The sequence below is a fragment of the Mytilus californianus genome, unplaced genomic scaffold (assembly GCF_021869535.1).
Source record: "Mytilus californianus isolate M0D057914Y unplaced genomic scaffold, xbMytCali1.0.p SCAF_4, whole genome shotgun sequence".
Classification (NCBI taxonomy): Eukaryota; Metazoa; Mollusca; class Bivalvia; order Mytilida; family Mytilidae; genus Mytilus; species Mytilus californianus.
The window spans coordinates 66633075-66921432 of record NW_026262690.1 but is presented as its reverse complement, the minus strand read 5'-3'; the positions used below and the strand labels follow the sequence as shown (position 1 = coordinate 66921432).

The window sequence follows — 288358 nt, the reverse complement described above, 5'->3', positions numbered from 1 at the left end:
TTATTGTTGGTAAACTTGATTTGTCTACTTAATCGATTTATGAGATATGAACATCGGTAAACTACTGGTGCCTTAATTCACATTTTATTTGTTACAACATGTGTAGTGCAAACGGACGTGGTATGAGTGCCAATGAAACAACTCTCCATCCACATCACAATGTATAAAAAGTAAACAGTTATAGGTCAATGTACGGCCTTTAACACGGAGCCTTGGCTCACACCGAACAGCAAGCTATAAAGGGACCCAAAATTACTAAGGTAAAACAATTCAAACAGGAAAACCAACGGTCTAATCTATATAAAAAAACAGAAACGAGAATCACTTATGAACCACAACTACAAACGACAACCACTGAACAACAGGCTCCTGACTTAGGACAGGTGCATACAAATGCAGCGGGTTTAAACGTTTTAACAGGCGCCAACCTTCAACCTAGCTAACATGAAACAGTAGTGTAACATTACAACGTAAAAATACACATTATAAAATATTAATTGAAATGCCTTTTGTTTAAAATATAAGTCTACATGCAGCACCCATTTCGGCAAAATTTCCTTTAGGTAGAATTGTTATCTGGAGAAAATCAGATATGTCCTATTTCAAATAAATTTATTTCAGACCTGTGACAATTTTAAAAGGATTTTCAATATTTTCTGAAATTTTTAATATCAGAGTTTCATTTGATTACTTTGAGGTTCTAACAACTTATCGTATTTAACAAGAAATAAAATTATAAATGGGATAATAATGAATGAATCTTTATAACAAAAAAATTGTATTGATCATCAACATTCAATTTAAATAATAGTCCAAACGAAAACACTTTATCAATGTATTACTTTTCAGATACAAACTAATATATTTTGATTCCCCATGTCCTAATTTTATACATATTAATTTTACAAAAACATGCAGTTTATATATCGAAATTGCCTTCAATGCTGATTTGATGGATTCGTGTTATATTATTGAATACTCTTTAAAATATATCACTTCAACTGTATAATAAAGAAATTCTAATTTTTTTTTGCGTTCATTTTCCTATTGTGAACCCCTGCTGAACAAACCAAGAAAAAAACTGACCATAAATCTGTATTTTAAATTTAGTTCAATAGCACTTCTTTCAATGGCTGTGGTCTTTTAAAAGTCAGTCTTCTTACCAGAAATTCAGACAATTCATCTAACTTTGGATTTCTATAAAATACATTATTTTTCCATATTATGTATATGAATGGTGGTTAAAGTGTCCTTCTTTGTTATCGCCTGAATTAGTTCTTATTATAATAAATTGAAACAAACAAGTGGAAAATCGCAACATGGTAAATCACATTTAAAACTAACTACATGAGAAAAATAATATTCAAATATTGTTAGTTACCTTTCCGTCTTTAACTCCATGGTCAAACACATCAAGAAATTCTCTGAAAACTTGGTCTTCTGTCATTTGTCCACTCTTGTATTTAGGGTGGTGTTGTGCATTGTAAACACCCTTCAGGTCAGCAACGGAGATTACTCCATCACCATTTTTGTCGAACTTGGTAAATGCTTCGTTGATGATCGAGATTCTAGTCTGCGACATCGGAGGCTAGAAGGTAAAAAAAAAGAGAATCAAAATAAGTAAATAAATATCAAAGCAAAGTTGAACTCTGATAAAAATTGAATACTTCATTAATTTATTTATCAAACTATTTGCCTATCTTGTATTTCAATTGTTTATGTATCTCATCATTATTTAAGTGCTTCTTTCCACCACATGTTGAATAAAGAAATTAAAAAAAATTCGGACTGATCGTGTCGGTCTTGTACAGAGCAGTATATTTAGACAATAGTAACCCTGACCCTTCCCTAATTTATAAGCCTAATACACAAAAAAAACATTTCTGACATTCACCTTATATTGTTTTTTATACTGCCTCTTAAAATGGCTACAATTACATACGCAAAAAGACTCCCTAAACAAGCTCCAGATTGTGTGAAGAAAAGTGACATTTCATGAAATCTGCATATCATGAAATATCACTTTGTTACTATATTTGGTAAATAAAAAGGAAGTGTTCTAGCTCCAGTGTAAATTATGATTATAATTATATACGCATGTAGACTATATCAATCAATGGTTATCTCAACCAAAAGCTTCATTTATCTACTTTACCGGATCTCAAATGGTGTTTAATAGTGCAATTGCAGAGCAGTGAAAGATTCGTTTTCAAATTAGATAAATTGACTTTAAATTTAGTGCTTCAAATACTGGATAACATAATGTATGCATGTTGAAAGCTACTATCTACAAGAAAAAGGAAATTCCCTCAATACTTATGTTCCGTGTTAAGTTTTTGCTATATGATTGATTAATTATAGTTGGCTTTAAGTCTTCTTATATGATAATTACCCTTATTGCTTGTAAGAACTCGTCAAATCGAATTGTTCCACTGCCATCTTTGTCGATGTAGGTAAACAATTCTTGTACAGAACTTTCTGGAAAGCTAAGACCAAAGTCTTTTAGACCATATCTAAATTCCTCAAGACTAAGCGATTTACTGCCATCGTCGTCAATATTTCGAAAAGTTCTACAATATTAAAAAGAAGTTCGTAATTATAATTAATGTGTATTTTTAATTTCATTATATGCCAAACATTATACATGAACAAGTTTTCGATGGCTAAATCTAAAAATGCTTGTCGTTCGTAATTTGTATGCACCACCTGTTTATGGCAAAAAGGAAACAATCGTTACTATGTTTGCATTCGTTTCGTTCTTCGCGTTAACTGCAATTTTAAGTTTGTAGTGAAAACATAAATATAAAATTTGATATTGTAATCAATCAATGAATTTCAATCGAGTGTAATATTCATTTCATAAAATTCTTTCCAGTGGCCCGGGATTGATTTTGATGTCATGATCATGTGATCATATTTTTATGGTCAAGTTTCATGATAATATTTAAAAATACTCAGTTAATCGTGTTTAAGCTCTTTTCTAGACTTACATTTTCCTGATAAACTCGAACAAACGAAGATTTATAAATGGACCACAGATGGTTGGGGAATCAATCGACCCCGTTTGCTGTATTTTTTTTGGTGTCACGTTTTAATTCTTTTAGTGAATATTATTTCTTCATTATTTTTCACTTATTTAATGTACTTTCTCTTATCCATATGATGCCCTTTAGATAAGAATACGCGGGCATCATATATAAACTACGGTTAGTATCTTTAAATTATAATAGATAGAGGAATACTGTAATTGGTAAAAATGATCAGCTGGACAAGATCAACAAATAAGTCAAACATGGTCGAAATCATATATCTAAATTATTCTTGAAAGACGATTTGTTTCTACTATTTATGTGGGTTTTTGCAACAACTTTAGTTGATAGATGGAAATTATATATACCAAACTTGATCTGCAGGACAAGATCTACAAATAAGTCAACATGGCCGAAACCGAAAGCGACTCTTTATACGAGTATTGCCCTTACAAAACGTTTTTACCCACTTGTGTATTTTCCGTGGAATTTATAGTAAATATAAAAATAAGAAGATGTGGTATGATTGCCAATGTGACAACTCTCCACAAGAGACCAAATAACACAGAAATTAGCAACTATAGGTCACCGTACGGTCTTCAATAATGAGCAAAACACATAGCAAGCTATAAAAGGCCCCGACATGACAAATGTCAAATAATTTATTCGATAAAAACTAACGACAATTTATATGATAAACAGCAACAGAAGACAACCACGCAATTACAGACTCCTGACTTGGGACCGGCACATATAGAATGTGGCGGGGTAACGTTGATATAAAAATCAAAAAGATGTGGTATGATTGCCTATGAGACCATTCTCCACCAGAGACCAAATGACGTTCAAGTTAGCAACGTAATCATGTTTGCTGGTGCCCAACCCTCCCACTAACCTGGGACAGTTGCGTAACAGCGCATCATAAGAACAGACTATAAATTTCTGTTGAAAAGGGCTTTACTCATCGTATCGATACAAAGCACAAAACCAAGTAACAAAAACCCTTAAGACACAAAATACCTATATGAGAGATGAGAGTACTCGCAGTTACTAAAAGTTCGTTCAAAGCCAATAATTACTAATTAAAATCATGTAAGTCAACATAAAGTCAACAAAGCTAAAATTGTCAGTTGACTCCTAAAACATAAGTGTTTTGCCCTTGAATGACGATTTTTAACCTTTGTGTGTTGATTTCTTCTTCGTTAACTGTAGAAAATGCAGATAAACTGTAAATATCAAGATTATTACCAGGACAAAATCTCCAAATCAGTCATTTGCCTGAAATCGTCAGTCGAATCCTTACAGCTTGTATAGGAGTTATTGCCCTTGAAGGATGATGTAACAGTTGGGTTTTTTTTCGTTTTTGCTGGAAACTATTTGAAATACTCTCATTGCATTGTATATTTTTATGGAAATTAACAGATGAGCGATACAGGTTCCTATAGCTTGGAGCCTCATTAAATATAGTTTTCTTAATGTAAACAAAGAGATTTTGGTTAACAGTTTTTTTGAAATTAAAGTTGTGGGTTTTTTCATCAAATCAAAAAGTCCTAGGGATGGGCCGAGTTCGTAGAAAAATTTCTTTATGAGGAAGATTCCAGAAGGCAAATTTCTATTCAACTTTTTTTCATAACTGCTATATCATTCCATTTGGCTTGTCATGTCAAAATCAATAAGGACTCCAATTCCCGATGTCTTTATCACTCGGAAGATAACAAACCACGTTAGTCTAAAACAAAGTCACAGCAACAAAACCAAGTCGACGTTTACTTATTTATAGGCATACTGCAAAGTTTCACTGTTCAACAAGTTACTTTCTAAAACGCGAAAATGCTACCGTATTCAACTGTCAAGACATATAACCTCAGAGTAAAAGTAGATTTTATATTCATATGGGTTGTACGCTAGAAAAGTGTTAGACACGAATGCTCAATTACCTGCCAATGCCGTGTATACCACTAGCTCCTCGTTCTAAACATTTCGCTCTTAGCTCTGCGAGTTTGTCAGCCATTTTATTTACATGTAACTACGGATGCTCTGTGTTTAAACCGGTAATTATGTGAATCACCCACGTTTTACACAACTTACATGTAAACGAATGATACGGACATATACACAGGTAAATTGTTTACTTACAATAAATGGTCAATAAAAATAAACTGGTATGTTCGAAACCACGGGAAGTTTAAATATATGTTGGCTTATTCAATGGGAATAATGGTGACAACACATTCTTTCTAATGTTTTGTCGTCTCTTCACACTATAAGTAGACTCATAACAATCTATATATCTTTGTAATGCAATACGTATGACCATGGAAATATTATATTGACTTTTACTTCCATGGTCAAATCATCTTGAAGTTGTCTGGTTTTTTTCTCTCTTGCTGAGTGGAGATGCAAAATCCACCAGACAATAATAATTCAGATTTTTTTTTATCAAGGAATCAGATATTAATCAGTACAAAATTCACAGATGAATTAAACAATATGCAAGCACTATTTGTATATCCAATTAAAACGACATTTGTTGTCGGGCAAATCATGACAGTATTTGTTTAATTTCTTAGATTGATAGATAGATTTAGTTGATCAAATATCAACATGGAACATTACAAAAATAATATACAACAATATCAGACATGTTATAAACAAACTAAAATCACAAAATATTTTAACAATTGTTGATAGCTATTCTGGATGAGCGCATTGCATTTGCGTTAATTTTTTAAAATGCGGTATTTCATTTGCGCCACAGGGTTGAATTTCATTTGCGCCAAAAATAAATACTGCTTTTGCGCCAATATACAGGTAAAATATACAGCGCGTTTTAATAAAATAGAAGTTGTATCTTGAATACGAGTCTCGTATATATAAGAAATGTTGTAGAGTATCCCCATCCCTCGTTGGGTACTTAAAGGTAAAGAATGTATTGTTTTCACATGTTCAATGTGACAAAATTGATATATGGTTAATTCGGAGACAAATATAGGAGGAAATGCGTCTGTGAATTTGTAAGACCTCACATGAAGGATATCTAACGTATTGAAAAACGCAGACAAATGGAATAGATGTACTCAAACAAAGTTGCAAAGTGCAAACTAGCCAGAATCACCACAGATATGGACAGCAAAACCATGAAATGATACAGCCAACCACGATTTAGACAAGCAAAAAGTACCATGAATCTCAGCATTAAAAAAAAACTAATCAGCGTTTAATGTTTTCATTTTGGTTTATTGATGAATGTAATTTATGATGAATATGTTATATTATGGTATCAAAACTATGTTGTAACATAATTATTTTAAGTCTTTTTTTTTCAATATAGATCTATTATTCATACTATTTGCCTGTATTATTGGCGCAAATGGAATGTACTATTTTGGCACAAAAGCAAAGCACCGATCCAGATTGGCTATGAAAGCATTACCGTAACGGCTTATTTCCAATCGGGGGTCCATTTATGACGTCATTTATGTTACATTGTTAAAAAATATTAAAATATGGTTATAAGAAATCATTACTTGGTAGGTTTTATAATGACTATGCTAAAAATAATTGACGGTGACATTGATTAGAATATTCAATAAACAAAAATGGTTTTAAACTCTTTGCATTCTTCTGACGGAAAATCTTTAACATCAGATTTATAAGATTTAAAATATTTGTTTTGCTTTAAATCATTTGGCAAACAATTCAAACGAGAAAACTAACGGCCTAATTTATGTTCAAAATAATAAACGAAAAACAAATATGATACACAGAAACAAACTACAAGCACTGAATTACAGGCTCCTGACTTGGGACAGGCACATACAGAATGTGGCGGGGTTAAACATGTTAGCGGGCGCCCAACCCTCCCCTAACCTGGGACAGTGGTGTAACAGTACAACATAAGAACAAACTATAGTCAAAGTACTGAAGTACTGAACATCGGATGACCGCAGGTTCTTGTGGATGGTCAAAAGCACATGTCACAGAAATAGATCACATCTCTATACCTCAAACTGAGGTTAATTTACAGAGATATATTTTTTTCTGATACAAGTTCGTGCATGGATGATGAATAAATGACAGGAAATTCAACCGCACCGTAATAACTATTATATTGTAGTGATACAAATCAGTATACCTGGGACTATTATACTAATATGATAATAGTGTCAGAGTATACACGTCTGGTTTGTTGTTATACATTATATTAATATTACGGTTGCATGTATATATAATTTTCATCTATTTATATATCATTCTATTCTACTATTCTAATTATAGTGCAGTGCAAGTGCATGGTGGACACTCTTCTGTAAAAAAATCGATTTTTCTAAAAGATTGGATATGAGAAGCCATTCATATTTTCCCGCAAAACAATAACAGAGTTATCGGTCCTTGCCGGGAGTGTCGCAAAACGTTCTTGAGATATTCTTCCGTAAGCTTTAACACAATTTTTCGGTACGTGTGCATTTATATCATCAATGATTTTTTACTTTTATATATATATAACTAACGACAACACATTTTCATATTATTGATTTGTGTTTTAATAAAAATATTTATAGGAGTATCCATTGAAAAAAATGAATTTGAAACAAGCGATAAGTAATGTTATTTTGCACTAGATAAGTAACCGCGGATCTATAATTTTTATAGATCGGTTGAAAACCCAAAACTAATATGCATAATGGATATTTAGGCGATAGCAATACATCGATATGACCTCACGGTCATCGCGATGTAAAAATCAGATACAATCAGAAATACATATAACAAAAACACAGAGTGGACGTGGCAGGGTACTTATAATACATGTTGCCCAATTATATTTGGTATAAAAATGTATTCACTAGATCTTGAATAATTATGATAATCTATAGATCTTAGTAAAATTGCCTCGCATGTAATAATGGCTTTTTGTTTGTTCTTTTACTGTTGTTGTCTGTTATCTGCTGTTTTACCCCGCATCTGCACAAGTCTCCAACGCAAAGATGTAGGGTTATCGGCATCTAGCCAGGAATTCCGTTAAAGTCGGTGCTAAGGATCGTCTAAAACATGCCTTGATGCGTAAGTTTTTTTCACTCCGTCTAGCCAGGAATTCCGTTGAAGTCGGTGCTAATGATCGTTTAAAACATGACTTGATGCGTAAGCTTTTTTCACTCCGTGTTGAAGGCCTCACTGTGACTGCAAGGTGGAGAAAAGCAATAAAATCCATGTTCCTTAGCTGTTTGGATCTTGAGAAAGGAAATTAATAAAAAAAGATGAAATTGAAGATAACTTTAAATGTAAAATATCAAATAGTGAAAGGTTTATTAACAGGTCATTATCTATGAAATCAAACACGGATTAATAATTATATTTTAAAATAGTGATTTTACTTGTCAGAGACAAAATACCAAAATTAATTAAATGTCTTCGTGAATATAACAAATCCTACGCAAAAACAGACAGCACTGATCTATTGACATGCATTCTAAGTTTTCTCAAACAATAAACTTGAAGAAAATTACAATGTAAAGAAAAAAAAATACATTAATTCATCATAACTGACAACCTTGTTTATGATGTAAAAAATTCGGAGGTCAGTAAGATGTGATTTTAAAGATGAGTTGTCTCTAATAAAGTGAAAGTTTAGAAATGTTGAGCACAGAATCAAGATACATGCAGTGTATTACAATAAACAACGAAATTATAGATTTGCTTGTTTTTTTTAAAAGAGACGTTTTAACAACTGTATTAGAGGTATACAAGAAATGGTTTGAGATTGAGTGACATGCATATCATGACGAATACATTTTAATATGATATGAAATAAAAATGCAATGCTTGCCTATATTTTACTGAAGAAAAAATTAATTAACGAATCCCTGGTCAACATACTTGTGAATAACAAGGATTTATGTGGTACCGATGTATAAATCTTTTTGAGTGTCAAAAAGAATATGTGCATACTAGGTTATCATAATGCTGGCGTATGTATATCGAACGCTTTAAAATTGTTTAATTTTTTTGTGGAAATGTGAAAAATACCTCAAAGACAGGCGAAAGATACCAAAGCAACATTCAAACTCATAAGTCGAAAATAAACTGGTAGAGCCATGGCTAAAAAAGAAAAAGACCAACAGACAAACAATAGTACACAAAACACAACATAGAAAACTAAAGACTGAGCAACACGAACCCCACCAAACACTTGGGGTGATCTCAGGTGCTCTGGAAGGGTAAGCAGATCCTGCTCCACATGCATTCTCTTCACTATTTTTATGCCCCCGCTGCTAGGCGTCGGGGCATAAAGTGTTACCATTTCCGTCCGTCCGTCCCGAAATTGGTTTCCGTTCTCTAACTTTAGTTTGCCTCAACCAAATGTTATAAAACTTATACAGACAGTCGGTATTCCAATGGGTACTAATTGTGCACCCCTTCTGGCCAACTTGTTTTTGTACTCGTATGAAGCAGAATTCATTCAAAACCTTCTAAAAGACAAAAAGAAAAAGCACCTTGCAAAGTTGTTTAATTTTACTTTCAGATATATTGATGATGTCCTATGACTGAATAACCCATATTTCAGTCAGAACATGCATCTCATATATCCCAGCGAACTTGAAATTAAGGATACTACTGATACAAGAAGGACTGTTTCATACCTTGATCTTTTCCTCAATATTGACACAGATGAACGACTTCACACTAAATCTATGACAAACGGGATGATTTCATCTTCCCAATTATCAATTTCCCATCTCTCTGCAGTAACATACCCTCTGCTCCGTCGTATGGTGTGTACATATCTTAATTGATACGTTATGCTCGTGCATGTTCACACTATACTGACTTCATATACAGGAGTGTGCTCCTTACGCAGAAACTGCTCCAACAGAGTTATGAGGAGGAAAGATTAAAAATGACACTCCGTAAATTTTATGGACACCATCATGAATTGGTTGATCTATACGATGTGTCTGTGTCTAACTAACTAATGACGCTTTTACCACGTCTTAGATTGTGGTTTAACATCTAGACGTCGTCTGTCTGCTAATACCAAACGTGACCTGTTCCCGAACATGACTGTTATACCGACGGTGAATTTACATTGCTATACGACGTGTCTCGGTATTTTGTACATCCAACATTCATGTATTTATTTTTGATGTTTTTGTTATGGTTTCTTTGAATAATGTGTTATGCCGTATCGTTTGTTGTCCAAATAATTATAAAATTGCCTTTTAATACCATCATTGTCATATTCCCGAATATGACTGTTATACTAAATGTGAATTTGCATTGCTGTGCGGCGTGTCTCGGTGTTTTGTACATCCAACATTAATGGATTTATTTTGACGTTTCTGTTATGGTATCGGTTGGATAATCTGTTATGTCTCATCGTTTGTAGTCCAAATAATTATAAAATTGCCTTTTCATACCATCATTGTCATGAAAATTCTTTGGACGAATATTGTGAAAATAATTGTATAAAGTTCGAGATTGCATTTTAGTTACGTAAGCGCGTCACTGTTTTTGATATCCTGTGGTGTTTTTCGTTGATGGAATATGTTCGTTGTTGTTCTGTGGTTTGCATGTTGTGTCGACTATTATATTATTTGTTTTTGCGTTTCTCTGTTATGAATGTTCTTGCGTGTCTTTGTGTTGTATTTCTGTCACGTAGTGTTTTAGCGATATTTTTATGTCTCCCAAACGAAGTTAGTTTGGGAAGACTTATTGGTTTTGCTCAGTTCTTAATATTCTTCTTCTTCTTCCTCTTCCGCCGCTTTTAAATTTGAACTTGTCCGCACCCGTTCTCCAAAACCGCTTGTCAGATTAACTTAGGGTTCTACAATATGTTAGACTAACATGTCTAATGGTGCGATCAGGGTTTTGTTTGTGCAATGGGGTTTGTAAAGGGGTACTTTGAGGGGCAAAAAGAAAAGAGGGTTTTACTATAGAACCCTATGGGATTTTATTTTTAAAAATTTTCAAATGATTATAAATTGAAAAACCGTTTGTGATAGACACAATCTTTTTAATTGAAAATGTTCTAAATGACAAAGCACATTAAATGAAACAAAAGGTTAGTCCTCAGAGGTTATCCCCACCCCCTGCCTCTTGAGAAAGTTGTAATATCTAAGTGGTCAAGATCCCCATCCCTAAACCATATATATTCTGGTTTGTCATGATAAAACACATCAAATGAAATACAGGGTAAGTCCCCAGGGGTCACCCCCACCCCCTGCTATTTAAGAAAGTTCTAATATCTTGTAAGTGGTCAAGATCTCATCCCCTAAACCATATATATTCTGTTTTGTCATGCGAAGATGGTTTGAATGATATACAGGGTTAGTTCTCAGGGGTCATCCCGACCCCCTGCCATTTGAGAAAGTTCTAATATCTTGTAAGTGGTCAAGATCCCCACCCCTAAACCATATATATTCTGGTTTGTCATGATAAAGCACATCAAATGAAATAAAGGGTAAGTCCCCAGGGGTCACCCCAACCCCTGTCAATTGAAAAAGTTCTAATATCTTGTAAGTTGTCGAGATCCCCACCCCTAAACCATATATATTCTTGTTTGTCATGATACAGTCCATCAAATGAAATAAAGGATTAGTCCCCAGGGGTCATCACACCCCCTGCCATTTGAGAAAGTTCTTATATCTTGTAAATGGTCGAGATCCCCACCCCTAAACCATATATATTCTGGTTTGTCATGATACAGCACATCAAATAAAATAAAATATTAGTCCTTAGGAGTCATCCCCACCCCCTGCCATTTGAGAAAGTTCTAATATCTTGTAAATGGTTTGGATCCCCTCCCCTAAACCATATATATTCCTGTTCGTCATGTCACAAAGAATCGAATGATATATAGGGTCAGTCCCCAGGGGTCCCCCCACCCCCTATGATCTAATATCTTGTAAATGGTTGAGATCCCCACCCCTAAACCATATATATTCCTATTCGTCATGTCAAGAATATTTGAATGATAAATAAGGTCAGTCCCCAGGGATCACCCCTACCCCCTGCCATTTGAGAAAGTTCTAATATCTTGTAAATGGTTGAGATCCCCACCCCTAAACCATATATATTCCGCTTCGTCATGTCATAAAGATTCGAAAGATATATAGGGTCAGTCCCCAGGGGCCCCCCACCCCCAATGATCTAATATCTTGTAAATGGTCGAGATCCCCACCTCTAAACCATATATAGTCCTATTCATCATGTCAAGAAGATTTGAATGATATACAGGGTCAGTACCCAGGCATCACTAATGCATATAACTATACAGGACCAAACCAATTTTCACTGGACTTTGTGATGTCAGGCGACCCTGGGAATGGCGAATTATGGGAGCTTCGTTTGGGAGACTTCGTAACAGCATCCTGTTACAATCATTTCTTGTTTAACATTGTCATAAAGCGGGAGGTTTGGCATGCCATGAAACCAGGTTCAACCCACCATTTTTTCTTAAAATGTCCTGTACCAAGTCAGGAATATGGTAGTTGTTATCAAATAGTTCGTTTCTATGTGTGTTGGCGTTTGTTTTTGTTGCACTTCGGTGTTCCTGTTGTTCCTTTGTTTTCCTCTTATAGTTGATGTGTTTCCCTCGGTTTTGGTTTGTAACCCGGATTTGTTATCTCTCAATCGATTTATGACTTTTTAACACCGGTATACTACTGTTGCCCTTATTTATACACAGTGCTTATTACCACAAAACACAGATCAACTTCGAAATTGGGTGGCATCACTTTTACCGTTCATGAGTTATGCCCCTTTATAAACATAAAAATTGCTGAATTTTTCGTTTCCGTTCTCTAACTTTAATTTGCCTTAACCAAATGTTATAAAACTTATACACAATGCTTATTACCACAAAACACAGATCAAGTCTGAAATTGGATGGCGTCACTTTTACTGTTCTTGAGTTAAGCCCCTTTATAAATGGAAAAATTGCTAAATCTGTCGTTTCGGTTCTCTAACTTTAGTTTGCCTCAACCAAATGTTATGAAACTTATACACAATGCTTATAATCACAAAAAACGTTCTTAATAACGTGAATCCTGCATCTGTTTGTGGCAGCATATTTACAAGCGGGGGCATCTTTGACCTATAAACACATTCTCCATTTATTTAAACCTTGTATTGCCACACTGAGTAGCTGATATTGAATTGAAGAGATTTGTTATTGTTATCCCGAGATTACTAGTATTAATAAACACAGACGTGATATATGAATAACGTTAAATGAATAAATGACGAAAAAAGACATCTGAAGGTCAACACTAAATATTATTGTCATATACATATACACATTCATGGATCTACAATCTGTCGATACCTGTATCTTGGCATTGCACAAGGTCATGTTTTTCTCTGACTGTTTATGACGTCTTTACACTAAATCCATTGGATGTTGGATGTGTACGGATTGATAATTTAGTCTTAGATGCATGATTTTTTTTATTAGTTGTTAGTGGCTTTGAACTAGCTGTCAGTAACTGCGAGAACTCTCAGATCTGTACTTAGTGTCTTTTTGTTGTTTGGATGTACAAGTACCCGGCCACGTCCACTTGTATTTGTAGTATTTGTATTTTTATCCATCTGATGAGTTAAGCCTCTTTCAACTGATTTTTATAGTTCGTTCTTTTGTTGTACTGTTACACCACTGTCCCAGGTTAGGGGGAGGGTTGGGATCCCGCTCACATGTTTAACCCCGCCACATTCTTTATGTATGTGCCTGTCCCAAGTCAGGAGCCTATAATTCAGTGGTTGTCGTTTGTTTATGTGTTACATATTTGTTTTTCGTTCATTTTTTGTACATAAATTAGGCCGTTAGTTTTCTCGTTTGAATTGTTTTACATTGTCATTTCGGGGCCTTTTATAGCTGACTGTGCGGTATGAGCTTTGCTCACTGTTGAAGGCCGTACGGTGACCTATAGTTGTTAATTTCTGTGTCATTTGGTCTCTTGTGGAGAGTTGTCTCATTGGCAATCATACCACATCTTCTTTTTTATATGTCTTCACATTGAAAAAAAATATATATGTTAAAATTTGGATGTGCATGTATAAGAACAGTTCAACAGGTATATTTTTGTGTCAAAGCTTTTGGATAGTAAGTGTCCTAAATAATGAAAAGCTAGGTCCGTTATGCCTTGTACAGTTCAGTGTGAATTTTCGGAAGTTTTGATATCAAAAGACCGTGACCTTTCTGTAAAAGAACATGGTAATATTTTGCGGACAGCTAATTCTTTTTTCATTTGCTATCTATAAGATATATACACTTACTTCAAATATTTGTCACTGGACGTTAAGTTTGTAAGCAAACACTAATTGTGGCATTCCTTTAGAGATAGACTGTCATTGCCAATAGTACATGCATGCCTGTCTTTATAGTGAGTTCTTTGCAATACAAATGTGTAAAACTTTTAACAGCAAATCAACTCTTTAGGTATATATAGAATCATGTGCAAAACAGTGTAGCCGAGACCATTCATTGGCGCGCTAAAATATCCCATTGACTGGGTCAGATTAGGTGAACGTTCGTCTGTAACGCCCACAACTCACGACGTATTTATTACAAACATTTAAACTATGGGGTTGCCAAAGGGTCTCAGTATATATACGAACTACAGTGCACAGTATATTATATACATATTTTATTTGCGATCATAAAATGTACGAAGTCGTTCATTACTATGTAAATTGGGTCGATTAAAAAAAAAAGCTGAATATGTTTCTGTTGCCAAGGGTTTTTCACAAGTATAGTAGTTAGCAGAAAAGATCACCAAACTATACATTTTACCTATTCAAAAACGTAAATGCAAATTTCACAAGGCTTGATCCAAATAGCCTTTTTACTGTCTAATAACTTGCAAGTACGAAAAAGACAGGAAAGAAGTATATTTTGTCGATATGTTTTGTGTTTGCACACTTTTTAAAGTTGATCATGCATTCGTTCTAAAATAATATTTTGACCAGATAAAAGTTTAAAGATGACATAATTGGACAACCGCAATTGTTAAATCGCTTTGACGTCCGAAAAAAAGATAATAATCAACACATCCATTGTAACTTTTAAAGCCAGTTAAATCCTTTTTTGCTGAAAGAACGTCCGATATCATAAAAATTCATTATCAAAACATAACAAAAACACAAGTAAAGAACGTTTAAGTATTCAACATAAATCAAAACACAAAGGTTATTCCTGATTAGTTTTTCGAATTATTTTATTTAGGCGTTGAGACCCTTTGGTGACCCCACAGTTTAAATGTCTATAATAAATACGTCGTGAGTTGTGGGCGTTACAGACGAACGTTCACCTAATCTGACCCAGTCAATGGGATATTTTAGCGCGCCAATCAATGGTCTCGGCTACACTGTTTTGCACATGATTCTATGTGATTCTATACATCTGCTTCTTTACAGTCCGGCCATGAGTGATCGGAAAACGGGGGCTGAGTTAAAAAATATGATTTGAATGCTAATCTTCTTCCGATTACGGGAAAGACTCCGGTGCCGGAGTGTCCCGGAACTGGCGCTATGTACATTTAAATGGAGGTCGAAAATTGTAATATAAAATAAAATATTTGCCACAGTCCAATTACAATTAAAATAAAAATTAGTTGTAGCTTAATGATAGACATATTCACATTATGTACAGTGGCTTAAATACAATAGTTAATTAGCCAGACAGGATCCTCCAAATGTTAAGGTGGAGATACCACCTTTGAAGGATTCTAGGGAGGGTGACATGCAAATTGCCTCCGGGAGATCATTCCAAACTGCAATAGTGCTTGGGAAAAAAGAAGACTTAAAATAATAGTCTTTACTTGTATGTATATGCCTAAACTTATGTTGTCCTCTAGTACGCCTGTCCGATTGTGTCAGGACGTCACTGATTAGTGACTTCAACCAACCCCCCATTAATGTTATAAATCAAAACAAGCTTTGTTTTTTGTTCTGCGGGATTGTAAGTTTTCCCATTTAAGTTTGTTTATCATACCAGTGACAGCTCCTGCATGGTGATCTATCATTGTACTCATTAAACACATATATTGCTGCTTTACGCTGAATCTGCTCAATTTGGTTAATTTGGTTTTGTTTGTAGGGATCACAAACTGGTGAGGAGTACTCGATGATCGGGCGCACAAGTGATGTGTACGTAAGGTTTTTAACCTTAAGTGTGCAGTTTTTCATGTTTCTACGTAAAAATCCTAGAGTTTTATTTCCCTTTGAAGTTATATTATTAATATGGGACCCCAAGATCGGTGCTTATTGTAACACTTAGGTACTTGCTGTTCTTGACAGATTCAAGTACATGATAATGTAATTTATATTGAAATAAGTTAGGTTTTGACTTTTTAGAAATATTTATGACATAGCATTTTTCAGGATTAAATTTCATCTGCCATTCAGATTCCCAGTTTTCAAGGTTTGATAGATCTTTTTGGAGTGCTTGAGACTCATTTATATTATTTGATGTTTTATAAAGTAAACAGTCGTCAGCAAAAAAGACGAACCTTACAGGAGACATGCTCAGGTAGGTCATTTATGAATAACAAAAATAAAGTTGGGCGTAATACTGTGCCCTGAGGAACACCAGAATCAACAACTAATTGGGAAGATTGAACACCGTTTAGCAGGACTTGCTGATGCTGTTTGACAATTTTTTTTTATCCAAAGTAAATTATTTTTCCATTTACCACAATAATTAAGTTTTGTTATTAATCTTTCATGGGGGACCTTATCGAAAGCTTTAGAAAAATCTGAAAGAATTGCATCCGAGAGTTTATTAAGGAAAATAGCAGGGATATTATCAGGTCTACTAGCTTTATGGGGGTTTATATTTTTTAGGAGTTTAGTTATGCCATTAATATTAATGGTTATATAAATGGCATGGTGGGGTAGGGGCTTTTTGGCTTATGCGGCATTGAAGATTTATCTTCTTTAGTAAATGCACTTTTAAATTGCTCATTTAAAACATTTGATTGTGTTTGTGTGTCACTATAAAGTAGTCCATCTTTACCTCTCAAAGGTGAGACTCCTGATGTTTCAATCTTTTTCCCTTTTATATATTACCAAAAGGATTTTGGTTTTTCATCAAGTGGTGGACTTATGACTGCTTCCATATATTTACTTTGGGCCTTCCTGTTCTCTCTTTGTGTTGTTGCTTTAATCTTTTTATATTTAACTTTGTGGTTTGTTTCCCAGTTTTGTTAGCTTTATTAAATGCTCGTCTTTGTTTTTGTCAAGCCTGCTAATAACTTTCTTAAACTATCCTGGATTTCTACCAAACTTGGACAGAAGCTTGTTTATGATCATAAGATAATATCCAGAAGTAAATTCTGAAAAAAAATCCTGTTTTTCCGTATTTTACTTATAAATGGACTTAGTTTTTCTGCCAGTTAACATTACATTCAATCTGTGGTTAAAGTTTTAAAAAATTTAATAACTTTCTTAAACTATCCTGGATTTGTACCAAACTTGGACAGAAGCTTGTTTATGATCAAAAGCTAGTATCTAGAAGGAAATTTTGTAAAAATTTATTTCCTGTTTTTCCGTATATAACTTATAAATGGACTTAGTTTTTCTTCCAGTTAACATTACATACAGTCTGTAGTTAAAGTTTTGAAAACATTTATTAGATTCATAAACCATTCTGGATTTTTACCAAACTTGGACAGGAGCTTCTTACAATCAAAAGATAGCATCTATAGGAAATTTTTTAATAATTTTTTCCCCATTTATGTTGAGCCTGTGACTAGCAGCAAAAGTAGGCGAGACGCTGGGTTCCGCGGAACCCTTACGAACTTTTTACATAGACTATCAATTTCTTTATTTTCCCAAGGGTTTGTATATTTAGATTTTGTCATTTTACATATGGTATATTTTCATTGATGATTTTTGTTATACCATCTCTAAACTTAATCCACCACTGATCTATAATAAGTTCTAACTTGTGTGGTCTGGCTTACAAATGGCATCAACCAAAACTATATTGTGATCCGATATACCGGGTATTGATTTTATTTTAGTTATTAGAGTTGGTTGGTTGGTACAAAAGATGTCTAAACTGGTAGGAAAATCTACTAACTGATCCAAACCTAGATTGTTTATATCTAAAAAGATTTCGTTCATTTCCTTCGGGTACATTTCCCCCTCTATTGTCATTGATGGCCAATTTATATCTGGATGATTAAGGTCTCCACTTAACCAGAAGGTTGAATTTTTAAACTTAAGTTTTAATTCATTTATTTCCAATAACATCTAACTATAGACATACTGAGATGTACCATCAGTTTGGTATTTGAATTGTAATTTACTTTATGCATCTTGTTTTCATTGCAAAGTTTGAATTAGATTATATTTTTTAAATACAAAATACAAAAGAAATCCCAGGTTCTCGATAATTGCGATCTTGGATCGGAGTCGAAATATTTAAAATAGCATTAAAATTTGTCCTTCGTTGTCGTTCCGAGCTTGACTATCCATTTAGAATTATAAAAGGTAAGGTGGGCATCATTTTCGAGATAAATTAATATCAGGTTATGGTTAACTTCTTTTCTGTCATCAGTCATTATAAGTTGAGGAGGCTTTCCATTGCTAAGAAAAACATATTTAAACATCAAACTATTATTAAAATTATGTATGGCGGGAAAAATGCGCCGTGGCAGATTCACATTTGTAAACACACATTATACAATGACACTCACACATGCTCTCAGTTTTCTGAGACAGAGTTGGAATGAGCAGAAGAGCTGTTTTCTTCTGATTTGGCAGTAGGTAGGATAGCCAAATCCGTATTTAATTTGTTTAATTTTTTCATTAACCATAGTATTACTATTAGGAATACTCCGAATAGGCAGTGTCTGTGCGTACCCGCATCCAGTACGAATAGTCAAATTGCCATTCGTAGGCTACGCGTACCCGCATCCGATTTTATAATAATGTGGCATCGGATCGGGAATTAAATGTGAAATATATACGGAATTTGTCGCAATTAGTGAATAAATTGATTAAAACTTCTCAGAAGTTTTATAAATATTTATATATAGGTAAGTGAACAGTTTTTCTCAGTTAATAAATATTCTTAAAATGGAAGAGAGTGATATACATGTGGGGAAGACATTTCAAAGTTTTCATGAATTGGAACAATTTGTTCAAAACTATCAGTCGAGTAATTTTATACAATTGTATAAAAGAAACAACATTTGAAATGTGCAGGGTTGAAATATGTGCCAAAACAATCCTATTGGATATGTAAAATTTGTTCCAAATCTTAATTAGTTACATGAATCTTTTAAAATTGGTTTAATTTGACATTATTACTTGCTTCTTTAATTTTTATATAGACACCAAAGCTTTAATTTTAGTCATTTAAGATCTATTAAAATTTCAGTTTCTGTTTTACATTTTACTAAAAGATTATTTTTTAATCTCATATGGGTAATTTTCAAATTCAGTAAAATTTAATTCTTTAAATTTGCATTTACATTTCATAAAAGTATTAATTTTTATCATGTTTTTCTTTTACAGGGACTGTACAGTTTCATATTCCATCAGTGTGCATTTAATTTGCAATATTTATTATGTATTATTATCTAATAAATCTAATAAATACAATTTGAAAATATTATTTTTCATACTCTTCACTCGTTCTTCACGAAATCCCCATATTATCGATAATATCCGTATATATTTCACGTTTCATTCCCGATCCGATGCCATATTATTATAAAACCGGATGTGGGTACGCGCAGCCTACGAATGGCAATTTGACTATTCGTACCCGCATGCGGGTACGCGCAGACACTGCCATGGGAAAAACCCTCCATTGAGGGATAACATAATAATAATAATAATAATAATAAATATCGTGTAGTCATCTGTTCTCGATAGTAATCAGTTCTCGATAACAATGCGCATTGTTAAAATAGACATATTTCGCGAAATCGCACATGTTTTCTATTTGTCGGGATTCCAAGGACAGAACAAAATCTTGCTTCAAGCAAGCAATAATTTCACCATTTCAAGTTTTCAGACATGGTGCAACAGTAGAAATAATATTTTCCGATTTTAACCTACTTTTCCTTATTCCCAAAACTAGCCCAACTTCATATTCTCGGTTCATAAATAGCATGTTTTTAAATGTAAACAAATCTTAGCTCGAAAAGAAGGTCAAGTCCACATACGTAATAAACAACCGTTAGATGTGGTGTGACATCGCTAAGGAAAAAAATCTATGGAACGCAGTTTGGGCATATCTTATGAACTTTTAAATTTAATTCAATTCAATTATCTGAAAAGTAAAAATTGTTACTGTGACAGTAAAATATTAATAACAGCTGTGACAACATCTTATAACATATAAGAATTGGTTCAATAATTTAAAACCATCTAAAATATATCAAAGATTAATATTCAATGCATATGTTTGTCCTTGAGTGAAAATTCCTAGGATATCTGTTAAAGATGCCTAAATTGATCGATAAGGCTAAAATTCATAAAAAATCATTTGTTTCTAGAGACAAATGATACTTAATTGATATTTTTCTTCAATTTGCGTAATTTTAAATCCTCTATTAATATCAAACATGCATTCCATAGTAACCATACTATACTTTTCACAACTATCAAGAACTGATGACGTATTGCACACAGTGTCAAAATTGAGCACAACAAAAGATGTTTTGATTTTTATACAACCGCAAAAAAATTTTGTGGTCGTATATTGGTATGACGTTGTCGTCATCGTCGTCCGAAGACACATTGGTTTTCGCACTCTAACAGTTTGAGTGAATGGATCTCTATAAAATTTTACCTTAAGGTTCAATACCACAAAAGGAAGGTGGGGATTGATTTTGGGAGTTATGGTACCAACAGTTAAGGAATTAGGGGCCAAAAATAAGCATTTTTGTAACTTCCAGACATAACTTGTGTGTTAGTGTATGGATCTCTCTGACATTGTACCACAAGGTTCCATATCACAAAGGGAATGCTGGGATTGATTTTGGGGGTAATTGCCTCCAAATTTTAGGAATTAAGGGCCAAAAAGGGGCAAAAAGCAAGCATTTTTCTAGTTTCATGACAATAACTTGTGTGTAAGTGTATGGATCTCTCTGACATCGTACAACAAGGTTCCATATCACAAAGGGAATGCTGGGATTGATTTTGGGGGTAATTGCCTCCAAATTTTAGGAATTAGGGGCAAAAAAGGGTAAAAAAACAAGCATTTTTCAAGTTTCATGACAATAAATTGTGTGTAAGTGTATTGATCTTTATAAAATTGTACTGCAAGGTACCATACCACAAAGGGAAGGCTGGGATTGTTTTTGGGGGTAATTCCCCCAAAATTTGAGGAATTAGGGGACATAAAGGGGCAAAAAAACAAGCATTTTTCTAGATTCCGGACAATAACTTGTGTGTAAGTGAATGGATCTCTCTGGAATTGTACTGCAAGGTACCATACCACAAAGGGAATGCTGAGATTGATTTTTGGGGTAATTGCCTCAAAATTTTAGGAATTAGGGGCAAAAAACAAGCATTTTTCTAGTTTCCAGACAATAACTTGTGTGTAAGTGTATGGATCTTTATGAAATTGTACTACAAGGTTCCATATCACAAAGGAAAAGCTGGGTTTGAGTTTGGGGGTAATTGCCCTAAACGTTTAGGAATAAGGGGCAAAAAAGGGGCCAAAAATAAGCATTTTTCTAGTTTCCAGACAATTACTTGTGTTCAAGTGTATGGATCTCTCTGAAATTGAACCGCAAGGTACCATACTACAAAGGGAAGGCTGGGATTGAGTTTGGGGTAATTGCCTCAAAATTTTAGGAATTAGTGGCCAAAAAAGGGCAAAAAACAAGCATTTTTCTAGTTTCAGGACAATAACTTGTGTGTAAGTGTATGGATCTTTATGAAATTGTACTACAAGGTTCCATATCACAAAGGGAAAGCTGGGTTTGATTTGCCCTAAACGTTTAGGAATTTGGGGCAAAAAACAAGCATTTTTACAGTTTCCAGACAATAACTGTGTTCAAGTGTATGGATCTCTGAAATTGTACTGCAAGGTACCATACCACAAAGGGAAGGCTGGGATTGTTTTTGGGGTAGATGAATCATAAGGGGGTTCAAAAAATTGGGGGAGGGATTTTTTTCCCTGTTAGCTCACCTGGCCTGAAGGGCCAAGTGAGCTTTTCTCATCACTTGGCGGTTGTCATCCGATCGTTGTCCGTCGTCGTTAGCTTTTTACAAAAATCTTCTCTGAAACCACTGGACCAAATTTAATCAAACTTGGCCACAATCATCATTAGGGTATCTAGTTTAAAAATGTGTCCGATGACCCCGCCAACCAACCAAGATGGCCACCATGGCTAAAAATAGAACATAGGGGTAAAATGTAGATTTTAGCTTATATCTCTGAAACCAAAGCATTTAGAGTAAATCTGACAAAGGGGTTAAACTGATTATCAGGTCAAGATCTATCTGCCCTGAAATTTTCAGACAAATCTGACAACCTGTTGTTGGGTTGCTGCCCCTGAATTGGTAATTTTAAGGAAATTTTGCAGTTTTTGGTTATTATCTTGAATATTATTATAGATAGAGAGATAAACTATAAACAGCAATAATGTTCAGCAAAGATCTACAAATAAGTCATCATGACCAAACATGACCAAAATGGTCAGTCCACCCCTTTAGGAGTTATTGCCCTTTATAGTCAATTTTTAACAATTTTTCATTAATTTTTGTAATCTTTTACAAAAATCTTCTTCTCTTAAACTACTGAGACAAATTTAACCATACTTGGCCATAATCATTATTAGGGTATCTATTTTAAAAAATTTGTCCAATGACCCCGCCTTCCAACCATCATGGCCGACTTGGTTAAAAATAGAACATAGGGGTAAAATGCAGTTTTTGGTTTATATCTCTGAAACTTAAGCATTTAGAGCAAATCTGACAGGTGGCAAAAATGTTCATCAGATTTAGGTTTATCTGCCCTGAAATTTTCAGACGAATCCGACAACCCGTTGTTGGGTTGCTGCCCCTGAGTTAGTAATTTTACAGAAATTTTGCAGTTTGTATACGCCCGTTTACAGGACGTATTATGGTATACCTCTGTCCGTCCGTCTGTCCGTCATCAACATGTTGGACATTAACTCAAAAATGCTTTAACCAATTTGCATAAAACTTTGGTGAATTGTTTATATCTATTGACGTGAGCTCCCTTTCGTTTTTTATAAAATTTAGATTTTACGTTTCCGAGTTATGGGGTTTTATTCATAAAAAAGGGGGGATTTTCCTGTTTTCGGACAAAAACTCAAAAATGCTTTCAGCAATTCTTATGAAACTTTGGTGAATTGTTTGTATGTATTGATGTAAGCTCCCTTTAGAATTTTATAAATTTTACATTTTACATTTCTGAGTTGTGGGGTTTTATTCATTAAAAAAAGGGGTGATTTTCCAGTTTTCGGCCATATAACTCAAAAATGCTGTGACCAATTCTCATGAAACTTTGGTGAATTGTTTATATCTATTGATGTAAGCTCCCTTTTTATTTTCATAAATTTCTAATATGACATTGAGAATTAATTGAACTTTATTTGTTTATAGTCTGACAACAGATTTACTAAGTATTGCACAACAGCAATAAATCTTTAATTGAATATAAAATCAATTCATATAACCAATTTCAAGTTCTTTGACTACATTTATTCAGAAACCTATAATATGTCAAATATTTAATTTCAATCCAAATTCAGACCTGAATCAAGCTTGAATATTGTGTCCATTTTTGCCCCAACTGTTCAGGGTTGGACCTCTGCGGGCGTATCTAGCTGCACTCAGCGAAGCAGTTTATTTGTTATTATCTTAGATATCATTATAATATCTAATATCTAATACTATTAATTATGATTTTAACCTTATTTTACATGATTTCCAAAGCATCAGTAAATACAGGTGAGCGATACATGCTCTTGAGAGCCTCTAGTTTTTTTTTATCCTTTTTTTCCTTTTTTTTTCTTCAAAATTTTCCATTATAAGTTGGTTATTTTTGATTTATACATAAAAGCAAATAATAATGATATGGTTTGATTTCATCAAAAATTGAAATATTGGGGTTCTTTGATATGCTGAATCTAACTGTGTATTTAGATTCTTAATTTTTGGTCCCGTTTTCAAATTGGTCTACATTAAGGTCCAAAGGGTCCAAAATTAAACTTAGTTTGATTTTAACAAAAGTTGAATTCTTGGGGTTCTTTGATATGCTGAATCTAACCGTGTATGTATTTAGATTTTGGATATTGGACCATAATGGGTAAATTAAAAAATTTTGAGTTCTTAGACCACATTCATTCTGTGTCAGAAACCTATGCTGTGTCAAATATTTAATCACAATCCAAATTCAGAGCTGTATCAAGCTTGAATGTTGTGTCCATACTTGCCCCAACTGTTCAGGGTTCGACCTCTGTGGTCATATCAAGCTGCACCCAGCGGAGCATTTTATTAAAGACTATCTTTTGCAATGATATTGAAAAAATACTGCTCACAAACTTAAATATGTTTGGAACCATTTACTTGTGACTTTACACAATTGTTAAGATTAGTAAAAGCAAGTTTAATTACATACACCTTCAAATTTCTCAATTTTCCCATTTGTCATTCAAGAGTTATTGGACTTTTTCAACCATCAGAATTAATGCAACATTCACAGGTCTTGCACTAATTTAAGTATGTTTTGATCAATTTACTTCAAATTTATATTGATGTTGCATTATTGAAAGTAATATAAATAAGTAGATGTGGTATGAGACAACTATCCACCAATGACCTCCTGAGACCAAACGAGAAGATTAAAACAACTAAAGGGCACTGTACAACCTACAATGTACAAACCTCATACCGTATAGTAAGCTATAAAAAATCCTTGCATGACAAAATGTGAAACATTTCAAATGAGAAAACCATTTATACCCTGATTTATGCTGAAAATAATGAATAAAAAAACTAATATGGCAGACAGCAAGCAAAATCAACCATTAAAGTACAGGCTCCTGACTTAGGACAGCCACATAAAGTTAAAGAATGTGGCATGGTTAAACTTGTTTTAAGCACTCAAACCTCCCTTACCTGGGACAGTGGTGTTAACAGCACAAAATAAGAACAAAGTATAAAAATCAGTTGGAAAAGTCTTAAGCCATTGTTTACTCATAAAATTGACACTAATCACATAACATTTCCGACAATTTTTTGTTCAAGAGTTTTATTATCAATATGAAGGCAGTATTTATATGCCAGGATATCCTCCTGCAAGTTTTCTGCCTTGCCAATTTTATTAATTTTTTTATTTAACACCTTTTTTTTATTTAGATTTTGTACAATATTACACTACATGTATATACCCCCACTATATATTTCAAAAAGTTTTTTAGTTTTTATGAGTTCACAAATAGTAAAGATAGTAAAAAACATACAGTAGGAAAGGATGGTACAGAACCTATATAGAAATTAAGAAATAATTCATGCAAGCTATAGATTTGTTGGAAATTTTCACATGGCATGGGCCTTTTATATTTGAATTTTATCTCAAGCGTTAGTGAGGGATAAGTTTAACGAATATAATGGCACAGGCTATGTGAAAATGATAACAAATCAATGGTTTGCATGAATTATTTCGATTCTGATAGGACAAATACGGTAATTTGAAAAACTGAATCGAAAGTAAGATTGCCGTGTGTATGGCTGTTCTATTTTACCCCCTGTAAGATTAAAGCTACAAATTCCAAATAAATCTAAGGCTTGCATGAATTATTTCTTAAATAACCCCTAGAAAAAAGGTGTTCAATCCTTATAATTCTTAACCCAAACATTTTTTTTTCGTAGGCTACTATTCACTGTCAAATCCACAGTTGACATGTCTTAACTACGGAGTGAGTTGCCATGTTGACTTGCTGAAATCCATGAATGTGCGAATGATGCAATAGAATAGAAAATGATACAACACCTACCTCAAAACTCCATTTTGATGCAATATTATCCGAATTTAGAGCGTACATGTAAAGGAATAATCTTCAGCTTGAGAGTTTTCATTCCTATAACGTCATGCTTTGACGTGACGTTACACTATAACGAGTCTGCACTAAGTATAGATATATCAAGAATTTTATCAGGCTGTTGTTTACAAAGCGAAAGAAGCACGTCGTATTAGAATTAATATTAAAACAATATAAAATCACTATTGTTTCACAAAATATTCAGTTTTCTACACACAAATTTCATATAGCATCTCGGTAAATGGGAAATTTTCAAATACCATCATCTTGTTTCTAAAAATTAAAGCACCACATCCATAACACAATCTGTAAGAAAATCATTTCAGATAGCACCACTATCAAGCAAGAAAGTATCACGTTACCATGATGCTGAAAAGGCCTTGTGTAAACACTTAAAATATCCATACTGTCACATGTATATTTTGTGAAATGATTGTGATATTTTACTGTTTTTATATTTATTTTGAATATATTACTTAATTTTCATCTTTATACTGAATATACATGAAGATACATTTTTATACATATAGAATTAGAATCTTCAAAACAAAATAAAACTGCTTGTAGTTTCACCCTAAACTACGTATACTGTTTAACCATCATCAGCATGTTATTTTTCTGAAAAAAATGTTAATACATGTACTACATTTACAATGGGAAATGAACCTTGGAAACACTTCACTGACATCAAACTGGGATGGTTCTAATCCTTCTTGAAAAGAATTCCTTAAAAAAAAAAAGGATAAACATAAACATGATAAAAATGAATTACCGGTAAGCTGTAATCCATGATATGTATATGTAAAGAAACTTAATCTTTTCTGATGATTCTGTTTAGTTGAAATGTATAAAATTTTCTTATCCATAATTTTCCTCAGATTTTAAGTACCGGTACTGTAATTCAGAAATTAATGCATGCATTTATTATTGCAAATCACTGATTACTGCTAAAAATGCCAGATCTAATTAATGCCATTCCAAAAATTTTGTGAAGGAAAATCACTACTGAAATTATGAATGTGAGTTTTTATTATTACAAACCTGATACTTTTGTATTTTTCGCATTAATAAAAACATCGCTTTAAATTCTGAATTTACAGTATCTTCTTGCTTTCATAAGTTTTTGACAGTTCCAGTTACTGCCATATTTTTCCCAATTTAGTGTTGAAAATCTTGTGTTTAAACCATTGAATTTCCATTTTATAGACATACCTTATTATAAACATTTCTCAACCTAGCAAAGCAGTAAAATGCATTGTTTTGTTTATTTAGAATTGTATGTTAAAAAGTGTAAGTAAATAAAATATTCAATCAATATAATGGTTGAATTTGGTTTCAATTGTATCAATCTATGTTTGCAGGGGAAAATTTGTAATCAAAGTGCCACTGTGTCCCTTGAAATGATTGGTTGATTAAAAATAAAAAGTAAAAAATATGAATACAAGGTCGTCTAAATATGATCCCTTATGGGATGTTTTCAGGTGTTCCACACCATGACAAACAAATCATATACATAGGCGGATCCAGGGGGGGGCCCAGGCCCCCCCCCCCCTTTTGTGGGAAAAATTTGGTTGATTATATAGGGAATCACTGAAGCATGACTGGAGCGGGCCCCCCCTTTAGGTCAGTCAGCGGGCCCCCCTTATGAAAAGTTCTGGATCCGCCACTGATATATAGCAAAGTGAAAGATCTGATTTTTTATCAAACTAAGTTTTGACTTTTTAGAGGGTTCAAAATAAACAAAAGTTAATTTAAAATTAATTTAAAATCATATTTCTTTTCATATTATTTTAGTTCAAAATTATTAGACAGAAAGTTAAATATATTTATACATACAAGAAAAAGAAAGTCACGAAGGGTAACAAATTGTTTATTGATGAACTACATTGTACCTCAATATGATTCCTACGTCTTTAAAGCTTTGTGTAGTCCAATTTTTGTTATTTTACACAATTTGCAGTAATTCGCTATTAGCTTCAGAAACCTACATGAAACAGATTGTATCCTAGTTAATGGAATTATTTTTATACAAAAATATTTCAGATTATAAGAAAATCCATATAACCATGAGACCCTACCAAAGAGGCAGAGGGCATGCTCATAGTAAGTTTGGTGGCAACAGTAATAGAGGACGTGGCAGGGCAAAGTCAAGAGAAGTTCAGAGAGATAGACCAGGATGGAATACTGATGATATAGGGTTTCAGGATACACAAGAAATATTTCATAAAAGTAATTTTAGAAATGCAAATAGATCAAATCAGTATCAAAAGTCAGATGAAACAAGTGGATATTATCACAGGAATTTTGAGGAAAATTCAGGAAGTATGGAGCAATGTTATGATAGAGATGATTATAATTTTGTAGGGAGAGAAAGGCATGCAAGTGATACATTTGAATATTTAGAAAGGGATCGATACAGCAGAGATAATGCTGAATTTGCAGACAAAGAATATGATAGGTTTTATGAGAGAGACAATATTAATGAACGAAGAGATAGAGATGGAAACTTTGTTGAAGATATTAGAGTCAGTTATAGCAGAGACAATGATACTTATGAAAACAGAAGTTATAATAAAGATGAAAGAGACCCATATGATGACAGGAGATATGATATGGGAGATAATTATGATTTTCAGCATCCCCATGATTATGATAGAAGGGATTTACATGATTATCAGAACAGGGAAACACTTGGCAGTGAACAGCAATACTATAATGAGGAAAGAGTTAATGATGCTAGAGATAGAAGAAGGAATTTCAAAAGAGCAGGTTACGAGAATTACTATTTTGATAGTCCAAGACAAGAAAGATACAAAGAGAGAAACTGGCATAAAAGGATTTTTTCTGAAAATAAAAATGAGAGTACTGATATTTATGAACCTTTAGAAGAAGGTGTCTTAAGTTCACAATCAAACCAAAGAAGTTATGATTGGCCAACAAATGAATCTGGTATCAAAATGGCTATAGAATTCTTAAAAAATAAGCCTACAAATGTTGAGCCTAAAATCAGGGAAGAGGAATCAGTTGTAAATCAAGATTCTGAGGAAGAACTGAACAATTTGCCTGTAATTAAACCAGAGTTGTTAGGAAAAGAGGCAATCGAAGATTTAATTTCTGATTTACTGAATCTACTTCTCAAAAACGGAGGAGAATTTACAGTTATAGGATTAGAAAAGGAATTTGTAAGTACTGTCAAGCATCGATTTAAAGATGATAAAGTTTTGAAACCTTTTTTACAGAAATATCCAAAAGTATTTGAATTTGATACAGAGAAAGCAAATAAAGAAGAGGATGGACTGAGTACTGAAGGAATTGAATTAGTTCGAGCAAAATCAGATGTCAAACTGTGCCAGGCTCATTCAAATCATCCAAAATCTTGCCAGGGTGACTGTGATGCACTTCACATTTGTAAATTCTATGTTCTGAGTTCATGTGACATGATTAAATGTAAATTTGGCCACAACTTGAGTGACGATCACAATATAGAGGTACAACAAAAGTTTTACCTTCATAGAGTAGAATTACCAAACTTGTGTCTATTGCTCCAACATGATGCAAACAGATGCAGGGTGACCGTCCCTATTATATGTCATTTCTACAACAGTTTGAAGGGATGTAGGAGCAAAGAGAAAATGGGAAATCAACAACAGCAGCAAAAATGTCCTTTCCTTCATATTTGTCGCAATTTTGTTGAAGGTCGTTGCAATATATGGTCCTCGTGTCGTCGCAATCATAGTTTACTGCAAGGTAATGTGTATGAAATCCTTTGCAAATATGGTTTAGATCCAAGAGTTTTAGTTGATGGGTTGACCAGGGATTTAGCATTATTAAAATGGTCGTTAACTGATTTTAAAGATGAACTTGTAAAGACTGGAAGAAGGTACATGTCAAATCAGTTAGGGATGGATGAAGAAAAATCTGACTTTACTAAAGAAAGGTTGAAAAGAAAAGTACAAGTTGGTGGTGATGATGTTATATCAGTCAAAATTCAAAAAGTGATGGATACAAGTCTGAGCTCAGTATCAAGTGAGACCAATTCGCAGGAAACAAGTATAGAAGAAAAGAGAAATGTTTGTATGGCAGCAAAAGATTTGATAGAGGATACAGCATTGAAATTAGAAAAGGATGGAGCTTCTCCTGCAGGAAAAGAATCTTATTCAAAGAAAATATCGAAATCTTCTACAGTTTTGAATAATAAGACAACCAATAAAGTATCAGGAAAGGATGAGGTTACAACCAATAATATACCAGGAAAGGATGAGGCCACAAACAATCAGGTACCAGAAAATGATGAGAATGCAACCAATCATATACCATGCTGGTCTATAGCTGACAACAATAAATGGACAGAAATTTCACAGAAAACCATCAAAGATTTAGAAACTAAATATCAAAACTATCTGGCAGCTAAAACAGCAACAGTACTAGTTGATGGAAAATAGTAAGTATTTTTTTATACAGCAGGTTTAAGAGAAACAAAGTAGCAATAAGCAACACATAAGCCATCTTCTTACATGTACATGCAGTAATCTTTTGTGTTGTATAATGTATGAGGATAGCTAATTTTTCTGACTGGAATTCAGCGTTGTTTGACTCTCTTGCAAATAAATATCATTATTTCATACTGTTAAGAGATACATGAAATTGTCTTATTGTGTAATTTGCCACTGGACATAAAGCAAACTACAATTGATCTAATGGTACAGATAGAGGCCCTAAGAACTGCAAATGTAACATGAACAAAGAACTAGTTAACATTAACAAAACGAGCAATAAGTGCAATACAGTCAGCATTCCAAAATAAAAATAATTAAATTCTGGTTAAATGTAAATTTAATTGGCAGTTCAATTATTGTCAGATGGCAAAACATGTGGATGACATAACCTCACCCATCAGTGACTGATGTTTTCTTTGGTCATCTATTAATTAGTGTTGATGGTATATTATATTTGGTTTTTCTGTTACATTTGTTTACACATTTTCTAGACTCACTGTGGTTTAAAGCTTGACATATTGTATATATATAGACATGATAGACATTTGTCTATTGTTGAACTTTGTGTTGACCAACTTGACCTTAAAATTTCTTTTGATTTTAATTAATTGGGTTACTCTCTCTGTGATATTTACCTTAAATTTGATAATACATGTTATATACCAAGTAACTTTATTTGTAACGACTGCTGATCTGTGTTAAAGTACATATCATTTATCATTGAGCAGACTTCAAGATTTTGAAGGAAAATGAAATATCATAAATGCCTTTGCTCATAGTTTTAAAATAAAATGATTAACATGGAGAAAATTTTACTGATTCCTATTTTTGTTATGTTTCAGCTTTACAGTTGATTTTAACAAACTATCAGGTTGTTATTCTGGAAGTGCAGCTATTGTCAAATTAAAAAGAGCCATGGTAAAAGAGCCAGTTAAACCATAGTTTGTTGAAGAAGAAAGCAAAATACTATTAAAATTGAAAAAGATGAAAATGAGAAATCCTAGAATAATGTGTCATTGGAACAGATGGTAATACCATCAACAGAGAAAGGATAGATACAGACTTTATATGTTTTGAACCCTGAAGTATTTTTAAAAATATACTTAATGAACAAATATTAAGAAATTACCCGAACAGTATTACATAACTTTGTTAAAGGTATAATATTAGGTTTGAAATATTTCACTTGGTTATCTTCTTATCATCAACATCATCAGTTTCTGCTGTAAAGAATGAATGCTGAAGAGAAGAGTTGGACTTTTGATTTTGAAGGAAATTTATGGAGATCAATTTTTGTCTGATCTAACATAATTGACCTTAGAAAAAATACAGGATAGAAGCTGGTATTTTTGGCATGAAAAGAAAATAAAATGTTATTGAGCATTATAAATAGAAATAAAATAAATATGTTTATGTTGTTATAAACAGTGTATATAGATCGTTGACTAATATCTAGACGTCTTACATATACATATACTCATGCAAAGGGCCTGTATGTGGAAGAACATCAAACATAAAAAGGTCATGCTAACCTTGAGGAAGAGAATATGCATTATATAGAGAAATTGAAACCATGGTATATAATTACCCCAAAAAATTGTATCTAATGAACATAAATCGAGAAAATGGCAGTCTGTCATTAAACTGTACACAGACAATACCCTGAAATCCATTTTTATACTCCCGCTTTAAAAAAGTGGTGGTATACTGTTTTACCTCTGCCTGTCCGTCAGTCCGTCCGTCCCATGAATATTTCGTCGCATCTTTCTCAGGAACTACATTACAAGGATTTCTGAAATTTGATTTCAGGGTTTATATAAGTCAGCTATACTGTGTAATGCGCTTTCAGATTCATCACTCAACAACTTCCTGTTTACCGAAATATTTGGGCGGGTATCATCAGTGAGCAGTAGCTCGCAGTTGAACTTATTAGCACAGCAAAGCCTTTCTTAGAGGGATAAAGTTTTTAATTCATCATTATCTGAATAAATATATACCTATTTTTTGTCGCTGTATTTCATGTGTTTATACCTTGATAAGACAAAGTGGTATGAAATTTTTTAAAAACTGTGATGTTCATGTGGTTTAAAATATAACTGTGCTCTTCAGTGCGTTCTTTAGCTGGAATTTTTAATGATTTTATTGAAAATATTTTAAAATAACTTTAAAAACTGGATATATACACTGCATAACAAGTGTAGAAAAGCTGGCTATTCTGTAAAAAAAACATAATTGGTGGATAGACTGTCAGTTGGGAAACGGAAAGGAGGAAGTTGCAAGAAAAAATCCAGTCACTGATACTTAGTTCCTCAATTTTGCAAAGTATAGATATATATTATATACTTGTGTATTTATGTACATTTGTTGTAAATAAATTTGTGGAAATAAAAAAATAACTTGATACGAAATAATGTAGACTAGCAATCAGAAATATGTCTGTGTCTTGTGATAGAATCAAAGCACAAAAATTGTATACCAAGATGTAAAACATTGAGAAATAGTGAAAAAAATTCTTGACCAATTAGATGTGTCTGTAAGGCTAGATGTTTTGAAGTGATAAATGTTGAAATTGGTTTATTTGAAAAAAGGAATGATGCATTAAGTTTAAAATAATGCCTTTATGGAAAAGACAAGGAAAGCAAATACAGTTGAATATGGTCAAATTGGAACCAAGGCAATAAAGAAGTCCTCTCAAATAATATTGTGACTACATCAGCATGTTAAAATTATTACATTGAGAAAAATACAGATGTGTTCGAAATTTAAAAACTCTATATGAAGCACAAGGAAATAATACAGGAAAGAGAAAGAAACATGTTATAAACATTGGCTATAAATCTACTAAAACTATTGATGAACAAGAGAAGTTTGTACTAGGTTGATATTTTTATCACAAAGAACAAGATATGTCATTCAAGGTTATTTACTGATTTTCTATTTCCTGAGATTTTATTCTATTTGAATATTTTAAGTCAATTTTTGTAATTTAACAACTTGAAATCCACCATTATTGATCAATCCTCTGTTGTACAGATGTTTATGTTAATCTAGTAAAATTCTTATTCATATATCCATATTATATCAATATTAAAATGTTAATTCAATTTTGTATTTTATGTATTTATTTAAACAAAACAACTCATCTTACCTGCTTACTGAAAGTCCCTAGCGCATATTCGATGAGGGTGATATCTTATGCTAATGACATGTATTTCAATATAAATGTATGATACGGATTTCATTGTTCACAAAAAAATGTCTTCCGAAAATTACCAACATCAGTTTTGCTCATGGCCTGTAAAGGACAGTTTTATTTTTTGAAGGTCAACTTGGCTGAGGAAGATGCATCCTTGTCTGCCAATTTACTTTATAAGCGTACCATTTACCTGAAACAAGTATTAAGCACTGGATACTGGGCTGCGTGTACGATTGAGCGCAGTGAACTGTACTGATTCAGAGAAGGCTAAAGAATATTAGTTTCAGTATACAAAAACAGGTTTCGTTAATAACCACAAAGTGCACTGTAGACAAGCTGTCAAATATTTAAACATTAAAAGCCTCAAAACCTGAACAGATCTTGAATTTCCTGCAGCAGGTACCCTCCAGAGTTTATTTTCAAGTATGTATTTCAATATCATCATAATACTGATAGTAATGCACATGACAAATTCATGGAATAACATTTCTCAGGTGATAGAAACCTAAGCTTGTGAAAGCCAAAATTATGATCAAAGGTCAGCTTTGCATGAAGGAGTTGCAACCATAGCTGGTAAAGTACAAATGCCTAATTTATAAACTGAAAATTTTACAATAAAATAGCATCATTTGAAATGTGCCTATACCTAAGCATCGGCTACTAGGCATATGGTACACTAGGGCACCAACAATCCATTAGAAGCAATTAACACTGACTCAGTGCCAACAATATGAAAGTGATTTAAGTCTGATACCATTTCAAATGTGCACCACACATGTCTCGGGAATTTCCCTCTCCAGATACGACCCACAGGAAAAAATCATTGGTGCACATTTTAGAAATTTGTTCTTCAGTAGTGCTGGAGTGCAAATGTTTGAAATCGGAAATTATAAAGGATTAAAGAGCACTTTACATGTACGTTTGAAATAACAGAAAAAATGGTCGCAAATACCAGCGAAGAAACCTAGGTGCACTACACTTCTATTCACAATCAAAACATCATGATTTTTTGGTATTTCAGATTCATGTAACATTGAAAATGTGCGCCTTTACTCGTCGAACAGAGCAGTATTCATAACGCCAAGAAAATCTAAAAAAATAACAGGATCCAATAACACCTAATAATTAAGTTCATGTAAAAGAGGGACGAAAGATACCAGAGGGACAGTCAAACTCTTAGATCGAAAACAAACTGACAACGCCATGGCCAAAAATAAAAAGACAAACACAAATAATAGTACAGATGACACAACATAGAAAACTAAAGACTATGCAACACGAACCCCACCAAAACCTGGGGGTGATCTCAGGTGCTCCGGAAGGGTAAGCAGATCCTGCTCCACATGTGGCACCTGTCGTGTTGCTTATGTTATTACAAATCCGGTGAATAGTCTAATTCGGTAGGTCACATTCGTGAAAAGGGAAGGGTATTGTAGTTACGACATAAGGAACATATCTGATATCATCTGTGAAACGGTTATTCAATAATGGTCAACCAACTCGTGATGGCGTCCGTAAAATTTACGAAGGGATGATTTCAACTTCACCATTTGGAACTCTTGGTTTAATAGCTTCCTTGTGAGCAGCAATCCTCTATCAAGGAAATCATGATAGGAAATACAAGCCTGGGAATATCGTATCAACTGGGAGATATATACTCCGTATGCAGGCGCTGCTGGAATGTTGCTACATAGAAATGGAAAGTTCACAATTGGGCAGCTGAAATCATCTCTTTTGTCGTAAAGTTTTGTTTTCAACCGACCCACATTGTCAATTTCTAGATGTAAGTCAAGATATGAGGCAGACTTAACTGTATCTGTAGTATCCTTTATCTCTAGTTTGATGGGATAGATTCGTTCAACATAGTCACCAAATTTTGTATTATTTAGTGAGAGAACATCATCTATATAACGGAACGTAAAATTAAAGGATATTGCTAACTTCTTATCTTTCTTCCTAAGAAGTTCCTGTATGAAGTCAGCCTCATAATAATAAAGAAACAAGTTGGCAAGAAGAGGGACACAATTGGTTCCCATTGGAATTACGACAGTCTGTTGAAAAACATGTCCTGCAAACGTAACAAATATGTTGTCAATCAAGAAATCAAGCATCTTGATAATGTCAGTTTCAGAGAATTTTTTGTTTGAATCAGAGTGATTCTTTTGCAAAGTAGGAATTATCCCTCCCCAATACAAGATACTTGTATCTACGTTCGCCATTCTTTTTAATGAAACAAAGTAATACCAACTCTTTCAATTTGTCTTTTAGTTTGGAATGGGGAATACTTGTGTAAAGTATAGAAAAGTCAAATGTTTTAATACTATTGCAAGATGAGAGAGTCTTAGATTGTATGTACTCTAAAAGATCTTTGGAATTTTTTAGTATCCACATCTGATTCACGCCACCTCTAGAATATGCAGTTTCACAATAACTTTGGAGCCCGGCTTTGATTGCTGATAAAATAGATGTTAATAATTTAGAAAGAGGTTTCGTGGAGCACTTGGAAGACCCAGCAATATACCGTTGTTTGTAAGGACACTTATGTAGTTTAGGTATCCAATACAGTGATAGAAGATCCAGTTCTTCATCTTTAGTTGAAATTCCAAAGGAACATAGTACAGACCTATGATTATCCAGGATTTCCTCTTTGGTAAGTGTCGTGAGGGTATATGTTGGGTTTCCAAATGAATTGTCAATACCTAATTCATTTATCAAGCAGTATATGTAATGATATTTACACACAAAAACGATGTTGTTTGGGGCTTTATCTGCGGGGACAACAACATATTTGTCATGGAGGTAGGACAAGTGTTTTGCAACATTTGGGTCTTTAAAAATTGACGTAGCGTGGGTATTGATAGACCCATTTAGTTTCTTAATTCGGATTTGTATCAACGACCTCACAGCCTGAATCCATTCAGAAAGAGTATCTACGTCTTCTTTCTCGCGTTTAGCCCATTGCCTGGCATAATCCTCGACTGAATCCATCAGTATTATGAAGTTGTATTTCCAATTGATGGATTTAGGCTCGCGGACCTTTGGATAACAAATTTCGCAGGGAAGTGTTATTGACAATGTTGAGGTCTCCGGTAATAACGTGGGCAGCCGGATTATATGTGAATTGGGAACTAGCACAGGTGCAATCAGGAGGTTTAGACTTGAAGTCGTCAATGTTGAGATCCATCAAAACGTGTTTGTAATTGAAAATTTTAGTTGCAATTGGTTTGGTATAGGTATAAGAAATGAATTGATTGGTACAGACTGATCTTTAAAATAAGGAGGTATTTTCGACTGAACTAATCTAAGATGAAGGATATTGCCTAAGTTGACGCCATCGAGACCTTTGTTGGCAAGGGAAAGTTTAAGAAAAGATCTTTTCTCTTTTTCATCTTTTCCAATGCGAACTGGTTTGAAAAGTTTGTGACTTGCAATATCCGAAATGATAGCTGTAAGTTTGTATTGGTTTGAATAAGGGTTTGTAACAGTGGTTTCCAAACATAAATTAAACAGAGAATGAAGTTTTGAAAGGAGTAATGAATAAAGTTTCGTGCGAATGTGATGAATACCTAACAGCTTTTGTATAAATAGCAGCAAGTCATTAATAGAGACATCATTTTAAAAGCGTGCACTAACTATTTCACTAGCAGAGCCATTTTTAAATAGTCTTAAAATTATATATCATATTTATATTATTCTAACTTAATTAGGCCCGGATCGAGGATATGCTGAAGCCCTGTAGTTTTCCCTAATCGACAATTTTTGTAAACGCAAACTTCAAAAGTATTGGTAGGACGCCAATGACATTTTACACATTAGATCAGAGCCGGATTTAGGGGGAGGGTGTGCCCCCTTATAGAGCTACATATATCGTTAATGCATAGACTTTTTACATGTTCCACTCCTAACGTTGCTTAGTTTGACCCCCCCCCCCCTTTTTTTTCATTTCAAAATCACAATTTTTAAGAAAAACTTTTGTGCTAGGATTTCAGCGAACATTGAAATATATGTAAAATGTCTATTGCAAATTGATTCACAGTCACAAAGTGATTTTTGTGAAATTGGAATAAAAAAGTGTGGTAATAACTTGTTTTTTGTTAAAATAAAAATACAAATTTTCAGAACTTCTTTGTGTGCATGGATTGCTATGAAAAAAGATGTATAGGTATAATATGCTCTTCCAAACTTAAACACATGGGGAAATAATTCAAGAAGACATTAATAAAACTAGCTTGGAACAACTATGGTGCATGCTATTTCATGACATCCGGACAAACATAGCATAGGGTTACAAACAAGAAGACCGATATAATATATAAGAACAGTCTATCTTCTTCATTGCTATAACCTTGAAGAGATACCATCAGTCAAATATCTAGCTCCCACTATACAAAACAACATGAAATGAGATCAACACTTACAACAGATAATGGAAAAAGCAAATAAAACACTTTGATTTCTGCGGACAAAAATTAGAATTTCATCAACAACGTTAAGAGCCGATTAGGTGCCTTCAGGATCATAGTGTCAAATTGCTAGAGCCTTGAAGGCTCCTACTGTTTTAGCCAGTTTTTTTAATTTCAAATTTCACTTGTATTTAGTTGATTCTTCGGATCAACCTGCATATGGAACTTGTTAGAAAAGTTAAACAATAAGTAGCAGAATATTCGATTTGTTAAAGGAGGTTAAATAACCGGCAGATACAGATGCAGATGCATGAAAAATATATTCGTCAAGAGAGAGCACTACTGTATAAAGTTAGCATCTGTGGTATATCGATTACATCGAGGGATACTTAAAAAGTCACTTGATATGATCATCCTTTTATTGTTATAGGTTGTTATCGACAGTTATGATTAAGATTTGTTAAAGGAGGTTAAATAACCGGCAGATACAGATGCAGATGCATGAAAAATATATTCGTTAAGAGAGAGCACTACTGTATAAAGTTAGCATCTGTGGTATATCGATTACATCGAGGGATACTTAAAAAGTCACTTGATATGATCATCCTTTTATTGTTATAGGTTGTTATCGACAGTTATGATTAAGAGTTACTAGCGGCTTTTTTCTTTCTTTCAAATTTTTATTACACTTTTTGGTGTTCTTATATTTATTTTAACGTGCTCCAATACGATTGGAATATGTTTGCTCCCCACGGACGTCTATTTGTCTGAAGGCTTACATGGTAAAGTTACATTGTTATCGAAAGCAACTTTTTGCTCGAGAAAGATGCTTTCCTCAAACCTGAATGAAAAAATCTCCCTCACCTTTGTTGCATATTTTATGTGTGCGTGTGTGTTTTTTTTATTCCCCAAGGGTTATCTCAAGTGGGCAGTATATGATTTGCGGGGGGTGTCTTTGTATGTCCATTCTCTCGTTCGCTTGTCCTGTCACACTTTTGTATCGGCAACTGCTCCTGAACCATCAAAGTTTTGTGGAACTTTCATAGAACCTTACTCACATGATGTACTTTTGCATCTTCTATTTCACCTCTTCATCTGAATAATTTTGGGGTTTTACTTCGGAATGACATGGACGTGGATTGTGTCCTATCTGCACACTATAGTTCACATTTGTATCCGCTTTTCCTCCTAAACATCATATTTTAATGAAACTTTCTAGGAATCTAATCCCTATAATGCCATTGTGCACCAATTTTGTATTTTGGTCTGATTTATTTTTGGAGGTTTCTATTCCATATTATGGAATTGCTTTATCTATGGTACCCATTGCCTTCTCTAGGGTGCTTATTTTTATCCGCAACTCCTCCTAAACCATGTCACGTATTGAAAATGCCTCTCAAACTTAACCGTTTAAAGCTCTTGTGCATCTCTTATAATGTGTTTTGCCCTTAATCGAGGGTGGTAAAGGGTTATTTTCGAGCAACGTTTTCGGTCTTTTCATTTCACGTGTTTTCGTGTTTTGACGTTTTATTTCTCGTTTTCTCGTGTTTGGTTCGATGTGCGTGCTTCGTGTTTCCCCTTATTTGTTTTCCGTGTTTCGTGTCGGTACTCTTAATTTCTCGTGCTTGTCCCGCATTTGATTAAAAAGTAAACCGGGACTTATTCAAAGTCAGCCCGGAAAATGAATAATATTTTTCAAATCAGATGCAACTAGCGGACGCTAAAAGGTGACCGCAGGGTCTTCGTGTCCATTAATAATGACTGCATGATCTCCAAGAACGCCGTATCAGTAATAACTTTCAGTACTTTTTTCCTTAATATTTACGATTGTATTTCTCGTGCTTCGTTTTTCCCGATTTTTATTTTCCGTGCAACGTTTTTGCGATTTTTATTTCGAGTGTTTCCGTGTTCAGACCCCCCCCCCCCCTTTACCACCCTCTTAATCATTAAGTTGGTTTCCCTTACCAAAGCATTGACTTTTGCCGTTGCTTTATTCGGGGATACCCATTTTGTAACCACAACTTCTAACCCCCTTATTACAATTTAATAAAACTTTCTGACAATCTCAATTATGCCGTTAGTTTTTTCGTTTGAATTGTTTTACATTTTTCATTTCGGGGACTTTTATAGCTGACTATGCGGTATGGGCTTTGCTCATTGTTGAAGGCCGTACGGTGACCTATAGTTGTTAATTTCTGTGTCATTTTTTCTCTTGTGGAGAGTTGTTTCATTGGCAATCATACCACATCTTCCTATTTTTATATCAGCAATATAATGGTCTTGTGCGTCTTCTATTTTGTTATTGATCAGAATAATTTTGGGGATTTCTCTATCATGGACTTTGCAAGGGGCAATGTATTATTTTGTGAGCTAGCCTCGTAATACCTCTAGTTTATATATAATTAAACTTTACAACAAACAGTATTTGTTATATGACTGATAATATTCATAAAAGTGCATTTCATGAAACTGTTATATGAATATACGTGTTCAAAAAGATGTAGATTGTTGTAAAAATGTCTATTATTTATCCCTTTGAAAGAAACAAAAAACATCGGCAGCCATTTATTTTGGTACACATTTAATTATATGTAGATTTATGTATCATAGTCTTTTTGCTTAGTTTCTTCTGTTACCTCTCCTAACATCAGACTCGGACTTCTTTTAAACTGAGTTTTGCTGTCTGTTTGTTTATTCTACATTGGCTAGAGGTATAGGGGGAGAGTTGAAATCTCACAAAACATGTTTAACCCCGCCGCATTTTTGCGCCTGTCCCAAGTCAGGAGCCTCTGGCCTTTGTTAGTCTTGTATGGTTTTTAATTTAGGTTCATTTATATTTTTAGGAGTTTAGTGTGACGTCCATTTTCGCTGAACTAGTAAACATTTTTGTTCGGGGACCAGCTGAAGCCCGCCTCCGGGTGCGGGATTTTCTCGCTTTGTTGAAGGCCCATTGATGGCCTTGGTCTGTTTTCTGCTCTTTGGTCGGGTTGTTGTCTCTGACACATTCCTCGTTTCCATTCTCAATTTTATTAAATACGTTGACAACAACCCGACCAAAGAGTAGACTGAAGTATATTAATACACATAATCTTTACTATCATAATATATAAAGAAGTACACTGTTACACAAGTTAAACCATGTTTTATTTTGTATTCCTTTGTTACTTGTAAGATTTGGATAAACTACCCAAAAACTCATAATTTCAATGTTAACCCCTATCCCAAAATCAATACTCTTGTCTATTGCCGTACTTAAACGAAAAAGAAAAAAAACTAGTGCTTGGTTTGTTTTTCTGATAAAAAAAATCTTTTCTTGCAACCATCGTACCAAAATTCTGTAGATGAAAACTATGAAATTTGCTAACTTGCTATTTGTATGTATTAAAATATATAATATAAATATAATTCTTGAGTTAAGGATAAAGCTTTTTTGTTGTTTATTTAGTTTTGGTTATCTCTCGGGGTAACATTACAATGATCGACATTTATAGTTTTGGTTATCTCTCGGGGTAATATTACAATGATCGATATTTAGTTTTGGTTATCTCTTGGGGTAACATTACAATGATCGATGCATATTTATTTATGAACTGAAATTATTAAAAATGTTTTAGTATCAGAAATGTACAGCAAATTGACCGTTTAAGTATGTAGCTTTCTAGGGTTTCCAACGATTGTTTTTTTTATTTAAATCTCCCAAAGTAATCAGTCAGTTTTGTCGACTCCAATATCATCATAGGAGGACGGAAGTGAAGTATTCCTGTTATTTCCGGTTGGAAACTAAATGAAAATGTATTTAGTTTTGAAAGATGGCTTAATTTGTAATTAAATATTATGTTCTGCTGTGCAAGTATTATAGTTAAACAATATTTATAAAAGATGTGAAACTTGTAAACCAGCTATAATATTATTAGACTAATAAATACGGAAATTGGTATTTCCTTTAATAGTGTAGTTTGTTATATAATTTTGAAGGCTATCTAGCTAATGATATATAATTCTAAACAATATAACTTTACCGAAATATTTAAAGTCGCCATTAGCTGTCACGGCTGTTTTTGGAATAATTACCTTTGAACAAGTTGAAGGCAAGTACAAGAAATCTTCAGATAGTGATCATAAAGTACGATCGATCTATATAACGACAGATTAGTCACAATTTGGTGACTATGTTGAACGCATCTATCCCATCGAACACGAGATAAAGGATACAACAGATACAGTTCAGTTTGCCTCATATTTTGACTTACATCTAGAAATTGACAATGAGGGTCGTTTGAAAACAAAACTTTACGACAAAAGAGATGATTTCAGCTTCCCAATTGTGAACTTTCAATTTATATGTAGCAACATTCCAGCAGCGCCTGCATACGGAGTATATATCTCCCAGTTGATACGATATTCCAGGGCTTGTATTTCCTAGTTATGAATTCCTTGATAGAGGGTAGCTGCTGACAAGGAAGCTATTAAACCAAGAGTTTCAAGTGGTGAAGTTGAAAGCTTCACTTCGTAAATTTTACGGACACCACCACGAGTTGGTTGACCGTTATGGAGTATCCGTTTCACAGATGACAGCGGATATGTTCCAATTGTAACTACATCCCGGCACCCCTTTTCCCCGAATGTTATCGAACTACCTAATTAGACTTATCAACGGGTTTGTACTAACATGAGCAACACGGCGGGTGCAACATGTGGAGCAGGATCTGCTTACCCTTCCGGAGCACATGAGATCACCCCAGTTTTTGGTGGGGTTCGTGTTGGTCAGTCTTTAGTTTTCTATGTTGTGTTTTGTGTACTGTTGTTTGTCTGTTGGTCTTTTTCTTTTTTAGCCATGGCGTTGTCAGTTTATTTTCGACTTATGAGTTTGAATGTCCCTTTGGTATCTTTCGTCTCTTTCACAGTAAGTGTACAAACAGAATGGTATCAAAACTAATCATGATTGTGTATTACTACAGCAAGGATGCTATAGTACAATTACAGCCAGTGGCTGCGTTATATTGAAGAAAGTGTCTACCTTATAGTCAAATATATGAACTCCATGCATTCAAAAAAATAATATGTTAAACCTTAAAGTAATTTGAAATACCGTGACGTGCAAATATGTTATTGTCTACCTCTCTTTTAAAATGCAATAGACAATTTTGAAAATGTTAATCTTTGCTTCGCTGAATATCAATAGAAAATCGCCAACAGCAACAAACAATCAAAGACAAAGAAAACAATTAACATAAAACCAATAAATTATTTTCAGTGTTGATGATAGAAATTTTCCCGAAATCTATACCAAATTTCAACTACGAAGTTTTCAGGAACATCAGGTTTTACTAAATTTTGTTCAATGCTTCGAACATGCACAGCCGAGTACTGACATGTCCCTGTAACTATTAAAAACAGCCAATAGGAAATTAAATTGTTTGGAATTTGTTTGCATAAACACATTTAAGACTAGGTTTACACTAAACTATCATAACCAGCAGGTCTACTCTATTTCATATTAGAGGACAAGGATGTTGTTATATTATAACTCTACATTATATTGTTATTTTAACTTTTTACCGAAACGTCTTCTCGTACACTTATAATTTATAGCTTCCTTATTTATTGAGAACATGCCAAACATTGAAAACTTCTATTCTGGGAGTGGGCGATATTTTTGTCAGAAGTTTTTGCACTGAACAATATATACCCTATTAAACTGCAGGTAGATAATCCAGATAATAAACTATATATAGGTATAGATATCGAACAATCAGATTTTTAGAAAATTTGTTTTCCGTTTTTCCAAGTAAGGGGTTAAAATGGGTTACATGCTCCTAGCTTGGTACGCACTCAAGTAATGTTTTATATACATATCAAGTTTAGTTACGAACAAACACAAATCTTCATGCCAGAAAATTTCTTTGTTATCATTTTTAATAATTAATAGCTGTATTTTACATATAATTTTTACAAATGAATTAAATAAAGGACAATGTTTATTCTAGAAAAGAGATGTATATATTTCAAATATTTGCTATCCGATTAATATCTTCTTCTTTTTTGAAATAGGAATCTTCAACCTTGAGCATGCATACAAAATTTGTTAGATTCCATATAAATATGATGCCTTATATATAGAAATGTTAGACTTCTGATTATTTTGTTTTTATTGAGGATTGTATAACAAGGTCGATTTAACATCACCTGCAGTCCGTTTTAATACAATTATTTCTCATGTTTTCATCATACATCTGATAGAATCTCCGCATTCACAACAAAAGCTCATTTTATGTGACTTTTTAGAACTGCAAAAGAAGAGAGAATCTGATTCTGGAATAACGCATTTTGGAAGAAAAAACTTAAACTACAGTATTGAAAGTGAAAGTAGGTTTCACGGTATGATTTTGGGGAAATACATATCCATTTAAACAACTGACGTAACATGTAATATGACTCTTAAATTTAGTCCAAGTTCATATTTAAAGAGCAGCTAGGAAATATGACAATATAAATATCTGGCATATAATAGTTCCAGGGAAATTATAGCCGTGCGAAGAAGATTGTAATTTTAATGTAAATCTATTGAAAAGTAAGTTAATTTATATTTCATCATTGCCGGCTATATATATAAAGGGAAAGAAAGATTAGCAATTCGTGGACTACCTAGATCTATAAGACGACGACCATTTGATATCATCTGGGGAAGAAGGGGGGCAGGGAGAAGGAGGATTTTTCTTACGGAATATTCATTTTCCGCTTTCACCAGTCTCGCTTAATTTTTTGCGCTCGAAAATTTATTTTCCATTTTGTAGACAATAGACAATAGACGATATTTATTAGCACAAACACATTTACATTAAATGGTTATGGCAAACAGTATGAAGACAATAAAATGACAATAATTAAATTGACTATAATTAAATTAAAAAAAAAATAGACTATAAATATGTGTATATGTACATTGATTTCCTTCAATTTGTTGGGTAAATATTCACTTTCACTCTGTTCTTACATAATAAGAATGCCAAAATATTCATTTTCATTCTGTCCTTATTAAACCAAAATATTCGTTTTCACAAATCCTACTGTATCCGGTTTTCTCAAAAAATGATAAATGAATTCTCAACTTTTTTATTGATTGACAATGTTTGCTTACATATTATGGATTACGACGAATCTATAACATGTTTAGAAGATATTAATTTTTGATACGATCAAAATGAATGCATGGAGTATCGAAGGTCGAAGCTGATCGGATACTTTTCCGTATGTAGATTTCTGGAAATCTAGACTCGCTACGGGTTTGGCAAACTTTCATTTACTCGTAACCCAAAGTAACTCCGATCACAAGTTGTATGTTCCAATAGCATATTTTATCTACGCGACAAATTGACAGTTAGGAACGCTAGATAAAAATTATTGTTCAGAGGCTAATCCAAATTGACTATACTTGTTCTTCGGACTCAGTTTATGTAAAAAAAAAAACGGAAGCAAGCGAGTTAATTTCTTATTTTGATGTTGTCTTTTTTCGAAATGAATATTGAATATTTTAGCACGCGATGCATGAAAGTTGGTGACTCGGAGAGGAAGTCGTTTTTTTTTTAAATTTTATTGTACAAAACCTGTTTTCAGGAGCGAGAAATATTTTTTTAACACACTAAAAATTCATTGAATTGTTGAGTAAACAATAACATATAAAAAAGAGCGATATTTCAGAATATCCTCAGGGAATGGCGGTAATATTTTTTTGTTTTAGGTTTACTAAATTTTGGAGCGAGCAATCAGGGGCGAATCCAGGATTTTTCAAAGGGGGGCGTAGAATAGAATCTTTTTTGACCTTTTTTTGGCTAAAAAACATAAAATAAGTGTAAAATGCACTAATTTAACGGTTCCTGACGTGGAGCATGTATATTTTATAGTTAAAGTGTAAGGGTTGGACATTTTTGATGCCGTATTCTCCCCATTAATTGACTAGATATACGGCCATTCAATACAATTTACAATACAACCGACACGAAGAAAGACTAAAAAGCAATTTTTATCCAAATGTATGGTTGAAATGTTTCACCCAACAAGGGAAGTGAATGGTTCCAAATCAACCAAAGGCTAAGAATGAGTCTGAAATGACAATGAAGTTGTGAATGACGGTCGAGAAATGGAGACGTAAAGGCCACACCCAGTAGGCAGGTTGCAGTCGGTCTTTGAAAAAAGTACTCAGTATACCAGTTCGGCGAAACAGACATTCCGGTCACATCCCTCTCTTTAGTCTAAACTCCTTTTAAAAACATTAAGAAACACAAGAATAGTAATTCAAATACCAACAAGAGTTTAGGCACGGACCACTTGATTTTCTGAGGGTGGCCTGGAATTTACATGCGAACCAAACAAAAACATTTCGCCCGTTTTTTATACATTTAATGCTAAATAATTTTGTTGGAAATGTTTTTTCTGATAGCTAAAAAGTTGGCAAGATTATTGTTTTCAACGCAGGTACGACCAGAATTTTTTTAAATGCAAAAATCAGGGCCAGAATTTTTTTTCTCTAAAATATCTCAGACCCCCACCACCGAAAATCAAATGTTATTAATGGGCTGGGGCGTGTGGGGTTAAACATGTTTTCGTAGGTAAATATTATAGCTGTGGAACTTTTTTTTATCATGTGAGTGTAATAGAGTATTACCTTCTGTTGGGTGAAATTGTAAAATAGGAGTCAGTACGTCCTTGCTCCATCCTTTGTCGCTTTGAAGGCGTCATGCTTTTCATCCTCAGCTTTAGCAATGTGTTACTGTAATTTGAATTTCAAAATGACTGAGTGACGTTTTTTCGACGTACTGGTCAACTCCACGGTAGCGAATCACGTGACTTTGACATAATCAATAATATATTACACGTAAATACGAGCGAATAATATCTTTAAAGTAACGAATTGTCACATAAAATATACGGGAAATGGCAAAGTTAACGAAATTTAGTCTGATTAATCATTTTACAGTCTTAATTAAAAAAAAGAAAAGAAAAAAAAGTGCAAGTAAATGGGAGGGGGGCGTACGCCCTTTAGCAATCAACAGAGCTATGAATCAATTTGGAGCGGTCTGATTATTGTATGCCTTGGATATGCGCAAAGAGGGTGGAATAAATATTTATGAACTCTGGGTATTGCCATATCGTTCATGGGGCCTCGGTGGCCGAGTGGTCTGAGTAGTTACTACTGTAATCACTAGCCAGTCAACACTTTGGTTGTGAGTTCGAACCCCGCTCGTGCGGGTGCACTCGACTCCAATCTTAATTGACTAGGATTGTCAGTTTTCCTATCGAAGGTCGGTGGTTTTCTCCGGGCACTCCGGCTTCCTCCACCAATAAAAACTGGCCGCCACGAAATAGCCCAAAAGCGGTGCTTAAAAGTGGCGTTAAAACACAAAAAATCAAACATCAAAAACCATATCGTTCACTGTAGGTGGGTGGTGGTGGTTGATAAAAGCGTACATGCCATACGTTCAGGGTTTTTGTACAATTTGTATATCTAAAATGGTACATTTTTAGGCTGGAATTAAATACTTTTTTTTTTTTGCTTTTCCTAAGATAACTGGGATATTTGTAAAAGTTTAATGTTAAACAATCTGTACATGTAATTAATTTCAACTTTTAAATTCAAGGAAGGGCTGTGAAATGTGATAGTCGTGCTGAAATCGAATTTCCGTTCCTGAAAAAAGCGGGACTATTGGCTCCAAACATTCGGAGTTGCATATCCACTTGAGTAAATGTTAAAATATATATACTGTAATACGGTGCTTTGCTTTTGCGCCAATTTGCATTTCATTTGCGCCAAAAAATTCTTCATTTGCGCCCCAAACCATATTTCATTTGCGCCAATAATACAGGTAAATACAGGTAAATAGTATAAAAAATAGATTTATTCAAAAGAGACTTTTAATAATAACTTTAAAACATAGTTTTTGTATGCATAATAAAACATATTCATCCGAAATCAGTCATCATAACCATAATGAAAGCAGTATACACTGATTAATTCTTAAAAGAGACTTTTCACAATAATGTTAAATCACAGTTCTGTTATAAACTAACGTGATCATTAAATGAAAAGAAAGCACCATACATTGAAATAAAATTACGAGTCTGTTCTAAGCACTATACACTGAAGTAAAACTAAAGAATATAAAAAGGATATATTAAATCTTTCTGTTTGTCTGTCTGTCGTAGACTGTCAAATATATAACTTGTATGGCAATGTTTTTTGACAGACAAGACATTGTGTATTTGCATTGCTTTTTATTTCTGAAGTGAAAATATTTACCCAATCGAAAATTTTGAATGCTAAAAAAATCAAAACCAGACGCGCGTTTCGTCCACAGTGGTAATCTATGTGCTAGAACATACTTAGTTTTTTTTTCGAAAAAATCAATTTTTTGTAAACAGTTTAACTTATAATTATGACCATATCATAATAATTCATGTCAACGCAGAAGTGTTGACTACTGGGCTGGTGATTCCCTCGGGGAGGAAAATTCACCAGCAGTAGCATTGACCCAGTGGTTGTAAAAAAAACTCATCATAGATACCAGGATTAAAACTTTGCACGCCAGACGCGCGTTTCATCTACAAAAGACTCACCAGTGACGCTCAAATAAAAAAAGTTAAAAAGGCCAACTTAATTTATTTTTTAAATCGAATATTCACGTGATACACTTTTTGTAATATTACTACATTTGTGCTTTAATTAAGATTTTTGCATTTGCTAATTAGCGTTTCAATATTGCATGTGTGTATCCAAATATTTGCAATTTGCATATATGTTATTCAGTATGAGATTCAAAGTATAGAAAAAAAGTCTAAATTCAAGGAGCTTCAATCGCTCGTGGACGTTGCCTCTATAATATTTTTCTCAGATTTCAAAAAGAATATGGCCCAAGCTAGTCATAAAAAATGTCGTCATATTTGAGAGTAGTTTCGCACTAACAAATACATTTTTATGTTCCGCAGTCCAATGGTTCAATTTCTTTTTGTACTTTAAGGAAGTCAAAAAAGGGGGGGGGGGGGGGGGGGGGGGTTAAGAATTATTTAAAATTTGACAAACATTAGTCTATATCGTGCTATTTTCTAAATTATAATAAAAAGTATTGCCCACACACCTTGTTTTCAGTCTACTGATTGTGAACAATTGACACATTTTATTAAGATTATACAAGGAAATATCATTAGTATTTATATAGAAAGATTACTAAATGACATTATTTTGATAAAAAAAAAAATGACAAAAGCTCTTATAAATTTTTAAAATTAAATTAAAAGGAAAAATAGGATCTCATAGGATATCATCGTCCCTAGTCTTGTTTTATAGCAAAATAGAAAAAATTGCTTTACATTTTTTTTTTTTAAATTGAATAATCTGAGTTTCTCCCCCTTACATAGCAGTTGTAAACATTTTTTATCAATAAAAAACTGTATTTGTAAAACCAAGTGTTATCATAAAATAAAATCGCATAATTTTCTAAACTTACATGAATAATATAATGAATAAATTGCATTCCTTATTCAAAATTTGCTAATTTCTTAAAAAATCTGGACCGATCATTTTCTGTTTTGTGTGATCCAAGATGGCGAACGACCCAAATACTACCTTAGATATAAAGTTTTTTTTTAGAATGGTGCATAAGAATTGAAATTTGTCATATTAATTTTGTTGGAATGTTTAAGCTACACAAGAACTTTCTGCCAAGGTCTTAAGAAGATACAATGAGGAGACATAAAGTGGATGGTAGGAAAAGAATATTTGAAGGTAGAAGAAATTGGAAAACTTGTTTCGAATCAACCATGAACCACCAAAGACATAAGAGACCTATGGAATTCAATGGAAAAAATGGTAAATATAATAAGCCTCACAATTTCAATGATGGTACAAGAGATTTACAATCAAAAGAAGACAGGCGTTCTGGAATTAATCGAGATTTCAATCACGTTGGAACAACACGGCATGAATTTAACAACACGTTGATGCATTCTAACGGTAGTCGACTAGGAGATGATAGACTAGAATCGAGATGGCTTACTGAGCACAATGGAAGGGGAAATATTGGACGTCGTAATCCCCATTTTGATAAAGGAAACAAAAACTCTTACACCAGAAACGGTACCCGTGACGAAAAAAGAGGTATAAAAAATGAACAAAATTGGCAAGACAGAAGAGATAAACAAAACACAGGATTTAATTTGTTTAACAGAGAATGTGATTATCAAGAGCAGGGAGAATATAGGAATACGCGCTTTACTGATTGCCAAAACCGGGATAGACAAAATAGAGAAGAGATTTCACATTCCTTCAATAGACCGTGTCAATTAGACATTGAAAGGCATGGCCAAGCAAAAGATTACCAAAGGGACAATTTTGCTGAAAGTGGTAGTTTTAATACCCTTCGTAGTGGGAGATATCAAGAGAAAAATTTGGATGCAGATATTACTTTTGGTGAAGTTTTGAGCCAAAAGATGTTACCAGATAGACATGAAGAAATCAAGCAAGGAGAATGTGAATTTTCACCAGTGTCATCTGAAACCATTGAAGAATATTCCATTGAAGATAAAGTTTCTATTTTACTTAATATCATTTTAGAAAATGGAGGAGAAATTGAAATTGAAGAACTTCAAAAAGATTGTTTTGAGACATTTGGGCAAAGTATAGATGAAGACAAAGGTGATTTGAAAACATTCTTAGAGAATTATCCAAAGGTGTTTGAATTTGCTACTGAAACAGTTGAAGAGGCAGAAGAGGGTGAATCCCCCGAGGAAACTGGAAGAGTTCGCGCCAAAACAGAGGCCTCACTATGCCAAGCTCATTCAAATGATCCAAAATCATGCAACGGAGGTTGTAATGCCCTTCATATTTGCAAATTTTATATTCTTAGCTCCTGTGAAATGAACAAATGTAAATTTATTCATAACTTTGATAATGAGCACAATAAGAAAGTAAAGCGAAAGTTTTATCTTCACCGAGTTAAGTTACCAAACATATGTCGATTACTTCAGCATGATAATAACAGATGTAGAGTAACCGTCCCTGTAATCTGTCGATACTATAATGCTGACAAAGGATGCAGGAGTGGCGACAGTGGTAGGAATCAACAGTCGCCTCGAAAATGTCCATTTTTGCATCTGTGTAGCAATTATGTTGATGGAAAGTGTTACGCTGGTTTATGTCGTCAAAACCACAGTTTATTAGAAGGACCTGTGCTTGAAATACTGGTTAAGTATAATCTGGATCCGAGGGAATGGAATCAAGGTGAGACGAGAATAATGTCTTTATTGCGTTGGTCTTCAAATGATTTTAAAGAGAATAACAAGAATCGGTCCATTCCATATAAAGTCGAGAAAGGGTATAATGACCTATCTTACGAAAAACTAACGAGAAAGAGAAAGTTGTTTGGCGAGGAACAAACTGTCAGCTTAGCAGTCAAAATGCCGAAAATTTCAGATGTAAGATCCTTTTCAACTAATGATGAATGTCCCGTTGAAAATCAAAGTTGTTCATGGTCTGTTTCTGGTGGTAATGTAAATGAAGACATTCCAGACGATATAGGCACAGATCTTGAAGACAAGCACCAAAAATACTTGCTCGCAAAGACGGCAACAGTAAAATTCAAAGGAAAAAGGTAAGTTAAACAGATATTTTGATTATTAGTCCCCTACCGACGAAGTCGACGGGGACTTTAGGTTTACACTCCGTCCGTCTGTCCGTCCGTCCGTCTGTTCATCCATCAGTCCGGCAAATCAGTTTTCCACACTTTTTTCTTCGTTCTTGAAGATATTGATTTGATATTTGGTATATAGTTTTATCATGACAAGTTATAGGTCAAGTTCGAATTTTGTTCCGGTCTGATGATTGAGTCCAGAGTTATGGACCATAACTCTGGACCATATCTAATGTTAGAGTACTATGTTAAACCATATTTCTGTACAAAGGGAGATAACTCATTCTTTTAAAGATATTCTTTGGTAAATTGTTTGTTGAATTTTTTGGCAGGTTTGTTTGTTATTTTGCATAAACTAATTTTCTGAATACTATTTATATATAAAAACAGATTATGAAGTGAAATCCTTTAATTAGATAATAATCTGTTTTTATTAATGTATATATTTTATTACATTTCATTGTGTACAGATAAAAATTGTTGACATTTTATTGATAAGTTACAAATCTATATTAGTTTGTGACAAATGAATGAAAAAATATTTGGAACTATTAATTATATTTGATTATAATTTGAAAATAGATATACACTGTATTACATCATATCTAATTTTAGAGAACTATTAATCATATCTAATGTTAGAGTGTTTTCCACACTTTTTTTCATCATGCTTGAAGATATTGATTGATAATTGGTATATAGTTTTATCATGACAAGTTACAGATCAAGTTCAAATTTTTATTTCGGCTATTTTTGTGCAGAGTTATGGTTCTTGGACTTGAAAAATTCACTCATATAAACAGTTTTCCACATTGTTTTTAATCATGCTTGAAGATATTGACTTGATATTTTCTTTTTGTTTACACCATGACAAGTTATAGAACAAGTTAGCATTTTGTTCCAGTAGAATGAATTTTTACCCGGTAGGGGACTATGTATTGCCATGCAATACTCTCAGAATGCTTGCTGTATTGTATATTGTTCAGGAACATCTTGGTTGATATTTTTATTTCATATCTGTAGAAAGTGTTGTTTATACGACAGTTGTACAGTGGTCTTTAAGTTAACTATTAAGAGTTCACTTCTTGGCCGGTTTTTGTCCACAGTTCATTTATAGCAATGAATTGAAATTTTCTCTTGATGCAACTTGTCATGAAATCCTTTTTTTTTATTTTCTAGCTTTAGAAGGATATCACTTCCCTTAGACTGATCATTTTTTTTTAGGATTTTGACATTTTTAATTCTCTATTCAGTACTTGGTATTTAAATTGATTTGTGTATAGTCAGACATTTGATTGATATTTTAGTCTTGGATATATGTTTTTTTTTATTAGTTGTTTTTGGCTTTGAACTAACTTTCAGTAACTGCGAGTACTCACGGATCATTATTTTGTGTCTCTTGTGTTTTTGTTTGTTGTTTTTTTGTGATTTATATTGATCTGATAAGTTAAGCCGTTTTCAACTGATTTTTTTAAGTTCTTATGGTAAGCTGTTTCACCACTGTCCCAGGTTGGGGGAGGATATGGCGCCAGCTAATATGTTTAACTCCGTCACATTATGTATGTGTCTGTCCCTAGTCAGGAGCCTGTAATTCAGTGGTTGTCGTATGTTGCTGTTTCCTTTTTTTTCGTTTATTGTTTTTTACACAAAATAAGCCGTTAGTTTTCTCGTTTGAATTGTTTTACATTTGTCATTCCGGGCCTTTTATAGCTTGCAAAGCCAATGAACTATTAGTTGCTTAGTTCGGTTTGCCGTAAATATTTCAAACAAATAGTTTGGCTTTATAGTGATCCTCATGCATTGTTGTCCGTTTGTGTATCGTACATTGGGTTTCGTTCCTAGTCAAGAAGTAGTCCATAATCAAATATTGTGTACTCTTCACATAGTGTCATTGATTAATCAAGGCAAATCGAAACCTGTACTGCAGATTTTGTTTTAATTTTTCAAACAGATATGACCCTTTATTACCTATGGAGGTATTTATGCTTAAAAGATGCGTTCTTCAAAGAATTTTCATAGCCTATGGGCTTTACTAATTTTTTTTACCTTTTCAGTTTTACTGTTGATTTTGAGACGCTAAAAGGACGGTTTGATGGAAGCACAGTAGAGGTAAAAATACACAGAAATGTTTTTCACAAGAAGTATTCCGACAAAAAAATTAGGATACCGTCAGACCAGTTAGAAACAACTACATCAGAAGATGGATACTCATCAACCAGTACCGAGGAGTCCGTTTGCAATGATCCATTTGAAAAGGTCAAAGATGCTGAGTTCATAAAGATTTGAATATTGACTGAAATTAGTCAATTTTAATACTGTACTTGTACATAGGTTTCTCAACAGAAACTATTGTTTCATTTTTTACATTGACTCTGAAATGTGTATTATCAATGTATATCACGAACAAATTTTGTCATTGACCGTTTTTTAGTTTCATCAAATACGATAATACTTTTTATCCAATGGAAGGGAGATTTACTTTCGTTTATTATATTTTTAAGAGATGTTTAATTTTACAACATCAAAAAACCACTGAATTTAAAAAGTATTATGACAGTGTAAATATTGGTTTGCTTCACATCGACTATGAATAATGTTCTTTTAATACCATTAGCGCACAACAAGATATGTGTTCTTTTAGTAGTACGACGTCGTTATAGTGAAATGTATTCGTTGGTATACACATCAACATAACTTTTCTCGTATACATTTTAATTTGACAGTTAACAGAGTTGCATATGGAAGGATATTAATTTGTCCAACTTTTTAATATACAGTTATGAGGCAAGAGTGAAAACAATTGAAAAGATTATTTTCTGTGTCAAGGAAAATAGAGATATTAAAAAGAAAATGAAAAAAAGGAAATACATTTTCATCTTCGAGATACGAGTAGTACTAAAAAGTATCCTACATTTTGAAAAAATGTTAAAAAAGCGAAAAAAATATATACAAATCAGATCAAGCGTTATTCCATTTTTTAGTAAAATAACATGTATGCTTGATTCGATAGGTATAGTACCTGTGTGTAAATATAGGATAAATCACGAAAGGAAAATGATGACACGATGTTTGCTTAACAGCAAGAAAAGGTAAAAAAAAAATGAAAGCAAGAAGTAGAAGACAAAGAAACAAAAAAAAGGAAAAAAAAATTAAAAAGATGAAAAAAATCAACACTGAAATAAACGGAAAAAATAAGTATGTAAATAAAAAAAGTATTTAATTCTTTGTAGGTGAAATCAACTATGCAAATAGGTATCCCATCCAACATGTTTTATACACTAGCAGAAAATATTTTTGAATGGTATTTAACATGCCAACTACTTGCAGATAAAAAATGTAAAAAAAAAACTTTCTTGTAACAATTTGTTGCAAGTACGATAACCCTACACAGTTCATATCTGCTTATTTCACACAAAACAATGTTTTATATACATTGTATAATATTGTGACAGTTTTGAACTTTAAATAAATGCTATTATGATGGAAAGATCAATTCACAATGTGAAAAATGGTTTTAAAGATGTATATCGATGCATGGTGAAAATGTTCAGCAAAAAAAAAGACATGGAAATGAAATTAAACTACTTTAGTTGGATTCATCTGATAGATAAACAAATATACATGGTCATTATATTGGGCTTACTTAAAAGGTAGTTCAACAATGTTTGTGTTTTCAAATCTTTTAAAAATTGAGAAAACGTACGGTTCGAAGCAGGGTAATTATGTGAATGAAATATAACAAACATAGCTATTAAATGAAATTCTGCGATTATGCAGAACAGGAACAACAGAAACGTGTAATTGCTTAAATTATGATTATTATATTCTTAAAGGATACGTGTCTCATTTTTTCAAACACATGATTACGTCTGTATTAAACGTGTGAAAGTAGATAGCATACTATGAAATTATAAATAAAGTGTATCTTTCTATATTATTTTTATTCGTTATGCCTTGCTTCGTCTACAAAAGACTCATCAGTGACGCTGGATTCAATTAAATTTAAAAGGCCAAAATAAAGTACGAAGATAGAGCGTATTGAAGACCCAAATTTCATAAAGGTTACGCCAAATGCAGCTAAGGTTATTTATTTCTGGGGTAGAAAATCATTAGTATTTAGAACAATTCAAAGTTTTGTAAACAGTTAATTTATAAATATGACGATATTAATGATAGTTCATGTCAACGCAGAAGTGCTGACTACTGCATATGAGCCACATTTCCCATAATCGCTTCTCAAGAAGTAGGACAATTCCTTTCACTTCACGTTTAACTGTAAAGATGATGTTCTCGAACTGAAAAGTTAAAGTTTGTTCACTATGTTGACCACGTCTTTCCCATTAAAATGAAGTAAGGAATTTCACATATTCTGTCAGACCTGATTGATTTGAAAATTGGCAGTAAGGATCGGTCTGGAGAGAAAAAAATAGGTCTTCAATTTTCACCTTGTTTATTTCCATTTTTATGAAACAACATTCCTGTACCTGCTTACAAAGTATATATCTATATCTCCCAGTTGATGCAGTAATTCATTACTATACTTGCATTTCCTATCAGCAATGCCTTGCTTTGATAAAGAAGACTGATGACTAAAAGAAAGCAACTGAACCAAGGGTTGTGAATTGTAAATTTGAAGTCGTCTCTTCGAAACTTTTACATTTACGGACGCCATCACGATTAGTTGACTAGTTTCGAATATCTGTGTGACGATTGATTACTGATCGTTCCATTTGTCGTAGCCACAATCAAATCCTCCCTTCCTCATTCGTTGACTTCAAAACAAATGCGACATACCACTGTAATTTTACGTGTCACGGACAACTCAGTTGATGCCACTAATGAGCAGTTCAATATTTTTTGGGCTTCGCTTTGTTCAATTTTTACTTGTCTATGTAGTGTTTATCCCCTGTGTTCACTTTTTCACTATTTTAATTCTGGTCGTGATTCTGTATGTCTTTTTCATCTTATTCTTAAGGTTACTTCCTTTGTCTCGTTAAAATGTCATAAAATGACCAGGTATGAATAGATGATGAATAGCAAAAATACCGAACTCCAACGAAAATTCAAAACGTAAAGTCCCTTACCAAATGGCAAAATTAAAAGCTCAAACACATCAAACGAATGGAAAACAACTGTCATATTCCTGACTTGGCACAGGAATAGATGATAAATAGCAAAAATATGTTTCGAAGTGGTAACAAGCACAAAATACACAATAAAGAACATTTACATCTTTTTTGGTATGAATAGATAAACTTGGGAGTGAAATTAATTTTAAATCCATTAATTGTAAACGGAGTGAGACCAGAAGCTTCAATTGACTAAGGGTCTCCATGCATGCACCACATGCCATATGGTTCTAACGTCATATACATTACGAAGTATTGAAGCCAGAAGATGACAAAAGTGGTAATAATGTCAAATAGACAATAATGGAAATGTGAGATCTACGACTGACTTTGAATGATGTCTCTATTAAGTTAAGAAAATGAGACAGTGCAATAATAATACATTTCATGAAAACGACTGTAAAACTTGTGAAGTGATGATTTTATTCGTTCTTCCTCAAAATCTTGGTGGAATAGTTGTTGGGCTAAAAGTGTACCTCTGTTCGTAAAATCAGCATATCCTAGCTTATCTTATCAACCGAACAATTCAAACTGCAAGGAATACTGAAATAAAAGAAAACCACTTAAAAACGTACCAATAAATTAAAACAAACGTACATTTACTGAAAATAACCAAGAACATTACAGATGAAGAAAATGCAGTGATAAAATTGTTTGATTTCCAAGTTATGTAATATGGGTATTCCAGAATGTTTTTGTTGTTGTTGTCGCCGGGTGAGGACTCTGTGAAATTGGCTACCAAGTTTTATACATAAGTCAGCATTACAACTCCCAAAATGCCTTATACTGTTTTATTTATCTTCAAGTATTGTGATACAACCAGACAAGTTAAACAAAAAAAAAAGGCCACACCGCTGAATATCTCGCTTGGTTAATTTTCTTATGTCCCAATATTGAGATGAATGTCGATGATGAGATCAAAGTCAAACTACATGGGACTACATGTATCAACTTACAATTGGGATATCGAAAATAAAAAATATTTAGGAAACTCACCTAATTACTAACCTAGATATATGTGAATCAACTAGAATAAACACATATAAAAATCAAGACAACACGTTATACATTTCATGCGTTTGAAGCACTTTTCTGGATTTACCTTCATCAGGAACGCTCAAAGACGAATGTTAAAAAGCCTGAGGGAGTTGGAACCTTAGTTTCTTTATAATTTCTAAATTTATAAACGGATAATTTTAGAAAGGTTTGTTATAAATTATGTCAGTACCGTAGTACTGACTTCTGAGCTGATAATACTCAAAATCTTTGTCGGGTTACTCGTCAAACGAACATGTACACCTTTGAAAATACAAAGGTAAAATACACTAGTAGTTAACCTTTTACTCACCGTAACTACAAAACTGACTTAATCAGGGAAACTAGTTTAACGTTAGAAAAAACAAAACAAACGAAAACAGGTCAGACGCCGCCTATTAAATAGACAAATACACATTAAAATGATTATTTTGACCAACTATATAGCTGACCTTTTACTTGTAGAAAATTAAGGCATCAGTTTATCGATGTTGAAATCTTGTATATCGATAAGAAAGAGACAATCAAGGTAACAAACAAAAAGGACTGAGACCGGGTTCCTAGACAGGGTAAACATCTCTTGCTATTCATGCATCACCGGTATGCGAAATAAAGGCAACAGTAGTATACCGCTGTTCAATAGTCATAATCACACTCAAAAGTCAAAATCACACTCAATCAAAATATATGGAAATTACAGATGAAACGACAATATTGGTTTCTAAAGACCTAATACCGCGAAAAATGCTGCTAGTGAGTTTAGACACCGACAAGTCATATCGGTCAACTGAGATATGTAAACCTCATACAATGAATCAGAGGCTGTTTCTGCTGAAAAATGGGTAGTTGACAGCTGGAAAGTTGAAATCATCGTATTTGTCATAAATTCTAGTTTGAAGTCGTCCACCTGTATTAATATCGAGGAAAAGATCAAGTTATGAAACATACTTTCTACTTTCTGCAGTATACTGAATCTCAAGTCACTAGGATATATGAAATGTTATCGCTCAATGAAATGTGGGTTTATAAAATGATTTCAGTCAGGTGCACCTTATCAACCATGAAATGAGTTCAGGGTTAGGTGGACATGAGTATATGTCAATGTATGCCAACTTAGCGAATCTCATATCTGATTGCAACTACACACAAAACAATTATAATCAACCTGTGAAAAAGAGTTATAATGGAGAAGGAATCGATCGTCATAAAATATTCTGATTGATTGCTGTTTGCTTAACATCCTGTGGAAAAAAAGTTATGCAAAATCAGGCAAGAACAAATAAAACTATAATTCTAAAAGGTAATGTCTGCAAAGTGGGTCTGTAGGGATAAAGGACGGGAAATTTGGACTGTCATTGGAGATTGGTTGCATGTTGGCTAGGGGTAGAGGCTAACTTTGCAAAAAGTCCACTTATGAAGCCATTTAATAGTTTGTTGCAAGGGTTCTTTAACGTGCAGTGTGTAGCAGTGGGTATGAAATATTCGAAGTACAATGGCTATAATTAAATACAATTAAATACGTCAACTTCAATGAATTTGCTGTGTGAACTAACTACAACCATAAAAAAATTGAAAACAACACGTTTAATAATTTCATGCGTCCGAAGCGCTTTTCTGGATTTACCTTCATCAGGAACGCTCAATGCCAAACATTTGAAATCCGAGGGATGTATAAGTACCGAAACAGTTGAAAGAGCTATATGACAAAAATACCTAAAACAAATAAACTACTAGTAACAAAAATATTCCGTGGCTGCGAAAAAATACGCTTTTGCATGTTTCATACCTATATTCCATTTAAGTACCATCAATCATGTTGGTTTCATGGTGGGAATGTCATACCGAAGTAAGTAACCAGACACACAACGGATGATCTTCCCATAGGCTCTTATAATAGCCAAGTTCAGGAGGAGATACCAACGGCCAATCAAAAACCATAAATCAAAAAAGTGCAACAGACATCCGTCATGTTAATCCTGTTAAAATATGTAGATGAATCATATCCTCTGATTATGCATGATCGAGGTTTGAATACAGATATCACATAAATTTAGCAAGGTCCATAAAAATAAGGTCAAGGTCACCTGAACTCTGCCAGGCGAACAAGTACACTTTACAATGCTTCCGTACACCAAATATAGTTGAAATATTGCCCATAGTATAAGATAAATAGTCGCAACCACAAAAAGTTAACATCTAACAAATAAAACATAAAAGGGGGGCACGGTCATATGAACCAATCATTCCATTAGCCAAATACAGATGACCTACTTTCTATGGTATCTGAGGAATAGACATAATGACAATCAATAAAACCTAAAGTTTTTCACAGATTCTTGAAAAGGAGGTAAAGGTCAGTTGAAACCTCTCGGATGGACATAAATACCTTGCAATAAGTCAATATACGTCATACAGTTGTCCTAATACTCATAGTAGCTGGAAATTTTTTTGACAAAAAAATAACTATTTTTAAGCAGTTGCTGAACTTTGAAAATTATTTCACTGACAATGGACATATGCCAGATTGAAACTTAACATAAGACATCGTATATAAGAAATGTATCCAGATTTTCTTTCTTCTAAAATATAGAGTTTTCATACAAAGGGCTCATGCTACTGCTGGATTAGCATCCCTGTCTTGCATTATGCAACATTAGTTGTAGGGAAGACAATAAAAAAGCCCAAAATACAATACTGACAACTAAAGAAATAAGAACATAAAACCCTTTGTTACTAAGCTAGGTTGAGCTGAGGTGCTCTGGAAAGGTAAGCCATTCCTGCTCCCCTTGTGGCACTGTCAAGTTGCTCATGGCATGTACAAAGTTCGATGATAAGTCAAATTTGAGGAAAAGATGACAGGATTGTGGCTACATCAAGTAGAACATATCCATGGTCATATCTGTGACACAGATATTCCAAAATCAACCAAAATATGAAAGCATCATTATTATTTCAAAATCACTACTTTGAATGTTTGGTTCAATATCTTCCTTGTAAGTATTAAGGAAATAAAAGGAAATACAAGCCCTCAAATAATGTATGCAAATCTGCATGTTTAACATGAAATCGGTGTAAAGGTGAATATGACAAGAAAATTATGTCTACCTTGTACCCAAAATGTCTGCTTTCTAGATATTAAGTTTGATTTTTTGAGCATATGAGCACTTGCCATACTTGGATTTCTTCTTTCACATGGATAAACAAATGTTGTGCAGATACCTATCTACATCTAATTTTAAAGGAGAACTGATTACTTCTTTCTGATTCAACAAAAATAAAATCCTTTGCTTGCATCATAGGTCAGACAAAATAACAAATCAGACTTTTTAGATACATATTTAATAAAAGCAATCTTTCAATAGAATTAACCACCAATAAGTTAACCAATTTTAAGAATAGAAATCAAATTTTCTACATTTAACCAGACTTATTCAATTTTATCAGGATTTATTTAATTCTGCCAAAATAATTTACAATTTCAAAAACTTTTTTTTTCAAATGCTCTTTGTTTAACACAAATATAATTGACCATATTCAAGAACATTGGTTAACATATGAACTATTTTTGTTTTAACATAACTCCTTTAGAAAGTTTAAGCTTATAATCTTCATTTCATTCATATATAATAGTATTTACATGACTTTTATCAATAGTTGCCTCAACACATTTCAATTACAATACTGTGGATAAATTTATCTTCATATGCAATAGTTTTCAATAATATTCCCTGAGGTTTGAAGTTTGTTTGGATGAACTTCAAAACCATTAATTTCAGAAAATGGATGAGGTGAGGGGGGTAAAAGGGCATCAAAAACGCCAAAAGAAGGAAAAAGTACGATTTTTGGCCATTGTTTCTTTAGATTTAATAGCTTGCGCCTACGTGACCCAGAGAAAATTATGGCGATCTAGACAGCAAAAACAGTTCTCATGACATTGGAATAAAAAAATTCCTGGGTCACGTTGGCGCAGGCACTAAAAAACTAAAAATTAGTTGTACGGAACACCTGCAAAGTGAATAATATTTACAATATTTGAATAATAACAAAGTTTACCCCCCTCACCTCACCCAGTTGCTAAAATTAGTGGTTTTGAAGTTTATCCAAACAAACTTCAAACCTCAGGGAATATTTTAACATAATAAGTAGCTTTCCAAAACAGAATTTGAAAAATGAGAAAATAGGGGGCCAAAAACAGGCCTTATCGTACCTTGTCCTTTACCCACAAAATCTGCTAATATATATCTTCTTTTACAAATGCAGTTCATTTCGCAATTTTATTATAACTGATTATATCATAACAAAGTCAAATGTCATCACAAACAATCAGCAAACACATTTTTTAGAAATAAATGCTACAAAATTTATGTATAAAATAGATGATTGTGCACTATTTTGATTTTCTTTTACATTAGCGAAGCTAAATACAGCCAAAAGTATACCTTTTCTTCTTCTATTGTATAGCAACAGATCAGCTGCACACTGTTTATTTGCAAATGACCTTAGGCATTCTTGAACCCCTACCATAATGATCATATGTTGAATGATCTGTACAGGTAAATATTACAAATAATGCAGAAAGGTCAACACATAGAAGTCTTAAAGAAAAATAACTAGATTTTAGCTGTACTTGGCAAAACCTTTTTGTAATGTTGGGTCCTCAATGCTCTCCAACTTTGTACTTTATTTGACCATTTTAACTTTTTTTGATTCAAGCATCACTGACGAGTCTTTAGTAGACAAAAGGCATGTCTGGCATACACATTCTAATCCTGGTATCTATGATGAGTTAATATATTTAGCCATGACAATTTTTTAATCAAGTGCTTGTAAGCACTGAAGGGTAAAGATTGATTTAATTTATCAGTGGGAAGTAAAATTAAATATTGCATTGTATAAAGCATTGGTTGTAGTTGATTCAACTACAATTCTGGACAAAGGAAGATTTTTAAAGATGACTTAAACAATTAACAATGACATCATTGATATTTTTAGAACAGATATTAGATTCCTGCACCTTGCAAAAGTTATGTAATTTTCTTGACAAGTATAACATCATTTTGTGACTTGAATATCTGCGTATATATTTCATTGATAAATTTCTGGAAATGTTCACGGATAGGATGTATAGAATGTTATGATCAATGCACTATATTTTGTGTATCTCAAAGGTAGTGATAAACCTTGGAGGATTTGGATATCAAATCAGTACCATAGGGTTTTGATTGCATTTTATGCAATCTTTACCAAAAAAATCAAAATAGTACACAATTAAATATAAAGTCTTTCTGATCATTCTGTTACATTAATACAAATACAAATGGCTCATGTATTATACATAATTTCAGCCAATCTTATACAAAGTAAAAGTTCAGATTCCTTTTTCATGATAACAATAATAATAAAGAGATTTTGGTTTATATCTGAAAGTTTTGATACAAGATTCAAATGTTCTTTAGCTGATCAAAATAAAATTGTCATCTTTTCCTAGTAATATCAGATAAACAGAATGTATGTAAAAAAGTACACCTATATGACATCAGAGAGTCAAGGATGGATACCTTTAGAAATCATAAAAAAAACTGAACAATTCATATTTTTAACTAATTTTACAACCAATTAGTAACTAACAAAAATTAACTGTTGAACCTGAGTAAGGGCAGTACAATCTGTTGGCATACTGGTACAGAAATATGACAGCAGATCATCAAGGATAGGTTTATTAATAAATTGTTAACACAGACATATATCTCGCCTATTTGTTATTTTGATAATGCAAATGTTGAATTTAAAATAGCAATACTTTAACATGTAAGTTATGCAAATATTCAAAGTCAATGAACCATGACTGAAGTAACAGGGCTAAACCATCTCCATAGAAATGTGATGTGCCAATGCTAATACAACTGCATACCAAATACCATTGACTTTTCATAAGTTGTTCCCTTTAAACAAAGCTAAACACAAACATTAACTTGTAAACTATGTAAAAGTCGATGAACCATAATGAGGGGGTGAGGTTATATAATCTCCATGGAAATGAAACTTGCAAATTCCAATACATTTGCATATCAAATATCATTGACTTAACATTAGAGGTTCATCTTTAACTGACCTAATCACAAACTAATACATGTAAACTAAGCAAAAGTTTCAAAGTCAATAGACCATGACTGAGGGGTAAGGACCAAATTTTCTCCATGGAAATTAGATTTACTAATGCTTATACAACTGCATACCAATTATCATTGACCTACCACTAAAGGTTCCCCTTAAACTGACCTAATCACAAACTAATACATGAAAACTAAGCAAAAGTTTCAAAGTCAATAGATCATGACTGAGGGGGCGGGGCTAAATAATCTTCATGGAAATGAGATATGCCAATGCTTATACAACTGCATACCAAATATCATTGATCTACCACTAGTGGTTCCCTATAGACTGACCTAATCACAAACTAATACATAACAATATACGACCACAAAATTTTTTTTGTGGTCGTATAAAAACTAAGCAAAAGTTTCAAAGTCAATAGAGCATGATTGAGGGGGTGAGGCCAAATAATTTCCATGGAAATGAGATCTGCCAATGTTTATACAAATGCATACCAAATATCATTGACCTACCACTAGTGGTTCCCCATAAACTGACCTTATCACAAACTAATACATGTTAACTAAGCAAAGTTTCAAAGTCAATAGAGCATGACTGAGGGGGCGGGGCCAAATAATATCCATGGTAATGAGATGTGCCAATGCTTAAACAACTGCATACCAAATATCATTGACCTACCACTAGTGGTTCACAATAAACTAGACCTAATAACAAACTAATACATTGTTGATGACACCGCCGCCGCCAGAAACAGCATACCCATTTCTCGCTCTTTGACTCTGTCAAGGCGAGACAATAATCACAAACTAATACATGTAAACTAAGCAAAGTTTCAAAGTCAATAGAGCATGACTGAGGGGGCTGCCAAATAATCTCCATGGTAATGAGATGTGCCAATGCTTATACAACTGCATACCAAATAACATTGACCTACCACTAGTGGTTCACAATAAACTAGCCCTAATCACAAACTAATACATTGTTGACGCCACCGCTGTTGCCGGAAACAGCATACCTATGTCTTGCTTTTTGACTCTGTCAAAGCGAGTCAAAAAGCGTGTACAATCTTGGAATTTATATACATTTTATAATAAACAACCAATTAGTATTTCATAAATGTAGAAATTTTTAATTGTTGAAACTGAGTACAGCAAGCTTGATTTGCAAGCATACTATTGTCTGACTGCATGTTTTATAAACAATATCAATCTATAGATTTTCCTGAGTACTGAATATTTTATACAAAAAAAAAAAAAAAAAATGCCCACTAGCTGTCATTGAAATTTTGTCTAATCATTAATAACAATAATACTAATTTTTCTCATGGAAGCACTAACTGAGAAGTCATTGATTTCATAAAAATATATCAGATTTTTGCCATTTATTTAAACATGATGTGATGAAAAATGAGACAAGCTAATTGAAGTAATAGTTTATAATCAATGCAAATGGCATGTGTTTTCATGAGAATGCTGCATACAAAGAGAATCATATATAACACAGAAATATGAATAAATGCTTAACAAAACAGAATATCACAGATAACTTTGTCGTATAAAAAGAAGGGCAGCACTATATAAGCAGTATTGCATCAGTTGGCAGCATAATGTTTTTCTATACTTAAAAATTGTGGAAATTGTATTATGAATATTCAATCTATGTATATATATATATATACAACCATATATATAAACAAGTCTAAATTGAAAACATCGTTCAAACCTATGATTGAGTTGGATAAAAACCGCAATTTTTATACATGTGCATGCAAAATGTGCATGCAAAACAAATTTCTTGGTAAAGGGGTCTAAATACAGCACAAACAACATTTTCCAAAAGACCAAAAAAGTGACAAAGTTTATTATAACAAAATGCATTTGACTAGCAGGTCGAACAACGGATGTTCTTAAACCCTGCTGACTGCCATTGGCGATTGCCAAATAAAATTATCACTAGATGTAACAAAATGGAAATATACTGTGGATTCATTTATTTTCGTGGGTATCAATTTTCGTGGATAGAGAAAAAAAGACGTTTCGTGGTATACGTAAATTCGTGGATCGCTGATTACAAAAAAAAAATTCAGATACGTAATTCGTGGATTTCTTTTTGATTTAGGAGATCATATAACCTCCTTGGTTTGATCAATAATAAAACAAACAAAAAAGAAGGAATTCATTAAAGGCTTTGAATTGTCAAAATCCTCGCTTGGTCATTCCAGGTTAAAGTGTTCATTGAAAACTTCTATTACAATAATGTACAGAGACAACTAATTATTTGTTTGTTTTACAATTTATGAATTCTTGTCGGAATTTTATAAGGCATTCAAAACTCTATGATTAAAAGCTAATTTCCCTAATCACAATACAATAAACAGTCATATAAGTAAAAGGTGTGAAAATAAATGTTCCTGTCATAAACAATATTACCTACGGGCAATATCCCCGTACTTAATCCTATTGATTTTTAATCACCAGTAAACCAAACTATGACACGGTAATTAACAACTTGCAGTTATTTTCCATGAACAGTTTTAATCAATTTTAAAAAGTAAATTATCACTGATATTCGATATATTTATTATTGATTTAATCAAAATACTTGTATCTTCTTTCAATAAAAACACGTGTTATGTTACAATGTTTATCGCTAGTCAACACTATACTAGAACTGCATAACATAACCGGAAATAAACATCCGACTCCATACATATTTCTCGGGATTATTCTTCGTTGAATTCTTAAATTCGTGGTTCGCTGTGACCCACGAAACCCACGAAAATTGGTATACCACGAATAAAAATGAATCCACAGTATATATAAAATATACTTTTTTCATTTTTTTGGTCTTTTGGAAAATGTTGTTCGTGCTGTATTTAGACCCTTCTAACAAGAAAATAGATCCTACTTTTTATGACACAAACAGATCACTTAAATGTTCTAATTTCATTAGTCTAAACTTTTCCTTCTCAAAACTTTATAAATAAAAAATACAAAAATTACACCAACTTTAAAACTGCATACCTAATATAAGATTGTTTTTGTTCTCCAATCTGTACTTCAGCATACAGCTTAAGCACACACACAACAGCACTTTTGATTTTAAAAAAATAAGTCCTGTCTCGATGACCTCATTGCTTGCATCCACAAGGGGAATATCATGATAAATATAACTGACTACAATTCACTCCAATTCAACAATAACATCTCCTTCATCAACTGTCTGTCCTTCTTTAAAATAAACTGCCTTTATCTGTAATAAATTAAAAGACATTTTCAACACATATGTATACTTTTTATAACAAGATAGTTTATGCAGACAGCAAATCATTATGGAATCTGACAAGCTGCATTTAATGCAGCAAATGACCCAAAAGAATTTGAAGACATTTTCTTATTAATTTCTGAAATCTGTAATGAGAAAAAAAAATTGTCCCTCCCCCCCCCCCCCCCATTTTTTTTCACCTCCCCCCTCCCCTTTTTCCAAAATAAAAATTTTTCCCTCAAGATATGGTCATTATCTCAAATATACAATGGAGTTTGCAACCATAATTACCCATTTAAATACATCATAAAAGTCTTAAAATAGAAAATGACATACATAATCATGTCTAAAAATAATATATCTTTAATCAGCAGTTTTGTTAGTAACTTCTAAAAATAAATTGACAGCTAATCACCTCAAGACATTGACAATACAAAATTTCTTTATACATAATTTTAAAGCAGTGTAAGGGGGGTAATCCAAATTTAACATTGTACTTAAAAGTGATTGTCCATTAACAAGGAAACCCTTGTTTTTTCCCCTTTTTTAGCCCCTAATTCCTAAACAGTTTGAGCCATTACCCCCCAAAGCTAATTCTAACCATCCCTTTGTGGTATGGAAACTTGTTGTACAATTTCAGAGTAATCCATACACCATTCCACAAGTTATTGTCTGAAAACTAGAAAAATGCTTATTTGGGCCCCTTTTTTGGCCCCTAATTCCTAAACTGTTAGGACAATAACCCCCAAAATCAATCCCAACCTTCCTTTTGTGGTTATAAACCTTGTGTGATTTCTATTAACTAATACTAAAGTCATTGTCCGGAAACCAAGTGTCTTCGGATGAGGACGACGACAACTTGATACCAATATACGACCGCAAAAAAAGACCGCAAAATTTGTTTGCGGTCGTATAAAAACTTGGGGCAGACTTCAGAGCCAGCTAGTCTTGATTTCTTCTACCCAAATTGAAACGGTGAATCACTATCCTTACATCTTATACTGATTAATTTGGATGTATAAAAAATAAATGTGGATAGTGTCCACAGGTGGACACAGATGATGCCCCCGCTTACATATATATTTATAAAGGGACATAACTGAAGAACGGTAAAAGTGACACTACCCAAATTTGAACTTGATCTGAGTTTTGTGGTAATAAGCATTGTGTGTAAGTCTCATAACATTTGGTTTAGGCTAACTTAAGTAGAGAACAGAAACTAAAAATTCAGCAATTTTTCTATTTGTAAACACACACAACTCTAGAACGGTTGTGTATAAGTTTTATAACATTTGGTTGAGACAAACTAAAGTTAGAGAACGGAAACGAAAAATTCAGCAATTTTTATGTTTATAAAGGGACATAACTCAAGAATGGTAAAAGTGTCGCCACCAAATTTCGTACTTAATCTGTATTATGTAGTAATAAGCATTGTGTATAAGTTTCATAACATTTGGTTGAGGCAAACTAAAGTTAGAAAACGCAAACAAAAAAATCTTTAGTTTTGTGGTAATAAATATTGTGAATAGGTTTCATAATGTTTGGTTTGGACAAACTTAAGTTACAGAATGGAAACTAAAAATTTTGCAATCTTTCAATTATAAATGGCATAACTCAATAATGGTTAAAGTGACACTACCCAAATTCAACTTGATCTGTTTTTTATCAGTGGAAGTCAAAATTAAACATTGCATTGTATAAAGCATTGACTGTAATTGATTCAACTATAATCATGGACAAAGGATGATAACTCCAATTTTAATAAAATGCTTCGCTGGGGCGCAGCTTGATACGACCGCAGAGGTCGAACCCTGAACAGTTGGGGCAAGTGTGGACACAACATTCAAGCTTGATACAGCTCTGAATTTGGATTGTTATTAAATATTTGACACAGCATAGGTTTCTGACACAGAAAGAATGTGGTCTAAGAACTTGAATTTTTTTAATTTACCTATTATGGTCCAATGTCCAAAATCAAAATACATGTTTAGATTCAGCATATCAAAGAACCCCATATATTCAATTTTTGATGAAATCAAACAAAGTTTAATTTTGGACCCTTTTGACCTCAATATGAACCAATTTGATAGCGGGGCCCACAAATAAAAAATCTAAATTCATGGTTAGATTCAGCATATCAAAGAACCCCATATATTCAATTTTTGTTGAAATCAAAAAAAGTTTAATTTTGGACCCCAACTTGGACCAACTTGAAAACTGGGCCCATAATCAAAAATCTAAACACATGTTTAGATTCAGCATATCAAAGAACCCCAAGAATTCAATTTTTGTTAAAATCAAACTAAGTTTAATTTTGGACCCTTTGGACCTCAATGAAGACCAATTTAAAAAACGGAACCCAAATTAAAAATCTAAAAACACGGTTAGATTTGGCATATCAAAGAACCCCAATAATTCAATTTTCGATGAAATCAAACAAAGTTTAATTTTGGACCCTTTTGACCTCAATATGAACCAATTTGATAGCGGGGCCTACAAATAAAAAATCTAAATACATGGTTAGATTCAGCATATCAAAGAACCTCATATATTCAATTTTTGTTGAAATCAAACAAAGTTTAATTTTGGACCCCAATTTGGACCAACTTGAAAACTGGGCCCATAATCAAAAATCTAAATACATGTTTAGATTCAGCATATCAAAGAACCCCATATATTCAATTTTTGTTGAAATCAAACAAAGTTTAAATACTGGACCCTATCTTGGACCAACTTGAAAACTGGGCCCATAATCAAAAATCTAAACACAAGTTTAGATTCAGCAAATCAAAGAACCCCAAGAATTAAATTTTTGTCAAAATCAAACTAAGTTTAATTTTGGACCCTTTGGACCTCAATGTAGACCAATTTAAAAAACAGGACCCAAAATTAAAAACCTAAATACACGGTTAGATTTGGAATATCAAAGAACCCCAATAATTCAATTTTAGATGAAATCAAACAAAGTTTAATTTTGGACCCTTTTGACCTCAATATGAATCAATTAGATAACGGGGTCCACAAATAAAAAATCTAAATACATGGTTAGATTCAGCATATCAAAGAACCCCATATATTCAATTTTTGTTGAAATCAAACAAAGTTTAATTTTGGACCCCAATTTGGACCAACTTGAAAGCTGGGCCAAAAATCGAAAATCTAAATACATGTTTAGATTCAGCATATCAAAGAACCTCATATATTCAATTTTTGCTAAAATCAAACAAAGTTTAATTTTGGACCCTTTGGACATTAATGTAGACCAATTTGAAAACTGGACCCAAAATTAAAAATCTAAATACACTGTTAGATTCGGCATAACAAATAAATAAATGTGATCAAAGATTTTACAAATCTAATGCGCCATACTGTGCAATTAAAGATTACTTCTTGAAATTTTTCAATATTTGAAATTTGAAAAAAAAAATAATATTTGAAGAATAATTCTTTTTAATTTCTGAAATCTGAAATGAGAAAAAATTGGCCCTCCACAATTTCTTTTTATTCTCCCCCTCTTTTTCCCCAAAAAAATCTTTCCCTCAAGATATGGTCATAATCTCAATTCAAATTTCCAATGGAGTTGGCAACCATAATTACCCATTTAAATTTACCATAGTGCTAACTTAATCTATTTTATAATAGAATTAATATAAATATAGTGTCAAATCTTTCATATGGATTTTTTTGTAAAAAAAAAAGATGAAAACATTTGCAGATATTTTTACTGGTCTTCCTTTATAAATATGCATTTCTTTAAACATAATTTAAAAGCAGTGTAAGGGAAGTAACCAAAACATTGTATTTGGATTACCTCCCTTACACTGTTTTAGATTATCTTTATTGTTCATTAACCATTACTTTATACATAATTTAAAAGCAGTGTAAGGGAGATAATTTCAATGATGTATTTGATTTATCTCCCTTACACTGCTTTAAATTATGTTTTGTACTAAAGTATTTGTCCATTAACCAGGACAACCTTGTTTTTCCCCCTTTTTTGCCCGTAATTCCTAAACGGTTTGAGCCATAACCCCCCAAAGCAAATCCTAACCATCCCTTTGTGGTATGGAAACTTGTAGTATAATTTCAGAGAGATCCATACACCGTTCCACAGTTATTGTCTGGAAACTAGAAAATGCTCATTTTTGGCCCCTTTTTGGCCCCTAATTCCTTAACTGTTGGTACCATAACCCCCAAAATCAATCCCAACCTTCCTTATGTGGTATTTAACCTTATGGTCAAATTTCAAAAAGATCCATTCACTTAAACTAAAGTTAGAGTGCGAAAACCAATATGTATTCGGACGACGACGCCGGACGACGACGCCGGACGACGACGACGACGACGACGACGACGCCAACGTCATACCAATAAACGACCACAAAATTTTTTTGCGGTCGTATAAAAATTACTTGATATTTAGAAGAAAATAAAAATTTGGCAATTTTTCCATTTATAAAGGGGCATAACTCTAGAACAGTTAAAGTGACGCCACCAAAATTCAAACTTGATCTGTGTTTTGTCGTAATAAGCATTGTGTATAAGTTTCATAACATTTGGTTGAGGCAAACTTAAGTTAGAGGACGGAAACTTAACATTTTGCAATTTTTCCATTTATAAAGGGGCATAACTCTAGAACAGTTAAAGTGACGCCACCAAAATTCAAACTTGATCTGTATTTTGTGGTAATAAGTATTGTGTATAAGTTTCATAACATTTGGTAGAGGCAAACTTAAGTTAGAGAACGGAAACTAAAAATTTTGCAATTTTTCCATTTATAAAGGGCATAACTCTAGAACGGTTAAAGTGACGCCACCAAAATTAAAACTTGATCTGTGTTTTGTGGTAATAAGCATTGTGTAGAAGTTTCATAACATTTGGTTGAGGCAAACTTAAGTTAGAGAACAGAAACCAATTTTCGGACATACGTACAGACGGACAAGGGTAAAACTTAATGCCCCCACAACTACGGGGGGGGGGGGGGGGGGGGGGGGTGGGGGCGGGGCATAAAAATAAACTTCTAGTGATGAAAATACAATTATCAAAACTGAATAATGTTATGTTGTATTTATCAATATCAACTAATTTATTTCTACTGTAATAATAGTATGTTGTTTAGTAAGTTTGTATGAGGGAAATGTTGACCACATTGCCATACCAGACTAAGTGTTATCACTATAAACTATAATTGTGCATCATTTAAAAAATTGTTTACAGCTTCCTCATAACTTCTATTTTTATTTTTCTGTACAGACCAAATAAAATTAAAATTCATACTTCGGTAGTCTATTGTTGATAATAATTTGTAACTATTACCAGTATCTCTCTCTCTGACATTGTGTGTCATTATTCAGTATTGGCATTAGTTTATTTTTTGTATAGTCGTATAGTCAAATTAATCAGTAAATAATTGGGTTTTAAAGGAGACATTGAAGTTTCATTGAAGGACTCCACAGAGAACAATAGCTTTTGTAATTATTCAATGGGACAGTTCACTTTGCAAAAATTGCAAGGTAAACACCAACTGATTCTTGAGAAATACTTTGTTATACTTCCTTTGCAATAATTAATCAGATTTTTTTATAATTTCTGTTTCATTTTAATTCATACATCATAGGGCCATACCTGTTAAAAAGGAAGGAAAAATCAACTCTAAATTTGTATAACAAACATAATAAATATGCAAAAAAAATATATAAATCACACCTTTCCAGTTTTAGCTGCCACTAGGCTGTTCTGCATTTTCATGGCCTCCAATACACAAACCTCCTGACCTTCAGATACCTGAAAATTAAATTTATAATTTATTCAAGACCTCCTGCATAATCTTAATTTTTTCATTAAATCACCAACTGACCTACAAAGTCTTTCACAATGGATATAATTGAAAACAATGATTTGTCTTGCCTCTGTTAAATGCATTTGATACATTTCTTAAATAATACAGATATTTAAAAAAAAAATATACATGAATATATATACTGAAAGGAACATTCATCACTGATGATATCTGAAGAGCCAAAGGCAATATCACTGCTAGATAGATTAACATACCATCTCATGTGACTACTGGTATATTGCATGCATTATCAACAAACTCTCAACTCAAAAAAATCTTAGCTTAAGCTAGTGATCTGAGAACTTGTTCATGTGACCACTGCTTTCTGACAATAGAAGTACTCTTCTCAATGGAATGTTAAATGGTTGTGAACCAATGTTTTTTTCAAGATTGGCTTTGGTGTTTTTTTCAAGATTGGCTTTCGATGTTTACTTGGTTGATTGGTTGATCCTTGGTGTTTAACCCCACATCCAGTTCTTTTGGCTATATTATGGTTGTCATATTTTAATGTTCGAGGGAGCCAGAGTGCTCAGTGAGAACCACAACCTTTGGCAGGAAAAGGATGTTTCCTTGGACACACATATGGTCCCTCAAAAAACTCCATTGGTCCAACTTAAAGTAAACTATAAATCTGATTAGGTATAGAAGAAATAATTTAATCTCTATGTGGTAATAACTTATGAATTAAATAATTTGAAATTTTAATTATTTTTTACCGGATCTCCAACTTTGGCTGAAACTGATTTCAACATTCCTGGCATAGGTGCGGTAATCTGGGTTGAGCTATCTGCCTCTGCCCTTTCAGGCAAGTACTCCAACATTTCACTGGTGAACTCATCCATAACTGATACAGGGAACTGATGAAATGAAAGATTTGCATATTTTAACATCAAAAGGATTTGTTATTGGTAATTGTATGATTATAATTACATTATTTTCTTATCACACACAGAAAGCATAAAGATGAAATAGTCATTTGTATTTTATATTTGTGATAAAAAAACATGAAACAAGACAAAAAAAGTTTAACAATTATAAGTTTGCTACCTTCAAAAATATTTTTCAATAAAAATGAGAGAAATGTTTTTTTTTTTATATAACTGCTTATAAGAGGTAGAAGAATAAAGTGAGATATAAAATTTAATAAATATTGAACAAAAAAAATGAAAAAAAAATATAATAAAACCTACCACAGTGCCAAAAAATCTGAGATTATACTTTCCTCCACCAATTCTTTGTGAAAGCTGAAAAGATAAAAGATTTTTTTGATTTCTGCAATGACAGTTCTTCAAATGATGTCTAGGAAATTAAATGACTATGTAATGTAAATATGACATGTATTACTATTTTTTTACATTCTACTTAAAAATTTTCAATTTCATTCATTTATCAATCCTGTTTTGTAAAGCTACTACTATCCGCTGTATAATTATATATGTAAACCAATATCTAAAATACATCTATAGCATAAAAATATATACAATTAATTTAAGTAACTTATAATTCAGTGACCAGTATTACTCCCATTTTGTTAACTTATAGTTCATTGACCAGTGAAACTCCCATTTTGGTCACATTATGTGAAACATGGATTTACTTTATAACCCTAGTTAGGTAGAGATATCGAATATGAATTTTAAACAAAATCAGGTTTTAAAGAATGAATGATAAAGGAATAAGAAATTTTTATCTTCAAGCTACAAGAAAAGTATGGACAAGAATCACAACCTTTTTATAAGCCCTTACATGACTTATCCTTCTTCAACGAGAGATAATATCAATTCAAACACAATTTAAATATAATTTTCATAAAAGTTAGGTTACAATACACCTCTCTTGTGTTGTTTTTTATGCATGAGTTACACAAGTTGACCCGAATAAAATCCGCATATACCACGTCATCGAACAATCGATTCTTATTATGACATAAGAAATTTGTGAGAACGTGCACATTTTCGAAAGTCGTCTATATGAAAGACTTGATCATGATAACCGAAAAATCTCATATAATACCTGGAAGATCCTATGGTTTCCATTGATGTCTGTTTCTATCAATGGTGTAGAAAAATTAATGTCACTTGATAATGATATTGTTCTTCCTCCAATGTCCATCTATAAAGGACAACAAATTTCAGTAAATCAAAAATATATTTTGTCCTTCACTTAATATACGAAAAAGGCTTACGTTGAAAAAAAATAAAGCATAACTTTTTTCCATACACACAGAGGTTAAGATACAGTCTTCTACAATAAATAATTGTTTATACAATGTGTGAAGCTCTAATCTAAAAGTCAGGCAAGCTCTTAAGGGCATACGATACAGTTTAGATCCCGTAATGAAATTTTGATGAAAATTTGCATATAGGCTATTTTTTACCTTATTAAATCAAATATGTAATAAAAAATATACCATAATGTGCTACTTTATGAGTAAATTGAGGTTGAAATTTCAGATATTTCCTCAATATTCAGATTTGTGGACGTATTTTTCCTTTCGACAGAAATACATAACTTTTTTGTTTTAAAAGATAAACACAAGCTGTTTTTTGTTAAATTATTTGTAATTTCTGTTTTATACAAATGTTCTATAAATTTGTACATTTTATTTCTACAAATAACTCATATTTAAAATGTTCATGAATGTAGAAAAAAACGTCAATTTTTGCTGTATATTTATCAAATTAAAAAAAAAAATGCACTATTGACTTTTTCATGAAAATTGGTACACATAATCTTCATATGTAATCAAACCAAATGTCATTTTAAAAAAGAGGGGTCCATGAACTCGTTTTCAAGTTAAAACAGTTTGAATGATAAAAATCAGTCAAAAACTGCATCTTTTCCCGATAAGTCACTGTTTCACATCGCGAAAATAACAATTTACGTTAGCAACGTCATTACATCCCCTGTAACTGTATCGTATGCCCTTAAGCATGTGGAAGGGCTAAACCAATTATTTAAGAACTCTCAGTTGTCTCATTGGCACATCAAATCTTTTTATTTTTATATATCAGCCATTAATAGCTTTTGGTTAAGACTCTCTCATTAATTTAAGAACAGACCTTCGAAATAAAATAAAAATATTTAAGTAACTTTAAAGTTATAGATTGTTTAATTTTAAACATGGCAGCTTCTGAGTCAGTCAACATCAAATATTCCATGCAAGTTTAAGGATTAATCTATATGTTTTAACAGATTTTGAAGTGTTTATTATACTTACATTAATCTGTCCATCTGTCAAGGTTGCTTTCACCAACACAGACTTGCCATCTGGTTGATTTACAACTAAAGGCCATTCCTTTGGAGTATTTGTATCCATTGGGATTCTTTGGAAAAAAAAATATCAATTTAGACTTTACTACTGCCACTGTAAGATCAAAAAATCAACAAGAGATATTGCACAAGTATATCTTCTATACCATGCAGTCCACAAGGTTTACTTTTTCAAACACCATTTCTAAATACTTGCTGAAAAATCCTTTCAGTAATATTCATTTGCTATTGTACCTTTAACAACAATAACATTTAACACATACATCACATTTTTATGTAGGCTGGTAAATTTGTGAGTGATATAAGTATACTATTGTCAGTTAATAGTACCAGTGATTATTTCATGGAAATTACGTTCATACAGTGTAAGACAAACAGATTAGTCGTTGACAGTTGTTATAAATTCTTTGTGATAAACATCATTTTTGAAAAATTTGCACATCAAATCAATTAATAAATCTTCTCCCTCTTAGATCCCATTAGAATTATAACAAATATATAGAAAGGTTTATAGATATCATTTCCCCTCTGATTAAAGGCCTGCTTTTTAGTTTTATGTATCTTGTCGTGCTTTATAAGAATACTTATTTACCTAGATTGGTTAGTAAAGGTTCTTGCTACTAGCTGATCTTTGATGTATATAGCAACTGCCATTGCACATAACTCATTGTTTTCATCCTCTGACAGAATTTTACCTGGAAATACAATTAATTTATGATCCGAAATAAATGAGACAAAAATAATAGTTTATTTCAGAAATTATTTAATTTACAAGAAAGGTTTCTTCTGTCACTAATCATTACGATATATTATTATTAAAAGCAAATACAATGTACAGTTGAAACTTAATCTTTTAATTGCTTGTATTCAATATTTACCTGGAAAACCATCTGGATACACTGATGGCAGATAGTTAGTACTGATATCACCAGCTACAAAGCTTTTCTCTGTCACAATATCACGTAATAATGGAATATTATGTGTAACACCTGTGGAAAAGAAAAGAAACTCAATATACATTTTTTATATAATTACTGAAAAAACATTAAAAAAAAATTACAAAAATTTGGCATTACATACTACAGTTAGAGTGGGAAAAGTTCATAATGGTACACTGCACGGCAAATGTCATTGTAGTGAACTACAGCCAATTGTTATAATGTATGACTGGATACAGGCGCAGCAAAAGTGACATGATTAAACCAGATATTCTATAATCACTGCAGCATAAATATACCTAACTAAATCATGACTTTAAAATTATGGTTAATTGTTGATACATCTATAAACAACTGAAATAACTAAAGCAATGCTATAATTTGTTAAATAAAAGATTTTTTTTAATCAAATGATTACCTCTAATAACATAGGAATCTAGAGCTGTTACCATGGTATCCAAAGCTGCCTGTCTGTTATCACCATAAGTCACTAACTGTAAACATGTAAAATATAACTTTAAATCAGTCAGTACATTTTCATGTTTTGGTAATAAATAATGGTACACAATGATATATGTAATTTAATAAATACAGAATTATCAAACTTTATTTATACAGCAGGATTATAAGAACTTCAGATTTTAAGCAGATTTAGAGTATGTATGATCCCGGCTCTACATGCTCCAATTAATCAGGGGTTGAACAAGTAGATCTCAATAAAAGCTAGCATTCTTTCCTATAATTTTTCTGACTTTTTCTATTCTACCTTTAATGTAGTTTATACTTATTGACTGGGTATGAGTGGAATAGTAAGTTTATTGTAATCCGGGGTGCAACTATTGCCCTGAGGCATAGCCGAGGGGACAATAAACTTACCATTCCACAAATATCCAGTCAGTAAGGGTTTTATTATACCGAAAGAAACAACAGACAATAAATGTCGGAGCTAAATCAACTATTGTAATAAAAAAGCAGAAACCCAACCATACTGTTTAACGTTTACTTCATATATATTCTGATTGCTAAGGCTACGTCCCGCACTGACGTCAACCCTAGATACAATAGGTAAAACGCGACGTCATAACTCCTGCGGTATTCTCAACATCCTCCAATCCTATAGCTACAGTTGAAATTCTGCGAAATATAATGACGCTTGCGGTCAAATCGTTTCATCAAGGGCAAATAGTTGGGCCCCCCCCCCGTTTTGTGGGACAAATTTGGTTGATTATATAGGGAATCACTGAAGCATGACTGGAGCGGGGCCCCCCTTAGGTCAGTCAGCGGGCCCCCCTTATGAAAAGTTCTGGATCCGCCACTGAAGAGTATAGCTATTGTGTCACAGTAGAAACTGATGATTAGCAAATTGATATGTTCTGCTTCAGCATTCTGCAAAAATGATGTTGTTTTTTTACAGTGATCTGTAAATTCAGATATTATTGTAATGTTTTCACTGATGCAAAAAATGTGACAGTATCAGGTTCACAAAAATAAACACTTGCATTCATAATAACTGATCTCTAGTGATTTTTCATTCATAAAATTTTTGTAATCGCATTAATTAGATTTTGCATTTTTCCCAGTACAAGGATTCGCAACAATAAATGCACACATTATTTCTAAATGTAGAGTATTGCATTATTTTGTCGTTAAGCATAATCACTTTTTTCATCTGAAACATGCAAAGCCTTCTGGATAACTGTCCAACAATATAGAACTGAGAATAAGTGAACAAAAGGTTATAAAATACATAAATGGTTAGGTAAAATAGTACTTTGTATAAATGATAGAAACTTACTTTACAGATCATTGGATCGTAGTAAATACTGATCTCACTACCCTCCTGTATACCACTATCACAACGCACCTGTAACAAATACATGTATACACAATTATTATATTACATATACTGATTTACTGTAAACTTGCACAAGAGAATCATACAAATAATAATAATATATTAAAAGGATATTTGGTCAGAGAACAAAAAAGGTCTTTTGTGTTTAGAAATCTTTTGTAAAAGCATGAACTTTTGAGAGTCCTAAAATATTTGGTTATTAGGGACTTGGTAAACAGAAAGTTATGAAGTGCCCTGTTCGATTGAAATTGCACCATATTGTAGCCCATACTCTACCAAATCAAATAAAATGCTTCGCTGGGGCGCAGCTTGATACGACCGCAGAGGTCGAACCCTGAACAGTTGGGGCAAGTATGGACACAACATTCAAGCTTGATACAGCTCTGAATTTGGATTGTTATTAAATATTTGAAACAGCATAGGTTTCTGACACAGAAAGAATGTGGTCTAAGAACTTGAATTTTTTTAATTTACCTATTATGGTCCAATGTCCAAAATCAAAATACATGGTTAGATTCAGCATATCAAAGAACCCCATATATTCAATTTTTGTTGAAATCAAACAAAGTTTAATTTTGGACCCCAACTTGGACCAACTTGAAAACTGGGCCCATAATCAAAAATCTAAACACATGTTTAGATTCAGCATATCAAAGAACCCCAAGAATTCAATTTTTGTTAAAATCAAACTAAGTTTAATTTTGGACCCTTTGGACCTCAATGAAGACCAATTTAAAAAACGCATGGACCCAAATTAAACATCTAAAAACACGGTTAGATTTGGAATATCAAAGAACCCCAATAATTCAATTTTTGATGAAATCAAACAAAGTTTAATTTTGGACCCTTTTGACCTCAATATGAACCAATTTGATAACGGGGTCCACAAATAAAAAATCTAAATACATGGTTAGATTCAGCATATCAAAGAACCCCATATATTCAATTTTTGTTGAAATCAAACAAAGTTTAATTTTGGACCCCAATTTGGACCAACTTGAAAACTGGGCCAAAAATCAAAAATCTAAATACATGTTTAGATTCAGCATATCAAAGAACCTCATATATTCAATTTTTGCTAAAATCAAACAAAGTTTAATTTTGGACCCTTTGGACCTTAATGTAGACTATTTTGAAAACTGGACCCAAAATTAAAAATCTAAATACACTGTTAGATTCGGCATAACAAATAAATAAATGTGATCAAAGATTTAACAAATCTAATGCGCCATACTGTACAATAAAAGATTACTTCTTGAAATTTTTCAATATTTGAAATTTGAAAAAAATATAATATTTGAAGAATAATTCTTTTTAATTTCTGAAATCTGAAATGAGAAAAAATTGACCCCCCACAATTTCTTTTTATCCCCCCCCCCCTTTTTTCCCCCAAAAAAATTCTTTCCCTCAAGATATGGTGATAATCTCAATTCAAATTTCCAATGGAGTTGGCAACCATAATTACCCATTTAAATTTACCATAGTGCTAACTTAATCTATTTTATAATAGAATTAAAAATATAGTGTCAAATCTTTCATATGGATTTTTTTGTAAAAAAAAATGATGCAACATTTGCAGATATTTTTACTGGTCTTCCTTTATAAATATGCATTTCTTTAAACATAATTTAAAAGCAGTGTAAGGGAAGTAACCAAAACGTTGTATTTGGATTACCTCCCTTACACTGTTTTAAATTATCTTTATTGTTCATTAACCATTACTTTATACATAATTTAAAAGCAGTGTAAGGGAGATAATTTCAATGATGTATTTGATTTATCTCCCTTACACTGCTTTAAATTATGTTTTGTACTAAAGTATTTGTCCATTAACCAGGACAACCTTGTTTTTCCCCCTTTTTTGCCCCTAATTCCTAAACGGTTTGAGCCATAACCCCCCAAAGCAAATCCTAACCATCCCTTTGTGGTATGGAAACTTGTAGTATAATTTCAGAGAGATCCATACACCGTTCCACAGTTATTGTCTGGAAACTAGAAAATGCTTATTTTTGGCCCCTTTTTGGCCCCTAATTCCTTAACTGTTGGTACCATAACCCCCAAAATCAATCCCAACCTTCCTTTTGTGGTATTTAACCTTATGGTAAAATTTCAAAAAGATCCATTCACTTAAACTAAAGTTAGAGTGCGAAAACCAATGTGTCTTCGGACGACGACGACGCCAACGTCATACCAATATACGACCACAAAATTTTTTTACGGTCGTATAAAAATATATGGTTGCTTGGTACTTTAATGAAATGGTTGTGACATGTGATAAATCATTTTTTGTTGTTGAAAATTGTAGCCATTGGTAGCATATGTTCTACATGTATTTAATCCTAAAAATAAAGGATTGCTAGGTATGTTTTTAAAACAAGAGTGCACACGCTGAAATGTCTCGCCTTCTTTACTAATCATTGATATTATGTTGATAGTCCTAAATATAAAGCTTTATTACAACTGTCACATAAACTTAACATTAACCAAGTAAACTAAACATTGACCAATGAACCATGAAAATGAGGTCAAGGTCAGATGAACCATGCTAGGCAGGCATGTACAGCTAACAATTCTTCCATACAACAAATATGGTTGACCTTTTGCTTATAGTTTAAGAAAAACAGACCAAAACACAAAAACTTAACACTGAGCAATGAACCTTGAAAATGAGGTCAAGGTAAAAAAAAACCTGCGTGACTGACATATAGATCATAAAATATTTCCATATACCAAATGTAGTTGAACTATTGCATATAGTATTAGAAAAAAAGATCAAATCTCAAAAACTTAACTTTGACCACTGAACCATGAAAATAAGGTCAAGGTCAGATGACACCTGCCAGCTAGACATGTACACCTTACAATCATTCCATACACCAAATATAGTAGACCTATTGCATGCAGTATTAGAAAAAAAGACCAAAACTCAAAAACTTAACTTTGACCACTGAACCATGAAAATGAGGTCAAGGTCAGATGACACCTGCCCGCTAGACATGTACACCTTACAATCATTCCATACATCAAATATTGTAGACCTATTGCATACAGTATAAGAAAAACAGACCAAAACACAACAAGAGTGCACACGCTGAAATGTCTCGCCTTCTTTACTAATCATTGATATTATGTTGATAGTCCTAAATATAAAGCTTTATTACAACTGTCACATAAACTTAACATTAACCAAGTAAACTAAACATTGACCAATGAACCATGAAAATGAGGTCAAGGTCAGATGAACCATGCTAGGTAGGCATGTACAGCTAACAATTCTTCCATACAACAAATATAGTTGACCTATTGCTTATAGTTTAAGAAAAACAGATGAAAACACAAAAACTTAACACTGAGCAATGAACCTTGAAAATGAGGTCAAGGTCAAATAAAACCTGCGTGACTGACATATAGATCATAAAATATTTCCATACACCAAATATAGTTGAACTATTGCATATAGTATTAGAAAAAAAGACCAAAACTCAAAAACTTAACTTTGACCACTGAACCATGAAAATGAGGTCAAGGTAAGATGACACCTGCCAGCTAGACATGTACACCTTACAATCATTCCATACACCAAATATAGCTGACCTATTGCATGCAGTATTAGAAAAAAAGACCAAAACTCAAAAACTTAACTTTGACCACTGAACCATGAAAATGAGGTCAAGGTCAGATGACACCTGCCAGCTAGACATGTACACCTTACAATCATTCCATACACCAAATATAGTAGACCTATTGCATACAGTATAAGAAAAACAGACCAAAACACAAAAACTTAACTATAACCACTGAACCATGAAAATGAGGTCAAGGTCAGATGACACCTGCCAGTTGGACATGTACACCTTACAGTCCTTCCATACACCGAATATACTAGACCTATTGCTTATAGTATCTGAGATATGGACTTGACCACGAAAACTTAACCTTGTTCACTGATCCATGAAATGAGGTCGAGGTCAAGTGAAAACTGTCTGAAGGGCATGAGGACCTTGCAAGGTACGCACATACCAAATATAGTTATCCTATTACTTATAATAAGAGAGAATTTAACATTACAAAAAATCTGAACTTTTTTTTCAAGTAGTCACTGAACCATGAAAATGAGGTCAAGGACATTGGACATGTGACTGACTGAAACTTCGTAACATGAGGCATCCATATACAAAGTATGAAGCATCCAGGTCTTCCATCTTCTAAAATATAAAGCTTTTAAGAAGTTAGCTAACGCCGCCGCCGCCGTAGCCGCCGCCGCCGGATCGCTATCCCTATGTCGAGCTTTCTGCGACAAAAGTTGCAGGCTCGACAAAAACTCAACTATTACCAATGAACCATGAAAATGAGGTCAAGGTCAGATGACACCTACCAGCTATACATGTACACCTTACAATCATTCCATACACCAAATATAGTAGACCTATTGCATACAGTATAAGAAAAACAGACCAAAACACAAAAACTTAACTATAACCACTGAACCATGAAAATGAGGTCAAGGTCAGATGACACCTGCCAGTTGGACATGTACACCTTACAGTCCTTCCATACACCGAATATACTAGACCTATTGCTTATAGTATCTGAGATATGGACTTGACCACGAAAACTTAACCTTGTTCACTGATCCATGAAATGAGGTCGAGGTCAAGTGAAAACTGTCTGACGGGCATGAGGACCTTGCAAGGTACGCACATACCAAATATAGTTATCCTATTACTTATAATAAGAGAGAATTTAACATTACAAAAAATCTTAACTTTTTTTTCAAGTAGTCACTGAACCATGAAAATGAGGTCAAGGACATTGGACATGTGACTGACGGAAACTTCGTAACATGAGGCATCCATATACAAAGTATGAAGCATCCAGGTCTTCCACCCTCTAAAATATAAAGCTTTTAAGAAGTTAGCTAACGCCGCCGCCGGATCACTATCCCTATGTCGAGCTTTCTGCGACAAAAGTCGCAGGCTCAACAAAAACATGGTACTCCTGGTTTGACAAAGGTGACCTTGCTTTTTGATTTTTTTTTACTTTTATTTAGGTCACATATCAGAGAGTCAAATAGTGAAGACCATTAGGTCTCTGTGCTAATAATTTTCCTGTTCAGTCAATTTAACAGTATTTCTGGAACCTTAAATGGTGATTTATCTCCTTTAATAAATTGGGAATGTGTCCATGGGACACAGATGATGCCCCCACTTGCATATCATATAAAGTTATAAAGGGACATAACTAAAGAACGGTAAAAGTTACACCACCAAAATTCAAACTTGATCTGTATTTTGTGGTAATAAGCTTTATGTATAAGTTTCATAACATTTAGTTGAGGCAAACTAAAGTTAGAGAACAGAAACCAACTTTGGGAAGTATGTACGGACTGACAAGGGTAAAACTTAATGCCCCCTCCGCTATGGCGGGGGCATAAAAAAGGGTGGTAGCTTCTTGATTAAAACATAGTTATGCATTTAACATATTAATTTGTTAAAATATTATGGTTTTCAAGTTCATCCAATAACAAGCTCAAAGAACGAAGGATTACTGTAACCTTAAATTATCTCCCATTTCATTTTAGATAATAAGACTAAATACATAATTAAGTGCATTATACAAGATCAAAATCTCACAAAACACTAGGAAAATAACCAATATATGGAAGGGGCAGTGTTTTAGTTGTTTGCATCCACAACTACACATAGATGTTTTTAATGACATGGTCATAAAAAAGAAATCAGTATACTGTTATTACTTACTCTATTTATGTGATTAGGTTCTATATACTTGTACAATCTTCCTATTGATGGCATACCAAAATTCTTGTATGGATCCTGTAAATAAAGGGTGCATGAAATGAGAAAATATGCCTTTGCAGCAATCACTGATTCCAATTAAAACTAGCAATAAGGAACATTGTGAGTCTTCATAAATTGTACTGGAAAAATGTACAAACTTTGTAACCTGGGTATGTAATAATTCATTCAAGTGATATAATAATCAAGTACATGTTGACTGATGGGTTGTTCATTGTTTTATTAAGTTTTCATCTGCAAAGATGATGTGGCTAACACTGCGATCAAGTTTACATATATATCAAGAACATCACAAGTTATTCTGTTCACATAAACTGTTAAAATTGGCAGCACTTTAAAATGTTAAATGCAATACTTAACACAATAATGGACCATGACTGAGAGGCTGAGACCAAATAATCTCCTTGGAAATGAGATGTGCCAATGCTAATAGAACTGCATACCAAAGATCCTTAAATTACTATGAATGGTTACCCTTTTTTTAAGTGACATAATCACAAACTTTATCATGAAAACTTGCAAAAAATTCAAAACAAATAGAACATGACAGATGTGGTAGGACCATATAATTTCCATGGAAGAGAGATGTGCAAATGCTAATATAACTTCATACCAAATATCATGGACTTACTAAAGTGGTTCACCTTGAACTGACCTAATAACAAATATTAACAAGTAAACTATGCAAAAGTTGTAGAGTCAATATACCATAACTGAGTCATAGTAGTGTAGAGTCAATATACCATAACTGAGTCATAGTAGTTTTTTTATTAACTAACAAAACTTTTGCTAGATCTGAAATAATTTAATGTTTAGTCCATGGACATTTTTGAAAGAGAGCTATGCACTACTTGGAAATTTCCCTGACAATCCATACTGTAATTATGTGGCAGAATAGTCAACCAGTTGACGGTGGCCACTTACCGGAAGAAGAACTGAAAATGTATAAATCGATAGCTAAAATCCCCATGTTTCATTATTGATATTACAGCTATTCTGGTGAATGATTGTCTTTCCATAACTTAAGCAAAAATTCTCTTATGAATATCATAGATTCTTGAATTTAGTTATAAAATAAAAACATGGTGTGTGTTGTGCTGTTAAGTTGCTGGCTAATTCATGTATACCCCTCCTTCTATTCATGCTGTTGAAAATTCATAACTTTTTTTGTAATAGAAACATAGCAGACTTATAGTTGTTAACTTCTACGTCATCTGATCTTTGGTAGAGAGCTGTCTTATTGGCAATCATATCACATCTTCTTATTTTTATATATACCTCAGCGTAGACTCTACACTCAAATGCCCAACCATCTATTGGAATGTCTGACTGTGTATGTAATAACTTGTTTCCTGGAAAATATTTAAATAACACTGAACTAACTAAGACATCAACTAAACATAAGTCAAAGGAGTATAAAATGTAGGTCTGATTTACCTATTTTAGCAGAAGGTATCATACTCCCATAGATAAGTTTTATGCTAAGTAACATGACTACAGGTTACTTATGCATCAGTTAATTGTAGACTTGAGATCCTTGTTTAATGGCACATACTCAGCCCTTTCACAAAGTAGTCTGCACACAAAATTATTGTAAACCAACTAATTTTCGCGAGTGATTTATTTCACGACTTGAAAAATAATGTGAATATAAATCTTCAGGGAATATGCATAACTTGGATCGTTCTTTATTTAACTACATCAAACAAATTTTAAATTTTAAATCGCCACGAAATGAGCTAGTATTAAAGGGCTAAACGCGAAATAAAGTATCTGCGAAAATAAGTTGGTTTACAGTATATATATGTCTGTATGTATTTTGTTTCTGAGAACTGGCTGTGGACAAGCACACAGATAACAATTGACATGGACAACACAGGAATTCTGATAGTCCATTTCAACTAAGTTGATGTGAGCTTAAAGAGTGAGTATTGATAAATGCAAACTAAATTAATACATACCACTAGATACTCTAATCATCTGGTTTACAATATCTATACCAGTAATACTTTCTGTGATTGGATGTTCTACTTGTAACCTCGTGTTCATTTCCAAAAAATAAAAGTTCTTTTTTGAGTCAACTAAAAATTCCACAGTACCTGATAAAATGAAAAATAACATGTGTACATTTTCAAAATCAATCTAAGCTGTTGTACTGATATTAAAGTTATTAAAAAGATAGATCTAATTCACATTACCATTGGAATGTGCAAGACAAATGACAGTTTTATATAAGCAGAGTGAAAATCTGCTTCAGTGTTCAGCAATCAGAAAACAATAACAACAATGTTATTGTTACTTGACAGTTCGAGTTGACAAAGGACAAAACAATTTTCTTTTTTGGGGATTTCGATTTCTATTTCTTTAAGATAAAAATAAATAAAATCGGATATATTTTAAGCACATGAATGGCTATTACACTGCTTAGTTTAGTGCAATTAACTCTTGTTCAAAATACAAATGTATAATATTGCATATTATAATCACTGTTCTATGGTGCTTGGACGTAACTTGATCCACATCTGAAAAAAATTCACATCAAACCATGCTGGGGGTCATCTTGAACTTGCAGTGAGGTGTGAGAATTTTGAGTCATGAATTTCTACCCCATATAACTTCTTTTCGATTTCAATTGGATGAAATCATCATATAAAAGTCTATAATGTTCTCCTAGAATTTTAGGAAGACTTTAATAAATGGTTTACCAGCAGAATCATATCCTACTGCTTTGGCTAAAGTTGTGGCCTGTTCTCCCATAGCTCTCCTCATGTCAGGGTCAACAAATGTGCTGAAATATTAAAAAGTGTCAGATATTCATAAGTTAAGAATTTTCATTGCAAATATCAAACATGCTAGCTACTGTTTATTATTTGCACTTGACCCGTCGGTTTCAAAAGTTTAAATAAGGATTCAAAATAGCAAAACTATAAAAGAAGGGACATATGCAGTATTGATACAAAAACAAACTAGGTTCACATTTTAGTACAACTGCAGTAATAAAGAAGATGGACTGTGAGCGATTGCTCACTAATGATACCCCAGGCCATTGTGTGTTAGAATATGCAAGTATTCAGTAAACAGGAAGTTGATAAGTGATAGATGTGGAAACACATTACATGATATAGCATGCTCATATTAAGCATTGTACCACATTTTAGGATGATAACAAATCTCAAGAAGCTTTGATTTGTAGTTCCTGAAAAAAAATGTGACCAAAAAGCCCTCTATCAGAGTGGGATTATAAATAGAAATGATATAAATTAACCAAGAGAAATGCATACTAACATTTTTTTGACAATGGTCAGAAGTTAAATGTAATGCTATTAGAAATTTCTATTCACAATATAAGATATATCACTTTAAAAGTACCTTGGAGCTTCTTCTATAACCTTTTGATTTCTTCTTTGTATAGAACATTCTCTCTCATTTAACCATAAAGCATTGCCATGTCTGTCACAAAGCACCTAAAAATAAATATGGAATTAAGTATGAGTTGACAATAACTTATACAATGTATTACTATTCTAACATGACGTTCTTCAAACGCTTTGAGTACACACCTGTGGTAAAATATGAATATATTGTTTGGGCTGTTCTGATCGTACTCCAGCGTCATATGCTTTTCTATGAATGAGCTACCCGACGTCATAGAACGATGACGTAAGAATATAAGCATTTTACGGGAAAATACACGCTTGTGAAACCGAAAATCATCACAACAAGGAAACGTAAACAAACGATGCTAAAATGTGTTATATAAGCCATTTTTTGTATACATATAAGACATATAAGTACAATTATCATTTAGATTCATCCAAACCTATCTAAATATGTTATTGTAAATAGTTTAAGCATGTCATTTATTCAGTTTGCTTCGGTCTTTTACGTCAATTTAATAGTGCCTTTATTTATGGGAAGGGCAAATAATGCCTTCATCTAGAGCGCTTCAATTCAAAAAAATTGCCGTATTTGTCCTATTAGAATCGAAATAATTCATGGGGGCTTGAATATATCGTGATTTTACCACGGGTTGTCCCTTTATGCCGATATTTTACCCCTCGCTATCGCTCAGGGTAAAATGTTTGTCATAAAGGGCCAACCCATGGTAAAATCACGATATATTCAAGCCCCCATGAATTATTTCTTAATTTTCATTCTGATTATAACCACTAACAAAGTTAACATAGTAAAAAAGTAATTTCAAGTGGCAAACAAACTATTTATAGGCCAGAGATGAAAAAATAATTTGATCCAGGGAAGACTCTGAGAATGCAAAACATCCTTATTTCACACATATTCAGTATACTACACATTTACAAAACAGATGCAATATAAATATAATATTGATTACTTTGATACCTAAAATGCACCTTGAGTAAAAATTTAAGGGACTATAACCAAACTATTGCATAGCTGGTCAAAGTACAATTAAGCAAAATAACATTCTGATAGTCCAAATTTTCACATAAGTTTTGATTGTCCACTCGGTACCATATTACTTTCTTGTAAAACAAACTCTAATTCCCTTTTATTTCACAAGTATCACAAATAACAACAATAAAGGTAAACACATACAAAAGAGGGAGTTGAGTCCATACCTGTACTTCAATATGCCTAGGATTATCTATAAACTTTTCAATCAACATTCTATCATCACCAAAACTGGAGGCAGCTTCATTTTTTGACAGTCTATATGCATCTCTGTAAAAATACACGTTACATAATAAAAAATAGAATACATGGCTGCATAGCAAACTTAGGTTTGGATAAAAAAAAAATTCAGTGCATAAATCTCATTTTTTTTGTAATTCATGCCCCAAATCTTAACATTAAACTTAACAAGAATCACACATACATAAATTGTTCAGGAAATGAGACCCAATATTTTTTGAGACCCAAAATTTTTTTTTGAGTCTTCATTCAAATGGACAAAATCCCATTTTTCTAAGATTTTTTCATTTAATACGAATGAATCTTAATGCAAAGCTCGTCTATTTTTGACTTGTCAATAAAAACTTACTTGTCAATAAAAACTTATTACAGTTCTGACTAGAGCATAAAGGACAGGTTTATTTTTTCTGTTAATAATATAACAAACATAAGAGTCTAGCATGCCAATTTAATAATTACAGTCAAATTAAACATGGGAAAAACTAAGTTAGATAAACAAGTTTAAAGTCATGACAATTTAGAAATGGTTTGAGTCAACAAATTAAGGATATAATATCATGCATATATAGTAAGGAGGATACAATGTTATGTACAAAATACAGCCTTTGAGAGATAATCTAACAAGGTTTCTCAGAAACATACATTAGTTAACAAGTACAGTTTTATTCGAACATAAAAAGGAGTTACACTTTATAGTTTAAGGATAAACTCTGTTTCATAATATAAAAAAATAATTAGTTTGATATTTTAACCTCACTTAAAACTCTCATGCCTTTCTATAATTTAATCTCCATCATATGCAATGTCAATATTAAATCAATTGCACAAAGTCTGACCAGTCCAAAGGCTGGATTATTCCATGATAAATTAATAGTAACTCTTCATTTACAGGCACAACACTTACCTTAACTTTTCTAATTCTTATAAACATAAGTCGTTTATCAATGATAATAATCTAATTTGAAAGTTAAGTAGCAGCTAGTTTTCCCCAAAAAATGTGTGACACATTAAAATACATCCCTCTTCCTTCTGAACCATAATCCTCCCCACCCCCCCCCCCCTCCCCCCCAAAAAAAATGAGGCAAATTCTTTTTTCACAAAAGATCAGAATATCAACCTATAATTTATGAGGCATACTTTTTTATGAAAGAGTAAAACATTGACTTATGACTTGTATGCTACACAATAATGAACAATGGAAGTGTTTTTGAATTGTTGCATAATATTAATTTGAATAATCAATGCACATTGCTAATTTTCTTGGAGAACAACACATGGATAAGTTCAATTTGATTAAATTTCTTAGTCCAAGGGCCATACTTCTACAATGTCAGGAAACCAGATCCCAAATCTATGATCAAACTGTCATTAACCCTACAAATAACTATATACAAAAAATCCATTCCATATTTGCAACCATAGCAAAAAAGTCTTTCATTAAATTTTTGAAGTCATAGGGCATATGTTTTATAGATTATAATACCTGCACTCTTTGTCATTCCAAGCTATCCTCATACCTTTACCACCACCACCAGCTGACGCTTTCACCATCACAGGGTAACCTGAAATCAAAGATACAGTTTTAATTAAAGATATTTTGACAATTTTTATCACTGAAACATGATGTTTTTTTTACTGTCATTTTTCAAAAATAAAACTAAATTCAACAAGTAAAGCTGTGAGCTACTGCTCACTGATGATACCCCTGCCGAAATATTTGGGTAAACAGGAAGTTGTTAAGTGATGAATCTGAAAACACATCACACGGTAAAGCTGACTTAAATAAACCCTGAAACCTAATTTCAGAAATCCTTGTCAAGTAGTTCCTGAGAAAAATGTGATGAAAATTTTCAACTTGGCTATCATGTGTAAAATAATACAAGTGTTCGGTAAACAGGAAGTTGTTGAGTGATGAATCTGAAAACGCATCACACGGTGTAACTTACTTATATAAACCCGGAAACCAAATTTCAGAAATCCTTGTCAAGTAGTTCCTGAGAAAAATGTGATGAAAATTTTCAACTTGGCTATCATGTGTAAAATAATACAAGTGTTCGGTAAACAGGAAGTTGTTGAGTGATGAATCAGATAACGCATCACACCGTGTAACTTACTTATATAAACCCTGAAACCAAATTTCAGAAATCATTGTCAAGTAGTTCCTGAGAAAAATGCGATGAAAATATTCATGGGACGGACAGACTGACGGATGGACTGACGGAAGGACAGACAGAGGTAAAACAGTATACCCCCCTTTTTTAAAGCGGGGGTATAATAAAGCGGGGGTATAAATATGGAAGAGCTTTTGCATAACAAATACATTTCTTCAGCATGAAATTAACAACTAGAGGCTCTCAAGAGCCTGTGTCGCTCACCTGTATTTACTGATGCTTTGGAAATCATGCAAAATAAGGTTAAAATCATAATTAATAGTATTAGATATTAGATATTATAATGATATCTAAGATAATAACAAAAAACTGCAAATTTTTTGTAAAATTACTATCTCAGGGGCAGCAACCCAACAACGGGTCGTCGGATTTGTCTGAAAATTTCAGGGCAGATAAATCTAAATCTGATGAACATTTTTGCCACCTGTCAGATTTGCTCTAAATGCTTTAATTTCAGAGATATAAACCAAAAACTGCATTTTACCCTTATGTTCTATTTTTAACTAAGTTGGCCATGATGGTTGGAAGGCGGGGTCATTGGACAAATTTTTTAAACTAGATACCCTAATAATGATTATGGCCAAGTATGGTTAAATTTGTATCAGTAGTTTCAGAGAAGAAGATTTTTGAAAAAGATTACAAAAATTTACGAAAAATTGTTAAAAATTGACTATTAAGGGCAATAACTCCTAAAGGGGTCGACTGACAATTTTGGTCATGGCAACTTATTTGTAGATCTTACTTTGCTGAACATTATGGCTGTTTACAGTTTATCTCTATCTATAATAATATTCAAGATAATAACCAAAAACTGCAAAATTTCCTTAAAATTACCAATTCAGGGGCAGCAACCCAACAACAGGTTGTCAGATTTGTCTGAAATTTCAGGGCAGATAGATCTTAACCTGATAATCAGTTTTACCCTATGTCAGATTTACTCTAAATGCTTTGGTTTCAGAGATATAAGCCAAAATCTACATTTTACCCCTATGTTCTATTTTTAGCCATGGCGGCCATCTTGGTTGGTTGGCAGGGTCATCGGACACATTTTTTAAACTAGATACCCTAATGATGATTGTAGCTTAGTTTGGTTAAATTTGGCCCAGTGGTTTCAGAGGAGAAGATTTTTGTAAAAAGCTAACGACGACGACGACGACGACGGACGCCAAGTGATGAGAATGGCTCACTTGACCCTTCGGGTCAGGTGAGCTAAAAATAACATTTTATGTTGAGGAGATGCTAAGATCTGGGACAAAATTGGCCCTATCATTGACGCATTATACATAAATGTATCTAGTTTGTCTAGATAAATATTGTGTGAATCTATCAAATATAACAACTATTTTTATAACACTCATAGCATGTTAAGTTACATTTTAGCATTTATATAATTTAATCTAATAACTGCATCAATTCACTTTCAAACTTATTCATGCCAAGATAGATTGAATGTTGATTGTTATTATTTTGGACCTTTTGTTTTTACATTACATTATCAATTACTAGCATCTGAAACTTTACAGATCAAATGTTTCTATTTAACATCTTTTATGTAGATCTAGTGAAGCAGAAATGTGTATACCTAATGGTATAAGAATCCCCTACCTATTTCATTGGCATACTTGATACAACTGTCTACATCTTCTACAACACCATCATGTCCAGGGATCATATTAACTCCAGCTTTAGTAGCTATTCTTTTACTCTCTATTTTATCACCCATAGCCTTGATGGGGCCACTGCTTGGACCAATAAACTCCACTCCAATCTCAGCCTAAACATGAAACACATTGATATAACTTTTATAACCTAGATGACAGTTTATCTACTGATACCCAGATTTGTAATTTTGTATAAAAGGAAATATATAGTACAGAACTGTCTGGCTTTTTCATTACAGTCATAAAAATAGCAGGTTAAGACATATGCAACTTTATTTTCATCAAATGGTTTTGCTGTTATTCAAGATATTTTCTGAAACCTCAAGTGATGCTATATGTGTCCACATTCAGACATTTTTCTTTATTTCCTTCTGGTTAAGAAAATAATGTTTATAAATAGAGAGAGAGAGAGAGAAAACAGATTCTGTTGTAAACAAAATAAACTTCACACTTATTCATTTGATAATTTCATTATGATGGCTGATTCAAATAGTCCCTTAAAAAAGAATATATAATAACCAATCTTGCTGCAAAGATAGTATTTTCTGACAGGAAACCATATCCAGGATGTACCTGCAAAGAAAATAATGCATCATGAAATTCTGGGTTAAATGGCAAAGTATACAAAATTGTGTTTGTATGTATATATAGAGCGTTAAGTTCTTAACTTATATTTTGGTTGTGTATTGTATTGAGTAAGGTAACAAGGTTATAGTTAAAGACTCGTATAACTAGCTTACGTCTTATACATAGTAAAGATAAGACTTTGAAGTCAAAAGTTTATGCCATTATTCATTTTGAAGTTTATCAATATGTGAAATATGCCAATTCTATAGCTAGTAGCATTAATAATTTCTGTTGACCATTTCCTGAAGCAATTGTACCTAGCAACTAATCCATGGCAGCGTCAAAATTGGAGACCTCTAGATTGTTTTTTCTCAAGGCTATTTGTTGTTGGTTTGCTGTCTAAATAGTAACCCCTTATTTTTCTCTTATTCATATCCAAGATGCTCTTCTAATGTTGACATTGACATAAATACTGCAATTTTTCTAAGTAAAAGTGCATAACCTATCAAACTATAATTTGTTTTAATCATGTCCATTTTCTTTTGAACATTATTACATACTACTGATACCTCCTGTAAGTTACTTACTGCTTGTGCTCCAGTATCTTTGACTGCTTTTAAAATTTCCTCCATGTTCAGGTAACTTTTGCTAGTTGGAGCTGGACCAATACAAATATGTTCGTCTGCCATCCTAGTATGGACCTATTACATTTAGGTTTTAGTTAAAACTATTATAATGAAATCTTACAATGGTAAAGAAAAGAATTAAGCTAGGAACTAAGGTTATCACATCAGTATTGTTGACTAGTGTAATTTGTAAGTTCTAATCTATTATTATTTTGAAATATTGATGTAAGAAATGTAGGTATGAATTTTGGAGGGGGATTGATATACTCCCCTAGATGCATCCCTATACCTAATTACTTCGTTGCAGGTCACTAAGTATCTAATAAACTGTTGACACAGAGATATGTCTCACCATTTTGTAATTTTGATAGTATAATCCAAATATTGACTCCAAATGGCAATATTTAAACATATAAACTATGCAAAACATTCAGCCAATGAAGCATGACTTAAGGTGTAAGACCAAATAATCTCCATGGAAATGAAAAATGCCAATGCTTATAAAACTGCATTCCAAATACCTTTGACTTACCATATGTAGTTCCCTAAACACTAACCTAAACCCAAACTTTAACTTGAAAACTATGTAAAGTTTCAAAGTCAATGAACCTTGATAGGGGTGGGGCAAAATAATCTCAATGGAAAAGAAGACTTTCAAATGCTAATACTATCGTAGACTTAACATTAGTGGTTCTTTTTTAACTGATCTAAACACAATCTTTAACATGTAAACTATGCAAAACATTCAAAGTCAATAGGCCATGCCTGAGGGGGCTGAGCTCAAATGATCTCCAGGGAAATGATGAGTGCAAATACTTATGCATCTGCATACCAAATATCATTGACCTACCATGTAGTGGTTCCCTTTAAACTGACCTAATCACAAATAACTACATGTTAAGAGAGCAAAAGCTGCAAAGTCAATTGACCATTCCTCTCAACTTTCATTAAAGAATCTAAAACTTGATATTTTATATACCGGTAACTATTGTAATGAATGGTATCTAGAAGTAAACTCTAATAAAACAAAAGTAATTATTTTCAGCAATAATGGAAGATTGATAAAAGATAATTTTCATATTGAGAAAAAAGACATAGAATGTGTAAAGCAACATAAGGTCTAATTACTGAGAACACTGAGAAATTAATGAGGCTAGAAAAAAATTATTTAAAAAATACTTGAAAGTCTGTTTTAAGCTCTATAGAGACCTGAAGTCCTCAAGAAATATATTTCTACATCTTTTTGATCTATACTCAAATATGGTTGCAAGAATTGGGGTGTTATCAATATTACTCCTAAAACTCCCAAATCTGGTTTATTACAATACAAATTTCCCAATCAGATGGTTTGGGGTCCCATTCTAAAACAGTTAAAATCAACCCCGAAGTAGTTGTACAAAAAAAAAAGAATGCAAACCAGGGGTGGATCCAACCATTTATAAAAGGGGGGGTTCCTAACCCAGGATAAAGGGGGGGTTCCAACTATATGTCCCCATTCAAATGCATTGATCGTTAAAAAAAAGGGGGGTTCCAACCCCCCAGAATACCCCCCCTGCATCCGCCACTGCAAACCACCTGCTTTTCATGTCTTTCGAAATTCATTTAAATTACAATTCATTAAGGATTTTTGGCAGTGATGTCCTAACTTAATTTGTTACCTTTAACATTTGTACAATAGTTATATCATCTACATGTGCAACATTATGATATAAACATATAGTATATAATCTTTATTTTAGCAAAATAAAGAGACACTTACTGCTAATGAGTCTACATCACTATGGACAGCTACTGTTCTGATTCCAAGTCTTTTACATGTTCTGATAACCCTGCATGCTATTTCTCCACGGTTAGCTATCAGTATCTTATCAAAGGTCTAAAAACATACCTTATCATAATTATTATGTAATAACTGCTTCATATTGTTATATATGCATTTGATTCCTATGACATAATATGTTACATCTGTTGAAATAGTTTTACATGTATGTAGTATTAAGATAGAACTTAAACTTATCTATTGGTCTCAGTATTTAGGATTAATTTGATTTCAAATGTTGTCTGATCAATCAAAATCAATATTAAGAGTGATGACATCAGTAGACAACGACATTAAATATTCTCCAAGTGATTTTTTTTCAGTCAGATTATTATACTACCTTTATAAATTTTTTCAATATCTTAAAGTAGAATGCAGTTTAATCTTTAACATGTTTTTGATAACCAATGATATTTACAGCATGATAAATCAAATAAAGAGAATGAAAATGACTAATAATATTATAGAGCTTCTAAAGAGAATGAAAATGACTAATAATATTATAGAGCTTCTATCTCTATTAGTTTTAAGAATCTTTTTTTTTTATATAAAAATTTAATGAATTCAAAACTGAATAACAAGTCAATAAGTAACAACTAAAGTGCTTATATTAAAGTCAGATTACATGAAATATGAAATGCAAAGGAAAAGCAGGAGTTTATCCAGTCAACATTATTGATATATAACTGGACATGATTTTTAACTTTGTCTTGCCATACCATATGAAAAGTTGAGTATGTTTCTAACATTAAGCTAATAAATACAAAACTTTTTCCAGTAGGCAATCATATGATAGGAAAATATTGTTAATACAATTTATTTATTTTTCTTGTCATTTCTTGAAAATACAAATTCATATATTTAGTTTAACTAATTATTAATTTAGTTGAAAGCTTTTTTATTTATATGTTTTTGACATTTTTTTGCCCTATTAATACTTATACTGAATCTTTTCTGTGTCCTCTTATAGTATTTCAGCTTTTCATCTCTAGCGAGTATTTTTCATTACACATTTTTTTAACTTCATTTATTGATTGATTGTTGGATGGTTAACATCCAGTGGCAATATTTGACTGCTGTTATTGTTGCATGCTTAACATCCAGTGGCAATTTCTTTCCTCCAAAATTTCACTGGAGGCATTCAATTAGATACATTTGACCCTTAACCAGATGGAAATTATTCTTTACAATTTCTTTTATGATCATGTAAGCTAGACATTACAACACAAACCTTTTCATTTGGGTCAGATCTGTCATTCCAGTAATATTCTTTGTATCTCACTGATGTCAGGCATATTGACCGTCTAGCTGCAGCTGCACTCTGAAAAATTTGTACAATTCATTTCATCAAATGGCATATACATGTATGTGCAAGAATTTTCAGAAATCAGTAGCTATTGATCAAGCAACCAGAAGACTATCATATCTTATATCTTCCCTTGTTTTCATAGATGCAAGAAAAAGAAGATATGCACACTCTTAACCAGACAAAATCTTAGAGAAGAGAGGCGAAAGATACCAAAGGGACATTCATACTCATCAGATCCAATGGCATTAAACTATCATAGCTCAATTCGCAATCAAAAGTGAAGCAGAATAAGAGAGAGGCGAAAGATACCAAAGGGACATTCAAACTAAAAAGTCGAAAATAAACTGACAACGCCATGGCAAAAAAATAAAAGGACCAACAGACAAGCAACAGTACATAAAACACAACAGAAAACTAAAGACTGAGCAACACGAACCCCACTAAAAAAAGGGGGTGATCTCAGGTGCTTCGGAAGGGTAAGCAGATCCTGTTGTGTTGCTCATGTTAGTATAATCCTTGTGATAAGACTAATTCGGTAGGTCACATTCAGCGAAAAAGGGACGGAATTGTAGGTATGATAATTGGAACATAGTCGTCATCTGTGGAACGGATATTCCATAACGGTCAACCAACTCTTGATGGCGTCCGTATAATTTAATAATGATTCAAACTTCGCCACTTGGAACTCTTGGTTTAGGAATGAAAAAAAGTGCACTGCAAATTCCAGTTAAGTTTTTAAGTTTTTAATTTTCTAAAATATAAAATGCATTTGAATTTTATTTATCAAGGGCATGCTATGCCTTAAAACTTTTCCAGATACACATATTTGTCTGTACTCAGAGTAAATTTTAAGGTGAAAATACAGCCATGTTACGCTAAGGCCCAACTTAGTAACTGAAGATTGCATATTTTGGCTTTAATATTGATTCACTTATAGGGTCTTTGCATCGGAATTAAACACATTTATTCTAAAACCAGTTGTTGACATGACACGGGTTATGTTCTTCTCATATATTTTATGACGATATAATACTAAACCCCTAACAGGAGGGATTGTGCCTGATATTCATATGATGAAGACATAATCTTTCAATCAGTTTAATTGAGGTCTGGAGCTGGCATGTCAGTAACTGCTAGTAGTCTGTTGTTATTTATGTATTATTGTCATTTTGTTTATTTTTTTTGTTTCCTATTCTGACATCGGACTCGGACTTCTCTTATACTGAGTTTTACTTTTGTACTGTTGTGCGTTTGTTTTTTCTACATTGGCTAGAGGTATAGGGGGAGGGTTGAGATGGAAGCAGGACAAATCGCCCCACTGGCAAATCGCCCCACACCAAATCGCCCCACTTTTTCACTAACTCGCCCCACTTTTAAAAAAATCGCCCCAAACTGGTTTACCAACTCGCCCCACTTTTTAAAAAATCGCCCCACTTGTGAAAAGGGTTAAATCCCGTTAATTTTTCTCCTGCCAACTCGCCCCACTTAATGAAAAAAAGGTAAAATCTAGATGAATATATAATTTTCAGGTCTGCCAACTCGCCCCACTTAAATGAAAACTAATCTACACAGAATACATAAAAACGCAAATTTATTAGATTATTATTATTGAAATTAAATGATGTTTCACCTTCTCAAAATATAGTTGTAAATACATTATTCATTATCATATAAGTTTCGTATTATTGGAGAATAACTTTATTCTTGTAAGCTTAGTTATTTGCATAACAATTGAAAAGAAACCTGTTAATTGTATCATAATCCGATATTTTATCATAACAATTGAAGGATTTCAATTTGTTTTTATAGCACTAAACGGATTGGTTACTTTTGTCTTTGAATTAAGAATAATTAAACACTAACGAGCAATCAGTGAAAGGCAAATGTTACTTTCAAGTAAATATCAAAGAGAATGTCCATTCATGCATTCTAGTCAAAGCAGGTTTTGTTGTTGTTGAAAAATTGATTGGTAAGTTTTGTTTATGGTTTGAAAACAATAAAAATTGAGAAATTTATGGCTTGGTTTCAAAATTATAAAAAGTAAAGTAGCCTTTGTCATGCATTTACTATGTCTACTGTGTATCCTTGTGCTGTATTGAAGGCAGCATATCTACAACCAGACTCTTACGCCAGTGTTGTCGTGTCAACGGTCCAGTCGTCGAAGCAGACAGCTACTGAACTATCTAATGACAATCTATTGTATGCCATATATGTGTATTCATGTTCATGTTTCTAGTGCTGACATTTTATCTTGTACTTCGTTTTCATGTTATCATGCCAGTCCTTGTCATAATTGATTTAATGTATGTTTGTTTAAAATGTTATTGTTATGCATACTCATGTTTATCTAAGGTTTTTATAGGTATTGATTTTATTTATAAGTGGGGCAGGAACATAGATATACAACGGGATTGCATCTTTTTTCATAAGTGGGGCGAGTTGGCATTACTGAATTCATCGTGGTTTATCTATTTGTCATGAGTGGGGCGAGTTGGCATACCTTATTTCAGCGGGATTTTAACCCTTTTCATAAGTTGGGCAAGTTATCCAACCTATTTTCAATGGGATTTTACCCTTTTTCATAAGTGGGGCGAGTTGGTAAACAAGAGTGGGGCGATTTTTTAGAAAGTGGGGCGAGTTGGTGAAAAAGTGGGGCGATTAGGTGTGGGGCGATTTGCCAGTGGGGCGATTTGTCATGGATTCGGTTGAGATCTCAAAAAACATGTTTAACCCCGCCGCATTTTTGCGCCTGTCCCAAGTCAGGAGCCTCTGGCCTTTGTTAGTCTTGTATCATTTTTAATTTTAGTTTCCTGTGTATAATTTGGAGTTTAGTATGACGTCCATTATCACTGAACTAGTATACATATTTGTTTAGGGGCCAGCTGAAGGACGCCTCCGGGTATGGGATTTTCTCGCTGCATTGAAGACCCATTGGTGGCCTTCGGCTGTTGTCTGCTCTATGGTCGGGTTGTTGTCTCTTTGACACATTCCCCATTTCCATTCTCAATTTTACTGAGGGTCCACGATTTGTCCACATAAACCTTAACTATGGTTTGACAGCACCTTTTTGGAACTTTTTTTGTCATGGTTTCCTCAGAAAATTGAGAGAAAAAAATCAAGCCTCTAAATCAACGGTTAAGTTTCTGAAAAGGACGTGCATATTTAAATTTAAAAGTTTTGCAAAACAAAAGTAAATAGAGTAACTTCGTATATTCAGAATTTGTCCTCAATACTGGACACTAAATTGCAAACAAATAAACATTCTTGTCGATGATATACTTGCGACACATTTCGATTTAAGTATTAATTTTTTTAATTAGAACAAACAAAGTTACCTGACAGTGTACAGATGCTGAAAAAATGCGCTTTGAACTTGAGCACAGCCTCCTAACCGGTGATGCCATTTTCAATTCACCTTGACCCCAAAGAGACCCCGTCTGTACTTTCAATTTGTAATTAAAAATTTAAAAATTTGAATGATTACAAATATTACAAATTTTGTTTAATTTATTTGACGATAATTTGCTAAAATATAATTTTTATAATATTTTAAAATATGTTAAGCTACCTCTCGTGTGAACGAGATGATCTCATTACCATAATGTCAACTTGATTCCGTTGAAACTTACAAAACTAATTTTAGCCTTTCAAGTGACCAAAAAGTTGCAAATGTGCATTAAGGAAAGCAAAGAAAGCCCATATCTGATAAAATCTTATAACTTTAAGGTATGACACAAGTGACATCAGCGATAAATTTAAATATGAAAGTTGACAAACCGGAAAAGTCGGCCATTGTGCATGTCTGTTTTGAAATGAATGGACGCAGAAACTTCGTTGTATTAATGCATTAGTCATTACACTGATGCGATTTTTATTGAAAAGAAAGGGTAAAACTACGAAGATATGAATCACGTCAACATTTTACAGTTTTTAATTCAATGCAGTACTCGCGAATTTCACTTCTAGGTCATATCTGATAGATATTATTAGATTTTGAAAACTGCAGGATATGAAAGAGTGAAAGCAGTCTATATTTCTAACAAATTGTCAGTTTGGTTATTTATTTAAAGGGTGTGGATAAACAGAGCATGTTATTTTATATAATCACATATGTTGACAATAATAATATTGCACAGAGTTCTTCCACAGTATAACTTTTCATATTTATTGGCCATTGTGTAGTGTATCCTTTTACAACAGGTTGGTCTTTTCACAGCTGAACATTTGTGAACACCATAAGACCACTTACCCCTCAGGAAAACAGTATTATTACCATGATAACACATTAAAATGATCAAATAGATTTAATTACGTAATTGATGTCAAATGCCCAACTATGACTTAATTAATTCGAAAAATGACATCAAGCCATTATGATGTTTAGTTGAAAATGCATTAAACTAAAAATATTACACAAGAATTGTTGATAAATTATATGAAAGTGATGCAGAAATGAGAAGGTGCTTCCATAAATTGAAAAAAAATATGCCCAGCAACAAGAGGGTTAAAGTTGAGAATCAATATAAAAAAAACTTTTCTGGGTTCATCTTTCAAGTTTTTTTTTCTCCATATTTCAATTGTATGTGTTTCTTTATATATTATCTAACTGTCTTTACTTTTCAATTTTTAGAAATAAATTGTTCAAATAAGTTAAATTAAGATTATCACAAAAATGTTGTTAGACTGAAAGTGTCCTTGTAAGACTGTTCTTTATGGTTCTCTGGTTTTCATTTCTTAGTACAAAGCTGTCTAGGTGGGTTGATGTATGGTACTTCATGTATAGACTTATCTGTCAATTATACTGAACTTGTACTTTTAAATGTGAATAATACACTTTTAATACATAGTATTATTACCCTATCATATCTGTCTGATGCTATCTGTTGTTTTGATTTATCTGAAGTCAGTTCATGTACATGTAATTTCATGGAAAATTTGATTAAAAATGATTGATTTTCATAGAATTCAAATGCCAAGTCACTCAGGGAAAGCCTCTTTTAAGCACAATCCTTGTAATAAAAATAGATGCATAAATTGTCAATATTTGAAGTGTGATAGCCCTATACTTGTACATTGTATTTCAGTTCATTTGAATGATTTGTGGATATACCTATACATTATCTTATACATGTAGTTTCTTACTAAAACTTTGTAATTTCTATGAGAGATTTCTAATTTCAAGCTGAAATAAACTATCAGTCCTAAAATTGGTATGTGATTATACTTTACCTTTTATGCTTTTAAAAAGAGTTGGGAGATACCAAATGGGCAATTAAAATTCATTAGTCTAAGAGAAATTGACAAACCCTGGCAACAAATGACAAAATGACAAAACACTACATTGAAAACTAAAGACTGAGCTACACAAACTCCTCAAAAAACCAGGAATGATCTCGGGAGCTGTGGAAGGGAAATCAGATTCTGCACCTCATGTGGCACCTGTCATGTTGCTCATGGTAACAGGGTCTGGTCAAGGTGCCCTGGTTACACTAGCTGAGTCCTATCATCATTGATAGTTTCCTTGAGCTGTTTAAAAGCATCCCAAATTTTAATGATTAGTGTTGTTAAAGTTTTCTTTAAATTCTGAGTCAACAAACTGTTGCCAGCTAACAAAGAATTTTGTTGAAATCTAAAGAAGATACACCTTTCACTGCTTTTTCACTAAAACTGTCATAACTGTGACTTTGAAAACCCAATTAAGCCTAATACATAAAAAGGATAACAGTAAGTATAAGAAATATTGAAGCATAAGTACATATTTGTTGGACAGAAAAAAAAATATCACATAATCTCTAGATAAGGGTGAAATTATGTGGCAAACTTAATATGTAAGTTGTTTTGTCCTATCCTCTACTTTAGGACAAAATACAACACTATTTATATATCGAAAGCTGGTCTTATAGTGATCTGTTGTAACAAAAGATTATTTTTTTTTAGAAAATTCACTAACTGGTTAGACCATGACAATTGTGATGAGAGGAGGCCAGGCTGGAGGAGACTCTCCTCAAGAAAATGTTCAGAATCCTCCAGAGTCAACACAGCAGCCTCAACAGCAACAGCCACTACCACCACAACAGACTCCTGCTACTTCAACGACACAACCCCCAGCAGAATCAGAAAATGGACAAGGTGATGGGTCAGTTGAAATGACAGATGACCAAGAACCTGAATTTCCAGTGCAGGAGTTGGCCAGGCTGGATGAAATGATCAATCGTCCAAGATGGGTAGTACCAGTATTGCCAAAAGGAGAACTTGAAATTTTGCTTGAAGCAGCTACTAAACTCTGTAAAGATGGTAAGACATCACTTAAAGATGATTTATGAATTCATCATATGCGATATTGTACTGTAGGGTACAGTAAGTATTTGATGAAACCTTTCTACTGAACTCCATAGATTCCTTCACAGAACAGTACCATTTCTAATACAACAATATCACAGTGTACAATTGACCTTAACTAGCATTGAAATATTTATATGTTATATTGTACTGTATCGTACAGTAAGTATTTGATGAAACCTTTCTACTGAACTCCATAGATTCCCTCACAGAACAGTACCATTTCTAATACAACAATATCACAGTGTACAATTGACCGTAACTAACATTGAAATAGACAGAACCTGTAGATCATAAGATGTATAAACAGACCTGCTAAGTCTAAAGTAATGATAATGCACTCTGTTTAAGATATTCTACACATATTAAAAATAACCAGGAATGTTGATACACATTAAATAGAGACAAAACAAATTGATATAAGATCATGTATTAAAGAATTTTGTAAAAAGTTCTACATGTATATTTGCCTAAAACTTTAATATAATATAAGTGGGTGCATAGACATAATTATATGATTTTACACGATGTAAATAATTTTGAATTTGACCAACACATTTATTTGTAGGATTGGACACCAGAAGCGAAGCTTGCCAAAGATTTTTCAGAGAAGGTCTTACAGTATCATTTACCAAGATAATGACAGATGAAGCTGTCAGTGGATGGAAATATGAAATCCATGTAAGTTTAGTTGTTTATGTTTATATGGAAAAAACTGTCTGAAAATCACACATTTGACAGAGGACGTTTTAGTTCCTTAAAACCATGTTTGAATGAGTAGTTTACGAAGCAGATACACTTGCTATGGTTTCAAATAGCCAAATAGGAACTTTAAGATGGTCATTATTCAAATGATGCACAGTACAACTATTGTCCAACTATGAAAATAAATACAAGTTAATGTCATTTTAACAAGCATCAGACATCAGAATCTAACCCAAAAAAAAGTTGACGCAATTGTAGTAACTACTTGTTAACTGTAATTTTTGTAGATCAACAGATATTTGTTACAGAATAAAAAAAAATATTCATTGACATTAATGTTTCTACATGATTGTTATTATTTATGTGCAGATCTTTGGAAAATAAATCATTATTTTTGTAGAGATACATTTTAAAGAATGCAGAAAAGTTAATAGAACTGTGTGTAGCCAAGCTGGCTGAGGACTGGTACCCTTTACTAGAACTATTAGCTATGGTACTTAATCCGCACTGCAAGTAAGTCAAATCATCTACAATAGGTTAATCAAATATTGATTAATATGAAATATGTAGCTTTTTACCTAACTTTTCATATTTTTTTATGAAGTGAACTTAAATAGTATTTTCATTTTATCAAACACTCTAGTCTTTGTGCTGGACAAATAAAAGCTTCGAAAGTTGATTCAAGAATTTGTGCAAATCTTTTCATGAGGTTACTTAACATAATTAAATGGTTATATTCAGATTCCACACATATAATGGAACGAGACAGTCAGAATCTGTACAAGCTGGAGTTACTCTTCCTGATGATGCTTTGTTTGCAAGGCCTCCTGATCCAAGGACACCAAGGGTAAAGAGTTTTCTACAAATTATTGCATATTTATGAATGTTATTGGTTATTGTGGAGAAGCAGATTTTCCATTGAGATCTAAATGGTGATCATTGATTGTACAAATTTGCTTGAATTTGATATGCCATGGTTGTTTTAGATTTTGTATAAATCATAGTATATTTTATTGATGGGATATACTAATTTGTTGTAATTTCAGAAATAATTTCTAATATTTAATCTTTTTTGATATGAGTGAATTATGTATTATACACTTTTAATTTAGGTTTTCTGTGTTTGTATGGAATAAATAAGAAAAAGTATTCAGAGTTTTTTATACGACCGCAAAAATTTTTTGGGATCGTATAATGGTATGATGTCGTCATCTGCGTCGTCGTCTGAAGACACATTGGTTTCCGGACAATAACTTAAGTTTTAGTGAATGGATCTCTATGAAATTTTTTAAGAAGGTTCAATACCACAAAAGGAAGGTTGGGATTGATTTTGGGGATGATGGTCCCAACTGTTTAGGAATTAGAGGCCCAAAAGGGCCCAAAACAAGCATTTTTCTAGTTTCAGGATAATAACTTGTGTATAAGTATTTCGATTGCTCTGAAATTGTACGACAATGTTTAATACCACAAGTAGAAGGTTGGGATTTGTTTTTAATAGGGGTTTTGGGGCCAACAGTTTAGGAATTAAGGGCCAAAAACAAGCATTTTTCTAGTTTCCAGACAATAACTTGTGTTTAAGTGTATGAATCTCTCTGAAATTGTACTACAAGGTTCCATATCACAAAGGGAAAGCTGGAATTGAGTTTGGGGGTAATTGCCCAAAACGTTTAGGAATAAGGGGCCAAAAATAAGCATTTTTCTAGTTTCCAGACAATAACTTGTGTTTAAGTGTATGAATCTCTCTGAAATTGTACTACAAGGTTCCATACTACAAAGGAAAGGCTGGGATCGAACTTTGGGGTTATTGTTCCAAGGGGGGTTTCAAAAAGTTGGGGGGGGGGGGGGATTTTTTTAGAGGATTCATATTTTTTTTTTCAAATTTAGAATTTTTGAAATGTTTCAAGAAGAAATCTTCAATTGCACAGTATTGCGCAATAGATTTGTAAGATCTTTGACCATATTTATTTTGTGTCAGAAATCTATATAATGTCAAAAATTTGATCACAATCCAAATTCAGACAGTATCAAGCTTGAATATTGTGTCCAAATTTGTACCAACTGTTCAGGGTTCGACCTCTGCGGTCGTATCAGGCTGCACTCAGCGAAGAATTTTATTCTACACATGAATTTATGCATATAAGCTATTTATTTCTGAATGAATTAAATTTTTTTTTACATGAGTAAATATTATATATTGATATTTTATTTTGACATTGTAATAAAAAAAAATCTCTGTTTGTATGGCATACATGAGGAAAAAAGTTTGAATGCACAATTCATTTTAATTTATGTTTATCATCAATGTAGCTACAAGTAGCTTCAATTATGCAAATTAGATCATGTCAATGTTATGTTTAAATGGGGAAGTTTTTCTCTCCAGAAAATGAAACTAAAGGATTTTCATAATTGAGGAAGTAGTTTTAAGAAGACCAGATTATTATAATTATTTTTTTTGTATTGTATCATTTTAATGACAGTTATTTATCTACAAGATTGTTATAATTATTTTTTTTGTATTGTTTCATTTCAAGGACGGTTATTTATCTACTTTTTTGTTGGCCCTAAAAAAGACAAAATCTTAAAAAATGGTCTGAACATTATTAAAAATTATTATAATGTCCTGTATTGAGCATTCTCATTAACCACACCTTTACTGTAAAATGTGTTTTTTTTTTTTTTTCAGGGTTGGTTAGTTGATCTGGTAAACCGATTTGGAGAACTGAAAGGTTTTCAGATACTGTTGAAAAGATTTCAAGATGGTCCACAAATGTCTGTCCCACTTGTAGCTGCTCTTATAAAGTAGGTTCTGTTATTGTCCCCCGTGCAATTTGTTGTGTCTTTCCGGTCTTGTTAGCACTCTCACGTTTACAACTCTTGCCAGATTTGTATGAAACTTATATCATAGGTTTATATCAGCAATGTCTTGGAAGAGTTTGAAAATCAGTGCTGATCAATTATTTTTAAAAGAGTTATGCCCCTTGGAAACACTAACTATATGGAAAAACCTTGGATAGATAAAATATGTGCAATGCGGGGGACATTGGAACTCTGTTCTTTTATCTTTTTTTTAAATAATTTATGTTCAAAACATACCAAACTGCTTACCTTTAAATTTGATTTATACTAAGCATCTTGTGTTTCAAAGCACATTCCTTAATAATCTTTTTGTTGATTTTGCCAAAGAAAACTGTTTCCAGCCATGAATTAACAGGGGTTCAAATTAGTGGTGGTCCGAGGTCCGCGACCTTCCATTTTTGAAGTCGGACTCTCGTTTTGGTTACAAGCTACGCCTGACGGACCTTCGGTTTGACAGAAAATAAAAATAAACTTTGCTGACCTTTTCAAACAAAAATTTCCAAACAATCTCAAAATTTATGTTCATCATTATTATTCATGACAGCGATGTTCATTTTGTTCAACCGCTAGCTTTATACCGAAAATTGTCAACTAGTAATGTGTAAATCCGAGTAAAATCGTATCTGACTGACAAAACAACATTGAAAAACATTGGATGCCATAAACCGGAAATGAAGAAAATAACAAAAAACGGATCCGATTCCGGAGTGGATAAGGGTAATTCCGGGTTTGCCGATCAAATACAATGAAAAAATAATAATTCCAGGCAGTTGACAAAATACATCTATGATGATAAAATATAACCACTAGAATTGAAAACCAAAAGATATATTGAAAAGAAAGAAAAAGTAGGAAATATTTTTTTACAGAAACTCAAAATTACTTTTAGTTCATAAATTTTCATCTCAAAATCCAAAAAAATGTGACAGTAATTTTCTTTATCATTAATAAATATTGATATTATATGTAGATTTTTGTATAGTGTAAACGTATTACTACAATTCCAAGAGGTAATGTCTTCTCAATTTTAAAGGACCAGTACAAATCTGGAAGTTTCTTATCTTATTTTCACAGAGGAACTAATGCATTATAATAGTGCAACTAGATATGATACACTTGAACCAGAGACATATATACATATAGATTCTACCACTGCATCGAGTGTGATACGATATTTATCCACTCGAGACAGGTAAATTTTCAAATTTAAAACGCGAGGCTCGCCGAGCGTTTTAAATATTTAAAATTTAACTGTCGAGAGTGGATAAATATCGTATTACACGAGATTTGGTGGTGGAATCTGTTTCTCTAATGATTTTCAAACAATACGCAGGCAAATTTATTCCTTCTTTTCGAATGATCTGCAAAAAGATGTGTTCTTTCTATGTGACGTCATCAGGCATGGTCGCCTTTTTTCATGCCGTCACAATAGGAGATTCAGAGGAAAGCAAGAAAATTCGACGTCATAATCGGATTTTAACCAATGAAGAACTGAGATCAAACAAACCACACGTTGATTAAATTTTTTTTATACAATGGGTGCAGAAAGGGATAAATTGACGAAGAATTAGAGAAACATGTATATACGTCTCTGCTTAAACAGCTTTGAATTTGAACTGTTTTATAAAATGGTATAAGTAGTAATAAATTAACAATAGTTGAGTGACAACACACCCACCCATTATTACACCCTCCTCAATAACAAAAAAAAAAGATTATCTGAATTTATAATTAATATCAAAGACAATTACAATTGTTATTAAATATTTTATACAACAATGACTTTGACAATGAAACAAGTTGACCAAACACCAACAGCACATTAATTTTGTTACTTGTATCGTACTATGTTAGGAAATATTTCAAGTAAAAGTAGGACCTGGAATTTAGGTTGTGGACCTCTCAGTTTAGAGTGTCAAAGGTCCTGGACCTTCCAGTACCAAATGTTAATTTGAACCCCTGATTAAGGATTTATAATTTGTATACGCCCGTTTACGGGACGTATTATGGTATACCGTTGTCCGTCCGTCTGTCGTCAACATGTCCGACATTAATTCAAAAACGCTTTAACCAATATGCATGAAACTTTAGTAAATTGTTAATATCTATTGATGTGAGCTCCCTTTCCTTTTTTTATAAATTTCGGATTTATCATTTCGGAGTTTTGGGGTTTTATTCATTAAAAAAGGGGGGATTTTCCAGTTTTCGGACAATAACTTGAAAACACATTCACCAATTTGCATGAAACTTTTGTGAATTGTTTATATCTATTGACATGAGCTCCCTTTCGTTTTTTATAAATTTCAGATTTACCGTTTCCGAGTTTTGGGGTTTTATTCATTAAAAAAGAGTTTTTTTTCCAGTTTTCAGACAATAACTCAAAAACAATTTCACCAATTTGCAAGAAACTTTGGTGAATTGTTTATTTCTATCGACATGAGCTCCCTTTTGATTTTTATAAATTTCAGACTATACATTTCCGATTTATGGGTTTTTTTTTCATTACAAAAAGGGGGATTTTGCAGTTTTCGGACAATAACTCAAAAATGCTGAAAGCATTTTTTATGAAACTTTGGTAAATTGTTTATATCTATTGATGTAAGCTCCCTTTTGATTTTTATAAATTTTCGATTTTACGTTTCCGAGTTATAAGATTTTATTTGTTTATAGTCTGACAACAGATTTACTAAGTATTGCGCAACAGCACAGTGTATTGCACAACAACACAGTGTATTGTACAACAGCACAGTGTATTGCACAACAACACAGTGTATTGTACAACAGCAAGAAATCTTTAACTGAATATAAATTTAATTCATATAACCAATTTCAAGTTCTTTGACTACATTTATTCAGAAAACTATAATATGTCAAATATTTAATTACAATCCAAATTCAGACCTTTATCAAGCTTGAATATTGTGTCCATTTTTGCCCCAACTGTTCAGGGTTGGACATCTGCGGGCGTATCCAGCTGCGCTTAGCGAAGCAGTTTATTTTACTTTAATACATAGTATGAATTTTGTTTGAAAGAACTAGTTCATTTAATATAACTTTTATAAATGAATGCACTTTATATATTTTGAATGTAGAGGATATCATAAAGTTACAACCCAGTGGTCTCCTTAAAATTAGTATAAAAAGCCTTCAAGCTAGAATTTTATGCAAATCTCTGTCCATTATTCCATCCTGTATTAGGTTAAAGATATTGTTAAAAATAGTTTACATAGGAATTGTGGTCTTATTAACCTAAAAGTTAGTACACATCTTCATTATGATTTGAACTTTAAAAAATATATGCTAAAATAGTGGTTTTCCCTTTCATGGTAATGTAATAGTGTGAACAGGGCAAGGTGTCTTATGGACACACATTCTTTTTTTTATCAAAAACAATTTAACAAAAAACATACCTGCCAACCTCTGAAACCTTCAAAGAGGGCAATCTCACCCTTAGCTATAGCCTTGTTCAATACCTCCAAGTCTCATAACTCATAACATTCCATATGTTGATTTTGTTGTGAGTCTCACACTAAGCATGCTTTCAAACATCGTACAGACCACCAGAAGAAATCAAAAAGTTGATTGAACATGATGTGCAAAAAGATTCATTGCCAAGTGAACTTGGACGTAAAAATTGAAAATCTTTCATTCAAATCTGCAAGACATTTCGATTTGCAGTTATCTATTTCTTCTTTTTTACACTGCAGCTTGGTCCAGAAAAAGACTTCTAACTTGTTGGAGTTGACATAGCATAACTGAATTTAGATTACTTATATATCGAACATAAAATCAACTGACCAAAGTTTTCAAATGATCGCAGATTGTTTATTTATTTCTATTGAAAGTAATGAAAAAGACAGAGAATTATGAACGTGGGTTATTCCAGGTCAAAATATCCGAAAGCGGGAGATTTCCGGAATTTCGTCGTTTGCGTGGGAGACTCCCGCTCAAAACTGGACGGTTGGCAGGTATGAAAAAATGGGGACTTTTGATCTTTTGATAACATTATACTCAGAGTTTGCTGGACTTATAGTATTTTGGAGACTGTAAAAAGCATTCCTGTAGTTAAAAAGATTTTTATTCAAAAACAAAAGTGCATTGGACAGATTGTAAGGGCAGATGTTGGGAGGTTTCTCCCTTCTATTTTAGGCTAGCTAGGACACTAATACTTTTAATGGGCTGCAAGGCTAATTATATTCTCCAAACTGAATTATACCTAAAATTCTTTGATTTGAAAATATATTAGTTATTACTGTATGTCATTATATACAATTTGTAACCCATCTTGTAAAACCATTGATTGCAATTTTGAAAATTTTGTATTAACAGTACCTTATATTTTTCAGACCCTTTGGACAGTGTAATGAGGTACTGACGCCACATACAGTAGAGAAATATATGATGCCAATTGTTGTAAGTTAAACATAATAATACACTGAAGTACAAGTAAAGGCAGATTTGGTTACTGATGACCAGCCTTTATTACAAGTCATTTTTATAAGTGACTAAAATCAGTTCTTTGTAGATGGTAGGGGAAGATATACTGCGGATTTGATAATAGATGTAGGAATGAACGGCTGCACGTGGAAATATATAAAATAAAAGTGTTTGTCAAATGTATACATGTATTCTAGTTTAGGGCTGTTCAAGAATTAAATGTATGGGAGGGTCGGACGGCAGTGCTATTAATTATGCATGCCTGGTGGGTGCATAATCATTTTGAAAATTATCTATGGTGTTTCATAAATGAATTAAATTTTGTGCATTGTGGGGTTTTCCGTCATTGGAAATTCATGAAAATTTTTCAAATAATGTTTTATGATGGGGTTGCAAAAAATGAAATAAAATTAGAAGCTGTTGTTGTGAAATTTGTGTGTCAGATTCAATTATTTCGGAGATTTTTTGTCTATGGAAGTGTAATTATCCTCCAGTTATCTCCCTTTGCCTACTTCTGTCAGCATGGATGTTGCCCTTCCCCTTGCCAAGTGGATTTGAAAGATTTCTCATGGGATACCCAGAACCAAAAAATAAAATTGTTTTTCCTGTAGTATAATAACTGGATCCAAATAATATAACTTAATGTATACTTTAACTGATAAATCAATTGTACTTTTCCATCCTGCTCCCTCCCGCCTAGATTTTAGAGGAGAAAAGAAATTAAATTATAATACTGCCATTCAAATTTCTATGTTTCTATGCTTCATTTCAATGCTGAATTTTATAAGTACATGTAATATGCTCTGAACAGGAACTCTTTACAAACGCAGAGAAAAAGTATTATGATACAGAAGCTTAACATTGCAGACATTTAAACAAAAAAACAAGAGACTACAGTTTGGACAAGCAAGACTCCCTTGTAAAACTAATAGTGATATACTTTGCTCCTGTGGGTTAGCATTAATTATCCTACCCTGCATGCAGGAAATTTCATTAGATGTCTAAAATAAGTTGTCTTTCCACTTGATTTGAACTTTGGTGGATAGTTGTTGCATTGGCAATCATATCACACCTCCTTATTTTTATATTGTATCATTGTAGACAATCCATCAGATTAAATGAAACTCACATTAATTTCAACATATAAGAATTGAACATTTTTAATTCAATTTTATGCATGGTGGGTATATTTACCACTTTTATATTGTGCATGGTGGGGGGTAGTAGGTAATTGAAATTAATGCATGATGGGTGCCAAAAAAAATGCCTTCCAAACCCCTCATACATTTAATTCTGGAACGGTCTTTAGTAAATCCTACTCCTTAAACTTTATGACAAGTGGGAAGAAGGAGGCACTACAAATGAATACTAATATGAAAATTTGGGTTCAAATGACTATTAAGAATGCCAGTATTTTTTTTTTTTTTTTCAGATTTTGTTGTGTGGGGGTATAAAACAATACTTTAAATCCTAATTCTTCTTGTCAAACTTCTATTGTTTACCATAATAGCCATCAATAAAAAGAAAAGGGGAAAATGAAAACTCAGTTGTATTAAATCACCATTATGCTTTAGTACTTTGTTATTCACCACTTAAGTTATAAATTATTTTACAGGAAATAGTGCCCAAGTTTTTAGATTCTTTGACTGATGAAGAACTAAAGAAAGAAACCAAAACAGAGGCCAAGAATGATGCTTTGTCCTCAATCATTAAAGCTCTGAAGCAACTTGTCTCCAGACTTCCAGACCAAGAAGAGACCATTAAAAATTTGGAAATATTTAGACTAAAGATGATTCTTAGGTAAAGATTCTTATTAGTAAAATGAGCTCATTTCGGAGCCTTTAATAGCTGACTATGTGGTATGGGCTTTGCTCACTGTTGAAGGCCGTACTTGACCTATAGTTGTTAATTTCTGTGTCATTTGGTCTCTTGTGGAGAGTTGTCTCATTGGCAATCATACCACATCTTCTTATTTTTATATGATATGCAACAGCAGTGTTTTATATAGGATTAAGTATCGGGAATGTGGCAGAGAATATATACTTATCTATGGTTGTAAACTTATGTTTGTTAAGAAATTAAGTTTTCTCATCTTTAACTACTAAAAAAAAAGGATCAATACTGATTAAAAAGTATTTTCCTGTTATAGGTATTTCAGATAAAAGAAGCCATTAATGATATTTTTACAAGCTCTTGGTATCAAACACTGTCTAAACAGTTGCTCAGTTTGTTTTTATTCCCCCGCCGAAGCGGAGGGGGCAGTAAGTTTTATCATTGTTGGTCTGTCAATACGTACATCCATACGTCCCGAAATTGGTTTCCGTTCTCTAACTTAAGTTTTCCTCAACCAATTGTTTTCAAACTTATACACAATGCTTATTACCACAATACACAGATCAAGTTTGAATTTTGGTGGCGTCACTTTTACTGTTCTAGAGTTATGCCCCTTTACAAATTTTTTTCTAAAAATATCAATGATGTCTTGTTCAAGTAATTTTTAAAATTGGAGTTATCTTCCTTTGTCCATGATTATAGTTGGATCAACTACAATCAATGCTTTATACAATGCAATGTTTAATTTTGCCTTCCACTGATAAAACACAGATCAAGTTGAATTTGGGTAGTGTCACTTTAACCATTATTGAGTTATGCCCCTTTATAAATCGAAAAATTGCAAAGTTTTTAGTTTCCGTTCTGTAACTTAAGTTTGCCCCAACCAAATATGAAACCTATACACAATACTTATTACCACAAAACTAAGATCAAGTACAAATTTGGTTAGCGTCACTTTTATTGTTCTTGAGTTATGTCCCTTTATAATGTTGTATGTAAGCAGTGCATCATCTGTGTCCATGGGGACACATTCTCCATTTACTTTTACTATTTTCAGATTGCTGCAGATTTCCTCATTCAATGGAAAGATGAATGCTTTGAATGAAGTTAACAAAGTAATATCAATGATATCCAATGTATCAAGTCGACACTCATCTATGGATGAAGATGAATGGCTGACAGCAGAAAAAATGGCAGTATGTAGGGGAATTCGACTGCTTGTCTTTTTGCTTCTGTGAAGAAAAATTTAAATAAATGCCTAAAATGTTGAACTTCATGATTGAAGAAAATAATTTAAGTATACATGTTGTTTTTAAAAGGTTTATAATGTCTAGCTTATTTTTATTGTCAGAGATAACATTAGCTTATTTTAATGAATATTGAATTCTAAGAAACATGGAAATTTTCTAGGAATGTTTTATTAAAATGATCTATTTTATTCTCACTTGATGTGCACTGCATTCAAACTGAAAGACATAGGAAACCATGAAATCAGAATAACTCAGAACTCTTGAAAATAGAAAGAAAAGGTGTGAAGAAAAACATTATTCTTTTACAGGACTGGATTCAAAATAATCAGGTTTTGACAATTGTACTAAGAGACAGCTTACATCAGCCACAATATGTTGAAAAGCTGGAGAAAATACTCAGATTTATGATTAAGGAAAAAGCTTTAACATCTGAAGACTTGGACAAGCTTTGGGAAGCTCAGGTATGTTGTCATATAATTTTGTTCTATAATGAAATCTTGTACTGATAATTTTTTTTAGATTTGTACTGTATAGTCCTTTGTGCTAAAATTTTTTTTTTTAATATTTTATGTCGGATAAAAGTATTTATGACTTTGAATTACAAGAAATCGAAGATTTATACCGAGAAAATCAGCATATTTTCAATAATTGTATTGACTTGGACAGGATCTTTAAAAAAAAAATTCATTCTTATTTCTGATATGGTTTATAAGCAAATGTCATTGTTGAAACACCTGGCAAAATACATCATTTAAACAATACCATAATTAACAAAGAAAATAAGACTGGAGATAGCCTGACTTGCTCTACTATATTGCAACACTGCTAAGATAACCCCAGGTTATTTACATATAGAGTGTAATAGCATGTTCTCATGAAGTATGATAATTGATAACTTTATTATTATAGCTTTAGTAGGTCTTAAATGTTCTCATTTGTGTAATTTATTATTCTTTTTAAGTCAGGAAAACATGATGCAATAGTGAAGAATGTTCATGACCTGTTGGCCAAACTTGCCTGGGACTTCTCGCCAGAACAATTAGACCATTTGTTTGAATGTTTTCAAGTAAGTATTCCAATTTTTTAAATCCATTAAATTTCAGGGTTGAGTGTAAATAGTTCTTATCTTTTTCCTATTATTTGACTATTTTAGGTAATTGACCTTTAGGAAAAACCATCATTATATCTTTTTTTGTCACTGCAGTAACATTGTAAGTAGAGTTATACTTAATCTTTCTAGGGAAGCTGGACACAGGCCTCAAAGAAACAGAGGGAAAAGTTATTAGAATTAATCAGACGACTAGCAGAGGATGATAAGGAGGGTGTGATGGCACATAAAGTATTAGGATTGTTATGGAACCTTGCCCATAGTGAAGATGTACCTACAGATATCATGGATCAGGCTCTCACAGCACATATCAAAATATTGGATTACAGCTGTTCACAGGTAAAGACAATATCTGTATTCAAAAACAAATTTGAAATAAAAACACTGGAACTATTTGCTTTCATATCTTGCAAAGTGAACAATAAGTCCATTTGTCTTGAAAAAGGTAAATTCTTGTTACAGAGAACTAAGAATAGTTAAAACTACAGTAATTTAGATAGATACATATATAGAGAATAGATTACAGCTGAAACACACTATGAATATCATACATAACAACCAATAATGAAGAACTAGAGTAAAACAATGTGATGTCTTATAAAAACATTTGGTCTGACCATTAAAAGCAAATGCTATGAACAATAATGTGGAAGTAAAAATGTAATGGAATATTGGTAGGTTTTAATTTCCTCATTGTACATTGGCCATGACATTATACACTGAATTTGGATTTTTAATTTCTTACAAATTTTATAATCTGTTGTAGGATAGAGACCAACAGAAGATGACATGGATAGGAAAGTTTGTAGATGAGTTGAAAAACGATAAATGGGTACTGCCTGCTTTAAAACAGATTAGAGAAATATGCCAACTGTTTCCTGAGGTAAATTATTGATGTATTCAAAATATTCAGCAAATAAGTATGATATGTTATACAAATATAGATATACATAGAATATGATACACAATAGTCCCTATACAGTTATCAAAGATAAATGTGGAAACACATTCATAGAGTGCATTAAATAGAATTACATGTGTGGTAAAGTGTGATTACACGATCTCTCTACTTTTGCTAAGTTGTGCTCTTTCTTTTTTATTTGCATTCACCAAGCCTATATAAATTGTGTGTTTTTGAAGCTATTTGAAGTAACAAAATACATGACTTTTTTTTATTTCAGGCTCCACAGAACTTCCCTCATGCACCACCAAGAACACCTCATGTTTACTACAGGAATAATGTTATCAACCAGTTACAGTCTACACATTCTATTGTTATGTTGGTGGCCAAGAATCTGTCAGAATATATGGAGAAGTCAAGAGTATTTGCTAAAGGTGAATAAGCTTTAATTTATATTTGTTTAATTGATATTTCGTATCAAAGTTGCTTATTCTGCATAGTGCACATTATCTTGAAAGTTTTATTGTTTTGATAAAGTCATAAACTTATGAATAAATGTATATGATTGATGAAGTCGGTATACAGTTAGCATTACTTGAATTTTTATTTTTGTTATTTCTTACCTGGTGTATTACTTTCAGCAGTTTATAATTGTAAAATTTATTTTACAGAGCATCCAGATTTGGATCCAGCCACTATTTTACCTGATGGCAGATTTAATCATGTGGTTCAGATACAAGAAAGATTAAAGTTTATGAGGTTTGTTCTATGTATATTTGTGGTTAGTTGTTTTAAATGTTGTCCTTGATCTTAAAGAAAGAAATACTTTGTTGGAATGTATTGCTTTAATAAGTAGAGACCAAATCATTTATTTAAATATAGAAACCATGTTACCTGAAAAAAGTATAAAAAAATCACCTATAAACTGACAAATTTTTTTTCTTGACTTATTTAACCTGAATATGCATGAAATGTCTGTTATTGGACAATTAAGCCAACAACAATCACTCCAGCATCTAATTTTGAAGGTATGAGAGGAATAAGTTACTGTTTACTGATTGTTTTTATCGTGTTTGTTTTAGGTTTCTTCTAAAAGATGGACAGTTATGGTTGTGTGAATCTCAAGCCAGACAGGTGTGTTGAGTAAAATTTTAATTTTCTTCTATAAAATGCTGTTTATTATTTCATATAGGCAAAAGGAAGACAGGATCATATGAGGTTTTCTCAAAGTAATGAATATCTAATCATATTTTTTAATAATTCTGTAACATAGTTGAACCATATTAAATGAAACAAGTTTTTCATTTTGATGAACACAGCAGCCATCCTCTACTTGTTTCTTGTTTATTTTTACAGATTTGGCAATGTTTAGCTGAGAATGCTATATATGGAACTGACAGGGAGTCTTGTTTTAAATGGTTTGCTAAGGTAATTTAAGTAGATTAGGTATTTCATTTTGGTTTTATAGTGTTATTTGAGTTGTTGTCTCGGTGTCCATGTTCATACTTCACCTTATGATCATGTTCTTCAGTAAATTAGTATTATAATATACAGCAAGCTTTAAATCATACAAAGACTGAATATATTACCTATGCATATATACACGCACAGAAATACATTTGTGAACACAGCTATGTTAGACTTGAACAGGAATAATGATCTCATTGTCTACGCAAGACACTCTTTATATTACTTTGCTTTTGCATATATGAATTGATTGTAAGAGATGATTTTGGTGTGTCTGGTTTAATGGGTTGAGTGCCACTCTTTCTGCATGTTAAAAAGTTGACGACAATTATTACAGTTACATAAACCACAAGTGACCTGTTGCAAGTCGAATATCAGCCCACACTCAACATAAACTTATTCCAGTCTTAATTTCCTGCTTTTTATACGACGGCAAAAAATTTGCGGTCGTATATTGGTATGACGTTGGCGGTGTCGTCGTCGTCCGAAGACACATTGGTTTTCGCATTCTAACTTTAGTTTAAGGGAATGGATCTCTATGAAATTTTACCATAAGGTTCAATACCACAAAAGGAAGGTTGGGATTGATTTTGGGGGTTATGGTACCAACAGTTAAGGAATTAGGGGCCAAAAATAAGCATTTTTGTAACTTCCAGACATAACTTGTGTGTTAGTGTATGGATCTCTCTGACATTGTACAACAAGGTTCCATATCACAAAGGGAATGCTGGGATTGATTTTGGGGGTAATTGCCTCAAAATTTTTGGAATTAGGGTCCAAAAAAGGGTAAAAAAACAAACATTTTTCTAGTTTCATGTTAATAACTTGTCTGTAAGTGTATGGATCTTTCTGAAATTGTACTACAAGGTTCCATATCACAAAGGGAAAGCTGGAATTGAGTTTGGGGGTAATTGCCCAAAACATTTAGGAAAAAGGGGCTAAAAAAAAGCATTTTTCTAGTTTCCAGACAATAACTTGTGTTCAAGTGTATGGATCTCTCTGAAATTGTACTGCAAGGTACCATACCACAAAGGGAAGGCTGGGATTGATTTTGGGGGTAATTGCCTCAAAATTTTAGGAATTATGGGCCAAAAAGGGGCAAAAATAAGCATTTTTCTAGTTTCAGGACAATATCTTGTGTGTAAGTGTATGGATCTTTATGAAATTTTACTACAAGGTTCCATATCACAAAAGGAAAGCTGGGTTTGAGTTTGGGGGTAATTGCCCTAAACGTTTAGGAATTTGGGGCCAAAAAGGGGCCTAAAAACAAGCATTTTTCTAGTTTCCAGACCATAACTTGTGTTCAAGTGTATGGATCTCTCTGAAATTGTACTGCGAGGTACCATACCACAAAGGGAAGGCTGGGATTGAGTTTGGGGGTGATGAATCATAAGGGGGTTCAAAAAATTTGGGGGAGGGATTTTTTTTTTCTTTAAAATTTTCCATTTTAAATTGGTTATTTCTGAATTATATATAAAAGCAAATAATAATGATATGGTTTGAATAGGTAAATTAAAAAATTTTAAGTTCTTAGACCACATTCATTCTGTGTCAGAAACTTATGCTGTGTCAAATATTTAATCACAATCCAAATTCAGTGCTGTATCAAGCTTGAATGTTGTGTCCATACTTGCCCCAACTGTTCAGGGTTCGACCTCTGCGGTCGTATCAAGCTGCGCCCAGCGGAGCATTTTATTATCCTAATTAAACCACTTTGTAAAACCTTCAAAATTGATGTATTGTTTAATTTCGTATCATACTCATTTTGCATATAATATTTGCCACTGTCATCAAATCTTGTTATTATTCAGGCCTATATATATATATATATATATCTATTTACATTTTTATTTTAGTTAATGGGAGAAGAACCAGACCTTGATCCAGAAATAACAAGAGATTTCTTTGAGCAAAATATCTTACAATTGGATCCCAGTCTTCTGACAGAAAATGGCATGAAGTAAGTTTTAATTTAACTTTTTTAACTGTTTTAAAGATATTAAAGCCAGATTTGGTGTCTCAAAATAATCTGACATATTGAAATTAGGCTAAAGTTCAAATTACCTATTTAGCAAAATAGTAAGTCAAAAGATTTTCTTTATTAGAATATCAATTGGACAACCCCAACATTAAGAAAACTATTATTTAGCAGGTTCTGAACTGATGTTAAGTTGATGTTATTTACAATATTTGACTATGTTCCTGGTTGACTCTATTAATGATTTTTTATTTTCAGCTGTTTTGAAAGATTTTTCAAACATGTCAATTTGAAAGAGAACAAATTAATAGCCAAGAGAAGAGGTGGCCATATGATTGATGATTTAGAATTAATAGGGTTAGACTATTTATGGCGGGTAAGACCATGTTTTAGATTATCTGTATCAAATCAGTTTTACTTTAGTTTGAATTTCATCTACAGATGTTTTGCAGTCAAGGTTGCTATGTTGAAAAAGCTTGCTTCATTTCTCAGATTAGGGGTTCAATTTTCTTGGAGATATTTGCTTCTAACAAGTTTTGTCCTATGATTATAAACAGAAAACAGCTGTTTTAGATGAAAGTGTTTATATAATGGTAATAAATACATTGTTAGAGGAATACCATGGTTATAAATAGGTATTGAGGAAGATATTATGATATATTTATAAATAACAACAAGAGAAATTTCCTGGTTATTAATAGAAACCAGGAAAATTTTATTTCAGATATATTTGTAAATATAAACCTGGGAAATATATATTAACTTTTATTTTTAAAATAGAAATCTGGGAAATTTGTAGCTCAAACCAGTTTTAAAAATATCACAAGGAAATTTACAAACAAAGAGGGAGTGAAAAGTAATTGAAACTTATTGAAGGCAAAGAAAATGAACATTGAAATTGTCTCTGGTCAAATCAATAAATAAAGGAACACAATAGTCATTTGATTTATATGTTCAGGGTTTTGTTTTTTTAAAAAAGCATATATAAATAATGAACTATGTTTTTTATCAATACCTGTCTTTGGAATCTTTCGGTATTTGTAAAACAGACATCAATTTTATTTGTTCTCTATGTCTGTCATGTTCTGTCAATTATGAATAACTCCCAAAGAAAGATGGTTTCTGATAAAAATGTTAAAGCACATTTGATATTGAGAATAGTGATTTTCTATTCCACTTTATAGAAGTCATGTTCTATATTAAGTGAAGAAAAAAAGAATAACTTGTATACTATTTTCATTTCATTTTATATTCAATAATGACTGCTTATAATGTTCGACTATGCTAATAAAATTAACTACCATTAAACAACTTTTGAAAGAATATAGCTTCAAAAATTATAAAATAATTAAGAAGCTGCAACAACATTGTTGTATAAGATTTCACCAAAAAATTAAATTAATAAACAAATAGACCAAGGATAAAGCTGATTCTAACACATCTTGTCAATTTCAGGCTGTGTTACTTAGTCCAGATGATGTTGCAAATAAAGCGATAACATTATTAAAAGACATTTTTACAAACTTGGGTCCACGGTTACAACAGAACCAAGTGGATATACATGATGACTTTATACAGTCGTGTGTAGATAGGTTAAAAGCTTTATATGATACTGTGTCTGTGTTAGAGAAGGACAAAGACAGTACAAATAGAGTGATGCAGGAGACATCCAGGATGGTTAGAGTGCTGACAGTGTTGAAGGAATATGTAGCTGAGTGTGACGAGGCTTATACTGATGAGCGATCAATTCTACCTCTTAGCAGGTTAGTCAAAATAATTTTGGAAATTCATTTGTCAAGATTTAAACTCGTTTAGATGGTTTGAATGTGAATATTGTAACTTCATATTTAAAATGATAAAGATACTGAATGCATTCTAACGCAACATTCAATAAAACATTGTGATTGATTGATTGATTGTTGGTTGCTTAACATCCAGTGGCAAATATTTCATGCATGTTCAGGACAATAAAACTGCAGGGAAATCTGAAAATAAATGGGAAAAGCACAGCAGTGCTGCTTATCTAGCTTGTCACTTTAGTATTAAATCAGTATATTGCTACAGAACTATTTCAAAAGAAAGTTTAAGGAAGCCATAATGCTTTTAACATCATCCAATCATTTTGTAAATATTTATAGAAGGACTAAGTAAGTACAAATATTGTAAGGGCTGATGATCTCCTGTTCCTAGAATACTTACAAAAATTTAATTCTCTGTAGAATCTAACATATCTACATGATTATTTGTTATACATAGATAAAAGAAGATGTGGTATGAGTGCCAATGAGACAACTGTACATTTGTCAATCATCAAACATGAATAGCTAAGACAAAAGTCTGAGACCTGTTTATATTTTCATGGATTAAAACATTTAGAAAAGAAAAGAAAATGAAAAGTTTTATTTAAATTTCATTGTTATAAAAATTATCTTTTTCAGGGCATGTAGAGGAAAATTAGTGACTTTAATTGTTCGATTTCCTAGTCAAGGTCGTCAGATGGAAGACATTGAAATTTGGTCTCATTCAAATGATACAATTGGACAAGTTAGAAGACAGATTTTATATAAACTTAAATTAAGCAGTAATATAAAAGTGGATTTATATGTGAATAATGAACTATTAGATCCAGCAGAGGATAAAAGATTAATTTTACAAGTGCCATTGAGAGAAAAAGCTGTAAGTCAATATAAGAAAAATAGGTTTTTTATGCATATGTAAGAAATTATCTTTCTTAATATCTAAAATCTATTAGATCCATGCCAATATTGAAACTTTTATTGAAGAACATCAGGATTGCTAACTAACTTGACTAAAAGCTTTCAAAATAAAGCATTTATGTATAAAAAAATATGTTTGAAGAAGCTGAATAAGGTCCTGTTGCAGATTGTTATGTACTATTCTGGTGAACTATAAGTAGAGTAAGTGTATGATATTAAGGTGGTACATAACACTACAGGGAGATAACTCTGTAAAAATCAGCTGAACGTTTTAATCACGTTCTATTGTTAAGGAAATATTAAGCTTCTCAATGATCAAAATTAGTGTTTGTCAAACTGCTATATATCCAATGAAATTTTTCCGATAAACTGTGTGGTTCAAGTTTTTTGAAATTTTCATATTTTTGTCAAAGGGTCAAAGTAAATATTTTGTCAAAATTTTATGAAAATTAAATGAGCCAAATTAATTTTAGTCAAGGTGTTTGGTTCACCGTAAAAGGATAATTAAACACACACTGGTTAAGAGTCCAGAACACTTTTTCAGTAAAGAATTTTGTGATATGACTGAATAGTTTACAAAAATAGCCTAGATATCCATAAAGTTATGGACTCTATAACCAAATGACATCAGAAGGGAGCAGACCAAAGAAAAAAGTAGGACAAAACAACTAAAAGAATACTCATGTTATTGTATATTATAATTTTTTTAGTTGATATCAGCAAAGTTAGTACAAGTAGGAAATAACATGCCATCTAGTCCAGATAGTAGTTCTGATAGCTCAGCTGGGTCACCTCATCATACTTTTGATGGTCCTAATATAGAGGCTGAAAGTTGTTTACCTGGTGTGGTAAGTTGATTATAGCTAGACAACGGAACATGTTTATTTTTAAAGCATCTTTTAGACATGCCTAGAGTACACTCATAATGAAAGGTCTATGATTAAATTATAAACAATATTCTTACAGAAGATGCTTGATTCATACTTGAAGCTTGCTTCCAATAATAGCTAATTGATTCCTAAGTAGGGTTACTCTGTAAATTGATTTTCAGTACATTGTGATGAAAGGATGTTAAACTGAGACGACAAAAAAAAATGAACTCTAAACCAGCTTGGAAAGTTCCCCGATTATGTATGGAGTGACAAGTGCTTCTGACCATTTAGCAGTGATCTTTTATCATATTTGTTAGAAAGGTCAGGTTAAATATAGGAATGGAAACGTTAAAAGAAATAAATGTTGTTTTGTGTAATATATGTCTTGTAATGATATATTTATATATATATATATATATATATGCATTGTTTGTCAGCCGGAGAAAACGTGTACTTTATGTTTTGTAGATAATGGCGAATACAGCTAAGTATGCCAAGTTTATGTTCCAGTTATCAGATTTAGGTTGTTCACTTCAAGTTCCAAAACTTAGGGATACTGCCAGAACTCTTCTTAAACTAATGCCTGCAGGTAAGCATAGAGATTTTCATGTAACCAGAATGTGAAGTTAAACATATGTTTACTATTGTAATTTGTACATCATTCCAAACTTGTTAAAATTTGAATATATTCGTTTCTCAAGTATAACAACTCAATTTATTTCATGTATTTAGATAAAACAATCTGGAAATACTTATATTTTACACTGGAAAGGCACTGATTAAGTATATTGGGCATTGTTACCCAATATACTTAATCATGAACATCAGTCTTATTAACATTATCTTATTATGTTTTCTTCTTCAAATAGTTAGAAAAATATGAAATATTTATAAGCTCCAGTTATAAAGTCTTGATAGACCTTTACATATGAGGAAAATTGAAAACTTAGATGCTGAAAAGTATTTGACGTATGAAACTTTATGCAATACAGTAAACAAATCATCTGAGTCAGAATGCTTTTCATACAATTTGTAACATGGTGTGAATTTATTATGTCGCATAGGTCTATCAATAACTATAGGTCTATGTTTTTTTGTGATTTCTTTTCAGATTCTCATACTGTAGACAGATTGTGTAATATATGTAATGAGAACACTAGGTCAGACACAACTCTTTCTCAACAATTAGAAATAATGTTCTTCAATTCATCACCTACAGAAGCCCTGTATAATATTGAGGTGAGACTTGATAGCAACCATTTCATGTCATAATGATCAGAATTTTAAAATTGTAGTTAGGTATTTCTTTATTATTAAGAATATGTTGTTATGCTTTTTATTAAATTGTTAACATGTTTGAATGGAGATACAATGTAATATGGTTAAATAGATTTTTCTGCTGGTAAATTTGTTAACATTTTTTAACATTATGCCTATTGTATTGTATTTTAGGTTGCTTACAGTCTGTTAATGCCTGCAAATGATCCTATGTCTGAAGACGCTTTCAAATTTCAGGTATGAATTTAGAGTTATATCTGTTTGCAATCAATAGAAGAATAAATTAAATTTTCAAATAATAATTTTATTTTGTCTTTCAAAGGAAAGGTTATATTTTAAAGGCTTTTTTGGAAAATAAATGGTACTTATAATTTTGGAACCTTACAGTAAAGTCTTTCAAAACATGTAAATATTTGGTAAGACTTCTTGAACTTTACTGGGAGGTCATAAGGATGTTTTGTCAGATTGTAATATTAAATAGATAAACATATTTTTGGAACATTTTGCCTAAATTAACATTGGACAGCCTTGTTTTACAGAAAACTGTCAAGAACTGATGATTTTCCATGTTGTTTTATTTCAGTATAATTATGTAAAGAGTGGAGGTGTACAGTTGGCACTTAACATGTTAACCAAGAATAACTTCTTACCTACTGCAGATCTGCCAACACGCAGGTATGTCAAAAACATTAATGTTTGGAATAAACTTGTTTATTTTTAAGTTAAAACAAGCAACATCGCCAACTGCAAATGTTTTTCTTTAAATCCTTCAATCTTGCTGATAGAGGAGTTTTATGAAAGTATCAGTCTTGACAAACATTAGCAACAAATTCTGTTTCATATCCTATCACATTTATTTTAAAGTGGTAAATATTAGTGAGGGGTTTATAGTTGCTAATTTAATGATAAGGAAAAAATAATGAAAAAATATGCCTTGCGTTACATGTAATTTGAGCTTGAAGGAAGGTAAGCGTCAAGGACAAGAAAACACAAAAATAAAACCTGCCTACAAGTTTGGGATTGAAATTGCGAGATTAAATATCAGCAGAAATAAACCACTTCTCTCTGTTTCAGGTCTGCTTATGTAACTGTGATGAAGATCTGTAAAATAATGTTAACTACCGTCCTCAATGCCAAGCTTCAAGTGGTGATAGATGCTTGTAATGCTGATCCTCAGTCACCTAATGTAACTCAGCAGGAACACAGTCATGCTGTATTAATACAACAGGCATTACAGTTCATACCTAACCAACAGTCAGAAATCATGACAAAGAATGTAGCCATGAGACTAGGTCAACATTTAACAGATCAGGTAACAATAGTTATTTCAAGCCAATCAAATAATGGGACATGCAGCAATTGGATGACTGAACAACTTGTTGACCAGTTTGTTTCTATATTTACCATTACTAAATAAGTGTTCATGGTTCACCTAACAAACAAGCAGACTGAGGATATGCATGAAGTACACATTCAAATAGATCAGTTGTAACTAATTTTGTCAATTATATTCAGTTTGTTGCTGAAACTATTCAAAATTTGTTACCTGTTGTTCAAGTTACACTATTGTGATGAGTGGTCATGCTCACTCTAAATTTCTTTCAACAGTCCAATAACTATTTTGTCTATGCATTTGTTGTCAGGTGTACATGCCAGTCTGACATGGATCAACAGATCTTGACCTCATTTACACAGTTCAGTAATTACTTTTAATTTCAGTTAAGTAACTTGATGCTGCTTCTTCATAATACCACTGAAATTTTTTATTTCAAGCATAACTATTAACTCCTTTGAAAGTTTCTATTTTTTCATAGTGCAACAGAAACTTTGCACTTCAAACAGTCATTAACCCACTTTCAAAGCTAAAGTCTCTTTCTTTTTATCCCTATATAACCTTATTGTCGATACATTATTTATTGTAGGCCTCTAAAGTAATTCCAGATTTGTCAGTTATAAAAGCAGTACAGAAAATAGCTTGGTCCTCCAGTAGTTGTTCATTACATTTGGTTCATGCATCTAATGAGGATATTCATAAGGCTCACGAGAAGGTTAGTTTGGTTTAATTTTTAATATCAATGGAAAAATCAACTAAGAAAAATTGCATTAGAACATGAGTAGTTTAAATAATTTTCTGATTACATGAAAGGTAAGTTAGAATTATAAGAAAAAATATACAAGTGATCAAAATAAAACAAAAAACACACTAACAAATAATATTGAGAATTAACAAATAGTCTGCCGAAAAACAGTCTGACAGAATTTGAGAAGTAGCAGTTAAAAATACTAATTTGAATCACTATTATTTTCAGCCAAAAGACCATTTGGAAGTAGAAGATTTAGTGGTTGCTAAGGAATCATTAGAAGTTCTGACAATCTGTCTCTGTCTATGTCCTCCTGCTCTAGAAGCTCTCAATAAAGACAAATCATGGCAGGTCTTCATCAAGGATTTGTTATTGATATGTAAACACAGGTATGATTACATATGACAGTAAACATAGAGTAAAAGATTGACACCTTGTAATTGAGATCTTTGATACTATCCTTAGAAGGATAACTCTTCCTAAATTGTTAAAAGGAATATAAATGAAACTTGCCACAGTGATATTTGTACCATATAGAGATGAGCATGCTGCAAAATAACTCTGGGTAAAGATTTTGAAAGAAATAATTAAATTTGATATCTTGCATGTAACTTAACCCTTAGGACATAACTTTTCGGGGAATATTATTAATTTCATTTAATAGAATACCTTTGCACTTTATCTTTGTTCTTGTTTTTTTCATTTTATAAAAAACATTTGAAAAAACGTTTATGCAATTTATGTAAATATTTAAAGGACTTATTTCTGATATTTTTTTTGGCATTTGAGATAGGATGTTACTAACTAGGAAAAAAACATTTATATATGAACTGTGTTGATTTCAGATCTGTACGAATATCTGCAACTGATCAATTTTATCTAATGGCAACCAGATGTTGTGGTGGTCAGAGACCTGTTTTGTTTTTTATTACTTTGTTGTTTTGTGAGTTAAATGTAAGTATTATACAAAGGTTTTCTTTACTTACCTGTTAACTTATATAACCAAAAGCAAAATTTTATTTGCAATTTACTGTTTGAATAGGTTGCACAAAATACTCAAAATTATACAGAAATGATCCATTTAGAGCTAAATCTTGATAAGATTTTTTTTTCTTTTCACAAGAAAAATTAGGGCAAATACATGTTGTTTTTGGGTTGTTTTTTTTGTAGTCGGTTATTATCAGTCATTTTGCTTTTGCATTATTTCTCTAGCATTTAAAGTAGTTCAAGCATTAAAAAAATCCAAATAAAGTAGGAAAAACCATCTTAAGTATTTCATGCACAGGCACTAAAATATAGATGAGTTTTCTAATTATTCTGTTATATATTTTGTACAGGAAACTGTGAGAGAGTATGCTAAACAAGCAAATGAATACTTCAATTTGTTATGGAAGTAAGTATTTTTAAATCCATGTTTTGCTAGCATCTTTTAAATTTTCTTTTATATATATAAAAATGGTGAAAAATTTCAACAAAATGTTAAACTGTTATTCGTTATTAGAAAAAAAATAACTCATTTAAGTTATTTTAAAAAAAAATATTATGCCTTATTATTATTGATGAACTGTATCCTTCAAAAACAATATTGTATGACTTTGTACATGTGTATTTACCTGCATTATATTACATTTTATTTATTTTAGGTTGTTAAATTATGCATGTAGTACAGATATAAGATTACCTAATGCAGATAAACTGTTACATAATGAAATTTTGTGGTTGAAAAAATTGAGGGTAAGTAAATATTATTCAAATCATAAATAAAAATTGTCAATTGAAGACATGAATACCATGTGCAGCATCATTATTTTGTGCTTAAAAATACATTCATGTATACTGCAACTATTTTACACGAATTTTAAGTTTAAAGATTAAAAACATGAATGGTTAAACCTAAGAACCAACACCGAAATAGATCAGGAAAATAACATCGATGATAAAAAAAAATGTATTGACGCAGCAATTTTACAGACATTTTTAGTTAGTTTTAACATATTTAATTGTTCAGAAACTAAACAAGTTTTAACATATTTAATTGTTCAGAAACTAAACAAGTTTTAACATATTTAATTGTTCAGAAACTAAACAAACAGATGAGACACAAGTTTAACAACTTAGTTATGTATTCTCCAGTCCAATGTCTTAAAATTTTTAGTTATATGCTGTTATCAATGAAAAGGCCTTCTAACTATGTCTATGAAGATGTAAATTTATCTCAAACTGAAATAAAGTACATTGACTGCTATTTTCAGGAACAAGTATTAAATACAGGAGAAGTTGAAGTTGAAGATGCTCTATTAGAGGGGCATCTTGGCATCACAAGAGAGCTGTTAGCATTCCAGTCACCAGAAAAGAGGTACCACATTGGTTCTGAAAAAGGAGGATCAAATCTCATAAAGGTCAGTATTGTTTAATAATGATGGATGTATTAAATGTATTTTTTTATGTACCTACTGAGAATTTCATATGTACCTTATGTTATTTTCAAATTTATATTGTGGTAAATCAAGCATAATTTTTGTTGTAAAAGTTGATTGGTAGTATAGCAGTATTATATGGTAATGTCTACTTACATGTATCTCCACTAGGAACTAATTGAAGACTTCCTGTTTCCTGCATCAAAGATAGTCCATCAAAGTAGAAAAGTAAATGGAGAGTTTCCCACAGAACAAGCTAATCCTGTGTGTACCACTCCACTAACAATTACGGCAGCATTTGACCTGTTGGTGGCTTTGTGTACACAATGTGTTCCTAATCTTAAATGCGTAGCTCTTATGTTGATGGAGATGTTCTACAACAGTAAGTCTCATTTGATTTTTTCAGTTTTGGTTTAATATTTTCAGAGCTTGCTGTATATTGTGTATATTATTGAGTAGGAGTGCAAAGAATATGTGAAAAAGACTGAACATTACTGGCAGAGATTTGGCATACTTAACATCATGGTGTAAAAATTAGAATATGTATGAATGTGGAATTTTTGTGTGTAAGAGTATAAGCAGATCTAGACCATTTAAGTGTGCTTATTAAATGATTGATTATTAGTAAGTAGAGTAGAGGGCTACAACACCAATGTTAATAAAAACAACTGGGTTTGGAATACTATAAATCAAGGTAGAAGTGGAGAGAAAATGGTACCATATCTCTCCTTTTGATCTTTCGTAAACTTGGTATGACCATATGACGTTTTTGATACAAATTTTGTTTTGTGATCTTGATCAAACAAACTTTTACAATATGAACGAATTTAAATTGTTTATCAGTTAAACTGATAAATATATTTTGTTTTTTTAGATGATGCTTCATTAACTGAATGGGAATACTTGCCACCAGTTGGTCCTCGTCCTCATAAAGGGTTTGTAGGTCTGAAGAATGCAGGTGCCACATGTTATATGAACTCTGTCATTCAACAGGTTAGTAGATATATATAATCTTGTTAATAAAAAGGCAATGGAGTTTTTTATTATTAAAGAAAGAAAAATACTTATTGTAGAATTTGAGGGCTACTGCAAGATATACAAGAGGATGAATTTTGTTTATATAGATTTAATTTTTGTTTATTTATGAAAAATTTCAGAACATTAACTTCTCATAAGAAGGAGCATTGTATGATATTTATGAGCATTTAATATGTGTGCATGTGTGAAAATTTAGAGCATTTCAACATTGACCAAGGTGAAAAAATACTTTCTTACTAAAAATACAACTTATAGTCTAAGCATTCGTTAGTACAGTAACTAAGAACAAATTTCATGAAATCAATACCAGGTGAACAATATATTTTATAGCTGTTTATGATAGACAACATCAGATCAGATATATTAGCTATTGATGGAGCTGCTGATGAAGCCTGTGTAGAGGAAGATTATGTTGATGAAAAAGTAGAGAGTGAAGTAAGTAATTAATATTCCACAATCTTTGATATTTCCTAAAGAATGAAATACTGTACATAAAAAATAATAATACAGACTTTCTTCCATAGAGTTCAGTAAAAATATGATTGAAACATATGCTCTGAGTTAAAAAAATGATACAGTTGTTTTGAACTCAGATGTGTAGAAAGTTTATATAAAAGTACTTTGTGGCTTCTGGTAAAATATACAGTCTGTTTAATGTATATTTAGTTTTGACAGGTCAGGCTTAGTTGAAATCTCAGTTAACTCAAGATTATTAGAAAAAGACTGAACATTATATGATAGTAGTTCATGAGAAAGTTGAATGAATAGATCTTATTGGACTGTTCTGTTTCCCAAGTACTTCCATAATTTTTATTGACTGTCTTTGTAAACCTGTTTCTTTGCTATTTAATCTATTCTAATATAATAGTTGATTACTTTGCAGACAAATGTGGATATGGGTGACGAAGAAAGGAAAGATGAAGAAAAACCAGTGAGCAGTAAGGATGATGAGAGGAAAGAATACAACATGGGTGTACTCAAACAAATACAGTTGATATTTGGCCATTTAGCTTGTAGCAAGCTGCAATTTTATGTCCCAAGGGGATTCTGGAAACATTTCAAGTAAGTCATGTGCATGAATATTATATATTTTTCATTTTAAGATCTCATGGAATTACTATTGTAACTTAGAAATTTGAAACCATAACATTAAATTACAGATAAAATTTGAAAATTAATTTACTTCTGGTGTTTTTTGTGGGGGTATGAACATTTTTCCAATGAAAACAACAAAGATTGGTATACCAAGATTATCGAATACTTCCTAAACCATTAATGTTGTACATTTATGATTAATATTATACATTATGTAAGCATTCAAAACAGCTGACCATTATCTATCCATTTAGCTTGTATCAACTGATCATCATTCCAGTATGAATTTGCAAAAATGAATAAAGTCCCACAAATTTACCATTTGAAATGTGATACACATTTGTATGTTGCTCATATTTTAATATGTATGAAGATGGTTCTTATAATGGTTAAACCCTTAATACACATGTAATATTGTGTTTTACAGGTTGTCAGATGAACCAGTGAATTTGAGAGAACAACATGATGCCTTAGAGTTTTTTAATAGTTTAGTAGACAGTGCAGATGAGGCTTTAAAAGTACTCAATCAACCACAAATTTTATCCAAGGTCTTAGGTGGGTCATTCGCTGACCAAAAAATATGCAAGGACTGTCCCCATCGTTACCAAAGAGAAGAGTCTTTCACGGCATTGAACATTGATATTCGAAATCATCATAATTTATTAGAATCTTTAGAACAATACGTTAAAGGAGATTTATTAGAAGGTGCTAACGCATATCGTTGTGAAAAGTGTGATAAAAAGGTGAGTAGATGTTTACTTCATATTATGTTGTTTTTCATTGAAATTGTGAAAAAAAAATTAACATTTTTGGTGTTCTGAAAAGAATTTTATGCTTTATGGATACAAACAACCATGAATTTGTCTTTCATAATAACAAAACTGAAACTAAAAAGAATTTAAAGTTCAAGAATATTTTTGTTTACACTGTTAGACTTGTGACAGAATTATGACTTGAAAATTTGATATTTTTCTGTCTTCAAATTCCGACCAGAATTTGTATGACCTTTTTTTGTTTGTTAGGTTGATACTGTTAAAAGATTGTTAATAAAGAAGTTACCACAAGTGTTGGCAATACAGCTGAAGCGATTTGATTATGACTGGGAAAGGTAGGTATTATTTGTTCAACAAATACTATGCATATCTATTAATGAGTACTTTCATGTCATGATATTGTCAAAACATTGACTCAATGCCTAATAAAATCTTTACAATGACTGTGTGAATGTCCGTTACAAAGTATTTTTTCTAGGAAAGGCTAAACAATAAATGAATCAAAAGGCTAGTCAAAATCTCAATTTGAATTTTTTGAATACATTTGTAGATTTATATTTAAATGCATCTCTTGTTTAAAGATCTTTATTTGTCTTTACAGAGAATGTGCAATAAAGTTCAATGATTACTTTGAGTTTCCACGAGAGTTTGACATAGATCCTTATACAGTACAAGGAATGGCAAAAATTGAAGGTATACATATATATTCTACTGATTATGACACTGTGTATCCCATTCTTTTTTCTGTAACCAAACTGTATTAGACTGAAATTTGTATGGCAGTATTCAATATCTCACTTGAATTCATATGTTTGAAAGTTTTTGTCCATTAGCTGTTGTTTAAATGTTCTCAATAATCCAAAGATGACAAAAAATAAAGCTTATTTTGTGATATATTTATCAGATATGTGTTTGTTTGTAGGTGAAATAATTGATATAGATGAATCTAAGCCTCAGAGTACCAAATACAAGCTTATTGGAGTTGTTGTTCATAGTGGACAAGCCAGTGGTGGTCACTACTATTCGTATATATTACATAGGTAAGCATAGCTCAGTATAGATTTCAGGGATACGCTTATTGTCACTTTGATGTATTCTACATGTGGTCACTACTATTCCTAAATATTACATAGGTAAGCATAGCTCAGTATAGATTTCAGGGATACGCTTATTGTCACTTTGATGTATTCTACATAGCTATGAAATTATGTACTAAGGTTATGTTTAATTCCTTACCTCATTGTAGCTCTATGTTGTAGCTAAATATTACTTTTTTTATAGCATATAGCCATCTTTGTGACCCAGATCGAACAAGCCTAAGTTTTTGAGCAGATAAAATTGATTCCTCTTCTGTCATTCAAAAAATCCTCTATGTTTTTTAATGGAATACATTAATTGAAACAGTTGAAAAACAACAGTGGTTTGTGAAGTTTCAAAATATGTTCTTGTAGATGTATTGTTGTATTTAAGAGGACAACCGTTTGACTTATCAAAGGACGTAGAAGTCCAAGTGAGAAAGTGCATTTTTTATACCTGCGAGTTCCTTCTTGAGACGTTTCCATGTCAGTTGTTGATTTAATATTGAAAATTTGACTGAATTATACCTTATACGGTTTAATGTTATTTAATTTGTGTGTCTATTTTGAAAGAGGTCACGTTGCTCTTGTCCATTCATAAAATCTTCGTTCATTCATAAAATTATCGTAAAATCACTACGCACGTTATAGTAATGTAAAAGTAAAGATCTCTAGACAATGTCAAATGTCATAATGACCCTACACAATGCATGACCATCATCTTTTCATTTGATGGTTTAAAGGGGCACTAGCTACGAGATATAGAAAAAAAATAAAACATGATCTTTTTTTTGTTCAATCATTAATGAAAGTGAAATAGTGAAATAAAAATTCGCTTTTAGCAGCCAGTTTGGTTCAGTTTTGTCAAAATAAGCAAAGAAACATTGCTAATGAATTATTCACTTGCAAGTGAATAATTCGACCTCATTAAATCCGTATTCATGTGAACTTCAATTGAACCTCTTAGCTAGAAATGGGTTATGCATGAACTAAGCGTGTTCAGCTAGTAAAAGGAAAAGAATGTCAACATTGAAAGTGAAACAAGGGTAAACCATTTGATTGACTGTTTCGATCTACAAAAACTCATTTTTATACAGGTAAAAACGATTATTAACATATTGTTTTAACCTATAATATGAAATTAAACAGACCTAGAAAAATCTAATTGAACGAGTTTGCTATCTATTTATATCTATGGTTATGTTTACAACCGGTTATATAACCATTGGCAGTCTTTGGAAAGTCACCTCGGTGGTTAATTAGATGGCGTCTAGACTAAAATACACACAAAATGCTGATACATAATTTTGAGTTTATGCATCGTAAATTGTTTATTTTAGACTTTTTTTTTATTTGGATGTATGTTTTAGTATGTTATAAGTCGAATATGAGAATCGGTGAACATGAATTTGACAGCTAGTGACCCTTTAGAAATAGATCTCTCTAGCATTGACCATATACCAGTTAGATCGTTTTCATAGGGCGGTCCACCCGCCCTTTCCCGACTGATACCATGTACTCTTTTAATATGCCCTGTCCGATTTTGTGAATTTTTACACGAACAAAATAATGTCTGATTTTGAACTTTTCCCAAGGTAGACAATCATGATCAGCCAATCAAAATCGTTGTTTCTCGTGATTATTGGGCTGTATTTGATCAGCCAATCAAAATGGTTGTTTCTCGTGATTATTGGGCTGCATTGCAAACATGCTAAATTTTGAACTTGTTTGGAACATCGAATCTGTTATGACTTTATACATATTTGTCTCCCCCAGAAGCCGGGTAAACAGATCGTCACCCTGGGAAATGTTAAACATTGTAAAAATGACTTTCTGCTAGATAAGTCTTTTATTATTATATGGTTAAAACATCATTACTTCTCACTAGATAAGACCCCTCTCAGGTTTAATTCTTTTACATGTGGATGAAAAATAAAAGTCACAAACACATTAACTAAGCAGCAATTGCTTTAACAGCCTTTAAGGCTTTGATTAAAGGAATTACTTCTGTCAAATTTTATCATTTTTACAAACTTTTAACTTGAACAAAAATGATGATTAATGATATAATATCTTACATTGTAGAGGTGAAGATAATACTGCTAAATGGTACAAGTTTGATGATGGGGATGTGTCAGAATGTAAAATGGATGATGATGAGGTACTTTATTAAATTAATCACCAAATGCTTTAAGTATGGGATGCATTGACTTTTTGGGTAGTGCAAACTTCACACTTATCAATATCAGACTATGAACTTGATGTTTTTTTTCCTAGCAATTCCTTTAAACCTTAAAGTTTTGAAAGTAAAAAAAAATAAGATATATGAGCATAAGAATCAAATCCATCCAAAATCACTTTTGCCAGAAGAAGTTACAACCTTTATTATGAATGGAACATAGATAAAAAGAAAACTCTACTTGATTCCTAGTCTCATGTCCAGAATGTGTGCATGCATACTTATTTTATTGATGAAAACGTAAGCATTATCATATCCCCACAAATAAAGTTTTGGGGGGTATATAGGAATTTGTCTGTCTATGCATGTGCCTTGTAAGCTGGTTAGATGGATATTGCTGATATTTTACACAGTTGTAGAACACTATCTGAGAATGAGCATTTCAAGGAATGATATTGGTAATGCATGTTAAAGGAGAGATAATCAAACTTACTTACTTCAATATTGCAATTTTTGATACCAGCATCAAGGGAGTATCCTCTTGTTTCTAGTTCATTAAATTTTCATTTTAATCTCATACTCTGTTTTTCAGGAACTGAAAAATCAATGTTTTGGAGGGGAATATTTAGGAGAGGTGTTTGATCACATGCTAAAAAGGTGAGGTTATATGTCATTATGTAAAATTGTCTTAGTGTTGGATGTTTTATTTCTCCAAAAGTAAGGTTGATGTTATCTCCAAACAAAATTTGTTCTTGACATTACCGTTTTTCAACAAATTTTACTAATTGTTAACTAGACACTATTTTGATAGCTTATACATGCATTTATGTATATATTATTCCAGAAATAAATAGGAAAAGGAACTTAATTCAAAGGTTTACTGGAATTTACTGGTGATCTATTTTAAAATTTCCCAAAATGGATATTTATTGCAGATTTTGAAAGGTCATATCCATTCTCATTATTAAGCTGTATTAATGTTTCCATACTGAAATGCTTGTTCCATACATAATTATGTATGGGGCAAGTAATGGTATTAATGTATTATTAGAATGGCTTATAGAAAACAGAAAAGATGGTGGAATGCCTACATCCTGTTTTATGAAAGGGTAGATGAAGTGGATAATGAGAAACACATCTACAAGACACTCCAAGACTTAACTATTGGTTTGTTTACATTTAATTTACTTTTGAATATTTTACATTCAATATAGAAAGAAACATTGAATTTAGATATAGAAAGTGATTACACTTAATAAATTCTTCATGGAATAATTGTTTTGGTTATCATTTCACATATATGACAATATAAGAAAATTGTTTGTACCTTCTGTAATAATTATGTTCAGTATTTAATCAAACAGTAGACAGAAAATTAACTAGCATGTCATATTTCTGGTTTAATGAATATCAGACACTGAATTCATTTATTATATATGGTATTGTAAATTCAGTAATTATTGCGTGCATATATTAATGCAATTTCTGAAGAATATATAATAGTGCAAGATTAATTAATGCGATTTCAGGAAAAACTGCATACAGATATATGTATAAGATATCATAATGCAAGTTCTTATTGTATTGCAATATTCACCCAGTCACATTATCCACATTTATAAAAACCCAGCATTAGTTTCTGAATTTACAGTAACTTAATTTCTGTGGTTTTCATAGGTATACATGAACAAGGACAAAATATAAATTTCATATAGGCTTGTATGCAAAATTTTTTTAAACCATGAAATCAAGTTATTTACGAAAAAAAAAAACAATTTTTCTTGAATCCACGAAAATAAAAGATCCATAGTATGTGCAGATTTCATTTTCAACTAGCAGCTTGGCTAATTTCATAAAATTTTGTCTATGTGATGAAATAGAGAAGCTACACCACCCTGGTGAAATATAATCTGTGTATTATTTCAGTAAATAAACCTTACCAAGTGACCATGCCAACTGTGATAGAGAAGTGTGTTAGGAAACGTAACATTATGTTTATGCATGAGAAGAGTCAGTTCTGTGTGGAATATTTCCATTTTATGAAGAAACTGCTTAATTGTAATCCCATCTATACTCATTGTCCACAAGATAAATTGGTAAGTTTTAAATGGAGATTATTTTTTTTCTGTTCTGTATTGACAGGGTTGAATGTATGCACTATTTACTAAGATATATGTTTTTACGATCCTGAAGGATATTTGAGAAGGGGTGGCTGATTTAGATAACCATTGGAAAACAAGGGTATATTTGTTATTACTAAAGTGTACATTATTAAGATGAAAAAATGCTTGCAAACTTTCAACACTTACCCCAGATTTAAGGTTTGCATTCAGACCAGATGTGAACGGCATATTTATACTGGCATCATACTAGTGATGGTTAGGGTTATAATGTTGATAGAAATAGTAAAGATACATGTTGTGTGGAACAGTTATATAATCTGTTGAATTTTAATGATTCTGTTGTCATTTATTACGAATAGGACAATCTTCCAGGAAATGTTTAGATCTTGAAATAAATGAGTATTAATCTTTATTTCTTAATCTACAGAAGTAAAAATTTGTAAACACATTGGTCATATGAATTCTGAAGATTAATATTTCTAATTTTTACAGTCCAATGATGCAGAAGTACTTGCCATGATTAGCACAGAGCTGGCCTCTAAGTTTTTGTTTAATGTTGGATTTAGAACAAAGAAGAATATACGGTAGGCATTTTCAATGATTGTTTTAAAAAAAATGATGTAATAAGGAATGAATTATTGGAATGAACATTTTATTTGTAAAAAGAATACATAATAGATAAGTCCTTGTTAAGATGTTTATTATGTAGTAAAATATAGTAGATTGTAAATTTACTTTGGAAAGATTTTCTGTTTGTATATATATTTGTATAAATGTAACAAGCCTAATACTATTTAATTTTAAGATAGAATGATATACGAACATTTGAAAATTTTTGTTTCAGGGGACCAGCAAGTGAATGGTATGAAACTCTAAGTAGCCATCTACGACCCAGTAAGAAAGTTCGCAGCTGGTTTGCAAATAATGTATTATTTGCCCATCCTAACAGATTTGCTGAGTATTTACTAGAGTGTCCTACCTCAGAGGTTAGTCCTATAGTTTTGGCAGTATGATAGTACTTAAGTTATACATGCACTTTTCTGGTGACTGGTTCAAGTTAAGCCATACATATCCTTATTTAATACTGTATGACTATATAAATAAGGTAAAGCTAATGTTATAAAGTTAATATGAAATAAATGAGAAAGGAAGAATGAAAATGATATTCATCTTTTAAATCTTAGATTACTTTATACATGTGCAAGCATTGAGTAAAAATACCATCAAGATTTGAATTTGCTAGATAAACAGATATTGAACTTATTTTTGATAATTTAACAACATTCTAAAAAAATAAAAAATAAAAACAGAATGAAGTGTGTTAACTTTGAATTTATGATATTCAGTAAAGCACCTTCTAGCTCTTTTCCATTTAAGGCATTTTCTGGAATTCTGTAACAGTCAAAAGTTTTGATTAAAGAAAGTAAAATCCCATCTGGTATTCTGTATAGCTAACCAGCATGAGAACTTAACTGTTCATCTTGAAAATAAAAAAGTTCCTCACCAACTGTTTTTGTTTAGGTTTTACTTAGATCACAAGAAATGAATTAGGATACTTATAAACGATTTTAATTTTATTATTTCAGGTCAGAAGTGCTTTCAGTAAAATAATTGTGAGCTTAGCTCATTTCTCTGTTAGAGATGGTCCTAGTCCCCCACCATTAGTTCATGGCTTAATTGGTAAGTTGTTTTTGAAGAAGAGGAAAGATAGGTTGAATGTACACAGAATGCTCCAACTTGTAACTCTTGCAATAAATTATCATTAAATTAATTAATTCTTAACATGAATGGAAGGTAATCAATAGATCAAGAGGCTCTAGGATGGACATATGCAGAATACTTGTGAAATAATTGAACACACTTGATAAATGATGTGGATATATTTACAGGTTTAAATTGACAAACAACATAAACACAGATAAAGCTCTAAATATTATGTAAGAATTGCAGTTTTCATATAGTATACTTTAGGGCATTTGTGGATGAGTGGTCTTGGTTGTTAAACTACTGTATCACTAGCCTGTCAACACTTGAGTATGAACCCTTCGTTTGACTCCAATCTTAATTGAAAAGGATTGCCAGCTTTTCTGCCAAAGGTTGTGGTTCTCTCTGGACGCTGCGGCTTTATCCACCAATAAATACTTACCACAACGAAATAGCCAATAGTGCTGAAAGTGGCATTAAACACCAATCAATTTTATTTTGAGTATTTGAGGCTATTTCATGTTAAATTGTTTTATTTACTTATTTTTAAGTATGAGAAATAAAGAAGAAAACTTGTATATTTAACTAGAAAATTTTGTTGATGTGTTTGTTATATGTTGATGTATTTATTATCTTTGTAGCCCCAGGTCAGACTGCAGATCCCAACATGACATTGAGTGACCATCTACTTCTAGCAGTACTACAGCTGTTAAAGAAAGAAGTTTCAGAACATGGAAGGCATTTACAACAGTATTTCCACTTGTTCCTAATGTATGCTAGTCTGGGACCTGATGAGGTATAACTTCACTTTATCTAATTTTATTCATAAAAAAATCATAATTGATTTTCTCTTAAACTACATTTTGCTATTCAAGTTATAAATTAGTATCAATTTACTATGTAAATGGAAAACAGAATCTTTACAAATTTAGAAATCATTTTCTGTCTAGTGAAACATGTAAAAATTTTGTTTTTGTTAGATGTTGTTACGTTAAGAATTCTTAGTCGTTCCAATGTAGGTAGATTTGAAATCGAAGATAAATACAGATGTATAAACAGGAAGTTGTATTAATTATACCCCCGCTTTAAAAAAGTGGGGGTATACTGTTTTACCTCTGTCTGTCCTGCCGTCAGTCAATCCATCCGTCGTATTAATTATACCCCCGCTTTAAAAAAGTGATGGTATACTGTTTTACCTCTGTCTGTCTTTCCGTCAGTCCATCTATCCGTCAGTCCGTCCGTCCCATGAATATTTTCGTCGCATTTTTCTCAGGAACTACTTGACAAGGATTTCTGAAATATGGTTACCGGGTTTATATAAGTAAGTTACACCGTGTGATGCGTTTTCAGATTCATAGCTCAACAACTTCCTGTTTACCGAACACTTGTATTATTTTACATATGATAGCCAAGTTGAAAATTTTCCCCAATTTTCTCAGGAACTACTTGACAAGGATTTCTGAAATTTGGTTTCAGGGTTTATATAAGTAAGTTACACCGTGTGATGCGTTTTCAGATTCATCACTCAACAACTTCCTGTTTACCGAACACTTGTATTATTTTACACATGATAGCCAAGTTGAAAATTTTCGTCACATTTTTCTCAGGAACTACTTGACAAGGAGTTCTGAAATTTGGTTCCAGGGTTTATATAAGTCAGCTATACCGTGTGATGCATTTTCAGATTCATCACTCAACAACTTCCTGTTTACCGAAATATTTCGGCGGGGGTATCATCAGTGAGCAGTAGCTCGCAGTTTTACTTGTTTATGCTGCAGATTGTTTTTATTCTTGTGAATGGAAGAAAATTAAGAACAATTAAAAAGTGGAATCAGGGTTGGCAAAAACCCGGGTTTTATGAGTATTGCCCAGTCCAGTGGGAAATACTGGGAAAACCCGAGTTTGACCGGGTAATACTGGGCAATACTGGGTAATATGAAATACTGGCCTGAATTTTAAAGAGGATTCATCACAAATGCAATACATTAACATGATTTTAGATTTTTATAAAAATAAGATATAGTATTTTAATTTATAAGTTCACTTGTTTTAGACTCTTAATATAAAGTGTATAAATCTGAGAAAATATTAATGGTCAAGCAACTCAAAGACAAGTGTACATGTACAAATGTACAAAGACAAATGTGAAAATTTCTTAATAGTTCTCCTAAATTTATCTAATCGCCATTCTGTCTAGATTGGTTAAAGTGTTGACTTAAAGTCGAAGAATTTAATTTGTTTTTTTTTTAATAAATATAGTTATTAAGAATTAACAATTATATATAAGGAAAATTACTTTTAAACATTTTTTGTTCATTACTAAAAATGTTTACAAAGTTTTAGCCTATGTTTATGTACATCACTAATTGATAAGTAATTACTCAGATTATAACACAGATTTGTTTTTATAACAATAATCAGCCATTTCATTTCTATAAGTGTTCATGGCCTGTCCCCTTAGGGTGTTTATTTAGCAATATGATTGTATAACAATTAAAATTTTCAATTTACTTATATGCTGCAATGAAATGCATTTTTTCAAAGCTTGGAAATTAACAAGGTATCCTGAAATGTGCAAAACTTGTATTCTGCCTATATAGAATTAGTGAGAAAAGAAAGAAATTGACTTTTCAATCTTCAGGAATGACTCTCAATGGTTATCTGTATAAAATGTATATATTTAGCTATAATACTATTTAACTACAACAAGTCTTTACTATTTTGTGTAAAAATAAGCTTGAAAAATCATATTGCCCAGTATTACCCATTTCTGGGAGTATTGCCCAGCCTGGGAAAACCCGGGCCCGTGTAATACTTTGCCAACCCTGAGTGGAATAGCTTGGTCTTTCACAACTGAACATCTGTGGTCTTGTATTTAGACTAAATAGAAATGTTATTCAAAGATATATATATCCTTTGTATACCCCAAAAAATCTTCTTACAATAAATTTGTTTTATACATGAATATTGAAAGATAAGGTCATACAAATTAAATCAATTTTCAGTTTAAAATGAAGCAGAGACATTTTTTTTTATTTCTACCAAAATGATATAACCATAACTGGTGTTTACACAAGAAATTATGAGTTCACAGATTTTTTTTTCACAATGAAAATGGTCTGAGGTTTCGAGTGCAATAGAGAGGACTTAAGAACCTTGATTATTTTTTACTTGTCTGAACTTTGCAATGTTTTATTTTTGCAGAAATTACAGCTGTTAAAGTTAAATGTTCCAGCAATGTTTATGTTAGTAGCCTTAGATGAGGGACCAGGTCCACCAATCAAATACCAGTATGCTGAACTGAATAAATTGTACTCGGTTGTGTCTATACTGGTCAGATGCTGTGATGTATCTACCCGTTGTCTTTCTTATGCTGTAAGTTATCTAACTTTTTGAGGAATGATAATAACATAGAGTCACAATTTGCTTCAATTTATTTTTTATCTTGTGGTCATTCAAGTATTACAGAACCTTGACTTAATTTACTTAATTTAAGCAAGGTCAGTATTGCAAAGTAAAAATTAACCATGCATATATTTTTTAATATATTTCAATAAAAAGTTCTTCAAATTTAATAACACATGCATGTCAGTTAGGAAGGAAGGACCCTTTTGAAATATCTTAAAGTACAGTTGAAATTTTCTTTTAAAAAGTAACTAGGAATTTTACAACAATATTTTAATTGTAGGAGTCATCATCCAAGATGAATCCTTACAGTGATGGACCACCCAAGCCGAACCCTTTTGGAGACCCTTCATTGCCAACTCCATTGATGCCAATTCAGCAACAAGTAATAGAACCAATGTATGGTAGAACTAGTTATGTAAAGAAGTTAATAGAGGATTGTAATAGTTCTGATGATACTGCCAAGTTACTCAAGGTCAGTTAGTATTTACCTCAAAATTAGTTTTAAAACAAATTTAGGAACCTCAGCAAATGTTGTTTTTGTTTAAATCATAGTGTTCATGTCCTTCAAAGAAACTGGTGTTTTCAATTGCAGATCTTTGGTAGGCTCTGTTAAAAATAAAAACAAATTGTTCAGACTTTGGGCAGTTTACAGCTTGACATATGAAAAAGACGCTAGTTTTTTGGTTAAGACTATGGTTGTCAACCTAGATGTTTTTTTTGGATGTTGTTTAATTGGTGTATTAAAATTTTCAGCACAATTTATAAGAATTCACCAATTCTGTGGTGAAGCATTATGTTTAAGTCATGATTTATGATTATTGTTCACAAAAACTAAATGAATGGTTTTATTTTGTAGTTCTGCAGCTGGGAGAATCCTCACTTCTCATCTACTGTTCTTGGGGAACTTTTATGGCAGGTAAGTGACAGTGTCTTTTTTTTTTAAATACATAGTTTTCATTTCATATTAATGATAAATTGCCAGTGGAACAAATGTCTCTAAGATCAAGCTCTTTGTCCTACATACTTTAATTTTTCAAATGTGCACTAGATGTTTCAAATGATCTTTTTTATGTTACAGGTTGCCTACTCCTACACCTATGAACTCCGACCTTACCTTGACCTGTTATTACAGATGTTGTTATTGGAAGACACATGGCAGAATCATAGAATACATAATGCATTAAAAGGTTAGTATTTCCAATCTTTTAGAAACAATTGATAAGGATTAGTTTTAGGGGTTTACTTTTTTAATAGAAAAACAAAGGATATTGGGTATCCATCCATGACACAAAATCAGTACATGCACAGCAAAAAACACACAAAAAGCAAAGGAGCTGCGCTTTTATTGCTATTCTTCATCTCAAAGTCAGAGTGAGGCCTTCAACATGGAGCAAAAAAACTCTCATCTCACTGCAAGATTAAGACGGCTTCTAGCACTGGCATGAATGGAATATTTTGCAAAAATGATTTGAATAGACTTTTTTTTAAAGACGTAACACCACCAAATCGGGCCGGTTCAAAAAAGGACAAACTGGAAAGTAGTACATATTAAAAACAAAATAGTTCCTACGCATCAGATGAAAGGTGAAGGACTGGTGATCCTCGTAGAACACAGATATGAAGTACCTGGTTTTGTGTATCCAAAATTCTGGTAACCAGTACGTCTGATGTATAAATTACAGTATATTGATCCTGCCCCCATAAAATGTTTAGAAGTGCAAAAAATTTAATGTGTAAAGGAATGAGGGACAAGATTAGGTTTACATTTGTCTGCAGCTTACAACTATTGAGAGACATCAGTTTTGTATTGTTTATTTTATACATAATCATAATATCATTAATGTATTTTGAAGGTATTGATGAAAAAGATGGGTTATTTGATACAATACAGAGAGCTAAAAACCATTACCAGAAAAGGGCATACCAGTGTATTAAAATGATGGTGTCATTATTTTCTGTGTAAGCATATAGATGAATATATTCTTTATAAATATTCCATCAACTAGTTAGCTTAATAATAATATATCGTTTCTGATTAAGCTATGATACTCTGCCATCATTACTTCTGTTGCATCTCATTTCTCGTGGGGATGTCAGATTTCAAAGAAGTTTCATGTTTGGGTTTTTTTAATAAGTGTTATTGTATTATTGATGCATATAAATCCTCTTAATTTAAACTCTGCAAAGATCTGTTTGTATTATAAAACATAAGAAACACCATATAATTCACACCATAATTTTAGTGAAAGTACCAAATATTTGTGTTTGTTATGTTAAAATTGACATTTTCACATTTGTATTGTGAATCAGTGAACATGACATCAAATAGATTGACTGAAATTCAGGAATAAATTAGTTTCTGAATAATTGTGTTGGTTAAACATATATGACATTTTTTGTAATAAGAATATTACCTTTTTAAAAGAAAATTAATGTGTCAAGTAGTTAATACTCATTATGTTATTACAGATGTCGTCCAGCTAAAGAAATGCTACAAAGCAATGGTGACTTAAAAAGAAAATGGACATGGGCAGTTGAGTGGCTGAATGATGAATTAGAAAGGGTAAGAACAGAAAATTCCTGCACTAATTGAAACATTTGCAAATTATTTAGTCTAAATTCTACATAAAATTTGTGTAAAAATCAATATAAAATTTCTTCCAAAGTGTTGAGGTGACCTTCCATCTGACAATGACTGTTTAACCAAACACTTATTCGTTTAACATCACAATTTTTTAAAAAATTATGTAAAAAAATGCAAACCTTTTTGAGACAAGATAGTTTAATGGTCAACCTATAGGTCTGTAAAGTTTGAATATTTGATGTTTTATATTGACTCATGTAAGAACCTTTGATCTTTGCTGATTTAACAAGAACATTTTTTTATAAATTAAAGGTTGGCAGTAATATTTGATCTATAATGCTTAGACAACTTAGAGTAACTGCATAATTGAAAATTGGAACCAAAAATTAAAACATAAAAGGAAACATTATCTTCAACTAAGTTGTCAGGTTTATATTTTTTTTTGTGTAGAGACCATATCCAGGCAATACTCAGTATACCTACAACAATTGGTCACCACCAGCTCAGTCCAATGAAACTTCTAATGGGTAAGTTAACCAAGGAAAAGTTGATCAAAAACAAATACATCTTTTGATTGAACCTAGTCTGATAGTCAATGAATTTTATTGAATCAACTTTAAATGGATGACTCATAAAATGGACAAAAGTAACAATCATCATGTACAAAATTCTAGTTTATATTTTAGATGATTATGTAAATAATTTTTTTACTTTTCCTACAGATATCCTTATTTTATTTGAAAACTGAATATGTAAAATACACTTTGATTCACACTTTATAACTTGTTCACAGAATTACAGGATTTGTGTTAATTTGACATATTATCTTATGATTATTTTTATATAATAAGATTTTACCGATTCGGTCAAAAGATTCAATGGTTAGGGTAGGACCAGTTTATATTCTTACAGAAAATTACTTAATTATTTTTTCAATTACCTTTTAGCTATTTCTTAGAAAGATCTAATAGTGCCAAGATAACACTGAACAAAGCATATGACTTGCTACCAGAAGAGGTTAGTAATGAAGTTTTCAATATTTTTGGCAATTCAAAGTTTACAATGTTTAAATGACAATAATTCAACTGTGATGATTGACTTTAGTAATTGATTTTGACAGACTTTTTTGTTAAGACATTTATAGATTTTTGTATATTTGATTACATGTACATTCCTTGATGAGTACATTTTGTTGATTTGAGATAATAGTTGCCTTTTTAAACTATGAGCCTAAATAAAGGCAACAGTAGTTTACCGCTGTTCGAAACTCATAAATTGATAGAGATAAAAACAAATCCGGGTTACAAACTAAAACTCAGGGAAACGCATCAAATTTAAGAGGAGAACAACGACACAACAAAAACACAACATTAAAATGTAACACACACAGAAACAAACTATAATATAACAATGGCCATTTTCCTGACTTGGTACAGGACATTTTAAGAAAAAAATGGTGGGTTGAACCTGGTTTTGTGGCATGCCAAACCTCCCGCTGTTTTGGCAATGTTAAATATAACATTAAAATGACAACATTACAAGACATGACTACAATACAAATAAATGGGAGAAAAATGTGAGTACTTTGAAAGTGATCCATTTACAGTAGGTTGTATTACTTCTGAATTCTCATAATTTTCCTGTAAGCAAAAAAAACAAACTTACCAGGACTCACATTTTATCAGCTAAAGTGTAAAATATTATTTATTTGAAAAATGTTTTTAAAGATTTTTTAAAATTCTTTTATAATTTCCATTGTGTTGTGAAATATATGGTCCTTTTTCAAATGTGAATTTTAGGAACCAGAAGATTCTGAGCTAACAGATGAACATGAAAGTCCTCATCCTGAAGAGGGTGTACAGACCTATCCTCCACGCCCAGCCGGAAGCTCCCCTCAGCCAATTGAGAAGGAAAAGGGAAAGGAGAAGGAGAAGGAAGAGAAAGAATCAGATAAGGAAAAGGAGAAACAAGAAAATCAAGAGGTTCCACCTAAACCTCATGTTCAGAACAATCAGGTCAATACCTCCCAGTCACAGCAACCAATTCCTCCTAGTAATCAAATTAACAACCAACTGAACAACCAGCAACCAGATACAGGGGAGGAGGAGGGTTCTAGTAACAGCAATAACAAAACTTCTGTGGAATGATTGAGATGATTGAACAGTGTTATTTATTTTAGTGCTTTTGAGATATGTTATTTATTGTATAAATGTTATGTATTGCTGTATATTGGGGTATTTATGTTAGATTTTTTAATTTTTTTAATTATTTTTTTTTTTCATTTTTTCCTCAAAAATTCAAAAGCATTAAACAATTGAATGGCAAGGTTATAATAATTTTTTCTTATCATATTACTTGAATGATGTAAAAGTCAAAGCTTAAGTAAACTATTAGTTGCAGTTTTCATAAGCTTTTCTTGGAAAATTAACGGCATCATACAATTTTTATTACTCCAACAATCGCTTAGGTGTTACACATGTATGCTTATCTGTCAGTCACAACATAAAACTATTCGTATAAAAGCTTTATATAGACAAAAGATCTGGATAATATCCCTAATGTTAGTGTCTTGTTGTTTGCAATTTGACCGTTAAGCATTGATAGACGTACATGTCTGTCTTACAGGGTTCACTTGACAATGACATCATTTTCATGGTTCATTGATTAACCCAAAATTTTCATAGTTTGTAAGTTAAAAGCTATAGATGAGCTAAATAAGGTCTATAGAATTTTTGTAGGATGTACATGTACGTACATGTCTTTCTGACAAGGATATCTGAGCTTGGCCTCATTTTAGTGGTTCATTTATCAACATAGTAGGTGATGTCTTCAGTTACAATGTGTAATATGTTAATTAAATTTGGTGTGTAGAATCGATGGAAGGTATGAATCTGTCTGGCAGTAACATGAGACCTTTACCTCCTTTTCAGGGTTCATTGACATTTGTGTTTTTTCAGTTATGAGTAAAAGGTGAATATATTTTGTTTACAGAATCATTGTGAGGTGTACATTTCTATCTAATACCTGTTACTTGACTGTGATCTCATTTCATAGTTTATTGAGTCACAAACAGTTTAAATATTAGACCAGTTACTAATTTGCATATAAAATTGAGACCTGCTATTTGTATTCAGTTACATAATTGTGATGTTCCTTGTAAGTTTGATATATACACAAAGTAAGACCTTAATCTTATAGACTTTTGACATACTCAATCAAATATAATTATGCAGATGAGATATTTCCACTCTTGTTTACAATGAATATATGTTGGAAAATATAAATTCAGTTTCAAAGAAGTAGTAATCAAACTAATGGTTCATTGCTCTGTCATAAAAACACAAATCTTTACACAAGGCATTGTAATTTATCTTACATTCGGTATAATCTGGCGTGAAGATGATATCATTATACTTTTATTTTGATATGACAAATAAGGCAGAAGAAATGGGCCATTGATCAGATGGTTTATTTATGTTTGTTGTCTTAGAGGAAAGAAGGTTTCAGCTATAAAATGAATGACCTTTAAAGTTTGTATGATGAGTAAATGTTATATTTGTTTAGATATCTCAATTTAAATCAACTATTTATTGCTCTTGCAAAATTTTGATGTACAATCTAATTTAACTTTATAACAGAAATAATGAAGATAATGTCAATATATAACATACTTTTTCATTAAGTATTTTCCTAAGAATTTGTATTAAATGTTCAAAGAGAACTGTTATCATTTAAAACATAATTACAAATCTCTTTACTATGATATATAGCGTTCAAACAATAAAGTTAAAAGCATGAATGTATACACACATTTTTAATATTTTCCATTAAGGTTTTAATCATATATGTGAAAGTCTGATTTAACCTTTTCTTAAGATGAAGATGTAGTTATTTATATATACTTCTATGTAAACTATTGCATGTGTTTTTGATGTTTAAAGTGCTTTTCATTATGACATATATTATGTCAAGTGATACTTGATTGGTTCTACGTATATCATCAGAAATATGAACTTTTCTAGTAACAGGGGAGATAACTATAAGAAAACTGTGAGACAGTGTGTTCAAATGTCATTCTCTGAGAACTGTAAAGAAGTTACTTAACTGTTTACCTAGAACCAGTCTGACTGTGAATGTAAGTTTTTGTATGATACACAGGAGTGTACATGTATAGTGTAAAAAGATGTAAATAATCAAACACCAGTGTGATACATGTGAAGCTACATTTGTAAACTTTGTAAATATATAAAGTAGATAATAGTGTTCTTTTATATTTTAAGTTTATTTCGTTTTGTATATATGCTTACTCCTGAGTTCACTTTTTGTCAGTGCTTTTATCTGACTTATTTTAAATTATTTTCTATTATGTTGTGCAGTTTAAGAGTTTCTGCTATGTATTTTCTGTTCTTTCCTTCTTTGTCTTTATCTTCATTTCTTTGAACTTTATGTTTATTTTAAGTGCTAGTGAGAATTAAGGACCAAATATGCCTGTAATATGTATGAAGCTAAATTAATGTATGGATGTTCAAGTCTTTGTGCTTGGACTATTGACAAGTGGAAGGTTCATACTCAAGTCATTTACTATTGAACAAATTTTTAGTTGTCATCATTCAAGAAAATATTTCAATACAGGGTTTACTTATGGAATGAAGTTTCAAATTGAATTGAATTAACCTTGAAATTTTTCTGTTATTCATTTCCAAGCAAAATAATTGATATGAAGCTGTTTCAGAGTTTTTTCATGGTTTATAAAGGAAACTCAATTTGACTTAAAATAAGCTGTATTGCATGTTTTTAAGAAAAAAGTTATTTTTTTTAAAATTGAATGATTAGATTGTGTTTTCATTCTGCTTGTTTTGTGAATGGTATTTTACTGTCCTTTCCAGAGCAGACTCTTTTCGTTAAATTGTATACATACAAGCATTTCAAGATTTTATGCAAGTACCGGTAGATTAATATTGTGACAAATATTTATGTATGATTGAAGAAGCCCAATAATTAAATATCTAGTACAGTTATTAACACGATAAAATGTCTAAATAAAAAAATAATATTTGTTTGCATCTCTTTTTTGTGATGATGATGATAGTTAGATGCTTGGATGTGTACAGTAAGAGAAAGTTTTAATCCTATATTTTGCTTTCTGTTTTAATATACAATGTGATATTTTATACCTGTCAGTTGTGGCACATTAATAAAATGTTGGTTCATTTGTTACATAATGTTAATGTATGGTGTGTTTTGGATGATTGAATGAAACACATCACTTTAAAAGCTTGTATTAATAAATTTTCAGAAAGTTGTTTGTTTTTAACTTATATGAAGACCCAAGCCAAGTGAAGCATCATCAGCTTCACAGTCTGAACCAGTTTATTTATACCCTTCAAAGAGTGTATGGTATGCTGCAATGACCTTGTCTGCATGTAATTTTTGTCTCATATTAAAGTTTATGGTTTACTTCAGTGAAATTGTCAGTCTGTAATTTTTTTCACCCATTTAAAAGGTGGATGGATGGTATACTGCAATGGCCTTGTCTGTAATTTTTTCACTTATTTAAAAGGTGGGTGGATAGATGGTATACTGCAATGGCCTTGTCTGTAATCTTGTCACATATTCCTGGGCTTCTGTTGGTATTTGGTCTGGAACTTTATAATATTGAGATGTACTGTGTCAGCCATTTTCAGATCTGCTTGGCAGTTACTTACAGTTTGACGATTCTTTATAAAAATAAGTAGTGGTATGATTGTGAATTTGACAACTATCCACCAGAGAACAAATGACTTAGATGTAAGCAACTATAGGTAACCAATAGTTTGTTTTATCATTATATCCACCGAGCTAGGATTATACTTTGAAAGACATCATGTGCAATTCCTGTGTATCAATTACTAATTTCAAGGCAGAGATAATTTACTGGTATGGAGTTGTTAATTCTTATTGTCTTTTTAAAACATGTGTTTGGTCTTAAAGAATTTTTTTATTAACTATCTAAACATAGGTCAGTGGCCAACATTCCAAATTTGCTGTATTTAAAGCACTTTCCAGAATTTTTTTAGTAGGAATGCTCAGAGAAAAACCTCAGTAAATCCAAAAATGTGTGAATACAAGAAGCTCCACAACCAACAGGCATAAAATTACCAAAAGCCATGTAAGCAATTCTGTGTAAAAAAAAGGTCTCTGTAAATACAAGAAGTTCTACAACCAATAACAAAAAAGTCATTGGAAAGTTGACATTGAATTGATACAAAATACCTGTAATCAGACAATCTGAGAACTAGGTATTTCCATGTTGATCCATATTCCTGAGTTCATACAAGGATTTTCAGATTGCTAAGTACATTGTTTTTCTCTTTTTTTATACCCCATCCACTTAGTGGTGGTGGCAACTAGTTTTACACATGTCTGTCATTTTGAAATCAAACAGTCTGGATTTTTGTTTGTTATGCCTGTGAATATTTATATGATTTTTATGCACTAGTAAGTATATAATGATTACGTACAGATCAAGTTTGCATTTAATTAGGTTACCAACTTTTAAATTTTGAAATATGTCTAAAATGACGGAACTTCAAATTATTGGATTACTTTTTTTTTGAGATCTGCAGTTGAAAGGAAATAACCATAAACAAAATAATCAGTTTTAAAATCAATTCCACCAACAGTAAACTGTTACAATTATTCACAAGTGAAAGTCCAGTCTTAATTGGGATGTTAAATCCATTGCCTCATGCAGAGAGAAAGCTATGCTCTCTGCACATTAAGAACCTTTGTAACAACTCTTTGAGGCAAGGCAAAATTTCTCTCCCTATTCAATAGAACCTCATTTTCAAATGGCAGTCTTCATCCTGGACAGCCTCTGTTACAGTGCCTATCTATTGTATTTATTGTTCATTTGTTTTCATCCTGAACATGCATGAAATAATTGCCACTTGACGTTAAACAACCAAGAATTAATCAATATTATTTTTAGCTCACCTTTCCAAAGGAAATGTGAGCTTTTGCCATCACTTGGACTCCATCGTCGTCCGTCTGGTGTAAACTATTTCAAACATCTTCTCTGAAACTACTGAACCAATTCCAACCAAACTTAAGCTGAATGATCCTTAGGGTATCTAGAATAAAGTTTGTGTTTTATTTTCTGTTTCGTCAAAAAACATGGCCTCCATGGCTAAAAAAAGAACATAGGGGTAAAATGCAGTTTTTGGCTTATATCTCAAAAACTAAAGCATTTAGAGCAAATCTGACATTGAGTCAAAATGTTTATTAGGTCAAGTTCTATCAGTCCTGAAATTTTCAGATGAATCTAACAACCCATTGTTGGGTTGCTGCCACTAAATTGGAAATTTTAAGGAAATTTTGCAGTTTTTGGTTATTATCTTGAATATTATTATAGATAAAAGATAAACTGTAAACAGCAAAAATGTTCAGCAAAGTAAGATCTACAAATAAGTTTATATGACAAAATTGTCAATTGCCCCCTTAAGGAGTTATTGCCCTTTAAAGACAAATTTATACAATTTATCACGTTTTTTAACTTTAAAAAATCTTCTCCTCTAAAACTACTGAACCAAATTAAACCAAACGTAAGCTGAATGATTCTTAGGTTATCTAGAACAAACTTTGTGTTTTATTTTCTGTTTCCTCAGAAAACATGGCCACCATGGCTAAATATAGAACATGGGTAAAATGCAGTTTTTGACTTGTATCTCAAAAACTCAAGCTTTTAGAGCAAATCAGACAAGAAGTTAAAGTATTCATTAGGTCAAGGTCTACCTGCCCTGAAATTATCAGCCAAATTGGGTATCTGATTTTTAGGTTATTGCCCCTGAATTGATGATTTTAAGGAAATTTTGCAGTTTTCTGTTATCTTGAATATTATTATAGATAAAGATAAACTGCAAACAGCAAAAATGTTCAGCAAAGTAAGATCTACAAATAAGTTAATATGACAAATATTCTCAATTGACCCCTTAAGGAGTTATTGCCCTTTAAGGACAATTTTTCACTATTTATTCATCTAGATATAAGAAGATGTGGTATGAGTGCCAATGAGACAACTCTCCATCCAAGTCAAAATTTATAAAAGTAATCTAGTTTGCTTACTTTAAAAAATCTTCTCCTTTGAAACTGCTGAATCAATTTCAGCCAAACTTGGGCTGAATGAGTTTCAGAGTATCTAATATAAATTATGTATTTTATTTCCTTGTACGTTAAGAAACATAGCCACTATGGCTAAAATGGAACATAGGGGTAAAATGCATTTTTTTGCTATTGAAGAAAATATGACAGATACAAAGAACATTTAAATGGCATTTTTAAGCCGCTCATTAATATATATTGAAAAGCAAGAATAATCATTGATGAAAGATTTAAGCTAAAAATTACAGGTGAGCGATTCAGGCTCTTGAGAGCCTCTTGTTTAATAAACCTCAACCCTAGTTCTTTACACTTATAAATTTCAGTAATGAGTAGTTCAAGGACTATTGTGGTCGTCAACATCATTTTTAATTTATGTGAAACAATCACTAGTATTTAATTAGCGAAGACTTATAGATTTGATTACCTTGAAAAAATATATTCACTGCTTAATACAAATCTGTTTATCTGAACTAATTTGTTGCATTAAATGGGATAAACCATTTTCACTAAGATTCACCTTTCTAGCTCACCTGGCTAAAAGGCTAAATAAGCTTTTCTCATCACTAGGCATCCATCATTGTCAGTTAACTATTACAAAAATCTTCTCCCCTGAAACTACTGGAACAAATTTAACCAAACTTGGCCACAATCATTATTGGGTGTCTAGTTTACAAAATGTGTCCAATGACCTCGCCTGTCAAGATGGCCCACTTGGTTAGAAATAGAATATAGGAGTTAAATGAAAATTTTGTCTTTAAAATCGCTATAAAAAGAGAAAATCTGACAGTGGCAAAATGTTCAGGACTTTGAGATCTACTGCCCATTTATGTCAAAACTGTCGGATGACTTCTTATAGGAATTATAGCTATGAAATGTCAAATTTTATCAATTTTTGAGATCTACTGCCCATTTATGTCAAAACTGTCGGACTACTTCTTATAGGAGTTATAGCCATGAAATGTCAAATTGTATCAATTTTTGAGTTAGTTTGATAGGAACTACTTGTGATAGATCATTGATATTTTGTATGAAGTTGCATTTATACTATCAGTACATACCAGTTAGATGACTATTTTGAGGCCCTGCCCCTAGGCCATGGTCCAGTGACTTTGAATTAATTAGCTATTTTCAATGTTAAGTTTTCTGCTTAAGTAAGTTTGATAGGAACTACTTGTGATAGATCAATGATATTTTGTATGAAGCTGCATTACAATCAGTACATATCAGTTTGACGACTATTTTGAAGCCCTTCTCCTTAGGCCATAATCCAGTGACTTTCAATCAATCAACAATTTTCAATGTTAAGGTTTCTGATTGAGTTAGTTGCATAGGAACTATGTGCAATAGACAATATATTCTATAAAGTTACATTGCTGTCTGTACATCTCAGTTTGTCAACCATTTCCAGGCCCTACCCACTAGTTGGTCCAGCGACTTTGAATTAATTAGCAATGTTGCTGTCCATCAGATTGGTTTTTTTCTGAATTTTAAGTTGACAGGCGAGACATATCTCTGTGTCAACAGTTTATTTTCATTTTTGTCTATTATTTTGAAAACTATAAAAAAAAGAAAAAATTTTATCAGGAAGGTGGGGCCAAATAATCTCCATGGTAATGAGATGTGCCAATGCTAATACAACTGCATACCAAATATCATTGACCTACCACTAGTGGTTCACCATGAACTAGACCTAATCACAAACTAATACATTGACGCTGCCATCGCCGTCACCGCCACCGCCGCAGACGCCGGAAACAGCATACCTATGTGTCGCTTTTTGACTATGTCAAGGCGAGACAAAAACTATAATATACAAAAAGAAACTTAAAAAAGCCAAAATTATCAACAAGTCAAGATCTAGAAATAAGTCCACATGACAGAAATTGTCATTTGACACCTTATTGAAGTTATTGCACTTTAATGACGATTTTTCCCAATTTTTCGCATTTTGAAAACTGTAATATAAATAAATAGATTGAAACTTTATATAATAAAAGTGATCAGAAAGACAGAATCTTCAAATAAGCCATCAAAGCTGAAATCTTTAGTCGACTCTCTATATGATTTATTTCCCTTTTAAGATGTTTTACCATTATTGGGAGTTTTTACTTATTTCATTGTATCTTGACAAGTGTAATAGATACAAATGTAGATAGAAACTTTAAAAAGCAAAAATGATTAGCTGGAAAAGATCTACAAATATGCCAACATGACTAAAATTGTCAGTTAACTCTTTATAGAGTTATTGCCCTTTCATGATGATTTTTACCAAAAAATTGCTATTCTTGAAGATGCAAGTGAGCCAAGCAGGCGCTGTAGAGCATCTACCGGTAGTTTAAAATGGAATAGACTCGTCTCTTACAATATTAATGGATTTATATACCATCCAGTACAAATGCACCTTTTTTTTTTTTAAATGAACTGGTCTACATTTTTCTGAGAAAACCTATGTTAATTCATAAATGATATTTTAACACAGCTGTACTCTTATATAATAAATGTTGTTCTGCAATATTCAAGTCCATTCTCAGAAACTAATTGCTACATATCAATGTTAAGTGATGTGGCAGCTGATGCATACATAGCAGGAGACAATTACCCTGTCTACGCAGCCAGACTCTCTCCTTTTGGAGTTCATGCAATACCCTTGGCTTTTGTTTGAAACCTTGATTTGTCTCTTTAATAAATTTACAAGATTTAAACATTGGTCAACTATTGTAGCCTTAACTTAAGTCATCCACACAGATTTCTTGGTTAAAGCAATGCTTTTTATCAACATTTGGGATACACTTTTATTAAGTTTTTGGATAGGCAAAAATGTCTTACCAGCAAAAATTATGGCTTCTGGAAAGACATGGATGCCATCATTTAAATCTCAGTAAAAGTACCAATCATACAATTAAATTAAAAAAATCAATTCAATTTTTGCTGCAGACTCGGTAGAAGTTTGGACATATGCTACTTTTTTGTTCTAATTTTGTGATGAGTAGAACACAAACAAAATATGGCTGTTTATATGTAGAACTGCCTCTGTGGTTGTGTAGTAGTATGCTTGCCTTGATAATGGGAGGTTGAGCATGAACAAAGACAACTTTTTAAAAGCATTTAATGGCAAAACATATATCAATCTGTATAAAAAAACACATACAACAATACAAACATGTAAGAAGTGACTGGAAGAAACCAAGAAGTGCTTCTTTCTTCACAATTTTGGAATGATTTCTTGTTACAAATAAGATTCTTTGTGCAAAAATAAATTTTTAGTGAAACTCCATCATAATTAAAAATATTATGCAATGGGACTATAAAAGCAAAGAAATCTTACTTTTAACTCAATTATAAATATTGGAATGTAATCTTTTGAAGTAAATGCTCATAAAAAAGAAATGTGAATTCATGGTAAGCTCATGTGGCCCATAAGCTCTGTCATTTGGGTCATTCCACTATCAAAAATGGCTTTCACTATAGCACACCACAAAATCCAGTGGTATAATCTGTTGTTTTGTTGTGCAAAACAAATAATTCCAAATTGAAGAATCTTATCGAAATTTTTAATTGTGCTAATTAAACATGATTTTCTTAACAGTTATTAATCACTGGAAACTACTCATCCAAAGGCCTTAACAATTAAAATGGATTTGCTATTTCTTAAATAAATCAATAACAGAAACAAAACAAAACAATAACAAATATTAGCAATGAAAGCATGAGTAAAGCACCTTCTTCCTTTTTTCAAACGAAAAAACAACTTTGAAAAATACCAGTCCTAATTACTTTTTAAATTCTAAGCCTTTTTATTATCAATTCCATGTCATACAGTGCTTCCCTCATTTCCGTAAACTGGAAATTTTTTGCACCATCTTTTATTCACTATTTCCTGACTGATTTAAATTCATGATTGTCAGGTGTTATTTTAAAATTTAGATTCCATGAAATAGTTTTATTTTTTGCTCATAATTCTTACCACTGAAATAGTGAGAATAAATCTTCCTTCACTATATATTCTTTCATTCTCTATACACAAATGTATAATGACCACATAAAAGAGGTCCGCTATTTTACAAATATTAAATTTTTAATTTTTCTGTGGAAAATAAATTACAATGTCATGAATTACATAAAAATAGAGACATTAAAAACACCACCAAGAAGTATATAAGATACTGATAAAAACATGTGATATGTCTACAATTCTACACACAACCAGTGACAATATTTGAAAAAGTATCAAAATCACACAACCATTACCCTTAAAAATCTATAAAACAATGGAATGGTGCCTTCATGAATATGGCAAGTATAAACTACTAGCAATGTTAAGTGCTTCTTTTGGTAACAGTTACTAAAAATTTTCTTTTTTAGCTTTTCTTATTGGAATGAATTTTATCTTAAAGGGGCATTAGCTATTATTTAGACAAAAATCAAAAATTACGATTCTTTTAGTTTCAAGTATTAATAAATTTTAAAAAAGAATCTTGAAATAATATTTCGTTATAAGCAGTCAATTTGGTCCAAATTTGTCAAAATAAGCTCACAAACATTTCGCTGATGTATTATTGACTTGCATGTACTAGGCTTGTTCAGCTATTGAAAGGGAAAGAATGTCATTGAAAGTGAAACAAGTGTGAATCATTTGGTTGACTGATTCGATCCACAAAAAATCATTCTTATACAGGTAAAAGCAATGTTTAACATTTTTATTTAACCTATAATATGAAATCAAACAGACCTACAAAATCTAATTGAACGTGTTCGCTATCTATTCATTTTTATGTTTTTATGTTTATATTTGGTTATATGACAGTCGGCTGTTTTCGGAGGTCATCTCGATGGTTAATTAGGTGGTGTCTAGACTAAAATACCCTTGAAATGCTGATACATATTATTGAGTCCTTGCATTGTTAATTGTTCTTTTTTTAACTTTTGATAATTTGGATATACCTTTTAGTATGTTACAAATTAAATATTAAAATTTGAGTCAAATAGGTGAACACGAATTTGACAGCTAATGCCCCTTAAATAGTTCAAAGTTAAAGTCATACTCCCATGTTTCTGATATTCTGTCAAAATTCAAAATGACTAATTATTGATAGTTTTAATAAACCTATATTCTAAAACTATATTTTGCAAACTGGTCCTTCAATGGCAAGCTGAACCCCTGTTTATAGAGAGCATACAGGGAAACTTTTTTAAGTATATAATTATCATGCTTGAGAAAATTAATTTCTTAGGTGATTCTTTCTTAACTGTTTATAAAAAATATTTTCTTACAGGGTTTGCAAAATAAACCATCCTTGTTTACAGGAAAATGTATATAAAAGATGCAGTTTTACCTTTGCTTCTTCATGACAGGTCCTCATCTAGCCATAAAAGGGACCAGTAAAAAATAGAAGAAGTAGTACAAAACAGTCTCTGTTGGTGAAAACTGTTATTGGTGTGGTTTCTTCGAAATTTTCAAACCAAACTTGACTAAATGATTAAAAAAATGTTCCTATGTTGAATGATCAATGTCATTGTGCAAGCATGGAATATTGTTCAAAACACAGATAAGGAATGAAACATTAATATTTTCATCACATTTTCCACAATTTTAATTTTACTGGTAGTCATATATATATACTCTTGTAATTCGAAAAGCTTGTGTCATTAGTTTATCCAGTCTTCTGTTTAATATATGAACCTTGTTATATATTTTTTTCATAACGGCATAAAGTTAAAACATATGAAAGTTTGCATTCTGGATATCATGGGGCAAAATACAGGACTTCTCCTTTAATAATTGGAAGCCTGTTCTACATATGTATATATAAATTGTCTTTCAAGTAAAAAAGATACCATTTGGAAATTTGTCATTATAAAACACAACCATGGTTTAAATACAAATTAATTATTGGAATGTTAAAGAAAATATGCTTTTAACTGATATGTAAATATGACCACTTTCTTAAAAACTGACATATAAATTTTTCCACTCCATGATATGTTTGTACATGATTAAATTAATAAAAAAAGTTAAAAAAAAACAAAACATTTAGCTTCTATTGGGCGTGAAAATATTACTAACTGCTAGGAAAATTTGTTTAGCAGCAATGATAATAATACATATTTGTGTATAAATAACAAAACTCTAACTTTGTATATTCTTTTTCATTTTTTCCTTTCGTGAGTCAGGTTGATTATCTTGACCACTTAATCTCGTACAACACTGACAGCAGAAGAAATGTAAAAAGGTAGGAAAACAAAGTTATTTTGTTAATAACAGATTGAACTATCCTTAAAGTTTGGCTTGATAAGTCAACACTAATGCAAAAAAAAACTTGTGAACTAAAAATTTTGTTAAAGCTAAAGGTGGGATTTCTGGATTGGTCATTCTATGGTTAACAAATTATTTCTATTTTAACCTATCATAAAGAATTTTTCAATAAAGAACCTACATATCTGACAAATAAAAAACATTAAAAAGAAAATATCACATCATCTATAGCACAATAGAAACATACATAATTTCTTCAAACAACAAAAACATATTTCAATACAAATGTATTAAGAATGTCATATATTGCACATCTAGCTAATGAATCGGTTTCTAAACTCACTTGTCAATTTATAGGCTCTAGGCTATTGTACAACCAACCAAGATGACAATATAACATTGTAATTTATGTGATACTACTGATGTTTTTAAAAGTACATATAGATCAACATTAAAAAATACAAATTTTGAGTACATATAGTAACTTTACCACCAAGAAGTATGTATAAGATTCTGATAATAACAGATGCCTGTACTATAAATTCCAAAATTATTTAAATTAATGCTTTGTTTTCAATAATGTGAAAAATGCCAAAGGATAAATATTTCAATAATCAAACCTTGCGTTTCAATTTGCACTGTTAATACCCTTCTACAACATGTATAAAAATCACACTAATTTATCATGTGTTTTTTGCCTAAAAAATTGCAAGCACTGAATTCTGTATTTACAAGAATATATAATATATTGATAAGTTATTAAATTGAAATCATTTCTAACTTTCGTATCTTTCTGAAGTTACATTCTTCCAACTATGTGTATACATTGATCTCTACTTTAAAATACATGTTTTCAAAAACTGTGTAAGCTGCATTTAGTGACCATTACATTTGAAACTGATAAATTTTCATATTAAAGAGAGATACTAGTACATTTAATGCTCAGCTAATATTGTTATGGCTCAAGCTCATACATTATAATGATTTTGCAATAAAGCTAATTATCACCACTGAATAATTATTTTTTCTTAACTCTTTTACTGTTTTATGACTTTTCCCTTTTTCTACAAACCATTCTGAAGACTTCATAATAGTAATGATAATAATACAATAATTTACATAATTTGGCAAATTGAATACAATTAATCTCATGTTTTTTAACAGTTATTTTCTCTGTGCCTTCTCCATTTTTCTATGGACCATCCGTAAGTTATCCTTGGTGGTATCTAATGATGGATCCAACTGTAATGCTGTGGTATAAGCTTTGACGGCAGCTTCAAATTTACCCCATCTGTGGTACAAAACACCTGAAAACAGAATTTTTCAACATTTCAGTGGGATGTGCACATAATTTTTTTTACTGTATTGACATTTGGTCTGTACAGACCTGTGACCAGCTACCTAAAACAATCAGCCACATAGGCCAATCAGCTCCCTAGGTGACTCAGTAACATAGACCAATAACTTACCTTGGGCCATCTAGATTACTCAGCCAACCAAACCATTTAACCACTTAGACCCTTACTAAAACTAACGCTGTCTGCATAGTATGACATATACCCCCTGCACATGCATTTTAGTTGTTGCACGGCAGCAGATTAAAATTCAGAATCAAGACAAAGTGAGTTTTAGATTTTTGGCTTTCAGCATGTTCATTTTATATAATCATTGCCTCTGTGTGAGGTTGACACATGGTTACTGGTAATTCAATCTGACAGAATTATACTCAGGAAAAATGTCTGAGGATAGTCTATTGTAAATTCTGAATTTAATGATTGCATGTATTATTGTATTATTGCAAATACCTGACAACTGTCCAAATATGTAATTTTTTTTTTAAATTACACAAAATTTTACTGACATCAATGTCAAAGGTCAAAACTTAGGTCACAGCAACCTTTTTGGAGGTAAAAGGTTGAATTCAAGGTCGAATGACCTAGTTTAAGTATGTGACACATCAACTTCCCATACCAAGCAATCAAGGTTTTACTATCACAGAGGTCAACTGTCAATGTTAAGGTCACATGGACCAGACTTTGCAATGTGACACACCGACTTCCCATTTCGAATTCATATACATAGTCTGGTCAACCTAAGTTCTACCATACAAAAAGTTATGCAACTGACATGACATGACAACAGTCATGCCCCAGACACGAAGCAGGACAGACAGGCAGACAAAATGTGTCACATGGATAAAGTTGAAGACGAAGAACATTTTATATGTCAATGTCCCCTTTATAATCTCTTGAGAAAATAGTTATATGATAAACTTTTGATAAGTTGTAAAAATTTCGAAATGTTAAACACAAGTGTCAAGAAAACCTAGAGTTGTTGAAAATTATTCAATTTATATTAATAAATGTTTTGAACTCAGAAAACTATCAATATAGTACAGATATGTTTATATGTAACCCATTAAGAATATATGCCTGTTAATATTATATATAACTGTTATGCTTTTTACTTATATGCTTATGGCTCTGGTCTGGCTGTGGTTTAAGATCTTAGAATTGAGATGATTATATTCATATTTATATATAATTATCAAAATTATTGTGTCAATTATTAAAATCATTGTAATAAATTACTTTGCTCTTCATGGGGCCTTTAATTGGAATAAAATATCTTTAGTATCATATATCAATTAATCACAAGTTAACTATACCAATTATCTACAAGTCAAATAAGTCAAGTACACCTAAAATTGAGAATGGAAATGGGGAATGTGTCAAAGAGACAACAACCCGATCATAGAGCAGACAACAGCCGAAGGCCACCAATGGGTCTTCAATGCAGCGAGAAACTCCCGCATCCGTAGGCGTCCTTCAGCTGGCCCCTAAACAAATATGTATACTAGTTCAGTGATAATGGACGTCATACTAAACTCCAAATTATACACAGGAAACTAAAATTAAAAATGATACAAGACTAACAAAGGCCAGTGACCACTTAGTCACCTACATCAATCAATCACAAGTCAAGTACACCTAGACCACTTAGTCACCTACATCAATCAATCACAAGAGAAATCAGTCAAGTACACCTAGACCACTTAGTCACCTACATCAATCAATCACAAGAGAAATCAGTCATCTAGACCTAGACCACTTAGTCACCTACATCAATCAATCACAAGAGAAATCAGCCATCTAGACCTAGACCACTTAGTCACCTACATCAATCAATCACAAGACAAATAAGTAAAGTACACCTAGACCACTTAGTCACCTACATCAATCAATCACAAGAGAAATCAGTCATCTAGACCTAGACCACTTAGTCACCTACATCAATCAATCACAAGAGAAATCAGTCATCTAGACCTAGACAACTTAGTCACCTACATCAATCAATCACAAGAGAAATCAGTCATCTAGACCTAGACCACTTAGTCACCTACATCAATCAATCACAAGAGAAATCAGTCAACTAGACCTAGACCACTTAGTCACCTACATCAATCAATCACAAGAGAAATCAGTCAACTAGACCTAGACCACTTAGTCACCTACATCAATCAATCACAAGAGAAATCAGTCATCTAAACCTAGACCACTTAGTCACCTACATCAATCAATCACAAGAGAAATCAGTCAACTAGACCTAGACCACTTAGTCACCTACATCAATCAATCACAAGAGAAATCAGTCAACTAGACCTAGACCACTTAGTCACCTACATCAATCAATCACAAGAGAAATCAGTCATCTAAACCTAGACCACTTAGTCACCTACATCAATCAATCACAAGAGAAATCAGTCAACAAGACCTAGACCACTTAGTCACCTACATCAATCAATCACAAGAGAAATCAGTCATCTAAACCTAGACTAACAAACACTACTTTGTCTCCTAGACCCAAAGATTGTAAAGTACAGTTCTATCATATAAAACGTATACAATTTTTAAAGTCTAACCATCAAACTATTTTGTCAGAATTTAATAAGTCAGGGATTTTACAAAGTTTTTAGTAAATAGTCTAACTTATCAGGTGAAATGATGTTAACTTGATATCTATACAGAAAAAAAGCTGATATTTTTCTTACATTGACCTAATATTGTATAAATATGCTGTCCAACATACAAGTAACCTTTTCTATATACACTTCATGTATATGTAACATAGTTCAATAATACTTACCTAAATTGGCATACATTCTGGAATCTTTACTACTTTGTTGTATAGCTTTCAAGAAGACAACTTCACTTTCTTTGAACTTATCTTGTTTACCCAAAACATTGGCTAAGTTAAACAACAAGGAAGGATCACTGTTATATTGCAAAGCTTCTTTACCAACTTTTTCTGCTTCTGTGGTTAATCCTACAATCATAAAACAAAACAGAGAGCTATTATACAGTGTACACAAAATTCCTTGCAAATGTGCAATTACTTTATCAGTTGACAAATGAATATTGAAAATAGAGGCAATAATTCAATTCAAACTGTTGCTTGCAAAATTTTTTAACTAGTCTTAAAAACCATATAAATGTAATATTACTTGAATGAAACAGTAAACTTTACTTTTGATAAAACACAACTGAGCTTAGTCGTCATCCTGTTCTTGAACATATAAAACACAGATACATACCTATATTATCTAAGAGAATAACCATATTTCCCCAGGCATTTACATGGTCTGGTTTCTGTTGTGTAGCATTTCTGAAGGCTTGTATTGCTAATTGGTTTTTCCCCATCTCAAGATACTGTCAAAACAGCAAAACAAATGATACACTTTTCAGAATAATTCAAAATATGAAATTTTACATGTGAATTATAATAAACGAACTTGTTATAAACAGATAATGGATGGGTAATTTGTACTGCTGATTGTTTACAGCCAACACATCTAATAAAAAGGTATGGGGGAACATTACAGAAATGATATGAAAAAACTCTTCTTTAATAATAAGCAGTAATTTTAATTCTAACTGAGATAAAGAATACTTATCTGATTACAATAAAAAATAATGTTACTGAAGTTACTTCACAGTTTTAATGACATTAAATTTTAAAGAAATATATATGAACAGAAAAAAGCAATTAAGGATATAAGGACAAAGTGTAACAAAAAATGATACAAGCAAAGCAAATATGTCACCTTTATAGTGTAATTTACAACTAATCAAACAATAATGTTGTGAATAGTTCTGGAAAATCAAAATCCTGATAGCATGTACACCTTCAGGGTGTATAAAACATACCGCAAAGTCAAAACTTTTTAACTTGATAATAGTATGATAAGTTGAATGGACAACCCTTTAGTTGATACACAAGACAGATTAAAAAAATAACTACCATATTTCCAAGATTATAGTAACAATCTGGATATCTTTTTCTGTGTTTTAATGCTGTATAGTAACTTTTCTCAGCTGAGTTGTTTTTATGTAAAGAGGCTTGTACTATTCCAAGATTCATCCAAGCTGCTGCAAAATCATCTCTGAAATATAAATTTCCAATATAATCAACTTGCTTTACTGATCATGATTGAATTTCATGTTGAAAATCATTGAAAATCAAGATTTAACTTCTAGTATCACATAAACTTGACATAATCAATTGAACAATAAAAATGAGATCAAGGCCAGATGAACCCTGCTAGACAGACATGTACACCTTACAATCATTCCATACACCAAATATTGTGGTCGTAATACTAACAGGATGGTGGCCATATACACCAAGCAATTATTCTATTCACCAATATTGTTAAGCTTTGCTGATACTATCAAAGAAAAGGATCTTAGCATGTAAACTAAATGTTGACCATTGAACCATGAAAATGAGGTTACAAGGCCAGATGAACCCTGCCAGACAGAATTTAGCATCTTCCAATCATTCTATCGCCAAATATAGTTGACTTATTGCTTAAAGTATTAGAAAAACAGGCCTAACCACAAAAGCTTAATGTTGATCACTGATCCATGAAATGAGGTCAAGGTCTGGTGAACCCTGTCTTAATAGAAAATGAAAGGATATGGAGTAAATGTACATGGGACAAAATCGCACACAATACATAGAAAACATAGAAAATTATCAATGAACAGGGCTTTTATTCCTGTTCTTCATCTTAAAAGATGATGTAGGGTCTTCAACAATGAACGAATCATTCATACCCTACAACAAGGTCAAGACGGCCCCTAGCGTACCTTAAGGGGTACTATTGATAAAAATAAACCACAGTTCACCTTCTTGCTCCCCACCCACCTCGGAGTGCCAACTTGTGTGATGCTTGTGTACAACGGTTCTCCAGTCGAAAGCACCAGGGATACAAGAAAAGTGCAGTAATTTTGAAAGACATCGATCGCCGCTAAAATATGCCTTGAAGTTACACATGTCAGGAGTGGTCAATGAATTACATAATTTATAATTACAGGCGAGGTTTTTCAACATATATTTGTCATACATTGCCCAACAAAAGACCAATAATTTCGAAACAACAAATGATAGACAATACATATAAAAATGTCATGTGTAGTTGCTTACATCCAAGTTCTTTGGTCTCTGGTGTACAGTTATCTCATTGGCTATCATATCACATCTCCTTATTCTTATAACATATACCTTGCAATGAGTATATATACCCAACATAGTCCTTGTATTACTCATAATAACTTAAAAAATCATGTGATAATAACTATAAATTAGGCCAAAGATAGCAGACATATGCCTGACAGAAACTTCAGAGCATAAATCATTTATTTACAAGGTATGAAGTATTCAGGTCATTTATCTTCTGAAATATCAAACTTTATACAAATAGATAACACTGTCGTCAACACCGTAAGAGCATTCCTTAGTGTCGCAGACAAACAAAAACACTTTTCAACGCTGTAGCTTAGAAAAAGCTATAGGCCAGACTCATATTTCTTTCCCTGTAATACTTGAAAAGGGAAGTTTCTAGCCTATGAAAAATAATGTTTTTTTTATGAATTTGCATGTATTTTTAGAGAGTGCTTATAAGCAAACAAAACATGGCTTTACTATTTAATTAAACCAATACCACAAATTATAAAATACCTGATATTAACAGCTTTTAACAGCAATTTTTCTGCTTCTTTCAAGTCTCCTTTCTCTTTTAAGATATTTCCTAAATTATTCATTGCTTGGTCATATTCTTCATTTAATCTGAAGGTTAAATAAATAACCTTGTATAAAGTTTGATCAAATTCCAATACACTCAAACATCTTAAGAGTAATATAAAAATGAAAATGCAAAAATTATGAATTACAGTAACTGTTATGTTTTTAAATAATGTCTTAAAATTAACTCAATTTAAACTCATGTTTGATATGATTTTGTATGATAAAAATGATGTTAAACAGACTTTTAAATAAACATAAAAAAACATGTTCTCCAACAGTAGTGTGCTAAATAACAGTTTAGTGGGTTAGTTATGAAAATAGCTCATTATTTCCACAATAATTATACCATGTGTCCAATGAATACTCATCATTCTCTGAACACCTGTAATGGCTGAGTAAATGACAGGCAAACTAACATATCTGTTGTCAAATATATTTTTTGGTAGAATAGCTCTAATGACATAGATATTTTATGAAAGCTATAATAAACTACTAGTTGGCCATATTTTCTATAAAACTATAAACTCTGAACACTTTTAAAAAAAGAATTATTAAAACAGCATCTTTTGAGCAAGAAACATGTGATAAACTTACTCTATTGCAAGTCTGTATTTCTCTATAGCTATATCAGCATTACCTTTATCACCATTCAGCTTAGCAATATTATAGTGTACCTGTAATACACAACTTAGATATTCAATTTAGTTAGAATTTATCCTGTATAGAATTTATGATTATCATTTGTGCAATAAATATCTTTTTTGACTTTACTGAATTTAAACTTGAGGCTCAAAAGAATCATGTACTACTTACTAGGTACCAATGTATACTACTTAATCAATCATTGTAATAATACAAAAAGATTTCCATTTTAAGATGTATTTTTTCCATTAACCTCTAAGTAAAAATATGTTTGGTGATGGTGAGTTATCTCTGATTTTGTACATGGTCAATGTTAAAGGGAGTCGTATTCAAATTTAGTTTTGAGAGTTAGTTTCATTATCTCTCTTTTGAGATGTCTAACTTATTTTGTTACATGGACATATTTATGTAATGTACTACTTTTGTGTAAAATTTCGTAACATTCATCTGATAGTTTGGAATAGTTGCTCCTATAATAATAATAGAAAGACAGGCAGGATGATTCATATGTATACCCTGACTTTATAAGAGTATAACTATGGAATTAAAAAAATTAAATGCAACACCAGTTTTAACATAACTGAACTTGTATGATATGCTTTGTGGAGCAGAAATTGCTTGATTTCCCTGAAGTAATGGGTCCAACTCATGATTCTCTGAGGTTTAACTTATCTCTGTTAAAGCACAACAGGTATGTGTAATAAATAAATGAATTCAGTGTGGTTTGATTCCCATCAAGGCTGGTGCAAAGCGGGCAGATTAGCCTAATGGCTATGTGCTAACTCTATTGTTTGATGTCTAAATATAAAGCCAGCTAAGTCCCCGCTTGCTTTCTTCTTTCTTTCTTTTTCTTTCTAAGTCCAAAAGACCTCCTTTAAGGATAATAAAGGACAAAGAATTTGAAATATTTCTATATTTTCAACCACCATTCAGAATGTATCAACATAAAACAAACCTTTGCGTTAAGAGAACAAACTTTAGCACCAGACAGGAATAATGGCATTTCTTGTCTCCATTGGTCACTTCTATGTACAGATCTTATTACGAACATCAATACTAAATAGTATATACAATATCTAATTATCTGTAAAAGAAAATGAAAAGTTCACTAAAATAACACAGACAATTATGCCATAATGTCAACAATGAAGATATGTCATTAGCAACATCAGTGTACACTTCAATGAATATTGCAACAGCAGTGGATGCAGGAAAGATTATGAACCAAAGCGGTATGGGCTTTGCTCATTGTTGAAGGCCGTACAATTACCTATAGTTGTTAATTTCTGTGTCATTTGGTCTCTTGTGGAGAGTTGTCTCATTGGCAATCATACCACATCTTCTTTTTTATAATTGGGCTATTTTATTTAAATGTATTTTTAATATTAGGTTTTTATACGCCCGTCAAAATTTTGACGGGACGTGTTATGGTATACAAATGTCCGGCGTCCACATGTCGCACGGTAACTTGAGAACAACTTATCCAAATTTCATGAAACTTAACATAGTTGTTTCTTATGATGGTCAAACGACCTGTATACTTTTTGGTGAAAATAAGATTAAAACTTTTTGTGTTACGGGACTTTGTAACTAAAACAGGGGGTATTTTTTTCACATGTCGCGCCGTATCTCAAAAACGATTTATGATTATTGCTTAAAACTTTACACACTTCTTAGTTATATTAATCTAAAGGTCTGTATACTTTTTGGTGATGATTCAAAATTTTATTTTAGAGTTATTGAGTTTTTTGTAAAAAAAAAAAGGGGGGGTTTTCACATGTCGCGCCGTATCTCAAAAACAATTTATGATTATTGCTTAAAACTTTACACACTTCTTAATTATATTAATCTCAAGATCTGTATACCTTTTGGTGATGATTCAAAATTTCATTTTAGAGTTATTGATTTTTTTTTAAAAAGAGGGGGTTTTCACATGTCGGGCTGTATCTCAGAAACGATTTATGATTATTGCATAAAACCTCACACACAAGACAACAGGCGTATCATGCGCGCGTGGCGCAGCTGTTCATTTACTATGATGTAACTTTTGGGGATTTTTTCCTTTATATCTATGTATTATTAAGTGAATAAATGAATAAAAGTTGCTTTAGTTATTCCTAAATGATATACTACATATATTTTACCTCTCTTTTGTCTTTATCTTGGCATAGTTTACTAACTCCTGTCACAACAATAATACAGAATCCTGCTGTTGGAAGGTAAAGTGCACGCTCTGCTATCACAAAACCAACACGGAAAAATAAGTTTGTAGCTGGTAGGAATGGTATAATTAGGAATGCTAATGCCATTGTTATGTTTCTGTAAATCAATATATTCTATATCAATTACGTTTATTTGGAAAAAAATCAACAATTTACTTTTAGGTCTATTTCAAACAAAGATAAAAACAAACATTAACAATAGACAAATACTATTAACATGTTAATTTAATGATGTTTTCAAAGTTTACACAAATATGTGATAAGGATAGTACTTGATGAACATTAGGTAGCAATATACAGTTAGGAAAAAAACTTCCCCTTTCCTTGCTTTCTTACAAATTAAGCTTACTGTTTGTGTCATACGTATGTAATCAGTATCTTCAATAGATTTGATTTAAAATGATTAAATATATTTTCTTTTTGGTGTATCCATGGGAACATTCTGCATTTATTTACTATAAAATACTGCAAAAAGTGGTGTTAAGATGTCAAATATTTCCCCAAAATTTGGCTTAAAGTAGAATTTCAATCTCTTTGAATGATGCCTTTTCTGAAACTGTTTACAAATATCTACCAAGAGATCAAATAAAAATCATACGTCTTTCATCTCAATTTTTTATAAAATTGTGTCAAAAAATTCGTATGAAAAAAGTGTTCGTAAACATTACAATAATTTCTAGACCTATGGCCGGTCTGAATATGAAAATATGGACAGTCAAACAAAAAATAGCCTATAAAACATGTAAAAAATAATCTTGATGTTCAGATAAACCCACTTTGAAGGCCTAATTAGTCATCAGCTGTCTAAAAATGAATTGTATTGCACAATTACTTTCATATTTGAAAAATCCACCATGGTTAAAATGCAATACCACACTCTCATAACTGTGTATTGCTACCTTAGTGCCATTAACCATAAATAGGGGTGGGTCATCAAGACAATATTGTGAAATGGTTGTTTTGGTAAATTTCTAACTTCCACATCTATCTATTAGGAGATCTAACTACCTATGGTTCAGGATACATATCAGGGTATAACTGTTGGATATATGCATGGTACAAACTAGGTATCCTCAATGAGTTTCAGATGGGACTGAATGACAACCAGACAGATGGAGTACACCTGTTGTTTGACCTGCTCTCGCCTCTGACATTGCAAGTTAAAATTATGTTTATTAAAGACAGCTATATTGGAAGTCGCATCACCTAATAATAATTCTGAATTTCATAACTTGATATAGACCAAGTCTGGTTCTAATGAGTTTAAGGTAGATGATTTTATAAATGTTAATTTCTTTTTAAGGGAGATGATATTTTAAATGTTAATTAGACACGAAATGATCTCAATAGCTCATACTATCTCTTTGGGGAAACATAAGCTAAAAATGTTTTGCATTGATTATAGAAATAAGGAGAGGCAATAATGAATTGATGATCATAAGCAAGGGAGAAATAGTCAAAGGACACTAGTTTATATAGGTTACCTTTTCTGTTGGTTCAGAATTCCATTCAAAGATGTAAACAGTAAAGATGCTAATATTATCCAGAACACAATAACAACCACTATCCTCCAATCAGAAAGAGATTCTATCACAGGAATACATCCCATCGACCAATCAAAACACAGCCACCAGGGATTTACTAACAACCAGCTGTTTATACTGTATAAATAATTATAATTTAATGCCTGAAAAAAAGATTGATTATTATAAAAAATTTCAATCTTATCAATGTAACTGGTTAACTTCATCAAATCATATTTTTTTTTTAATTATCATGTTTTATCTTTAACTGGATCTCATGATTTTCACAGTATATAAGAGATTATTGACATAACTTTCATTGTTAATAAAAAGGAAGCAGAAACATCACTATGGTGCTAACATGGATAAATAAAAGTTGCAATTAAAAAAATAACCAACAATGTATATAAGGTTAAAAACACATATTGGAATACCATGACTTTATTCAAAATGCCATCTGTTACTGAAGTAAAATATATTAAGTGAAAAATTTTAAAACCAAATAAAGAATGTTAAGTTTCAAAAATTTAGAAATTCAAGAAAAGGGTTTACTAAGAATTAATTATTCTTACCCTAAAAAGTGATCCATTTACAAAGGAATGTGGATTATCAAAGACTTGGAATGTTGGTGTGGTAGAGCCCATTATTCTCCACCTAGTTGTCAGAATAATGAGTCCTGAGACCAATAAAATTATATGACGAAACAATAAACATTTCTTCCATGGTTTAACAAACTCCTGAAAAAAAAATCAAAAATATAGTGTGAAAAATTCAGTATGATTACAATTGAGCAAATCAATTCTTAGAAATTTATGCATTTTCTGATACATTGATGATTTGTACCAAACATCCAGATGAATTGGGCATTTAAATTCAGGATCTACATATAGTTTGATTGATTGATAATTGATAGCTTAACGTGACATCAATACAAAAAGCTGTATTCCAACAAAATAAAGTTTGATAACTGCTTCTTGTATGCATGAATCAATCTTGAAAAAATTGCATTAGCCACAATCCTGTCCTCTTCACCTCGATTGTGACATCACAAAACTATACTCATCACTGAATTTGTATTTACCACGAAGAACACAATGGATGCCACATGTTTAGCAGGTTCTTCTTACTGTTCCAGAGCAATTAAGATCAGCCCAGGTTTTGTATGGGTTTGTGCTGATCAGTTTTCTAAATTTTGATCGTTTCTTTAATGAGTCATTCTCTCCATACACATTTTCAATACATTTGTATGATTGTTGCAGACATAACCTCATCCTTTTTCCTGTAGTTGATACATTGTGACTTGTGTTTTTTTGCATGTATGATTTTGGGGGTTTTCTTCTTTTTTTTTTAGAGTTCAACTATATATTAGCATAAATAGTTGTTACATAAATAACGGGTTGTGCACTGTATTAAGAGCCGGTATAACTAAATTGAATTACTGTCATTTGACATATTTTCGACTGATGTTTAGTTTTTCAAAATTTTATGAGTATATGGAAATCTATTTATAGATACCTTGGAATTAAGTGCAGTTGTTATTAAGTTATTAACTATACTTCAATAACTTTAGTATAAGATTTACCTGCTCATCAGCTTTAATGGTTTCAGTCTGACTCTTGATGCCAATTATTTCTAACAGATCTATTTTACATATTATAAGTATGTCATAAGCACTTATTATTCCCTGGAATTGAAAAAAAAAATTGTTAAGGTTTTTAGTTTCATATATGTTCAGGAAAAGAACAAATTGAACAAAACAATACATAAATTAAGTAGGTACTGGAAAGTGAGTAAGTTGGGCTGGAGGGCAGAAAAAAAGGACCACCACTGGTAGAAATTGGGTCTTGCAATTGGCCACCTTCATACCCCTAGAAAAGTTTACACAAGTTTAAGGGTTCTTTAATAAGCAGAAAGAATTTTTGTTGGACAGTTTGTGGACACCATTTTGAAAGGAACCATTAATTGCACTGCATTTGGTCATCAAGGATTGCTTCATTGCAGCAATCAAATAGATTAAAATTGGAATAATTTATTCTAAGAATATTACACAGGTTTTTAACCAATACTACCATTTAATACAGTTGAAAATTTTCTTAAGTAACCTCCCTGTCTTAATATCTGTATCAATAATGAATAACTTACAATCACTGTAATCCCCTGTTCTTTACACATCACAGACAGAGCACACAGTAACATACTGGCTATTAACCATAAGATGGATGCTGAAGATGGTCGGTATAATGATTCATCATCAACATCTGAAATATTAAAACTCAATTACAGTCTATTTAATCACTATTACTGCATAAATTTGTTACAAAGCTCTAAATTTCTACTTACATGTTAACACGGTAAATTTCAAGATGCCTGTTTAGTTTTATTGTGTTTTGGGGTTGCTGTTTTTATTTAACATTCCCCCTACAACTTTTTTTTCATATTACTGTGGATTCATTTATTTTCGTGGGTACCACTTATTATGGATTGTGGAAAACTTGCCTTTTCTTGGATATGTGATTTTGTTGTTTTGCCAAATTCTGCATACAGCCTGATAGAAAATTTTTATTTATTGAACATTTAAATTCGTGGTTCATCTGTACTCACGAAAATTGGTATCCAACGAATAATCATGAATCCACAGTACTGTGCTTACAGAAAACGCTTTTACCTTTCAGAATGGACTGAACATTTTTTTCAAGTTGCAGTATGATCATTAGTTCAAAATGAATAACTGGTGAAAAAATGTCAGCTAATTTCAAAAGTAAGGATTAAGTTTGTATGCAGGTGCAGTGTAAAAAAATATTCTTGCAATCAATATCATCTATAATGTGTCAAAATGGCAGGAAAATATGATCCAACTACACATGCTAAATATGAGAGCTAATGAATAAAAGATCTCATAAGGGTTATGGTCAAAATTTATTTTCATGTTTATAGGCATACAGTGTTGCTATGAACATAGGATAATAGTCCAAAAGTCCTGATCATGAACTCCTGAAGAACTAACAAATCAAAAAGGAATGCTATAATGATCAATGAAGCATTATGGCAAAATATTCTCTAACATATCAGACACTGACCAAACAAATTAAAAGAAACGACAAAGATAACTGTTATAACCATACTGTATTCAAATATTAAATAAACCATTGTGATATCAATGGCTGAATTCATACATACATAATTAGCTTTCTTGTGTTTTATTTTTTTGTTTATATAATAGATATTTCATGAGATATAATGTGGTCACTAAAAGCCTACCTTTTAAACAAGCTTTGATGTAGCCAAGAAAAGACAAAATAAAAAATAAAGCACATAACAGATCTGCTCTTCCAACAACAGCTGCAATCTGTAATAAAAGGACATATTGTTAAAAATACAAACAAATACATTTTTTGACCTTAAAGTATGCTGGTAAATGAAAATTTTCATGGATAATCTGTCCAAATCATTAACAGCTTATGAAACCTAAAACAAATGCTTGTATTTTTAAAGAAACCCTGGGATATAAATTTAGTACTGCTACAATATGCATAGCCTGATTCAGTTGAAAATCACTCTTGCTGGTGTTGAGAGATTAACTTGAATCAGTACTACTAGGGGGGTGTTTAACGACCTTGACTACCCATGTGGGTCTCTCACAGTCAGTAAGAAACAGGGTAATTGCTGGTGATTTTGAATGATAACAATCAGATTTAAATACTTGTCATATTTTACCTATGTAGGATATATAGGTGTAATACCACCATTGATTTCCCCCTATTAGTCTTTGTTAAATATGCACTTTTAAAAAAATTGTGTAGAATTTATCTTTGTTTCAAATAAAGAAATACTTGGCATGATTGAAGTTTTATCCTGTCCAGTACTATAGAAAAAATTTCACATAACATTTCATTGCATATAAGAAAATAACCATCACTGGAAGTTAACCAATCAAATTTTCCCCCTTATTAACCTGTGTACAAGCTTTAGTAACCATGTAATCTCAAGTTTCCAAAATATTCTATAGAAACCCCAAATAGAAAAATAATGGTGCTTTGAAATACCCAAGATATATGTTTATGACCCAGAAATGTTTTACTGCAATGAAATGTAGGATCAATTACCTACAACTGTCAAATTCAAGGGAATATTTTTTTTCGACCTATTTTTGTATGCAACCGGATGTGACGTACTATGATTTGGTGGTATTACACCTAAAGACAGATGTGTCAATGTGATTCACTAATAATCACCATGATAATCACAATGATTTTAAACTGAATCAGTTTGTGAGTTCTATACCTTACAACTGTCCAAACTATAGAAATCCTTCTCTTTAACCCTACAGTATTCATATTCGACATATGAGAAACATGTCACGCATACAAAATAAATTTTAGAAACACAACTATCAGCTGTCTGTATTTGTATCAATAGTTGACATAAATTCAATCTTGAAAATGTTTTGAAAAGATGATGACAAAAGTGGTTTTTGGTCATTTCAAATCAATTATCTGAAATCTAATTGCTGGTTCTGTGTAAGCTAGAAAATCATTATTTGTAACTCTCAGAGATAGTTATTACTTGATATTTGCTTGTTCATACCAAGGGCAAATATTTCATCCATATTCAAACAACTCAAATAATAAATCTCCATGACTAATTAAAAGAAAGTCAGTGGGATACGTACTGATTCAGTATGGACTGGATGAACTGCAAATAAAACACCAGAAAACAGTGCAGCTCTGGGACAACCAAAGATAGGTCTACCATCTCTGACCTCACATCCTGCCATCAGTAGAGAGAATGTGGCTAACATTAACACAGATACAATTCCATGGAGTATGATGTTGATGATGTGAAAGTTCATAGGATAGAGACCACCTGCTAAACTGTAACTCCATCTGAATTGATAAAATTAGACTCATACAGGAATATTGCTTCATATTTTTTAATCAACTAAATGGGATTTAAGAGGACTGATTCAGTTTTGCTTCATATTCTTGTAACGTTCCTTAATACAAGTACAATTGTATAAAAGTTTTTGCATATACATATAGTATAATATCATTTGACATTTTTGGCAGTTTCTTTGTGTGTCTTTATGCATATTTAATAAAGGTTGCCCATCAACATTTAAATCAGTCCTCTTACAAAAACCTAAAATGGTAAAAGTTGGTATTACACAATGTATCATCATTAATTCTAATTCACCTCAAATGAAAAACTCTGCTTTTACAAATCATGTAAAATATTTTATACTTATTGACTGGGTATGAGTGGAATAGTAAGTTTATTGTCCCCAGATGTGCATCTATTGCCCTGAGGCATAGCCGAGGGCAATAATTGTATCCGAGTGGACAATAAACTTACTATTCCACTCATATCCAGTCAGTAAGTGTTTTATTATACCGAAAGAGACAACAGACATTAAATGTTGGAGCTTAATCAACTATTGTAATAATAAAAGCAGGAACACAACCATACTGTTTAACGTTTACTTCATATATATTCTAAATGCTAAGGACAACCCTAGATATAATAGGTAAAACGTGACGTCATAACTCCCACGGTATTCTCAACATTCTCCAATCCCGTAGCTGCAGTTAAAATTCCGCGAAATATAATGATGCTTGCGGTCAAATAGTTTCATCAAGGCAAATAGTTGGAAACTATTGACTGGTCAAATAGTTGGAAACTATTGTCTGGTCAAATAGTTCAACGCTTGCAATTGAAAAATAGTGAAAATATTGTGTACTTATTTTATATAGAAAATGATAACTGAGGTATAATAAAGTTTCTTATCTTAAATTCAAAGTGTGTATTAAAACTGTTCAAATGGCAATATATTCTACATTTCTACTGCTCATTACAAATCATAATTTAAACAAGAATATGTGTCCATAGGAGACCATTCCTACTCTCACTCACATTCTCATATTCAGTGAACTGCAAAATATGGGTCTATATATTCTAAATAAAAGTTCACATCATACTGAATATGTGTACTAATTTTCAAGTAAAAGAGACCATACATCATGGTTAAATATCTTAAACAAAAACTTTAACCTGATGCAGGAGGGAGAAAAGAACACTGACAAACACGCTGACAAAAGAAACATAATGACCCACATCTATCATAGATAAGGCATCATCCTTAAATTTAAAAAAAACAAGCATTCTGTGAGTATTGCATGACAATACATAGTCCCCTACCGGTTAAACATTCATTGTAATGGAGCAAACCTACCACTAAATTCTTCAAACTATTTACTAAAGAAAAGGGAAAAAATCCAAAATTCATTTATCTTAATACAATGTCTTTAAAAAAATCTTTAAAAAAAAATCAGTTATTTCCCTTTGAATAGAAATCTAGTAATTAATAAGTATTTCATCAAAAATTTAATTCTAGGGAAAGTTAAAAAAATGAGTTAATTCCCTTTGAACAGAAATCTAGTAATTAATAAGTATTTCATCAAAAATTTAATTCTAGGGAAAGGGCATTAACTGAACAAGGAGAAAAGCTAAAATCATGAAAATCGAACTTGACCTGTAACTTGTCATGATAAAACAATACACCAAATATCAAATCAATATCTTCAAGCATGAAGAAAAAAAGTCTGGAAAACTGATTTGCCGGACTGACGGAAGGACAGACGGACGGACGGACGGACAGACAGACGGACAGAGTGCAAACCTAAATTCCCCTTCGACTTCGTCTGTAGGGGACTAATAAAAAGAAAGAATATCATTCCAGTGCCACTTGCCTCTGGCATGTCTATGTATCTCGCTCTGCATCACAGCAGACAATAATCAACCCCAATTATAATAAATTAATGCTAACAAATCATTCTGACCTGAATGTCAACACTGTAAGTGGTCTATATGACTTATGGCTTGTTTTGGAGTCAAGTTTTCTTCCCCAGAAGTCATGATGAAACAATGACAGTAATGGTGTTTCTGGCTTCAGATCTTTGTTTCCTGTCACTGCTTCACTATCGTCGAAAACAAAATCACCATCATAACTGTTAGCAAAACAGATGACAGCTAAGGTAAATATAACCCATGCAGATCTTTTAAATGATAGTCTAGGTAATGGGATAACATCATCCCAGGTATCTGTTGAAGGCCATGAGGGTTCCTCATAGTGTCCATTTTGTTTGAGACTTTTCCTGTGACCAATCCCATTCTGCTGCTGTCTATTCATGGCTCACATCCTTCAATTATCATAAAATAATACTGTTATTGTCAACTGATAGGTCAATTCTTATAAAAATCTTTTGTTTGCAATATATGGTTATATCAAGTTCATTATTAAAATATATTCATGTTTACATAACACAACAACTACAATATTTCATTAAAAACTGAATGCTACAAGACAAGTTGTTACAATTTGCCTTAAATCAAAGAGCCTTAGTTACACAGCAGAACACAGTTTCATACACAAATTTGGTCTCAACTAGGGGAATAGCTAGGTATTAACTGAAGTGTAGGTGCAAATTGCCGAAGATGGTCAATGCATTCCTGAATTAATGTGTTGTTCAGTTATTTGTTGAATATTTTTCTATATTTGAATTCTTGGATTACAGTAGTTATTCTGTATCAACTTGTATGATGCTACTCCAAAAACAGTTCTTCATATATGACATCAGTATGAGCAACTTACTTTTTAAAAAAAAGTGTTATTTTCAAAAAGCATTTGTTTATTCTAATAAAAGAGCAGACTTCCAATGTCCCATGTGTTGCACATATTTTATCTGTCCAAGGACAACAACTAAATTTTTTTATAGTTTTTGTTCTTAAAAACTTTTATAAATACAATGTATATTAAAAAGAAATGTAGGCTTGAAAGCATTTACAATGTATTTCTCCATATAATTAATATTTCCAAGTGGCATAACTCTTTTATAAATAGTTGCTCGGCACTGATTTTCAAACTTGTCTGAGCCAATGCTGGAATAAACCTTTGATATAAGTTTGATAAAAATCTGGCAAGAATTGAACATGTGAGAGCATTTAAAACGCAATTTTCCATGTAATTAATATTTCCAAGGGACATAACTCTATTAACAAAATTTCATCAGCACTGATTTCCAAACTTGTCCGATGGTGCTAATATAAACCTTTGATATAAGTTTGAAAAAAATCTGCCAAAAACTGTAACCATAAGAGCGCACTTATAAAGCAATTTTCCATATAGTTAATATTTCCAAGGGGAATAACTCTTAATTAAAAAGTTGATCAGCACTAATTTTCACACTTGTTGTAGACATTGCTGATACCTCTCATATGTCTGATAAAAATCTGGTAAGGATTGTACACCTGAGAGCACTTACAAGACCTGAGGAATGGTGGGACAAAAATAGTCATAAAATGTATTATTTTAAGAAAATAATACTTACATCTACTCAGTTCCCCCTGTTGGTCTCCTGTAAAATACATAATTTTGAAAAATCCTATTGACAGCATTAACAAAAGATATGATCTATATCTCGACACTGACACCACAGATAATAGGTGAATCAAAGGTGCAATTGTTACTGGTTATCTATTTACAGTCAACAATTATTATCTATAAAGACATGATTATCAAGTTGTTTTAACCACAAGTCATCTAACTCTATCTACAAATAAAACTTTAGTTTTCTAGGACTTTTAAAAACAAGAATTTCATTGAGAGAGAAATGCAATGGTTTTGTTTTATAGAACTGTAAACTGGACATGCTTATCTGGCACTTATCTTAGAATAACAGACTGAATACCAATAACCCTTTTCATACATGCTTGTGTGATCGAATGTAAAGTGCATCATAACTATTTGACCAAAATCAATGTAATATACATGTATTTTGAGTACAGACAAACCTTGGGGCCTAGAAATTTTAGTCTTGCAGCACCTAGATATACAAATTTCAATTGCATTTTGTTTTGCAGAAAGTTAAACATTTTCCTTGATCTTGATGGATCTTTTTTTTATTCATTAAACAGATTAAAGGTGCTAAAATTAACTAAAAGTAAATTGGCTAAAATATAAATGATGTGTGCAAAGAAAGAATACAAAAAGTCATAATTTTTAAAAGAATTTGACGAATAATTGTCCTGAAGACATATTAATAGTTGTCTTTTTTTCACTGAGGAAAGGAGATAAGCAACCAGTACAAACTTTCAAGTGTTTCTTTTCTTTTCATTGCATGATGTATTGTAAGAGGTCCAATTGGTTCTGCATGCAAAATATAAAAAAAATTGTTTAACGTTACTGTATGACTGAAAATATCTTCTTGTGATAATGCAGTGAAAAATATTTTAACATCCGAAACTCAAATGAAAGCAAATTGTTTTATTAATTTCAAACTTTCTACCTTTTTTGCACCCCATTTCAGACGTTACAAAGATTATTTTCTCCTATCACCCAATACACTGGTATGTCCTGTGAACAAAGGCTGAGGTAATGCATGATTGATTGATGTCAGTCAATGAAAACCTACTGGTATAAGATTCTTCACCCGTGTGAGTTGGTACATGTACATTTTGTACATTTGCAAGTCTGAAATTACCTTTTGAATTTCTGTGATTTATATTAAATCAAAGCATAATAGTTCATACCAATTTACAATGTAACAAAACAAAATCAATTTATAGCATACATTGTATATAGATATAAGAAGATGTGGTATGAGTGCCAATGAGACAACTCTCCATCCAAGTCAAAATTTATAAAAGTAAACCATTATAGGTCAAAGTACGGTCTTCAACACGGAGCCTTGGCTCACACCCAACAACAAGCTATAAAGGGCCCCAAAAATTACTAGTGTAAAACCAATAAAACGGGAAAATCAACAGTCTAATCTATATAAAAAACCAGAAACGAGAAACACTTATGAACCACATCAACAAACGACAACTACTGAACATCAGATTCCTGACTTAGGACAGGTGTAAACAAATGCAGCGGGTTTAAACGTTTTAATGGTACCAAACCTTCACCTTTTTTCTGAAACAATAGTGTAGCATCACAACATAGAAAGACACACTATAAAATATCAACTGAAATAGCTTAACTCAATCAAAGGACATATTAACACCAGTGAACATACACTGAACAAATAAATTTGACCTATGATACAATGTAAATACAAAATAAATAAACTAAGGGAAGAATAATAAAAGTAACATGTTATACCGCTATGAAATGTTAAACAATTTAAGAAAAACAATATGCTCGAACAAAAATATCAGCCATTTGCAATTACTTTAAACACAGGTAAATGAAAATAATTTTGTTGTTAGGTATACGTGTACAGTTCAAATAGAGAAAGGAAATATTTTTACAAAATAAATAATTTTGATGTTCATAGTACGAAGTGAAAATTTATAGTAATACACTTATCAAAGCTGGTATATAGACCAGATATAACCCTGAATAACATTAAATAACAAAAAAGCATTACAATTAGTATCAACAGGTCAAATAAACAAGAAAGTAAAATTTGAGAGTACTCGCAGTTACTGACAGCTAGTTAAAAGCCAAACACAATTAATAATAAAAAATCATGCATCAGACACTAAAATCAACTAAAACACATCCCAGGGATTTAGTACTTTAACGTCATGGACAGTCAAAGAAGACATGACTTGTGCAATGCCAAAAATAAATGTAACGACAGGCAGTAGGATAGTTAGTTTAACCTCTTTATAGATCAAAATGAACGTGGGAGTGTCTTTATGCATCCCGTTTGAAAAGAATACAAATTTAGTTATGCTTTAATTTGCTGATGACAAAATCGATATTAGTGCTAAATTAGCATACTTTCCTTTTTCGTTACAGAAAAAGGCTTTAAAATATAGTATAGTAATGCGTAACTACTGCGATTATTATATCTGCATAGTCTGGATTACATTTGTATCTGAATCTTGAAAATTTTTCTTAACCAATTCTATATTTTTATGAACAAAATTTTTCATACCGGTATGCAAAATTTCATTTTTGCATTGATTCAGTACATTGATGTTCCCAGAAAAATTTCAACTTTTAGCAACTATAGGTCACCTTACCGCCTTGATTAATGCGCAAAACCCATATCATATAAAATGCTATAAATGCCCTGACATGAAATGACAAAATGTAAAACAATTCAAATGAGAAAACCAAAGGCCTAATTAATATGTAAAACAATGAAGAAAAAAAAATATGATAAACAGCAACTAACAAGAACCACTGAATTACAGGCTCCTGATTTTGGAGACGCATATAGAGAATGTCGCAGAGTAAAACATGTTTGTAAGCACTTAAACCTCACTTTAACCTGGGACAGTGGTGTAAAAGATCAAACTATAAAAATCATGTTTTTGTCCCTTTAACTTTAAAAAAAAATATTGACTTGACCTTCACTTTTCTTTTTGAATCAAAGCTTATGAGTTACACAGATAATCAGATCTAATCCTCATAAAAGACTCTTTTTTTACAAAAAAAAACTTCTCAATTTGATTTGAAATTGATGGTTTTCAGCTTAAAGTCATTTATTCATAAAATTAAACAATGAATATTATATGCACTAAGATTTTCAAAATAAAAAAAAAAAACATTTTGCTTTATTTGATAAATGCTGGGGTTTATAGATGAATTGATTATTTATCTTAATCAGTTAGCAGAAGAAGCCTGATGAAAAAGTAACAGCTCTGGCTTGGTAAGTAATTAGCACAGAAACACCTGTTCATTGGTTAAAACTTGTCATACCACTCTCATGTACTTGCCAATCTATATCCAACTGATGACATTATGAACACCCACTGTCAGGGTTTACCTGGCATTGAACAGAGATTAAAAGTGTAAATTATCAAACAAAACCTAAGGAGAATCCAGACATTATGTATGGTCACTTGTATACAATACTATACTATAGTGTATGTATGTAAATAAAATGCTCCACAGGGTGCAGCTTTAAATGACTGCAGAGGTCTTACCTTAGACACAACATTCAAGCTTGATACAGCCCAGAATTTGGATTGCGATTTAATATTTGACACATCATAGGTTTCTGACACAGAATGAATGTCTAAGAACTTAAAATTTTGAAATAAGACATTTACCTATTATGGTCCAATATCCAAAATCTAAATACATGGCAAGATTCATCACATCAAATTCAATTTTTGATGAAATCAAACAAAGTTTAATTTTGGACCCTTTAGACCTCAATGTGGACCATATAATTAAATGTACTGCCAAAAATCCAAAATCTAAACACACAGTCAGATTCAGCATATAAAAGAATAAAAAAACATAAATGCATATGCAGCATATCAGATTTTATGTTTGCAGTTGCTGCAACAAATATCCATATTTATCACACACATATTTATGTTTGATAAAACCCAATTATAAGGTAATTTTATTGATTTACAAAAAAATCATGCATTCCTGTGATTATCACAACATAATTTTATTTCAGAGATTCACAATGGAAATTACTGCTGACTGGGATCGATATATATATATAGTCCTTGTCTTTACATGAACTTAGTGGGAAATGTATGTGTTGGCTGGATTGTATTGATTGCTTTAGACAATATATGTCTTCTCAACACTAGGTGATTTAAAGAGTTAAACATATAGCTGAGTGAATAGTGTCAAATAATGTGTTTGTATATTTTACTATCTTTAGTAGTGATGAAAAAAAATGAATCTCAAAATTCAAAAATGAGTTGTCCCAGGTAAGGGTTTGGCGCCAGCAGACTTGTTCAACCCCACCACATTCTATATGTGCCTGTCCTAAGTCAGGAGCATGAAGTTCAGTGCCTGTCATTCAGGTTCGTGTCTGTCATATTTGTTTTTCGTAAATTGTTTTGTCATAAATTAGGCCGTTAGTTTTCCCAATTGAATTGTTTTATATTTTTCATGTCAGGGCCTTTTGTAGTCGATTACAAATGTATATGGTTTGGTGTTTTCATTGTTAAGGCCATACGGTTGCGTTTAATTGCTTACATCCACTTCATTTGAACTTTGGTGGATAGTTGTCTCATTGACATTTCATACCACATCTCCTTATTTTTATATTATTTTTCTGAAACTAAAAATGAAAATTATTCATGGAAGAAGAGTTTGTTTGATTTGTACCACACTGACAGACCTTAAAACACATGATGGTCGATGAATTCTTTTCAAGTTTTTGTTCCTTTGCAGGATTTTTTTAAACATCTTAAAGGAGCTTGCAATTTACAGCAAATTTGTATACGAGGAGCATACGACTTCGTGCATCTGATTAACAAAGAGTAACCGTGGTTTTGAGGGCTCATTAGGTATCACCTGTCTCATTTTATTTATCATTTGCTGCCAGGCCTTAAAATTTTCAAGTTACACAGGGTTTTCTGTACACAGAATAAATTTTGTAGTGTAAACACAGCTGTTTGTCAATGATAAACTTTAATAGACCTGCTGTGCGTTGGTATAACTTATTAGATTTTATTCTAGTCAGTTCAAAATAGAACAACCTGATCATTTAATAGAACATCATATTTTTATATAACTGATTTTAGCTACTATGTTTATGTACCTTGGAAATAGAAATGTCAAAACTCGTTTCTTAGTGGCCGCAAGTATCATCGAAAAATGTAAAACCGTGCGTGCAGACCCCGAGCACCAAGAACGCAACATCTTTTACGTTACTTTGCAAAAAAGTAATGTATTGAAATAGAAATTTAGCCTGTTTTAAAAACTAAGCAAGGGTCATTTACTATAATTACCCTTTGACTTTGATGGGAAACAGACAGATCAGTCACGTTTCGTTTGTCAGTTTTTAGGCATTGCTTACGACATTGAAAATAAGAAAATAAATATTGTCACCCCGATATGGTTTATAAAACAGCTTCTGCTTCTGTCGTTAGGTGGCTGCCATCATTTCTGATTATTCTGCCACATATAATCAAACAACGGTGTGTACATACGCTTAGATACAAGGAGTATTTTTTTTAATTTTCAAAATTAATTATCATCTGAGACTGAGCTATTCCGAAACGGTTCTCTAATTTATTAATTTTAAGAGAAAAGCCTGTGACCTAATTTAATGTTTTATAACATCACATTTGAAACTTTAAGCCTATCATGAAAAATGAAATAAACACTTTATAAATTTCGTGCGTCCATAGCGTGTTTCTGGATTGACCTTTATCGTGAACGCTCGAAACCTACGGCATATTTGAAAGCAAGGGATGCGTAAATATGCTGCAAATGTCAAGAGCTTTACGACCAAAAGGACATGAACAGAAAGCCAAATAAGAACAAATATAATAGTCTCATGTATCAGTAAAAACAAAATAAAGCAAAGATTTCTAACAAACGGTGCAGCCTATAATTATTGGGCTAATCTCAGATTAAATAAAATGTTTTGACTTATTTAAACATTTTTTTTCTAAAAAGAAATATACATATATAATGTTAAATCGGGGAAAAAGTCTTGCTGAATCCAGATTTTTTTTAAAAATTTGATTCATGACTTAAACATAAAAAAAATGCACATAAAAATATGTAAAAATGAAAAACGATTACATTTTACATTAAAACGATTAAATTTGACATTAAAACGATTAAATTTTACGTTTCCATTTTTTTTTATTGTTATCCAGTCCGAAAATGAAAAACGAATACTCATGAATACTCCTTAAATTGTATATACAAGGGAAAATAGCAAAAGCTTGACTGTCCTGATATCCACAAGGCTTCTTTTTCGGTTGTTTTGGTAAACAAAACGTTAAGATCATGCAGATTACACGTTGTTTGCCCACGTCTGGCATCTTAGACAAATGTAATACCCGTCATAAAAGCCAAAGAGTGCATTACAGTTTTTATAATACGCACACGTATTACAAAAATGTTTAAAATCAACAATATTTACACAATTCAATATCTGGTTTGAATGAGTTGAGAGAGAACACTTGGTTTGTATATGATCTCTGAAGCTGTAAAATATAGTTGACTGTACTGCAGCTGTTGGTAGTACCTTCCACTGGATGATGATGTGTGGAAAAAATACCATTTATAATATATGTCCTTTGTAGTTCGTATATGTCTATATGTATTTGGATAATTTTGTCTTGATCTTCTATCCGTTGGTATCAGTATTTCAGATGGTATGACAATGAGATTATTAATAACTTTTCAACTTATTTTACTTAGATTTAAGGCGGCGTTCCACCACTGTATGTTACTGGAACTGACATGGAAGTACGGATATTGTTTTAATTAAATTTCTTGTTACAAAACATAGGAAATCCTTTTATAGTTTTGGTTCTTTTCGGTTATATCTTAATCGTTTGTATTATGTTTTTGATTTTAAAACATTTTGGTCTCGAGTATCATTGCATAGAAAATAATTGTTGGTGCAGTAAGATTGGTACCATGTAAAGGTATTGCTAAATATCTACCGTGCAGTGTTTGTTATTTCTTTTGTTCGTTTTGCATCACTTGTGTGAAAAGCTATATTAAAGTTTAGGTCTTACTATTGCTTGGTATGGTCTGGTTTTGATGTATGTGTTGGATATTTTCAGAATTCTTTTAATCAATCCTAAGATTGTTATATTGTCAAAAAGTAATTCTTGGTTATATAGTAACGCCTATACTGTATATTTACCAAATGTAACGGTTTCAAGCATGCGGTTAATTATATGAGATGTTCAATTAGCCAATCTGCCTCCCACCTTGCTGCAGCATCTAGATCTTATTGTAGCTTATTTCAGTTTTCTTGAGATTTGATTTACCAATATATAATACTGTCATCAACAAATAGTCTGAATTTGCTGTGTGTTAGATATTCTTAAAAAAATCATTTACCTTTTTATTCTTAAAGTGTTGGTAAGCGCAAATGAATACTATTCCTCAAATTGTCACAGTCTAGTTGCTATCATTTACATAAACAGGCGAAGCTTTTCTAAATATATTAGCACATGTTTTATGTAGGATAGGGGGTGCCGAAAGATTTTACTACAGGAGGTAAATAACTGAGACAATGCGATGAATACAGCTATTTGCGCTGCTTTTTACCTCTAAATGACTGAACCACATGAGTGTTTGCTTTCTCCAAAATATAAACAGCAAAGACCCCCTGAACTCGACCTTGTTCTGGTATTTATTCCAAATTTCTCAAGAAGCAAACCTTCTAAACTAGAAGAAAAATAGTACGCAAAACGCAAATCTGATCATAATCAAATCTTCCACTAGCTCTGTTAGATATTTTGTCACTCGTGTAAGCAATACAAGTGAAAGATCAGATTTAAATCAGATTGGCCAAACGGTAACAGAAAACATAGGACTCAAAACGGCACTTTCCTAGACAAAAAATAGGTAAATTATGTTGTAACGGTACAGTTCTTAACTAAAAGTGAAAAATGTACACTAGTTGTTCATCTAAATAAACTTACACTATGAATAACTATAGAATTACTTGTTACAACTATCAAAATACAAAAGTGACAATAGTTTATGACTTGAGAAGATAATTTTACTATCATTGCACACATTTGCAACAAATGCCATGGGAACTGACCGTAGGCACAAAGTGTAAGAGGACATGTTTTAAGTTTCAGTAAATTGAAAAATTCGAGATTGATTTTATAGAACTGTCATCATTCCGTAATACTATAAATATACCACATCTCCTTATTTTAATATTATATACCTGACTTTTAAACTGAACATGCATGCACTATTTGTCACTGGACGTTAAAAATAAGCAACCAACAGTCAATCAATTAAAACTCGTGTTAAATAAGGGTAAAACCATTTGATTTGGGCGGGATTTGAATATAATTTGGTGGCCTGGTAAGAACTGAAAAAATAGGCATGCTTAGCGACAGATTAAAATTAATGATAAATCCGCAAAAAATCTCCTGTCCCCTCCCCCTCCCCAGAATACCAAATAGTCGTACCCTTACTGTTATTGTCCGTGTAGCTCTTATTTCTATCCAGCTTATCGTCCCTGAATGCATTTCCTATGGCTTCCATACCATAAAAACGTTTATCACTCAGCTCATATTCTATTAGATCTGCATTCTTAAATTTATAGTGTCATTTAGACTAAACGACGCCATGTTTGTTATGTGCCTCTGTCGTCTAAACTACCTATTTAAAAGGAAGAGGTAGAAGACAGCCAGAAGATCTTTCCAATGCAAAAAAAAAACAGAAATGGACCTCCTCTGGGTCACTACAGAAGAACAAAAAAACACGCCTCTGTTTTTCTATAGCTCTGCTGGGGGCAAAGTCGTACAAATAATTTTATTTGAATACTGTAACAGATTTCACAAGAGATGAGTCAATTGATATCGTTTTTGGGATTTTCACTTTACATAAGGCTTTCATCAGTGCGCCTGTAACTCATGTACCCATGAGTTGAACAATCTGGTAATGGACCCATTTTACAGCACAGGATTTAGGAATAAAAGGATACAGATTTTTAAGTGCTATTTTGGAGTAACTTATGAAATATCTAAAATTACTTGATAAAATTTTCAACAAAAAATGACCTTAAACTCTTCTAACAATTAAATGGTCGGCTCAAAAGTCCAATTCTTTCTAAAAAGACGAATTAAGAAAGTAAACACATTTTTTTTTCTAACAGTAAGAGAAAATGCTTATTCTATAAGCAAGGTATGCCGATTCAAGCAATATGTACCAGTATATGTTCAAGTGTTGGTGTTGTTTGACATAGATACTATGATATGGAGATCTTCAGAACTGAGGCTACACCTTTGACTTTTCTCATCCCTATACTACTTCCACTGAAGAAAATATCTTTATCGATCGTATTCCGATGACATTTTACTGCTCTTATAGCAGATTTGTTTTTCTAATGTTAAGAATCGCAGCTTATGACTCAACTTCATCCAGAATCAACAAAATCATAAAAATATGCAGAAATTTAAATGACATCTTCCCTATGAACCCAGTTTTTTTTCTAAATGTACTCCTGAAATGTATCCATCTTTACTCATTCTTACTAAATTCAATTCTGAGCACGTGTTCATTAATATATGCATACTTTCAACTACAAAATCCTCCTACAACAGTAATATTACAAAGCAGAACGACTGAACTATGCGGTCGCTATAACGACTCTTGAAATGATTGATCAACTTACTTGAGTCATTTGAACTCTGTCATAGATCATAAGTGTCAGATATTGCCCATTAATTCTTCATTGAGTTATTGTCCTTTCATGATGATTTTTACCAAAAATTGGCCATTGTTGCAGATGCAGGTGATCGACACAGGCTCTTTAGAGCCTCTGATTTATTCTACCACTGACTGGCCACCGTCATCAGGTTAATGCATCAGTCACATTGATTTTTCATGTCAGCACAGAAGTGCTGACTGCTGGGCTCGTTATACATGCACTCGGGGAAGAAACGTCCATCATCAGTGGGCCATTAGTTTCAGAGGAGAAGATGTTTGAAAGCTATTAGGCATAAACGCAAAAAGAATCGTAAAAATCGTAATTAAAGGGCAATAACTCCAATAAGGAGTCGTCTGACGATTTCGGCTATATTGATCTAATTGTAGATCTTGTCTTGGTTATCATTTTTCTTAACTGAAGTTTCTCTGTAACTATTATAGTTTTTAAAATAATAGGCAAATGAAAAAATGGTAAAATTTGACATTGAAGGGCAATAACTCCTAAAAGAATTCGTCTAACAGTTTTGACATACATGGACAGCAGGTAGATCTCAACATTCTGAACATTTCTGACCCTGCCAGATTTTCTCTATTTATAACGGTATCCAAAATAGTAGACTTAACTTTCATTTTACGCCAATGTTCTATTTTTAGCAATGTCGCGGACTATGTTGGTTGGCAGGCGGGGTCATCGGACCCTTTTTTTAAACTAGATAACCCACAAGTTTGAGCTTTTTTAAAAGCTGTGGACTGCGTAGCTCTATCCTAATTTAAGGTAACACGTGTGCATGTGGTTGTTGATTTAGTATTGGAAATGTGGTATTTTTAGATATTGATTGATATAAAATGGATGTCTTAGAAATGGAATATCAATTTTTGTATATATATTAAGATAAACTTTTCTAAAATTTTAAACTGGCTGTTCAGTGTTGTACGTTATACACCCATGCTTCGATTTACTTGTTGGAATTTAAAACATTTACAAAACACGACTCTCGGTGTGTGCCTCTCTGGAGGTGTGCCCAGATTGGCAGAAGTTATAAAATACAGATAATGCATTTTTGTAAACATTCTATAGGAACATTGTTTAGCTAAACAAATCGTGCATATTACAGATTAACAAAGCAAATAAACAGGTGTTAAAAAATTTATATTTCAATATTGAATTTCAGTGTGCAATATTTGCATAATAAAACGAACATGAACTTATAACACTTGATCGGAACTGAAATACACATAGTTAATTTTCCGGCATTTGATGTCTTATCCTGAGACGAGAAAAGTCTGTAATTCTTTATCTCATTTAAGCCAATAGCTGTTGCTGTATCTCAGCCGAATCATAAAGCCACCAATCAGAATCTTTATGTGATAAGTAATTATTTCAAGATGGCGTGTATATCGACTGAAACTAATAGCTCCGCACCGTGATGCGAAGCAAAAAATTATTGTGGCCAAGTTTGGTTAAATTTAGCCCAGAAGTTTCAGAGGAGAAGATATTTGTAAAAGTTAACGACGACGACGGACGCCAATTGATGAGAAAAGCCCACTAGGCCTATTTGCCAGGTGAGCAAAAAAAAAGTCGAAATGATGCGGTCATTTTCTTTTCACAAAATTTTGCACTCCGGTTTTACTGGCAACATTTTTCGGTATTTTAGGTTTTCAATCTCTTCAACTTCGTGTTACACTAGGACTTGAACTGTTTTGACCCAAGCGCCACTGGCGAGTCTTATGTAGTTGAACTGCACGTCTGGTTAACAAATGATAAGCTTGGTATCTCTGTGGAGTTTTCATATGTAACTTTCAGGGTACAAATAAACATAAATATATCCTGTTACTTTGGTATTGTTTGGTAAATCTAGCGTGAATTGTTTAAAAATATTGTTTGTGTAGTACGAGGTTTGTCTGAATTTTGATGTTCGTTTAAGTACTGTTTTACGTTCTACCTTTTTAGTTTTATATCCAATATATCTCATGTTTGAAGTTTGAATTGTCTATAGTTTTGTAATTCCTTAAAAAAAATAAAGAAATAAAAAAAGAATAAAACAATGTAACAGATTATTTTAATACTTTCACTAGACTGTAACAACAATTTTATAACGAATCACCATAATTTATAAACATGAAAATAGACAAAACATTCAAATATCAGCAGAAACGTTTGGCATGAATTGAAAGATGAAATCTAGAGTTATCCATCTAGATTAAGCGTATTTCGGATGTCTCATTTTGTAACCCAAATATGTGCAGTATTTTTTCCTTATATGTATTTTAAAATTATACGTGCCCTATTTTTTTTTAACTTAAACTAGAAAGTCAATTGTCAGTGACAAAAGTGACAAAACAATGGAATACGTTTTTATGTTAGTCTAAATTATTCACATTTATTCATTTTATTACTATTACTAAATACTTATAAATATCCTACGTTTTTGGCAATAGGCAAGCAATTTTGTCTTATATACCATTCTGTCTATTCAGATTATTGTCTCATACGTACATATTAATGATTTTTTTAATGCTTTTGATATTGGATGATCATTTTTTTATGACGAAATGCTACATGCATGCATTTATAAGTGCATCAAATCGTGTTTCATTCAACCACTGAACATTTATAAATAAAAGAGCAAAAATTAAAATCTGAGGGAAATAAAATTGAAATATTTTGCTCGTAATATTGGGAATACACTAAATATGTAGTTTTATTTGTCAACACACAGCAATTAAATTGCATTCAATTATATTCTATTATACAATAGATAACATTGTTAACAACTTAACCAGTGCAAACATAACAATGTGCTTTATCACTACAGTTTTGCTACATACGCTTATCTAAAATCTACAGATTCCTTTTAATATTCAGCATAAAAAAGAAAACTCTGGTCACTAAACCACAGTCGAAACCATGTCTTTTAGATTGCTTAATGTTCAAAACCAACAACTATGAAAATCTACAAAATTTGAAGAAAGCTTATTTTCATTGACTTAGGATATTAAGCGCTGAAACCATTCAAGTCATTTTTAATATAAAACAGCAAGTTCTTAATATGACGATTCGGAAATAGTCTTACTTGTGCATCATCATATAAAAAGTTTAAATGACAAATCCGAACGCATGCAAGAACAAAATACAACTTTACAAGCATATGATTCAAGGCTGCAGTAAATTATCTATATATAGTTGGATTTCTATGTGCTCTTTATTTGCTACTCCGAAAATCTATGAAACACTAATAAAATCTATGTAATTTCACAAAAATGCACAAGAGTGGCCTTCCTATGACGTCATAACTACATTCATCATAGTAATTAATACCTGTCCAGTGTAATTCGTTCTTTCGAAAGGGTGATTACTTTCTTCAGTCCGATGATTTGGCAAAATATTCACAAGAATTGATCAAAGCGGACTTGGATTTCCAATGTATGACAAACAATCATAAAATGATTAAATTGAACTTTTACTGTTATGATAAAGCTGATTTTCACAAATAACAAAAAATGTAATAATTTACAGTGTGGTGTTTACGGAATTTGATATTCAACCAAAACAATGAAAAATATTGATTTTTCGAATGACCTGATAGTATTATACGAATTAGTTCATTCTACAGCTATATTTTTTTAATCTAACGCGATATATTAGTTTGTGGACTTGTCTGCGTATATTCGTCATATCCATATGTACCAGGCGGAATGTCGTCATCATTGTCACATGCGTCATTATTTACATCTTGTTCAATGTCTACCTCGTCCAAATCAGACAGATCTTGATAAGCAGAATTCGATGGAGTATCTATATTGTTATGCATCGTTTCTATGGGAAAGCCATTTTGTCTTGGTTCCTCCATGTTTTCTCCATCATCATCTGCTTCCGGTGAAGTGAATTTAGATTGAAGAAGTTGAAGTTGTGACAAATCTGGTATAGGAAGCATTGCACCTCGGCTGCGCCGTCCAGATGGTGATGGTGTTGTGTATTGTCTGTTTTCTTGGTCAATGAGATCAGCTAGAGACTTCTGGTCTGCAACAGCAGCTCTTCTTTTCTGTCTTTGTTTGATTATTTCTTTTAAGACATCATCTGTAAATAAGGTACTCACTTTTGATATATAATAACACAGTTATTATTCTAAATCAGCACAGGTCAAACAGTTTCAGCTGTACTCAATGTGAACGTGCAATACGCAAACAGTCTTATAAGTTGTAATATTTGATAAAGAAGAAATGTAACATAATGGTTGTAAAAGGGGTATATATGTTTTTATGATTATCATGAAAAAATATTGTATTATCTTTTATTTTTAATTTTTTGTTTGTTTAAATAAAACATTAGTTTCTGGACACGGTGTTTATTGATTTCAAACGAAAGTTGTTAATTGAAAATCTCAAATCATGCCATGAAATTCTAAAATCATATTTTTCTTCTGATTTCACAAACGTTTCCAATCATAAAACAAAATAAGTAAAATAGTAATTCATTGTTAAAATTAATTTGCATACAATCCATTTTTATGGTTATTCGGAGACAGGAAACGGAATTTTAATAAAATTAGTTTTGTTCACGCACTTTCAAATCTCTCACATAAAAACACACCAGGATCGTTTGCATTCTTCATAAATAAATATATTATGTTTGATTTAGAAATATACACCCTTAGGTTAGATATAAATGGACTATATACAACATAATTTCATGTTTACGGGTGAGAGAGGAGCAGCAAGAGACGTTTATCTTATTCTTAAGCCTCTCTTTCAAATCTCACTCGGACTGAGTCCACGATACATCTTCTCGTCTGACATAAATAAATCATAGATCTTCAGAATGACAATTCCTGTTTCTGTTGGTTTACTTCGATATCTTTTAATATTGCCCTATTGGAGTTTGCAGTTATTTACTAATCTAAACACCATAATTATCCCCGGTTACAAATGTTTAGGTTTGTTTTCGTATTTATATATCCCCAGTAACAAATGTTTAGGTTGGTTTTCGTATTTATATATCCCCAGTAACAAATGTTTAGGTTTGTTTTCGTATTCATATATCCCCGGTAACAAGTGTTTAGGTTTGTTTTCGTGTTTATATATCCCCGGTAACAAATGTTTATGTTTGTTTTCGTATTTATATATCCCCGGTAACAAGTGTTTAGGTTTGTTTTCGTATTTATATATCCCCGGTAACAAATGTTTAGGTTTATTTTCGTATTTACATATCCCCGGTAACAAATGTTTAGGTTTGTTTTCGTATTTATATATCCCCGGTAACAAATGTTTAGGTTTGATCGTTCCCGATGAAAGTCCGTAAATCCAGAAAAAGAGTTTCGGACGCACGAAAGTTATCAAGTCTTATTTTCATCATAAATTATAGAATTAATCATAAACATGTTCAAAACACTATGCTTTCTCTGGAGAGTATAATGCTAACGACAATAACATAACACTAAACAACAATATAGCAATTATTATTGAAACATCTTTAAGTTAGTGATTGATTCAAGTACACACATCAGAATAGTCCATCAGTTCTACTTTTTTCAAAAACCACGTTTGAAAGTTTATAATTTAAAAATGACAGCGACTTTTGCTTTTTATTGAAAGGAAATTTTATTCACAATTCAACTTTCCGCAACTTTTAATAAATTATTATTTTAGCATAACACGCTTGGTTATACAAAACCAAACTTTCTAAGAAATGTTCTCACACAATTTTATAACACATTAATCGAAAGTTATACAGTGAAGAAATTTTACAAAAAAATATTTGCTATTTTTATTAAGTTGCCAAGATTTCCAGAAACATTGACTAAATTTGCTGGGCTAATACAACTTAAATGTGTTACTTCAATCAAACTTTAAACATGCTGTAAATCAAACATACAGAATAATATGGAACGCCACAGCTGTCTTATGTGGAACTCTGATATTACTTTATGTTGTTTTATTATTACTTGATGATATTTTGTCTTTACTTAATATGGTTTTGACATTACGTAATGATGTTTTGATATAACTCAATATGGAATAGTCATTACTTAATGATATTTCGATATTACACGATATGGTTTCGTATTGACTTGATATAGTTTTGTCATTACTCAATATGGTTTTGTCATTACTCGATGTGGTTTCACCATTATTTAATGTGGTTGTGTCTTTAGTCAATGTGGTTTTAACATTACTTGATGTGAATGTGACTTAACGTTATGTAGTTGTTTCATTACATGATGTGGTTTTGTTATTTCGTAATGATGATTTGCCTATTCTTTATATGATTTTAACATTACGCAATGATGTTTCAAAATTTGACGATTTTACACTACATGATGTGTTTGTTTCATTATTTGATGTGGTCCTGTCATTCTTTGATGTGGTTATCCCATTACTTGATGAGGTAAAACCACGTGACCAATTCGGAAAAAAATATGTTCTATTTTTAAACAGATTTCAATATATCGTTTGTTTAATGTGCTTTGGATGGGTATTGCTATCCATTGAGTTAAAGTTCAAATTAAAGTTCGAGTGATTGTTCAGAGTTATTTGGTATGAAAAAGGGGAACGGCAGACAATGATAAGAAAAAAAGTATTAAAAAGTTTACAGTATTTGGGACATAATTGGGATATCCCCAAACCACTTGGTCCTGATGTTTTTATCCTAAGTTCTCAATCGGAAGCAGTATTTTTGTAATAAATTTGTAAAATATTCCACGGAACCATGTGTCTCGCCTGATATTGCTGCTGTAAGTGTAAAGGCGTCATGTTGATCGTCTGTACATTTATCTATACATTTATCGGTAAAAAAAAAATTAAAAAAAAAATGTTTTTCTGTAGATGCTTTTTCTTGAAATTGAGGAATAACTCCTATACAAGTTTTAAAACACTTCATGGACATGGAGGTTTACAAATTTATCATGTCAAAACAGTTTAATTCGGTTTTATTTAACTAAAACAGAACTGTATGGTTTTCAACAATGAGTAAAACCCATACCCTATAGTAAGCTATAAAAGGTCCCGAAATGAAAAATGTAAAAAACTAGAAACCTAACGATCTATAGATAGATACATAGATACTTTATTCTCTAAAAAACTAAATACAAGTTTGCAGAGAAACATACAATATAAATACAGGTACAATATATAGTCGAGGTAAACAAATACAGTATGATATTCTAAAAGTACAAAATTATGATGGCATACATGTTTAGTAACATGTATAATGAAAGGTTAAACTCAATAGAAATAAAAAAAAAATGGAGATGTAGACGCCGACGCCACTATCGACGACGAAATATAGGTTTGTTGTGTCTCACTGTCGTTACATTGATGCCGCAGGCTCGACACAAATCAAAAGACTTGAACTTTATTGTTAACAAATGAAAAACTTCAAATCAACTCACACTAAAGTTACAGGGAAGCGGGGGGAGGGGGGCTCGGACTAAGCGACAAAGCATCAATACTATGAAATAAGAATTTTCCGATTTTTTTTTAGCGTAAATGATCATTTGAACTTATACGAATATCAATTTCTTTATGTACCTGCCCCAAGTCAGGAGCATGAAGTTCAATTGTTGTCGTTGTATAAATATGTGTCATTTTTTTTTGTAAATTGTTTATTTATAAATAAGACCATTTGTTTTTTCGTTTGAATATTTTTACATGGTGCATGGTGGCATTTTGTAGCTGCCTATACGGTGTGTTGAAGGCTGTACGGTTGCCTATATATGATTTCTCACATCCACTGCATTTAAACTCTGTTGGATAGTTGTCCCATTGTCAATCACACCACATCTAGCTTTATTTCAACTTCTATGTTGCGTTTTGTATACTGTAACATTGTTTATCTTTTGTACGCATACCCCGGAGCCCTCTTTTCGGAAGCCCGAGCAAAAGTCCTTGTTCCGCGATAGAAAATTTAATTACGAACTCATATACGATAGCTCGAATTTCAACTCATAATCTTAATTAATCTAAATGAGACTTAAATTCGAATCTTACTCAAACTCTACCTCAAAAAGTGACTCAAATTTAATGTTGTAACTAAAACTCTATACCTTTAAATGTGACTCAAACTCGAAGTCCAACTCGAAACTCAATGCTAACTAAAACTTTAATTCTAATAATGACTTGAATTCGAAATTGAAGACTAACTCAAAGTTTAACTCACACAGTAACCCGAACTCTAATTCGATGAATGGCCACACTCATCCAAGGCACATACAACATGGAAATCTATCTAAAAATAGAACAGGTTTTTCCGAATTGGTCACGTGATTTTACATCATCAAGTAATGGGATAACCACATCAAAGAATGACAGGACCACATCAAACAATGAAACAAACACATCATGTAGTGTAAAATTGTCAAATTTTGAAACATCATTACGTAATGTTAAAATCATATAAAGAATAGGCAAATCATCATTACAAAATAACAAAACCACATCATGTAATGAAACAACTACATAACGTTAAGTCACATTCACATCAAGTAATGTTAAACCACATTGATTAAAGACACAACCACATTAAATAGTGGTGAAACCACATCGAGTAATGACAAAACCATATTGAGTAATGACAAAACTATATCAAGTCAATACGAAACCATATCGTGTAATATCGAAATATCATTAAGTAATGACTATTCCATATTGAGTTGTATCAAAACATCATTACGTAATGTCAAAACCATATTAAGTAAAGACAAAATATCATCAAGTAATAATAAAACAACATAAAGTAATATCAGTGTTCCACATAAGACAGCTGTGGCGTTCCATAGAATAACAATAAATTAGGCATGCATGTCACGTGTTACTGTGTTAGTATGGCATAAATAAAGTGAATCAGGCACTGGAGAGGAAAACATTCACAGTTAAGGAATAAAAACTATTTAAATGTAAAATGACAGTACGATCTTTTAAAAATTGTTGTTAAAAACACAAAATTAAGCAATAATAAAACAAGAACCACTGCAACCGTTTTGTACCACAAACCTCAAGTTATATTCCCAATATTATATTTTAAACTTTTCAAAGCCTCTAGTTCTTTCAATTTTGCCTTTATATATTTGATGTCCACTGAAAACATCATATAAGCTATGTGTTACTATATATTATGTCCGTTTATACCATCCCTAAGCCGTATATAAGTTTTACTTTTACCTGTTCAAGCTGCATCAAAACTCTTTCAACTAAAATATCATTTATCAAAACAAAAAAGTAATTACCAAGTGACTTAAATATACAGACTGTCTGTTGCCTACTTGCCATTCTAAGCACAAATTTTAAGTCAATTGCATCAACTCAAAAGATAGAAAGCCAATTAAAAGTGTTAGATGGGTCATCATTGTCAAATGATGAATATCACGTGTTACGAAGAATCATGTGGAGATTTTAGAAACGTGAACATGCATGTGTGTGTGTGTGTTTGTGAGTTATTTTTGTTGTTTTACCTTTGTTTCAACATTGACATCATCTCGAAAACTGGAATTTTATACAACATAGAGCATTTAAATAAGCAAAGCTGTAAGCTATTTTGGTGCAAAAATACAAATAAGGTGTATTTCGTCCAAAATCGTTATGGCATGGACCAACTTTTTTGCATTAAAGTTGATCAATTGTTTTCATGTGTACAGGTCCTTTTACATGTGAAGAGTCACACAATGAAGCTCTGGTTATATTAGTAAGCATATATAACTATACGATAGACAGTTCTATATAATGAAAAACAAAAATAGATTGGAAGAAATGTTACAAACTATAAAATGTTTCAAAGAATTAATAAAAAGTCATCTTAGAAAAAGAAACTGATAGATACTTATTTACACATATATATAAGTAAAGACACTGAATCAACACATGAATGTAACAATTTTGTAATATAGAATTAATCCAAATCGGGGATTTAAAAAAAAAAGAGATTTAAAAGAGACGCTGAATTTCACATCCATTGCTTCTGCTAAAATATATAATCATTCGTTCCAAATATAAGACAGCAGACAAAAGTAGTAAAGCACCATTCATAAAATACAATCGTTCTTTATGAATTTGCGCAGTACATTTTTTTTAAACTAAAATACAGATTCAGTGTCTTTGAATGTATAACATCTAGAAGAAAGTACAACGTGAAGAGAATACCAAGCTTACTGATGTCATCTGCAAAATCAAAATAATCAGTTGAAATTAGTATTCATTCTACTGAAATTGAAAAAAAGTCTATTTACCACATGCTGGATCGATGAAATAAACAATATGAATTATTTCCCTTACATCTATGTATTTAAGTTAAAACTCTATAAGGTAAAATATTCCTTGTAAAATCTGACTGTAACAGATATTGTACCGGCAAAGTATCATCCTCGCCTCTGGAGTTCCCAACTGTATGTTTTATTAACACCTTTTTGACTATAACTTTTCTTGTTTATTTGCTAACAAATGAAAAAAGAGTAAAATGCACATAGATACCAAAGAAGAAGCCAACACCATGAATTAAGACAAGACAAGCAACATTCCACGAAACACTACACAGAAATAAATAGGCATTGAGCAATACGAACTCACAAAAATGGAGTTTAACTCATGTGCATCAGAAGGGTAAGCAGTTTTTACTCCACCAGAACCACTCGTTGTGTTGTTCGTGACAAGCAACAATACGGTGACAAGATGCATTAATTCGATGATGTCATGAATGAGGAAAGGAAAACTGAATGTGGCTATGACCTAACATATACTAGTATCTGTCTGTAACAAAGATATTACATAACAGCCAACCTCATTCATTATGGCGTCCGTAAAACTTTTGAAAATAAGATAATATGAACCATTTGAACCAGTTTTAGGTATAGGCTTTAAATGGAACTAATCAGTTGTAAGAAAATTAATCAACACACTTAAAAGTTTGGATGTGGCCCATGCCTACACAGAATTTCATGGAAAAAAAACCTTTTACGTTCAAATTTCGAAACGAAGTCATTCCATTTGAATTTCATCAGAACGATTATTGTTATGCAATAATAATTATTTAACATTTTTTCTACCCTTACCAAAATAAAAAAAGGGAAATATCACATAGCCATAAAGTAAAAGATAAAACAAGTAACAAAATAAAATAAGATATATACTAGTATCTAAGACGATTGCACCAGGAAAAACTTCAGGGGTAAAATAAATAAAGAAACTTAAAAAAATCTACTGTTGATATATTCTTAAATTCAATGTACACATGGCAATACATGATATTGTTGAGAGGATATAGGAATTACAATCATATTAAACTTGTTGTCAATCAAAATAATCAACTGGAAGATCAATTATTAAGTCACTAAGACTAAGGAAGATTACATTCAGTGTGAGGGTGTAAAAAGAAAATTTAATTTGCATGTGATGTGTAAAATTTAACTAGTCTATTGTACCATTTACCATATAGATATTATAAATCTACATATTTTTGAAATTGACATACATATCTGATATCCTGTCAATAATTTCATCGCATGCCAAATATTGCTCTGCTCTCCACGACTTATTACTGTATAAATCTAAATCGCCAAACGCTATCAATAAAATACCAATATTACCATATTACATTTATTGATATATCATATTCTAAATATTCTGGAAATAGTTTACATATAGGAATTGGACGTTTTTAAGAATATGTCTTGACAAGTAGAAAAAAACAAACAATCAGACATACTAAAACATGCTTCGGCTAAAATGATAGACGGAAATAGTTCATTTTTTGGTCAAGATAAGACTATTGAAACTTACAATCAATTTAAATGAATTATGAAATGTTGCACTAATCACCATGCCAAAAAAACAAATAAAACAAATAAAACGTTGATCGATACCTGTTTTTTGTCCACGTGGCTGTATAAGATAGTCTGTTTCAACCATTTCTTGACATGCTTCACATTTCCTTTGTAGATTGTCTTGTAGTTCTGTTTGTAACTGTTTAGGTTGCTGCCACTCACCAACAAAGGACGGGCTAGTACAAAGAGGGCAACACACCCTTCTCTCTACCAAAATACCTAAGAAAGTAGGAACAATATAAATATTAATTTATTTGTTTTCTAATACTAAAGGTGGTTGTCTCACACAGACTTACGTATCATAAAAAAACAGGGAGCATCCTCAGTTTTGAGTTAAAAGAGTAAATAATTTATAATCACGTTGAGTTGCTCAATTTAAAACTTACTCGTTTTTTAAAAACATTCTTCTGAAGTTGAAAGTTTATACCTGTGCAAATTAAGAAATATAAATAAAATAGAAACTTTACGACTACCTTCATAACTCTTTATCGTTTCTTCAAACTCAAACAATAAAGGATAGACGAGGTTCCACATGGTACCAGGTGCAGCTTCGTCCTCCTTATCAATGTCAATGATGTCTGCTCGTAATTCAAACAATAAATCAGTACCAACATTATCTCCGCCAGGTACGTAATGAATCTTTATATGAACTTTATGTTCATCATTCCTTGCATGTATCCCGCCTCCCCAATGCGCCATAAAATTCATCTTAACTTTTTCTTGAGAATCTATTTTCTTAATTTTGTCAGGATAGTCTGTTCTTGTTTTCTTTTGGTGAATTCGAATGCATAACGTTTCGAAAAATCCTGGAGGAAAGTAAATCGGAAATTTGCACAAAATACGAATATTCTTTCTGTCTGACAATCTCTGCCATTTCTCTTTCATGTCTTCTGGTTCACCAATTTTGCGTAGCCATGGAATGAGAATTTTCTGTATTTTCATTTTTCCTTTGTCGTCTTGCTTAACATGATAATTATATTTCGCATTGCCCTGAGAACTTTCTTTAAGTTTGACAACTGGGTATCCGATACAAAATCCATCAAGAAGTATTTTGATAACATCATCAAATATATCATTCATATCTGTTGGAACTAAATCGCCGATCATTCCTTGGAGCAACTCACGGTCTATTACTCCTTCAGAAAGTAACTCACTCTTTGTTCTTTCAAACCTGTTAGTACTCATTCCTACAGCTTTGAAAGAGTTTGTCTTCTCGTATGATAACATATTTGCTATATCGTGATGATATATTTGTCTAAGTAATTCGAATAACCACAACGGTCTCACAAATACATAGTCTTTCAAGGAAGGTGTTTGAGCGAAATTAAGAACCTTTCCCTTTTCGTGCAGATATTCTGTCATAGCACTTATCATTCTTCGCATTCCGAATTTTTCATCAACTTCATTTCTGAACTCTTCAAATGTCATTACTGGTTGAACCATAGTAACACCTTTTTCTTCAATGTAATCCTCTGCGTCTACCCAGAACGTTTTTATTTCTTGCATGACGTTCGGAAAATTTTCAGATCTCGCTAGCTTTTCTATTTCTTGTCGCAATAAATCAAACCCGACAAATTGCTTCGAACTCGTCATTATGATTGTGTTTGGGACTCGTAAATGATCAAATGAATATTGCAATTTAGAAAGAACGACTAAATGTTCTGAAAGAGCCTTTGAGAGTTTCATTCCTGGTTTTCGGAAAGCTTGTATCCTTTCATTTATCGATCTAGCTCTCGTTTCCTTGTACTCTGCTAATTGTTTTTTAACATCTTCAATGACGTCATTCTGCTGCTCTTTAGTCAACAAATCTCCATGTGTGCCAACCAAAATTGTTACTATCTTGTTTGTTTTTGCCATCATCCAGTCAAACCAAGAAGCAATTAAATCGTCAAATTCCTCCGAAGAATACGCCTTCATATCAAATGTCAAAATTGCAATAGATGGTTGTTCAAAAAAGAGGTAGTGCGGGTATCTGTAAAATGCGTGACCACAGAAGTCCCATATGCATAAATTGAGTGATTTGCCTTGTTCTTCGTCTCCTTCCGGTTCGTATTCTATACTCATATCATAAGATTCTATTCCTGCACCAGCTTCATGTACATCTTCTGACAAAATGCCTTGCTGGTCTATCAAAGACTGAATTAGACTGGTCTTGCCGCTTTGATGTGAACCCAGAACAACTACTTTTACACCACGGTACACTTTCATTTTTAATCTCTCTTCGTGCATATAAATCATCATTGAGCGTAGATCTTGTATGTCTGCTGGTGGGAAAACTAGAGGATTGTCATCAATAATGAGATCTTTGTCGGGGTCCCGTTCTAAATTTTTAAGTGAGTTAATATTTAGATTTTTTATTTTATTGCTACTTAGATCAGTCCTTTTGCATATTCGTAAAAGATGACCTGGAAATTTTGTGATTTTGTTGTCAGACAAATCAATGTCAGAAATCTCATGTTTGTTATTCACTTTGATATTGAACACAGGCACTTTTGAAATTTTATTTTGACTAGCACTTAAATATTCTAGTTTGGGTAGAAAAAACACATCAGATGGAAGCACTACAATACTATTCCCTGAAAGGTCAAGGTCTCGTAATGACCTGAGGTTCCGAACATCACACTCAATCTCTTTAACAACATTTTCTTTGCACTTAAGAACTTCTAACCTTTGCATATGACTGATATCTGGAAAGACATTGGTTACTTTGTTATTGTCTAAAACTAGTATTTGCATTCGTCTATTCTTTTCGAGACCTTTAAGACTGTCCAACCCATTTTTACTTAAATCTAATCTGGCTAGGTATTTGAGTCGTCTAATTGCAGGAGGAACCTTTGTCAGCTTATTATTGTTTAAGTTAAGATCAGACAGTTTTTCAAGTTTTTTCATGTCTTCTGGAATAGCACCATCTCCTAATTGGTTGTTGCTTAAATCTAACTTCTCTAGATGAGTAAGACGATCTATTAAACTTTCCGGTACAGTTTTCAGATGTATACCTGATACTAGTAATCTTTTAAGAGAGTCTGAATATTTTTGAACATTTTCTATCGTTTCTTCTTTAGTATCAAAAATACGAAGTGATACAGTTGCGTCATGTTGTTTTGTTGGAAGTCGATCTGGGTGTAAATGGCGTCCTCCTTGGAAACCGACGTGAGACATTAAAGGGGATACTTCCCTTACGATGGTAACCTTGCGTGACTTCTTTTGTGGGATGGGCTTGTCCACTTGTACAGAAGGCTTTCGCCTATTCATTTTATAATCTTATTTTGACTTCAGCTTGTTATCTGTTCACTCCATGCTTCCTTCCACTAATTCTGGAATAAAAAAAACTAATGTTTTGATGTGTAAATATGCAATCATATAATATTGTCACAAAGGGAGTTCATTTTACGGAAAGAAACTACGGTCTCCTGGATTTTCAATTTAAAATTAAACCATTTTTAACAGGAACATAGATCGCACACTCTAAGCAGATTGTTGATGAAAATTTAGTTTGAGCAGATAGAAAGTTTTAAAAAAAGCGGAAATATAAAAAAAAAACCATAAAATTTCAAAGGGGAAATCAGAAGGAAACCATTTTGAAAATTGACGACATACTAAAGAAGGGTAGTAACACGAGATCACACGTACAATCAATGAAAGGGAGGGAGTGCATGTATATAAAACAACACCAATCTCGATAATAAACTAGAAGTGGGATCAGATGCTTCTGGATAAAAACTATCATACTTTGCATGCCACATCCGTATAATTCGCCATAATGACACGAAGAACTCTTGAAATGAGTTCATAATAATTTGTGACATATTCTCTTAATAACAACCAACCATTTCGTGATGGCCATCACTGTAAAGATACTATTTATATGATCCTATTTGGCTTAATATAAATCTAAGGATTTTGTGTGACTGAAGGAAGTCGGTGTTATGAACACAAGGTCTTAAAAAACTATCTACTTGCTGATAAACATGTGAGTTAGGAATGTTAAAACTAAAAAAATACACTATTCTTGAGAAAACAATCTTTTGTGGGTTTTTCCAAAGGATGTGTTTATATTAATTTCATAAATAGCTATATTAATTACCAAATTATACTACTGAAAAAAGCTATAAACACAAAAGTAATAATCTTATACGGGCCCTTTAATTTTATTTAATATCGTATTCACATTCAATGTTTGTATGTTACTTGAAACAATTTAAAACCCAAAATGCATACAAGAACCCTTTCGGAAATCCTTTCAGGTTAAAAAGGTTCGTGTATCAGTCTCATCCAAAGGGATACGAGAGTATTTGTCCTAAATAAACTCATCATAGATACCAGGATTGAAATAAATACTGTTTAAACATTAAAAAAGAAACAAATATCTTTTTTGAAAAACAAACAAATAATCAATAAAACCCTTCTGAAACCCCGTTTAAAAATCCCCTCGGCGGAACAAATCTGTCTGATCATTAAAAGGTTATGGTACGTTCAAACTGAGACTGCTATAACACAGCAGTGATTGTAGTCTCAGGTTCAAAATACTATTCCAATGAACAATATTATTCAAATGTGATTAATAGGTTTTACGGGAAAACTAATTACATTATTTTCCAGTCTATGTGTGTTCCATGGTAACGGCCATAATTGGTTTTAAGATCGACATAAAATTAAAGATTTTAATCAAGACATAATAATATTATCATTAGTTATGCATCTAAAAGCAACAGTGTATTGACAAGCATGAAAATAACGTGAACTGCAAACACTTAGCTATGTTTCAAGTTAGCTAGGTTTCAAGGGAGAAACTGCATGTTTTTTACTGGTCTGTCCTGTATATCCATTAATTTTTCGGAGTAACTAAAATGCGACAATTTTATAATCTGTGAATAAAATAGATATTGCTTTAACCAATAATTTCGTTAAATTTTACCTTTAGAAATCAAAACAACTTCAAATTTTAATTCATTGTTTTTAAAACTCACCGAACTAGCATGAATCTATTCCAATAATTCTATTCTTATGTTGACCTCTATTGTACATATTGCAGTCGATATAAGATTAAAAAGGAAATGAAAACATTGTTATCTAATATTATATTCTGTTAAAAACAAGACAGAAAAAACGTATTTTTTACATGTCTTACCTTCTTTAATCAAATGTTTCCCGTGGTTATTTATCTCTATGTTTGGTTTAGACATATAAACTATCGTAATGTTTCAGGTATACACGGCGATAGGTTTAAATGAGATAAACATTTTTATAATTACTTAGCATGTTAAATAGGTAAAATGTAATTTGTTTTCGTTTGCTTGATCGGTTACGTATTGAAGTAGTCTCAACTTGGTTATTTTAATTTGTACTTGGTTTAAACAATTTTTTCGTGACAAAGAAATAGATGCATTACGACAATTGAAATATCGCATATCTTTTATAAAATGTTAATATCTAAAAGCCCCAACTTAAAAAATAAAAATAAATAAAAAGGTTCGCATACCTTAGAAGCTTAACCGATACATTTGTCATTTCATTATCATAACAGAAGCATCAAACAAAACAAAAAAGTGTACAGAGAGAGAGAGAGAGAGAAAATTTATATAAAACTGTTGAATAATACAAACATGTGACACCTTAAATAGTTTATTTTAATGACGTTTATTTTGTGTCAATATATCTACAATGAAACTACATATCTACAGGAATAAGTATTTAAAACATCTCATACAAATGACACCTTGACTAATAGTATGAATTAATGCACGATGTCTCAAATACAATTAAAACGTTAATGTGTGAGAGAATTTTGTATGTTAGAAAACAGTGGTTCCATGGGAGTTTAAATATACGTGAAAATATCTGATGGGCAATGTCTATTATAAGCTTTACTTTAAATCAAAACTGTGTAAATATTGAACTTAATAGAAAGTACGGTAGTAAATTTGTGCAGGACACTTTGGACGTCTTTATACACCTTGAGGTGTTTCTAGCAGAACATTGTCAATAGGTTATTTGATAAAATGATAATGTTGTCAAACGTATAAATAAATTAAAATATAGCAAATACACATGTTCATTGCAGGATGTCAAATGACTATACAACCTAATTTTAGTTTACTATGGGTTATTTGCATGGTTACGACAGCATAGTCCTCTAATGTTTCATTTCCTAGCTTTTGTCCATTGACATAATATGTTCCTAACTGAGATTATTATAACATTAGCAGTCTCAACATACAGACAAGTTTTATAAAAAAAACAAATATTAAATAACTTAAAATCGACAATAACCAGGTATCAATTCAAATATTACATAAACATATTAGTTATTATCACATAATATTTGGCAATACATGTTCATCTATATGAATAATCCTATTGAAAGTAGCATACTGAGATAAGATGTGTACCATGATGCAACAGCGGAATTTAATATAATACTTACTTGCAAAGGAAAAACATTCTTAATATGTATTTTCAAACGATGTCCTTTTATCACTTTAATGCTTTATTATAACCATAAACTAGTTATAAAGTAGCTGTAACTAGACACTTTACTGCCAAGTTATATACAATCATGTGAAACTTAAATATTTACAATGAAAATTTATCACGTCTGTCAATTGTTTGGGGATTCGAACCTTTTAAAGAAGTACGAACAACCCAATGAGTAAATTATGTCAATAAGTTTAAAAAAATTATTATCTCCAGGGGCGGATTCAGGCGGGGGCGTGGCGGGCGTGCCCCCCCCCCCCCCCCTAAAATTTGCAAAGCATGGGTTGTCCTCAGCTTAATAAAGAATATTTCGATAATTTTACCTCAAAATAATTTAAGTTTGCGCCCCCTAACCTAAAATCCTGGATCCGCCCCAGATCTCATATGATTGGTATAAAATACAATTACTGTTTCCTTTCCATTACACATATATTCGCTAAAAACACAGAATGGATAATGGTACCAATAACATTAACATCATCAATTTTACAGCACCAGATGTGCATTTCGACAATAAATTTCTCGTTAGTGATGATCGGGGCCAAAATAGCTGAAATTCCAAAACTCATTTTAGAAAATGAAGAGCTTTGAAACTTCCAAATAGATAATTGTAAAAAGCTTCAGCTGCCAACCATGCATACTGTTAGCGATAGATGTAAAAAATAACAATAAAAATAAATGAGTTTAAACAATTAAAAGGGAGAACCGATTCGAAATCAGTCATGGATTACTGACGATGGTTGTTCAACCTTGCTGGCGAGTCACACAAATGAAGTTTAATGTAGACACAAAAACACAAAAATGTCGACAGGTGACAACTGTGATTAATTTGTATGACCAAGGAGATATGTGCTTAAATAATGTGCAAACAAACTGTTCTTCAAATACATTAAACATTTGATACATAAATTGAGGTTATCTTCACTGAAGTCATCGTATTTGAAATTTAAAATTACTCTTTTAAAATAAGATAAAAGACTATGCGTACATTTAAGCGTTCCAAAATGTTCTCTTTAATATGCACTGCAGACAAGTGTTTCAAAATGTTATCTTGGATAAACACTGCACACAAGTGTTCAAAATACCATCTTTGCTATACACTGCATACACGTGTTCTATAATCTTGGCCATGCACTGCGTTCAATAAGTGTGTGAAATACTAAGGCTTTTCTACCTCAGGGATAGATTACCTTAGCTGTATTTGGCAAAACTTTTAGGAAATTTTGGTCCTCAATGCTCTTCAACTTCGTACTTTATTTGGCCTTTTTTACTTTTTTTTTTATTCGAGCGTCACTGATGAGTCTTTTGTAGACGAAACGCGCGTCTGGCGCAAATACAAAATTTCAATCCTGGTATCTATGATGAGTTTATTTATAATATTTGCGATAAACTGCATACAAGTGTTCTATAAATTTTGCTTTACACTGCATACAAGCGTTCTATAATATCGAATATCAACTGCATACAAGTGTTCCATATTTTTTGCTTTACACGGCATACAAGCGTTCTATAATATCGGCTATACACTGCATACAAGTGTTCTATAATTTTTGCTATACACCGCATACAAGTGTTCTATAATCTTGGCTATACACAGCAGAAATGAACACGATAGACTTAATTTTCATAAAATGCTTTGGCAGAAATTCACCAGCTGGAAATGATCACTTAATAGTATAAACTTAAAAGTTCAACAGCACCACAACAATGCACCATACATTCTCATAAATATGTGACTTTACAAGGTTATGTCGTAGGTAAAGATTACTAAATTAATTCTTATTGTATTACATTTGCTTCTTGCCAAAAAGGCTTGGAAAAGTGAATTGGATTTAATTGTTATTTTAAAGTCTTATAACGGATTATTTTAATACCAATGAGTTATATGAGAATTTACTTAGCTAATCTTTATAATTATTTCGTGTGAATTTTCTTGTTGGCTTTAAAAATTATGATGTTTTGTGTAGTTCAATTATACATGTTAACATATTTCAAATAATTAGCAGCTAGAAGCTGACCATTAAGGCAAACGGAATATTAAATTCGAATGGTTACATGGAAAAAAAATGTTGAAATCATATAACCTAATCGGAAATGCATTATGCATTTGTCTATTTAAAATATAAATGCAATTTTGAATACTTAGTTGATTAAATCTGATAACAAAACTTAATATATTAAACTAGACTGAGCTTTTTAAATGAACATGACTTACCCGAAGAGTTGATGACGTCTCCTTTGACACTACGATCGGAATCAACAATACACAAATTGGCAAGGTGTACTTTTCCTACTTTTCAATTATTAGAAATCTTTCCAATATTAAATATGATATTATTAAATACAACTCCTTTATGTTTTCCTTTTGATATGAAACAATGGTCTTCAAAGTATCTCCACAGCGATAAAAGCCTACAAGACAGAAAAAGTTAACGAATTTATAACAACGGTACGTATCGGGTATCCTGACCTTGATAGGGTAGGCTTGATATGGACATATGATTAAATCTGAGATTAGTAGAGGGTTTAAAAGATTTACAATAGCTTATTCAAATGATTTAATTTTCTAAATGGATTGTAAAATGACAAATGTCTTAATGATATTAGTCAGATCATGCATCTTTCGATTGATAAAATTAAGTGCATTTTAATTAATCGCACTGACTTTAATTTGGAACGATATTGTGTGAATGCGGTACCATTGCATTTCTGTATTGTGAAACTAAAAATGATAAATTGACGTCTCTTTCTAGAAATCGAATTAACAAAACATGTTTTGACATGGAAAGTTTGGTTATTAAAACAGAGATTATAAACTTAATGCAACTGTTTTCACCCAAATTTGAAAACAAAATAAATACTGCTATACCGTCAAAGATTTATAGACTTGCTTTCCGTCTATAATTGGTATATTTAATGACATTTCCTATTTGTATTTGAAGTTTTTCAATAGCTGAACTTTAAAATAAAATATGTCAATTTGTTATACTTTTATGTGGGAATTATCACCAATTGATTAAATATCAAGAAGTAATGAATGTCAGTATAAAAAAAACCACGTGTTTCATTGGCTAAATCTCAAATGTCTTCCGTCTGACTGCTTATTTGATTCACGGTCTATTCAATAGTCCTTTTCGGCTAATAGCATTATAATATAAGTGTCCTAGTATAAATTTGGTAAATTGTCTACATTTGTTTTTATTAGAGATTACGGAAAAACAAATGGAGTAACAATAGTTGGATTTATTCGCGAAATTCATATTTAATTCCGTGAACTGCATAACCGAGATAAAGTAAAGCACTGGGAGACTATAACCATTTATAAATTCGTGTATATTGTACAGGCTATATCAAAAAGCAAATTTGATTTCATGATCTTTTTTAAATTTTCACGTCAGATTAACGATTAATCTTTTGAAGTTTTCAATTTACGTCATTATAAAGCTTCAATCTGATTGACCTTTTCAGGTTACAAAGTTGTGTGCCAATCAATTTTATATTGTATAGCACCAAAACCCGATGAACCTTTTTGAATGAAATTTAAATTTCGGTGATACTACATCAGGGATACAATAATATTATTATAAATAAGATTTTTAAAGTCATAGAGGATGACCAGTTATACTCAATGTTGACTTGCAATTATTCATACATGTACTTTATGCTGACGCGCCGGTTCTTGGGTCATTTCCAACCCTGCGTTTTCACTCCAATGATTTTGTGCTCAGATATTTCAACTTAAATCGATCGGCATTTTGCTTTACATTCAATAAAAAAAAGTGTTAACAAAAATACCGAACTCTGAGGTAAATTCAAAAAATGGAGTCCATTATAATTGATAAAATTAAACGATCGACTTTATCAACCAACTTGGGACGAATGGAAAACAACTGTCATATCTCTGACTTTGTATAAGCATTTTCTGAAGAAAATGGTGGGTTAACCCTGGTTTTTAGGGGCATTAGCTGTCAAATTCACGTTCATCGATTTTACTCAAATTCTTAAATTCGACTTATTACATACTCAAACGCATATCCAAATTATAAAAAGTATAAAATAAACAATTCACGATGCATAAGACTCGATAGTATGCTCAGCATTTCGTGTGTATTTTAGTCTAGACGCCATCTAATTAACCATCGAGGTGACCTCCGAATACTGCCGACGGTCATATAACCCGATATAAACATAAACATACTATTAGATATAAATAGATTGCGAACTCGTGCAATTTGATTTTTCTAGGTCTGTTTGACTTCATATTATATGTTAAAAAAATATGTTAATAATAGTTTTTACCTGTATAAGAATGAGTTTTTCTAAATCAAATCAGTCAACCATATGGTTTACCCTTGTTTCACTTCCAATGTTTACATTCTTTTCCATTTAATAACTGAACACGTCTAGTTCATGCGTAACCCATCTCTAGCTATAGGGATCAATTAAAGTTCACATGAATACGGATTCAATGAGGTCGAATTATTCACTTGCAATTGAATAATTCATTAGCATTGTTTCTTTGCTTAATTTGGCAAAATTGAACCAAACTGGCTGTTAAAAGCGAATTGTTATTTCACTATTTCACTTTCATTACTGATTGAACAAAAAAAAATCATATTTTATTTTTTTGTATATCTCGTAGCTAATGCCCCTTTAATAGCTAGCTAAAAATCCACTTGTATGACAAGAAATGATCTTCTGTAGTATCATAAAACCAAACTGGATGCAGGCATTATATATGACAATAATCATTGACGATTAAGTGAGACGGTCTACTATAGTTATTTTACTTTGACTTGAGTTTATATGCTCCCGCAACTGAATTTTTATTCTGCTCTCAGTTTGATCATGACATGTTTATCAACGGTGATGAAGTAAAAGGAATATAAGTCGTTTTAGTACAATTTTAATAATATGAGCACGCAATTAAAAGAACAATTTGAAATTCAAGTTTCTTTTGTTCCAATTAGATAAATTAATCAATGCATCCATAGAAATACAATATTCTGATGGACTTTTTATATAATAGCCGAGAATAACAAAGGTTAACAAATATAGAATCAAGATAAAACTTCTAATATGGAATATCAGTTATAATCACTTTTGACAAACTGTCGATAACATACATTTATTTTCATTCCACTAAGCCGGTGATAAGCTAATCGGCAAACATCAATAATTATGATTGATTTTCAATTTTTACCTCCTGTACTTTACTGAGACAATAAAGTCAGTGTGTACTGCTTATTACTTTGTTTGATCTCATTTTATCGTCAAAGATCATATGTTGACCTCTCGAAGTATTTACGTTTGGTTTTTGTATATTGAAAGGTTGTTGTCTAGTTTACGCTTGCCTGACTTTTATGAGTCATGCAGTAAACTTTCAGGGATCACTTGGAACATAGGGGTCAAAGCAATCGATATTAACTGTATCAAGCAAAGCGCACACCAATGTAAGTAAAATGGGCCAGCTGAAGCCCACCTCCGGGTGCGGGATTTTTCTCGCTGTGTTGAAAACCCATTGATGGCCTTGGGCTGTTTTCTGCTCTTTGACCGGGATGTTGTCTCTTTGACACATTCCCCGTTTCCATTCTCAATTTTATTTTATACTATCTACTCATTGTAAGTCTCCGTATAATGATTGTATACCAACTTATGACTATTGTTGCTCAAGACATACTAGTTTTATAAAACTTTCCTACCTGTAAAATGTCAACACTGACAAAGTTCAGATCATTTTAGGTTAAAATATTTTTCAGCAAGCTTGTCTTAAAAAAAATCATTGACTTTTTCTACTTCTATAAATAATAGCAATTTTGTTCATTATCAATCACACGCATTTGAATTCGTTTCTTGGCGTACATGCATCTGTATCATCGGTGGTATTAAATGATGATAAGTAGATAATGTACAACTTAATGGCATTTCTACGTACATATTTCCAACCAAAACTCTTCCAAAATCAGTGCAATTCTTAATATTTTGTTGGTTTCCAAATATAGTGTGTAAATCCGGAGTAATTGCTTTAACTATAACATAATAACAGTTTACAAATAACTAAAGATTGAGCACACGACCCCCCCCCCTCCCCCCCCCCCAAAAAAAAACAAAAACAAAAACAAAACAGGTGGTTCAGGTGCTCCTGAGTGGTAAGGGTTCTTGCTTCAAACGTAGAACCCGTCGTTTTGCTCATAACAGGTAAAAAAGTCGATGACAAGTGTTGTTAAAATAGGCATTAATAAAATATGTATGAACAGTTTTTCATGCGATGTGGAAAAAAAATGTTGCACTAATTGACTCTAATTTGAACCATCTCAAATACATCAAGAGGCCCTTTCAGTAACTGACACGAATTAACTTTCGTATGACAATGGTGAATGAACATGACAACCTTTAAGGTTTTTTTCTTCAATATCCATATGAAATTGAATGTCATGTACTCAAACGCAGAAATAAATAAAGATAAATTAAAATTTAACATCATGCGTTTCATTAAAAACCCGAAATAAAAAATCAACACTGAACCATAAATATAGTGTGTGAATTACTCCAATCCTATACATTTTTTAGTAAATAAACATTACTTGGGCCAATACTTCATTTCACAGTAAATTTAAAAACGATTTTAACAAGTACCATTAAACAAATACATGACAAAGCAGATTGCACATTCAAGTATTTGAATTGTAATTAAGCAACGCAAAATTCTCTTTAATATATGTTTTACAAAGCCCTTTTGAAAACTGGAAAAGAGCACGGAAACCGATGTTTATTGACAAATATGTGTTTGATCAAGTTTTTGAAATGGTACTGAAAAGTATTTACAAACCATCGAAGAATTTATGTGATACCTCTAAAATTACTTGTTTTGTGACAAACTTGTGTTTACATTGAAAGAGAAAATGTACACATCGCCTAATGGTTTGTCAATCAAATCAAATGGTTACTGGGTAATTATGAACAACATTATATCCCTTGTAATTTATCAAATGTTTGGATTTACCAAAACGATAACTATCGAATAGATATGTGATTTATATGAAATTCTTACTTAAACAGCTTATACAAATAAACTTGTAATCTTCATATTTCAATAAGATATAAAGTAAAAAAAAAAATAGCCCAAGTTTTTAAAAGCTTTAAGTAAGGGTTCTTACGTTGATGGAAAAGTTAACAAAGCTGAATGATATACAATGTTTTATTTGAATAAATTGCCCTGCAGTTTACACGCCTTTAAGAGCTTTCCCTAAATATTTGACGCTCAAAATTCCAAAATGCTCTAAACGGATATTCTTATACATAATTTTTGTTACAGTATAAATCAGACCTTTGGTTTTCCCTTTTGTATTGTTTTACATTTTGTCAACCTGGGGTCTTTTAGCTTGCTATACAGTATGTTTTTGCTCACTGGCCGTGAGGTGACCTGTACTTGTCCACAAATTTGTCCTTTGACCTTTAATTGACAGTGGTCTTATTGGAAATCCTTCTACGTCTCCTACTTTTTTTACTTACTATGGAGTTTATTCTTTTCCCTTTCATAAAATGTATACCGCTTTCGTTATTTTGACTGAGTTTATCATTACCGAAATCATTCGTCTATAAATAAAGTTTTGAACTTGAACTTGAATTTGGGACAAACTTGGCTGACTTTAAAGTTGCACAAAATAATCGAGGTATACATCATATGCATGCGCCATCAACGCATATTCCAAGAACAACTGATAATATCTGTTTGTCGACTACCGTTTTACAGTATAGATAATACTTTTATATTATAGTTCACAAAAGGCTATCTTAATAAAATTACACGTTACAAAAACAGCAAGCATAGATAGCAGACTCATTTCGGGGGCATATGGTATGATGTGCACAGATTTGAGTTAGTATCATTGACGATCTAAGATCAAATTGTACATCACAAAAACAACAGACACATATAGCAGACTCATTCCGGAGGCCCATGATATGATGTGCACACATTTTAGTTAGTATTAAATAAAGGGTTCAATTGAAGATAACCTTCTGTAATATTTATGACGGAATATTTTAATATCTAGGGAATTATAAATTAAAGAATTCAAAGTACTCATACAACGTTCTTATGTTTAATATGGCACATTTATTTCTGTGAAAACTTTGATTTATTAATCTTGCTTTCACTCAAAAGGTATGAATGATTATAAAGAATGAAAATTAACTTCTTGAGTGCAACTTATTACATAATAAAACCTCACAAAATTACTGGTTAAACTCAAGCTTAAGAGCACTTTTATGTCGTGTTTTAAAAATATGTTGAAAATATGAAAACAATACAAATAAGTATAAACACTGCATAATCATCTTGAACACTGAAAAAATATCTTTTGAATAAATAGAAAAACAAGGTGTCTTCTCAATAGCACCATGATTCAGCAATCGAATTAGTTATTGGTTTCCTGTAGTTTTTCGTAATGCATGCAGTACAGAACCTACTAATTCAAAATTAATATTTATCACTGATAGCAGAGGTTCTTTATGAAAAATTACCACGAGTCATCGCCCGGGCGAATCGGTTTCCTTTTAGGAATCCAGATTAAATTCTGTAATGAAAGAATTTAATACCAATGGAACAATATGATGAAACATAAAAAATGTTCGATCAAAACACCTTTAGTAAATATATTGATCATCAGAATATGAATTTATATAAAATTTAATTCTGTACTTCATTACCTTGTAGATATTACTTATCAATGTATAGTTAAGTCTCTGGCCATTTCCAAAAAAAGATAATTGTTGACTCTTTGTGTGTCCATGTTTGTGCATATTAATTAAAGGTATTAAAACCAGATTTAATCTGTTGTACCAAAATTAACCTTGTGGCATTGGATATTCGGCTTTTTGTTCAATCTGGGAGGTTTTGAGTTCAATGTCTCATGTTAAACCACTGTTAACAAAAGATACATCTGACGTATTCAACTTATGATTTTTTATTCTTTCCCTTGACAGCAAACCAAATAAAGAATAAAGAATAAGAACTTGTTTATCGACTGTTTTCAATTTATTCAAAGTCATGATTATCTCAAGAACCGTATTTCTAATTCCCATGTGATTCCATCGAATAATGCAATTGTTCTATATATCTATATGCTTTGAACTACATTAGTAGATGGTATCTTGGAATTGTAATTAAATTTCTTAACGAGATTAAACTTACAATAATGCAATTTTAATTAAATTTCTTATATTTTTGTAAGTTATTTAGATTGTATGTAAATACAAGAAAATCACAAAGTCATGAAGGTCATCCTACGGTCCTTTGCGAATACAGCATTTGCAATTTAAATGATAATGATCTGTACCTAAAAAAAAATATTCTAGTAACCGAATGCATTTATACTTATTTGAAGTATAAGTTAGTATTCAAAGGGAATCAATCAAGTGTTTTCCCCACAAAATTTCAGCAAATTATGTGTTGATTATATTTCTGCAAACCTTTTTATTGACATTGCCAAGTTACTGTAATATAAGAACTTTTTATGGTTTTATCCAATTTGTTTTCGATTGTTGATTTGCTTTATTTTTTTTTTTTTTTTTTTTGGCATATTGAATCATTTGTAATATAAGGACCAATAACTCTAAATTTAATATGAATACATTTTAAGGACTGATAGAGATTAAAATCAAATTAAGTTGAACAGTTATTTTTTCCGAACTTAAGGTTGATCTCGGGAAACTATGAACATGGAGGTTAGGCGATTTTTTTTGTCGTTGTTTCTTCACCTTTTGACAGTTTACATTTTCTGAAGATTTAAAAGCTACTTTCTGAAGATTTAAAAGCTAATTTCTGAAGATGTAAAAGCTTATTTCTGAAGATGTAAAAGCAGTAATAATCTTATCCTGTTTGTAAAGTGAAGGAAGCACTTCTTCAAAGTGATACCTGCTAAAAATAAAAAAAACATCATTTTTTGGGAAGTCTCTTACCAAACTTTATTTAAAAAATCAAAAGACAGATTTGGGGTTCTGGTTAAGAATGGTCTTCCAAGACGACTGTCTTCTTATACCTTTTTTGTAAATACTTGCCAAAATTGCTATTTTGAGCTACATTTAGCACTTATTTAGTCATCTGTTTAGAAATAAGCAATTATTGTTTAGAACCTCAAAGTTCGAACATGGCGCTGTTATACCGTGAATTTAAAAGGGGCGGGGGGGGGGGGGGGGGGGGGGGGTGTTCCCCAAAAAAATAAGGGGAAATTGACCATATCTCTTTACAATCAAAAACGTCCATCAAAATCATGCCAGTACCAAAGAACAAACTAAATCTCCTAAAAATCACTGACTTCAAAACTGAACCGAAGACTTTCGTAACAACTCAACATTCAATTATAGACCCGAACAATCATTCAACGACATGTTTACTCAAAATAAAGCCAATATTAGCCTGAAATGAATGGATCTCAACAAAACGTTTTATCAATATACAATTCAAACATTACATCATTGTTTGAAATATATCGATAATTGATCTGCTCTTCAAAATCTTAATTTGTAAGAGACGGATTTTCTCAGAAGATTCGCAAATATTAGTCCAATTAGGTGGTTGAGAGAAACTAAAAACTAGTTTTGGCAACCAGATAAAGTTATTTACAACTTTAAAAAAAATATATTTGGACAGTTATAAAACTAAAGAAATTAATACCATTTCATAAAATACATCACCAGATTTTGATTCAGGAGACACCGTTTATTGAAAATTACTCTTTAGCATTATGTAAAAAAATCAAAAACTGCGTTTTCTAAGAAAAAACTGTGAAATGCAACACGGTTATTACTGATAACTTTCAAAATTTACGATGTTTTTATTATGCTTTAATTGTAAAATATTTGAACACTATTAAATAAAGGACTAATATGTTTGAATGCAAAGGACAGTTAACAGAATCCATGATCTCACACACACACACGTAAAGAATCACGGGCTTGAAACATACACAGAATATAGTACTGTCAGATTAAAAAAAAAGTTTATGGAGGGGGGTTGTAATTCCGAAAACAACAAAGCGAAATGTGAAACTGTTAATCGAAAGCAAAAAGATGTTATATAAATTCTTGACTTACAGAAACAAATGAACAAAGATAAACAATAACCAACAAATAGGAAGATAAAAAAACCTCTGGTTTATATAATATCAGTTTATAACATAGTCTTACTCGATTGTTCCGTAAATGAATAGCAGTTTTTTTGTGACACCGACCACCGGATGGGATTTAACTGCTTCAAATAATTGTAATTCACAAACGACAGGAGTACATACTAAGACTACAACATGGAGAAACTCTATGCAGTGTCAGTACAAAAAATAAATTGAAGTTGGTTTATTAGGAAATTCGTCAGAATAAAAATATTACAAGTTAATGGAACACAAGTCCTAAAGCCTGCATCGTTTGTTACATTTCGAGAAAAGTGATAACATTACATAATACAGAGTTGTAGTTTTTTTGGTTTTCATGATAGCTTTTTACCAAAATATTTTCTTGTAAACTTATAAAATAAAAAGCGTCCATGCAGGAGTATGCCAAACAAAGAAAAGTTCTATCTAGAATGGCGATTGTTTTCGGTCACCAGTTTTTCCACTTTTTTTCAGAATATCTTTATTGATTGTTGCCAAATTTTCTGTTTTAAAGACGATCATGGATTTAATCCTTAGCTGAAATTAGCCGGAATCACATATGCATCAAAAGTTTCGACCCTTTAGTTACAAATTTTTATTTCTTACGGTATTGCTATATTCGGTTTTCATGAACGATGCAATAATATTTGGTCGGTGAAAACATCCGGCGCAAATAGTTTGAAATTAAGTATGTTAAGAGTGGTTGTGGTCTAGTTTGATTCCAATTCATTGAGGGTTTATAAGAGTTAATGGACGAATACACACAGACATCATGGGAGCCACTAGCTGCTACAGTGACATTTAGTCAAGCGAGCTAGAAAAAACATTGCAGACTGTCTGTGGAATGTCATTCCAATATAGTACTTACAAAAACATTAAATTTACTAATACGAATGAAAAAGAAGACTTTACATTTATAATAAATTACATTTAAATTCGAATGGTTTAAATCTAAAATTAACTTTATGCTCAATTAAACATAGCTGATATATTTAAATTTGGAAATTTGATTAAATCGTTTAAAAGAAATCGTAAGCAATAAAAGTAGTGTTAGAATTTTGAATGAATTAAATTTGTACATCCTGTACAGTTTCTAATGTAAATCTTAACGAAACATCATTTCAGAAAAAAAATAAAATTTATTAACATATAGTCGTTATTGTCGATATAAAAAATGCGCTTCATTTAGTTCTTCCTATGAGGTTCCTTGGTTATTCACAACACTTCTCTGTCCAAGGGTTAAAAACGACCCGTTTCCTCTCCAGAGGTGTCTTAGTATTTGAGAATATCAAAATGAATAAGAAATAACAACAGGCAGCATAATCGTGTTACAAATATTACCATCAAATACCATTCTAGTGACCTGTGAACGACGGCGATTAATGGTATACCAGTGTCCGTAGTCCGAAACACGTCTCGCGATAAATTTGCTTGAACGGAACTTTGCAAAATCTTTACAAAAGTTTGGTTACACGAAGGTTCAATCCATTTCAATTTCGGAGACTTTTTCATAATACACACACGGATGGCACAGTTTGTTTTAATCATATTAACGAAGACGTGAACTAACGACAACCACTGAACCACAGGCTCCTGACTTGGTACGGGCAAATAAAGGATGTGGCGGGGTTAAACATGTGTGTGAGCGCTCAACCCTCCCCTAACATGGGCAGGTGTATTATTAAAGATTATTTACTAAATTGACATGTCTGCAAATATAGATCAAAATGAAACACAATTTATGAATCGCAAGAGAGGACATGCACATAACTTTTCAATATAGTTGTATAAACATTTGAGAACAGGCTATTTGCCCTTTGTCTATTTAATATATCTACATTTTGGATAGGAAATACTATTTATCAAAATCGGCAGAAACAAAAAATTGATAGAGATCGCAACCTATTTTTTGTGGTTTTCAATTGTTCATTACTGTACGATAGATACTCTGCTAAAATACACTGAATTCCTGCAATCAAACAGTGTCTCATCTACTAGGCTGATTAAAACTTAGTAAATAGATACAATATCTCTATGCTGTAATATTAAGTTCCAGGTTACGTTTTCTTGTTAAGAAAGGGATAAAATTGATTTACAGCGACACGAAAGTAACTAAATGGGAATATAGTAATATGTATAAGAAAAGGACCAACGTTTTAACATGTATATTTTGGACAATAAAGCATTAAATGGATTGACAAAAGTTAAAAAGTTATATAGTAGACTAGTTTAAATCAATTCTTTGGGTGACAAATTACTGTGTTGTCACAGCTATATCTATACATATCATTCAATAAAGGTGTCATATCAATGAATTTACCTGAGGGTACTTCAAAAGGGGGTAAATATTAATATTTTGGCCTATAATGAGATAAAATTTAGATTAATCTATAACAGTATATTAAAGACATACCTGTATTGTTTCAGCTTGTTAAGATCAATTCAATATTCAATATTATAGACGATCCCACATGTTGTAAAATATCAACAGTTAAAGCGCAAACGTGAATAAGATTGTCGTAACCAGGGAAGCTTTAAATGATCTATTTCACTGGGTATTGATCCACATAATTCGTTCAATGTCGCTATCATTACAACAAAATCTTCTCCTCGAACACTTCCTGTGCTGTGTTGTTACAACACGCAACTATTGTTGATCACCTGTCGCATTCCTAACCATTCCAATAATTAAACAGTCGAGAGAAATGTTTGTGTGTTTCATAGGCTAATTTGTGGTATGGCTTGGCATGAACTTTATCAAAATTCATGAATGTGTATTGTAATATATATCGCTGAATTTTCTTATCGTTGAAATTTTGTTATGGGGACCCTATCAATTAACTAAGTATATGATAAATAATCTTATTCAAATTATGATAATGTTTAAGGTAACTATACCAGGATATTCTAATTAATCATTCCATGTATACAATATACATTGAATGTACTTATTATTTGCTCTGTTGTAAACATTTTATTATTTACTTTGATTCTGTACTTTGATAGGTTTTTTCATCGGAAGTGCATTTATGATTAATTCATGGAATTTGATCCATTGTTCATACATAACTTGGCAAACCAATCTATCTTGTATATGAAGATCTTTACAAACATTAATTTATTCCTGGAACGAATTGGCGTAAAGAGCGTCAAAATGTTAAGAAAAGCAGGATTAACATTTTCAAACTACATTTTAAAAAAATATTTGAATATGTTCTGACCCCAATCTATTACAAATCTGTTCTTTTTCGTGTTTGATATATTAATACTAATAAGTTCAACTGATACTTACATTAATATGACCCATTTGTTGTCTGTGGAAATACGTAAGTAAAGATGTATCTTTCCTTGTCTTTATAGTTATTTTAATGCAATGATGTGTTTATTTTTAGATTTAATTAAGGGTTAAGGATGATCATTTGATAGATATATGCTGTTATATTTTTTCATTGCACTGCATTTATGTACCAATATTTTAATATTTGCATTCGTTCTATTCCGCAACGATTTCGATTTTTCAATTATTTTACAGAAAGTTAATCATTGTAATGTTTCCCAATACTCAATGCCATACATTTTGTTTTATTTGGATTATACGAAACCAGCTTCAATTATTGAAAGTATGCACAGACTGTATTTATTCAGTTTTTCAATAATTTTCGATTTCATATAATCATCATCAGGACCGTGTCCGAGATCACAAATTTGAGGCCAAAAATGTAAAATGTTTGCGTAAAACAAAGGGAGAGCAGAGACACAGGGGTAATTAAAATATCAAAGTGGAAAAAGGCAGACCGTAACTTGACCACGAAAGAAAGACGAACCGACAAACAACAGTCCACAAAACACTTATCCCTATACAGAAAACTAAAAATTGAACAACATGAACGTCACTAAAAACCGAAGTGAACTCTTATCAAGTGAGTCGTATGCTCTGGAAGGATCAGCAGTTCCCTTTCCATTAGTGACAACACGTTTTCTGCATATTTTTTTTAGTCTGAGGATGAAAATCATGACCAAAAACCGTTGCGTGACCAAGTGTATGCATATTTACGGCTTGGTATGAACACAAGGTACGGTTAATATTCCTCTCCCATTTCCTGTTGACGATAGTAGCAAACATTTTCTGTATAGAAAATTACAACCATCACTTGAAGCAAATTTTACCTATTGTTGAATGATTTTTCTCTCAGGAATATTTTTTACAAAACTTCGCATAAGTGGTCTTGAAAGAGAAAATGGTCGTTACATTAAAATTCCTCTAGAACAAAGACGGTGCAAAACCTGCAAAGTCATCGAAGATGAATTTCATTTTATTCTGAATTGCAAGGTAAACCAGAATACCAGACAAAATCTATTTAATGATAGACAATTAGATAATGAACATTTCATTCATTTCCCTGATGAACAAAAATTGTTTTATGTATTAAATCCGGCATTCCTTAGACATGCTAGAGTTATTGGCTTCTTTTTTAAAAGGGTCATTAGAACTGAGGGCAGAAGTCATATTGTAACATGGCCAAAGCCTATTAAATATAATTGTAATATTGTAAATCTACCACTTATGTTTTTTGTATTCTGTTTTGTTTTCATTTTGTTATTTATTGTTTGTTTAAATTTGTATTGCCACAAATATCTGTAAATGTTTCGTGACAATAAAATTGATTTGAATTGATTGGTTATTTCATAATTTTGCAACAAACTACTTTCTAGAAATCGTTGATTGCTGTAGCTATTTTTTTTCCAAGAAAAATGTACTCCCATATTAAGCTTTTTACAAAATTAAAAAACTCATGCATGTTTAAACATAATGGCAAAGGATATTCATTATGTTTGTTAAATATTATTATTATTTTGGTGTCTCGGATCTAGATTGACATATTATTCTTAGGTGTTAGAAAGTCCCCTGCTAAGATTGTTTCTAATTTTGCAACTAGAATTAATCTTTTAAGAAATTTGATACACAATATGATTGATTCTAGACACATATTTTGGTTATATGATCCGTCTTTAGAATAGGTTTATATTATTATCTGAAAAGCATGATACACGTACAATAGATGCAATCTTACTCAAAATACACGAAAAAGACTACAGTTTCAATATTAGTTTTAAGATATACAAAATTATAAAAAAAGATAAGATCCGTGTTTAGATATATAGAATTATAAAAAGATATGATCAACGAAATTTTATGTAATATCAACACAATTTGAAACAAAATGTTATCTAATATCAACACAATTTGAAACAAAATGTTATCCAAATCGTTTAATATTACTTGGGATTTTAAATTCGAAAGAAATCTCATTGATAAATGTATCAATTTGATTGATTAGTGTTTCAATATGTTATAATAGCAAAGTATTATGTGCTAAAATGATGTAAATAGATTCTTGAGTGTACTTTATAAAAAGCTACGTACCTTTGAGAATACGGATCTAAGTATGTTCCTCTTGTCAACGATGTGTTTCCTTTCTTTAATGTATTCGTCTTGAATTAATCTTAAACTAAGTAACGATTAGGGACCAAAAACATTTTTTATTGACAAATTATCACACATTTTCCGCGAAAATTGGAAAGAAATCGAAAAACATCCGCAACTATCCAAGATCTTTCCAGAGCCACCGGCACTGGCTTTCCGTAGGCCCAAAAGCATTAAAAACTTGGCGATGAGAGCCGATGTATCCTCTAAACTAGGCTCTTTGTCAGCGGACTGTTGCAAGGGTTGTGGAAACAAATGATGTCTGACTTGCAAGCAAATACTGAATACCCAGACTTTTACAGCCGATTTCAATGAGTGTGTAGTAAAAGGTAATATCTTTGGTTAGCTTGCTTGCTAGCTGAACCATGAATCATTATTAGGTTAGGTAAACTACCCTCCTGTATGAGTAGACTAGTCCCACAGGTAACCAATTCTATCTGTCTGTCGGACAAGTCTACTCAAAAAGGAGGGTAGTTTACCTAACCTAATAATTACTTCACGGTTCAGCTAGCAAGCAAGCTAACCAAAAGATATTACCTTTTCCTGCACACTCATTGAAATCGGCTGTAACAGTCACTCCACTCGTACGAAATACACCATCTTTTGCAACGTAACTCGCAAAACTACAAATACTGTGTATCTCCTACAGTGTAAATGTGGTAAACAGTATGTTTGTGAGTCAGAACAGCCATTTCACAAAGCATGAACGGCCATTGTAGTGACTATGAATGTAAGCCAGACCTTCCTCTCAATCGACATTTGAGATCCCCTGTCACACTAAGGCAGATCTCAATCGACTGACTATTACAACCATTTACCACAACAATGCTTGGTCTAGGTAGGATAGAATCACTTGGGGAAGATTTTGAATAAGAGAATTAAAAACGTTGGCACCAAATGGGATTATTGAAAAGGCGTAGTTCAAATCGCACATGCTTACCATCGCAGCTGGATGAATGATTTATGAAAAACAAAACGATACTGTACACAATAAAACAATTATATATACGCCTAAAAAAGTGTACAAAACAACACCAAAATTAAAAAGGAAACAATAAATACAACTAACAATACCATTGCCGAATGTATTTATTCATATACATGTATCAATTTGATTGATTATTATTTCTATATGTTATAATAATACGCGGCAAATTGGTAAATCCGTGTAAGTTTCTTATGTTTCTTTAATACTTTATTTGAAAACTAGTACAGGATAGACTTTCTGTCAAAAATTATTATCAAGCTCCAAGAATTATAAAGTTATACAGACAAACAATAGTCTTCACAGCACTGTAATTCTAATCCCATAACTCAAGTATTTATATATCCCTGGCTTTCAAGATTTTGGGTATGATGGTTTCTAAAGGTACACACAGAAAGGCGGACCTCGGACCGACCATATTTATAAAGTGTTATTTTCATTACATTAGACCTAACGATTGAGCAAAATTAACGTCACCAAAAATCTTGGAGTTAACGCGGGTAATTCGAAAATCCCGGATATCCCAGCTTTGTAGGTTTATTGGAAAGTTATAAAGTCATATCGAGCTAAACAGTTTCGCCCTTTGGAAATTTCTTAGCTGATACAAAATCGTTTTACATTGTGCACTTTGAGCCGTAAAGGTAGCGTCACAATGCTAAGAGTAGACAGCTTATTTTGAAAACAAATCTAAATAGCTGATTACTTTAAAGATATTTGTTTTAGAATTACCTATCCATTTCAACACATTTCAGCATTGTTCCTTACTGGAAGTCAATAGTACTTTTATCTCCTGAAAACGTTAACACTTCACCGGCATTTACAGAGAAAACTTCCCATGTTATTCATCAACATTAGCATTTTACAGTAACGAAAATCACTTGAATTACACCTGCATATTCATGTAAAAATAAGAAGATTTGGTACGATTGCCAGTGAGACAACTATCCAGCAGAAAGTAAATGTTGTATATATAAGCAACTATATCTCAGCGTACGGCCTTCAACAATGAGCAAAACCCATACAGTATAGTTAGGCAAGACAAAATGTAAACCAATTCAAACAAGTATGATTATCGTACAAAAAAAATCAACTAAAACATATAGGATAGACAGCAACTACCGACAACTGTTGGATTACAAGCTCCTGAATTTGGACAGGTACATACAAAATGTGGCGGGATTAAACATGCTTGCGAGGACTCCCCTCTCCCGCATCCTTAATCTAAGATTGTGGTGTAACAGCACAACATAAGAATAAACCATAAAACCATTATAAAGGGGATCGAAGCAAAAGTTCCACACAAAGCATGGTCTATTTCAATATCGAATTAGTGGCTTAATTTATAGCCTAAGACTCATTTGTGGTGTTCCTCGTCATAACAGCCATGGATTTATTATCGACATTTACCTACTTTCAAAAAGTCATCAAAATGTGACTTTTGTTTTTAAATTAAGTCATTACAAATTTTATTTACACATTTCACACCTGAATAAATTCTAAATTGATCTTTTGTTAATCAATTTAGAACAACCTTTATGTGCAAGATTCAAATGTCCAATTTACTGCGGTACTACAAATTACAGCTTCCGATATTTTCTTTGTTGTATTAGTACTCATAATTTGTACCCAATTATAAAGAAAGAAAAAAACCCAATTTAAGCGGTTTCAGTGTAAAAGCGCATTAAAAATATTTTTCCAATATATTCATTATAAAGAGCTGAAAAGGGTGTTTCGACCCATGTCAACAAGTACAGCTTTTAAAACAGATAAATCAAATCAGGGTGTTGCATTGTTTCGTTTTTGTCTTACATTGCACAGTAAGTTTCCTACTCATCAGGTTTTCTGTAAGCTTCAAGGCTGGCCTGTATCACGTATAGTTATGATTGAAAGAATGAAAAGTAATACCGTACGAGATAATAAATGCTTGGTTGAATATCAGTAGTAAACATCTGGGGTACGTAAAGCAGAGAGAATTAAAAACAAAGCATTGAATGTTAAAATAAGAATACTAAATATTTTTGCCAGAGAAATAAGTCATTTTATTGTTATGAGGCAAATATTGTCTACTGGGCACTATGACAGTCGATTCATTTTCTTTAATTTTATATATCTGTAAATGAAAACTTCTTCGTCACACTGACAAATAAAGAATATCAGTATTAACTTTTATTAATTGCCGAACGCATTGGTATCTTTTCCAAAGTATTTTTAATGACATTGTAATAGCTATTCAAAAGTAGATACTTTACTTTCATATGAAGTGTCCTTTTGTACTAAACTTCATGGGTAAGAATGAAATGGTCAGTTGAAATAACTTCAAGGCAAATTCAAAGAGGGAGAGTCCATAAAACCTAACAAGTATTATAAAAAATAAAAAGATGTTGTATGATTGACCAACGAGACAACTTTATACGTTGTTATGTTTGTTTTTAATCCGATAACAATTAATGTTTTTTTGTAATCAATTGATAGTTAAAACATATATGAAAATGTTTTCATTTGTATTAGTTTTCCTTCAGAACATCTCAGTCACTTCGAACGTAGCAAATACGATATGGTTTACTTCGTTTTACTGCAACGCGGTAATTTTTATGGTAATACGAAAGGTCCCCTTGGTTATACCGCTCCCTATGCATAATGCATCCTTCGCTGTTTCAATTTTTGGATCTCAGTGTACTTGATGAAAGTAAATTCAAAAATGTTTCAATGAATCAGAAAAAAAACATGCTTCACTTTGATTTTCTGCTACTGGGTGGTTGCCGTTGGAAATGCACTGTAATTTAGCTGTATATCATCTGCAATTAGTCAATGTATCGGTTCGAAAGCTGCTCGATGATTTTGAAGAAATTTAAGTATTAAATGGAACAAAGTCTTTGTGATCACAAATTGCACAATACAAGGAACTAATTTGAATGTCTACATCACGAATATTTAGAAGTCTTTAACGAATTCTAAATTTCCAGATGGCGATTTAATACAAATTTGTCAAAACTAATTTTCACTGGTTACGAGTGCTCTCAAATGTACTCTTTATTACTGTTTTCTTTTTGTTAGCTGTTGTTTGTCTTTCGTACCGGACAGGTGATTCGTGTCATTTCTAACTGAATTTTACGGTTTCTTCTTGTGTTGTGCTGTTGTTCCACAACACCAGATCAAAAGAAGGGGCTCTTATAGCTGACAATACGGTATAAGTTTTGCTCAGCTTCAAGACCATATGGTGATTTGTAAGTGGTTACATTAGAATTTGCGGACACTTCCCGAGCGCCTTAAACCACTCCTGGTTTTTTTGGTAAGCATCCTATTGCTCAGTATTTAGTTTTCTATGCAGTCACGCTTTTGTAGTCTATTGTTTTTTTTTTCATTCGTCGTTTTACGGTTTTTGCCATGGTGTTGTTGGTTTTTCTTCGTCTTGTGATTTTTATTGTCCTTTTGGTGGATTTTTTTTTCTATTTTGTTTTTTTACCATAACAGATAATAAAATGTAATTGTTATATAAAAGTTTACTTTGTTAGTGAAATAATTATCAAAGTCATACTGTTAACATAAAGATTTAGCCAGTTGTACAATTATTTTTGTGCCCGTATGTGTATCCCCCAGAACATATGTAATATAAAACAGCACTAATGAATTCGACGGTAGAAAGTCGTCTCCAGCTGACTCCATTCAGCGAATAGGGATTAGGGGACAATTATCAAAGATGAAAGTAGCTGTAAAATCTTCAAATCGTGATGAATGGTTTGACAACGATTTAATTATTAACGATTGTTTCAATCGCAAGATCAACGATATATGCTTTATCACTTTGACATAACGGTACTTTGAATTTCAGCAGATTGTGGTGAATTTTGTGATTCTGTTTTATATATTGGCACAATTGTAATATATAATTCCACGTTTTGTTTGTGTCTTGGCTTCCAGGATTATAAATGTATATAGAACTTGTAACTGATTGTCATGTAAAGAAGAATCGTTTGGCTCTGTAAAACATGTTCATTCTTGCTGTTCTCAAAAAACAAAAATCCGCGTTATAAGTGAGCAAGATACTATTTGGTTGGATAACACAGATTTGTAGGTTTGTTGAAATTTTAAAAAAGTCACCATTGGCATGGTCAAATTTGTTATTTCCTTTCGTTTGTGGTCCTGGTGTGCTGTCGTAAATTCATGGGAGGTGTCCGTTATTATTCTTTACATGTTGTTATGTACTATTATATTATTTATTTATGTATTTCTCTGTGCTGAGTGTTCTTGCGTTTGTTTGTACTGTATTCCTATCACGTAGTGTTGTCATTTTAGCGGTATTTTTAACATTGCCATATAAGCGGGAGGTTTGGCTAGCCATAAAACCAGGTTCAACCCACTATTTTTTCTTAAAATGTCCTGTACCAAGTCAGGAATATGGCAGTTGTTATCAGACAGTCCGTTTCTATGTATGTTGGCGTTTTTGCTTTTGTTGTAGTTCAGTGTTTCTGTTGTTCCGTTGTTTTCATCTTATAGTTGATGTGTTTCCCTCGGTTTTAGTTTGTTACCCGGATTTGTTTTTGCCTAATCGAATTATGACTATTGAACAGCGGTATACTACTGTTGCCTTTATTTACAATTTCCCCCTTCATTTTTCCTGGAAACATCTAATATGATAGAAATAATAGTTTTACATTGTGTGTTCTTAGCTGTTATAGTAGAATCCTTATAATGCTTCAAGTGGAACATTTTTGTTGGCATGTTATAAACTAATCAACATAACTTTTTAGATGTTTTGGTTTTCAATGCTGTTGAACTTCCTAATTGAGTCAGCCACCCAATTGTGTTTGAATTGAGTGCAACTGGTGAGTCTTGAGAAGATGAAACGCACATTTGGCGTACACAATTATAAGCTTGGTATCTTTGATGAGTTTTTGTGTTAACTCATTAAGTTTAATTCATTTTTTTTTCTAAAATTACTCACCATTTCAATACATATGAACGATTGATGGTTGTAATGTTCCCTTTCTGAAAGATAATATTACTTTTATCCCCCCAAATCGTAAACTGCTACTGGAATTGATAGAGAATAACCATGCTATCAATTAACATCAATGGTTATGATATTTAAAACTCATCAATTACACCTGAATATTTATTGTTTATTTCAACATCGAATTAATGACTTAATTGACTATAGTTTCATTTATGAAGTTCCTCGATACAACAGCGATGGGTTCATGCCATCGACATTTACCCAGTTTCAACAAGTCTTTCAAATGAGTCTATGTTTCAACATGAAGTCATTACAAATCGTATTTGCACATTTCACACCTGAATACATTCTTAAATGATGTTATTTAAACCATTATCTGCAATTTTAACAATCTTTCATACTACACCATATTGGTGAATATTAGATTCAAATGCTCGACCCAATTTACGTCGGTACTTCAAACTGCACTGTTTTCGCTATGTCATGGTTATATCAGTAATCTTAATTTGTATCCAATTATTGTCAGAAATTGTGTTTAGGTGCTCTTAGCGAAAATGCGAGAGGACGTCACTAATGTTGTTATAACTTGTGTCCAATCCCTTTTGCTACTTTTGCAAATAAAATATGTTTTAACTAAACTGTAAATGCGTTTTATAAGCAATTGTTCAATACATTCATATTTAAAGGCCCTATAAAAGGCGTTTCGATCCATGTCAGCAAGTACAGCTATTGAAACAGATGATTCAAATCAATTTAATGCTTTATTTCCTCTCTTTTGGTGGATCTATTAGTTTCATTAATTTATATTTACATTCACTACTAAAGAATATTTATGATAACCTTTCTTTTGTTTGATTACCAAGCTAATGGTTGTCTCTGCAAATGTATTTTCTTATATCTTTCACTTAAAAAATGAGATATGTACTACAATTAAAATATGTTAGCAAAATTAGCGCTTACAAAAGTATATACTCCAATTACATGTACTAAACTCACCTTTTTTATTTGCATTTTGAGTTGCTGTTTGATTGAAATGAAAACCCAATCCCCAGAGAGAGAGAGAGAGAAAGACGGAGAGATTACTATGTAAGAATATGTTAACAGTGCAGTTGTAACATTCATAATTACATGTGTAAATGTTTCATATATATATTGCTTTTCCTACCGAAAATTTCACTTCGGATGTAGAAAATAAAACTGGTACAGTTTACTTCGTTTGACTACATTTGGGACCCTTTTGCAGTAAAACAACATATCCCTTAGGTTATACACCTCCTCGTGCGTTTTGCATTTTTCGCTCTTGCAATTTTTGAATCTGAGTTATCCTGACGAATGTAAATCCAGAAATTCTTCGGGAAAGCAATAAAATGTATTTCTGATAGGTTTGAGACTTTTAAATATAAGATTTTAAATAATAAGTCATATTTTCATTTGAGTACTTTGTGGTTGCATGTGTACTGTGTTCCAAATATGAGTGTTATATTTCTCTTTGCTCCCATTATAACTGCACATAATTCAGGCCTTACTTCACCTTTTGTCACAGGCAGCATATTGTACGAACATATTTATTTACTCTACATTGTAAAGAAACACTTCTACACAAAAATTCAATTCACATTTTATAAAAAAAACTACTATTATAATTTTAGATGATTTGACTTTTTCCAAATGCGTTGGTATGTATCAATAACTTGATAACAAATTTCATTTATGTATGTTCTGTTTCTTAAGTCCTGCGTTTTACTTAACAAATATTTTCGTAGTTACAGGATTTCAGTTTGTCCAGAATGACATGTAAACTGTGGTTCTTTTATCAATTAACTAGGATTAAAAAGCTTGAGTTGTGTGTTAATGTTTCTGCTCATGTTTATTGAAGGTTGCACATTTTGTTAGGTTAAGTTTAGAGCTTTCCTTTCAGCAACATGCTCACTATCGTGACGTATACTAAGTATGTACGTATCTAGAAATTGTGTGTCAATTAGGACAGATCGATAACTATATTTGCGAAAAAAAAGAGAAATGATTTTAGCTTTCTCATTAATTGCTTTTCCGTACTTTGATGAAACAATCCAGCAGCGCCTGAATATGGAGTATTTGTTTTGCTGTGCATGTCCTGATGATTTTATGTCATGGATGGATACCACATATCCTTTGATTTTCTATTATATTCTCCGATGTTGCGTTTTTTATCATTATTTATCTAACAGAAGGTTGTTGATTACAATGAAGCTATTTAAGCAAGAGTTCCTAGAATAAAAAGTTGAAGCATCCCTTCGAAAGTTTAACATTTGAGGCAACAGTTGTTTATTGATGTTCAAACCTCAAGAATGCATTAGGATGATACACATCAAGGAAAAAACAAAATCTTAGGGAATCGTATGCACTCCGAAAAGGAGCGAGACCGGTTGCATTGGCAGGGTATGGGTAAATCTGCTCATCTTTCCCCCGATAGTGATATCAACGAATGAAAATTAATATCGAATGCGTTCCTTCCATGATCAACATGGGTGCCATGTGAGGATCAGAACCGTCTTACCCTTCCAGAGCACATGAAATCTACCCTGTTTTGTTGAGTTCGTGTTGCTCAGACCTTTTTTGGTGCCATGGTGTAATCGGTTTTTAACGACTTATTATTTCTTATTGTTATTTTGGTTTCTTTGTCCTCTTTTTCATCATTTCAGATAATAAAAGCTAATTGTTATATCAAAGTTTATTTTGTTGAGCAATTAATTAATGCATTCAAAGGATTTACAGAAAGATTTTGTCAGTTGTTGTACTGTGGATTCATTATTATTCGTTGGATACCAATTTTCGTGGGTTTCGTGGGTACCGGTGAACCACGAATTCAAATGTTCAACGAACTACAAATTTACTATAGGCTTTGTATGCAGAGATTGGCAAAACCACGAAATCAAATATCCACGAAAATGCAAGTTTTCCTCAATCCACGAAAATTGATACCCACGAAAATAAATGAATCCACAGTATATAGAAAGATAGATAAAGATGAATTCTATTTCCATAAGAGGATCCATTATTGGCAAAATCAGAACAATGATTAGAACATTAAACATTTACAATATCGATAATACAAAAGAAAGACAGCTCAAACATGGATAAACATGGTTTGATAATATAACCATGTAAACCATAATGTTCAGTTGACCATGCAGCTGAAGAGTATCATTTCCATTATGAAATAAGCTATCAGATCTGAATACTTAAGCACTTTCGAATACACTTATACACAAATGCTCAAAAAATCATTATCTAGTCCTATTCGTGGCTGATGCACACGGACAAGAATATTAAACAGTTATCCAAATGAAAGAGTAACTAAGGTCATGTGCTCAAAGGACATTCTAATATATAATGCTGAAATGTAGTGCAAAAACTATTAGGATTTGGATGCAACCTCTACAACAACTGCTCTCAATGCCTTGAGAAAAAAAAGTCATAACAAAATAATGAAAGAACATATTTCAAACAATATATCCTTATTTTCATTATTCATTAACCAAATATCCATTCAACAAACAATCGTACAACTGTACTACTCTTCTTGCCAACTTTATTTTTATTCATATGAGGCTGAATTGATACAGGAACTTCTTAGAAAGAAAGAAAAGAAGTAAGCAGTATCCTTTAACTTCACATTCCGCTATATAGATGATGTTCTCTCACTAAATAATTCACAATTTGGTGATTATGTTGAACGCATCTATCCCATCAAACTTGAGATAAAGAATACAACAGATACAGTTAAGTACGCATACTATCTTGACTTACATCTAGAAATAGACAATGAGGGTCGGTTGAAAACAAACCTTTACGACAAAAGAGATGACTTCAGCTTCCCAATTGTGAACTTCTATGTAGCAACATTGCAGTAGCGCCTGCATACGGAGTATATATCTCCCAGTTGATACGATATTCCAGGGCTTGTGTCTCCTATTATGATTTCCTTGATAGAGGGTTGTTGCTCACAAGGAAGCTACTAAATCAATAGTTCCAAGTGGTGAAGTTGCAATCATCCCTTCGTAAATTTTATGGATCACGAGTTGGTTGACCGTTAAGGAATATCTGTTTCACAGATGACGACGGATATGTTCCAATTGTCGTATCTACAATTTCGCCCCCTTTCCACTGAATGTGACCTACCGAATTAGATATATCACCGGGTTTGTACTTAAATGAGCAACACGACGGGTGCCATATGTGGAGCAGGAATTGCCTACCCTTCCAGAGCACCTGAGATCACCCCCAGTTTGTGGTTTGGGTTCGTGTTGCTCAGTCTTTTGTTTTCTTTGTTGTTTTGTGTACTGTTGTTTGTCTGTTTGTTTTTTTTCTTTTTTAGCCATGGCGTTGTCAGTTTATTTTCGACTTATGAGTTTGAATGTCCCTTTGGTATCCTTCACCTCTCTTTGTAGTCAACTTATCAAAGTTAGCACAATATTTCCTAGCACACATAAATCGTTTCCTTCTCTCATTATTCAGTGAAGTTCAATTAAGAAGAATATTCAATTCATCTTCAACTTCAGAGCTTGACCACCTGGGACAACATCTGTCGTGTCGAGGAATACCCTGATATATCCTCTTTTGTCAATTTTTATCTATATATACATATATGTTTTTGTTTCTTAGATATTTTCTCGAAAATTTGTATAGGATAAAGTTTATGTCGGAAATTATTATTGTACCTTCCAGAATTATAAATTTATAGAGAACTTAAAATTGACTGCCATGTATGTGGAAATCATTTGGTTTGGGAAAACAAGTTCACTTCCGCTGTTTTCTCAAGAAAATCTGTGTGGAAGATAATATTTGGTTGGATTTGTAAGTTCGTTAACATTTTTATCGTTACATTGGCCATGGTTAATTTGTTATTTCCTTTGTTACAATTCCCCTTCATTTAGCATGGAAAAATTTAAGACAATACAAACAATCTTTTTTTATTTGTTTTACTTTAGCGAGAATGCATACAGAAGACACATTTTGTTGACATGTGATAAACAAATCAACATAACTTTTCATACGCTTTGGTTTTCAATGCTGTTCAACTTTCTAATTGATTTGGCCTTCCAATTATTTTGATTCGAGCGCCACTTATGAGTCTTGCGAAGACGGAACGTGCGTCTGGCGTACACAATCAAGCCTGGTATATTTGATGAGTTTTTGTTTGAGCAACTGTTTAAGTTTAACTCAAGTTGTTTTGCTAGATTTGCTCTTCATTTCATACATCGAGCGATTTTCCCCTTTATGGAAGTAAATTTATCACTAACCCCCAAAACAAAAACTGATACTGGTATTGATAGAGAATCTCAAAGTTATCAATAAACATCATTTTTTACGATATTGAAAAAAAATACATTTTCATATTTATTGTTTATTTTAACATCGAATTAATGTCTTAATTGACTATAGTTTTATTTGTGATGTTTCTCGATACAACAGCAATGGATTCATGACATCGATATTTACCCAGTTTCAACAAGTCATTTAAATGAGACTGTGTTACAACATTAAGTCATTACAAATCTTATTTACACATTTCACACTTGAATACATTCTTAAATGATCTTATGTAAATCAATTTTAACAACCTTTATTCATATTACGATACAGTGATGAATCAAAGATTTAAATTCCAAACCCAATTTACGGTGGTATTTCAAATTGTACAGTTCCGATATTACATTCTTATAACAATAATCATGATGTGTATCCAATTATTTACAGAACAAAATAGTTTATGCGCTCTCAATGTACAATAGCTTACCCCCAGTTTTTGGTTAGGGTTCGTGTTGCTCGGTCTTTAGTTTTCTATGTTGTGATTTGTTTGTCTGTTTGTCTTTTTCTTTTTTATCCATGGCGTTGTTAGTTTATTTTCGACTAATGAGTTTGAATGTCCCTCTGGTATCTTTCGCCTCTCTCTTTTAATAAACAATTCATCAATGCATCATTTAAGAGCGGTAAAAGTAGTTTCGAACCATGTCAATAAGTACAGCTTTTAAAACAAATAATTCAAGTCAGGTTGCTACTTTGTACCGTTTTGGATACATTGAATAGTAAGTTTCTTATTCATCAGGATTTTCGATAGCTTCAAAGCTGAAAGTGAAGTCAAAAGGTAAAATAACAAAAATACCGAACTCCAAGGAAAATTCAAAACGTAGAGTACCCTTATCAAATAGCAAAATCAAAAGCTCAATCACATCTAACGAAGGGAAAACAACCGTCATATTCCTGACTTGGTACAGGCATTTCCTTATGTAGAAATGGTGGATTAAACCTGGTTTTTTAGCTAGCTAAATCTATCATTTGTATGACGGTTGCATATAATTCCATTATATTGACAACAATTTGTGAGTAAAATAAACAGACATAATAGATAAAAATGTCAAAAATTGGTGTACAGCAGTCAACATTGTGTTATAATCTTAATCACTATAAAAACAAACAACCATGCCAACAGACAAAAGGACAATGCTAGCTTCTTTTCATTCTTTCTAAAGCGTTCCTGTATGAAGTCTGCCTCGTATAATTAAAGGAACAAGTCAGCAAGAACAAGGGCTCAGTTGGTTCCCATTGCCAATCGTTTGCTGAAAAAAATCTGTTCTCCAAACGTAATTAAATGTTGTCAATAAAAAAACAAGCATCTTGATAATGTCAGTTTCAGAGTATATTTTGTTTAAATCAGAGTTTTTTTACACAGTGTTATTTGTCCCTCTCTAAAAAAAGATAATTGTATCTACGTTAACTATTCTTTTTTATGAAACAAAGTAGGACCAATACTTTCAATTTGTCTTAAAGTTTGGAATGGAGAAAACTTTTGTAAAGAGTAGTTAGTCAACAGGTTTTTATACTATTGCAAGATGAAGGAGGCTTTAATCAAATGTACAGATCTTTCGAATTTTGAAGTATCCGCATCTGATTTACACCACAGCTAGAGAAAGTAGTTTCACAATAACTTTGAAGTCCGGTTTTGATTGCTGGTAAATTTGATGTTAATAGTTGTGAAAGAGGTGTGGTGGAGCACTTAAAAGCCCCAGCAATATAACGTTGTGTGTAAGGACACTACATCAGTTTGGCAAATTACGTGTAAAATTGATTTTTTTCAAATAACTAGAAGTATAATTTTGGAGCCTATATTGCCTTTTTTGCTGAGTTTTTGAAAGCCAAAGTTTATATGATGTAAAGTTTACAGCTTTCATTACAGCAAATGAAACTAATTCTATAAATCTCGTGCGTCCAAAGCGCCTTTTCACCAGGAACGCTCAAACCAAACAAATGAAAGACAAGGATGTATGAATACCTGAAAACGTTATGAGTCATATAAACAAAGGACACTTACAAAGAACTCTCAAATTCAAATAAGGACAAGATTTGCTTAATGCGGTTAGAACCTTACTTTCTAAAAAAAAAATTTAAAATTTATCAACGGAGAATTTCAAATAAATATATATTATAAATCATGTCAGTGTCAAAACATCGACTACTGAGCTGATGACACACTCGCTGACTTATACAATGTCCATGTATGTCTTAACACATATGCAGTTAAGTCTGTCTTGTATCTTGACTTCAATCTAGAACTTGACAATTAGGGTCGATTGAGAACTATTACAACAAAAGAGATGATCTAGCTTTTCTATTGAAAACTTTCCATTTCTATGTATCAAAAAAGTATAGAAAAATACCGAACTCCAAGGTAAATTAAAAAGAGGGAAACGTTCAAAGCAGCACCTTAATATTTAGTATATACATCCCAGTTGATACGAAATTCCAATAAACTTGCTTTTCCAAACCTTATGTCCTTAATAGAGAGTTGCTGCTATTGAACCAAGGATTCCTACGGGTAAAGTTGATGTCATCCCTACGAAAGGTTTATGGACACTATCGTGATTTTATAAACTCTTATGTTTGGATTTTTAAAATTTTGGCATCGAGCATCATTCAGTAGGCGTTAAGTGTCAAAATTTGCATCTGGTGCAGAAAAAATGGTATCGTTAATGTTATTATGGAATATGTGTGTCACGGATAGCCACTCCACGGATATGTTCACCATGTCGTAGTTTATATTGATCCTATCGTAATGTATAATTCCCGATTTTGTTTTTTACACATTTTATTCGAAAACTGTTATAGGATAACATGATTGTTGGAAGCGATTGTTGTACCTTCCAGAATTTTAAATTTATATAGAACTTTTCAGCTGCTTCTGACTGCCATATAAGTTAGCTCCGAAAATTTCGATGCAATATTGGTTTTCAGATGTTCAAACCTTATAGATCCACCAAGAAGATAAGACACGATATCCCATTCTGTCTTCTCCAACAAAATCACTGCGAAAAGTTTAAAATATGACATATGGTTGGATATCCCGGCTTTGTTAATGTGTTGAATATTTTTAAGTCACCTCAGGAATGGTGCCATTATTTTTATATAAATGTTTGATTGCTTTATACTTGTGCAACTAGTTTAAATTCGTCATCAGTAATATGTTGACTTCTTGACCACAGAACGAGTTATATTTAACTAATTCTGCATTTACAGATATCGAATCAATACAAAATTGTGATACCCTCTTGTTTGATGTACCGTATGCTTATTTTGACAAATTGTTTCAGTTGTGCTGGAAATCATACACCAAATCCAACAGTATCAAAAGATGAACAGAAATACAATAAAAGCCATACCAAAACTATTGATGAAATGTATTTTTGATAGGTTCGAAACTAATCTTAAAATATGAAATTTTAAATAATAATCCATTAATACATTTGAATACTTTGCGGTAGCATGTATACTGTGGTCCAAAAAAATAATGTGATATTTTCTTTTTTCTTACATTATAATTGCATAGTATGCAGGCTTTAGATAACCTTTTGTCACAGGTGGCATATTGTATGAGCATATTTACTTACTCTACGTTGTAAAGAAACACTTCTACAGATAAATTCAATTCACATTTGATCAACCAACTATATAATAAGCCAGTTTTATAATGTAAGATGTTTTGATTTTTTCTAATTACGTTGGTATAATAAACAAACCTGACAACAAGTTTCTATTATAAATGTTCTGTTTCATAAGTTGTTGTTGTCATGGAAAAAATAATTGTTCTGAGGTATTGGGAATCAGTATGTCCAAAATAACAAGTAAAAATGGAGTAATCATTTTCAACACTGTAATTAGATCTTTGAATATTGTTTTTATTGGTATTAATATTGATTTTGTTATCAGTAAACTAATATCAAACTAAATATTATTTTTGTATACATATGCACTCATGGTTCTACAAGCTGTCGATACCTGTATCGTGGCAATGCACAAGGTCATGTTTTTCTCTGACTGTTAATGACTTCTTTATACTAAATCCATTGGATGTTGGATGTGTACTGATTGATATTTTAGTCTTAGATGAATGATTTTTTTATTAGTTGCTATTGGCTTTGAACTAGCTGTCAGTAACTGCGAGGATCTGTACTTCGTGTCCTTTTTTTTTTGTGGGGATGTATGAATACCCTGCCACGTCCGGTCTGTGTTTTTGGTAGATGTCTTTCTGTTTTGTATCGATCTGATGAGTTACGCCCTTTTGAACTGATTTTTATAGTTTGTTCTTATGTTGTACTGTTACACCACTGTCCCAGGTTGGGAGAGGGTTGGCGTCTTCAAATTAGTTTAACCCCGCCACATTTGTCCCAAGCCAGGAGCCTGTAATTCAGTGCTTGTCGTTTGTTACTGTATATCATATTTGTTTTTCGTTCATTGTTTTGTAAATAAATCAGGCCGTTAGTTTTCTCGTTTGAATTGTTTTACATTTGTCATTTCGGGGCCTTTATAGCTGACTATGTGGTGTGGGTTTTGCTCATTGTTGAAGGCCGTACGGTGACCTATAATTTTTAACTTCTATGTCATATGGTCTCTTGTGGAGAGTTGTTTCATTGGCAATCATATCATATTTTCTTATTTTTATAGTTTATTTATGTTTTGGTGGTGTTTATTGACGGTCAAATTTTGTGAGGATGATTTTAATGGCAGTTGTTTTTCACTTCTTCCGTTGATTGATAACTTTTGATTTTGTCAGTTTTTATGGACTTCCCTTTTTTTAATTTGCCTAGGATTTCAGTATTTTTGTTATACTTTTTATAACCCTTTCCGCGCAACAGCTTGTCCATTGTCCTAGAACTTCTTACACCATATGCAGTTAAAGTCTGCCTAATTTATTTTATTAACTCCTAGAATTGATAATAAGAATAGACTGAGAACTTAACTTTACGTCAAAAGAGATAATTTCAGCTTTCCTATTGTGAACTTTCAATTTACAAGAAGTAACATTTCCAATAGCGCCCCCATATTGAGTATATATCTCCCTGTTGATACGATATTCCAGAGCTTACGTTTTCTACTATTTTGAATGAAAGGTTTCTCACATAAATTCTTTTAATAATTTGCTAATTTCAGTAAAAATCATTATCGATTTAATATTCTCTGCGACAATTGCAAACAGAAAATTTTAAGTAATGTATCAAATTGTTTTGAAAGATAATGGACAATACAATCAAAGAATTGTTGCCATTCCTAATAGTATGAGACGGTGTACATTTTTGTATCACGGTATGTTATCGGCTACTGGTGGTGAAAGAGTATTAATTAATCCAATCTGCCTATAACTTAATTCCAGACATATTGGTTGGCGAATGGAAATCTGTATGGTTCATAAATTTTGACAAGTGTTTCATCAAAAGGAATATCAATAGATTATTTCACAACAGCCGGTTTATGGAGATATTTATTCCCTCTAGGTAGTAAAATTTTCAAACATCGTTTCTAAAATGTATCTATCGAATGATTTAATAGAAACCCAGCGGGCAATATTTCCAGTGGATATGGCGAGAAATAATGCGAGAAACATGTAGTCATGCGAGGTTTTTCAGACTTTTGTCATATTGGTCAGAATCAGATTTACATGCATTCAAAATTTTGCGAAACAAAAACAATTGAGCAAAATCTAAATTGACACGTATAACATAAGACTTGCTAGTGAAGCGCATAAATAATTTGATATATCTTTGAAGTTATAAACTGATCAAAAGCAATAATTTAAAGAAAGATATTAAAAAAGATTTATAATACAACAGAAATGTTTTTTAATCCAAATTCTCTCGGAAAACTTAAGCTTCTATGCACGGGGAGGCAAATCAAATTAACTTTCTTATTTGCCATATCGCCAGGTGATATATCTGATGAGTGCTTGATCAGCGGATGAGAGATCTAGATCTTAATTATAGGTAATCTCATTTACATTTCATTGCATAAAATTGATAATTTGATACAAACGCTATCCCTGGAATATCGTATTAACTTGAGATTTGAAATCCATATCCAGATTGTTGGCACATTCTAATAGAAAGTTCATACTAAAAAATTCACAATTTGTTGGCATATTTTTTTCAGCAGAAAATCCGTATTTAATGGGAACCAATTGTCTTCTTCTTGTTCACTTCGATTCTGTATTTGTTTGAAGCAGACTCCATATGGTGACCTTACGGGAAGATGATAAGCTAGCACTATCTTTAAGAACTTCTGGATGATTTCTCTGAAATTAATTCTATCAAAACTTTTGATTTTTCAACCCTGTATTCAACCATTCCCCATGTGAAATTGAAAAATCGTCTAAAAGAAATAATCCACACTGCTTTTCAATGTAAAAATGGTAGCATACGCTATACACTTATTACTTTGGGATACCATACGGCATATTTTGTTAATAGTGAAAAAATTGCTTCGCCGAGCGCAGCTGGATACGACCACAGAGGTCCAACCCTGAACAGTTGGGGCAAAAATGGACACAATATTCGCGCTTGATACAGGTCTGAATTTGGATTGTAATTCAACATTTGACACATAATAGGTTTCTGACACAGAATAACTGTAATCAAAGAACTTAGAATTGGTTATATGATTTGAATTTATATTCAATTATTTGCTTTCGTGCAATACACTATGCTGTTGCATTTTAGTCTCCCCCAATTTTTTCCAAAAAAAAATTCTTTCCCTCAAGACAGGTCATAATCTCAATTCAAATTTCCAATGGAGTTTGCAACCATAATAACCCATTTAAATACATCATAAAAGTCTTAAAATAGAAAATGACATACATAATCATAGCTAGAATTAATTTACCTTAATCAGCATTTTTAAAATTATTAAAATAGTAACTTCTAAAAATGAATTGACAGCTAATCACCTCAAGACAATACAACATTTCTTAATACATAATTTAAAAGCAGTGTAAGGGAGGTAATTCAAAGTTGTGTTGGAAATACCTCCCTTACACTGTAATTTGTACTTAAGTAATTGTCCATTAACCAGGACACCCTTGATTTTTCTCACTTTTTTGCCCCTAATTCCTAAACGGTTTGAGCCATAACCCCCCAAAGCCAATCCTAACAATCCCTTTGTGGTATGGAAACTTGTGGTATAATTTCAGAGAGATCCATACACTGTTCCACAAGTTATTGTCACAAGAGTGCACACGCTGAAATGTCTCGCCTTCTTTACTAATCATTGATATTATGTTGATAGTCCTAAATATAAAGCTTTATTACAACTGTCACATAAACTTAACATTAACCAAGTAAACTAAACATTGACCAATGAACCATGAAAATGAGGTCAAGGTCAGATGAACCATGCTAGGCAGGCATGTACAGCTACCAATTCTTCCATACAACAAATATAATTGACCTATTGCTTATAGTTTAAGAAAAACAGTCCAAAACACAAAAACTTAACACTGAGCAATGAACCTTGAAAATGAGGTCAAGGTCAAATAAAACCTGTGTGACTGCCAAATAGATCATAAAATATTTCCATACACCAAATATAGTTGAACTATTGCATATAGTATTAGAAAAAAGGACCAAAACTCAAAAAACTTAACTTTGACCACTGAACCATGAAAATGAGGTCAAGGTCAGATGACACCTGCCCGCTAGACATGTACACCTTACAATCATTCCATACACCAAATATAGTAGACCTATGGCATACAGTATAAGAAAAACAAACCAAAACACAAAAACTTAACTATAACCACTGAACCATGAAAATGAGGTCAAGGTCAGATGACACCTGCCAGTTGGACATGTACACCTTACAATCCTTCCATACACCGAATATACTAGACCTATTGCTTATAGTATCTGAGATATGGACTTGACCACCAAAACTTAACCTTGTTCACTGATCCATGAAATGAGGTCAGGGTCAAGTGAAAACTGTCTGACGGGCATGAGGAACTTGCAAGGTACGCACATACCAAATATAGTTGAACTATTGCATATAGTACTAGAAAAAAAGACCAAAACTCAAAAACTTAACTTTGACCACTGAACCATGAAAATGAGGTCAAGGTCAGATGACACCTGCCCGCTAGACATGTACACCTTACAATCATTCCATACACCAAATATAGTAGACCTATGGCATACAGTATAAGAAAAACAGACCAAAACACAAAAACTTAACTATAACCACTGAACCATGAAAATGAGGTCAAGGTCGGATGACACCTGCCAGTTGGACATGTACACCTTACAGTCCTTCCATACACCGAATATACTAGACCTATTGCTTATAGTATCTGAGATATGGACTTGACCACCAAAACTTAACCTTGTTCACTGATCCATGAAATGAGGTCGAGGTCAAGTGAAAACTGTCTGACGGGCATGAGGACCTTGCAAGGTACGCACATACCAAATATAGTTATCCTATTACTTATAATAAGAGAGAATCTAACATTACAAAAAATCTTAACTTTTTTTTCAAGTAGTCACTGAACCATGAAAATGAGGTCAAGGACATTGGACATGTGACTGACGGAAACTTCGTAACATGAGGCATCCATATACAAAGTATGAAGCATCCAGACCTTCCACCTTCTAAAATATAAAGCTTTTAAGAAGTTAGCTAACGCCGCCGCCGCCGTAGCCGCCGCCGCCGCCGCCGGATCACTATCCCTATGTCGAGCTTTCTGCGACAAAAGTCGCAGGCTCGACAATAAAACTAGAAAAATGCTTATTTTGGCCATTTTTGGCCCCTAATTCCCAAAATGTTGGTACCATAACCCCCAAAATCAATCCCAACCTTCCTTTTGTGGTTATAAACCTTATGTTTAGATTTCATAGATTTCTATTTACTAATACTTAAGTTATTGTCCGGAAACCAAATGTCTTCGGACGACGACGACGACGACGTGATACCAATATACGACCGTAAAATTTTTTGCAGTCATATAAAAAAGGTAAAACATATTACACAGAAGAACATGTGATCAGTATGCTGGAGTTTCTTATTGACAGCATATTTGTTGAATTTGGAGGTAGACTTTTTCAATAAATTGTCGGCATTCCAATGGGAACGAGCTGTGCGATACTCCATGCCAACCTCTTCTTATTTTCATGAGTCGGAGTTCCTTCAGGCACTTGTCAAGAACAAGAAGATCAAAGAAGCCAGATCATTTAATTTCACATTCAGATGTATTGATGATGTTCTTTCCATTAACAATCCAAACTTTTCTGATTGGGTTCCATTAATATATCCTCCAGAACTAGAAATTAAAGAAACAACAGACACGGCTTCCTCTGCCTAAATTTTAGACTTATACCTCGAAATTGACATAAGCGGTCATCTCAGTACCAGAATCTATGACAATCGAGACGATTTTATTTTTGAAATTATCAATTTCCCCCACCTTAGTAGCAATATACCAACTTCACCTGCATATGGGATAAACATATCCCAACTCATTCGGTAATCACGAGCTCGCAGCTGCTACCCAGACTTTATAAAACGTCACCAGTGTCTGAGCAGAAAGTTGATGAACCAGGGTTATGTCAAAGAACGTCTCGTCTTTTTTCTAAAAAAAAGTTCATCGAAAGATACCAAGACCTTGCTGATAAATATTCCGTATCAACCTCACAAATAATACATGATAGTCTTGAAGTATAGATTCTAGGTACTGACGTTGTTTATCATCTTAATTACGTGAATTATCAACCTTTACTGTTTAGTCCATTTTTTGGTAATATCCTTTTGGCGTGGCTCGGTACTTATGCATCCCACCAATGAGTTGTTGTGCTGTGGTCATTTTTTGTATTCTTGTCTTTCATTTTTGCTTATATGCTATGTCTATACATATTTGTTGGTTTTTATAGTGATTAAGATTATAAAACAATGTTGACTGCTGTACCCCTATTTTTGACATTTTTACCTATTATGTCTGTTTGTTTTGCTCACACATTGTCAATATATTGGAATTTTATGCGACTGTCATACAAGTGAGAGGTTTAGCTAGCTATAAAACCAGGTTTAATCCACCATTTTCTACATAAGGAAATGCCTGTACCAAGTCAGTTGTTTTCCATTCGTTTGATGTGCTTGAGCTTTTGATTTTGCCATTTTATAAGGGACTTTCCGATTTGAATTTTCCTTCGAGTTCGGTATTTTTGTTATTTTACTTTTTTTCAATTTCCTTTCTACTATATTGATCATTTCATTGAATAATTGCTTGGTGATTATGTTGATCGCATTTATTTTATTGGATCTGAAGTCAAGGATGCTGTAAAGAGTAGGGTCTGCTTAATATCTGGACACACACTGTGGAATTGACAACACACATAAAACAAAGGGTTGAGAAAAAGTTGATGGCTTCTACTATACAATTTAATTCTCTTGGTGAAGTATCTTCTATGTAAGCAGCAAACCTCTATCAAGGGAACCATGATAGTAAACGCAAGCCATAGAATATCCTATCAACTGGAAGATATAAAATGCATGTGCAGGTGCTGCTTGAATATGAAAACTTCACAAATGGGAAAATTGGAATCAAATCTTATGTTACCAATTTCTGGATGCAATTCAAACAAGTAAAACTGTGAGTTACTGCTCACTAATGATACCCCGCCTTAAGAATTCGGTAAGCAAGAAGTTGATGAGCAATGTAACTGAAAACATTTCACACAGTAAAGCATGTTCCCATTCAGACTGACAACACATTTCAGAAAGCTCTTATTTGAACATTTAGTTCCGATGAAAAATGTGAGGAATATTTCATACATGACCATGATGTGTAAGCAAATATAACTATTCGGTAAACAATAAATTGAAGAGCGATGAATCTGAAAACGCATTACACGGTATAGCATGCTGAAATGAAACCTCATAACAAGTTTAAAGAAGCTGTTATTTGCAGTTCCCTAGAAATATGCCGCGAAAATTTCATACACGGCCATTATATGTAAGAATATGTTAGGAACTTGATCATAAATGAATCTGAAACAGCATCACATAGTAAAGCATGTTTATATAAAGACAGAAAACCAGGAAGATCTGATTTGAAGTTCCGTAGAAAATTGCAACGGAATTACATGGGCCGACGGATGGACATACTACAGAGGTAAAACATATACCTCTTCCTTTACAGCAAGGGTATATATATATAAAGATTTAACTGTACCTGTATGATCCTTTACTTCAAGTTCAATGTGATAGATGCAATAGTCTCGAACCATTGAATTACTCAGTAAGAGGATGCACTATGTTGCAGAACGTGAAAGTTGAGGATAAAATACTAGTTTCTTATTCTTCATAAACCCCAGGAAGAACTTTGCCTCCTACATATAAAGACGAAAAAGAGGAGCACAGTTGGTCCCCATAGGAATGCTGTCTGTTGAAAAAAAAATCAACATTACGAACAATAACAACTTTGTCAATAAACAAAATCAAGCATCTTGAGGTAACTTTTAGAGAATTTTGTTTAAATCAGATTGGTTTTTACAAGGAATAATGTAAACCTTCCTTAAACAAAATATTTTTATCTACTTTGGCCACTCTTTATATGAAAAAGAGTGGAATTTTTTTTTCAATCTCTCTTTAAGCGGAGATAGTTAAATACTTGTGTAAAGGGTAGGGAAGTCATAAGTTTAATACTGTTGCATAGGTCTATTGAATTACGCTCAAGGCATCTTATCCTTTGGTTAACATGTTTTGTAAAGAAGTGTTGTTGACAATGTTAAGGTCAACAGTTATAACGTGGCCATCTGGATTATATATGAATGGGAAACTTGCATATGTGCTATCAGGGGGTTTTGACTTAGTCAATATTAAGATACTGTCATGCAATTTGGTTTAGTAACATTATGTATGTTATAGGTGCAAGAAATGATAGAAAGATATTGCCAAAATTGATGCCATGAAGACCTTTCTTGGCAATGTACATTTTTGAAAACATACCAATCTGCAATGGTTATGTCTAAATAATATATATTATAGTTGATTTACAAGTAAGTCTAGAAATCCTAGTGAAGTTACATACTAAGAAAAAATACTGGTGAATGGAGCATCTAATAACAAAGTTTTGGTTCATTTTTGTTTTTGATTTTACGTCTGGAAATAAAACAGTGCAGTTCAGAGCTGTTAAAATCATACATTCAAACATAGTACTTACCTTGTGGGCTTTTCTTGTTTAAAAGATAAATGTATCTTATATTTTTTCAATCATCCTGAACATGTATGAATATTTGTAATTGGAAGTTAATAACAATCAATCAAACTTTGTTTTCGGTTTGCAAATGAAAATTACTGTTTGCAAATGAATTGATGGGAAACTTGCATATGTGCTATTCTGTAAATTATTACTCACTTCTATTCATAAACTCAAAACATATATGTTTAAACATTAAAAATTTCCTATTAGCATCCATTTGAATGTGTATGCAATTTGTCATTTCAGAATTTATATGTAGGAGTAATTTCACTGTTAGAACTAAAATGAGAATGATGTCACGTCTTTCATTGAATTCTCATTGTTAAGAATGTTGTTGACCAATCATGTTTTGGTTATTGCTTTTGAAAATGTTACCAAGAATGCATTATATTTTTAACAAATAGTATACTGCTGTTCAATAGTCATAAATCGATTAAGTGAAAACAAATCCGTGTCACAATCCAAAACCGAGGTAAACACATCAACTATAGGAGGAAACGACGGAACAACAGAAACACTGAACTGTGTAAAATCAAAGTCAAATGGATCCCATTTTCTTTTGTACTTTTACACATTGCTAGACCCCTAACAACTCTAAGGATAAACATCTACAGTAAAATCACTCTTTTAGGTCCAAGGTAGATTCAAAGAAATTCATATTTTTAGTCTCAGTCTCTTGTTTTTCTAATCTAAATTTTTTGATGCAAAAATCCATAATAATTGAGAAAAAATAAATAGTATAAAAAGATGTTTTTAATATTTTCATTTGTTTCATACTTCTTTGGTATAATCATAAATATAATTGTATGGATAGCAAAAAACAATCTCAGACCTCAATGCAAAAATAAATAATTCTAATATAAATGGCAGTTGTATGATATATTTGAAAAATAATAAGAATAGTTTGAACTTTATTATGCAGCACTAGTGTTTTTATCCAAATAATGACACACATCTAGATTTCATTGTCATCGATAAAATCATCAGGAAAATAACCAGGACTTGATTTTTTGTGTCTCACAATTGTCTCAAATAGAAACACACTCAAAGGGCAATAGCTTTCTCAATGTATATATATTATATATCACATAAAATGGATTGGTCTTATTAAAACTATTATATCTGTCACGTAATATCTGAATCTATTTCCTGTATAACTGAGTCCACTAGTTTATCTATTGTTGGTTTTGCACCTAACAAGGCTGAAAAAAAAATAAGTATACACTATTAATTCTGTACTGACAAGTGTAGTAATCAATCTATATAAAGTTGTAAAAAAAAATGATGGAACAATACACTGTACAAATCTCCTCTGAAAAGTTGATGAAGGCTGAGTGATACATGTGTTTTAGTCTGACAAAAAATCTTATATTTCAATACTAAAATTTCACAGTTATCCTTATTGAATTGACAAGGAATCTGTAAAACAAAATTTCTTATATTTTTTTTTCATCTGTTCATCTTTAAATCGGTTGAATCATTGGTTAACATTTCAAATATTTAGTTTGGTATTTAAATTTTGTTTCTTAAATTATAATTTTATTTTGTAAATCACTGCATTATACACTCATTTTTCTATTAAACTGACAAACAATTATGCTAACATTTAGAAACCTTGATTAGGATTTACTGAGTGTAAAAATTTCAGTCCTTTTTAATAGGTTTTACATCATTTGTCTCTCAAAAGGCAATTTAATCTGTGTTCTATGACCAATGCACATTTATTTCAATGTTTTGTTGTATCACTAACAACAATAAATAATTAACACTAGAAGCCAGTAATTCCAAGAATCATCTGAAATTTTTTGTTTCCTCTTTTTTGTCTTCACAGCAAGAAACGTTCTTTAAGAGAGCAATCATCTGATATCCAGCAGGTACACAATACACTAAATATCCTTCGAGGTAATTGTATAAAAATGTGTGATCATAATTTTTTTTCAAGATTGTAATTTTGATTTTTCCCCCAATATCTGCTAAGCTTTATTACCAATCATTTAAACTTGCTCTTGCAATCTTACAACTCACCAATTTTAATGATATTTGTATAGCTAATTTGGTGTAAAAGCTAATGAGATAACAATCCAACAACATGATAAAAAATACATCTAGAGCTTTACATTTGATCATCAATGATAAACTATACCTAAAGCACAAATTGGCCCCAAGTCTAATAATTCCTGACAAGGTTCCTACCTTTGAATTTCATATAAACATATAATGGGATTCATCTAGTTTTCTGAAACACCCTACTAGCATCTCAATCAGTATATTATAATAAAGAAACAGACAAAAGTATGAATAATATAATCCCAAAAAAGCACTTAACTCAATCACATAAGTATAAGAGAAGACATGTAAGAGTGCCTCCTAAATGGAAGAAACCTCATCCTTCCAATTTCTATCAGATCATGCTGTTTAAAGCAGGGAAGTAAAGAAGTACAATTTTAAAATGGAGAAATGTTAAAATTTATTTAACAAGTGTGCACATGCTGAAATGTCTCACCAGCTGAACTGATTATGATTGAATTTTAAGTTGAAAGTCTTCAATATAAGTTTATACGACAGGTATCACATAAATCTAACATTATCATGGATCCATAAAAATGAGTTCAAGGTCAGGTCAATCCTGTCTAATGGATATGTACATTATAAAATCATTCCATACATATAAATATAGTTAACCTATTGCTTATAATATCTAAGAAATGGATCTAATCATGTAAATTTGAGGTTGACCAATGAACCATGAAAATGAGGACAAACTCAAATGAACCCTGCCAGATGGACATATAAGCCTAAAAATCATTCCATTCACAAAATATGGACGGCTTTCTGCTTATAGTATTTGAGAAACAGATCTAATAACAGAAGCTTGTGGACCAATGAACAATGAAATTGAGGTCAAGGTTGGATGAACCCAGCCAAAAGAACATGTACATCTTACAATCATTCCATACATCAAAAAGGGTTGACCAATTGCTTATATATCTAAGACCTAATCATAAAAAGTTCCTGTTGACCAGTTAACCATGAAATGAGATCAAGGTCAGGTGAACCATTTTTTAAGGTGGATGTGCATATCTTGCAATGATTTTGTATACAAAATTTAGTTATCTTAATTCATAATAAAATGCTCCGCTGGGGCGCAGCTTGATACGACCGCAGAGGTCAAACCCTGAACAGTTGGGGCAAGTATGGACACAACATTCAAGCTTGATACAGCACTGAATTTGGATTGTAATTAAATATTTGACACAGCATAGGTTTCTGACACAGAATGAAAGTGGTCTAAGAACTTATAATTTTTTAATTTACCTATTCATATATGTGATGGACTGTGAAACTCAGATCAGGAGATTGGGAAATTTTGGTCAGGAGATTAGGACTCAGATCAGGAGGTTTTTAATCGACATAAATTTTGTCGTAAATGTAACCGTGTGCTGTAAAAATGGTCTTTTAAAGTGTGTTTTCTTCAACTTTCCATCCAATTTCTTATGTTTATAGTACCCTTGTACTTATAAAGTTTCTCCATCTTTATATTTTACATGTTCAATCTAACATTTTTTTTTTTTAAATATAAAAGTATGTTCTTTAAATTTTTTACTTCATATTCTATAAAACATTTATTGCAACCAGAACATTTGTTTAACTATCTGCAAATAGCTTTTGTTTTTTTTATCATTATGCAAATAGCTTTTGTTTGCATACTCAGAAAATCATTCTAACTGTAATACAAGGGTCATAGTTATTATATAAATTTCAATTTAAGCCTTGAAAGGAAGTATAGAATCCTCAAATAATTTTCAAATTATTATTTTTTTATTTGTCCTAAGACATTTAAAATCATTTATTTACCATCCTTTTATGATTATTTGTTCAATTTATATTTTATTTATATTCTTTTAAAAATTTTCATTATTTAAAGGAAAGTAACTTAAAACAGGATAAATCAAGGGAAGTAACCCAATAAATACACAGTTTTTGTTACACAACGGCAGTTAGCCTGAGGTAAAAAATCGTTGATTACCAGTATGTTTGACACCCAAGCTGACAAGTGAAGCCATATAATTATGCATGTTAATTGATTTACAGGTAAAATATAACTTCAGGTAATGTGAGTTACACCAGATGCCTGAGATGATATGTTGGGCAGAAATTTTTCATTCATGAAAAATTTCATACACGGGATTATAATTTTCCTCTTCAACCAGAGGTCGGGAGGAGACTCCTGAAAACAGGATTATTGTACTCCTGTCGGGAGGTTCACATGTATGCTATTCAAACCATATCATTATTATTTGCTTTTATATATAAATCAGAAATAACCAATTTAAAATGGAAAATTTTAAGGAAAAAAAAGGAAAAAAAAATCCCCCCCCAAATTTTTTGAACCCCCTTATGATTCATCGCCCCCACACTCAATCCCAGCTTTCCCTTTGTGGTATGGTACCTTGCAGTACAATTTTAGAGAGATCCATTCACTTGAACACAAGTTATTGTCTGGAAACTAGAAAAATGCTTGTTTTTTTGTCCCTTTTTGGCCCCTAATTCCTAAACATTTAGGGCAATTACCCCCAAACTCCAACCCAGCTTTCCCTTTGTGATATGGAACCTTGCAGTACAATTTCATAAAGATCCATACACTAACACACAAGTTATTGTCCTGAAACTAGAAAAATGCTTGTTTTTTGCCCCTTTTTGGCCCCTAATTCCCCAAATTTGGAGGAAATTACCCCCAAAAATCAATCCCAGTATTCCCTTTGTGATATGGAATCTTGTGATACAATGTCAGAGAGATCCATACACTAACACACAAGTTATTGTCATGAAACTAGAAAAATGCTTGTTTTTTGCCCCTTTTTGGCCCCTAATTCCTAAAATTTGGAGGCAATTACCCCCAAAATCAATCCCAGCATTCCCTTTGTGATATGGAACCTTGTGGTACAATGTCAGAGAGATCCATATACTTACACACAAGTTATGTCTGGAAGTTACAAAAATGCTTATTTTTGGCCCCTTTTTGGCCCCTAATTCCTTAACTGTTAGTACCATAACCCCCAAAATCAATCCCCACCTTCCTTTTGTGGTATTGAACCTTATGGTAAAATTTCATTGAGATCCATTCACTTAAACTAAAGTTAGAGTGCGAAAACTAATGTGTATTCGGATGACGACGCCGGACGACGACGACGACGACGCCGCCAACGTCATACCAATATACGACCACAAAAATTTTTTTGCGGTCGTATAAAAACAGAACACATTATAAGAAACACTATGCAACTTTTTGAAGATGTGGCTGAACCATAAACATAAGGTCAATGCCAATGGACATATGCCAGATGGTAACCTCAAAACAAAAAGCATCTTCATACTAGGAAACAAGTATCCAGGTCTTCAACCTTCTAAATGATGAAGCTTAAAATAAATAGTTTAGGCTGCTGCCAGATTAGCATCCCTGTGTATCTCATTCTACAACATTCATTGATGGTGAAACAAAAATGAAATCAACACTGGTTTCTGTCATTTGAACTTTTATTTATTTCTTATATAGACAATAGCTGATTCTCAAAGAATGGAAGGATCTTTATCATTTATGTGTTTTTAAGAGAATGTCCTTATGATGAAAACTTTTACCACTGTGAATTACATTGTTTGACCCATCATAATTACATTTTACAACTTATCTAGAAAAGTTTCATTCAGTGAACTATAAAATAACATCCTTTGTTTAGAAACGTAGTGCTAATCAACTGGAAAAAAACTATAGAGTCTATATGTAATACACACCTTCAAACAATTCTGATGGATGTTTTCCTCCTCCATGTGCCAATACCTCCTGCCTATATTTTTCACCCATCTCTCTGGTAGAAAAAGACAGGTAGAAATATGAATAAGAGATAATGGGTGCATACCTCACTTTTCATCGAGATCAACATTTACCAAAACTTATCATTTCCACCAATCTTTGACTTCATAAATTAAGTTAAAAAATATGACCTTTTTGGCTATAAAATATTTGCACATACATTTTCATGGATGATTTAGCAACTGGAAATTCAGATATGTATGGAACAATAAATGACAGTATAGGTTATGTCATGAAACAATTATTCTAAATATTTCTGATCACTTTTTTGTCAATTGTTATTTTTTCTGAATGGAAAATAGAAATAAAAGCCCATAAAACATTCAAAAATGCACTGACTGGACTTTTGATTTGATACCAAAAGTAAAATTACTATGAGTAACTATAAAAGTTTCTTTGAAAAAATTATACCTGTCAAATGGGTCATTTTTAAAACATTGATGCCATATCATAGCTGCTACAGCTCTGGACATGAGGTAGGAATAATATCTAGCACCATATCCTACTAGATGTCCAAATCTTAATTGCCATGCCTGTGAAGAAATGAATTATAAATAGTTATCTCCAGCTCAGGACATGAGGTAGGTATAATATCTAGTACCATAATTCCTTAATCAAGGTCACTGCATAATGCTATTACAAGGCTAAATTGATGTCAAAGTTCTACTTTTAATTTACAAAATGATTTACAATAACAACAAACAGATAACAATGTCACAATATAATATCTATAATTTATTTCTATTTCTATACTCCAGCACATCCTCCTGATAATTTATTAGGTGATTTTGTTAAAAAAAACCTAGACAGATTTGCCTTTTGTATCTTGTTTATTTTCTAGTACTTCATTAGATCTTGGAAGGAATAATATTAGTTACATGGTGTGTTAGTGACCTAATACGATATATATGGGGTCAGTAAATTCCATATGGGGTGAGAGCGAAGCTCGAATCCCCATATGGAATTTACTAACCCAATATATATCGTATTAGGTCACTAGCACACCGTGTAACAAATTTATCTTACTAACTATCTCCACATGTGGTATTTTGACTAGCGGCCTATCAAAGTGACCAAGTCTTCAATACTTAGTATAAAGATCCTACTTCCATTTGTCTATACAGAAAATAAATGCCAACAATAACAACTTTTTAGCTTTAAATTTGTTTTATGAATTTATTTCAATTGTTCATTACATGTATCAATTACTTGGTCTGTTGAATCCTTTCAGATTTCTTTTTTCGTTTTGAAAGGGAAGTAACTCCGTTATGCCAACAATAACAACTTGTTAGCTTTAATTATGTTTTATGAACTTATTTCAACCTTTCATCATCAATTTCTTCGTCTGTTGAATCCTTTCAGATTTTTCCTCAACACCATGTTGTTTTTATAAAGGGTTGTGGCATCTTTTTTGTTTTGAAAGGGAAGTAACTCCTTACTAACCCCATATGGTAACTAACCATGTATGGTAACTAACATTATTTTTTAGGACACCCTATATCAAATATACATAGTCACCACGTGTAGTCCTTTAACCAATCATATCTCTATAAATCTATAGGAGGTAAGATAATATTAGTTACATAGTGTGCTAGTGACCTAAAACGATATGTATGGGGTCAGTAAATTCCATATGGGGTGAGAGCGAAGCTCGAATCCCCATATGGAATTTACTGACCCCATATATATTGTATTAGGTCACTAGCACACTATGTAACGAATTTATCTTACCAACTATCTTAACATGTGGTATTTAAACTAGTGTCATACATGTATCAAAGTGATCAAGTCTTCAATACCGCAAGTATTAAGAACCTACTTCCATTGATCTATACAAAAACAAATGCCAACAATAACAACTTGTTAGCTTTAAATGTGTTTTATGAATTTATTTCAATCGTTCATCATCAATTTTTTCGTCTGTTTAAACCTTTAAGATTTTTCCTCAACACTGTGTTGTTTTTATAAAGGGACATAACACCACTACTACCCGTGTATTGAAATAAGCCCTGCCTACTAACCTAATATGGAATATACACAGTCTCCACGCGGTTGCTTTTAACCAATCATATTCCTAGAAATGTATAGGAGGTAAGATAATTCACCATACTCTGTCGTTTTCAATACATTCACACTACCAAGTTTATATCATAATATTATTAACTTACAGTACTAGGTACATATGGTATACCATAATATTTATTCTGGACTTCTTGTAAAACATTGGTGGTAGATTGGCCAACAACAGGCTTTCCATGCAAAAACTGATCAACCAACGAATAAAAAACTTGTAGCTGAAGGTCCTATAAAATAATGAAATACATAAAGTAAAATTTTTTCAGCAGTTAATTTATAACTTCCTGTCTGTTCCATTCAGACTTTATATAAGCAGTCAATCTCAGCATTATTAAATGTAAGGATGAAATATTTTGCTGCCATATTAATGACTACATAATATATTGAAAGTATTTAGTATCAAGGTCTCACTACATGTCTCATAATAAATAGCTGCGCCAAGAGCTCATGATATGCCCTTTTTGTGCATATTGAAATAGTTGCAAGAATTAAATGGGATATTTCGAATGCATTTAATCTTAAGCAAATAAAATTACTCTGTAGAAAAAATATATCCGAGGATACTGTTTTTCAAATCGAACCGCTTGTTATGTTCACCAATTCTAACAATTATGTAAAGTTTCCACTACTCATGTTATGGAACAATATGTGAAAAATTTACTAAAATCTGACAATTCAAATACCATAACTGTGGAGAGACACACTAGAAAATTAAAAAAAATTGATAGAAAGCTTTATTTTATCAATCCCTACAATAATGTAAAGTTTGGAGGAAATAAATCTAGGAATACTGGAGTTAGTGGTGGTTTGTGAAAAATTGCCTTAAATGTAACAATTCACGTTCCATAACTCTAGAACAACAAACCCGAAAATAAAGAAAAAACAAAAAGGAGCATTCTTTCATCAATCCCCACGATAATGTAAAGTTTGGAGAAAATCATATCAGGAATACTGGAGTTTGTGTTCAATTTGTGAAGAACTGTCTGTATCTAAGTGTCAAAGTTCTGTAACTCTGTAATGACAAGGCCAAAATTTAGAAAAATGGAAAGGGAGCTTTCTTTCGTCAATTCTAATGTTGTGTTAAAGTGATAAGAGAATTGACTTAAGCATTGTAAGAAGTGTTAGCGGACGGATGGACAGACAGCCATTGGTGTACCATAATATGTCCCATCTTCGACAAGTATATAAAAAAAAATAAACTCTGATCAAGAAACCAGGTAAATAAGGCAAAGGTCAAGAGACACTTGTCAGACAGACATGTACAACTTTCAATGATTTTTGCATGCATATGAACAACTTCATCATTTATTGAATGACCTTTTAAATATTAGATATCAGACATAAATTCACATAAATACTGCTGAACAAACTATCTTGCATGGAAAATATGTCTATTAACAGTTCAATATGGATGGTTTTTACATGTAGATAACTTCCAACTTCCAAAGCACTCTAATATGGGCAATTTTTTTTCCAATTTCCATTCTGATGAAACATCACAATGGTGTGAATACACATGCTATAATAAACTTTAGCAATTTAACACCTACTGATGCAGAGTACATTTTCTTTGCATGACACAGCTCTGTGATGATATGTTCTGGTAAAGGTTCTCCAGTCTTGTAATGTCTGGTAAAGGATGCAAGTACCTGAAATTATTGGTGCATATCTATCAGCATTATTAAGTATAATCATACTTCTATTCCCTAAAATGCTATGGTAAGCAGAATAAGGTCACTCAATAAACATTCACTGGTTTGCAATATAAGGCATCATAGTTGACATTAACAAAATGATTTTAAAAAAATTATCTTATCTTATCAGTATTTTATACGTAAATTAAAATTTTGCATATGAAACTAAAAAAAATAAAACTAGAAAATTGCATGTGATGTTGTGTGGCAAAATATACCCCAAATCATTATTAGAAATGAGAAAAGTGCTGTATTCAGTAGGTATTATATTAATTCAAATTATCATAAATAAGGAGTAAGAAATATGAATGGCTTAAAAGGTAAAACTCAACATTATAAACTGGGGCCTTTCATAGCTTACCATATGGTATGAGCTCATTGTTGAAGGGCATACAGTGTCCTATAGTTGTTTACATCCTCGTCCTTTGGTCTCTGGTGGATATATTTCTCATTGACAATCATACCACATATCCTTATTTCTATAGCAACAAGCATTCTAAGAGTATTGCATGGCAATACATAGTCCCCTACCGGTTAAAAATTCATTGTACTGGAACAAAATGCTAACTTGATCTATAACTTGTCATGGTGTAAACTATATAACAAATATCAAGTCAATATCTTCAAGCATGATGCAAAAAAAGTGTGGAAAACTGATTATTGAAGTGAATTTTCGAAGTCCAAGGACCATAACTCTGCACAAAATCATCAGACCAGAACAAAATTCGAACTTGATCTGTAACTTGTCATGATAAAACTATATACCAATTATCAAATCAATATCTTCAAGCATGACGAAAAAAAGTGTGGAAAACTGATTATTTGAGTGAATTTCCAAGTCCAAGGACCATAACTCTGCACAAAATCATCAGACCAGAACAAAATTCGAACTTGATTTGTAACTTGTCATGATAAAACTATATACCAATTATCAAATCAATATCTTCAAGCATGACGAAAAAAAGTGTGGAAAACTGATTATTTGAGTGAATTTTCCAAGTCCAAAGACCATAACTCTGCACAAAATCATCAGACCGGAACAAAATTCGAACTTGATTTGTAACTTGTCATGATAAAACAATATACCAAATATCAAGTAATATTTTCAAGTACAAAGAAAAAAGTGTGGAAAACTGATTTGCCGGACTGACGGATGGACAGACAGACAGACGGAGTGCAAACTAAAGTCCCCTTCGACTTCGTCGGTAGGGGACTAATAAAAAACATTTAAACATTACTGAGATGTTATAGAAATACATACAGGGGATTAAGTTTGTATCATTATAACTAATTCTACTACTGATGGTAATTACTCTTGGATCAGATATGAAGAACTCCATGAGTATAGATGGCACTTCTGCAAAATCTGTAGGACATCTTGTACCTATCAATACAAAAATAAATCTATATTCAATATCACATACTGTACTATTCACCAGCAAAATATAAAACAAAGTACTTTAATGAAGATAATACAGATAGTTGCTCTTGTTCTGTGTATTGTTGTGCTGCTGTCTCATTGATGTTGATCCCATATCTCTAATCACTGATGAACATTATAATCTTTTTATTTATAAGCAACATTTGCAAGAAGCAATTTTTAGCAAGTGTTGCTAAATTTTATGTGTTTCTTAGAAAAGAGAAATAGAGATTAAATAAAAGAACAGAGTTCCAATGTCCCCCGCGTGGCACATATTTTATCTATCCCAGGAACAAGGGCAATAACTAAAAAAAAACTTTTTTTTGTTCTTTAAGACTTTTTATTAATATCTTAGAGAAATGAAGGCTTCAGAGCAGATGCAATGTGATTTCCATTATAATTAATATTTCCAAGGGGCATAACTCTTTTAAAAATATTTGATCAGAACTGATTTTCGAAGGTGTCAAAGACATTGCTGATATAAGTTTCATAAAATTCTGGCAAGAATTGTACACATTAGAGCGCTTATAAGGCAAATTTCCATATAATTAATATTTCCAAGGGCATAACTCTTTTAAAAATTTTGTTCGGCACTGAATTTCGAACTCGTCAAAGACATTGCTGATATAATCCTATGATTCAAGTTTCAAAAAATTTTGGCAAGAATTGTACACATGAGAGCGCTAACAATGCAATTTTCCATATAATTAATGTTTCCAAGGGGCATAACTCATTTAAAAATAACTGATCGGCACTGATTTTCGAACTCTTCCAAGACATTGCTGATATAAACCTATGATATAAGTTTCATAAAAATCTGACAAGAATTGAACAAATGAGAACGCTAATAATGCAATTTTCCATATAATTAATGTTTCCAAGGGCCATTACTCTTTTAAATATAGTTGATTGCAATGATTTTCAAACTCGTCCAAGACATTGCTGATATAAACCTATGATATAAGTTTCATAAAAATCTGGCAAGTATTGTATACGTGAGAGCGCTTACAAGACCGGATGGATGCCCAGTATTTCTATGTCCCCCACAACTCGTTGCGCAGGGGACAAAAACTACATATGCACAGGAAAGTAGGTAAAGCTACAATGGGGTCCATATAACATGTTTCACAAACAGCACAGTCTGCCATTTTAAAGATAAGAAAGCTATGAAATCTAAAACTAACTGTATAAAACTTCAGACAACATAAACATGCAATAAACATGAGGAATATGCCCAAAACAATTCCATGTCTGATGCTATTTGAAGAAAAAATGCAATCATCTTATTCAGAATTTAAGTGGTAAACTTGAGGAACAACTTTTTTTATAACCAAAACTTTTTCCCTACCAGTGAGCTGTCCTTCACTATACTTCCACTAATTTACATTAAATGTATCACTGACATAAATAGCTTAATGCTTAACTCATACTTCATTTAGCAAATAAAACATAACCAACCTGTAACATGTTGGTATCTTGTTCTGCCAAGCATTGAATGCATAGCATGGCCAAATTCATGGAATAAATTATCAACCATCCCAAGTGACAACAGAGAGGGCATGTTAGTCTGTGGAGGTGGAAAATTTAACTGTAAAACTACAATAGGATGTTGATAGGATCCATCATTTTTAAGTCTACTGCCCTGAATTGTGTAATGGCAATCCTGAAATCGAACAACAATGGAATTGTGAAATATGTTTCATATATTAAACTTATACAACTATCAGTGAGGTTAAACTTTATTTGTGTCAAAATAAGTTGCATGACTGTTGAAAAAAAAACGTTTGTGTGCAAATTGTATTCTGGTACTTTTTCATTTGGCATGATATTGCATATCTTTCTACAGTTTATGTTTCCAGTCTCTGCCAAAATTTGTTTAGTCTCATTTTACGCGGATACAAAGCAGAGTTTCTATACTCAAACAGCTGCAGGATACTGGTTTCAAATATTTTTTTATTTTCTATTTTTACCCAAAAATATCTCATCAGCAACCAGTTACAATAAAGTAAGTACTATAATTTGGTATATATTTCAGCAAGAATGCTATTTTAGTTTGCTGATTATGGGAGGATCTTAATAAGTTGCAATAATAAACAAAAGAGTAATGATAAAGACTTAACTTTTAAATGTGCATACAAACCTGATGTGACTTTCCTGCTCTTTCAAAGAAATCACAGTAAATATAGCCTAAAACTCCTTCTGTTTTATGGACAACAGCCTACAAAGAATAACTATTTTGAAAAAGAAGTTTCCATGGTAAATGAAGGCAATTTTTTTTTTTTTATTATGAGGTCACTTCAATTTTTTTTCTGTATTTAACACCTGCACTCAATGGCATTGTCAATAAGGCATTTTTGAGCAGGATAGGTAAAGGTTTGTAAATACTGTGTAACCAAATGACATTGAAAGCTGAAACTTCGCATGATATAAACATATCTGATATATAAATACCCTAAGGACTTATGAATGAAAACATTCCCAGAAAAAAGTTTTCAATCTTCTTTTAAAATTACTTAAGCTCAATGTGGAAAATGAGCAAAATGTATTTTATGTATACAGTAAACTCCTATAAAGTAACAGTATTTTGGTTTATAAGTTGAAATTTAAAATATAACATTAAATATATATTATCACTCAATTCAAGTTATTTTTTTTTAATTTGCATATTTAAAATACTTTATTTCAACCATACTATATGGGCTTGCCATACTGTATGGACACATGTCTATCATTTCAGATTTACTCCCATTTCCTTTAAATCATATCCACATAAAATTGGCAAGGAGATATGCAACTATGCTGATGTGTTCCCTTTATTTCAGATCACTCCATCCCATAATTCTACTTTTTCATGAACATTATTTACATTGTAATATGTTTTAAACTTGTTGTAAATAAGTAACTTTATTACTGTAAATTCAGAAATTTTGGTGAAGTTTTAATGATGGCAAAATTGTAAAGATATACGTATAGCAAAAATAAAACTCACAAAATGAATTTTGATAGCATTATTTGAAATGCAGCACCCCATGAAATTCCAATCATTAAACTTGCATTTGCAATCACAATAATAAATGCACAAAACAATTACTGAATTTACAGTGTAAATTTACAGGATGTAATTGTTTTATAGCCAATAATTGGTCCATCAAATCATAATGAGGTTCTGCTGTAAGCAAACATCTGTCTTATTTTTTAATTTTCTCATACAAAAAGCATCCCAAATAATAATCATAATTAAATATCTACAAATAACATACCACTTTATGTACATCATAAGACCATATTTCACCAGGTTCTGTCTCTACGTATTGTAATGTGACGTCATATAGACATCGGAACAAATTGTTTAATCCTTCCATACAACATCCAAGTGAAAAGTATGGCAACAGGTCTTGATTACGTAAGCTAACACTGAAAAACAGAAACCAAGTCTGGATAGAATTTCCTTTTAATTTATTCAGAATCCATTGGAACTTATCTATTTATTATGGTAATTATGTATATTTTACGCCTGAATTTGTTTTGTTCTTGGTGGTTTTCTTGACAATCATGTAATTATATTTTGCTATACCTACTTTTAATAGTCATAATGTGGTTGAAAGACACAATTTTTTTTAATCTAAAATGAACATCAAACAGGACATTAATGGAGGTACCCATAAAGGATATTTTCCTTATTTCATATTTAAGTGTCACAGGTTTAATAATTCAACAACATTAAGACAAACCATACATTTCATTGTCATATCTTTGAAAATCAATTGTTTATCTAGTATGCTTAAAACATTTAATAAAAAAATTATGATTTGAGCTGGAAGGTACTTAATATAAGTATATTCAAATCAAGGAATTTTTACTTTAACCTGCCCTGCATAGAATTTTAATTGATTATTTTCTATAATTGTTAAGGCATTTTTTTCCAATAACCACCATCCTTCAAATCTAATGTAAGTGCCTCCCCTTCCCTACAATTAATTCTGGCACAACCCTTATCTCTCTAACATATTTTTATAGGTAATCCATCTTTGAATCAGTCATTCTGTGCTTACCATCTGCCTTTAGCTAATGCAGTGTAGTATGGTGGATCCCATGGCATAACTTTCTACAAAGTAAAAAATAGTTAGAACCAGATGCAACAAGCATCTTTTGTTACTTTAATTTCAAGTTCTATATTGTTTTTTTGTTGTATGGAAAATATAATAGAATTTGATCAGGATAGATGCAGTCACAGGATGCAGTATTTCACTAAGAAAAGAATGCTTTATCAGATTTTTGCAAAAGTTGAATGTACTGTTCAGTTCTACGTATTTTACTGCTAATTATTTAAAGACAAAATAAAAATTAAAAAAATTAAATATTATCCATTTAGTCTATGAAAATGCAAAACTGATATAATGCTGAAAAAAAAACTACAATTTTAATCAAGCTAGAGCTTACCTTCCCTATACCAGCTTCTGATTTCTTTATTTTCAAAATGTCTTTATAGTCCTTATCAGCTCTGAAATGAAAATTGCAGTTATGATACACATTCAAAAACATGTCTTAAAACAAAAATAGGAAACTGACATCACAGTATTACAGCATTCAGAATTACATAGATCTACACATTCCTGGATATCTCAACACTGTATAAAAATTCTTGGCTGATATTACAAAAGGAAACTAGGCTAGTAGTTAGAAATTTTGAATACATTAGATATTAGGTCTAAAACAATATAATGTATGCATGATTTCGATTTCCTAAAAATATGAAATAATTACAGTTAGACAATTGGATTTGGAAAGTTTACATATCATAAATCTAAGCAAAATTGACAGACTTTCGATATGGGCCAACCATACTAATGGCATATTTCCCTTGCTGAGTATTAATAGTGTTTCCTGCAGCTTTTGAAAAGGGCAGGGTAATTTTTTTCTCAGAGGGCACTCTTAGCGCGATAGGCTACACTTTATATAATTTATATGAATAGAGACCTAACCATAAAAAAGAATCCTAATTTATGCCATTATTTGTTTATTGGGTTTTTTCCAGAAAAAAGAAGAGTAACACAATACGTTTTAACTATGTAGAGAAAAAATTATCTGTATTCATTCATTTGTACAGAAAATAAAACTTCAGCTGATAAATAATATAAATTAATATGATGTTTGATTGATGGTTTGATATATATTTTACATCCAGTGGCACTTCTTTCATGTATATTTAGGATGGGAATAAGTAAACTATTTATAAATAAAAGTCAGGTTCTGCAATGTAGGTCCACCCTGATAAGAGGAGAGAAATTTGAACTGTCACTGGAATATGAGGGTATGTTGGATCGGGTCAGAAATTTTGCCTTGCAACATTGACCCCTCAGAGAGTTTCTATGAGAATTCTTTAATATGTAGCGAGTGTGGAATAAAGTTATAAGAATAAATACCTTGATTTCACTCTGTTTGCCAGTGTCTCTAAAAAGTTCATAACATTTTCTGGAAAAAAAAGAAGTTTATATTTAATGATCACTTGGATATCTAAAACTCTTATAAACATTTTGAAAGTTTAAAACATATTTATTAAAACAGATAAGGTCATTAACTAGCAAGAGGCTGTCAAAATGACAGAAAATAAGGTTTTAACTACATGTACTGTTACATAAATTTTATAAGTGTTATTGTAAGGAGGGCCATAACTCCTGAACGGCAAAGTGAAAATAGTCAATATGGAAATTAATTTAAAGACTTATGGAAGCGGGATCAATATACCTGTAATTTTACATCAGACCGTACTGCACTGGATACCAGAATTCATTCATACATTTTTGTAGTATTCAAAATTATCAGTAAATTGTGTGTTCTACAAGGATCACCAGTCCTTCACCTTTCATCTGATACCTTAATTACTAAAATATATGCTACATAGTTTAAGATTTACCCTTATGCGTAGGAACTATTTTGTTTTAAATATGTACTACTTTCCAGTACTGTAAATTCAGAAATTATTGCGATGTTTTTATTATTGCGAAAAATGCGACAGGGTTATAATCGCAATAATTTAAACTCGCATTTTGAAATTTTTGATATGAATTAAACAGGATTTTACTCAATATCGTAAAAATTAAAATCGCATTTTATTCTAAAATGACAAAACCGCAATAATAAATGCACGCAATAATTTCTGAATTTACAGTATATTCTTTTTTGACCGGGCCCGATAAGGTGGTGTTACATCTTACAAAGTGTATCCAAATTATTCTTGCAAAGAATTGCGCTCAAGGCGGTGCTAGGGGCCGTCTGAAACTTGCAGTGAGATGAGAGTTTTTTGCTCCATGTTGAAGGCCTCACTGTGACTTTGAGATGAAGAACAGCAATAAAAGCGCTGTTCCTTTGCTTTTTGTGTGTTTTTTTGCTCTGCATGTACTGATTTTGTGTCATGGATGGATACCCCATATCCTTTGTTTTTCTATTAAAGTAATGTAATGCAGAATATTTTCTGTTATTGAGGTATTGAATTGAGGATTAGCACTGCCCATAAAAAAAATTGTCCCTCCAATTATGAAGAATCCACATTCTTGATGAATTTTTCCAGGTTTCCACTCTAAAAAACATATTTATTTCTACTTGAAAAGATTTCATTGGTTTTTATTTGTAGTGTAAATATAAAAGTTTACCTGGTGTGTCAGCCATAGTGCCTTTCAATGCTCTATGAGCAAAGGTTGGGAATCCTACTAGTTTTGCAAGATTATATCGAGATAAAAGTAAGTTATTCAGTAAATCTTCTTGGTGTTTATCTGGGTGCAGAAATATTTTATATGCAGCCTCTCTTACCTGTAAATAATAATAATTTTGTAAAAAAGAAAAATTGTGTGAATATATACATTGTTGTTTGTTGCTGTATATCATATTTGTTTCTCATTCATTGTTTTGTACATGAATCAGGCTGTTAGTTTTCTTGTTATAGCATGGAATGGAGTATGAGTTTTGATCATTTTTGAAAGCCGTACTGTGACATATAGTTGATTACTTCTTTGTCATTTGTTCTCTGATGGAGAGTTTTCTGATTGGCAATCATATCACATCTTCTTATTTTCAAATTGATGCCAAATTACCAGGTTTTAGGAATTGTTCTTGAATTTCTGGTTTCAAATTATACATTCTTTATCAAGGCAAAGTTTTAGAAGCCATTTTTTGTTTTTGTTGTTGGACTGGTTTTAAATTTTGTGGCAAACCATGAAAACCATGAAAATTTGTATTTTTTTCAGAAAGATATCACAGTAGCTTGCATGTACTTTCATTAGAAAAATACCATATAAATTATATATTCTCTTAAAATACAGACTAATTCTAATAATAACAAATAAATAGAAATATATATTTATAAATCCTATGGTAATTCAAGTAAGTAAGGTTAAAAAAGGGGCAAAAAATGAGGTTGAGGCCTAGTTGGGGAAAGATAACCTAAAACTTAATTTTTTCAACAAGGAAAAAACAAAAACTACAATAGTTTCAGTTTTCAGATCTTCAAAGTTTGTATTAGGTTTTGGAATTTTTTTATTAGTTTTGCCTTGATTTTCATTGAAGAGACATTAATTGTCAAATGTGCATCTGGTACAGAAAAATTGGTACCATTATTGTTATAACAAATTCTAGTCAGCCTTAATCTGTGTTTCATGGTACAGACTTAGTCCAATTTTTTTATGATTTTGGCAAAAATTTGTTTTAAAATATTGAATTAAAAATTCATAATTGCCTATTTTCTCTATATTCAAGAGCCATTACTCATGAACTGCAAAGGTGAATAAAATATGTAAAAGTTAGTTTTATCATGAACTAAATGTTTATAAACAAAATATTCAAATATTTAATTATTATGTAAAGACAAATCAAAATATTTTAAAATTGAAAATATAATGACATTTAATGTCCCTTGCTGTCTTCATACTACTGGGTAACAAAATTCATTAAATTCCTAGAAAATGAAATATTTTGTATTTTCAAATCTAATTTTTCAATGAGACATAATTTCAGAAAGAAAACTTACAGTATCACTGTAATGATCCGTATAGAGTCCTGTTACATGGATATTGTCTCCTTCCATACTAAAACTGAAATAGCAAAGTTCAGTATATAAATAAATAAATATAAAAGTAATTTCATATCAAGTTTTTAACAACACCTAAAATGTGTAGGCCTGCAGGTAGTATTCTTTTTATTTCTTAAACAAGATGATTCTAAAAGACAACAATGACAACCCTTCAAAAATATGAGAAAAATGTTGGTCAATCTTAAATGAAGTGCGTTTCATAAAATATTATGATGATCAAACTTGTAAGATATTATACTAACACTACTCTATGAGAAAAAGACAAAACCCAAAACATAACCAAAGTCAATTAGGAATAAAATATAGGTCACACTGACCTTAATAATGCTTAACAGCTATATACTACACAAAAAACTTAAGCGGTGAAATGGCTTTGATATACAAACATGGGGTTCTAAGATAGACATACATACAATTGTAACATATACCATTCAATCAGGAGATGTAGTTTATGATTTCTTAATTAGTGATAGCAGTGCTGCACTATACAAGAAGACTGTAATGATGAAGTATTACTTCTTTATAACTAAAAGTTTCTTTGGTGCATATGTGGCATCGGAGATGATTTAAGGGATCATTTATACTTATAGTTACTATCAGAGATTTTTCAATCATTCATCAAAAATTAATAAAGCCTTTGGCTATGCCTGCAGATAAAAGAGGTGTTCAAGAAAAAGCATTCTCAAACACTGTTGTTAGAACTTTATATATACGGCTGAATCAGACCATATGTAGTTTGTTTTTGTTTGTCTTTGTTTGATCATCTATTTTTTTCTGAGATTTCAGGTAACTGCTGTAAATGTGGTCTGTTTTACTGTCTGATATTTTTGGTACTTCCTATTGTCATGCTCCAGTGAAAGTTTGTTGGTAATTTTTCATTTCCGGATACCGATACAACTGATATTTGTTTGAAGCCTAACTCATTGTTAATCATCAGGCAAGATAAATCTAATTACACTTCTAGGTTCATCAATAACATGTAATTGCATAGTTTTGCTTTTAAACCTATCAGTTTGAAGAAATTAAAGTGTGTTTGTCTTACTATTGTCTTCTAATTGAAAGTTCGTCCTGAATATGCATGAAATATTTGCCACTGGACGTTAAGCAACCAACAATCAATCAATCTAATTGAAAGTCATGAAGGGAAAGATGCTAAAGTTCTCTTTTTTTGGTAAAAATAATAACATTTGAACCAGAAATTTTAATAAAACAATTAATAGTATAATAAAACATTTTGGGGCATACCTTCAAAGGCTATTATAACATCAATTATTCTAATGCAATTATTTTGTATCAATGGTTCTGATTGGATGACAATAAGCCTAAAATTCTCTATCTCCCTGTCTGTAACTAAGGAAACCGACATTTTGAATTCCAGAATGTATTGACATATAATTTCTCCAATATATGCAAAAAAACTCACATTTTGCACCTAGAAATCTACTTTTTATCAAATTTTATTACATTCTGAGGCGGACAAGAAGCCAGAAAACACCCAGTGTTTAAGTTTGATGTTGGATGCATACCTATGATGTCACATAGTTTAGGCGCCAAAGAAGATAACTTTTTAAGGAATTTTCATTTCCTGAAAATTTTACACTGACATAATGACTAAAATTCAATGATTTGTTTATTTTGCATTAGACTAGAGATAACTGTATTGTATTTGAAGCTTTGCTGACGTCCATCAGTAGTTTTACTGCCGCAAATATCCGTTTACCTGTCTCCGCTATGTGTTGCCAGGTAAACTCAATTTGCGACAGTAAAACTACCGATGGACGTCCGCAAAGCTTCAAATATAAAACAGTTATCTCTAAAATATCACTAGGTAGCTGAATATGATTAAAATATAAGGATCAAAGATAATTGACACAACCTCACAACTTCAATATTCTGTTTTGTTTTAAACAGAATATTATGGCCAAGGGACATGACAGTATAAAGTTCTACATAAAATGTTCATTAGATATTTTGGTCTAATACTCCCAATTATCATTGTGTAAATCTTTATTAACAATGTAGTTTTGCAGTTAAACAGATTGAAGGGTACAAATTGTCCCTAAAAGCCTACACTCATTTTACATATCTTACCAATCTCTTATATTTTCAGGTAAGTTCTGTTTGTATATGGCTCTTGCGCTCTGTGTCCCTTTCATAAAGTGAGTTCCCAGTAGCATTATATTCTCATTTAATTGCACAAATTTCTTTCTCTGGAAATAATATCTATACCCATTATTATTTATATTCTGTTATTTGAAATGTATTAGTTTAAATTTAAACATTATAAAACTATTCTGAAACTTTTTATAAAATTATGATTATCCTTGAAAGCAAAGAATTATAGGTGATAAAACCTGATAATTGATAATTTGTGAGTATCTTTCATTTAGTCTCTCTAATCACATGTAAAAATAACTGTTAAAAATATCAGATTTTTGTAATACTGTGGATTCATTTATTTTCGTGGGTACCAATTTTCGTGGATTAAGGAAAACTCACATGTTCGTGGATATTTAATTTCGTGGTTTTGTCAAAGTCTGCATACAGGCCTATAGGAAATTTGTCATTCGTTGAACATTTAATTTCGTGGTTCATCTGTACCCACGAAAACCACGAAAATTGGTATCCAACGAATAATAATGAATCCACAGTAATTGAAACTTACAACCTTTTGGAAGCTTTGCACTTTTCCAATCAATGACATCTTTGTTTGATAATTTAGATCTTTATCAAAACAAACAATTATTAATGCAATATATTTAAAATATTCTTATCCTGAATGATTGTTAATAGTATTGAGGATATCGTTATTTTGTTTTTGTTAGAAAAGACATCATAAAAATAACATTCAAAACAATAAATTTATTACAGCGGTATAGTCTATAGTATATATTTACTTTATCTTCTGTCAAATGTATGCCACTTTGTTCAAAGTCAAACAGGAATAATTCACCAACTCTTTGATCCATCTCATCGGTTGGTATAATATCACCATGCTCTATCACTCTACACAAAGCTCTATATATTTCTGTATTTGTATTCAAACTAATAGAAAAAAAAAAAAAAATTCTATTACAATGGATTTTGATTATTTTTTTCTTCTGTTTTTTGACACTAACATTTCCATTTTGTATCGAAGTATCTTTGAAGCACACGTAATGTCTGTATGTTTTTTTTTTGTATACAATGTTCAAAATCATGAATCTACCAAAGCTAATTTGTTAAACATGTATTTAATAAAATGCTCCGCAGGGCGCAGCTTGATACGACTGCAGAGGTCGAACCCTGAACAGTTGGGGTAAGTATGGACACAACATTCAAGCTTGATACAGCTCTGAATTTGGATTGTGATTAAACATTTGACACAGCATAGGTTTCTGACACAGAATGAATGTGGTATAAGAACTTAAAAATTTTAAATTGGACATTCACCTATTATGGTCCAATATCCAAAATCTAAATACATGGTTAGATTCAGCATATCAAAGAACCCCAAGAATTCAATTTTTGATGAAATCAAACAAAGTTTTATTTTGGACCCTTTTGACCTCAATGTGGACAAAGTTGATAACGGGGCCCAAAAATCAAAAATCTAAATACATGGTTAGATTCAGCATATCAAAGAACCCCATATATTCAATTTTTGTTGAAATCAAACAAAGTTTAATTTTGGACCCCGATTTGGACCAACTTGAAAACTGGGCCCATAATCAAAAATCTAAATACATGTTTAGATTCAGCATATCAAAGAACCCTAAGAATTCAATTTTTGTTAAAATCAAACTTAGTTTAATTTTGGACCCTTTGGACCTTAATGTAGACCAATTTGAAAACGGAACCAAAAATTAAGAATCTAAATACACGGTTAGATTCGGCATATCAAAGAACCCCAATTATTCAATTTTTGATGAAATCAAACAAAGTTTAATTTTGGACCCTTTGGACCTCAATGTGGACCAATTTAAAAACGGGGCCCAAAATCCAAAAACTTAATACACGGTTAGATTCAGCATATTAAAGAACCCCAAGAATTCAAGAATAGAACCCCATTGAAATTGGTCAAGAAATAAGCAATTTATACGAAGTATCTTCTTTTGCACAATACTGTGAAATTAAATATTTCTTGCTATTGCGCAATACTGCACAATTGACAATTTCTTGCTATTGCGCAATATTGTGCTATTGGATATTTCTTGCTATTGCGCAATACTGTGTAATTGAAGATTTCTTGCTATTGCGCAATACTGTGCAATTGAAGATTTCTTGCTATTGTGCAATACTGTGCAATTGAAAATTTCTTGCTATTGCACAATACTTATTATATAATAATTTACACATCCTGTTTGGTGTGTATCTCCTACCATATCATTATTATTTGCTTTTAAATATAAATCAGAAATTACCAACTTAAAATGGAAAATTTTTGATAGAAAAAAAAAGGAAAAAAAGAAAAAAAAGGAAAAAAAAAAAAATCCCCCCCCCCAATTTTTTGAACCCCCTTATGATTCATCACCCCCAAACTCAATCCCAGCCTTCCCTTTGTGGTATGGTACCTTGCAGTACAATTTCAGAGAGATCCATACACTTGAACACAAGTTATTGTCTGGAAACTAGAAAAATGTGTTTTTTGGCCCTTTTTGGCCCCCAATTCCTTAACGTTTCGGGCAATTACCCCCAAACTCGATTCCAGCTTTCCCTTTGTGATATGGAACCTTGTAGTACAATTTCAGAAATATCCAAACACTTACACACAAGTTATTGTCATGAAACTAGAAAAATGCTTGTTTTTGCCCCTTTTTTGGCCCCTAATTCCTAATATTTTGAGGCAATTACCCCCAAAATCAATCCCAGCATTCCCTGTGTGATATGGAACCTTGTGGTACAATTTCAGAGAGATCCATACACTTGAACACAAGTAATGGTCTGGAAACTAGAAAAATGTGTTTTTTGGCCCCTTTTTGGCCCCTTATTCCTAAACGTTTCGGGCAATTACCCCAAACTCAATTCCAGCTTTCCTTTTGTGATATGGAACCTTGTAGTACAATTTCAGAAAGATCCATACACTTTCACACAAGTTATTGTCATGAAACTAGAAAAATGCTTGTTTTTTGCCCCTTTTTTGGCCCCTAATTCCTAATATTTTGAGGCAATTACCCCCAAAATCAATCCCAGCATTCCCTTTATGATATGGAACCTTGTGGTACAATGTCAGAGAGATCCATACACTAACACACAAGTTATGTCTGGAAGTTACAAAAATGCTTATTTTTGGCCCCTTTTTGGCCCCTAATTCCTTAACTGTTGGTACCATAACCCCCAAAATCAATCCCAACCTTCCTTTTGTGGTATTGAACCTTATGGTAAAATTTCATAGAGATCCATTCACTTAAACTAAAGTTAGAGTGCGAAAACCAATGTGTCTTCGGACGACGCAGGACGACGCCGGACGCCAACGTCATACCAATATATATTTGCGGTCGTATAAAAACCAACAGACATTGAGAATGTCAATATTTAAATGCTTACAGATTGTATTGAAAACTCAACCTCTATATGGTTTTTTCCATGCCACAAAATTTTGATAATATAAAACATTTTTTTAATGAATGAATAGTTAATATCATTAAAATACTGAAAAAAGTTCAATGCAGTAAGTGGAGGTAACTCACTGTGACATAAAGGGCTCAAAGCTTTTAGAACACATGGATTAAATTGTATCATTTAAAATTTCAAGAAAAGTATAATAATAAAAGTATTCATGAATAAAATCACATCATTTGTACTGATTTTAATAGTAAAAACACCATAATTTTTTTTAAAATGATGAATTGTGTTGTGTTCTGAGAAATGTTCATGTTTGATAAAACTATTTATAAAACATCATTTACAAAAGATACTTTCAATAATAAAATCAGACATGTCAAGCAGGATAACCTTTATAAAGTATTTGTTATCCACTACTACCATTAATTTCATTTGAAAAAATGATTTACCTTTCTACAATACTGGTAAGTTTTACACATGCCTCTTCTGCAGAATAAGCAAACTGGGCATCTGGATGGGCAACTCTAACAAAATCTGACTGCAAATAAAGTTACAGTAATATATTCTTCTCATTTTTTTTTACTATTAGTAAGTGTAACACTTATTTTGATTAGATTTAATCTGGCAGTATCACAATACTTTGATTGACCTTTATCTGGCATAATTTAAAAAGGTACTACCACAGGACAATCCTCTCAACACTTAGTTCAAATACCAATACTAAATAATTTCAGTGATGTTTTTTTCTGCAGTATCAGTGTCCATGTTGACTGGTCAGCATACGATTTTATTATTAATGTTTAAAAGATAATCCAGATCAATTAAGTTCAAACTGACCCCCTTGGTACTAGGTAAGATTTTTATTTACTGGTAATCAAGCAGGAGGCCAATTAAGGTAAAGAACAATGATTGCAATTTCAAAATAACTTGGTCATCATGTCTTGTGTGAGATGTTAGAGGATGCTGGACACAAAACCATTAACATTAAAGTTATAAATACCATATCAGCTACTCTGCAGATAGAGTCTGACATCTGATCAAATATCTGTACAATCTTTCTCTTCCTGTCAGTACTTGTAGTCTCTTTAACAAGATCATCAATTTCATTTTCAACTCTTTGTTGTAAAAGATAAAATCCCTCATGGCTGGATAATTCTGGTATTAAAAACAAGCCCTATATAAATAGATAAAACAGAATTTATTAGTTTTTAATAGTAAACACCAACGACAGTAAAGAAACTATGCCTCTGCAAGCTAACAATATGAGTAAAATTAATTAGAAGGATAAAACAGAAATTATTTTTTTGTTGTTTTAAGTTTGATAATAATAATATATATTTAAAGGTTATAATTTATTTGTTTTTTTTAAAGCAAACACCAACTGCTGTAACAAATTATGCATCTGCATGCGCCAATGTGATTAAAAATAAAATAGCAAGGTAGAAAAACAAGTAAGAAACTATAAAGTTAAACCTACATACAGACATGTACATGAATTAAACAGACATATTCACAGACTATGGCAGACTTCTGCATCATAATAAGTAAAACAAAATTTGCAAGGTCTAAATAAACTTTATCAATATAATTGGAATGAAATGTGATAGTTACTTTAAAAGACATTGGAAACTTTAAGACACAAGTTTACCATAAAATGGATGAAAAGATCAAAATACTTGTTTCCCTTTATTACTGTTATGCAATGAATGTCTTCCTTAAAAACCTATTGTTCATAATGCTGAAATTGCCAATTAATGCAGAGTATAAATTCACAATAATGTAAACTTGAAAAATGAAAGAGTTGTTCTTTTAGAGTATTGTAATTTTCTTGCACTATTTTCTCATGTTTATTCGTTCCATATCCTCTCTTTAATCAACAGAAGATTGTAAAACGACATAAGCCCCATCATGCCCATTGAGATTCTGAACCTACAAAAATATGCATGCAAATAATCAAATATGTTCAGAGGATGCAACACATACTGTAAAACATACAAAGCACATATAAAATACATAGTAGCTCATTAAAGAAAACTTGTGTTGGTGTTCAGTGAATCATAATGAAACAGGGTGATTGTTGGTGATTTAGCTCTTATTTATGACCCTGTAGTAGTATATCCATTAAATATTCTGAGGAGTTTCAGAGCAAATCATCAACAATCACCAGCATTCATTGTTGAAATTCAACCCCTAGAAAAGTGTAAAAAAAACTAAACTACCTAGAGTGCACTGTACAACTGTTACATGCCTTTAGTGCAATACTCACTGACTGTTCCTTTCTCAAATTAAGATTAAACTTCTTTGATGGTTTGGCATTAAAAGACTGTGTTAATGGTGATAAAGTTGACACAGATCTCCTTAAGATGACAGGATGGATGTATCTTAAATAGCGCCTAACTATAAACCAGACCATACTGGAATTTGTTTCAGATCTACATGTATCACCTATAAAATATATATCAAAAATCTCTTTTACTTTTATTTCTACAAATCTGTGTTATAAAGAGTCAAAAAGAACAAATAATTAAAAATAGAGACAATTGACATGTCAGCAAGGGCCCTGCTTGCTTATTTTTCAATGAAACACAGACACAAATAATTAATACTGATGCAAACAAAACATTTTATTTTCATGGTGTATCAATTTTACAATATCTGTAAATTTTGACACCAGGAATTAATTCAGGATGTGTTTTTGAAGAATGTAAAGTTTGAATAAAATTTAAGCACTAGGTATTTTGGTGGTCAATATACCAACAGGTAGATAAAAGTCCACATTACAAAATTATTCAGGTCTTACAAAGGGAACATGCCAAACCAAATACCATTTATTTCCAGAGTCTATATATATAGCTAATAGTAATATTAAACACATATATGTGTTACCTGGGATTTTACTCCAAAGATCTTCTCAAACACTTAATTGAATGTAATTACATTGTGTTTTGTAATTCTATCATCACACTGTATAATAATTAAAATATCATAACAATATCAAAAAATAAAAAAGACAGGAACAGCCATTTCTAATCTTTTAAAATAAATGTTTTCATAAATATATAAACGGTTAATTACATTCAAAGTTATATTTTCTTTTTATAAAATTTTTCATTTGATTTAATTATTTAAGTCTATACTCAATAAAATGATTTCGGACATTATCAAGTCTTTTTTTTGGTCGACTTCAGGGCGGTCATCCTGAATTCCTGAGACAAAAATGCCAAATCCTGAATTCACGTAAAAATAACGTGTCTGTCCCTGCATCACAATATATATGTATGGCCTGAATTCCCAAGAAGTTAACTGACTAATCCTGAATTCCCGTGAATTATTGAAGGCTCAATAAATTCCTAAAATAAGTCCATGTGGCCCGCATTTTAGTTGACAATATTTATAACGTTACATCATCAAGTGTCGGAATATATTGCTCATAACTAAAATTAAAAACTAATGGACCCTTTACCAGCCAATCTGTAGGGACAGAGTTATTGAATGTAATTATGACTGATAAAGCTGTGTACAAGTTTGCAGCACTTGAAACTGTATACGTCATGCAATAATCACTTTTTACTAATGTGACGTCAAAATTTTAAGGGGAACATCTGAGATGTCCAGTCATGATACATAATAGTGATAAGTGTATCTATATAAACACTTGTAAAACCTTTTTTTTAATAAAATATCTGTAATTTCTATGAAATAGTATGATAATTCTTTAAAAAGTGTCTCATAAGCATTTCATTTTGAGAACTATGTCACTTTTTCTTTAGTTGTGACCATTTTTGTCTACCTTTCCTTCAATATTGAATATATTTCTTGATTTTTAAACATATTTTTAACTTTTTCTCTTCAAAACATGGGCGCAGACATCTTGAATCTTGTTGAATGAATTTACACGTGATTGTCAAAAATTTAATCAGAAACCTAAACGTTCAAAATAAGAATGCAACGTTCAATGAAATATGGCCATTGATTATACACAATACGTAGTTATACAAGTTACTACTGTATCCAAAAATCCGAATTATTGTTTATGGTTACCTACAAAGATATAAGAACAATATGTTATTGTCGGTACTCTAATAAACAGTATACCAATTTGTCCATTTTATTGTATCTCACATTTTGGTAGCTATATTGACCGGATGTCTCGCCGTTATGGCTGCAGCAGCCAACCTTCCTCCTCAAATTTTAGAATCAATTTTCTCCTATTTAAATATATCTGATTTAAGAACATGTTCCTTAGTGTGTAAGAAATGGTATAAGTTTTTGAACGATGAAAATAATGATGTATGGCGGTTCCACTGCATACGAAAAGTGACAGAACAAGTTCTAAAGTCTGACATTTTGAAAAACGTTCCAACATATAAAGCGAAACTGCGAGCTTTTTTCCATAATTGGAATTTAAATGATTGTTCTAAAAACATTGTAGTGAAATCTGGCGGATTTACAGTTCATAGAAATCCAGTAGCTCAAAGTACGGACGGAGCTAGAGGGAAAATAGGTTTTAGGACAGGTCGACATTGTTGGGAAGTGTGGTGGGAAGGACCGTTAGGGACAGTAGCTGTGATCGGATTAGCAACTAAAAAAGCTTCATTACATAATATAGGATATGTCAGTTTATTAGGTGGAGACGATCAGAGCTGGGGATGGAATTTAGTTGACAATCACCTGATACATAATGGTGATAGTCAAGGCAATTATCCTACATTAAATAATGCTCCAACCTATCAGGTGTGATATTAATTAGCAATAGCATTTACCTACTATATAAATGTATACACAAACAATACATTCCATTATGTGTCAGAATTTCAGTCTGTTAAAAAAATTATTTCTTTTGTACAAATGACTGAAATGTATAAAGTTGAAGCAGTTTCTGCAAGAAATCTGTACTTAATGTACAGTAACACTTACATGTATCTGTAACTTCATTTTTAAAACCACAAGTGACATGCATTAGTTACTTGATGGACAAGGAACTTTGTATTTTAATAATGGTATAAATATGGTTATTTTTATTTGTTTTATGTCCTTGCCTACAAGCAGATTCAGAACAAAAGAATAAACACAACTGTTGTAAGACTAAAACAATAGTAATTTTTAAAATATGCATAATTCATCGATCACATAGCATAACATTCAGGGTGTGCTATCGCTGTAACTGGTATTAAATGAGTTAAATACTAGTCTTTCTTGCATTTGCATTTGGTAAATCGCTTTAAAGGGACAATTGCTGTGGATTTAGAGATCTGCAAACTGTTATACATGAATCAGGATTGGGAGAATCTTCATAAATGGGAATTATCCCCATTTATGGGTATTATCCCCATTTATGGGTATTATACCCAAAACTGGGTATCAATTTACAGTGATAACAAATCAAATTTTGTATTTCATCATAATAGCTGTCATGGCGCAAATATTCATATAAATGGCAACATTTTCCCATTTAGTCCATAGTTCAAATGAGAACTTAATACAAAGATAATGGCTTCCAAAAATCCTACTTTTTGAAGGCTGTTAACTTTTATCCTGATGATATTTCCGTCATGGTATCTTTAGGAAAAATGTTGTCCTTGAACCCAAATGTTTGCGCCATGACAGAAAATATTTTTAAATCCAAAGTTTATATTTTTATCACTGAAAATTGATACCTGTGTTGGGGGTACAAATGTATAATACCCATAAATGAGGATAGTACCCATTTACGAGGATCCTCCCCAACATGTATATCACAGTAACAGACTGATTTTCAACTTTTTTACCCCCGATGAGTTGGATATAGATAAAAAGAAGAATAATCTGAAAGCAGCATACAATATTTGAACAACAGCATAAAATAATCCAAGAATGCTTAAACAAATAACAATAGATAGGAGTAATGTACCAAAATGTTTATAGTCTATCATTGTCTATGTATGGTTCTGAAAAATAGAAAATGAGAAATTGATAGCAAGAGAAAAAAAGAAAAAGTACATGGATTTGCCAAAAAAGGCACTTTACAACAGAATGACAGGATATAAATTGAAAAAAAAAATTACATCCTACATGTGTTATATGTAAACAGTACAGTAGGAGAATAAGGAGGTGTGGTACGATTGCCAGTGAGGCAACTAATAATTTTGGCTCTTAAAATTTCTATCTATCTATTACAGTTTTTAAGATATTAGACAAAAATGCAAAAAAATGGCAATTGAAGTGCAATAACTTCAACAAAGATTCTTTTGATGATAACAGCCATTTGACTTATTTGTAGATCTTGTTTTGCTGATGATTTGTGTTATTCCAAGTTTCTATCTATCTATTCTAATTTTCAAGATATTACATAAAAACAGGTAAAAAAAATTGTTAAAAATTTTCATTAAAGGGGAAAAACTCCAATAATGAGTCGTCTGACGATTACGGCCTTGCAGTCTCTGTGTTTTAAATTTTGGAAAGTTTTGTAATAAACAATGCCATTATTACTTTTTCTTTTGAAACAAATGTTCTAAACCCTTTATTCAGTTAGGAACAAATTCTGTAATATTTGTTCCAGTAGAAATATTATTCCAGAATATTTTTCCATTTGGAACTTATATTATGAAGGAGCTTTTATTTCATGACAGTCATGACAGTACAACACATTTTACTGATAAACAAGACTTTGAGTTATAAATTCTGTATGTAAATATATAATAAGGGCCCCACCAAATGGCGGCCACCCTATAGTGATCAGTCCGTCCGTCCATCGGTCCGTAACAAATCGTGTTCGCTCTATATCTAGAGAACCATTATGATTTTAAAGTTTATACTTGGACATGTATATTAACCAACACCAGAGGGTGTGTCATAATGTATGTTCAACTTCCTAGGTCAAAAGGTCAAGGTCAAAAACTTTGGTTTTAGTTGACAACCCCATGTCCTATGGTAAAGATCGTGTCCGCTCTATATCTTGAGAACTGTTATGATTTCAAAGTTTATACTTGATATATATATTAACCAACACCAGAGGGTGTGTCATAATGTATGTACAACTTCCTAGGTCAAAGGTCAAGGTCAAAAACTTTGGTTTTAGTTGACAACCCCATGTCCTATGGTAAAGATCGTGTCCGCTCTATATCTTGAGAACTGTTATGATTTCAAAGTTTATACTTGATATGTATATAAACCAACACCAGAGGGTGTGTCATAAATTATGTACAACTTCCTAGGTCAAGGTCAAAAACTTTGGTTTCATTTGACAACCCCATGTCCAATGATAAAGATACAATTTTTTTACCACACATTATTCACAGCGGGGCCCACAGAGATGGCTCCCATCTCAATGATATCTAGTTACGCATATATGGTCCGAGTATTAACTTACACATATATATACATTTTTACTTCCAAGAGAAATAATCTGTATTTTTATATGTGAATTACACAGAACATTTAAACCATGATAAGGATATCTTTGAAAACAGTTTTAAAGAAATGTGGCTACAAATGAAAGTAAATGTTAACAAAAATGCATTTATATGTTCATCTTCGCTAGCCAAGGGTTACGATCCAGTCCCTTTCTCTCCACCCTTGGCGGATTAAGATAAAATTTCAGATCCACAGGGTAATGATTTCCATTGGTTGCAGTTGTAACTGGCTGCATCCAATCAAAAATAGCCTTGAAGATGATCATGTGTAAAATGTAGAAAATGTAAATAAACAATTTCCACGTGCAGATTGTGCAACAAGTCAATACCCCCAAAACATGGGACAATATTTAGTGACAATCTTAAAGTTCTTAATCAACTTATTGAAGTTTCTGGGTATGTTTCTCGCGCAGATGTTGGAATGCCAATGTTTATTTTCAGTTCCTGCTTCACAAAATTGTAAACACTAGACACACCCGTTTTTACAACTCCCTACTGAAGAGTGTCCAAGTGCTACCATTGGTCAAGAATGATGTAGTTGGAATGGGCGTGACTTTTGTCTACCGGTAGATAGCGCAGCATTGTTATCACAAATGTTGGCTTAATCTGCCAATGGTGAAGAGGAAGGGACTGGATCGAAATCCTTGGCTAGTGAAGATGTTATATGTTATATTGATTGATACAGTGTATAACTAGTTTACCTAGACATGCTAAAAAAAAAAGGAAAATAACCTTCAATGCAATGCTGGTGAAATTAAAGATAGGATTTTTTTTTTACAGTACCTCATAGCCAAATATATAGACAAATGATAGATATAGATTGATATGTTGATTCACACATATATGTACTTTTCAGAGTAAATCTGAACAGTTTTTGAAAATTGTTTTATATAATATTTAAATTTTTTTACTTTTCAGGTTGGAGAAAGAATAAGAGTAATACTTGATTGTGAAGATAATACATTAGCGTTTGAAAAGAATTATGAATTTTTAGGTAATTTGAAGTTGGACATTAAACATCTATTGGCTGTTTTTTCGTCCGTCGTCGTTAGCTTTTTACAAAAATCTTCTCCTCTGAAACCACTGGGCCAAATTTAACCAAACTTGGCCACAATCATCATTAGGGTATCTAGTTTAAAAAATGTGTCCGATGACCCCGCCAACCAACCAAGATCGCCGCCATGGCTAAAAATAGAACATAGGGGTAAAATGTAGATTTTAGCTTATATCTCTGAAACCAAAGCATTTAGAGTAAATCTGACATAGGGTAAAACTGATTACCAGGTCAAGGTCTATCTGCCCTGAAATTTTCAGACAAATCTGACATCCTGTTGTTGGGTTGCTGCCCCTGAATTGGTAGTTTTAAGGAAATTTTGCAGTTTTTGGTTATTATCTTGAATATTATTATAGATAGAGATAAACTGTAAACAGCAATAATGTTCTACAAATAAGTTGTCATGACCAAAATTGTCAGTCGACCCCTTTAGGAGTTATTGCCCTTAATAGTCAATTTTTAACAATTTTTTTGTAAATTTTTGTAATCTTTTACAAAAATCTTCTTCTCTGAAACTACTGGGACAAATTAATTTAACCATACTTGGCCATAATCATTATTAGGGTATCTAGTTTAAAAAATTTGTCCGATGACCCCGCCTTCCAACCATCATGGCCGACTTGGTTAAAAATAGAACATAGGGGTAAAATGCAGTTTTTGGTTTATATGTCTGAAACTTAAGCATTTAGAGCAAATCTGACAGGTGGCAAAAATATTCATCAGATTTAGATTTATCTGCCCTGAAATTTTCAGACGAATCCGACAACCCGTTGTTGGGTTGCTGCCCCTGAGTTAGTAATTTTACAAAAATTTTGCAGTTTTTTGTTATTATCTTAGATATCATTATAGTATCTAATATCTAATACTATTAATTATGATTTTAACCTTATTTTACATGATTTCCAAAGCATCAGTAAATACAGGTGAGCGACACAGGCTCTTGAGAGCATCTAGTTTTTATTAATCCATCAAACATTATACATAACTTTTAAAAGTACCCTCTAATCTGTTGGCGTATATTGCTATACTTCTGTCTGTCCCAATACATTTTTTTGTAGCATTTTATTATCAGAAACTACAAGTCCGAGCTTCCTCAAATTAAGCTTCATGTGAGCATGTTTCACTGTGTGATATGTCTTAATATCAATCGCTCATTGACTCTCTGTTAAGCAAGTAGTTATAGTGGTAGAATGATTAGTGAGCACTTCATCTTGTTAATTATCGTAAGGTATTGCTAACTAAAGCTGTAAGCAATAAGATAGAATAAATCCACACCTTATGTCATGATTAAGAGCGGACACACAACATCCATATACATGTAGAACTGAAATGCTCAACCTTGAACAAATTTCCTAGAAACTAGACACATTCTATTAGTGCTATTTAAAAGAAATGATAACTGCTGAAGAAAAATGTCAGTGAAACTTGCAAGTAACAACAACTTCAGTGTTTGGAATGAGCAGTGTTGATTTCATCAGCTGTCTATCATGTAAATTCCTCTTATTAAACCCTGGTATATTGAATGTAATATAATTCTATTTATTTGTGCTTGTCCTTCTCAATCTGTCTGCATTTTCAATCCACAACTCATCGTTCACGATTTGCTTGATTTCAATGTTTCTTTTAAAAAGAATCCTACATGTAAGTGCCTAATGGCATTGTGCACCTCTGATTATATTTTTGTTTGAAATGGGTTTCCCATTACAAAACACTAACTTTGCCATATCTACAAAAGGGGTTTGACTATTCTTTTTTATTAACTGACTGGATTTCAACAAATGTTTTGAGAATCTGTGGTATCTTATCCCATTGTGCATCTATTGAATCTTGGTTTTATATCATCTTTGGGATTTGCTATTGTCATGATTGTAAAGCTCAGACTTTTCAATATTTAAACACATGGTTGTGGCAAGATGTGTTTAACTCAAATCCTAACTGACCAGGATTACCAGTTTTCCTGCCAAAGGTTGTGGTCCCCTTCAGGTACTCCTGCTTCCTTCTCTAATAAAAAATGATTGCCTTTATATAGTTAACAGTGCTGAAAGTTGTGTTTAACATTAACAGTCAATTACTCTAAACCAATGGGAAAAGTAGGGGATGTATTTATGAAATCTTCCTACAACTTCTTTAGTTGAAATTAGAATACATCTGACCACTTACGGAAGTTTGCATGAGCTATTTGGTGTTTGGTATCTATTGATAAGTGTCACCTACAAAAACAACAGCAATTTAATTTTCTTAAGTATTCAATTATTGAAATCATACTACACATTTTGCCATTATTGTTTTAAAAAAAACTAAATTTCTTATGTTAATCACACCCATTTTCTTTATTTTCAGATAGTCAATTATTATACATAACTGATTCTTTTTTTCAGGTGTAGCTTTCCGTGGACTGCCAGACACACCATTATACCCCTCAGTATCTGCAGTTTATGGAAATACAGAAATTTCTATGGTTTACTTAGGACCACCCTTAGATGGATGATTTTATGTTTCATTTTATAGGCTTTATATAAATTTGTTAATTGATATCTTTATGGTTGTACTGTTAAAATATTCCATCCAGAATATGTGTGTCACTGAATACAAAGAGAATTAAACCTACAGTTGTACAGTATAATCTTTTAGCATTAACATGTTGGTGGCAAATTGAAAAACAACTTCATTTTCTAAAATGATTCAAGTTGATTTTCATAAATAAAATATGTTGTCATTTAGTATAACTGAATGATTGGTTCATCTATTATAGCATGTGTACATTATGTATGTGTGCTACTCTTTCAACTGGATGGAAATTTTAATGGACAATTCTAGTTACAAAAATGTTATGTAATTCATTTGCAGTGATCAATAAGAAAATGCACTATTTTACAGGGAACTACTTGCAAGCATTTTCTTCCTATAGCTTAAATGAATTGAGAAAATTAATTATTTATACAATATCTTTCCCATTTTATCATGAATGATCATTTCATCAGATACTCCAACCATACATTTGGAAGTAAAGAGTCAGTCATTATATTAATGATTTTTTGTTTATTGCATTGCAACCTTTCCAAGATTTTTTATCTGGATATTCTGCATTCTATTATTTAAACAACCAAAACCTAATGTATTTGGATATATGTGTATATGTATGTGTGATCATGGGTTGGACAGAAAGATTTTCACAAGTATTTATTCATCTTCCATATTTCTTTATTTTTTTTTTTAAAAGAAATTGTTTTAGGAATGAAAAACAAGTGATTTGCACATAGCATAAGGGTGGTATGTTATGGTGTATTGAATCTGCCCTCAATATTTGATCTTAAAGAAGCAAGATGCATGGTTGATCATTAATTAGGGGGTCAATATTTAGATATATTTCCTCTGGCTAGGTTCAAGCTGGATAGAGAAGGGTGCTGCCTTGATTTCTGTTCTGGAAAAATTAGTAAATAAGAAGTAATTTTTGGAAAAATCGCAATTTTCACTTAAAAAAAAACAAACTAGTGTTAAGAATCCATTCTGAAAAATTGGGTTTATTTCTATGATTATCAAATCCTGCATTGGATAACTTAAAGGTACATTTAAAAATTCCACAGTGACTTAGATTATTATTTGTGAGAAAGTATTTAAAACACTGTAATGACAATTAGTTTTACTTGTAAATGAAGTGCTAATAAACTTAACACATAGTGCTGCATGAATTTGACAATTTGTAAGTTTAGCTATGAATCCCTAAAACAAAGATGTTGAATGTTGATCACAGTTCTTACTGGTCAGATGTGATGTACTTTTTTTGGATAGTCTGATTAATATTTTTCTGTAATGTTTACATTATTGTTAAGAAATAATGCATAATACTATTGTAGCTAGTCCATTATGGTTGGAAATAGTTTTACTGGTAAACGACATAAGATTTGTGTACCAGTAATAAACATTAAATGATCTTGAAATAATCAGAAGAAAAAGATTTATAGAATATTTTGATAGAAAAGCATTTAAAACACATGTGATATGTTGTCTTTTTCTTATGATATTTGGTGAGCACAAATTATGGACTTGTGATTAAGTAAACTATTAAGTCAGAATGCGAAATTAACTTATTTCTCATTCCATAACACTTTTTACACTACAATATTTTTGTTTAATTTAAATATACTGTGGATTCATTTATTTTTGTGGATACCAATTTTTATAGATCGAGGAAAAATTGTATTTTTGTGGATATTTGATTAAGTGGTTTTGCAAAAGTTTGTACACAAACCTATAGACGATTTATACTGTGTCGAACATTAGAATTTGTGGTTTCCCTTTACCCAAAAAATTAACAAAAATTGGTATCCCACATATAACAATGCATCCACAGTATACAGATTGATGAGAGTACAATGCAATTTCTTTTTAAAATAGTTGCAAATCCTTTGTGATTCAAATAATCTTACCTAAAAAAATGTTCATCTTCATCCTTTTTTCAAAACAACTATACAAATCTGAGATCGAGATAAATAAGACTGTTTACATTTGTCAGCCATCTTTTTAAATGGGTTTGGTAAACCATAATTAAATTACTGAACAAAATTTTATTGGCAGCTTCATTACTTCAATGTATTTTGTAATTGTAACACAAATACACTTGTATGTTATTTAACAAGGCCATTATGAATGTGAACATTGAGTTCTTACTGTATCTGTTTTAAACACAAGTGTTTAGTAATTTATTAATTATGGAATTAAATGTTCGTATTAGACAAAAAGTGTGTATCATGAAATTTGAATGTGATATGCAAGAATTAAGAATCATGAGAACAAACATTTTGAGATCATAATTGTTTTTGTTTTTATATACTATATAACAAGTTATCATTCAAATCATGAAATGTTGAATTTTTATAACTTTGAAACCATGAATTATGAGGAATATGCATAAACATTAATAGACATCGTATAGGCTTTTAAAGAGTTTATATTTTGCAACGGATTCAATATTCAGGTTTAGTAAGCAATTACATTTTTTGTAGTATATTACAAAGGTGATCCATTAGGATTTTAGTGTTGTTGAATCAATTAATTTTGTTGGTATCAATTTTTGTGATTCGAGAAATATTTGCTATTTCGATTTCCTACCAAAGGTCTTCATCAACCAATAAAAACTGACCGCCATGAAATAGCTGGATAGTGCTGAAAGTGTCGTTAAACATCTACAATGCTATTTCGGTGTACCTAATTTATAGGTATCACCATTTGCTGCTATCAAAGTAATTACGTGTAGTATTTTGTTGAATACTTTAAATTCACCCCTTATTCATGACACTTCCAAGTTTATGGATTTAAATGTGCACACCACACTCACCAGATTATCACTAGTAGTTAGGAATATGAACATTTATGATTTGTACTGTGTTTGCACATTATGTAATAGCCATATGCCTTCACTATTTATAGATTTTTACTCGAGTCATTACAAAGGAGAGATAGGCATAGTTTTAGAAATATTGGAATTTTTTTTCCAATGTAACAGTATAAATCATGCAAGTGTTTATCATTTTTTCTTTATGAACTTATGAATTTTTTGGTATATGATATTAATAAAAGGAGATGTGATGTGGATGTCAATGAGACAACAACCTAATAAATCAGAAAAACTGAACAGAAAAGACTTATTTTGTGTGAATTATTTTTACTCAGTGTATACCTTTTTATGGATTTCATAGGGAAAGGAATATGATTACACAAAGCAATTCATGGATGTAACTTTGTTAATAACTTAATAGCAATCCAATTGTTAATAACTTAATAGCGATCCAATATAATCTTAAGAATAATTTTTTTTTCTAAAGCACAAAAATTGATACCTACATAGTTGAATCAATATAAAAAAAATTTAGTAATAGTTATTAATTAAAATTAGATAATTTTAAGCATTGTCAAAAAAATACAGCCATTGGAACATTTTTGGGGAAAACCCTTGCACATTTGTACTCCCAGGGATTTTCATTTTCATTCATTCACTGTTAAAATAGGGATAAACATCAAAGTTAGATGAAGATTTCTTAACTCTTTTTGTTTGAATGACAGCATATCTATTTAACCTCACATTTGAATTGTAAATCATTTATTGTCTTTTTGTGCATTTGATTTGAATCAATATACACAGAACAGGTCCTTAGAATTTTATATGTGTTTGTGAATGAAATTGAAGCCATTGTATATTCATAGGAATGTCTGTATCTTTTATTGTACATTAAAAAGTTGTGTTATCATCTTGGATTTGTGCCAACATTTTCATGATATTTTTGTGTGTATATAATAGATTGAATATACCTGATCTTGTTGATTTTATCAATTAAACTAGAAGCTCTAAAGAGCCTGTGTCGCTCACCTGCATCTTCAACAATGGCTACTTTTTAAGTAAAAATCACCATTAAAGGGCAATAACTCCAATAAGGAGTCGACTGAAGATTTTGGCTATTATGGCTTAATTGTAGATCTTGTCTTGCTGATCATAAGTGCTTTTTAAAGTTTCTATCTATCTATTACAGTTTTCAAGATAATAAGAAAAAGCATGAAAAATCAAAATTAAAGGGCAATAACTTTAATAAGGAGTCGACTAACAATTTTGGTTTTTTGTTGACTTATTTGTAGATCTTGTCCTAATGATTATTTTTGCTGTTAAAA

At 32.0% G+C, this 288358-nt stretch overlaps 9 protein-coding genes across 27 annotated transcripts in view; 4 read left to right on the top strand and 5 right to left on the bottom strand.

The window, feature by feature from the left end:
* LOC127738422 (calcyphosin-like protein) overlaps positions 1 to 5124 on the bottom strand; it is a 6800-nt gene extending 1676 nt beyond the window's left edge. The window contains exons 1-3 of the mRNA XM_052249669.1: positions 4967 to 5124; positions 2393 to 2570; positions 1382 to 1588 (exon numbers count right to left, since the gene is read on the bottom strand). Of these exons, the coding sequence (XP_052105629.1) occupies positions 1382 to 1588; positions 2393 to 2570; positions 4967 to 5040 (459 nt within the window). The 5' untranslated portion in view covers positions 5041 to 5124. The remainder of the gene's footprint in view (positions 1 to 1381; positions 1589 to 2392; positions 2571 to 4966) is intronic.
* A 13372-nt stretch (positions 5125 to 18496) lies between these two features.
* LOC127738394 (uncharacterized) lies at positions 18497 to 33668 on the top strand. 2 transcript variants are annotated; one of them, XM_052249629.1, is made up of 3 exons: positions 18497 to 18524; positions 28112 to 30509; positions 31407 to 33668. In XM_052249629.1, the coding sequence occupies exons 2-3, from the start codon at positions 28135 to 28137 to the stop codon at positions 31504 to 31506; spliced, it is 2475 nt and encodes an 824-aa protein (XP_052105589.1). In that variant the 5' UTR covers positions 18497 to 18524; positions 28112 to 28134; the 3' UTR covers positions 31507 to 33668. The 2 variants fall into 2 exon arrangements, with proteins under 2 accessions (XP_052105589.1, XP_052105588.1); XM_052249628.1 differs by lacking the exon at positions 18497 to 18524 and adding an exon at positions 18530 to 18562.
* Positions 33669 to 44566: 10898 nt separating this feature from the next.
* On the top strand, positions 44567 to 55774 carry LOC127738402 (uncharacterized). Of its 2 annotated transcripts, XM_052249643.1 has the most exons (3): positions 44567 to 44734; positions 49858 to 51803; positions 53897 to 55774. In XM_052249643.1, the coding sequence occupies exons 2-3, from the start codon at positions 49897 to 49899 to the stop codon at positions 54126 to 54128; spliced, it is 2139 nt and encodes a 712-aa protein (XP_052105603.1). In that variant the 5' UTR covers positions 44567 to 44734; positions 49858 to 49896; the 3' UTR covers positions 54129 to 55774. The 2 variants fall into 2 exon arrangements, with proteins under 2 accessions (XP_052105603.1, XP_052105602.1); XM_052249642.1 differs by lacking the exon at positions 44567 to 44734 and having other exon boundaries at positions 45816 to 51803.
* An 11165-nt stretch (positions 55775 to 66939) lies between these two features.
* LOC127738400 (propionyl-CoA carboxylase alpha chain, mitochondrial-like) lies at positions 66940 to 101359 on the bottom strand. Its single transcript, XM_052249640.1, has 23 exons — positions 101265 to 101359; positions 97852 to 97941; positions 96561 to 96677; positions 94763 to 94876; positions 94128 to 94181; positions 93553 to 93721; positions 91260 to 91338; positions 89704 to 89806; positions 88475 to 88569; positions 87811 to 87893; positions 87067 to 87204; positions 86384 to 86457; positions 85049 to 85123; positions 79230 to 79298; positions 77853 to 77928; positions 77375 to 77485; positions 77089 to 77191; positions 76444 to 76549; positions 75237 to 75335; positions 74414 to 74467; positions 73940 to 74080; positions 73091 to 73168; positions 66940 to 67372 (listed from the first exon to the last, which is right to left on the bottom strand). The coding sequence occupies exons 1-23, from the start codon at positions 101331 to 101333 to the stop codon at positions 67304 to 67306; spliced, it is 2166 nt and encodes a 721-aa protein (XP_052105600.1). The 5' UTR covers positions 101334 to 101359; the 3' UTR covers positions 66940 to 67303.
* A 158-nt stretch (positions 101360 to 101517) lies between these two features.
* On the top strand, positions 101518 to 151451 carry LOC127738389 (probable ubiquitin carboxyl-terminal hydrolase FAF-X). Of its 4 annotated transcripts, none has more exons than XM_052249623.1 (58): positions 101518 to 101655; positions 103867 to 104223; positions 104837 to 104949; positions 105374 to 105486; positions 105715 to 105820; positions 107657 to 107772; positions 112176 to 112242; positions 113882 to 114066; positions 115157 to 115295; positions 115658 to 115810; positions 116311 to 116415; positions 116590 to 116796; positions 117224 to 117340; positions 117639 to 117792; positions 118030 to 118117; positions 118441 to 118492; positions 118715 to 118786; positions 120682 to 120785; positions 121062 to 121179; positions 122259 to 122566; positions 123242 to 123479; positions 124231 to 124368; positions 124861 to 124981; positions 125504 to 125631; positions 125845 to 125907; positions 126254 to 126345; positions 126745 to 126982; positions 127593 to 127718; positions 127980 to 128140; positions 128597 to 128705; positions 129089 to 129144; positions 129395 to 129485; positions 130004 to 130150; positions 130340 to 130550; positions 131043 to 131161; positions 131537 to 131641; positions 132090 to 132268; positions 132729 to 133044; positions 133324 to 133409; positions 133676 to 133767; positions 133997 to 134114; positions 136236 to 136311; positions 136922 to 136986; positions 137393 to 137496; positions 138256 to 138425; positions 138945 to 139036; positions 139297 to 139438; positions 140039 to 140132; positions 140798 to 140952; positions 143361 to 143531; positions 143845 to 144036; positions 144421 to 144480; positions 144643 to 144751; positions 145418 to 145523; positions 146034 to 146127; positions 146599 to 146675; positions 147096 to 147165; positions 147948 to 151451. In XM_052249623.1, exons 2-58 carry the CDS (start codon positions 103890 to 103892, stop codon positions 148293 to 148295), a joined length of 7710 nt encoding a protein of 2569 aa, XP_052105583.1. In that variant the 5' UTR covers positions 101518 to 101655; positions 103867 to 103889; the 3' UTR covers positions 148296 to 151451. The 4 variants fall into 4 exon arrangements, with proteins under 4 accessions (XP_052105583.1, XP_052105580.1, XP_052105581.1 ...); XM_052249620.1 differs by having other exon boundaries at positions 137381 to 137496; XM_052249621.1 differs by lacking the exon at positions 101518 to 101655 and adding an exon at positions 101715 to 101816 and having other exon boundaries at positions 137381 to 137496.
* Positions 151452 to 157377: 5926 nt separating this feature from the next.
* On the bottom strand, positions 157378 to 185593 carry LOC127738388 (protein O-mannosyl-transferase TMTC4-like). 2 transcript variants are annotated; one of them, XM_052249618.1, is made up of 17 exons: positions 185549 to 185593; positions 180401 to 180427; positions 178853 to 179212; positions 176686 to 176899; positions 175275 to 175362; positions 174159 to 174274; positions 173599 to 173700; positions 172589 to 172753; positions 171978 to 172180; positions 170416 to 170590; positions 169227 to 169355; positions 168224 to 168303; positions 167564 to 167671; positions 165842 to 165983; positions 165135 to 165249; positions 164687 to 164866; positions 157378 to 161847 (listed from the first exon to the last, which is right to left on the bottom strand). In XM_052249618.1, exons 3-17 carry the CDS (start codon positions 179200 to 179202, stop codon positions 161705 to 161707), a joined length of 2310 nt encoding a protein of 769 aa, XP_052105578.1. In that variant the 5' UTR covers positions 179203 to 179212; positions 180401 to 180427; positions 185549 to 185593; the 3' UTR covers positions 157378 to 161704. The 2 variants fall into 2 exon arrangements, with proteins under 2 accessions (XP_052105578.1, XP_052105579.1); XM_052249619.1 differs by lacking the exon at positions 180401 to 180427 and having other exon boundaries at positions 185549 to 185586.
* A 6608-nt stretch (positions 185594 to 192201) lies between these two features.
* LOC127738386 (malignant fibrous histiocytoma-amplified sequence 1 homolog) lies at positions 192202 to 225273 on the bottom strand. 12 transcript variants are annotated; one of them, XM_052249617.1, is made up of 6 exons: positions 222003 to 222241; positions 210655 to 210851; positions 202436 to 205279; positions 202005 to 202184; positions 199315 to 199343; positions 194079 to 194236 (listed from the first exon to the last, which is right to left on the bottom strand). In XM_052249617.1, exons 3-6 carry the CDS (start codon positions 205215 to 205217, stop codon positions 194225 to 194227), a joined length of 3003 nt encoding a protein of 1000 aa, XP_052105577.1. In that variant the 5' UTR covers positions 205218 to 205279; positions 210655 to 210851; positions 222003 to 222241; the 3' UTR covers positions 194079 to 194224. The 12 variants fall into 12 exon arrangements, 11 of the variants coding, with proteins under 11 accessions (XP_052105568.1, XP_052105574.1, XP_052105566.1 ...); XM_052249616.1 differs by lacking the exon at positions 199315 to 199343 and adding an exon at positions 199147 to 199230 and having other exon boundaries at positions 194098 to 194236; XM_052249615.1 differs by lacking the exon at positions 199315 to 199343 and adding an exon at positions 201614 to 201704 and having other exon boundaries at positions 194100 to 194236; positions 222003 to 222242.
* A 24029-nt stretch (positions 225274 to 249302) lies between these two features.
* On the bottom strand, positions 249303 to 277148 carry LOC127738377 (mitochondrial intermediate peptidase-like). Of its 2 annotated transcripts, none has more exons than XM_052249596.1 (20): positions 277044 to 277148; positions 275520 to 275698; positions 274254 to 274427; positions 273703 to 273791; positions 270607 to 270754; positions 269801 to 269919; positions 267647 to 267710; positions 266277 to 266433; positions 265050 to 265098; positions 264067 to 264127; positions 263679 to 263731; positions 262887 to 263040; positions 261767 to 261844; positions 261085 to 261289; positions 259520 to 259590; positions 258063 to 258161; positions 256605 to 256739; positions 254848 to 254969; positions 254358 to 254431; positions 249303 to 249769 (listed from the first exon to the last, which is right to left on the bottom strand). In XM_052249596.1, exons 2-20 carry the CDS (start codon positions 275664 to 275666, stop codon positions 249693 to 249695), a joined length of 2076 nt encoding a protein of 691 aa, XP_052105556.1. In that variant the 5' UTR covers positions 275667 to 275698; positions 277044 to 277148; the 3' UTR covers positions 249303 to 249692. The 2 variants fall into 2 exon arrangements, with proteins under 2 accessions (XP_052105556.1, XP_052105557.1); XM_052249597.1 differs by lacking the exon at positions 277044 to 277148 and adding an exon at positions 276140 to 276178.
* A 254-nt stretch (positions 277149 to 277402) lies between these two features.
* On the top strand, positions 277403 to 288008 carry LOC127738381 (F-box/SPRY domain-containing protein 1-like). The gene is made up of 3 exons (XM_052249605.1): positions 277403 to 277987; positions 281563 to 281638; positions 284077 to 288008. The coding sequence occupies exons 1-3, from the start codon at positions 277412 to 277414 to the stop codon at positions 284184 to 284186; spliced, it is 762 nt and encodes a 253-aa protein (XP_052105565.1). The 5' UTR covers positions 277403 to 277411; the 3' UTR covers positions 284187 to 288008.
* The last annotated feature ends 350 nt before the right edge of the window (positions 288009 to 288358 follow it).

Coding starts and splice junctions, on each gene's coding strand:
- LOC127738394 (XM_052249629.1), top strand. CDS start 28,135: ATGAGACCCTACCAAAGAGGCAGAGGGCATGCTCATAGTAAGTTTGGT. Junction 30,510..31,406: donor GTACTAGTTGATGGAAAATA/GTAAGTATTTTT, acceptor GTTATGTTTCAG/CTTTACAGTTGATTTTAACA.
- LOC127738402 (XM_052249643.1), top strand. CDS start 49,897: ATGAGGAGACATAAAGTGGATGGTAGGAAAAGAATATTTGAAGGTAGA. Junction 51,804..53,896: donor GTAAAATTCAAAGGAAAAAG/GTAAGTTAAACA, acceptor TTACCTTTTCAG/TTTTACTGTTGATTTTGAGA.
- LOC127738400 (XM_052249640.1), bottom strand. CDS start 101,333: ATGGCATCACCGGTTAGGAGGCTGTGCTCAAGTTCAAAGCGCATTTTT. Junction 93,722..94,127: donor CTATCTTTGCAGCAAGATTG/GTTATTATATAT, acceptor TTTCATGTTTAG/GCTGAGATTGGAGTGGAGTT. Junction 77,929..79,229: donor ACGATCCAATGATCTGTAAA/GTAAGTTTCTAT, acceptor ACATGTTTACAG/TTAGTGACTTATGGTGATAA.
- LOC127738389 (XM_052249620.1), top strand. CDS start 103,890: ATGACAATTGTGATGAGAGGAGGCCAGGCTGGAGGAGACTCTCCTCAA. Junction 140,133..140,797: donor ATTAGTTCATGGCTTAATTG/GTAAGTTGTTTT, acceptor TTATCTTTGTAG/CCCCAGGTCAGACTGCAGAT. Junction 147,166..147,947: donor ATGACTTGCTACCAGAAGAG/GTTAGTAATGAA, acceptor TGTGAATTTTAG/GAACCAGAAGATTCTGAGCT.
- LOC127738388 (XM_052249618.1), bottom strand. CDS start 179,202: ATGAATAGACAGCAGCAGAATGGGATTGGTCACAGGAAAAGTCTCAAA. Junction 172,754..173,598: donor CCATTAAAGCTGATGAGCAG/GTAAATCTTATA, acceptor TTTTTTTTTCAG/GAGTTTGTTAAACCATGGAA. Junction 170,591..171,977: donor ATTCTGAACCAACAGAAAAG/GTAACCTATATA, acceptor ATTGATTTACAG/AAACATAACAATGGCATTAG.
- LOC127738386 (XM_052249608.1), bottom strand. CDS start 205,217: ATGAATAGGCGAAAGCCTTCTGTACAAGTGGACAAGCCCATCCCACAA. Junction 202,185..202,435: donor GATAAAGAGTTATGAAGGTA/GTCGTAAAGTTT, acceptor CTACTTTCTTAG/GTATTTTGGTAGAGAGAAGG. Junction 194,237..202,004: donor GCCACGTGGACAAAAAACAG/GTATCGATCAAC, acceptor CCTTATTTACAG/ATGATGTCTTAAAAGAAATA.
- LOC127738377 (XM_052249596.1), bottom strand. CDS start 275,666: ATGGTCTGGTTTATAGTTAGGCGCTATTTAAGATACATCCATCCTGTC. Junction 261,845..262,886: donor CTTATGATGTACATAAAGTG/GTATGTTATTTG, acceptor TATTCTTTGTAG/GCTGTTGTCCATAAAACAGA. Junction 254,970..256,604: donor TACCATATGTACCTAGTACT/GTAAGTTAATAA, acceptor ATTTCTTCACAG/GCATGGCAATTAAGATTTGG.
- LOC127738381 (XM_052249605.1), top strand. CDS start 277,412: ATGGCTGCAGCAGCCAACCTTCCTCCTCAAATTTTAGAATCAATTTTC. Junction 277,988..281,562: donor ATAATGCTCCAACCTATCAG/GTGTGATATTAA, acceptor TTTACTTTTCAG/GTTGGAGAAAGAATAAGAGT. Junction 281,639..284,076: donor AAAGAATTATGAATTTTTAG/GTAATTTGAAGT, acceptor TCTTTTTTTCAG/GTGTAGCTTTCCGTGGACTG.